Source organism: Oryza sativa, chromosome 11 (genome assembly GCF_034140825.1).
Source record: "Oryza sativa Japonica Group chromosome 11, ASM3414082v1".
Lineage (NCBI taxonomy): Eukaryota > Viridiplantae > Streptophyta > Magnoliopsida > Poales > Poaceae > Oryza > Oryza sativa.
In genome coordinates, this window is record NC_089045.1 from 6,971,005 (window position 1) to 7,259,362 (window position 288,358).

The 288,358-nt window shown below is 43.7% G+C and overlaps 10 protein-coding genes, 5 long non-coding RNA genes and 1 pseudogene across 26 annotated transcripts; 11 read left to right on the forward strand and 5 right to left on the reverse strand.

Annotated features, from left to right (window-relative positions):
• Positions 1 to 24,622: 24,622 nt before the first annotated feature.
• On the reverse strand, positions 24,623 to 26,990 carry LOC136354253 (uncharacterized). 2 transcript variants are annotated; one of them, XR_010737925.1, is made up of 4 exons: positions 26,610 to 26,990; positions 26,225 to 26,426; positions 25,311 to 26,112; positions 24,623 to 24,908 (listed from the first exon to the last, which is right to left on the reverse strand). It is a non-coding gene; the product is annotated as an uncharacterized lncRNA (long non-coding RNA). The 2 variants fall into 2 exon arrangements; XR_010737926.1 differs by having other exon boundaries at positions 26,225 to 26,402; positions 26,610 to 26,969.
• A 15,358-nt stretch (positions 26,991 to 42,348) lies between these two features.
• Positions 42,349 to 47,753, forward strand: LOC136354110 (disease resistance protein RGA5-like). Of its 5 annotated transcripts, none has more exons than XM_066305758.1 (3): positions 42,349 to 42,764; positions 46,308 to 47,032; positions 47,204 to 47,753. In XM_066305758.1, the coding sequence occupies exons 1-3, from the start codon at positions 42,750 to 42,752 to the stop codon at positions 47,751 to 47,753; spliced, it is 1,290 nt and encodes a 429-aa protein (XP_066161855.1). In that variant the 5' UTR covers positions 42,349 to 42,749. The 5 variants fall into 5 exon arrangements, with proteins under 5 accessions (XP_066161855.1, XP_066161857.1, XP_066161853.1 ...); XM_066305760.1 differs by having other exon boundaries at positions 42,353 to 42,618; XM_066305756.1 differs by having other exon boundaries at positions 42,682 to 42,820.
• Positions 47,754 to 47,795: 42 nt separating this feature from the next.
• LOC136354109 (uncharacterized) lies at positions 47,796 to 60,442 on the forward strand. 2 transcript variants are annotated; one of them, XR_010737863.1, is made up of 8 exons: positions 47,796 to 49,108; positions 49,754 to 49,803; positions 54,091 to 54,417; positions 54,503 to 54,653; positions 54,791 to 54,966; positions 55,054 to 55,369; positions 55,501 to 59,994; positions 60,118 to 60,442. XR_010737863.1 is itself a non-coding variant. In XM_066305755.1 (7 exons), exons 1-7 carry the CDS (start codon positions 47,796 to 47,798, stop codon positions 59,921 to 59,923), a joined length of 6,756 nt encoding a protein of 2,251 aa, XP_066161852.1. In that variant the 3' UTR covers positions 59,924 to 60,442. The 2 variants fall into 2 exon arrangements, 1 of the variants encoding a protein (XP_066161852.1); XM_066305755.1 differs by having other exon boundaries at positions 55,501 to 60,442.
• Positions 60,443 to 60,825: 383 nt separating this feature from the next.
• Positions 60,826 to 65,977, reverse strand: LOC9266242 (disease resistance protein RPM1; annotated as a pseudogene).
• Positions 65,978 to 69,381: 3,404 nt separating this feature from the next.
• LOC9267892 (disease resistance protein RPM1) lies at positions 69,382 to 73,540 on the reverse strand. The gene is made up of 2 exons (XM_015760915.3): positions 73,480 to 73,540; positions 69,382 to 72,247 (listed from the first exon to the last, which is right to left on the reverse strand). Exon 2 carries the CDS (start codon positions 72,240 to 72,242, stop codon positions 69,516 to 69,518), a length of 2,727 nt encoding a protein of 908 aa, XP_015616401.2. The 5' UTR covers positions 72,243 to 72,247; positions 73,480 to 73,540; the 3' UTR covers positions 69,382 to 69,515.
• Positions 73,541 to 77,432: 3,892 nt separating this feature from the next.
• LOC9270867 (uncharacterized) lies at positions 77,433 to 78,443 on the forward strand. The gene is made up of 4 exons (XR_001541227.3): positions 77,433 to 77,564; positions 77,674 to 77,754; positions 78,034 to 78,112; positions 78,217 to 78,443. It is a non-coding gene; the product is annotated as an uncharacterized lncRNA (long non-coding RNA).
• A 1,805-nt stretch (positions 78,444 to 80,248) lies between these two features.
• On the forward strand, positions 80,249 to 81,357 carry LOC4350119 (uncharacterized). Its single transcript, XR_001541226.3, has 4 exons — positions 80,249 to 80,421; positions 80,565 to 80,666; positions 80,858 to 80,945; positions 81,063 to 81,357. It is a non-coding gene; the product is annotated as an uncharacterized lncRNA (long non-coding RNA).
• A 2,397-nt stretch (positions 81,358 to 83,754) lies between these two features.
• LOC107278689 (disease resistance protein RPM1-like) lies at positions 83,755 to 89,853 on the forward strand. 2 transcript variants are annotated; one of them, XM_066305762.1, is made up of 3 exons: positions 83,755 to 83,930; positions 84,016 to 84,931; positions 86,858 to 89,853. In XM_066305762.1, exon 3 carries the CDS (start codon positions 86,863 to 86,865, stop codon positions 89,584 to 89,586), a length of 2,724 nt encoding a protein of 907 aa, XP_066161859.1. In that variant the 5' UTR covers positions 83,755 to 83,930; positions 84,016 to 84,931; positions 86,858 to 86,862; the 3' UTR covers positions 89,587 to 89,853. The 2 variants fall into 2 exon arrangements, with proteins under 2 accessions (XP_066161859.1, XP_066161858.1); XM_066305761.1 differs by having other exon boundaries at positions 83,755 to 83,884; positions 84,851 to 84,931.
• Positions 89,854 to 90,400: 547 nt separating this feature from the next.
• Positions 90,401 to 93,389, forward strand: LOC136354132 (disease resistance protein RGA4-like). Its single transcript, XM_066305811.1, has 3 exons — positions 90,401 to 90,829; positions 92,677 to 93,299; positions 93,374 to 93,389. The coding sequence occupies exons 1-3, from the start codon at positions 90,401 to 90,403 to the stop codon at positions 93,387 to 93,389; spliced, it is 1,068 nt and encodes a 355-aa protein (XP_066161908.1).
• Positions 93,390 to 99,390: 6,001 nt separating this feature from the next.
• Positions 99,391 to 111,649, forward strand: LOC4350121 (disease resistance protein RPM1). Of its 3 annotated transcripts, none has more exons than XM_066305763.1 (3): positions 99,391 to 99,550; positions 102,221 to 102,301; positions 108,653 to 111,649. In XM_066305763.1, the coding sequence occupies exon 3, from the start codon at positions 108,658 to 108,660 to the stop codon at positions 111,394 to 111,396; it is 2,739 nt and encodes a 912-aa protein (XP_066161860.1). In that variant the 5' UTR covers positions 99,391 to 99,550; positions 102,221 to 102,301; positions 108,653 to 108,657; the 3' UTR covers positions 111,397 to 111,649. The 3 variants fall into 3 exon arrangements, with proteins under 3 accessions (XP_066161860.1, XP_015616398.1, XP_015616399.1); XM_015760912.3 differs by having other exon boundaries at positions 99,391 to 99,467; XM_015760913.3 differs by lacking the exon at positions 99,391 to 99,550 and adding an exon at positions 101,038 to 101,254.
• LOC9269503 (uncharacterized) lies at positions 110,913 to 112,421 on the reverse strand. 2 transcript variants are annotated; one of them, XR_003239447.2, is made up of 3 exons: positions 112,153 to 112,421; positions 111,914 to 112,073; positions 110,913 to 111,291 (listed from the first exon to the last, which is right to left on the reverse strand). It is a non-coding gene; the product is annotated as an uncharacterized lncRNA (long non-coding RNA). The 2 variants fall into 2 exon arrangements; XR_003239448.2 differs by lacking the exon at positions 110,913 to 111,291 and adding an exon at positions 111,630 to 111,800.
• A 4,071-nt stretch (positions 112,422 to 116,492) lies between these two features.
• LOC4350122 (uncharacterized) lies at positions 116,493 to 119,046 on the reverse strand. Its single transcript, XM_066305764.1, has 2 exons — positions 117,647 to 119,046; positions 116,493 to 117,451 (listed from the first exon to the last, which is right to left on the reverse strand). Exons 1-2 carry the CDS (start codon positions 118,895 to 118,897, stop codon positions 116,882 to 116,884), a joined length of 1,821 nt encoding a protein of 606 aa, XP_066161861.1. The 5' UTR covers positions 118,898 to 119,046; the 3' UTR covers positions 116,493 to 116,881.
• A 5,206-nt stretch (positions 119,047 to 124,252) lies between these two features.
• LOC136354111 (disease resistance protein RPM1-like) lies at positions 124,253 to 129,101 on the forward strand. Its single transcript, XM_066305765.1, has 2 exons — positions 124,253 to 124,349; positions 126,350 to 129,101. Exon 2 carries the CDS (start codon positions 126,355 to 126,357, stop codon positions 128,296 to 128,298), a length of 1,944 nt encoding a protein of 647 aa, XP_066161862.1. The 5' UTR covers positions 124,253 to 124,349; positions 126,350 to 126,354; the 3' UTR covers positions 128,299 to 129,101.
• A 4,893-nt stretch (positions 129,102 to 133,994) lies between these two features.
• On the forward strand, positions 133,995 to 140,109 carry LOC4350125 (disease resistance protein RPM1). 2 transcript variants are annotated; one of them, XM_015762416.3, is made up of 3 exons: positions 133,995 to 134,211; positions 134,589 to 134,673; positions 136,647 to 140,109. In XM_015762416.3, the coding sequence occupies exon 3, from the start codon at positions 136,657 to 136,659 to the stop codon at positions 139,396 to 139,398; it is 2,742 nt and encodes a 913-aa protein (XP_015617902.1). In that variant the 5' UTR covers positions 133,995 to 134,211; positions 134,589 to 134,673; positions 136,647 to 136,656; the 3' UTR covers positions 139,399 to 140,109. The 2 variants fall into 2 exon arrangements, with proteins under 2 accessions (XP_015617902.1, XP_015617903.1); XM_015762417.3 differs by having other exon boundaries at positions 134,594 to 134,673.
• A 119,756-nt stretch (positions 140,110 to 259,865) lies between these two features.
• On the forward strand, positions 259,866 to 284,711 carry LOC4350127 (disease resistance protein RPM1). The gene is given in 11 exon segments (XM_066305156.1): positions 259,866 to 259,987; positions 260,709 to 260,789; positions 271,162 to 271,498; positions 271,500 to 272,732; position 272,966; positions 278,118 to 279,302; positions 279,522 to 279,576; positions 280,150 to 280,368; positions 283,900 to 284,128; positions 284,228 to 284,378; positions 284,485 to 284,711. Coding segments are annotated over 6 exon segments (2,844 nt in total). The 5' UTR covers positions 259,866 to 259,987; positions 260,709 to 260,789; positions 271,162 to 271,166; the 3' UTR covers positions 280,188 to 280,368; positions 283,900 to 284,128; positions 284,228 to 284,378; positions 284,485 to 284,711.
• A 448-nt stretch (positions 284,712 to 285,159) lies between these two features.
• On the forward strand, positions 285,160 to 286,686 carry LOC136353869 (uncharacterized). Its single transcript, XR_010737371.1, has 2 exons — positions 285,160 to 285,636; positions 286,288 to 286,686. It is a non-coding gene; the product is annotated as an uncharacterized lncRNA (long non-coding RNA).
• Positions 286,687 to 288,358: the final 1,672 nt, after the last annotated feature.

The window sequence follows — 288,358 nt, forward strand, 5'->3', positions numbered from 1 at the left end:
GCGTTCGTTAACGTTTCGTTCACGTTCGTTCAGCGTTCGTTCAAAGGTCGTCCATGTATCGTTCATGTTCTTCGCGTTCGGTCACGTTTCAATCACGTTCGGCAATGTACGTTGGGCGCGCGTGGCAGTGGCGTGGCGGCGGCGTCGGGGCGCCGTGGGCCGGCCCGGCAGCGGCGTCAGGGCCAGCGGCTTGCGGGCGCGGCGGCGGCGCGCGGCGGCCGCGGCGTGGCGAGCTCGAGGCGGTGGTGGCCGAGTGGCGTAGCGGCGGCGTGGCGAGCTCGAGGGGGGGGGCGGCGTTCGTGGCAGTGGCGACGTCGTCGGCGGCGGCGGCGGCCGCGTCGATCGAAGTCGGTCGTCGGCCGGCCGTGGAGAGAGAGAGAGATCGAGATCGAGATCGAGAGAGAGAGAGGCAGCGGTGGCTCTCACCCAAGAGATGCGGCGGCGGCGTCTGCGGCAGAGGCGGCGAGGACCACCAAGCGACAGCGAGAGATGACGGCGGGGTCGGCGCGGGGTTGCCCTAGGCACGGTGGCGGCGAAGGAGAAGCCGATCAAGATCGAAAAACGGCTAAGTGTTGGTGGAGAAGACGAGGGCGCACCGGGAATATATATACCCCCGGATCTTTAGTCCTGGTTGGTGAGAACAACCGGGAGTAAAGATATCTTTACTCCCAGTTGTTGACAACAACCGGGACTAAAGAAAAGATCTTTAGTCCCGGTTGTTCTGATAAACCGGGAGTAAAGATATCTTTACTCCCGGTTGTTCTCACCAATCGGGACTAAAGATCTTTTCCCGCTATTTCCAAATTCTTTTTAAACCCGGTTAGGGTTAGGAACCGGGAGTACAGATAATTGCAGTTGTGTCTTCAATTTCATTGCATATGTGTTTCTAAAATAGTAAATAATGCAATACAATTATTTAAAGTCGAACAATTAGTGATAAAACCTTCGAAAAATTATTGTTGTACGTAGTAGAATACGTGGATAATATATAATAAGCACATGAATGATTTAAAATTGTTAAAAATTCTAATTAACATATGTAAATAGCACATGCATGATTTAAAATTAATACAAAATCTAATATCATATATAACTAGCATATCATGATATTAAATTGTTAAAAATTCTAATTAACATATGTAAATACCACATACATGATTTAAAACCTTTAGAAATTCTAATAATCATATATATGTAGCATATGGATGATTTCAATTTGATTAAAATTCTAATAATCATACATAATTAACAAAAAATCTAATAATCATATATAACTAGCATATGGATGATTTCAATTTGATAAAAATTCTAATAATCATACATATTTAACATATGCCATACAACAATTGATTAGTATAGATAATCGGTACATCCAACATAGTTTACATCGTGTGAAGAACAATTACGGCAATACATCGGCGGTGACGGTTGACCGGACGTACTTTCTCCTCACTATTTGTTCCTTCCTTGTGATCGCTACGTGAGTAAGGGGTGTCTTCATTTGATAGGAGGATGCTAGGGTCAATTGTCACCATGAAAGGGGGTTGCCCATCAAACTGATCGTAATCCTCGTCAGTCTTGTCCTCTACTCCGACGATTTTTCTTTTTCCTGGGAGAACCACGTGGCGCTTCGGCTCGTCAGTCACTTTGCCCTTTTTTCCTTTGCTAGACATGTCCTTGACGTAAAAAACTTGGGTTACATCATTGGCAAGGACAAAAGGTTCGTCCGAGTATCCAACCTTGTTAAGGTCAACCGTTGTCATCCCACTGTCATCAATCGTTACGCCTCCACCAGTCAACCTAACCCATTGGCACCGGAACAGAGGGACCTTGAGAGGTCCATAGTCAAGTTTCCATATGTTCTCGATGGCACCGTAATACGTGCCAGTTGTACCATCGTGTCCTATGGCATCGATACGAACAGCACTGTTCTGCTTCGTGCTCTTCATGTCTTGGGCCCTCGTGTAGAATGTGTACCCATTGATTTCATATCCCTGGAATGTCGCGATCAAGCCAGATGGTCCCCTTGCCAGGAAGGCCAGTTGTTGGTTAATCGTCTCGTTACCCATAAGATGTTGTCGCAGCCACGTGGAGAAAGTATCAATGTGATGCCTTGTAATCCATGCATCGGACTTACCGATGTTTTTGGCGCGAACTAGAGCCAAGTGCTCCTCGATGTAGGGAGCCACCAATGAAGCACGGTTACGAACATACTTCTTCAGAACGCCCATGTACCTCTCGAAAGGAAACATGTTGTGTAGGTACATAGGACCGAGAATACCGATCTCTTTGACAAGGTGACAAAGCAGATGCGTCATTATATTGAAAAATGAAGGTGGAAATATCAACTCAAAGCTGACAAGACGTTGCACCACATCATTCTGCAGGGCTTCTAATCTATCAGGATCGATGGCCTTCTGCGAAATTGCGTTCATGAAAGCACATAGCTTTGTTATTGTTACCCGAACATTGTCTGGGAGGATACCCCTTATTACAACTGGTAGCAGCTGTGTCATCAACATGTGACAGTCATGAGACTTTAGATTTGTGAACTTCTTCTCCTTCGTGCTTATTATTCGCTTTATATAGAGTTCTTTTTCCACATCGCCGCGTGACCATCTTCGCTCTCTATAGGCTGGCTGCCAGGCCCCTTTCCAAACACTACTTTAAGATCTTTAACCATAGCAAACACTGTTTTCCCGTTGCGATGTTTATGCTTCGTACGGTGGTCCGCCTTATGTTCAAAGTGCTTGCCTTTCTTCCGTACCGGGTGGTTTGCTGCAAGGAATCGACGATGACCCATGTACACAACCTTCCTACAGTGCTTAAGATACGTGCTTTCTGTTTCATCCATACAGTGAGTGCAAGCCTTGTACCCCTTGTTGGACTGCCCGGATAGGTTGCTAAGTGCAGGCCAATCGTTGATGGTTACGAACAGCAGCGCTCGTAGGTTAAACTCCTCCTGTTTTTCCTCATCCCACACGGGGACACCTTCCTTCTTCCACAACAGTTTAAGATCTTCGACCAGTGGTCTTAGGTACACATCGATGTCGTTACTAGGTTGCTTGGGACCTTGAATTATAATCGGCATCATTATGTACTTCCTCTTCATGCATAGCCACGGGGGGAGGTTGAAGATACACATCGTAACGGGCCAAGTGCTATGGCCGCTGCTCATCTCTCCAAAAGGATTCATGCCATCCGTACTTAAACCAAACCATATGTTTCGTGCGTCCTTTCAAAAGTCTTTAAATTTTTTGTTGATGCTCCGCCACTGCGAACCATCGGCGGGGTGTCTCAGCATCCCGTCCTGTTGACGCTCTTCAGCGTGCCATCGCATCATTCTAGCGTTCCCCTTGTTCCTGAACAAACGCCTTAGCCGTGGTATTATAGGGAAATACCACATCACCTTAGCAGGAATTCTCTTCTTCGTTTGCTGCCCGTCAACTTCCCCTGGATCATCTCGTCTAATCTTGTATCGTAGTGCATTGCAAATAGGGCATGCTTCTAGGTTCTCGTACTCCTCTCCGCGATATAGGATACAATCATTCGGACAAGCGTGAATCTTCTGGACTTCCAGTCCTAGAGGGCACACTATCTTCTTAGCCTCGTACGTTGTCTCGGGCAACTTGTTTCCCTCCGGAAGAATGTTCTTGACGAGTTTCAATAAATCGCCGAATGCCTTGTCACTAACACCATTTTTTGCCTTCCATTGCAAGAACTCCAGAGTGGTATCCAACTTTTTGTACCCCTGCTCGCAACCTGGGTACAACGACGTTCTGTGGTCCTCTAACATCTTGTCCAATTTATGGGCCCCCTTTTCACTTTCGCAATCCTCCTTGGCGTCCTGCAACATCTGACAAAGATCATCCGCAACGTTGTTACCATCAGCATCCCTTTCCTCCTCGCCCGTTTGATTTCCATCAAATCCAGCGTACTGAGCAAAGTCCGGAATATTGTCGTGTCACACCCTAAAAATCCCAAAATTATAAATTGTTGTTTAATTGGAATTATTAGAATTTATTGTAAAAGCCTAGAAGAGAAGATCTAATTTTAATTAATAAATTCCAATATAAAATGGGGCCAGATAAAATTTTATTAAATACTTTGCTTAATTCTATAATTCCTAGATTTTTCTGGGATTTATTTGAGCTAAGGAAGTATTTTTAATAAATGGAATTGCATTTAATAAATAATTTAAAAGGAAAAAGGTTTTTAAAATCCCCTTTTGGCTCCCTCTCTTCCTCGGCCCAAGCCGGCCCGCAGCCGAGCCGCCCGCCGCGCGCGCGCCTGCTGCCGCTGACAGGTGGGTCCCGCCTGTCAGGTCCGTCGTCTACCTCACGCGGCCGCCGCCCGAACCCTAGTGCCGCACTGCCGCCGTCCCCTTCCAAATTCGCTCGTTCCTTTCTATTTCCGAAGAAATCGATAGAGGGGAAATGATCCCCGAGATCTCCTCTATCTTTTCTCTTATGGAATCGTCGGCTAATTTCGTTTGGAAATCCGTGGATTCGATCTCGAATCGGATTCATCTTTCTCCCCGAACCCTAATCTTTCCTTCGCCGTCGCCGGCCGCCGTGGGACTTCGCCGCCGCCTTCCAACCCCTATATGAAGACCCACGGTGTTCCCTCTACCCACCGCCACCCTCGCCTTAGTCTCTCGTCGCCGGTAGAGCTCTAGCGCCGTGAGCCCTCGCACCGCCGTCGTCGCCGCCGCTCCAGCCGTGCGTCACCGTCGCTTCAGTCGTCGTCGTTGCTCGGGGAGGTCACCGTCGTGGTCGCCGTCTCGTCGCCGTTCTCGTCTGCCCCTCCGTCGCCGCCGAGGACCGCCGGAACATCGCCGCCGTCGACTACCCGATCATCTCCGCCGCTTCGACCTCGTCGCCGGCTCCGTCCATTGCTCCTCCACCGTTTCTTTGGTCACCGGTGAGTTCGCCGTGTCGTCCGCAGCGCGTAGGTGTCCCCCGTTCGCGCCGCCGTGCCGCCGTTCGCCCGCGAGCATGCGTACCCGAGCCGCCGCCGGTGGTGACGTCGTCGCTGACGTCATCGTCGTCGTCCATCCGTGAGCCGCGGTGGATCCGGTCGATCTCGACCATTCGTTGTGGATAGGATAGATCTCGGCCGTCCAATCTAGTGAACCGCCGCCGTGCACCCGGTCCACCGTAGTCCCGACCCGCTGACGCAATAAATCCCTTTTCCTTTTCAAAAATAATTCATTATTACGTCATAATTCAATTAAAATCCATATAAATGGTTTAAATCGATTTAATCTTTGAAAATTCATAACTAATTCATCTTAGCTCGGATTTAGTTGGTTCAAGTCTCTAAATTTTTCTAAAATTGAGATCTACATGTTAAAAATATCCACATGTACTGTTCATGCTTGTTTATGTGCTGTTTTGGTGATTTTGTTCCTTTCTCTTTAGATTCCGACGTTCCGGGAGAGTCCAAATTTGCAAGAGAAGACTTTGAGGATTTCCAAGGCCAGCAAGGCAAGTCACACAGATCCCAAACAACCCTTTGAGCATGTTGATCCCGTTTAAAGCTATTGTTTCTATTCAACTATTGCATTTATTTTCGAATGTCATTGGGTGGAATTAACCTATTCTTTGTTATGGCCCTTTCGTACTTGATTACTTTATTCCTTGATACCTTGGGTTGTTATAACTTGACTAGTTGAGCTTTTTATAATGGTTCAGCTAGATATTAGGTAAAATCGCTTAGCCATGCTTAGAAACATTAGCTCATTATTGGGATAATTTAAGATTCACTGTAATTTAATGATGGCTTAATGATAGCTCATGATGGTTAATCATGATTGGTTAATTAATTAATTTGACAATTAAAATATGATAATGGTGGGTTGTGAGCATATGGTTTTGATGGTTGTGCTCATGACAATTAAGGACCGGTTCACGATTTTCGGTTGTGAAACATTTACCGTGCCAACCACAAGCCAGCGTGGGCAACGGCTTTACTTTCTGTATAGTATGGTTCATAGTAGAGTACCAAACTGTGAAGTGGCGGAGATAAGCCCACAGGGGTCGCTGGGGAGTCCATACCTTGTTTATAAAGGGGTGATTATGATCCAGCAACGGTGCACTGCTTTGAATTGTATTATATAGAGGGTATTGTCACAATCTCTTTTCGGGTACTTGTCAAGTATCGCGACGCATGGTTGACATGATGTTGAGGTTGTGTCTTATGGGTACAGTGGTACACTTCTGGCCAGAGTTCAAACTATTCGAATAGCCGTGCCCGCGGTCATGGGCGGGTCTAACAATGTCTTTCGTGATTAGTCTCACACTTCTCACTTTATTAAATGATGATGTTAATGACTTGTTTAACTCCTGGTTTGGAATGGTTAATTCCTGGTTTGGAGATAGCACTGTGCAGCCGGGGTTTGTTGTTCAGAATGGTTGGGCCTATGCAACAGGGTATGTTGTATAGCGTTGGATTAAAACTATTTATTTAATACTCTACTGTTTTATTTAATTTTGAAATATTTATTAAATGTTGTTTATGCAAATGAGACTATACTATGCCATCCTTTGTTATCCTGTGCACTTGCATATTTGCTGCGTGGCTTGCTGAGTATGTCATATACTCACCTTGCAATCATTCATCAGAGGAGGAGTTCTACAGCGATGCTGGTGGTGTGGATGATTAAGCGTAGCCCTGGTCAAGCTGCCTGTGGAAAGGAGTCGCCTGCGCTGTTTCTTTTATTTTCCGCTGCTTAGAACTTTATTGATTGAGAGGAACTATCTACCTCTGTAATGACATTTTATTCGAATATTAATTAGTGTAATAATTGTACTCTATTATCAATTTGTTATTGTGTGCCTCGGCTGATTCCTGGACGAGGGTTTATACACATGTAAGCGTTTAGAATTTTGGATAGAAATTTCGGGCATGACATGTCGTCTTCCACTTCATCTTCTTCCATTTCAACACCTTGCTCTCCGTGGGATGTCCAACAATTATAGCTTGGCATGAACCCCGACTCAAACAAGTGGAAATGAATAGTCCTGGATGCAGAATACTCCTTCTGATTCTTACACTTATTGCATGGACAACAAATAAAACCCTTTTGCCTGTTAGCTTCGGCCACTCTCAAAAAATAATGCACGCCGTCAATATACTCTTTGGACCGCCGGTCATCGTACATCCATTGCCGATCCATCTACATGACATGAAAAAAAATCGTACACACATAATTATTCATACAATAATGACAGTCATACAATAATTATAAAATAATTACAAACTCTTTCAACAGTCACACAATAATGACATATCATTATTCCAACAAATATTATGAAATATTACACCGAATAATTATATATTTACTATTTATAAAGTTTTAAACTAATATTAATGTGTTGTACTTATTTTAATTTTTCATTTTACTTTGTATTCTATTATTCAAGATTATCTTTCACTATATTTTCCTTCTCAACTTTTTTATAAAACCTTCTTTAGCAAATAAACTAAATTTCTATATATTCTTTCTTCTCCACACAAATTTTCTCTCTCATCAACTAACAACAAAATTTTGGAGACAAAAAAGTGTACAAAACATAGCTCCAAATGTAATATGAAAAAAAAAACATTGGAGGATGAAGTTGCTAACCTTTTAGGCACCTCCGATTTGTATATAATCACCAAAATAAATTCACTAGAAATTTTGGCAGGACCTCCCCTCTTTTTTGAAGAAATTTTGAAGCTTGCTCGGGCTGGAGGAGGAAGAAGACATATATATAGGGGTGGGACTTTAGTCCCGGTTGGTGTTATGAACCGGGGCTAAAGATCGCCGTGATCTTTAGTCCCGGTTGGTGTTATTAACCGGGACTAAAGATCCCGGGGGGGCCTGACAGACCCTGACAGCATTTGAACCGGGACTAAAGATGATCTTTAGTCTCGGTTGGTCAAATATGTCCGTTACCCTTTTTAACCGGGACTAAAGATCATCTCTAGTCCCGGTTTTTGTTGCAACCGGGACTATTGTAGAATTAGCCCGACCGACGAAAGATGGTTTCTCCTCCAAATGGATCCATTAATATCCAAACTGCTCCCTTAGTTCTAAAATATAAGCATTTTTTAGAATAGTGCAAAGTCAAACTTTTTAAATTTTGACTATTGATAGCAATAAAATTAAAAAGATTAATTATGTAAATTTGATGTTACTATATTTATCACTAAACGAACTATTATAATATGCATCTCTCTTTATTTCAAATATCTTAATTTTGTAGATATTTTTTTTTGTCAAAGTAGCATCTCGAATACCGTGCTGGGGTCTAAAAATGCTTATATTTTAGGACGGAGGGAGTACGTTTTAGGCCCTATTTAGATTCCAACTTTTTTTTCTTCAAACTTCCAACCTTTCCGTCACATCGAACATTCCTACACACACAAACTTCCAACTTTTCCGTCCCACCGCTTCAATTTCTTGAAACTTCCAATTTTAGCGTGCAACTAAACACCGCCTTAGTACTGTAGAAGAGTGGACAGACGAGGATAACTGGGTACAGGTAAGGCTGGACCGGCTCTGCCTGATTGTCGACAATATATTAATTATCAAAACAGATAACAGTATTATAGTATAGGTACAATCCAACTGCATTTTAATAGAAGCATGGCCACATCCAGACAGCGTGGATCTGATTCCGCTCACTTTAATTTAATAGACAAGTCATATGTGAACATTAGCACACCGTAGAATTTGCTGAGAAGAAAGAACCGTAAAATACTGCATCACGTGCTGTCTGTTATCGTAGCATTTTTTTTTTCATTTATAATGGAGATTGTCGGGAGGGATGAGCTCGGTAGACGTGGGAAACCATGGGTTCATGATCGACTTGGGATTCAGAGTGAACTCGGTATGCCTGAAAGTAGGGATGAAAACGGATCGAATACGGTCGGAAACTAGCTATATCATATTCGTTTTCATATTTTTTCTCGGAATCGAAATCGGAATCAGAAACCCGGATACGAAAACGGAATCGAATATTATCGAATACAGATACGGAGCGAATACGAATCGAAACGAATACGGTAACGAATAATTATCAAAATATCAAGACCCCCCAAATAAGTTTCTTAAATCGAGGAAGAGATGTAGCCATTAGTTTTCAAAAACAAAACATCAGTATTTTCAAATTTTATCTCTATTTATAAGGGCAAGGGGGAGATAGAAAATGTTATGTTTACTTTTCATACAAATTCATGTTATCATGAAACAAATAAATTAATGTGTATCACTGAAATTTTCGCAGGAAAATTGAAATATCTGAAAATTGGATGAATATTTTAAATTTTGGGTTGAACATTTCAATTGAAAGCTTTTAAAAATTCGAGTGGTTATTTTTCAGAATTGAATTTTTTTCATTTGTTTGTATGTGGGACCCGCATGGAAAAATCAATTTTTGATTTTTCCATACCGGTGACTTAAAAAGCGGTATGAAAAATAAATTTGAAAATTTGAGACTAGTTTATCTCACTCATATGAACTCCAAATTGGATGATTCTTTTTTCTAAATGTTTCTAAAATCATACTCTATCATGTTATTGTGTTATTACTGCAATTATTTTGGTCATTTTTTCTTGTGACTTTGTTTTATCAACTAAAAATTTGAATTTTAAAACTTCAAATAATATTTTGAAGCTGTAATTAATTTCAGCTGAGAAAGTCATGAACATAAAAGTTGTAGAGCTCATCAAGACATACAACTTTTATTTTGGTCATTTCTTCATCCGATAAAGTGATAGTAACATTGTTTACAAAGTTTACATATCTCTTATAGTTTATAGAACCAGATGAGACAGATGTAAATTTTGTAAACAATGATACTATCACTTTGTCGGATGAAGAAACGACCAAAATAAAAGTTATAGATCTTGATGAGTTATACAACTTTGTTGTTGATGACTTTTTCAATTGAAATCATTTAGTATTTCAAAATATTGTTTGAAGTTATCATATTTTGATATTCAAATTCAAACGGTTCAAACAAAGTCATATTGAAAAATGTCAAAAACAAAAGTTGCAGATGTTGATGTGTTATACAACTTTGTTGTTGACAACTTTTTCATTTGAAATCAGTTACTACCCGAAAAATTATTTGAGTTTCTTAGATTTTTAAATTCAAATTTTATATAGTTTAATGAAACTCGGATGGAGAAATGACCAAAATAAAAATGGTAGATCTCAATAAATTATACAACTTTGTTTTTGACAACTTTTTCATACGAGTTGATTTTAATGCCTTAAAATTCATTTTAAAGAGCCACATATAAAATAATCGATTTTTACATTGAAAAAAAAACCCACCTTTTTTTTCACCCCAACCTTATCTACTCTTCTGATTCTTCCTCTCCTCTCTCTCTCAGTTTCTTCTCTCTCTCTCAGTTTCTCATCCACAGCTGACAGCAGCGCCGGGCGCCGGGCGGGCGACGGCGGCGGGCAGGCGACGGCGGAGGGCGGGCTCGCGCCGCGGGCTGCGACGGGCGGCGGCGGCGGCGGGCGGGCTCGCGCGGCGGGCGGCGGCGGCGGGCGGGAGCGGCAGCGGGCTCGAGCAGCCGTCGCGCGGCGGGCGGCGACGGGCGGCGGCGGCGGGCGGCGACGAGCGGCGGCAGCGGCCTCGACTGCCGCGACCTAGGGAGCGGTTGCGGCGACGGCGTCGATGGGCGGCAGCGGCAGGCGGCTGCGGCGACGGCTTCGGTGGGCGGCGACGGCAGGCGGCTGCGGCGACGGCTTCGGTGGGCGGCGATGGCCGGCAGCGGGCGGCCGCAGCGGCGCGGATCTGGCGCCGGCCACGCGGCGGCCGGCGGTGGGCGGCGCAGCCGGCTAGGGTTCCAGTTTTTTATTTCTTATTTTTTGCTAAAAGTTATTCCCGGATATCCGATGAAAAATCCCGGATAGTTTCCGACCGTTTTCCGATTCCGTCGGATATCACCCTTACTGTATTCATTTTTGTGGAGATTATGGGTACCCCATATACACACGGCATGGTTATCCGACTAGTTATAGGGGATAACTTATATCTATGTAATATGTAACAGATCATGACTTGGGTGTTACGTTTCCTTGTATATTACGGAACGGCCTAAAGTCCTGATTTAGGAAACCGATACCGTATTGGTTAAGGTTTTTATCTTGTAATCCTGCCCCCCATCCTATATAAGGTGGGCAGGAGGCCCTCTAGGGGGCAGATGACACAACTAGATCGTCAGATCTATAATACACCCGGCGGATTCAAATCCCCAAACAGGAGTAGGGTATTACCTCTCATTGAGAGGGCCTGAACCTGTCTAAATCCTTTGTCTCCACATCCATCCACTTTTAGGTCTCGTGCGCTACCCCGTTTTATTATTGCCGAAATCATGTTTCGACAGTTGGCGCGCCAGGTAGGGGTAAACGCCGAGTTTCCTGACGACGAGTGCGATGGAATCAACTTTATGAGTCGCCGGCTTCGTCTTCGCTTTGGGATCTCCTTGATTCCTCGCCGCCGACGACTTCAACAAGACGAATCGTCGCTGCTATTCTCTGCCTGATCTTGTTAGCATCAGCACGATGGCAACGACGGGGCAACGACAGTTCGACGGATTTGATGGTCGTCCTCGTCCACCACCAAACCTACTGGTCCAATTTACCCAACGAGGATGCCATGGTGTTGCAAGATGGATCTACAAACACGAAGCATGCCAAAACCGATCTAATCGGATGCATAGGAGACGGCTGCAGCCACGCCGATGCCTTCCTGCCGTCCTGCGTCGTGCTGATGGACACCAACGCCGCCCGCGACTGCGACCTCCGCCTCCTCCGCTCCGTCTCGGAGTCAGTCGAAGAGATCAATCTCGGCGAGTTTTTTCCTTATAATCTCCGACTTCGCCGGGTTTTTTCCTTTTCAACTTATTGTTGTTTATTAGATTGATCTCTAAATGTCAGATTAATCTCTCTTGGTATTTTCTGCTGTTTGCATGTAACGCCGCGGCACTACTCTTGCCGACTGGTGCCTCCGCCTACACGGCTGGCCTATTGTGCCGCCGCTGTTGGGCGTCTACGACTTCACCGCCGGCCTGCCTCCGTCGCCGCCGAGTGGTGCCTCCGCCTACACGGCTGGCCTATTGTGCCGCCGCTGTTGGGCGTCTACGACTTCACCGCCGGCCTGCCTCCGTCGCCGCCGAGTGGTGCCTCCGCCTACACGGCTGGCCTATTATGCCGCCGCTGTTGGGCGTCTACGACTTCACCGCCGGCCTGCCTCCGTCGCCGCCGATTGGTGCCTCCGCCTACACGGCTGGCCTATTATGCCGCCGTTGTTGGATGTCTACATCCTCACCGTTGGCTCACCTTCGTTGTCGTCGACTGGTGTTTCCGCTTACACAGCTGACCTATTATGCCGCCATTAGTGGGCATCTTCGCTTTCACCGTCGACCGCCTTCGTCGCCGCCGACTGGTGTCTTCATTGTTATTGATGGACGACTTTGTTCCCACATTGGCCACTTCTGCCATCACCAAGGGGAATATTACAAAGCTAAGTCATCATTTATTTTATTCTTTATATGATATTTTTCCTTTTCCTCTGCCTCACTACACCAATTGGTCTTCCATTGAGTAGTGAGTCGGGGGCTACAGATGTTATATCATATTTTTTATAATATTTATCTTGATTGCTTGCGACATAATCTGAGTACAAAAGTACCTATCGAGTTATGGAGTTCTATCTTCCTATGCTTTCCGTTTGGTTTGCCAATGGATGGTTGCCTTTGGGCCGATTCCTAGCACCCGGGGGCTCGTTGGATGGACCGAGTAACGCAAGGTGCTAAGTATTATTCGGAATAAATCAAAAGCATAGAGATGAGATAAATTTATTTTCTGCTCTTAATAATTGCAAAAGTACCCGAGTAGTAAATTCTGATCCGTGAAACTTTGTTCCATTAATGACGAACTCATGTCACTCATATGCATGTTTGGGAAGTGCCTAGGCCGACTCCTGGTGCTTGATGGTTATGACTAGTCGGACAGAGTGTTTAAACGTACAGAGTCATCTGCTCGGGGAAATCAAAATTGACAAGAGGAGAAATACATATTTATAAATATTTTAAAATACTTGATTTTTTCTCGAGTATTATATTTATATCAGATACTACTCATCCTATATGTTTGTTCTGCAGGATCCAGATCCAGATATGCATAAAAGGGATTCATGGCTTTAAGCTTATCTCTTACGCTCCAGGAATGGATCAGTCAGAACATCACCACCGGCTCGCCTCGACCGCCGCCGACTGGTGTTTCCGCCTGCACGGCTGGCCTATTATGCCGCCGTTGTTGGGCGTCTACGTCTTCACCAACCGGCTTGCCTTCGCCGCCGCCGACCGGTGTTTCCGCCTGCACGGCTGGCCTTTATGCCGCCGTTGTTGGGCGTCTACGTCTTCACCGACCGGCCGCCTCGTCCGCCGCCGACTGGTGCTTCCGCCTGCACGGCTGACTTATTATGCCGCCGTTGTTGGGCGTCTACGTCTTCACCGACCGGCTGCCTCGACCGCCGCCGACTGGTGTTTCCGCCTGCACGGCTGGCCTTTATGCCGCCGTTGTTGGGCGTCTACGTCTTCACCGACCGGCCGCCTCGTCCGCCGCCGACTGGTGCTTCCGCCTGCACGGCTGACTTATTATGCCGCCGTTGTTGGGTGTCTACGTCTTCACCGACCGGCTGCCTCGACCGCCGCCGACTGGTGTTTCCGCCTGCACGGCTGGCCTTTATGCCGCCGTTGTTGGGCGTCTACGTCTTCACCGACCGGCTTGCCTTCGCCGCTGCCGACTGGTGTTTCCGCCTGCACGGCTGGCCTATTATGCCGCCGTTGTTGGGCGTCTACGTCTTCACCGACCGGCTTGCCTTCGCCGCCGCCGACTGGTGTTTCCGCCTGCACGGCTGGCCTTTATGCCGCCGTTGTTGGGCGTCTACGTTTTCACCGACCGGCTTGCCTTCGCCGCTGCCGACTGGTGTTTCCGCCTGCACGGCTGGCCTATTATGCCGCCGTTGTTGGGCGTCTACGTCTTCACCGACCGGCTTGCCTTCGCCGCCGCCGACTGGTGTTTCCGCCTGCACGGCTGGCCTTTATGCCGCCGTTGTTGGGCGTCTACGTCTTCACCGACCGGCTTGCCTTCGCCGCTGCCGACTGGTGTTTCCGCCTGCACGGCTGGCCTTTATGCCGCCGTTGTTGGGCGTCTACGTCTTCACCGACCGGCTTGCCTTCGCCGCTGCCGACTGGTGTTTCCGCCTGCACGGCTGGCCTTTATGCCGCCGTTGTTGGGCGTCTACGTCTTCACCGACCGGCCGCCTCGTCCGCCGCCGACTGGTACTTCCGCCTGCACGGCTGACTTATTATGCCACCGTTGTTGGGCGTCTACGTCTTCACCGACCGGCCGCCTCGACCGCCGCCGACTGGTGTCTCCGCCTGCACGGCTGGCCTATTATGCTGCCGTTGTTGGACGTCTACGTCTTCACCGACCGGCTGCCGCATCCGCCGCTGACTGGTGTCACCGCCTGCACGGCTGGCCTGTTATAACGCCAGCTGATGCTATCTTCTTCACGGCTGGCTACATCGCTGTCACTACTAATAGGCATCAGTATCTTCAACACAAGCTGTCTACGTCTGCAGCTGACTAGTGCCCTCACCTCTACGTCTGGTTTAGACAGCTACCACTACTGATGGACATCATCGTCTTCCGCCGCCGACTCGTGTTATGCCGCCGCCGACTGGTGCTTTTATCTTCACAACTGCGCGTCTTCACTACCGGTTTGCTTCTGTTGCCGCCGACTCGTGTTCACTTCATCACGGCAACACAACTTTGTCATCATGGTAGAGCGACTTCATCTTTATTATCTTCGGCACTGGCAAACTCTATTGCTGCTACTTCGCAAGTTTTGCTACTTCACCAACCACCACGTCTTTGTGAGCCTCGACATCTCGGCATGCGATGCCATGTTATTTTACTACAACAAGAGGCTCTCCAATATTCAGGATTTCTACTTGGACATCTTCAACACATATCTTCAATCAAGCAATGACTACTCGATGACAAGAAGCTATAATTCTCGACTCTGTGTTCAGTTGTTTCCCAACTAACCAAAGAGTCGGGGGCTACACAAATATAAGGCTCAAAATTTGACAAATTTTATATAAGCCAATGAGTCAACTCCAGGAGTCATTATCTTCATCTTTGCTTCGGAACAGACATTCTACTTCAACAACTTCAAATATTTCGGTTTGGACGAGTTGGACAACAACATCAACTCTCCTCCAAGTGAAGCATCTACAACAGCTATAACATTAATTTGATGGATTATTGTCACTGACATCATCACCAGCACCTCTGCTTCATCGACCCTGACATCTCCGCTGTTGCTAATGGATGATTATGTTTTCGCCGACTTATTATTTCACCTTCACGGTTGACCTACTATGCAAATGCTGATGAGCGTCTTTGTCATTATCATTGGTTGCTACACTGCTATTGGCTGGATCACCGACATCGTCATCTTCATCATGTCGGTTGCGTTTGTCGCCGCCGATTATTTTCTTCATCTTCATGATTGGTGGATTTCGCCACCACTGTTGATGCGCGTCTACGTCTTCATCGTCGGTTTGCTTTTGTCATCACCGACTGTTCTTTCGTTGTTGTTGGGCGCCTACATCTTCACTGCTAGCTGACCTGACTGTTGCCGACTGGTTTCTTCGCCTCCATGGTTATGCAACTTCATTACCTTTGATTGGTGTCACTGTTTTTACTACCACTGACATCTTCCGTTACTTCTGATGAGCAATTTCGTCTTCATGTTGGTCATTTCATCTCCATGCCGACTGCGTCAGCTATTGCCAGTAGACAATTTTGACTATGACAGAAGGACAAGCTATATGCTCAGGGGCTCATCAACTCAAGCGTGAGGATTATATCTCCAATTTGGACTTGTTCCAGATACATTCCACATGGATTCATAGTCATGAGTCTATCTTCTATGCTCAAAGACTGGACCAATTATTATTCCCCGGAAAGGCTATCAACCGAATACTTGCGCCAGTCGGGATTCAATTATTATATTTATTTTGGAGTATCCCATAAGAGATAATCATTCAGATCAGAAGCTATTCATATGAGCTACACTTGGTCTATATTACCCAGAAGATTTGTTACTCGGGAGCATGTCACATGCGTCATCCTTTAAAGGGTGTCGAAGGCATATTTTTTGGCCTAGGCCTAATATGTCTGCAGCCCATATTTTCAGGGGTGGCCTGTCACGTTCTTTTAGGGACTTAGGCACTTTTTGCTTAGGCCAAAGTGCGCGTGATCAAGTGCCCAATACCTTAAAATCCTTTTATACCGCAGTTACTTAACTTTTTAGGAGTTGGTACAATGCATCTTAAAAGGTGTCAAACAGTAAAGCTTTATATAGCTGTCCCGCTGACTTTTTTATATATAAGTCAAGGTGCTGTTTGGGTTTTTAAGCAATTGATTAGATACAATATCATTGCTTTTCGCCACGTAAGTGTGCATTTTTATTGACCAATATTATGGCTTAGGCTGATTATATATTGTGGTCATTTTCTAGGCGGTTGGTAAATCCTTTATGAGTTTATTTACTCAGATTTTACACCACATATGCCATATATTTCCAGGTGTGGTGAAACCATGTGTCTTCTAGGGACTTAAGCACATCTGTTAAAGCAGTGTGCGCATGGCGTATGCCCAATACTTTGGAAATTTCTTTATTCACAATATACAAGCTTCTTTATAGCTATTTTGCTATATCACTCATCATATTTTACAAAGCAGTTGGTATATCACTCGGATCATGTTATTTGGAGGATTCACACCGCATATGCTATATATTGATATCAAGTCACTTGGTTGATTACGATTATCAAAACCACTCGGTTGGTTGGATTATTTATTCCTTGACTATATGCTTGGTTTGTTCAATTAACCACATTGTCGGGGGCTACACCTATTAGGTGCATCTAGTCGGTGCACCTGACTTTATTTTCCAGCCCTCCACAGTCTTCAGATTTGGTAAAAGTACTCGGGAGACCATGACAAAGATGATTGAAGCACTCGGCTTTGGAGTAATCTGGTTCGAGAGAAGATTATCTTTTCGACTGCGAAGGTCTCAGGGGCTACTGTGGAGATTATGGGTACCCCATATACACACGGCATGGTTATCCGACTAGTTATAGGGGATAACTTATATCTATGTAATATGTAACAGATCATGACTTGGGTGTTACGTTTCCTTGTATATTACGGAACGGCCTAAAGTCCTGATTTAGGAAACCGATACCGTATTGGTTAAGGTTTTTATCTTGTAATCCTGCCCCCCATCCTATATAAGGTGGGCAGGAGGCCCTCTAGGGGGCAGATGACACAACTAGATCGTCAGATCTATAATACACCCGGCGGATTCAAATCCCCAAACAGGAGTAGGGTATTACCTCTCATTGAGAGGGCCTGAACCTGTCTAAATCCTTTGTCTCCACATCCATCCACTTTTAGGTCTCGTGCGCTACCCCGTTTTATTATTGCCGAAATCATGTTTCGACAGTTTTCATATCCGAGAAAAAAAATCCGAATTCGTTTCCGAATCCGAGAAATTCCGGATAGTTCCGACCGAATTTTTCCGAATCCGAAAATTGGTCCGGACGGACGGAAACTATCCGAACCAGTTTGATCCCTACCTGAAAGAGCTCAAGAGTGATGAACACAAGTCAAGTCTAAAGACTCGGACATAATAACCCAACTCATGTCTAAAATCACTATTAGCAAAAGTTTGTAGCTCTCGAGCTAGCTAGCCTAGTAGAAAAATGATTTTTTGTGACGTTTAGCATTTATTTTTCTAGGCGGGTATGCACCTCCGAACCACATCGCCGCCTAACAAAATGTATCCCAGAGCCAAGGTAGTGGTCCGCCTGCAAAGATCGGACCACATAAGTAGACCGCCTGCGAATACAGGCGGCGCACATAAGGGACCGCCTGCATAGATCTATTTTCGCAGGCGCCAAATTTCTGCCGCCTGCAAAGACCCGGCTATATAGCCTTTTTTCTCCCCGAAACCCTGTTCACATTTGAGGTTTTTCTCTCTCGGAGAGCAACCAAAATATAGGAGGAAGGTTTTGAACTTCTAATCTTCGAGAGATTCTTCTACAGTGGTTAGATCTATATATGCATTTCCACTTTAGCTACACATTTTTTTTTATAACTAGTAAGGAAGCCCGCGCAGATGCGCGGGCAGTTTATTTATTGTATATAAAAAGAATACTAAAAGAAACCCTATCTCACTATATTCACTGTAATAAATAGATCATAGATTCTGATGTACTAAATGATAAGAATGCGTATCATATCCAAACCAAAAAAATCACTTTGTCTCGATTATATGTAAATTCGCCTATCACCACTACTTATTGTCATTGTCTTGAAATATGATTGTTTTTTTAATAGATATAATTGCAGTTATACCTAAAAATAAACCCAACACATCATTAATGTCATAAAAAAATCTCCACATCATACCCAAGTGCCCATGTCTCACATGTGTCCAAATCTGTATATAAATATTTAAAAGTACCACTTCTACCAATTAATAGGATAAACCCATTAAACTTATATAAGAATGTCCCTCTAACGACTGGGTGAAGCCGACTATAGCCATTAAGGATTTTTCTCTAATGCCTTAATTCATGGGTCTCATATTGATATAGTTGTGCTCCTCAAGACATGTGTGAAGCACAATTTTATTGGTAAGTAGGTCAGTTAAGCTATATTTTCAACGGTAACCTCTAACTCGGACCACCTCAACCGAATAATGCACCTGCATAGTTCACTACAACGTAAGTCAGTTGAGATTCATGCTTGGCACCCTCTAGGGAATGAGTGAAAGAAGATGGAGGTAATGAAAAAATGTTTTTTTATGTCTTGAGTTGATTTATTGTTAATCAATAGTACTAAATTTTAGTAGTATAGACATATTTTAAAAAAGATTAACGTGGTTGATCATTTGACTATCTAATAGCTTCAGTGGCGAGGATGTAACGCCCCGATTTTCGTTCGGGATTAAAAATCATTAAATAATGCATTTTCTAGAAATTAAATAAAAGTTAAATCAATTTAATCAAGTGAAATAATGGGAGAATTAAAATTTTCCCTTAAAAATCATTGGCCGGGAATATTTTGTAATATTCTTTGTGTCCTAAAATACTCTCCGGAATTTTCCGTGAATTTTCGGAGCTCAGGAAGTAATTTTAATGGCACAAAGTTCATCGAATCAATTAAATAAAAAAGAAAACAAAAACTCCCCTTCCTCCTTGGGCCATTTTCGGCCCAAGAATTCTTCCCCTCCCGCGGCCCGCGCCCTCTCTCTCCCTCTCTCGGCCGGCCTCCCTCCCCATCTCTTGGGCCGTCGGCCCGTTTCCCCTCTCCCTCGTGAAGTCTGTTTTACGTCCCCCATCCAGCTCTCCCTCCCTCTCTCCCCGACAGGTGGGACCCGTGGACCCCACCTGTCATCCCCTTCCTCCAGCTCCAACTGCCGCCATGGCCGCCCGAGCCGCCCCACGACGCCGCCGTTTCCGCCCACCTCCTCCACCCCGCGCGCGCGCGCTCGTCCGTGGGACCTCGCCGCCCACGTCCGCGCCGTTTTCCCCCCCGCATCTCCCGCGCGCGCGCGCCCGCAAGTGGTGGGGGATTTGAAATCCCCCAACACCCTCTCTCTCTCCTCCACCTCTCCACGTCGCCGGCCAAATAGGGGCCATCCCCGGCCGTTTCCGCCCCTCCCTCGCCCATAAAAACCCTCACCCGAGTCCCCTCCTCCGTTTCCCCCATTTTCCCCAAGCCGCCGCGCCCTCCCTCGCTCTCCCCGCGCCGAGCCCACGCACCGCCGCTCGCCGGCGATCTCCAGCCGCCCGCCACCGCCGCTCCCGTCGCTGCCGCGCTGCACCGCCGCCACCTATAGCATCACAGCGCCTCGCCGCACCCCGGCATCCACTCCATCTCCCTCCTCCACCGCCGGAACCACCTTCCCATCGCGAGGCCGAGCCACTACCGCCACACACCGCCTTCAGCCGGCCGCTGCCGCCGCGTTAGTCGTCGCCGCACCTCGCCGCTTGCACCACCGGCTTCGCCGTGCCTTGCCGCACCTCGGCCCCCGCTCCGTTTTCCCATTTCATCGCCGCAACCACCTTTCCGCCGTCGACCCGAGCTCCGCTACCGCCGTTGTCGTCTCAAACCACCGCTCCTCACCGCTCCGGTCGCCTATTTCCCTCCCTAAACGCTCCAATAATTTCCCCAGGTCTTGCCGGCCCTCGGCCGCGGCTCCGCCATGGTCGGGCGTCGTCGGAACGCCGTTCCCGTCGCCTCCCGTGTCGGCCGCCGCCATCCTTTCCGCCGCCGGTCGCCTCCCCATGGTCGTCCCGTCGCCGGCGCTCCTCGGTGAGGACCCCCTCCGTCTCCTCTCCCTTTTCCCTCTTTTCGCCGCCTCCCGCGCGTGCCATCGCGCCGGTGGTCGTCGCCGGCGACCATCGGGCCGTGCGCCATCGCTCCCGGCCGGCCGACCGGTGAGCCGGCTCCAGCTCGCCCGTGGCCGCCCGATCCTCCTTCGGGGCGATCTGGGCCATCCACGTGGCCTTCCCGTGCCGCCCGCGTCGGTGCCTCTGTGGCGCCACGTCGGCGCCACCTCCGCTAGCCGTCCGTCGTGGCCGCCACGTGTCTGCCACGTGGTGCGCCCGCGGACCAGCGCGTGCGTGGACTCGGTCCACGGTGCGCCCGCCGCCCGTGAGTCACCGACAGATGGGGCCCGCTTGCCGGCGCCACCTCTCCCCCCGTCGGATGACGTCATAATTGATTTAAATTGCGCAATAAATCGGTAATAATTCTAGAAATTCATTAAAATGGCTCAAAACTTCTAAAATTCATATCTAATTCATTCGAACTCCGAATTGAGCCATTCAACTTGCAAAATTCATCTAAAATTGAGCTCTACATGTTTGTTTAGTTTTTATGTACTGTTTCCTTGGTTTTTATTAGAGTTTTTCCTCGTTTTGCGTGCCAGCGTGTAGAATCCGTCGTTTCGGAAGTCCGCGGTCGCGAGGAAAAGAGTTCGGAAGATCAAAGTGAAGAAGCAAGGCAAGTCACACATTCCCCTTGAGCATGTTGATCCCAATTTATAAATGTTTTACCGTTTGCAAATAAACATGCATGTCTTGCTAATTACATGGGAATAGGGTTTACCTATCTGCTCGCTTGTGCCATGTTTACTTGATATCTATCCTTTGTCAACCTTGGGTGATAAATTGACTAGCTCGTGTTACTTATGTGACCTAACTAGAACTATATGCTTAGCCATGCTTAATTACCACTAGCTCAGTCGATGGGATAATTACAGTTTTAGACCTTTCTAGTATCTTGTTGAGCTGCGTGCTCGAGACATCTGGCCATGTTTCATGGTCGTAATTATCCAACTAAAATGCGACTGAATGGTGGGCTGTGGGTGCATGGTTTTGCGAGTCGCACCCATAGCAATTAAGGACCGGTTCACGGGAAACCCTGGAAGACTTACAGCGCTTGCCACAAGCGGGAATGGGTAACTGCTTGATCTGAAGTATAGCTCGACCCTTTCCTAGGCACCGGTGGCGAGGGTGGGCGTGATGGAGTTGGGTCGGCCGGGGTGTCCGGTTGTCCAGCTGCCGGATTCACCGTGGCGCAAGAGGGGACCGCCCACTGCCTTTTGAGGGGTGGGGGTGAAACCTTAGCGTGGTGTGGATGGTTAGGGGAGGGTTATGCGAAGGGTCTCGTCACAATCACTCGACGTGGTGACGTGTGCATCATGGGCACATGATGACGCGGTGACATGTCGGTGGGTTGTGTCTTGTGGGTACAGTTGTGCACCTCTGGCCAGAGTAAAACTATTCGAATAGCCGTGCCCGCGGTTATGGGCGATCGACCAGATTCACCGTGATTAGTCCCACCTTAATAAATCGACCCAATGCACCGTAGTCCAGGTGGGTTGGTTGGGCCTGTTCAACGTGGTGTAGCGTTGATCAGTGGAGATTTTAATATTACTTTAATTACTCAACAGTTTTACTGTTTTGCTCAATAAAATGTTTTACAACCGCCTTTATGCAAATAGCCACAAACCGTCCTTGTGTTCCCCCTTGCACGTCTGCATCGTTGGTGTGGCTTGCTGAGTACGGTGGTTGTACTCAGCCTTGCTATTATTCCCCCTTTTCAGAAGTGTAGTGCTTCTGAGCTGAAGATGGAGTTAGAGGACCAAGGCTCAGACCCCAGTTGAGTTTTGCCTGTGGAGTGGAGCTGAAGCCTCGCTAGGATCGCCTTTTTCCGCTGCTGCTGCTTTTGTTTCGGTGTGAGGACTAAGTGCCTCTTCTGTAAGTATTTTACGCTTTATTTACGTTTGGAACTGTGTATTACTTGTCGTTTTGTGTACCCTGGCTGGTCCTGGACAGGGATTTAATACACAAAATAGTCTGGAAATTTGGGCTAAATTTCTGGGCGTGACAGAGGATCACATAGAAAATATTGGCTCACACGATGATCATTTGCTAACATACGGTTTTAATATTATTTACTTGTATTATACATCTAATTCACCTATGCATGTACGTAGTGTTTAATATGCGTTGGAATTTGTGCTAATTTGTTAACACTATTTGGATGAGAATGACATAAAAATAGATATAATGCAGTTACATGTATGTTTTTTTGGCGAATAGTAGTCTCTCGTCCATATGTTTATTTTTTTTCTTTTTTGTGGACAAATATATTTCTAACATAGGGATAGAGTGTACGCATGTGTACTCATAGTGTGCTTCTACACATATTTATGTTAGTTCATATGATTGTCTTTTACATTTAGTAAAAAATACACTTCCGAGAAAATCGACAGGAAGAGGGTGGAGCAAAGGGTGGCGTAAGGCAGTGCCATATGGCATTGCTTGGTGTACCACCTCCGTAGGAGTGGTTGCTTCATTTATATATCCTCAATTTGGGAATATTTTAGAGCCGGAAACAAAGTGAAAACTACCAAATGGGATGGATAATATACACACACTCTTTCTTTTTTTTCTTTTTATATCTCTTGTGTACGTACTTATGTAGGAGTTGTGTATGTATGTAGAGAACTATACGGTTTTTCGCACATAGGGATTAGTTTAGTATATCTAATTTAATGGTTGAAAATAATGGATCATTGATTTAATTGTAAATTGATGGATACATATTTTACTTTTTTATATAATTTTTCATAGATTCTCTCTAATTTATTAGAGCATCACTATCTTAGAAGCATCTGTAGAAGTGTAGGAATAGTATTACTCATAGTAGTAATGTACTTGTAGTCAACTATTGTTTGTAGTATTCAGTCAAAAAAAAACTATTGTTTGTAGTACATTGTATATTCTATTTACATATAATATTTTTTGTTTTTTAAATTTCTCTAATTTTATTAGAGCGCCATGTGACAGTATATAGGAGTGTTTGTAGGTGCCACATGGCGACTTAGAACATTTATAGAAAATTTAATGGATTTTTAGTATCTCATATGAGTGAAAAAGAAAAAAAGAAGGAATGTGGGGACCCGGTGGGCTTTTAGTATACACGGTGTATGAAGTACGTATGTACAGCTACGTATGAATGGCATGTATGTGGGCCTTTATAAATATAAATCTAATGTTATTTCTATTATAGATCTATTGGTTAAAATAACGGGTTCACCGAAATAAATGAAAACTGATGGTTAGATTTTTTTAAAAAAAATTCTCTAAATTTATTAGAGCGCCACATGACGGTATAGGAGTATTTGTAGGTGTCACTTGGCGACTTGAGAGCGTTTGTAAATGAATATGATGTTTCTTGTGAGTTATTTAAACCTAATAAAGGGAGTAATCGTTAGCACTATTGGACTGAGAAAGGCATAAAAAGATTATAATATGGTTCATGTGATAATTTTTAAATCAAAATATAATTAATATGTGATGCAGTATTTTTTATTGTAAATAAAATAGATGTGACATGTTTTATGTAGTCATATACTACTGGAGACTGCGAAGCTACCGTGTGCCAAAAACACTCGGCAACATCTCGAAAACTCTCGGTAACACAAGTTACCGAGAGCAAGCTCCCGGGAACGCGCTCTCGGCGGCTTCACACCTTTACCGTGAGTTTCTTCCCGTGCGACAAAGCTTGTACAGTCGGGATGATGTACAAAATTACCGAGTGAACGGAACCACTCGGTAACAATCTGTTTAACGGCACAAGACGGGATGGAAGCAACGGAACAGAGTGTTACCGAGAGGTACGAAAACACGGGAAAAAAACAATCGTTACCGTGTGTGGTACGCAAAACACGGTAACCGGAGAGAGCTTACCGAGAGGATTATAGTAGTAGACACACGGGGATGTTGAAATCGTTCCCGTGTGTGTAGCTCACACAGTAACTTGCCAAGAATGAACACTAAATAACATTGTACACCTGGATTTACTGATTTCTTATACATGATTGTACAGTACGGATATAACAAGCAACAATCAGACAGATTTCACGCAAACATAACAGGCAGAACATAGGCAAGCATCACAAAAACAAATTAGAACCATAGAAAAATATCATGTGAACATAAGTTGAAGATTCCCCAGTATTAATGAGAACATCACGAGGCAAGAACACAACATGAATGGATCTACAAAGTCGCTAGCTACACATAACTCAATAGAAGCAGAATGAGCCTTAGTTCTTACAACCTCTGCTGGGAGGCAATAGACACATCTTAGTGGCTGACTAACCAAATGTGTGCATTGACAACACAAATCAACCCCAGTCCTTTGGCATGATGCCATGATCATTATATGCCTGAAATCAGACATAAAAGTTATCTGAGTGCCAAATAATATTATAGTTTATTTTCCACGCCAAATTATGAAGCAACAAGTCAATGAAAGTAACGTGAGACAAGTATGAAATTCCATATGACAAAGAGGTGGCATGAAACAACTTGCAAGCGCATCTCAATGTGTGTGTGTATACACCACTGCACAGAAAAGAATGAAGGAGAACATCTCTGCTACTGATTCTTGTGAAGGCCTAACAACAACACAGGCAAATATAGACTCCTAGTATGATATACATTGTTCAACACTGTGATTCTAAACTTAATCAACACTATAATGGATCTCTTAATCTTCATTTTGTTTTCCTTTCGTACTAAACAAATTTACAACACATTGATATAAAATAACCATGACAGAAAATTACCTTCAATCAAGACAGAGATCCAACCAATTTTTGGGATATAGCAATCATTTGCATCCAAGCTCTGTCGCTAGCCCTAAATCTCACCCTGATCCTGATCATGCAGAGTGCTTGGTGCTATCAGCTCCATGCACTGCTTCCATGATGTTCTGTAGCCTCTCCAATTCATGCATGATATCACAAATAGTTTAAACAATGATTTTCTGCAAAAAGAATATTAAAATATTATGCACATGAAGAAATGATTGTCATCTTGTGTTGCATTGCCAGGAAATTAATATATTTTTGGAGAAAAACTGAATCTTATCCTCTCTCCCATAAGGAAAATTTGAAATCTTATTCACTGTAGCAAACTGAATTAGAGTTTCAATTCACACAATATGTGCAAAACACAACCAATAGAAGAAGATGCAAGCAGCAATTAACAGAACTCCTCCATTCTGATTAGGGTGTTAGCAATCTTCAGTCTTAACTCGATGTTTAATTTATGGTCTACCCCTTGTTACAGTTTAAAAGAGGCAAAATTGTTTATCTAAAACAGATACAGGAGAATAGGACATGGTAGGATACTGTCATGGAACCAACTGCTTGTGAATCTTAGTGCAGAAATGTATTCTTCACAAATCAATTTGACAGCACAGATAGAAGCAAGAGCATTAAAACAAGAACTGAAGGGAAAAAACAAAAATCCAGAGATCCTGCATGCAGCAATGCTGCACCATCTGCATGCGCCACCCCGTACAAGATGATCTCAAGCAATGCAGCAATTGCTGGTTTCTATCACAACAGCGTAGTCAAATAGCACCTATAATTAACCAAGTAGAAATGTGTGCATAACTGTTCAGTGAAAGAAAGTAACTTAATTTCAATTCAGCAAGAAGAATATAATTTAATGTAAGGCACAAAGTATTTCTAACCGGAATGTAAAGAATTTAGCTGCTCCACCCTCCATCTTTCTGTAACCTGGTCCCCTTTCCATTAGCATATTATACAGTCTCCAGATATTAATTTCAGAGACACAGGTCAAATCCGGAAATGGCAGCAGACAACACTCTTTTCGAAGGATAAATGGACAACATTTCGGTTCACAATAATCTGTACCACCAAGCACAAACGGAGCTGCAAGAGGTTCAGAAAATTCTGAATATGCTCTCCCCCGACCAAGAAACTTCTGACCAAAGAGAACTAATTTACCCTGATACTAAAATCTCTAATTCTAATGCATATCAACTATTAACATACCATGGTTCCTTGTGGAAAGCTGCAGAGCAACAGATGGAAACATGGAGTTGCTTTACTGACCTCTCGTTTATGAAGCACACTGATGTAGATATGGCCGAGCGGAGTCGCCTGCCTCTGCCACAGTGGCGTCCTAGGAGGAGTAGGCGGGGGTCACAAACGGAGCTACGACTTCAAGCGTTCCACCCGGAGCAGAGGATGGAGACCGCCGTCAAAGGTGGGGATGAAGGCAGGGGCCCCTCGATGGGGATGAGCCCGCGGCAGCCTCGGCTTGGATGGGGGCGTGGTGCGGCTACGTGGGGCTGGATGGGGCATTGGGGCGGCACGGCGGCGGGGGTCTGGTTAGCGCGCAGCGCGGCGGCGGGGGGCCTCGATGGTTTGCGGCGCGGCGCGTGGGGGTGGGGGGACTGGGGAGCGCGTCGATGGGGATGAGTGGTGGACGCGAGGATTGGGGATTGTTTTGACCTAGCCACCCAAGAGGTTTGGATAAGAGCCCGCCAGATTTTTGGCGCCCGCCAAATTTTCGGCACGATTTCTGGTATGTGGGGCACGATACGTTATCATGAGTTGTTCTTAAAAAACAAACGATAAAGATATATGCAAATTACCCCTATGTGATGGACTAACCCCAATTTAACTCATCCTGTTATAAAAAACAAATCCATTTGGAATTTACGTCAGCCTGGTGGTTTTCATCGATAAATCAGTTTGTTTCAACAATACTTAGGAAAAAAATGAAAACAAATCAACCAGCTTTAGGGACCTGATAATGGTATTTTAAGGATGTAGCGAAAGGGCCTGTAGCCTAGTGGTTACAACAACCTCAGTAACATCTGAGGTCCTGGGTTCGACTCCCCATGGGAGCGAATTTTCCAGGATTTAACGGTATTGTGCTTTCAGTGGTAGGCAACGTACCCGCCGACAGCGAGGCGCTTGTGGTGATTTGGGGTGAGTGTGCGTGTATTGTGAGTGTCTGCGTTGTACTGTGTAATTCTAAAAAAAAGGATGAGGGTTCGGCTAAATAAAGAAAATGCAAATGACAATAATACAAAGAAATTAAATAACTTTTGTTCTAAAATTACAAATGCTATTTCTTGTGGTGAAACATACTCATCCCGTTTGAAGTTCAATACGTGGCATGCATGCTCGCTTTAACGACTATTTTTCTTTTAGTGGTAGGCATTTCATACAAAGACGCTTGTTGTATGAGGTGAGACATATGTTCTCCACTCTAATATGATTGTCTCGTACTTCTATTCACTCTCATACTCCAATTCACCCTGAACTTTCAATACCGGATGAATTATCCACATCGATCCAATCCAGAGCGATTTTATCCTATGTGGCGTACGGGTGGCAACGTAGACAGCATTTTCTTTAAAAAAAATTTGGTGTCCACCTATCATACTCTTTCACCCCCTCTCTCCTCTTCCCCTCTCCCTCTCTTTGTCGTCAGGCGCGAGCGCAGGTGAGCAGTGCAGGTGGCCGCTGCCCTCATCTCGAACCCCACCTCCTCCAGCTAGTCGTTGCCGCTGTTGCCCCCACCATCCTCCTCGACGCGGCCCACCGGTCGTCGTGCCCTCCTCGCGAGCACTGTCGCCCGTGCCCTCCCCCCGATACCACTGTCTACCACCGTCCTTGCCGCACACAACGTGAGAGAGATGAGAGAGAGAGCAGGATGAATAATGAATAATGAAGGGGCATTTGCAAATTTGCCACCGATTTTTTCAATATTGCAAGGATATCACTCGAATGATAGTTCTAATGGTATTTTTACAATATTCTAGTGACAGTCTTGCAATAACAATTTAAAGTAGTGATAAATTTGCAATTGCCCAATAATAAAAGAGATAGAGGGGTGAGGGGAAGAGAAGCATGTGGGTCCCACTGATTTTTTAAAAAAAATGCTGATTGGACTGCCACGTATACATCACGTAGGACGAAAACCACTCTAGATAGAGTCATGGGGTAATTCATCCGGTTTTAAAAGTTTAGGTTGTGAAATATCTAGTATTCGAGCTTATGGGGTAATTCGATCGACCACGATAGTTAGGGGGTAATTTGTATTTTTTCAAAAATAAAGTACAATAAACCTCATCTGATTTGTCCATTCAATCTCTTAACCTATCACTTTTATGCTTTATTCATGTTAAATATATATAATACCAAAAGTACGGTCCGGTATTATATCACTTCTTTTCTATTTCTACCTTAATTTTTTATTGCATCGCTAATTGGGTCACAGGTGGGCCTGGGCTGTTACCGAAGGCAAATGTACTGAATATTCTCGGGAATCTACTGTTTCTTGGCGCCAACGAAAATCGCAGCCCCGCCATCCTTCCGCGGCAACGAAAATCACGCCGCGCCATCCTTCGCGCCAACGGAAACAGCGCTTCCCATCCTTGGCGCTGACGGAAATCGTAACCTACGAAGCCAAAAAAATCTGCCCCGTCACGTGAAAACAGTGGGTCCCACGAATACCGAGTGTATCGGCTTGGAACACGGTAATTTTTCGATGTTCCCGAGTTCTTATGTGGGAATACACGGTATATTCGGAATCTTACCGAGAGTAAGCAAAACCTCTCGGTAACGTAGAAAGACACACGGTGGCTTCACAGTCTCTAGTAGTTATATTAGGATCGATCTGGATGTAAAAAAAGATCGATCTGAAATGCATAAAGACTAATATGGTTATATGTAATCATTTTTAAATTAAAATGTAATTAATATGTTAATATTAGAGATAAGATAGATATGCCATGTTTTATATAGTCATATGTAAGGATAAGTATAGATCGTTTGTTTTTCTATATAAGTATTCGTACGTGCCTGTGTACGTACCATTTTTTTCTGTCAAATAGTGTATGTGCTATGTTTTTTTTCTTTTTTGCTTTTTTGGGGATCCAGTAGGTTGATGGGCTTTTTAGGCCCATAAAAAATAATTTTAATCATTATGGGGATAAAAAAAAGAGAAAAAAAGAAAAGGAGGTTAGATGGGTAATACATACGGTGTGGAGGGATCGTACGTACGACGTACTTTGGACGGAGGGAGATTTTGTTTTTTATGTAAATATAAATCTAACGATTAAAATTAGTGGATCCACCAATTTAAATGAAAATCAACTGTTAGATTTCTCTTTTTTATTTGAGTGACATGTGGCGACTCGAGAGCGTTCATAGGATGCCACATGGCGCCTTAGGAGCGTTTGTAGCAAGTTTAATGGACTTTTAGTATATAATAATAGATAGATAATAGATAGATAGATAGATAGATAGATAGATAGATAGAAGATATATAGATTTTAAACAACCTTTTACTTCCTCTGTATTTTAATGTATGACGCCGTTGACTTTTTGACAAACGTTTGACCTTTCGTCTTATTCAAAAAATTTATGTAATTATAATTTATTTTATTGTGACTTGATTTATCATCAAATGTTCTTTAAGCATGACATAAGTATTTTTATATTTGCATAAAAATTTTGAATAAGACGAGTGATCAAACGTTGGTTAAAAAGTCAATAGCGTCATACATTAAAATTTAATATGGAGGGAGTATGATGGATCTATGCATGCAAAATAGTGAAAAAAAAGCTAGCTCCAAGTTTTTGAAATTAGTTTTTGGTACGGTTCAATCTCAAAATAACTTTTTTAAAATGGTCAAATTGTCAAAATTACAGCAATCCAACTGCATTTTAATAGAAGCATGGCCACATCATGACTGCGTGGATCTGTTTCCGCAGACTTTAATTAAATAGACAAGTCATATGTGAACATTATTGCACCGTAGAATTTGCTGAGAAAGAACTGTAAAATACTGCGCATACATGCTGTCTGTCACCGTAGCATCTTTTTTTTCATTTATAATGGAGATTGTCGGGAGGGATGAGCTCGGTAGACGTGGGAAACCATGGGTTCATGATCGACTTGGGATTCAGAGTGAACTCGTTATGCCTGAAAGAGCTCAAGGGTGATGAACACAAGTCAAGTCTAAAGACTCAGACATAATAACCCAACTCATGTCTAAAATCACTATTAGCAAAAGTTTGTAGCTCTCGAGCTAGCTAGCCTTGAAACTACTAGAAAAACGATTTTTAGCAACGTTTACCATTTATTTTTCTAGGCTGGTATGCACCTCCGAACCACATCGTCGCCTAAAAAAATATATCCAGGGTCCAAGGTTGTGGTCTGCCTGCGAAGATAGGCGGCGCACATAAGAGGCCGCCTGCAAAGATCCGGATAAAGATCACGATCTTCGCATGCAGCCAGGGCAACCGCATGCGAAAATCCTGCGGGCGCTTAAGCCGACCGCATGAAAGAGAAAAAATCACGAAAAAAAATAAAATTTCAAAACAAAGGAAACTGTCACATCCTGATTTTCGTTTCAGGATTTATAAATTATTTAATAAATTATTAATAGAATTTATATTAAATGATCTTTAATTTACAAGTGAAGTAAAATGTGGGAAATAAAATTTCCTAAATATAAAGCATGGATGGATTTAATTTTTATTAAATTCTCCATGATTAAGTCAACTCTCTGAAATTTTCTCGGATTTTTCAGAGCTCAATTCCTAAATGATACAAAGAACAGTTCAGTAATTATTTGATCATTAATGATCTAATTATATTTGTTAAGAGCTTTCTTGTTTAAAAATCCTTAAAATTATAAATTGTTGTTTAAAAGGAATTTTTAGAAATGATTTTAAAAGCCTAAAAGAGAAGATCTAATTTTAATTTGTTAAATCTCAACATAAAATTGGGCTAGATAAAATTTTGTTAAATACTTTGCTTAATTCTATAATTCCTAGATTTTTCTGGGATTTATTTGAGCTAAGGAAGTATTTTTAATAAATGGAAATGCATTTAAGAAATAATTTTAATTGAAAAAGGTTTTAAAAGTCTTCTTTTGGCTTTGGGCCGAAAGTCGGCCCAAAACCTCTCTTCTCTCTCTCTTCGGCCCAAGTCGGCCCAGTCTAGTCCGCCGCCGCGCGCGCGCGCCCTCGCCCGCTGACAGGTGGGGCCCACCTGTCAGTCTTCGTCTTCCTTCGGCCGCCGCCGCCCGAAACCCTAGTTTCACGCCGCCGCCGTTCCCTTCCAAATTCGATCGATCCTTTCCGTTTCCGGCCGAATTGATAGAGGGGAAATGATCCTCGGGATCTCCTCTACCTTTTCTCTTTTGGAAACATCGGCTAAATCGTTTTGGAAAGTGTTGGATTCAAGTTTGTCTCGGATTCGTTCTTCCCGAAGCTTTCCTTCTCGTCACCGGCCGCCGTGGGCCTTCGCCGCCGCCTCCTTGCCCCTTTAAAAGGACCCCCGAGCTCTCCTCTACCCGCCGCCTCTCTTGCCTTAGCCTGCCGTCGCGTCTAGCGCCGCCTCCGCGTAGCCCTAGTCGCCGCCGTCGTTGCCGTCGGTTCAGTCGCGTCGCGCCGCCGTTGCAGCCGCCGTCGTCGGTCGCCGTCGCCACCGTCGGGTTCGCGAGGTCGTCGCCGTCCCCGTCCACCGCTTCGCCGCCGCCGAAGACCGCCGGAGCGCCGTCGCCGTCGTCGACCCGATCTCCGCCGCCGCTTCTTCCTCGCCGCCGGTGCCGTCCGTTGCTCTTCCGCCGTGGATTTGGTCATCGGTGAGTTCGCCGTGCCGTGATCTACGTGCTGGTGCCCTCCGTTTGTGCCGAAGTGCCGCCGTTCGCCGGCGAGCGTGCGCCGCCCGAGCCGTCTGCTCCGCCGAGCCGCCGCCGCTGTCGGTGACGTCATCGCTGACGTCATCGGAGTCGTCTTCCGTGAGCCGCCGTGGACCCGATCGATCTCGGCCGTCCGTTTTGGATAGGGTTGATCTCGGCCGTTCGTTTCCGTGAACCGCTGCCGTGCACCCGGTCCACCGCAAACCCTAGCCGCTGACGCAATAATCTCTCTTTTCCTTTTCAAAAATAATTCATTATTGCGTCATAATTCAATTAAAATCCAAATAAAGGTTTTAATCCGATTTAATCTTTAAAAATTCATAACTAATTCATTTGAACTCAGTTTAATGTGGTTCAAGTTGCAAAAGTTGTGTAAAATAAAGATCTACATATTAAAATTGTCCATAAATTGAATTAAATTTATTTAATTCTTTTTAAATGGGCTTTAATTAGATTTAATCTTGTAAAATTCATAATAAATTCATTTGAAGTCAGAATGAGGCCGTTCAAGTCTCATAATTCATCTAAAATTATGATCTACATGTTTGTTTACTTTTTATGTATTGTTTATTTGGTTTTTATTAGTCTTTTTCTTCGTTTTGCGTGTTAGCTTGTCGTTTCCGTCGTTGCAAAGGTTCGCGAGTGCGCCGGAAGTATTCAAGAAGATTATTTGAAGACCGATTATTGCAAGGCAAGTCACACAGATCCTAAACACAATCCTTTGAGCATGTTGATCCTATATTTAAACTCTCTATTTATTTCAACTGTGCATTTATTTTCGAATGTCACTGGGTGGTGTGAACCTATTCTTTGTTATGGCCCTTTTGCATTGATTACTCTATTCCTTGATACCTTGGGTTATTATAACTTGACTAGTTGAGCTTTATATATTGGTTCAGCTAGATATTAGATATAATTGCTTAGCCATGCTTAGAAACATTAGCTCACTTTTGGGATAACTAATGTTTCACTATCACTTATGGTTATATTTAATGGTAGCTCACGATGGTCAATCGTGATTGGTTAATTAATTATTTGCCAATTAAAACTTGTTAATGGTGGGTTGTGAGCACATGGTTTTGAGAGTCGTGCTCATGACAATTAAGGACCGGTTCGCGAGCTACTGTTGTGAAACATTAACCGTGCTAACCACAAGCCAGCGTGGGCAACGGCTTTACCTTTTGTATAGCATGGTTCATTGCAGAGCACCAGGTTGAGAAGTGGCGGAGATAAGCCCACGGGGGTCGCTGGGGAGTCCATACCTTGTTTATAAGGGGGTGACTATGATCCGGGAATGGTGCACTGTGGTGAGTTGTGTTGTGCAAAGGGTATTGTCACAGCCTCTATTCGGGTACTTTCCAGTATCGCGACGCATGGTAGACATGATGTTGAGGCTGTGTCTTGTGGGTACAGTGGTACACCTCTGGCCAGAGTAAAACTATTCGAATAGCCGTGCCCGCGGTTATGGGCGAGTTGAGCAATGTTTTTCGTGATTAGTCCCACACCTCTCATAATAATTATGGATGTTATAACTGGTAATAATTTGCTTAGCTCCTGGTTTGGAATGGATAATTCCTGGTTTGGAGATTAGATCTGTACAGCCGGGTATGGTTGTTCAGAATGGTTGGGCCTGTGCAGCATGGGTGTGCTGTTCAGTGTTGATTAAAATTCCTGATTAATTACTCCACTGTTTTACTTCTCTTAAATGTTTTGCTAAATACTGCTTTTGCAAATGAGCCAATATTATGCCATCCTTTGGTATCCTTGTGCACTTGCATATTTGCTGTGTGGCTTGCTGAGTATGTCATATGCTCACCTTGCAATAATCAATCAACCTCAGTTGAAGAAAAAGGATCCAGAAGGAGAAGACGTTTGGCTTATACCCCAGTTGAGCTGCCTGTGGGAGTGGAGCCGGAGCTTCGCTAGATTTTATTTTCCGCTGCAGTTTTCTTCTTGGTGAGGACTAAGTGCCTCTTAAGTAAGTATTTATCGTTTTAGTTAATTTGATGAATCTGTATATTAAATTGTCAGTTTGTGTACCTCGGCTGATTCCTGGACGAGGATTTTATGCACAAATAAGTTCGGAAATTACTAGTGAATTTCTGGGCGTGACAGAAACCCTAGCCGTAGGCGGCAGCACCGCCGCCCGAGCTCGCCGGCCTCTCCCGCCGCCGCCCGCTCCCACTCCCGCTGCCACCTGCCGCCGCTTCCGCTTCTTCCCGCTCCCGCCGGACGCTCCCGCCTCCAGATCCGGGCGGGATGAGGCCCGCCACCATCGGATTCGGGCGGGAGGAGGTCCACCGTCGCCGACCGCTCCCGCTGCCAGATCCGGGCGTGAGGAGGCCCACTGCCCGCGTCGCCGCCCTCTTCACTGCCGTCGTGGAAGGCCCGAGGTCGCCGACCACTCCCGCCGCTAGATCCAGGCAGGAGGAGGCCTACCGACCGCTCCCGCCGCCGTCGTGGTAGGCCCGAGGTCGCCGAGGCCGACCACTCGCTGGATCCGCCACTGTCGAGGAAGCTAGGTCGCCGACGCCGCCCACTTGTCGGATCCGCCGCCCCCGCTGCGCGCCAGCCGTCGCTTTAGCCGCAGCCGCTCCCTAGGGCGGCAGATCCGGCCCTCCCGAGGGCGGCGCCGCCGGATCCGCCGCCCACCGACGCCATCACCGCCCGGCCTACACTCTCGGAGAGGGAGAGGGAGAGGACAGAAGAAAAAAAAAGAGAGGAGAGGAGAGAAAGAGAGAGATGGGGGAGGGTAAAAAAAATAGAGGGGAGAAAGAGGAGATGAGTTAGAAAAAAATTGAAATGGTGGGAGGGAAAAGAGAGTGGAGGAAGATCAAAAAATTGGGGTGGTATTTTTGCATGCGGACCACTTAAGGAGCCGCATGCAAAAATGGACCACATGCAAAAATAGTCATTAAAAATTAATTTAAAAATATAAGAACTTCGAATTAAATTTTATGATATTAAATGAACTCATATGAAAAAGTTGTCAAAAACAAAGTTGTAGAACTCGTTGAGATCTACTAATTTTCTTTTGGTCATTTCTCCATCTGAGTTTGATTGAACTATATAAAATTTGAATTTTATAATATAAGAAATTCAAATAATTTTGTGGGTAGTAAATGATTTCAAATGGAGAAGGTGTCAACAATAAAGTTGTATAACTTATCAATATCTACAACTTTTGTATTGGTCATTTTTCTATATGACTTTGTTTGAACAGTTTGAATTTGAATTTCAAATTATGACAACTTCAAACAATATTTTCAAATACTAAATGATTTCAACTGAAAAAGTCATCAATAACAAAATGGTATAACTCATCAAGATCTATAACTTTTACTTCGGTCATTTCTTCATCCGACAAAGTGATTTGTAAGATCGTTAACAAAATGTACATATCTCATATATAGTTTTATAAAATAAGAGAGATATGTAAATTTTATAAAAATGTTACTATCACTTTGTCGGATGAAGAAATGTTTAAAATGAACTTATAGATTTTGATGAGTTATACAACTTTGTTGTTGATTACTTTTTCAGTTTAAATCATTTACTGCTTCAAAATATTATTTGAAGTTTTGAAATTCAAATATTTAATTGATAAAACAAAGTCACAACAAAAAGTGCTCAAGGTAATAGAAGTAATAACACAATAACATGATAGAGCATGATTTTAGAAACATTTAGGAAAAGGAATCATCTAATTTGAAGTTCATATGAGTGAGATACATTAGTTTCAAATTTTGTAATTTTTTTAAATTTTATTTTCGCATACGGCTCCTTAAAGACAGGCATCTTAAGCAGCTGTCTGTGAAAATGCCACTCGATTTTGCAGACGTCACTAGTTATGGTCCGTTTGCAAAAATCATAAGTGCTTTGGTGCTTGATGACATAAGTGCTTGTATGTCAGCTAATCAGTAGGTGTGCTGTGCATCAATGTCTCGTAAGCAAGCAATATGACTTATGGATTTGGATGAGTGGGAACAGATGATTGATATATTAGACTATTTTTTATTGGCAAAGTGTATTATATACTACATATTAAAAAGTACTTGTAGGATTGGCTGCTCTTGTTTATTGTGAGTGTTATGAAATATTTGGGTGATCTCATCCATCTATATGAATAAAGCAGCAATAAATCTGGGACACGACGGTTGGTCGTGCCCCACACCTCTTCTCGCCTCACGGCGATTCTAACAAGGGACGCGATGGTTCCCAAACCATCGCGTCTTCTGTTGCTGCCTCTCTCCCCCCTATATATTGTAACCATTGTTATCAATAAAGATTCGCTCATTCATTCTCGACATTCTGGTGTGCAATTCTCTCTCTCACTCAATCTCTCTCGCTCAATCAATTCTATTCACAACAGTGAGCATGTTTCCAGTGATCTACCCATTGATCTTTGAATTTTTATAAAAGAAATATCTTTTGACAATCATAACCTAAATGGTATATATTTAAATGCAACGTGTGTGTTATTAAAAATATATTTTATATAAAACTTCGAAAATTAAGTAAATCCATTTTCAGATTTATAATATTTAATATTTAATTAATCTTGCACTAATGACATGCGTCGTTTTGTCCGTCCTGCATAAGCTCAGGCACCAAGCTAGATCAAACGAAGCTTAAGTAGAAGATAAAGGACATCGATAGGTGTCAAAAAGAATATATACGATCTTCAATTTTTAAATATTATATGAATAGAGAAAACACATAATACATGAAATTATATTCATGCTAAATTTAGTGACACCATTTTGACATATCATTATTTTTACGTAGGGAGTGGATAATATATGAAATTATATTCATGCTAAATTTAGTGATACCATTTTGACATATCATTATTTTTACGTAGGGAGTGGGGTAACTTTGAGAATTGCTAGTCAAAGTCTAATTTAACTATTATATAATATACTAGCAAAAGTGCCCGTGCGTTACACCGGGTGATTACGGAGTGTGTATATTGACCAAAAGTGTTGGTTGGTTTAGCAAAAGTGCCCGTGCGTTGCAACGGGAAGCGTACATATAAGAAAAATATGCAATTAATTAAAATACAAATTCGCTGAAATATTTGGTATTTTTAAGTAGGTATATGTGTATAATTAAATAAACTTACAAGTAAAGCAAGTGTGAGAAATAAAATGACATGGTTAAATTTAATTTTTTTTTAAATTCTCCATGATTAGTTACGCTCTTTGAAATTATATTAGAATTTTCAGAGCTTAATTGCTAATTTTATTAATACAAACATCATTTAACAATTATTTAATTGGAAAAAGAAGGAAATACATCATTTAACAATTATTTAATTGGAAAAAGAAAGGAAATACTTCTTTTAGGTTTGCTTCGAAATAAACACATTCAGTAAATATAATTGTAATGCTTCTGAGAAAATGAGCACTAAAAATGAACTTATTCTCTTTTTTTCGGCCCGAGGGACTTAAAATAGACTTATTTCCGGCCCTTGCCGGTCAGCCCACGACCTTTTGCGCACGCGCGGGCTCACTTTTCCTCCCCCGGGCCGCAACCTGGGCTTGGGCCGGAAAAGAGGCCTCACTCTCGATCCCTCTTAGGCCGATTTCGGCCCGGACGACACCGGCCGTCCGATCTCTAGGGTTTTGATCGGACGGCCGAGCGTCGATAGGGGGGAAACAAAACCCCCTCCCTCTCAGCCGCCGAAACCCTAGCCCATTTCCCTCCCTCCCATCTCACTTCGCCTTCGCCGCCCTCCCCTCCGCGCCCCTGAGCGGTGGCGGCACCCCTCCTCCCGTGAGCGACGGCGACGGCGGCGCCCTCCCCCCGAGCGACGTCGGCGGCGGCGCTCCCCCTCCTCCTCCTCTCCCTCTCGGGTCGGCGGCGGCGGGTTGGTGGCGGCCGCGGCGGATCCGAGGGTGGGGGCGGCTCCCTCCACTCCCTCTAGGCTCCCTCCCACGGCAGATCCGGCGGTTGTGGCAGCGGCTGCGGCTCCCTTCTCCCCTCTCGCCTCCCTCCTGCCCTAGATCCGACGGCGTCGGCGGGTGGGTCCGTCCGCGGTGGCGGCAGCCGCGGGCCGGCGGCGGCTCCCTCCTCCCCTCTCGCCTCCCTCCCGCCCTAGATCCGGCGGCGGTGGCGGCGTCGGCGGCGGCGCCCCCACCACCCACGGCGGCGTCGGCGGCACCCTCCCCCACCACCGGCGACGGCGGCGGCGGCGCTCTCCCCCACCACCGGATCCAGCAGGAGGGGAGCCGCCGGTGGCCAATCGTCCCTGCGGCGGCGACGGTGACGGCAACGGCGACGGCGGTGGTTCGGCAACGGTTTTACTTAATTTAATTGGTTTTGGAGATAATTTAATTGGTATTTTTATAATAGATCTAACTAGCTGGGTGGCCCGCGCAATTGCGCGGCTAGCACCCATACAAAATTATCTATTTTTAATATGATTTTACTTAATATTTATTAAATAGCTATCTCATTTTTTTAAAACTTTGAAAGAATAAACCTTATCATCATGTGTTTCTAATTTTATAGGTTTTTTAAGAAGTCACACCGGTTATTTGCTTCTGTCTACCCCTATTTCTATCACTGTCTTCTTTATTTGTTTGTTCGATCTATCACCGTTTCTTTTCATTCTCCTTGTAACATTTAAAAAATGGATATTATAGTTTTTAGTGTTTATTGTTTCGTTGGATTTCGTTTTTATAATTTTTAGAAGGCTCGTCGAACGCTGTCACTGTACTTTTCTACAGCCTGTCCACTGTCTCTTTTTATTATCACTGGGAGTTTAAAAATCGAACATAATTATCGTTTAGCTTCATTTTTTTTACTTTCTAGAATTCCCGCCAAAACATCAGTGGCTTTGGCATTGGACTCCTTTACGGCTCGCCCGTTGCCTCCCTTCTTTACCGTCATTTGAGATTTTAAAATCGAATATAATTATTATTGGGGTTTATTTTTATTTTATAGAAGTCCCGCCAACCGTCATGACCGTGTTGCTTAATGGCCCGTCTGTTGTCCCTTCTTTTAATCATCATTGAGATTTTATTTAATGTTTTATTAATAGTTTTTGGATATCGCATCAACCATCTCCACTATACTCCTTTACACATCGGTTGTTTCTCCCATCTTTATTGTCATTTGTCATATGTGTTCTAGATGATTTTTTTTGTTTGAAAATTCCGTATTTTTCATTTCAACATTTTGTTATTTATGAATCATATTCATACTTGAACCCTTATAACTATTTTCTCGTAGATGGTCTCTTCGTTCAATAGTCTTTATTATTTATAAATTGTATTCTTGTTGAACTCTTATGTTTTTTTCTGATTTCAGAATTTATTTTATTTTTTATTTTGAATTTTAATTAATCTCGTATTGTGTTCTATATCGACTATTATTTTAATATTTCTTACTTTTATTTTTAATTTCAGTTGTTTAAAAACTATAGCCATTGCTTAATTAAGTCATCAAAATTTTGGCTTGCCCATAGCTTCCGCGTGGAAGGAGCAAGGTAGCCCATAGCTTAATGTGCTTGCTAGCTGATAGATAGGGTCAGAATTGGCTTCCATGCAATCTGGCAGTGCATCGTTCGGCTGCATTGCTGGAAGCTATTATTAGTTTCCTCTATTGAATCGGATCAGTTTTTTTTTTTTGTTTGAAACGCAATTTCCTAATACATCTAGTTTTCTTTCCTAATACGTCTTGATTTCCTATATAGAAATTGTGTCCTATGTATTCTATATTTCAAGTCATAGATTTTTATTAGCTATATACAACTCTGATATCATCTAATTTGTGGATAGAAACCGTAATAATTTAGGTCCATCTTGATCTAACGGTGTAAATATTTTTCTTTTTTCCAATTAATATGAAAATTTTTAGCCTCCACAATGAACGTGGTGCTTTCTTTTAAAGCTGTCTTAATAATATACTAGCAATGATGCCCGTGCGTTGCAACAGGTGAAGATAATTTTAATCATGTATAGTGTTGGGCAAAAATGATAAAGGAATCGTATTCATAATAATAATGAAATAAAATTGCAGTGACCTTTGGAAAAAGGATAAAAATATATAATTATTTTCCGTTAATTCCATTAGCTAAAAATAATTTAATATGAAGTAGGAAAAGTTATTCTCAAATTTTAGCAATTTTCAAAAAGCTTAAATAGAGCAAACTAATTCTGTAAATGAAAACAAATTTAATCGCCTAAATAGAACAATTAGACCTGTAATTGAAAATCTGTTGGCCATCTCGTTTAAACATGAGCCTGCGGGTGCGTGTGGCATATATCTCACTTGTACGTCGTGGTCCTTTTTTTGACATAGAAAAAATGTTCGTGCGTTGCAACAAGTAAACTGAAATTATAACAAATATAAAAATATTATATGATTAAGGTTTAGCTTTACATGATATGAGCTCTTTAAGAAAATCTATTCATAATGAAATAAAAAAAGTTCATCTGAAAGGACCTAAAGTGAACTTATTCCATACGGAGCGTACACGCGGTCCATGAGGCGGCCCAAAAGTGTGGGCGGCCTGGGAACAAAATCGGGGACGACAACTTAAGGGACCTAAAGTGAACTTATTCCATATTGGCGGCCTGGGAATGGCGTTCGGCCCGACGCGGGAGATGTCGAAGCCATCCGATCTGATGGATGATCCTGATTGATCCCGACTTATATAAAAGTTCAACAGCCCAAACTCTAACCATAAAATCATTTTCCCTCCCCCTCTCTCTCTAAAAATAACGGTGGCGGTAACGCCTCTCTCCCTTCATCATTCCTCCTTTCCCAACCCCATCGGCGGTGCCTCTCCCCCCTCCCCTCCCCCCTCCCACAGGCGGCACGCTCCCCCCTTCCCCTCATCCCACCGGCGGCGCCGCTCTATCTCCCCCACTTCCCTTCCAGAGACGGCAGGCAGGGGCGACGCCCTCCCTCCGTCGGATCTAGCGGGAGGGGAGGCGGCGGCGGCCCGACGTCCCTGCGACGACGACTCTCCTTTCGTGGGCGGTGGTTCCTCTCCGCCCTCACCTCCTCTCCCTCGCCATGGGGCCGCATGAGGGTTCGACGGTGGCGGGCAACACCCTCCACTCCGTCGGATCTAGGAGGGGAGGCGGTGGCGGCCTGGCGGCCCCCTCCACCGGATCCAGTGGGAGGGGAGCAGCCGGCAGCGGCGGCGGCACCCTCCCATTCCGGCGCGTTTTCTTAGTGTTGTTGAATCTAATCTTGTGTTATTGTAGTAGTGTTTTCTCTAGGATTTAGGTCCAAATTTGATGTGGACTCGCATTATTTTTTTCTTTCTTTTTTTGCCATCGGAGAAGGATTAAAGCGGAATCGATCGCACGTGCGATGAATTTTTTTTTTGACGACAGACGAAAACTCTAACCGGAAGCTTTACAAATTTTAATACAAATTTTTTTTCACGTTTTTTTCACCCTGATTTCGTTATTACGGACGACGGAAACATTTTAAATTTTTTAAGTAGTAGAGATAGAAATAGAGTAGTATTTAACATGATATTGAAAACATTCATTGCTAGTAAAATGCCAGTATACTAATTAAACCATTAATACTCAGTGAGAAAAAAGATATAATAGGTTTAGTTAATGTTAGCTTGATGCCAGCAATTTGCCCTTCATGCGTCGTGGACTCGTGGCACATCCCAGCCATCCGTGTCGTGGCAACAACGAACGACCTAGGGCTGTGTTTAGTTGGGGAAAAGGAAAATTTTGGGTGTCACATTAGATGTTTGACCAGATGTCGGAAGGGGTTTTCGGATACGAATGAAAAAACTAATTTCAGAACTCGCCTGGAAACCGCGAGACGAATCTTTTGACCCTATTTAAGCCGTCATTAGCACATGTGGGTTACTGTAGCACTTATGGCTAATCATGGCCTAATTAGGCTTAAAAGATTCGTCTCGCGATTTATAGCTAAACTGTGCAATTGGTTTTTCTTTTTGTCTATATTTAATGCTCCATGTATATGTCCAAAGATTCGACGTGATGGGTAAAGGGGAAAATTTTTGGGAACTAAACTGGTCCCTACTCACTCCTGAACGCCGAAAATTCTCACAACCAACCAACCCGAGTGGATAAGGCCACCGCGGAGCCACTTCTCGCCTCTTCTTGCTTTCTCCGCAATCCCTCTTTTCCTCGCTTTCTCGCTGCCCTCCTCACCCACCGCCCCTGGCCAAGCCTCCACAGTCGACTCCACCGCCCCTGGCCACGCTCGCGGTCGCGCTCACGCTTGGCTGGAGAGCCGCCGTGCCGAGGCGGAAGGTGGTCGTCGCACCAAGCCGATGTGCTGGTTATCTCCACCGCACCGTCGGCCATGGAGATAAAGGTCGCTGCCATCGGCGACAAGGCGGTAGAGGAGCACCTTGAGGATTTTTTTTTTCATCTCCAGTTAAGTAGAGGAGCGGGTGAGGTGAAGCAAAGATTTCTTTGATTGGGGTGGTCTGATTCGATTGGATCCAGCTCTTCGCTTCATTAATCCAGCCGCTGCCGCATCTTGATTGATTCGAGCTGGACTACACATGTGTCTTTCTTGGGTAAGGGAATGATGGGATGGTTGATTTGGAGGGCTTGGATCGGTTTGGGATTTGGGGTAAGCCGAAAATTGGGTTATTTAAAGGGATTTTTGGATTTGTTCATGCGTTTATGCTTCAACTTTTGTCCAATTTTTTTTAGCTTTGGTTCTTGTTCTTGCTTGTGTTGTGGTGTATCCGATTTGGTTGTAATGGGGATAGATTTGATACAGACTGGATGGTATATGCTGTGATTCGGTTTTTAATTGATCTTTGATTTGTGATTTGCCCACCGTACCCTATTAGGGGGCGCTCGGTTGGACTTACGGACCAAAATTTTTGGTGTTGGATTGGAAAGATACTGATTTTTTCTGGAATCGGACATTTTGACGCACGAAAAAACAGCACACGGAGAGGTGACGATTGGAAAAATACTAATCTTTTAATTAGTTTATTTTTAATTCTGAATTTCAGTTATTTCCTAATTGTATTTCTATCTGGACTCTAGTCTCCTCTTCTAATATTCCTTATTTTTTAATTCCGAATTTTAACTATTTCTAAATTGTATTTCTATATGGACTCTAGTCTCCTCTTCTAATATTTCTTATTTTTTAATTTCGAATTTCAGCTAATCTCTAAATTGTATTTCTATACGGACTCCGATTAATGTGAGAATTTCTAGGCCATGAGAACGAACGTGGAGACTCCTTTTTCTATTCTTTTAATAATATAATAATAGATAGATGGTTAAAAATAATAGACCCACCAGATTAAATGAAAATCGATGGCTAGATGTTTTTTTAGAATTTTTATAATTTATTAGAGCGCCACATGGCAATCTAGGAACGTTTGTAGGAACGTTTGTAGGAGTGACGTATGGCGACTTTGGAGCATTTATAGGATGTTTAATGGACTTTTATTATATAATAGATAGATAGATAGATTTTAAACCTCTTTTGTGATGGATCTATGCATGCAAAATAGTGAAGGAAAAACTAGCTCCAAGTTTTTTAAATTAGTTTTTGGTACGGTTCAATCTCGAAATAAGTTTTTTAAAAGGGTTAAATTGTCAAAATAACGGCAATCTAACTGCATTTTAATAGAAGCATGGCCACATATTGACAGCGTGGATCTGATTCCGCTGACTTTAATTAAATAGACAGGTCATATGTGAACATTAGCTCACCGTAGAGTTTGCTGAGAAAGAACTATAAAATACTGTGTACGTGCTGTCATTGTAGTATTTTTTTTTTCATTTATAATGGAGATTGTCGGGAGGGATGAGCTCGGTAGACGTGGGAAACCATGGGTTCATGATCGACTTGGGATTTAGAGTGAACTCGGTATGCCTGAAAGAGCTCAAGAGTGATGAACACAAGCCAAGTCTAAAGACTCGGACATAATAACCCAACTCATGTCTAAAATCACTATTAGCAAAAGTTGTACTCCCTCCATCCCAAAATATTTGACGCCGCTGATTTTTTAAAAAATGTTTGACCGTTCGTCTTATTAAAAAAATTTAAGTAATTATTAATTCTTTTTCTATCATTTGATTTATTATTAAATATACTTTTATATATACATATAGTTTTACACATTTCACAAAAGTTTTTAATAAAACGAACGGTCAAACATGTTTAAAAAAATCAACGACGTCAAATATTTTGGAAAGAAGTGAGTATAAAGTTTGTAGCTCTCGAGCAAGCTAGCCTAGTTATTGCCGATTTCAGGAACCAACACGCTCTAGCTACTTAGCTCTGGATGGGTTTTTATTGCCTTCAGCTATCCTGTCTCTCTCTGTCGATCAAGAGACAAACAATACTTAGGTAACGATGGTAATAGGTTTGAACTAACTCTTCGAGCTCCATGCCGGTTTTCTTGTAGTATCAAACATCCTGTGTGGCACAACAGTGAGACCGCTTGCTGCCTCCCACTACTATAGACCCGGTCAACCGAAACGGGCTGAAACCCTCATCTGTGTTGCAAAAGTGTGTGGTCAGTGATATGAAACTATCATTTGTGTCGGGCTTGGCGCTGACACGAATGACACATATCTCCGTTGGGCCCCAAATCAAGCCCTTCACGGATAGATCCTCTAGCTCGTCACGGATGACAGATGAGTCATCCGTGACGGGTTCAAAATGCGGCCAGACAAAGATGTCGACTCATCCGTGACGGGCTCAAAGTGTTGAATTTTGCAGGAGGAAGATAGTTTTCGGCAGGAGCATCGGCCAAAAGGGGGCGTCTCATGCCATACCACACATCTTGCACGGTCTCCGTCGAAGCTCCCTACTCACCCTTGGCCGTGAGGGGCTTGTTGGATGTATGTCACGAGGGCCTTCGGCCAACCTGCCGAAACCATCTAAACCATCAAACATCAGCTAAGTCCTAGACGGACAACAAAGGCAAAGCCAAGGGACGAAGCCTTTAGGTGAAGCCGGATGGCGAAGACCAAGGGGTTTGCCATCGAGCCTAGGCAAAGCCAAGCGACGAAGACCGAAGGGTTCACCACCAAGCCCATCAATCAACCGAAGAACCACCAAGGGCGAAGGCCATAAAGCGAAGCATAAGGCCGTCGCCCAAAGTAGAAGATGCATTCGGCTAAGGGCTTAGGAAGCCCTGCGGCCCATGGAGGCCTTTCGCCAATAATGGGCCGGCCCAAGAAGATCGCCTTAGGACCCATGAATACAAAAGACATTGTATACCCATGCTAATGTCCTTATCCTAAGGGTAACCACGTAAATCCCTAGTACTAACTAAACGAGGGTATGAGCCTGTACTAGGACTATAAATAGCCCTCTAGGGCCATGTAATGGGGGATCCAAAATATTTTTACCAACTAATATAATAATATATTGCTTTACTATTCCAACAACTCATTGAGTTTACCACGTCCTTTGACGTGAAGCAGTTGTCTTTCGACAACACTCACGTTGTAAAGTTAAATTTTAACTCCACAACGATGTCATCTCAACCCACCACCCAACTGTATCTAAGTTAAATTTTAACTCCACATGCAGGTTGGTTACCTCGGTGGTGAGTAGCGCTACCAAGTTTCATAGCGCGCAACATCTGAGTGTCGCTTCACGTAGCGCCAAAACTCAAAACTCATGGAAACTCAAAACGTTTTATAACATAAGACGAAGGAATAATCTTTCTAATAATGTATGATTGGAGGATTTAATTTAAAAATTGAATAACAAATGGTTGTGCCACTTGAGTATAAACAAAATCTGTTGCGTGGGTGGGGGTATCGGAGCTGTTGGGATTGGAGATGGAAAGGTCGGAGCGAGGAATAGGATATAATGTTATTCTTCGTTGCCCTTAAAACGAAGAAGAGAGCAATCACTCTGGAAATAACTCCTGCCGTATCTTTGCAGTACTGCCGTGTATATGTCTTCCTTGACATGCCATAGTCTCATGGTTAGCTTTGTTTTTTTTTTCGATTAACGATGTTTTTGTTTCTTGCCGATGAAGTACCTCCTATTTCATGAGTTTCGTCCATATGAGGTTGCGGCCAGCCGATAGCAGCTCATCATGATTTTCGTCCTATTTCATGATTTTCAGGCAGAAACATGCATGGAAGCTCCGACTAGCGCTTCGCTGGGTGCCATGGGCTCCCTTCTACAGAAGTTGAAGGAGCTCAAGGGCCCGCCGACTATCCATCAACTCATGGCTGATCTTAGCATCCTACAAGATCGTTTGGAGAAGCTTTCGAAGGTGCGCGATCCATCCCTCACGGTGAAGTATTGGATGAAGGATGTGCGCGAGATTTCCTACGACATGGAGGACTGCATCGACTTTTTGGTCAACGCTGATGCTGGTGCCAAGATGGGTTGGGATGACACCATCTCAGGATTCTTGACTCTTGTCAAGGAGGCGAATGAGCGATGGAGCATCTATAATCTTGATGCTGATGCTGGATCAAGTCCCACAAACATGGTTGTACACAATCATCTTCCAACTGTGTTCAGCAAGGTTGTTGACCCTGTTGGCATGGATGGCCCGAGAAACAAGCTGCGTGGTTGGATGGCTGAAGACGAAGATGAAAATCTCAAGGTGTTATGCATTCTCGGTGCTGAAGGAATCGGTAAGACCAAGCTTGCCGAACTACTATGGCGTGAACTTGAAGGAAAATTCGAGTGCCGGGCTTTTGTGCAGACGGCCAAAAAGCCTGATATAAGGATGATTCTGAGGAATATACTCTCTCAAGTTCGGCCGCTCCAACCAGTCGTCCCTTGTGCTGTGACCAACCTCATCGACGATGTCAAGAATCATCTAAAAAATAGGAGGTTTGCACATCTTCAACCACCTACTCTATATTTACCTTTTACAGTTTTCCTAGTTTATAAGGATCATCTTTTTGTTTTTTAGAACAAAAATCCATTGTCATGATATTTTTCTTGGGTATTTTCTCTTTTGCTTGACAAAACACGTCTGATACAGACCAAATTATTGCTCAGGTACTTTATTGTAATTGATGATTTATGGGCTCCATCCGTATGGGATGTTGTTAGACATGCTTTTCCTGTGAATAATTGTGGGAGCAGAATAATAACAACCACAAAAGTTGATGAAGTTGCTCTGGCTTGTTGTGTTTATAACCCTCAGTACATATTCAAGATGAAAGCTCTTAGTGTCGACGAGTCGAAGAAGTTGCTAATCAGTAGAACTTTTGGCTCTGGAGAGCATCCCGGTCAATTCCACAAAGTCACACAAGAGATTGCAAGAAAATGTGGTGGCTCACCACTAGCAATTATCATCATGGGCAGTCTTCTAGCAATCCAACATGAGACAGTACAGAACTTGGAAGATAGATTGAAGTACTGGCAATATGTAGAAAATTTCTTGTGCAATAATTTGAGGGTAAATGCTACTTCTGATGAGATACTGAAGCAAGTACTGAACCTTTGCTACAACAGTCTTCCTTGTTGTTTGAAGACATGTTTGCTATATCTTAGTGTATATCCGGATAACTACATACTTTTGAAGGAAGATTTGGTGAATCAATGAATAGCCCAAGATTTTGTCTGCTCGTCAACACGGGAAAATGCCATGGAAGTTGCCATGAGTTATTTCAATAAGCTTGTCAATCTGGGACTTATCCAATGTAGGGATATCAAGTATAAATCTGACATATTGACCTATGCAGTTCACCATATTGTACATGAATTTATCACACGCAAGGCCCAGGAAGAAAATTTTGTCACTGCAATTGATTATTCTCAAACGACAGTAAGACTTACTTACAAGGTTCATCGATTGTCCCTACACTTCGGCAGTGCAACATATGCTACTACACCGGCAAATATTGGACTATCAGAAATTCGGTCTTTTATATTTATTGGGCTCTTTAACTGCATGCCTTCAATTAAAGAGTTTAAGCTTCTTCGTGTTGCATGTCTTGATTTTTCGTGTGAAGATGGAAACATGATAGACCTCACAGAAATTTATCAACTGATTCTATTGAGATATCTGCAGGTCAATTGTAGCGTTACAGTGAAACTGCCAGATCAGATGCAGTGTTTAAAACACTTGGAGACACTGGAAATAAATGCTAACGACGCAGTTGTTCCATCGAATATTCTTCATCTCAGTTTCTTACAATTCCAGTTTTATGGCCTCTCAAATCAACCAGGAGTGGCTGATGGCATCAGTAATCTCACTATGGATCCTAGTACCTCACACACGTCAACTAGCTTCCATGGCTCAACGCGTGAATCCATTCCTCCCGTTCAAACACTGGAACTGTTGCCATCTGCATGCATCTTTTCAGGAATTTCCAAGTGGATTTCTCAGCTCCGAGGACTCAGTATTTTGAAAATTGTGGTCACAGAATTTCAGACTAGCAACATCGATATCCTAACAGAATTGAGTACACTCGCAGCTCTGTCCTTGTATGTCCTGGAGCCAACTGCAAAATGCGTCGTGTTCAAACAACGGACATTTTCAGCTCTTGGGTTCTTTGAATTCAGGTGTCGTAAACTGTGGTTGGAGTTTGAGGAAGGGGCAATGCCCAATCTTCAAAGGCTCTATCTAGTTTTCAATGCCCACAGAGGCGAGGAATATGGCCACAGTGTGCTTTCCGGCGTGGAGCACTTACTAAACCTTAAGGATGTCATGGCACGCATTGGAGTCGCCTCCGGTGCTGGAGAATCTGACAGGAGAGCTGCCAAATCTGTTTGTGAAAATGCCATTGGCAAGCATCCGTATGGCCCTACCTTTGAAGTTGTAGGAACGATAGACAGACAGATACAGAGCCAGCAATGCCCAATGCAAAGGGGAGATGTTCGCCAAGCAATAAAGATAGACATACGCCAAACAACAAACAGAGACCTAGAAGATACAAAGAACCTTTCTGATAGCAGGTGTGGATTGTTTCTCCTAAATAAGAAGGCATCCTAGCTATTTAGATTTTTTAGAGTGATTTTATGGTTCTTGAGGAGCTACCGTATTTTATAGTGTAAAATTTGGTACCTATCGGTACCTCCCGTACTAGAAGGTACCAAATTTTTGCACTAAAAATTCTAGTACCTCTCAAGACTATAAAGTTTCTCTTTTTGATACACCAGCAAACCTCACGATTTTTTTTTGTTGAGAAACACTGACCGGGATTCAGGCACCAAGATAGGAAAAAAATTACAATTACAACAAGAAAAGTATTTCTCAATTACAGCAAACATTCCCTTATAAGACTTTTAATTTTCTTATCCTCCGACTCTACCTATAATAATAAATTAAATTTTAATAACGTTTTTCATGTGCTAATTGAAACATACCTTATGGAAAGAATTTATGATTCCTAAAGATGAACTGAGAAGTACCATTTTATAACGTAAAATTTGGTCCCTTACTTCATATACCAGGAGGTATCTAAATTTTACAAATGCCAAATGTGATATCTCTTCAAGTACATACTCAAGGACCAACCGTAAAATCACTCTTATATGTATCTATCTCTCTTTCCCGTCTCTTACATTCATTTCTTTATGGTCTACGTTGGTTGTAATCAGGACATTCCAAGCAAACGATCCTCCAAAATCTTCCCAAGACCCCAAGTCAGGTATGTCTGTTGTATCTCCAACTCGGACCACATTATATGAAATGCTGGAACTTCTATTTGTTTCACACAGAACTATCTAAAATTTCATTGCAATTTACCCAGGGATATATTTGTTTAATTCCAAATATCATTGTACCTCCAGGAGTACTCTAATTTGTGTGTAATCAGTGTGCACCATTACGAAATGAACCCGAATCTTTCTCTGCTTTTTTTTTTCTGAACGTTCTCTCTACTTTCTTATCTATTATATTATTAAAACAACCTTGAAAGAAGGCACCACGTTCGCTGTGAGGGCTAGAAATTCCCACATTAATCGGAGAAAACGAAAAGGAGAGTTCAAGTAGAAATACAATTTAGAAATAGCTGAAATTCGGAATTAAAAATAAGGAATATTGAAAATAGAGTCCATATAAAACTAATACGAGATTAATAAATATTTGAAATAAAAATAAAATAAAATCCGAAATTAGAAAAAAAAGAAGAGTCCAAGTAGAAATACAATATTAAAATATCTGAAATTCGGAATTAAAAATAAGGAATATTGAAAGAATAGTCCATATAAGAACCAATACGAGATTAATTAAAATTCAGAATGAAAATAAAATAAAATCCGAAATTATAAATAAAAAGAGTTCACGCAGGAATACAATTTGAAAATAACTACAATTCGAAATTAAAAATAAGCAATATTGAAATAAGTGTCCATATAAGAAAGCAATACGATATTAATTAAAATTCAAAATAAAAAAATCAAATAAAATCCAAAATTAGAAAAAATAAAAAGGAGAGTTCAAGTAGGAGTACAATTTTGAAACAATTGAAATTGTAAATAAAAATAATAAATATTAAAAGAATAGTCTATGTAGAACACAATACGAGATTAATTAAAATTCGAAATAAAAATAAATAAATTCAGAAAATACAAAAATAAAAATAAGATCTCAACTATAATACAATTTATAAATAACTAATTTTTTTAATAAAAAATAAATACTATTGAAATAAGAGAATCTAGAACACATGGCGAGATTAATTAAAGTTCGAAATAACAAATAAAATAATTTTCAAAAATAGAAAAATAATTATAAGAGTTCAAGTAGGAATATAGTTTATGATGAAAATTATCGGAATGAAAAATATTCAATTTTGAAAAAGAAAAGTCCATCTAGAACACAATGATGACAAATGACAATAAAGAGGGGAGAAGCAATAGGCCTGTAAAGAAGTAGAGTCCTAGCGGTTGATGGGATATCTAAAACTATAAACAAAACCCCAAATAGAATCCCAATGACGATTAATAGGAGTGATGATGGGCATGCCGTTAAGAAGCATGATCACAATGGTTGGCGGGACTTATGGAAAGTAAAAATAAACCCCAACGATACAATTTTTAAAATCTCAATGACAATAAGGAGGGAATGCAGCGGGCGGGTTGTAGAGTAGTATAGTGGCGAAGCCACTAACTATTTGGTGAGACTTATAGAAAGTAAAAAAGAACACAAACAATTAGTATGTTCGATTTTTAAAATATCAATGACAATAAAGAGAGGTGGCAGCGGACGGGACGTAGAGTAGTAAATTGGTGATGTTTGACAATACTTTTAAAAATTATGAAAACAAAACCCAACAAGAAAATGAACTCTAAAAACTATAACCTAATTTTTAAAGTTCTAAAGAGGATGAATAGAAGTAGTGGTAGATCGAGTAAGCAAATAAAAAGGTATCAAAGAAGTAAGGGGTAGCGACTGGCGTGACTTTTAAAAACTATAAAATTATTAGAATCACGGGAACAATAATTTTAAATAAAATCATGTGTAAAAAATAGATAATTTTAAATTGATGCAAGCCGCGCAATTGCGCGGGCAGCCCAACTAGTTATTAATATATGATAGATTTCTAGCTAGGTCATGAAACAAACTTGGAGGGTTACAAGCATTGCTTAGATAACCTTTTCCAAGATATTTATGAGCTTTATAATCTGTAATATTTAATTAATCAATGTATTTGGTCCGTCTCTTTTCTTGTTCTTGACACTATACAAAGTTCGATTAAAAACTTTTTAATAATCGAAGGCAAGTCCTCTTCAAATATTTGTTCAATATTATCATTGGAAATGGCATTAAAAGTGGATAAAAATTAAGAAGTTGAATTATCAAAAGAATAGCTAGAAGGAGAAGAAACCAAAGGTATCGATTATTTAGAGTCAGTCTGACAACGACAAAAGATATCTATCTCATGAGTTTTTAATTTTAAATTAAGAGATTCCAAAGTCAAACTATTCATATCAACAAACTCTTGAATGGAAGTAACTTTTACTTTCCAATTCGATAAGACCACTCAAAAGATGTCTAGATATCTCATACTGACTATAAGTAGTATCATAAAAATCATCAAAAGGACAAATATTCCAAATAATTCTATTATAAGGAGCAAGATAGTTCTCCAAAGGTTCACCTGGTTTCATTTCAAGTGTCATATATTCTTTTTTGAAGATATCTTTACACACTTCCTTGATAGTAGCCTTTGTGATAATCAGAACATTCTACATCTCATTCACGGTTTCAAGGATGAAAAACCTAATCAAAATTAGAACGAGAAATACCACTCAAATCAAATTACGAGCTTTGCAAATGTTGCATTTAGAAGCAACTTTGTTTGCATCAGTAATACCCAAGGAAATGTATAAGCAGTTTACTTTTTGCCAAATATCAAAACCCTGACACATGGCGTAAGATTGCCTCCGAGATTTCAAGAACTAACTAAAAGTCAACTCCAAAACAAAACCTATGAGTTTGGTTGAAAACCTATTGGCCATTGCCACTCAAGATTAATTAAAATCAAAACAAAAGTACAAGTGGCTTTGATACGACTTATAGGATCAAAATACAGTGAACCAAACCTACTAGAGATGGTGTGATTGGTAGTGGAACCAAAAACCAAAATCTTGGACAATAAAAAATCACCCAAAAGAAAAAAAAACAAAAAGATAACTATGTCCTATTGTTCTAGCACAATTTTAATAAAATAAAATAAAATCAAACAAAAACATAAAACAAAATAAACAAGAATAATGTAGTAAAAGATAGCGAGATTATCACACCTTCGTTTGCATCAAATTGTTTACAAAGTGCATCCAAAAGCATTCCTTTCTAATCTCACAAACTGAACAATAGATGCAAGAGCAAACGTGTGAAAGCCTATTTTTTTTTTCTCTCCATATAGATGTCTTGTACTATTGGTCTCTCCCTGTAGTGTTTATATACCCATAGCCTTCATAACCAAGTATGGTTCCTAATCTGACTAGGATAGGACCTCGTCACATTCCAATTCTTTGCAATCTTTCCAAATTAGGATTCATATCCCTCCGAATTTAAATTAGGACTCCTAGTCCCACTAGGATAATATTCCCTCAAATTTTCAAATGTGGACTTCATCCAAGTTTAACTTCTTTTTCATATACGCACACCTCCCATGTACGCTATGTTGAAACATCGATTTCATGTTCATAGTTCTAGTCTGAGCCTCCCGCATGACATCCAAGGCTGTCTGGACCTCAACCGTATGTGTTTGCTCCCTATCCAGTCACTCACCACGCTCCTCTAGCCTCAAGCAAAACCTGCACATAAGATTAGCAACAAAAATAAAAAAAATCATATTCCAAGCACAAGTTATTTCAAACATGACTCACATTAGTGCAATAATAGAGCCATGTAATGTACAAAAACTATTAAGGAATCATATACATTAAATTCAATATGTATCAACATATTTGCTAATTGTTCATCACGACATAATTAATCATCACCATGACTTTACAAATTATTTGAGGGCACAAACAAATGAATCAACTGTTACAAAGATGAAAAGTTGTTCTCAAAAGCGTATTCTAATTAAGAAGCGGAGCTGAAGAATTTTTTTTTTTAAAAAAAAAACTTGCACCGTTTAGGAATTTAGGAAGCTTGTCTGTGAGTAGGCCCTTAATCATTCCAATTACTCTCTCTCTTATATTATAAGTCGCTTTGATATTTTTCTAGTAAAAGTTTTTTTTATGTTTGGTCAAATTTATAGGAAAATATAATAATATTTGCAATACAAAACAAATATATTATCAAAATATATTTAATATTAGATTTAATGAAACTAATTTGACGTTATAAATATTGTTTAATTTTTCTATAAATTTGATCAAATATAAAAGAGTGTAACTAGAAAAGAAGTTAAAACAACTAATAATATGAAACATTATTTGAGCACTTTAACGGGCTCATGCCATTGCCGATTGCCCAGGAACTGCTAGTTTTCCGCTGAACATGATGGCAGAGGTGGAAGCCACTTTGCTGGAGGGCGGGATCGAGTGGCTGGCGCAGACCATCCTGGAGAACCTGGACAGCGAGAAGCTGGACGAGTGGATTCTCCAGGTTGGGCTCTCTGATGCCACCGAGAAGCTCAAGGCAGAGATGGAGAGGGTGGACGTGGTGGTCACTGCCGTGAGGCAGAGAGCGATCGGGAACAAGCTGACCCGATCGCTCGGTCGTCTCAGGGAGCTGCTCTACGACGCCGACAATGCCGTCGACGAGCTCGACTACTACAGGCTCCAGAACCAGGTCCAAGAAGGTAATATAAGCGTAATATGTAAAATGTATCTTTTTAGTTTCTGCCCAAGGAATATGTAACATTCATTCCATTTCTCTTGGTTCAGATGCATGGCAAGGCGCTCCTGAAAGCGCGGATAAACATGCTCCAGTGCAACTAGAGGCAGTGACACCGAAAAGTACCACTGATATTTCGAGTAGCAGTGCTACGAATAAGCGTCGAGCAAGCTACCATGGCCAACAGCAAAACCTATCGAGGTAGGATATATGTTATTTTCTTTTCTTTTTTTTTTTTACCCAGCACTATTTTTAACTAATGTAACATACTTGCATGGTTCAGCACTTCAGCAGCAATTGTGTGATCCTTCCTTTTTTTTTTCTTTTTAATCTTGCAGTACTTCTGACACTACAGAAAATAGCACCCTTACTTCCGACAGCAGAAATAGGATGAAGATTACTGATGAGTCAACTCACAACAATGCAGTCAATTTACGCCATTGGAACAATGCTGAATGTTCTAGCAGGATACAGCAAACATCAGCTTGTTGGCTCCAGCACCAGGTCCAAGGAGGTAATATAATCGTAATATGTAAGATGCATGTATCCATTTTAGTTTCTGCCCAAGGAGGTGCATTCATTATGCTTTCTCTTGGTTCAGATGCACGGCAAGGCACTCCTGAAAGGGCGAATAAACATGCACCAGTGCAAGCAGAGGCAGTGAGACCGAAATTTGCCACTGATATTTCGAGTAGCAGTGGTGGGCCTGGTGGCAAAAGATGGTCCGAGGTATGGAAGAACTTTGATATCACTGAACATGGAAATGGAAAGGCTGTGAAGAAGGTAAAATGTATTCACTGTAACACTGTGCTCAAGTGTGGTGCTAGCAAAGGGACGTCGGTTTTGCATAAGCACCTCCGTAGCATCAGTTGCAAGAATAAGCGGGGAGCAAGCTACCAACAGCCAAACCTATCGAGGTAGGATTTATGTTATTTTCTCTGTTTTTTTTACCCAGTACTATTTTTAACTAATGTAACATACTTGCATGGTTTAGCACTTCAGCAGCGATTGTGTGATCCTTCTTTTTTTTTCCTTTTTAATTTTGCAGTACTTCTGACATTACAGCAAATAGCGCCCTTACTGTTGAATTCGGTGGTTCCGGCAGCAGAAAAAGGATGAAGATTATTGATGAGTCAACACACAACAATGCAGTCGATTCACGCCCTTGGAACAAGGCCGAATGTTCTAGCAAGATACAGCAAATAACTGGTCGGTTACAAGATGCCATCGGGGCTGTTAGTGAGGTTCTTAAGCTACACGGATCGGACTTTGTTGGAAACTCAAATTATCGTACGAGTACAACGACGACCCTGTTCCCAACGTCAAGTCTTAGCCCACACAAAATCTATGGAAGAGACGCGGAGAAGAATGCCATCATGAAGATTATTGCAGATGACAGTTATGATGGAGTAACTGTAGTGCCCATTGTAGGCATTGCAGGAGTTGGGAAGACAGCTCTTGCTCAACTTGTATACAATGATCCAATAGTGAAACACAACTTTGATCAGGTATGGGTTTGGGTATCTAAAGACTACAATGAAGTGATGCTCACGATGGAGATTCTAGATTTTGTCTCTCAAGAAAGACATGAAGTATCTCATCAAAGAAAAGAAAGTCACAACAGAATAAGTAGCTTTGCTAAACTTCAGGAGATCTTGGATGGGCATATGGACATCCGGACGAAAAAATTCCTGCTCGTTTTGGATGACGTATGGGATAGCATGGATGATAATACATGGAACACTCTATTAGTTCCATTGAAATCAAATCGTGCAAAAGGCAATATGATACTTGTGACAACTAGAATTTTGTCTCTTGCACAACGGGTGGGGACAGTCGATCCGATTAAGTTAGGTCCTCTGTCATATGAGGATTTTTGGTTATTTTTTAAAGCATGTGCATTTGGTGATGAAAATTATAGAGCACATCCAAGTCTAGACATCATTGGGCGTAAAATAGCTGACAAGTTAAATGGTAACCCATTGGCAGCAGAAACAGCAGGGCCAATATTAAGAAAGGATCTTGCAATTGATCACTGGAGCAACACTCTGAGGGACGAAGCTTGGAAATCCCTGGATATAAGTAGAGGAATCATGCCTTCTTTGAAGCTTAGCTATGATCAGCTGCCTTACCATTTACAACAATGTTTCTTGTATTGTTCAATATTCCCTAGTGGTTATTGCTTCCTTGGACAGGAGTTGATCCATATTTGGATTTCTCAAGGTTTTGTGCATCGTAACTCTTCAAGTAAGAGACTGGAAGAGATCGGGAGGGAGTACCTTTCTAATTTGGTAAACTCCGGCTTCTTTCAGCCAGGTGCACAGACAAATCAGTTCACTCAAGTTGACAAGACATCCTATGTTATGTGTGGGCTTATTCATGATTTTGCAAGGATGGTTTCGAGAACAGAGTACGCAACTATAGATAATCCACAGTGCAATAAAATGTTGCCAACTATACGTCACTTGTCAATATTAACCGATTCTACACACCAAGAAGATCCTGATTGTGGCAAGGTTGAAGAAAGAATTAGAAATGCAGTTAAACCAGTGAAACATTTGAGAACTTTGGTGCTAATTGGGCAGCATAACCATATATTCCTCAAATCCTTCAAAGATATAGTCCAGAAGGAACATCATCTACGTGTCTTGCAAATCTCTGCACCATTTACTGATATTGACCCCTTGCTATTCAATCTGGTGAATCCTACCCATATTCGCTATATAAAGTTTGATGACGGAGCTTTGCCTCTATCTGTCGGCAAGTTTTATCATCTCCAAGTATTTGATGCTGGTTCAGAATCTGATCTTATTATACCTAATGATATGGATAACCTCGTTAGCCTGAGGCATCTTGTAGCAGCAAAGCAAGTGTTCTCGTCCATCACTAGCATTGGCAAAATGACCTCTCTTCAGGAATTAAATGACTTTAGTGTTCATAATTCTTTGGGCTTGAACCAACTACAGTCCTTGAACCAACTTGTACAGCTCGGTGTGTCTGGACTTGAAACTATTACGACTAGAACCGAAGCTTGTGGTGCAAGACTAAGAGACAAACATAATTTAGAAAAGCTACATTTGTCCTGGAAGGATGCAAAGGATGGATATGACAGTGGCATGAGCTCTGAAATTGAGTATGACACAGACATGAGTTTTGAAAATGAAACTGACAGTGACATAGAACCTCTGATGGAGGGACTGACGATGGCTGATACCAATATATCCCCAGTTTTAAAACATTTGCCAGGCATAGCACGTGAGGTGCTTGATGGTCTTGAACCACATCACAGTCTCAAGCATCTACGGATATCTGGGTATAATGGAGCTACCTCCCCAACTTGGTTTCCGTCTTCACTTACCTGTCTGCAAACACTTCACCTAGAAAAATGTGGAAAATGGCAAAGACTTCCTTTAGAAAGGCTAACGTTACTTAGAAAGCTTGTGTTGATCAAAATGAGGAATGCAACAGAAGTCTCAATTCCATCAGTGGAGGAGCTTGTATTAACTGAATTGATAAGCTTGAAGGCATGCTCCTGCACTTCCATCAGGAACTTGAATGACAATTTAAAGGTTTTGAAGATTAAGAGTTGCCCTGCACTGGAGGTCTTTCCATTGTTTGAGAACTACCCGCAATTTGAGATTGAGCAATCGTCATGGTTTTCCCGTCTAAGGGAGATTACCATCTATGGTTGCCCTCATTTGCGTGTGCACAATCCTCTTCCGCATTCACCTAATGTCGAGAAATTATCCATCACCCGAGTTTCAACACTTCCATCGATCGAGGGGTCATCTAGTGGAACATTAAGAATCGAATTTTCGTATGATTGGATGGATGATTTGGATGAATCTTCTGATCAGCTGATAACGTTGGATGACAAAGTTATGGCGTTCCATAACTTGAGGTTCTTAAGTGGATTGGTCATATGTGGTTGTCCAAATCTTACGACTATATCATTGGACAGTTTAAGGCAACTCAGGTCTTTGAAGAGTTTGGAAATATCCAACTGCCCAGAACTTTTCCCTCCAAATGTCCCATCAGATACCCGTGAAGACATGGCAGCTGCAGATCACAACACCCTCCTATGTCTTGAACTTCTCAATATTAGAAATTGTGGAATAACAGGGAAGTGGCTATCTCTGTTGCTACAACACATGAAGACCCTACAAGAGTTGAGGTTAGAAAACTGCGAGCAGATAACAGGTCTATCTATAGGAGAGGAAGAATGTGGTCAACCAAATCTTATGTCAGCTACGGAGACTCCATCATTGGGATTTTCCGCTGAAAACAAACTTCCACGCCTTCCGTTAAATATCATATGCTCTCTGAAGAAGATATATATCAAATGGTGCTCTGATTTAACATTTCATGGGAGCAAGGATGGTTTGGCTGGATTTACCTCCCTTGAGCAGCTAGAGATTTTGATATGCCCCAAGCTCATCGATTCCTTATTGCATAATGATGGAAATGTTGAGCAGGCGAATAGAAGATGGCTCCTCCCTATATCCCTTGAAGAACTTATTGTACAATATGATGGTCCCTTTGAAATGCTTCAACTCTGCTTTCCAGGGAACCTCACCCGCCTGAAAAAACTGTTTCTAATGAGAGAGGTAAGTTTGACATCTCTGCAGTTGCATTCCTGCACAGCACTCCAAGAGCTGACAATTCGTTGTGCGAGCTTACAAATTACTAGTAATTCTCTGGAAGGCTTGCAATCGCTCAGCAACCTAAGGCTGCTGCAGGTAAAGGGCCTTAGAATTCACATGGGTTACCTCCTTCCACAATCACTTGAGGAACTTTGCATCAACAACTGTTTTATTGAAACCCTGTGCCCCCGCTTTCAAATGAATCTCACCTGCCTAAAAAAATTAGAGGTGCACCACTCTAAATTTTTGATATCTCTAGAGCTGCAATCATGCACGGCACTCGAAGAGTTGACGATTGGATATTGTAAATCACTCGCCGTACTGGAGGGCTTGCAATTCCTCTATGGCCTCAGGAGTTTGCAAGTACACGAATGCCCCAGATTGCCTCCATGTTTGGATAATTTGTCATGGCAAGGCCATCTGCGACTAGAAAAGTTGTGCATCGATGATACCTCTATCCTTACCACGTCATTCTGCAAGCACCTCACTTCCCTTGAATACCTAAAGATTGTCAGTTGCAGAAGCGAAGAGGGGAGACTAACGGATGAGCAAGAGAGAGCGCTCCAGCTCCTCACGACCCTGCAAGAGCTCCAGTTTATTAGTTGCGATTATCTTCAAGATCTTCCTGCAGGGCTGCACAGCCTTCCCTCCCTCAAGAGGTTGGAGATCTGGGGTTGCTATCGCATCAGGAAGCTGCCAGAAAAGGGTCTCCCACCTTCGCTGGAAGAACTGGATATCTCTTGTTGCACCAAAGAGCTAGCTGACCAGTGCAGAACGCTAGGAAGCAAGCTGAAGGTCAAAATCGATGGGAGTCTTGTGTCTTCATAATTGAATTATTGGGTGGCTTGACAGGAACTTCTTTTATTTACCCAACTGATATCGATTTATTCCTTCCCAAGGTACAATTCTGCATTCCACCAAGTTATCTTCACAATCAACACATGCTCAGAGTTGGCATTGGCATGTTGGTCGTCATGTTATCATAGACACTGACGTTGGCATTGGCATGTGACATCAACTAGGCATGTGGGGGGCTGTTTGGTTGGAGCCCTGAAATGTTTTCGCCTGACCTGTCGTTTCCCTGGCGCCTGCCTCGTAGTACTTGTTTGGTTGATGTCCTGGATCGTTTCATGGGTGGCCGGCCTGGCCTGGCTCAGGCCTACAAAATCCAACGCTGGACTCTGCCCTACATCATTTATTTACTCTTGTTTATTTTCAAGTTTCGATGTAGAACCATATGGACAAAATGCAGGAGTATTTTTATTTGTTTTTCACGTTAATGAAGTCTCTTGATATTGTTTATTGAGGTAATTATCAAAGAATGATATATACTGTTATCCTCAGGCATACAACTGCAACCAAACAAGCACTCGCTCTGGCTGCCTCCTGAGCAGGCGAAAATCTGACTGTATACATGAATGACCAGAAGCTTAAATCCTATTATATGCTTGCGTTGATGCATGATAACATTGATAGCATTGGTCCTAGTATCTTGTTTCATCTCATTTCCACTGCATATATCTCCAAGCACAGAGATCAATACATGCAAATGAGGTCTTATAAAAAAAATGCATTTGTTCTTTCATGCAATAAATATCAAAGTAAATGAAACTACACAAAATGTACAGACGCACCGCAAATGCAAAAAAGCTAACTCATTGGAAATCAACACCTGAGCTGCAAACAGACGAGAAAAAAAAAACTACTACAAACGGCACCTGTCAGCCGCATCTAAACACGAATCTCTGGAACATGCTGCATCTTGTGATGCATTCCGTTCTTGTGCCATTGAGTTTTGAAGTCCCTGTGCAGGTACAGAAGCCAGAGCTTCTTCAGGGTCCGAAGGGACTCAATGCCCTCAGGGACTATATCCAGCTTTGAGAGTGACACAACGTACAAACCTTCAATGGATGGAAGTGCCCCATCCATGATCTTTAGCTGGTTCACATTGGGCATGTGCTTTAAGACAAGTGTCTTCAGGTGGGGAAAAGACTGTGTAGAAAGAACCAAAATGTTTGCACTATGCATGTTGTTCAGTCTCAAATAAGTGAGGTTCGGCAAATGCGAAGCGAGCATCCCTAGTGGATCTTCACCAAGATGACACCAACTTAGAGCTAGATATTTAAGATTTGTGCCGTTCCCGTGAAATATTGGGCAATCAAGTGTACCCTTAGCCCATCGCCCTCTGATGATTAGTCTGTGGAGTTCTGTTGACCTTGGCCTAAGAGCCTCGAAGCAGAGTTCCTCATTTTCGTCTTTTGCAGAAAGAAGCAAGCTGGAAAGAAATGGCATGCTTGACAATGTAGCGAAAATATTTGCACAATCAGCAGAACTTATGTTGTCAATGTTAGAATTAATGAATGGGCCTTAGCCCACTCGAAGATTAATTCTTTGGAAAATCACAAAAGCCCACCTCATGGGATGGCACGCATGTGGAGTTTAGTACCACCTTGCTTATTCTAGGAGAGGGGGGACCTCCTTAAAAGGGAGGATGCCCTCCTAGCCACTTGAAGCATGTGTGGTGGAGAGAAGAGGGGAAACACACGCGCACGCTCGCTCGCCTCGCCGGGCCGGGCAGGCGGCGCGCGTGCACGACGTACGCGTCGAATGGTCCGAAAAATTGGCTCCTCACCCTTGCACAGATGCAGCCTCCTTTTGCAGTTTTGTTTTGCTGCAAATTCGGATTCGTTTTTGTTTTGGAAACGTTCCGAAAAATCCGGTGCGTGCAAACGGCGTGGAGTCCGGATAAGTTACGCGCGACTTATCCGGTTCGGTTACGCGCAGTAGAGATCGTGCGGGCGCCCTGATCAAGCGACCCTTCTCTATATAAACCGACCTGCCGTCTTCACGCAGTACATGCGAAATCAATCTAGGGTTTGCCTCCTACTCTGTACTGCGCATATTTGATCTGTTCATGTTATACTGTGTAGTTTACATGTGTAGATCTAATGATGCGTTCATGCTAGTTTTTATCTGTAATGTCATGATTTATTTATGGAATAAATTAAATCATTATATGCCTATACTCTCAACAGTCAATCCACACACTTCTTAGTTGCATCAATTTCTTCAGTTGCTCAGCCAGGTCTTTGCTAGACTCCACAGTTTCTAGAGTCTGCAGCTCTTGCAAGTTGGAAAGTTCTTTAGGGGCATGCATTCCAACAAAGTACCGGAAATCTGACTGCTTCTCATCAACGTATCTATCGGCTATAAGGTGTCTTAGCTTCTTGATCTTAACAATACTTCGTGGTAGCTTCTCAATTTTGGTTTGCTTGATGTCAAGCGTGTGGAGGTTAGATAACTTTCCAATAGACTCCGGAAGTGATTTGACTTTGGTGCGTCGTAAGCCAATGTAACGTAGATTAAACATATTCCCAATAGAAGTCGGCACTTCAGTAATCTCTGAGTCTTGCAGCTCAAGAACTGTAAGGTAGCTAGATCCACACAAAATTGAGGATAACATCTCAAGGGGCGATGAGGTTGTCGAAAGTGAGATCAGGGTCCGAAGGCGCATGAATTTAACTGTTGATACAGTATCATCACTCCATCCACATGTTGACAAGCGACGAACTTCCTTATCCATAAGCAACATTGTGCCAAGATCATTGGCTGAACCAAACCTCTCCTCTTTAGCAATAGAAAGAGCCAATACACGCACAATGTCATGCATCTTACAGGAGTTTACCCTGCCAATCTCATCATTGTCCACAACTTCCAGCATATTCCGGTGGATCAGTTCCATAAGGTTTCCCTCTGCGACATCCTCTAGCGTGTTCTTTTCTTTGCCTAGCACAAAGCCTTCTGCAACCCACAACCTCACAAGGCTCTCCCGTGTCATTGTGTAGTCTTCAGGGAACAAGCTACAGTACAAGAAGCAATTTCTGAGGTCTCCTGATAGGTCATGGTAGCTCAAATTTAGAATTGCTCGGACATGATCATTGTTTGCTAGCTCAGTCCGAAGCTGTTTGTATATTTTATTCCAAACAAATTCTGCTGCTGGTCTTGAAGACAGAAGGCTTCCTATCGTTACAATTGCTAGTGGTAGGCCATGACACCTATCCACTATAGAATTAGCAACCTTCTCTAGCTCCTTGGGGCATTTGTGGCCCTTGTTATAGAAAGCCCTTCTACAGAAGAGTTCAAATGCATCAGCGCCATTCAAAGGCTGGAGGTTGAGACGGCGTGTTGAGGTAGCAAGGGCTGCAACATCATTCTCTCGAGTTGTGATGATGACTCGAGTTGCTTGAAGATTCTGGAATGCATCTTGCATCTGAAAGTACACTTTTTTGTCCCACACATCATCCAGCACAATCAAACATTTGCTATCTTCAATCTTTTTCTTAATTTCTTCTTTCAGGTCATGTGCATCCATATTGTTCAAGCTATCAAGTGACAGTTCAGTAGACCCAATCTTTCTAAGGAGCTTTCTTAATAGAGCCTCCACATTGTAGGTCTGGGAGACAACAATCCATGCATGAGCAGCAAAGTTGACCTTTTCACGCTCATAAACATTTGTGACTAATGTGGTTTTTCCCAACCCACCTATACCAGATACTGTTATCACTGCTCTATCTGGCTCATCAGAGTACAACCATCCAGCCAGCAATCTCTTGTGGTCTTCAATCCCCACAAGATCTTCATCTTTGACAAGATATGGGAAGTTGTCGTGAGACCGTGGTCTGCCACTCTCAGCAAGCTGGTTGGGATTGAGCTGGGAAGGGTGCAACCACTGCTCTTTAAGCTTTATAACTTGCTGGATTTGCTTCTCTAACTTGACTACCTCCTCAGCAATATCACTAAATATCACGACGTAATGAGAACCTTTAACGAAGTACTTCTTCAAGAAACCTTCTTCCTCAAGTTGAATAGCATGATATGAGTACTTGTCCATTACGTCCTCAACATGGTAGGCTAACTTTCTCACCTCTGCAATCCAATTCTTTACAACTATATCAGTGAGGTATGAGGTGCCTATCTGTAGTATAACACTGTTCATGATTGTCAGTTGCTTCCTTATTTCTTCGACCTTCTCTGGCAGCTCCTTCAGATTAGTAACCTTTTCAGACACCTTGGCAATGACAGCCTTGGAAGCTTCATCTGCTAACACGTTGCCAACCTTTTTGACAGCAAGGAGCACTGCCTCAGCCATTTGTTCTGAAAGAACACACACCATCATGTTACAAAAGAGAACAACAAGTGGCTTGCGATTTCTAGTCTCCAATTTAACTTATATATCAAAGAAAATTTTTATTTATTGATGCCTTTAATTATCACTATTTTCCTGGAGAAATGTGTGCTTTCATTGAACAGAACTCCAATGGTTTCTGCATGAAATGTGTGGCACTGTTCAGACTTGGATAATAATGGTCCACTGTGAGAAAAGAAATAATGGTACTCCTGCACCGTGTCCATAGAGTAATTCTTTTACCACAAGCATCTATGATCTCATAAAACGTTTTATGAGAAGTTAATGGCATCTCATAAGATACAACTCAGCAAATAAATGACAAGCTTTATTTGATTTGCTCGTGGGCACAGAGTAGGATTCCAAATCAGAATGGCAAACAGTATCATATATGAAGGCCAGTGCTAAGTTATATTTTATTAATTTACTTGGAACATTTTTTTTTTACACCTTATGTTGGAGTTCGGAAATCGGCTACGAGATTTTCTGGACAAACTATGCTTTCGGAAGAGCTCTCCTGCTTGGCTCAGTAAAAGAAACATTGCTATACTGTTATACATCATGAAGTACAGTTATTCTGTATGTAGTTGTTTACTTTAATTTGAGTATGCATTTATTACATTTCACCAACATACATGTGTTTAGTTCCTGAAATTGGGGAGAAGTTTGGAAAAGGTTGGTAGTTTGGAAAAAAAGTTGGGAGTTTATGTGTGTAGGAAAGTTTTGGATGTGATGTGATGCGATGGAAAGTTGGGAGTTGGGGGGAAGTTTGGTGTGAACTGAAGCAACTTGTGGGCTGAACATAGTTCATACATATTCAAAGAAAATAACTGGTTCATCAACAAGACAGTGAGCAGAAAGACTATACATTAGACAAGCAAGTTTAGCAGCATTACCTGGAACATTAGACTAACAACTATGAAGAACAAAAAAATGATCCATAGAACAGAACACACAACAAATACACTGCCATACTGAGTAGTGATTTATATGCTTGCTCACCTGCTGGAAGACCAGAGAACAGGGCTGGAGCGCAGGTGCTGTACGGTCAGTGTGCAGAACCCTGCAGGATCAAACAAGAGAGGATGAGAACGCAGTCAGCAAAGCAGTTCGTGATCGTGCACAACCGGGGACAAGATTTGGCCAAAAAAAAAAAAAAAGCGCCGCGCGCAGGCCGCGGAACCACACCAGACGGAGGCGTGGCGGCCTCCCTTCGCCGGATGCGTCGGCGCGCAGCGTGCCTAGACTCGCGGTCGGGAACGCGCATTCCGACGAACACTTGGCGGGCGCCGCAAAGGGGGGGACACTGGGTGTTCATCCCAAAGGGGGAGATGATCAATCCTTGCAAAGTCAACTCGCGTACCAATCCGTCAACGGAATGCGGATCGAAATCGAGAGAAGGAGGAGTTCTTCGCGATCTTCGGGTGATAAGTCGCCGAGCACGAGCAAATCGAGAGAGACAACAAAAATGCTCCGCGGCGAAACGGCTCTGCAGCATGAACTACTACTAATCGGCGTAATCGCTCGCAAGCTCCATGGATTCTGCAAGTGAAGGAATGCACGCACCTGATGAATTAATCGCAAGGGAGCTCGCCGACGAGAGAGAAGGAGACTTTGACCCGCTCGGAGCTCTTGAGCCAGCTGCATGCAGCTTGGTTCTTCTTCTTTTCTTCTCTCTTTTTTTTTTCTTATTTCTGTCTGGGTCAAGTCGTCGCTGTCTTTTCCGTCTCCTAAAATAATTTCTGGGATTTAGCGTGGGTTTAGTTCGTGAAAATTGCTGGATGTCACATCGATATTTTAATATCAAAAGAGGTTTTCGGATACGAATGAAAAAACTAATGGGACTAGCTAAAAAACTATCGAGTGTTTTTTGAGGTGAAAACTTTTAAATCTAAATATAGTATATAATTTCATTAGAACTATACTATAATAATAATAACTTGTATATATGTATTAAAATAATATATGCAACTTTATATTTAATTTATATAGAGATAACAATGTAGTTATAGTGTAGCTACACTATAGTTACAATGTAACTACAATGTAATTATAGTGTAACTACAATGTAACTAGTATATAACTAGAATGTAACTTAGATATAACTTGAACAAATCTGCCATAAACATGTGATGATAGGACTAGCTTGTGAAAAGAGGGTTTAGATCCGATAGCAAAATATCTCACCATAAATCTTAAAGCAGAATCAATGGCTAAAAAATTTGACAGTTTTCACTGATGAGAACTGTCGACAGTCGGCTAGCAGTTCCGAAAACTAATTTCATAACTCGCTTGGAAACTGTGAGACGAATTTATTAAGCCTAATTAATCCATCATTAGCATATGTGGGTTATTGTATCACTTATGGCTAATCATGGACTAATTATGCTCAAAAGATTCGTCTCGTGATTTTCATGCAAACTGTGTAATTAGTTTTTTTCTATATTTAATACTTTATATATATATATATATATATATATATATATATATATATATATATATATATATATATATGTCTAAAGATTCGATATGATATTTTTGGACAAATTTTTTTTGGGAACTAAGTCATTGTTTTCGGGGAAAATTTTCACTGAGCAAATCTCCCGCACCTACCTCCTCAACCTCCGGCACTCCTTCCCCTTCTCTCTCTGTCCTATCCTCTCCATCTTTCCGTTCTCTCCCGGGGGGGCGACCCCCCTCCCACCGGTAGCACAAATCTAGCAGTGGCCCTCCTTTCCTAAGCCGGCACCGCTTGGGAGAAGATATGGCGATGACGAGTGTCGTATCTTCTTCCGCTTGGGAGGGCAAGTGCGGGGGCTCGAGCGGCGGCAAAAAGAGAGGAGAGAAAGAGACGAGATGGGGATGGCTTGGTGAGGATGGGGCTCGGCTCTCCTCTTATTGGCGGCGTGAGCTTGGCGGGGCGCGGCGAGCTGGCGGCTAGGCACCGCGAATCCGGGCATAACCGGCTAGCTGCTACGGCGGGATCCCGGGACGGAGCGGATGACGATGCGGTGGCGCGGCGACGCGACGACGATGATGACGGCGCGACGTCATGGGAGGCGGCGATGGAACGCGAGGTGACGCGCGGGGAGCGGGTTTGGCGATGGGACAATGGTGACCCGCGACGGACGGCGGCTACGGCCGGGAACCGAGCGGTAGGGTTCTTCTCAGAGCGAGGGGACGCGAGCGGCGTCATGCGGTGGTGGCAACGCGACGCGAGAGAGAGAGAGGCGCGGGCTCGGCGGCTTCCCGGGAGGAGACGGGCGACAAGGCGCGGTGTGATCGGTGGGGAGGACGCGCATCCGCGGGAGCCCGGGATAGGACGGCGTGGCATCATGAGGAGGTGGAGACGGGACGGTGCGGCGCTGTCTCCCGGAGAGAAACCAGAGCGAGGGGATGGGATGGATTCCACCGGGATATGCGGCTTGGCGCGATGCGGTCCTGGCACAACGCACGGGCGCATGGGAGGGCGGCTCGGTGCGACGCAGCACTGCCACGACCCAGTGCTCGGGCGAGACATTTCGTCGAACATGTGGTGCGCGCGTGCGACCAGTCGGAGGAGGAAGACAAACAGCGGTGGGCTGGGCCGGTGCGGGAAGGCCATGGGTCGGCCTGCTCGGGGAGAAAGAGAGGAGAGGATGGAGGAAAAAGAATACTTTAACTCTCTCAATTATCACCCGAGTATGATTCATATCCTCCAACCACAAAATCGGGTAAATCGACTCCTCCAACTATCAAAACCAGTGTAAACAATACCCCTAGATGGTTTTGGATGATGTGGCGTCTACGTGTCAGTCTTGACCGAGTCTTTATCCTACATGGCATTTACGTGTCATTAGAATAAAACAAAAAATAAAAAGAAATATGTGGCACCCATATATCATTACACAAATAAAGTATTATGGGACCCACGTGTCATCGTCCTCCTTCCTCCTCTCTCCCTCTCTCCCTTGTCTCTCTCCCCCGGCCTTTCCCTTCTTCGCCGCCGTCGTCGGGGCGCAGCGGCGGCGCCACGCACGGCGCGAAGCGCGTCGATGCGGTCGTGAGTTTGCACCGCCCCGCCATGGCCCTGCCACATTTTGCATCAACGAACACCACCACGCAGAAAAAAAAAAAGAAGCACGCGTCAGTGACGAAAATCCAACGCGACACCGAGCAAACCAGCTAGGGCTCGGGAGGAGCACGGCGAGCTCGAACTCTCACCTCACGAACCCACTTGAGGGCGTCTCGATCTAACCCCTCCGTGAACATCATCAGTGCATGCGAGTTCCAACTGAAACGGACGAACAAATTTCAGCAGAACAACAATCACCAACAAAATTTCAAGCCATTCACACCAAATGCATGCGATCCGAACACCCACAAATCACTGGGAAAAAAATCCACACAACGCAGATTCGAGAACGGCGAGCAAATTCCGACGATTAGGAACCAAATCCGCCGCCGCCGCTCCCTACCTCCGTCCCCACCGCCACCGCCACCACTCCCGCCCGCTGCCGCCGCCGCTCTGGCCAAGGTGAGGAGAAAGGCGAGGGGAGAGAGAGATAAGGAGAGAGTGGGAGGGAGGAGGAAGAAGGGAAGGAGAGGAAGGATGACATGTGGTCCCACCTGTCAGTGGGTCCCACAATACTTTATTTATGTGAATGACATATGGGTCCCACATATTTCTTTTTATTTTTTATTTTAATGCCACGTAAGCGCCATGTAGGACAAAGACTCGGTCAAGACTACCACGTAGGCGCCACGTCATCCAAAACCACCTCCAAAACCACCAAGAGACATTGTTTGCACCGGTTTTGATAGTTGGAGGAGTCGATATACCCGGTTTTGTGGTTGGAAGATATGAATCATATTTGGGCGATAGTTGAGAGAGTCAGAGTATACTTTTTCCGAGGATGGAGGGGAGAGTGAAAGGGAGTTGGGCTGAGGGAAGAAAAAGAAAAAAAAAGGCCCAAATGAATAGTGACCTTTGACCTTTCACATTTTCTCTAGGATTTGGAATTTGAAATTTTGGGGAGTTTTTGGAGGAATCTAATTTGAATTTTGTCCTAGGGTTTTGACAACAACTCGAGGGGATTTCTAAGAGAGGATTTGAGACCTATTTGGCACAAAATCAAATAAGAACCAAATTTAAACTCAAAATGTTTAAATGACAAGATTTTTAAATAAATGAAAAATTCAAGGGTGCTACAAAATTACAAAGAGCCTCCTTAAGGTAAAGAAAGCATGCAACTTCTAGACACGGATTTCTGCAACATGCAGCATCTTATTGTGCATCTCATTACCATTCCATTGGATTTTGAAGTCTTTATGCAGGTTCAACAGGGAGAGCTTCTTCAGGGAGTTAAGGGACTCAATGCCTTGAGGGACCTTGTCCAGCTTCGGCAGCAACACAATGTACAAACCTTCAATGCATGGAAGGGCGCCATCCATGATCTTTATCTTCTTGACATCAGGCATCTGCCTCAAGACAAGAGTCTTTAGTTTGGGGAATGCCTTTGCACGAAGAACTAATGTTGCTGCACTCTGCATGTTGTTCAGTTTTAGATAAGTGAGGTCCGACAAGTTCGACGCAAGCATCCCCAGTGGATCTTCCCCGAGATGACACCAACTTAGGGATAAATATTTGAGATGTGTACTGTGGCTACGGAATATCGGGTAGTCCAATGTACTCTTGGCCCATTGCCCTCTGACAATTAACCTGTGGAGTTCTGTGGAACTTGGCTTGAGAGCCTCAAAAGAAAGTGGCTCATTCTCATTCCTTGCAGAAAGAAGCAAACTGGAAAGTAGCGGCATATTTGACAGTGTAGCAAAAATATTATCACAATCAGCAGAGCTTATGTTTTCAATCCATACACTTTTTAGTTGTATGAGTTTCTTCAACTGCTCAGCTAAGTCCTTGCTGGCTTCAACAGTCTCCAGAGTTTGTAGTTCTTTCAGGTTGGATAGATCTTTAGGTGCCTGCATTCCTACAAAGTATCGGAACTCCGACTGCTTCTCGTCAACACATCTATCAGCAAACAAGTGTCTTAGCTTCTTGATTTTAGTGATTCCTCGTGGTAGCTTCTCTATCTTTGTTTGCTTCATGTCCAGAGTGTGGAGGTTCAGCAACTTTTCAATGGAGTCTGGGAGTGACTTAACCTTGGTCCTCCGTAAGCCAATGTAACGTAGATTAAACAAATTCCCTATAGATGGTGGAACTTGAGTGATTGCTGAATCTTGAAGCTCAAGAACAGTAAGGTAGCTTGATTCAAAAATTGAGGACAACATGTCTGGGGAAGATGAAATTGCCTCAAGTGATACTAGGGTTCGAAGACGTGGAAGTTTTGGTGCAGTACCAGCACTATGTTTCCATTCATAAGATGATAGACGACGAACATCTTTATCAATATGTATCATTGTGCCCAAATCATTTGCAGAGCCAAACTTCTCCTCTTTAGCAACAGAAAGGGCCAGGTCTCGCACAATATCATGCATTGTACAGGTAGACACCCTACCTAGCTCATCATTCTCCTTAACTTGAAGCATATTCCTGTATATCAATTCCATGAGATTTCCCTCAGCTACTGCCTCTGGTGTGTTGTTCTCTTTCCTCAGGACAAAGCCTTCTGCAATCCACAGACGCACAAGGCTCTCACGGGAGAGCGGGTAGTCTTCCGGGAATAGGCTGCAGTACAAAAAGCAGTTTCTTAGGTCTCCTGACAGGTCATGGTAGCTCATATTTAAAATTGCTCGGACATGATTGTTCTTTGACAACTCACTTCTAAGTTGATTGTATGCTTGATTCCAAACATAATGTGACCGTGATCTTGAAGACAAGAGGCAGCCTATTGACACAATTGCTAGTGGAAGGCCCTGACACCGCTCAACTATAGATTTGGCAACTTTCACGAGTTCCGTGGGACACTCATGGTCCTTAATGTTATAAAATGCCCTTCTGCAGAATAGATCAAAGCCATGAATATCACTCAATGGCTGGAGATCAAGGTGACATGTTGAGGAAGCAAGAGCTGCCACATGATTCTTCCGTGTTGTGATTATTACGCGACTTCCTTGGTCATTCTGGAATGCATCACGTATTTGAAAGTATGCTTCTTGGTCCCAGACATCATCAAGTACGATCAAGCATTTTCTAACTTTGAGCATTCGCTTTATTTCCTCTTTCAAATCATACACATCCATTTTGTCAATGTTACTTGACAGTGGTGGTTCTGTGTAACCAACTTTCCAAAGCAGCTTCCTTAATAGAGCATCCACAGTGTAGGTTTGAGACACAACCATCCATGCATGAGCAGAGAAGTTGATCTTTTCACGTTCATACACATTTGTGACCAGGGTGGTTTTCCCCAGTCCGCCCATACCTGACACTGTTATCACCTTACTGTCCAGCTCGTCGGTGTACAACCATTCAGTCAGCAGTCTCCTGTTGTCTTCAATCCCCACAAGATCTTCATCTTTCACAAGTTCTGGGAAGCTGTCCCGGGACCTCTGTCTTTCCATCTCAGTGAGCGGGTCAGAAACAAGCTGGGATGGATGCAACCACTGATCCTTGAGTTCTATAACTTGTTTGATTTCCTTCTCTATCTTGACTACCTCATTAGCAATTTCAGTGAAAACTGAAACATAATGTGATGCTTTGATGAAGTATTTTTTAAGGAACCATTCTTCCGCCATTTGCACAGAGTAATACGAGTATTTGTCCATGACATCCTCAACACGGTAGGCCACCTTCCTCACCTCCCCAATCCAACCCTTGACGACTTCATCAGTGAGGTATGTCGTGCCTATCTGCAATATAACGTTGTTCATGGTTGTCAATTGCTTCCTCATTTGCTCAATCTTCTCATCCAGATCCTTCAGATTATTAACCTTTTCAGACAGTTTGGCAATCAATTCTTTAGCGATTTCATTTGCTAAAGCATCACCGATCTTCGTTAGAGCAAGGAGGACTGCCTCTGCCATTTGTGCTGAACAAAATAAACATATTATCATGTTATGGACATACAAATATCACCCAAAGTTTTTGGCCTCAGTTTTACTTTGATGTTGAAAATTGGAAACACTTTTCTATTGTAGACCATAGTCAGACTATGATAATAATGACACTACTGGATGAGGCTCATGATGTATAACTTAGCAATTAAATCAGTAACACGGGCCATGAATCAAGGTTAGATCTAATCTATATTAATGCATTTACTTGGAACAACCTAGCAACATCAAAAACAAAACTGCTCATGTTTCAGTCACGTCATACCTAGATCGGAAGATACCTTTTCAATTTTTTTTTAAAAGAACTACAGTAGGTAAGTAGAGAGAAACCGGTTAATTAAGATAAAGCTCCAATTTATTGAGGGATTAAATGATAATTCTTGGAGGGTATCTTTTTAATTAAAAATAATAAGTAAAAAAACTGCCGACAGGGAATCAAACTTGGGTGGTGAGGTTCAATTCCCAAACTCCAGTTAAAAAATTTGAGAGAAAGTGTGAGTTCTTTCATTAGATTGTATCTATATCTAACATACTATGCTGTTGGGAAGTGCTTGGGTCAGTAAAAGAAACATTATTATACACAAGCGATGTAATAGCAATTCAAAATCTGCTTGTTTACATCAATTTGAGTATCGATTTACTGTTTAGTACTTAACTATAATATAACCCTTTGCTTGTCTGAGACATTAATTTTGTGGAACGAATGAATTTGTTGTGGTTCACAACAAAATAATAAATGAATCAGCAAGGTACTGAATGATAAAACTAGTATTAGATAAGCATGTAATATTTCTTGGAACATGGTTGCATTTATAAAATAAAAGGAAAAGTATATTTTACTTCCCTAAATTATTTGGCTGAAGCAGTTAATCCTAAGCAATTTTAAGTTCGCTCTATTCCCTGAACTACTAAAACTGGCTAGCTTAACTCTCTCGTTGCTTTGTCGTTTTTGTTTGTCCTTACACAAGATGTGTTTTAAACTGAAATTGTGTGAGATGATATGCTCGCTCAGGGTCAAATTTCAGAACAAATTTCCCAATATTTTCTAGCAAAGAGACTAGTTAGTGATCCCTCCTCTCAACAAGGCGAAATTCACGAAAGAAAAAGGCAGAATTTTCCAGCAGACATAATCAGAAAAGTTAAAGCTGATGACAGCTACAAACTAGCTAGATGATACAAAGCAAGATCCAGTGGAAATCAATCTAACCTGAGCTGCAGACGATCAGAGCGTCTAGAAGAGCAGAGCTGGCGAGACGATCAGAGCATGTGAGGTTTAAGATAGGCAACGAAGAAAATATAAAGCACAAAGCCACTAGCCTCAAATCTCAATCAGATCCTTGTCTGTTTCTCTGAACTAGCCGCCGACGACTTGACGCGAAGTCGACGCGGCTAAGCATTTGCAGTGCCAATTATCAACTGGCCAAGTTGTGCGTGTAGGACGGGAGTCCGCTGTGGAAGCTTCCTTTTTCCTGATCTCAAAATTTATAGTATACCCTCCAAACCGCATGCAGTGATGCTGGATTCTTTTTAAATGGACCAGAAACTCGAGAAATTATTGCTCAATAGATTATTTTGCCTATAGTAAAAAGGAAAAGAAAAAGTAAATCAGAATTGTTCATATCGAAAGGAATAGAATATCTGTAGTCCAGTATGCAAATTAGAAAAGATACAGTTTTGATTAGTTTACTGTCCTGCAGCCAGCTCACTGGTCAGGCTGTTCGCTGCATCTTGGACATATACTCGCTTTGCCCAAAATATAAGGGATTTTGGACGGATGAGATATTTTTTAGTACAAGGAATCTGGACATGTACTAGTAAGTGTTGCATCTGTTTAAAATCCTTTATATTTAGGTACGAATGGAGTAGGAAGAAACATATTGTTATATTTGAGGATGGAGGGAGTAGGAAGAAACATACCGTGTCACCTTAACAGTCCTTGTACTTATGACTCAGTTGTTGAGGACCTAGTTAGCTAGTCGGCAACTGCAAAAATATAATTCCAGTCTCCTTATTCTACTCACTAATGACAGCTTAGAGAAAGCTAACAAACTGATTTCTTATGTTTTCATCCAACTAAAACGGCCGGAGACCTCCAAGTCGTCTTAGTATAAAAATCTCTCAAGTCAAGTTTCCTCGATTTCTTGGTCGTCGTCTTCGTCCACCTTTTGGTATGCTCGATTTTTTTAAAAAAATTATGACTCTTTTTGTAAAACTTATTTCATAAATAGACCCTCCAAAAATCTAATTATGGATATGGACTCTACTCGGTGCCGGTGAGCTTGGCATCGAGGTTTCATGCACCCACGCTGGAGACCTTGGCATCGAGTTAGAGGGGGAGGGGGAGAGAGTGTTGATGTTGTAGATCACGACTACGGTATTTGCAGAGTTTGGGGATCATTCGTACCAGGGTATAAGCGAGACTAAGGTAAAATAGACGGAGACAAGGATTTTCATGTAGGTTCAGGCTCCTTATCTAACAGGTAATAGCCCTACTCCTGCTAATTGAAACCAGTGTTGCTCTTATTCATCAGAATCACACAAGTACAATATTTGGGATAACTCTAATCATCGTCAACACGGCGGCATGAACCACCACACGTTGTCGACAACAGGGTAGTCCTCCTCCTCTAATATGAACTGGGCGATATCAGAGATAGCGCTAGATCCCTCTTGTTAGCCTCTGTGGCACCAGATTGGATCTGTTTAGGTTTATCTCTTATGTTGATGTCTGGCGGCATGTATTGATGTATATTCTGACTGTTGCCTGTCTATTTAGACTCGGCTTGTCTTGGTCCGTCTCCCCCTCTTCTTTTAGGGGTCTTGTATTTATAACCATAGATGTCCCCTTATCCAAATAGAACTAGAAAGATAAATATGGATACGATCCGAATAGTCCTTGTAGTTTCCATGTAGAACTCTGCTTCTCCTTCCTTATCTGGAATACCTTCCATATGCAAGATTTGATTCCATATAAGACTTGGTATATGGTGGGTCCCGCTGAGCTTAACCCAACACTATTGGGTATGCCTTACCCATAAAACTGACAGGGGGTAGGCGCCATGCTTCTTGGTGCGGACACCGAGTTGTCCCGAGATGGCATGGGATGGCATGAGTGTACAGCGAGCACCAAGAGTCTGAGACACCATGGAATGGCACGTGTTTGGCAACTTTTTTGACAAGTAGACAAACACGATCGAGACACCTAAACGCCTTGCGGTGATTGTAGTGTCGCCAACCACCTCAATCTAGCAAAAGCTAGACCAAGATGGGTTTTGATAAACTAAACCGGCTAGCGGAGCCGATTTAGATAGAACAATAGATAACTATCCGTCTCGTGAGTAAACGGAAGGTTTACGGGACAAACCTACAAAGGATTTCGCACTCTCGTAGTGAAGGCAAACGATTTATGGCACAAATCGACAAAGATGGATGAACTAGACTAGAACTAGATTGAAATATTGAAAAAGCGATTTAATTGGCTAAGTTGGATTGTGTGTAGATTGTATGCTCAATTGAACCGGCCTTGTCCCTTATATAGGGGTTGATCTTGCCTCCTACAGGTCCTCCTCCACGTCGAACTCGGGATAGAATTCAAAGGAAACCCGAAATATAGCCTCCTGAGTAAGGAATCCTGAGACATGACGAAAACAGACTCGGGCTTGGACTCTGCTGGTCTGACCGGCCACATGCCGCCGGACAGACCGGCCCTCAAGCAGCGGTCTGACCGACCAACAAACGACGGTCAGACCGGCCCTATGGAGGAAACCGGCGGTTTTCCCAAATCTTAGCAATTTTCCTTAATTTGAACAGACAAACGATGATGATGAGCATGGCGCACCTCAACCCTCCCTCTTCTCCATTTCAATCCCTGCCTTTTTATCAGTTGATTCTATCTTATTTTTCCTCTATGTAGCTCCTAATGTTACTACTTCCTCTATTTCATACTACAAGACTTTCTAGCATTGCTCGCATATAAGATAGAATATACTACAAGACTTTTTTTCTTAACGGCAACATATCCTATGTACACAGGCCCTCACGTGTACACACGTGCACACCAACTAAAAAATGTCACCAAGAAATTTAGAAAAAATCATACACATACTTTCAATTGTATTACACCTAGGGTTAAAATCTTAACGTCAAATTCATTATATTTTAGCCGTAACAAAAAAAACAAAAAATCTGACAGTTTTAAGGTTGCAATTTTGTCAGAATTTTATCTTTTTTTGTTATTCTCTATATAGAATGAATTTGAAGATGCGACTTTGCACGTAGATGTAATACTATTGAAAGTACATGTATGAATTTTCCTAGAATTTTTTGTGATAATTTTTACTTGGTGTACACGGTGTGTACACGCGAAAATATATATATATATATATATATATGTGTGTTAATGAATCTAGACATATATATATATGTGTGTTTAGATTTATTAACATCTATATAAATGTGAGTAATGCTAAAAAGTCTTATAATATAAAACAGAGTGAGTAATATTTTTTTCTATGGAAATCTTGAATACCCATCCCGAAAATCATGTCTCTGTCACTAATAGGGCTAGTGGCATTTGGCCAAGCGTTGGTCGGGTTGGTATGTGCAGGAGTTACTAGCACGTGTGGTGGAGGTTTTTTTTTTCTTTTTCCTTGATAATAATTTCGTAGGGTTATAATCTTTTGTACTTTTTCCCAGCTTTATCAATATGAAATTTCACACCATCTTATCTTATGTGTGGGCCATTTTGGAAAAAAAAAACTGAGCTGCAATTGTATCGCTTTCAGTAACACCAGACCACGCGATCATTTTTACCGTGACTCGGTGGTTGATGACCTATAGCTTAGCTAGTTGGCACAACTGTAGATCCGATTGCTCCATACAATCCGTCTGCTTATTCTAATCACTACTGGTAGCTAATGGAACGTAAAACGAGGAAGTCATTGCCATTTTGATTAATTAAATTTTAATTATTTTAAACTTAAAAATGGATTTATTTGATATTTTAAAACAACTTGTATATAACAAGTTTTCACACGAAATATACCATTTAACTGTTTGAAAAGCATGCTAACGAAAACCAAGGTAAAATCTGTATAATCAAAGTTAGAACGGGGTTAGAGAAAAGCCAATAAAACGGCCGTGGACCTGAAAAGTTTCATTAGAATACACCTCTCAAGTCAGTCTCCTCTGCATCCTGGTCGTCGCCTTCGTCTACCTCTCGCCTCGCCGTCGCCGGAAGAGGAGCTAACCGGCTGGAGATCGATTGATCCAACATGAGTGACAATCCTCCAGGTATGTGCATGCTACAAGCTTAACCAATCATCCATAGGCGAACTATTTCACGTTTGAATAACATATTTTCTGTAAATTTTCTTACTTTGTGGGTGTTGTTCATATGCAGGCTACTTCGTTGGTCGCCCATTGAACCATGAAGAACAGCAAGCTTCACGGCCGGCTGAGGAACAGAACGCTCAATTCCCTGGTAGGTATACAGGATTAATTAGTTTTCTGCATACATCAATTTGCTTAGTTTTCTGCATACATCAATTTGCCGGATATGATGTAGCAGATCTTGTTATAACTTGAGGTTGATAAGTGCTTTGAAAAGGGTTCTTAATTTTCAGTCTTCTATGCATTCTTCTATTACCTCAGGCTGTTTTGTTTGCTATGTCCTATGATAGTTTTCAACTTTTCAAATTTCAAATCCTTATAAAGATTAAGAGAAATCTTTATCTTCTGATTTTCCTTTTCTACTACTAAGGCTACTACAATGGCAATCCGGTCAGACCAAATGATGCTAAGGGTGCACAGAGGAATGAACCGGGCTTCTTTAAGAAACTGTAAGCTGCAATTCGTGTACAGAATATCAGATGCTTCTGTCTGTAGTTACCCATTGATTTGTTTTTCTCTTTGCATGATGCATTGGCTCATTGAATCTCTGCAGCTTCGGGTGCTTCACTGGCGGTCAAAATGTGAACTAGATCAACACGGCTGTATTCGCAATGTTAATCGACAGTTCATCAAGAAATCAGTGGAATTTTGATGGAGAAGTTATCATTTTAGGAAATACAAGTTTTGTTTCTTCCAAAGTTTTTCTTTTCCTGCAGTTACACTGTTGTGAATTGTACAATCATATCCCAAGCAAATGAGATTATTCCGCGTTATCCATTAGTATTTTGCTTACCTGTTTGGATCTATCAATTTACTATATTGCTACTGGTCTCATTAAAAGGATTGTTTTATCCAAGTCGTCTTTGTCAAGGAAAAGGTCCACATGAATATGAAAACTTTGAACTTTCTCCTGGATGGTTCAGAAATTTTTTTTGACTCAATCGCCTATTAATTACAACGAACAATCATTTGTCATTTTCAACGAAAAAGAATAATAATGTTTGCAAACGAGAGCAGCGATCAATGAGATGACTTTGACAATTGACCGACTTATTTGCAACTGCAAGTCTTCAAGCAATTGAACCAAACTGTCATGGATTTTAATTTTTCAGCGTTTGCTTTGAGATGAAAATGACTATAAATTAACTGGAAAAGTTCTAAGACTCTTCGCTGACAAGGATTGATAGGTATTCTGGTATTTGGCATGCTTGTGGTCTTCATTAATTAATCCTGGTTCAGGGTAAATAAACTTGGACAATAATCAATTATTATACTCATTCAAATCAAGGCCTGGTTTAATTCCTAACTTTTTGTTCAAACTTCCAACTTTTCCATCACATCAAAACTTTTCTACGCACACAAACTTTCAACTTTTCCATCACATCGTTCCAATTTCAATCAAACTTCTAATTTTGACGTGAACAAACACACCCCAAATTACACTTAGAATCTTATATTCGCCACCAGTCCATACTATACTAATCAAGTAGACACCTTTACTTTCATCTAATTTCCAAGACTAACAGCCAATGCATCAACCTTATGGACTATCATATTGAAACATTTTATATCATGTTCCTTTTGCAATACTTATTTACAAATACAATCCTATGAAACTTAATTGTAGGAATGAACCCCAATCTCAGTCACAGCCAAGCCCAAGCTTAGGAGTGAACTCCAACATCTTAGCACCAACAAGCAGGTCACTTAGTTACTACTCCCTCCGTCCTAAAATGTAAGATTTTTAGCTATGAATCCGGACACGTATGTGTCCAGATTCATAGCTAAAAATTGCTATATTTTGGGACGGAGGTAGTATATTAATCTTGCTTCTAGCATGGTGCCATTGGTCAACTCCAAGGATTTTTGTGCTGAGATGTTAGAAGTTTTAGGGTCCATTTGTGCGATCAGTTTTTAAGGGTTTGTTCTTAAAATAAGTATTGAAAAAGAACACAAATGTGTAAAATCTTCAGGGGCTACTTAAAAGAAAAAGCTTTTTGCAGACAGTCAAAAGTGATTTACACAAGTGGCCAGCCATTATGTCTACAATTTAAGGCCTGCGAAAATCATGCATCTTTCACATTGATTGATATTCTGTCTTCAAAAGCATCATACATTTATCATTGATATGTAGGTTTATGATTCATCAGACCTATATATCAGTAATAAAGTCACATGCCTTTCAATGTAGAAGAGGCCGATCTCTTTCACTTGCAGCCAAACTAACACGGCCCAAATATCTGTAAGACAATGAAGTTTTCCCTGTCATGACAACTTACAAGATCCAGAGTATCTGTCCTAACTAAAACGGTTGCCAGTACGGTGAAAATAAAAAAAACAAACAGTGGATGATTTGATATTCTCATTGCATGCCATGTTTGCAATTTCGTGGAAAGAAATAACAAATAGTGGATGCTTTGATATTCTCTATCTCATGCCATGTTTGCAAATTCCTGATACTCTAGTTACTGAGCTGGTCTTCGAGTAGTAGTGGTCGCTGGTTGGTGATGCCACTTGAGCAACGACTTGGGTTTTAGGTCGTCGCGGCCGAAAAAAATATCAATCTCTGCGCGAATCATTGGCGTAGGCCAGCCTGGGAGAGAGGAAGGAAGCATCTTCCTGTGCCTCTCCTTACCCTCTTCGTCTTCTTCTCCATCTCCTTGTGTGCTCAGTAGCTTCTCCTCCTACGAAACCAACCAGCTGCCGCCGGTGACCGTCGATCCGTCGACCGCCGCCGCCATGAGCAGCGATGTTCCTGGTACGTGTCACTCACTCACAAGCTTTCTCTTCTCTTCTTCTTTTTTTTTGTTTGTATCAATCAATCATGCTAAAGCCTAAAGGAATTCTTGCTTCTTTATATCAGTCTAAGAATTTTTCGGTGTGTGTGTACGTTTGTTGCAGGGTACTTCGTGGGGCGGCCGATGAACCAAGCGGAGCCCGCGAAAGAACAGCAGCAGGGCGCCGACGAGCAGCGTCCTGCTACCAACGCGCAGATCCCTGGTGGTACGTCCAACGGTGCAAACTCGATTTGATGATCAAATTTTGGCCACAAAAGAATCGGTTTTGCCCGATGTTTTGCTGAACTTTGCTTCGTTTTCGTTTTATGTAATCGTTTTGGGACACAAAAATGAGTCGATTTTGTCCGGTTGGTTCGCTAAATTTTTGCTTCGTTTTCATTTTTTGGGGGGGAGAAGACTACTTCGTCGGGCGTCCGGCAAACCCGCAGCAGCCGCCGTCGCAACCTCCGCGGGCGCAGGAGAGATCGAGCTTCTTGGCCAAATGGTACTCCAATTTGTTCTTCGAAAATCGAACAATAATTGTTTAGATTGTATTAGATTTCATATCGATTTGTCACTCTGATGCTTTGCTCTTGCTGATTTCTCTGTTTCGTTTCTGCAGCTGCCCATGCCTCGACAGCCGAGCTGAGGGATAGACGAACAAGTGCGGCGGCGGGCGTGACCGTAAATTCGATGGGAAAATTGAAGCAAATTTGCTTGGAGTGATAAGGCTCGGATCTGTGTTTGTGTTGCAAGTTTTGCTAATAGATGTTTGTAACTGAAGGTTGCTTCTATTCATTTGTATACCAATTGTTCATTCGTATCATCAGAGTGCGAATTCGATGAAATTGTCCATTCCAATCCGGCATGCCTTTTCTCCTTCCTTGAAATGAATATTCTGCTCCATTGCTGGCAAATGTCAAGAATGAGTTTGTTGTTTTATTCAGTACTGATGTTGATTGCATGGTTATCCCGAATTTATTTCCCTTTTTTTTGTGAAAATAAATCCAAATCTTTAAGTTCATCTTTGATAAAAAAAACTCTTTCTTTGCTAGAAAATATATATATTGTTTTAGTCAATTTTGCAACTTGCGTGCATATGTTTTTGCCACAGCTCTCCACAGTACATGTACGAAGCAACTTGATGAACTAATATTGTACCAATTAAGAAAGCGAAAATCATTCCCAGCAAAATAAAAGAAAGAGAACTATGTTCGGATTCCAGCGGAAAATAGTTTAATAGTGCTAGAATTACTCCATGGGGATTATTTGTGATGATTTATTTGACAGCTGAATGTGAGTGTTAACCTAATGTTTGATTCCCTCAATCTTGTCTGCAGGATGCGAGACCACTTTTTTTTTTGAATGAAATGATGAGACGATTTGTGGCTTTAAAATATCGTATTTGTTTTGTTGGATAACCTAGCAACCAATCATTTTCTGCTCACTTGGTAGCGAGTTTTTTTTAGTTGTTTGATCAGAATCATAGTTGTATCACATGGAATGTGTAGTTCTACTTAGAAAAAATGCCCGTGCGTTGCAACGGGAAGAAAATATGAGAAAATTAAGGAGAAGTTGAAAAAGATTTACATTATGTAATTAACTTAAATACAAATTTCCTGAAATAGTTGATATTTTTTAAGTAGGTATGTGTTTAAATTAATTTAAAAGTAAATTAAGTGTGGAAATACAATGATATGGCTGGATTTAATTTTTAATGAAGTTCTCCATGATTAATTACACTCTCTAGAATTTTCTTTGAAATTTTCAGAGCTTAGTTGCGAATTTTAATAATACAAACATCATTTCAGCATTTATTTAAAAAAATCTAAATAAAAACCCTCCTTTCTCTTTGGGCCATTTTCAGCCCGTTTCCTTCCTCAGCCCACAGCCAGCCGACCCACTTTTCTCCCTTCTCCTCCCCTCCGCCTCGGCCCGCAAGTACGCATCCGGCCCGGCAAGGCACTACAAATCTAATCATCCTCCCCACTCCTTTCCCAGTCACGTGGGCACGTGGTCCGGTGCTACAGGGTTGTCTCCTACCTCTGTCTATATTGTCGCATCTGCCCGACGACGCCTGAATCCACCTCCTCTATAAAATCCGGTCACATCCTTGGAGATAATCTGAAATTAACTGAGAGGTTTTGATACTTATCTTCTCCTCTTTCCGTTTTCCCAAGAATCAAAGCAAAACCACGTCGTATAAATGTCGGAAGCGAAACCCTAGTTTTTTTAGTCTAGGCCCATTTCTCTTAAAAAAACTGCACAAGCATTCGCGAGAGGGGGGAGGAATCGGACCATATGTATAAAAAAAAAGTGTGACGAAAGGAAAAATACGAATTTTTTAATTAGTTAAGATACTAATGAATTTTAAGGTAATACAATAGTTAGTGCCTAATTGTCAAGAGGCAAATTATATGTAAATAAAGATAATTATATTATATAGAAGTTGGGTGGTAAACGTCCTGACGCAAAAAATTCATGAAACCATCCGTCCCAAAATAAATCAATATAGGGTTGTATGTGATATTATTTAGTATAATAAATCTGGATATATACTATATTGGTTTATTATAAGACGAAATGAGTAGCGTTGTAAGTATCGAGTACTAATCCCTCTCTTGGGTAAAGGGACACGCAGAGCTACCAAACGAACATACTCTGTTTTTAATAGACGATGATGTTTGATTTTTAACACAAAAGTTTATATATTTTTCTTATTAAAAAATTTGTGCAAATACATTATGCTTAAAGTATTTTTAGTGATAAAATAACCCACAATAAAATAAATTATAATTATGTAATCTTTTTAATAAGATGAATGATCTAATATGTATTAAAAGCTAACGGTGCCGTCTATTAAAAGATGATGAACGTACTATATTACCATTCGAATTTAGTTAAGTTTTGCATGCTCCGTATGCTCCAACTATTTTCTTTTTTTAAAAAATAATCAATCATCAATGTAAAAGTGCCATCCTTGTCACTAGGAATTCTCTATATGCCCGTGGCTTTTAACTATTTGCCACTTTTAATTTGACAAATAACTATTTGCCACCCCTATCTCAATGACATATGGGTCCACATGTATCTATGACATATGAATTCAGTGGTAAAAGGTTAATTGCCACATCCAAAAGTGGCAAATGGTTAAATATCTCCGGAAATGGCGCCAACTGAACGTGCTCCACTGGCCGGTGTGGATGGTTGACTTAGTCAGCGCACTGGTAGCGAGCTATAGTAGTAGCGATTAGCGATGGAATGGCAGCGTTGACTTGACAAATAAAAAAGTGAGAAAAACCAAGCTGCAGCTTGCAGCCAGCTAGCTCATTCCGTCTCTTCTCTCTAGCTCACCCTCACACCTCGCCCATAGAGTCAAAGGTCGTCGCCTCCTCTCCCATCAGCGAGCCGCTCCATTGCGAGCTCATCAACCAATTAATCCAGGTACGTGATGATCCATGCCTTCGCTTGCAAATCGATTTGTGCTTTAGTTAAGCGGACTTCTGCCCAACATTTCTTTCTGCCCCGATTTAGACGGAGATTAATTAGTTTTGGTGGATTTTTTTGTTTTTTAGCGTTTGAGCATGAGAAGTTAGTGGTTGTTGGGATTGTGATCCGGTTCGGATCTTTGGTGATGAAATCGTCATGCTCGCCCGGCCACCTCGGTCGCCTGTGCGACCAACGCCGTGTCGCGTCACCGGTCGCCCACGACGTGTTCGGCGTAAGGCGCCAAAGCGACCGGGAGAATATGTAGGCCAGTAGCGGCGGCGCCGGCGGCCGGATTGCCGATTCGTGCGGTGTTTGGAGTTTGGCCTGCAGTCGATGTGATGTTATTATTATCGCCGGCCGCACCGGCGCGGCCGGAGTGCGTTGTCGCGGCCACCGTGCCAAGATGTACCACTCCTGCTTTATTTCTAGGGCCAAATCTTAGGAAATTTTCGAAAGTTGTAATGTCCTGTGCCTAGATGGCTAAGCTGTGTTGGTTTACGCAAAGCTCGTTAGGATTCAAGTACTGGATTTGGCACAAGACGTCATCAATTTTATGAGTGCTCTGCCACTTCCAGCTAGTTGGAGTCGTACTTTCCGAGTCTTTTTTCCTTTGGTCTTTTGTTTCCCTCCTCTCTTGGCATAAGTCGGTCTGGCTTAATGCGTTGTGTAACGAATATTCTTATCTTCTAATATATTGACGTGCAATCCTTTTGCGCGTTCGAGAAAAAAAAACAATTTTATGAGTAGGAACGCGTTTTTGTTCAATGGATATGTGTCTGTGGTCTGGGGACATTTGTTAGTGCCTTCAACAATTTCTAAGCGTGTAGAGAACAACCGTGACCCTGACCTTCTTGCAAACAACGCTGCTGCTGTCTTTGTCTTTGGATGTGTTCTTATCCTATTTCTGTAATAATGCTGCAGGTTTCGGCACACCAACTGTTTGGGCACCACTGTTCTGCCCCCCCCCCCCCTTCCCTAGCTCGCCAACAAATCTTACAGCAGGTGAGCTAGCACTAGTTCATCATAATTCATAGGAATTGTCAAGTGCATGAGTTGCATGGTCAGTTTCTTCAGAATGCTGCTTTCAGGTCCAGTAGTTGTTAATCTGACTTCTTTGCGAAAAAGCCATTTTTTCTCTCTTAAATTACTTTGTTGAAGTGTAATTTTACTTCTCAGACAACTAATGTTTTAGTTTGAAATTTTGTGGGGCGATAGATGACACTGTAATTTATATTGCTAAACATTTTCAAAAATCTTCATCACTATTTACATGCATTTCCATTTATTAGAAGACAAACTGGTCTTCTGTGCTCAAAATCTATACATTCTCGTACAAATTGAATTGAAAACACAGCTTGTGCAAGGAGAAACAAAAAAATACAAATGCAACAAGGGAGTTAATGAAACAAGCTTTCAGTTCTGTTTGGGGAGCTTAAGATTCTGAGAAGTAGCTGGTTGGTAGCTAGCTTCTAATAAACTGGAAAAGTTGGGTTTTTCAACTTCTGGCTTCTATAACTACAGATTCTTAGAACCTGAGTGAGAATGTAGACTATTTGAGGAGCTGGAAATTCTAAAAGAAACTGCAGATACTAGAAGCTCACTCAAACAGGGCCTTAGTACTTGAAGGAGTAAAGTGAACTAGAATAAAGTCTAGGGAGTTAAATGCTTCAACGAAATATTTAGGGGAGTGAAATATACATCTTTCATTTATTTTTATGAGGATAACCATGCTTGCTTCTCTAATTATACTAGTTTTGTGATTAAGTGGTTTATTGTTATTTTATTTGACACAAAGCGTGTAATTTAGCCCATATACAAATGATATATGTTGGTTACTTAACTGTAGTAAATGGATACTCAAATTGATGTAAATAAGATGTGAAATTGTTATTCCATCCCTTGGTGTAGACTAATACGTCTTTTATTGACCCAAGCACTTCCTAACAGCATGTGTCTTTAGTTGTTTACTTGTATTTCCCGACGCTTTACTTACTTGACAGTTAGTAGGACCTGCCTGGTGGCCCATTATTCATGCCATTAACATCTTTAGTTATTAGAATTGTTCTGTGCCTTCAAAGATCTGTGAGCTCCATGTTTCCCACATCTGATTAGCATGTACACAATCTAATGAAAGAACTCGCACTTTCTCTCCAACATTTAGAATTAGAGTTTAGGAATTGAACATCACTACCCATGTTTGGTTCCCGGCTGGCTCAAATTTTGTTTAGTTTCTTCTTAACTAATAGCATATCTAGTTCCTCCTAGGATTCTAATTTAATACCTTAATAAATTGGAGCTTCATCTTGGTTGACCAGTCTATCTCTATCTAGCCTAGGTCTTTCAAAAGAATCTCTAGGCTATATGGAGATAGACTGGTCAATCAAGATGAAGCTCTAATTTATTGAGGTATTGAATGAGGATTCTAGGAGGAACTAGATATGTTATTAGTTAATTATTACCGGCCTTCCACATGAGCATTTTTGTCTTTGAAGCTGCTAGGTTGTTCCAAGTAAATGTATAAAATATAGCTTAGATACTTGATTCATGGTTCACCATAACTGAAGTAATCACAAAGTCTACTATATGAACCCCATTCAGTAATGTCATTAGCCTATCATATTCTGACTATGTTTTATGGGATCTTAGACTATGAAGGGTGGTACAGGTACACTGAAAATTAGTGCCATATTTCTATGGTCATCATTGATTGATATGATTTTGTATGTGTGAGCAATGATACATCTTTCATACAGAGAACTAGTAGATTTTTGCGTCTTTAAAGTCGTAAATTTTATCCAAGAAAAACTACTAGTATTAATTAGGAGACAAATCTTTATTTCAAGTTTCAATTTACAAGTTAAAGTGAGATCTAGAACTTTGGTTGAAATTTGTAAGTAGCATTAACATGAGTGTGTTTATTTTATTCAGCACAAATGGCAGAGGCAGTACTCCTTGCTCTCACAAAGATCGGTAATGTTTTAGCGGATCAAGTTGCCAAGGACTTGCTTGCCAAACTATCTGAAAAAGTTAATAATCTAAGGGATCTGGATGAGAAGATTGAGCAAATGAGGATGCAACTGGCAACCATGAACAATGTTATATGGAAGATCAGCATGACATGCCTCACCGATGAAGTTGTCAAGGGTTGGATTGGGGAGGTGAGGAAGGTGGCCTACCGTGTTGAGGACGTCATGGACAAATACTCATATTACTCTGTGCAAATGGCGGAAGAATGGTTCCTTAAAAAATACTTCATCAAAGGATCACATTATGTTTTGGTTTTCACTCAAATTGCTGATGAGGTAGTCAAGATAGAGAAGGAAATCAAGCAAGTTGTAGAACTCAAGGATAAGTGGTTGCCGCTATGCCCATTTGTTTCTCACCCACTCACTGAGATGGAGAGACAGAGGTCCCAAGACATCTTCCCGGAACTTGTCAAAGATGAAGATCTTGTGGGTATTGAGGACAATAGGAGACTGCTGACAGAATGGCTATATTATGATGAGTTGGACAATAAGGTGATAACGGTGTCAGGAATGGGTGGACTGGGAAAAACCACCCTGGTCACAAATGTTTATGAGCGTGAAAAGACAAACTTCTCCGCTCATGCATGGATGGCCGTGTCACAAACCTACACAGTCGATGCTCTGTTGAAGAAGTTGCTTAGGAAAGTTGGTTACAAAGGTGAAATTGACAAAATGGATGTTTATGATTTGAAAGAAGAAATAACTCGAGTACTCAAAGATAGGAAATGCTTGATTGTACTGGATGATGTCTGGGACCAAGAAGCATACTTTAAAATATGCGATGCATTCCAGAGCAACCAACAGAGTCGTGTAATCATCACAACACGAAAGAATCATGTTGCAGCTCTTGCTTCCTCAGCATGCCGCCTTGATCTCCAGCCACTGGATGGCAATCAGGCCTTTGATCTATTCTGCAGACGGGCATTTTATAGCACCAAGGACCATGAGTGTCCCAGCGAGCTTGTGGAAGTTGCTGCATCTATAGTAGATCGATGTCAGGGCCTGCCACTGGCGATTGTGTCAATAGGAAGCCTCTTGTCTTCAAGGCCACGGACGCACTATGTTTGGAATCAAACATACAAACAGCTTAGAAGTGAGCTGTCAAAAAACAACAATATTCGAGCAATTTTAAATATGAGCTACCATGACCTATCAGGAGAACTCAGAAACTGCTTTTTGTATTGCAGTTTATTCCCAGAGGACTACCCGATCTCCCGTGAGAGCCTTGTGCGACTGTGGATAGCAGAAGGATTTGTCTTGAGCAAAGAGAACAACACACCAGAGGTGGTAGCAGAGGGGAATCTTATGGAACTGATATACCGGAATATGCTTCAAATTAAAGAGAATGATGAGCTAGGCAGGGTGACTACCTGCACAATGCATGATATTGTGCGGGACCTGGCCCTTTCTATTGCTAAAGAGGAGAAATTTGGTTCTGCAAATGATTTCGGCACAATGGTACAGATTAATAAGGATGTTCGTCGTCTATCATCTTATGAATGGAATGATAGTGTTGCTGCCACTGCACCAAAATTTAAACTTCCACGTCTTCGAACACTAGTATCGCTTGGAGCAATTTCATTTCCCACTTATATGTTGGACTCAATTTTGTCAGAATCAAGTTACCTTACTGTTCTTGAGCTCCAAGATTCAGAAATCACTCAATTGCCAAAATCTATAGGCAATATGTTTAATCTGCGTTACATTGGCTTGCGTCGCACAAAGGTCAAGTCACTCCCTGACTCTATTGAAAAGTTGTCTAATCTCTACACTCTGGACATCAAGCAAACCAAAATAGAGAAACTACCACGAGGAATTGCTAAGATCAAGAAGCTACGGCACCTGCTAGCCGATAGGTATGATGATGAGAAGCGTTCAGAGTTCCGGTACTTCAAAGGAGTGCAAGCACCTAAAGATCTGTCTAACTTGGAAGAACTTCAGACTCTTGAGACCGTGGAAGCTAGCAAGGACTTGGCCGTGCAACTGAAGAAACTGATGCAACTAAGAAGTGTTTGGATTGACAACATAAGTTCTGCTGATTGTGGAAATATTTTTGCTACATTATCAACTATGCCGCTTCTTTCTAGCTTGCTTCTTTCTGCAAGAGATGAGAATGAACCACTTTGCTTTGAGGCTCTCCAGCCCATGTCCAAAGAACTCCACAGGTTAATTATCAGAGGGCAATGGGCCAAGGGCACATTGGACTACCCGATATTTCGTAGCCACACTACACATCTCAAGTACTTAGCTCTAAGTTGGTGTAATCTTGGGGAAGATCCATTGGGGATGCTCGCATCACACTTGTCAAACCTCACTTATCTAAGACTGAACAACATGCACAGTTCGAAAACTTTGGTTCTTGATGCAGAGGCGTTCCCCCACCTGAAGACTCTTGTGTTAATGCACATGCCTGATGTCAACCAGATAAACATCACGGATGGCGCCCTTCCATGCATTGAAGGTTTATACATTGTATCATTGTGGAAGCTGGATAAAGTCCCTCAAGGCATTGAACCCCTTGCCTCCCTGAAGAAGCTCTGGTTGAAGGACCTGCACAAAGACTTCAAGACTCAATGGAAAGGTGACGGGATGCACCAGAAGATGCTGCATGTTGCAGAGGTCCGTATATAGATGTTGCAGATTGGCTCTTTCTACATTAGTATTCTTTCTTAAAGTCTGTCTGCGTGCAAGTACATCACACATTTAGTTCTTTCCAGTAATTTGTCAGATTTGCATATGTATGGTCGGTATTGTTTTCTTTGGTAACATGTCATGCTTGATTTTTTTTCCTAAAGGAGGCCCCCATAATTTATGTGTTGTTTCAATTGCCTTCAGATTTATTTCATGTAAGAATCATGTCCCATTTTTATCAACGGCATCTTCCTGTGGTGTTATCAACGTTGGAACCTCCTTGTTCTCGTCTGATAACAGGGCTTCGCGGCTGTTTTAATCGAGCTCCATGCCTAGTTTGGTCTGTACTGTGGTTGGCTTTGGTGCAGACATGCAGTGCGCCAACATTATACCATATCGCATTCTCAATTGTAGTGTACTAATTAATAATGCTGCATGTTGTCTCCATTTTATTTCTTGGAAAAATACAGGTTCCAATGTATTGATTTTGCTAAAGATCTCTAGATGTGTAACAAACTAGAGTCATTCAAATTCAGGATTTTGATTAGAGTAAAATACACCAGCGGTCCTTAAACTTATCAGGAGGTGTTACTTAGGTCCACGAACTTACAAATGTGATGGCCATCCACTTTCTCTTGTTAGTGTGGCCAATTTTTTGAGAAGGGTTAACAGTCTGACGGAAAGCAGCGACGACATTTGCCACCGATTAGGTTCTCAGGTTGAGAAGGCACCTGCATTCCAAGAATTGCGGGAAGTTCTTATGAGTAACTATGGCAATCTGTCTGATCATCTTGTCAAGACATGCCTGCTATACATGAGTGTATTCCCAAAGGGTTTTGAGATCAGGAGAAACAGTCTAGCCAGGAGATGGGTAGCTGAAGGATATGCACAGTCTGTGGGTAAATTCACAGACGAAACGGTGGCACATCAAAACTTCAAGAAACTGCTTGACCAGAATATCATCGAGCCGATGGGTGCATGCGACAATGCAAGAGTGAAGACATGCAGAACTCATGCTGTCATGCGCGAGTTCATGCTGCACAGATCCTTCTGTGATCACTTCATCGGGTCTCTTGATACAATGTCAGAGTCAGATGACCCAAGTACATTTCGTCATCTCTTCATCCAGAATTGCACAAATATCAACATCCTCAGGTTGGCCAAGACGAAACTTCGTGCCCGTTCTCTGACAATCTTTGGGAGTGGAGGAGGAGGAGCTGTTTCTTGTATGAGAGATGCTCCGGTGCTTTCTACTCGTATTATTATACTACCAGTAGAACTAATCTGAACCGTTTATTTTTTTAGGGTAGATTGGTATAAGACAGATTTGGGGTAGATTTGACACTTAATTTATTTCTCCGTGTGGGTCTCGTGGTTAGCGTTGCTCGGAATCCTCATCTATCGCAATCGAGCGGAGGTGGAGAGCGTGACTCCTTCCGCCGGCGCCTCGACTCCTTCTGCCGGCGGCGCTTGTGCATTCCGTTCCCTTCCGCCAACGGCGGAACTCTCCGGCGCCCCTCTCCTTCCGTTCCCCTTCTCTGCTGGCGTCTAGCCGCTTCCCCACCGGCCTGCGCGCAGGAGCTTCTGCTGTGGGATGTTTTCCTGTTCATGATTTTGTATGGGTTGCGTTTTGCCTGAATTCTGGTGTGAACTGAACAGAGAAGGGAAAACGTTAGTTGGAAATTTATCTGAAATGCTGCAGTTCGTTTCATAGATATATGGACTAATCCATGTTAGTACTGAAGACCAACTGATCATCAATTGTTTGGTTTAGTTTTCAACAGTAACTGATCCTTCTGTTTGTCTCTGTCTGTTTGGTTAATTGACCCTACTCCCTGCATGTATCTGAATTCTTCTGGATATGAAGCAACTCGTTTCAAATATGGATGTGGATTTAATACCCTAGTATGTCACAATGTGTTGAATTCTTCTGCATCTGTGGCATTCCGTCTCAGAGATGAATGGGCTTATCTGAAGAATCATGCTTTTAACTTGCAGGGCTAGTTGAACTGTTGGATCGCTTGCATAAAGTAAATATTTTGCCCCCAAGCTGCCACTCTTATACTTCCTCCGTTTCTAAATATTTGACATCATTGACTTTTTAATACATGTTTGACCGTTCGTCTTATTGAAAAACTTTTGTGAAATATATAAAACTATATGTATACATATAAGTATATTTAACAATGAATCAAATGATAGGAAAAGAATTAATAATTACTTAAATTTTTTGAATAAGACAAACGGTCAAACATATTAAAAAAGTCAACGGCGTTAAATATTTAGAAATTGAGGGAGTATATTTAAGTGAAATCCCAAGCTGCTAAGTTGCCATTCTTATATATTTAATTGAAATCCCACTCCTATGTACTCTTATATAGCAAAACCGTTTTACTGTAGACTTGTTCGATGGTCGCAAAATGCATTGACAGTGATATGCTATCAACCATAAACTCTGGACAGAAAGTTAATTAGGGTTGATCAAAGAATAGTTTGTCAGGTTTTGCTGCTATCATGCTTCTTCAGCAAGCTCTCCCTTGGTCTGTTCAATGGTATATGCAACCAACTTCGTATGTGTCAGAAAAGATGCAAAGCAAAATGCTCAATTCAGTAGATTGTCGACAAGATTTTTGACGACATCGAGCAATGGAGCAGCTGCGGGCAAATGTGCTGGTGCATTTCTCTCAGAGAGCTAGATAAACGTTGGAGGCGGCGGAGGCGAGTGCGTCGGGAGGCGGCAGACGAGGGCGAGGGTGGCGGAGCAGGCGAGGTCGGCTGAGGCGGCGGAAGGGAGGAGTCGCGAGGGAGGTTCTCTCGGCATGGGCTCCAGATGCAGGCGTCAGTTCCAGAACGAAAGAAGATAGGGTAGCTATTGTTATAAAGTGAAAGTGACGATTATACCCCTCCGTAAATAATTTTATGTAGACAAAAGTACCCCTCCATAATTCTACTACCATTAAGTGAGGTGGTAGTAGAGATAGATCTGAACCCTTCGATCAAATAAGATCAACGGTTCAGATTTTTTTCTACTATAAGTAGAAAGCACCGGAGTGAGACTTTTCTTGTATTGCCGAGTGTGAACTGTTGCAGGCCTTAGATCTAAAAGAATGCAATGATTTTGATGATAATCGTGTCAAGGGCATCATGAAGGACAATCTCAGTCGTCTAAAATATCTGAGCCTCGGAAGCGCTACTACGAAACTTCCAAAGGCGATTGAGAACCTACAGTGTTTACATACACTCGAATTAAGAAAGACAAATGTAGTGGCACTGCCTATAGAAGTCATAAAGCTGCCCCATCTAGTTCACCTGTTTGGGAAGGTCAAGCTCAGGAAAAAGAGGAGTATTCATGCGGTGCAGGTAATAGATGATATCATCTCAAACAAAAAAAGTATCGGACAAAAGAGTAAGCTGCAGACTCTATCAGGATTTATCATAGACAAAGACTCTATAATTCCGCAACTGATGGTTCATATGAGGGGACTGAGAAAGGTCAAGATATGGTGTGATTATTCCACTGGTGAAGGTAACACTATCCACCTCAAGGAGGCTATTGAAAATATGGTTATGTACGAAATGGACACAGGTGTTGGCGTTCGTTCTCTGTCACTGTACCTCGGAAATGCCTTGGAGAATCTTCTTGGTCTTCTAGGTGAAACAAATGGTTTTCTTACCACTCTGAAACTGCACGGCAGACTGAGCCAATTTCCCAAGTTTGTTACGTCGCTTACAGGCATCAAAGAGTTGTGCCTTTCATCAACTAATCTAACTGGGAGTGATTTATCAGGATCAGGCCTGGGTGATCTACCCTGCTTGCTTTATCTCAAACTGGTAGAATACAACCTTGTGGGCTTCGTCATTAAAAAAGGGGATTACCCAGTCCTGCAGCGCCTATGTCTAGTGGTGGAGAGTCCTAATCCTATCCTACCTAAAATCGAAGAGGAAGCTTTGCCAGAACTTGTTTCACTTCACCTGCTTTGTGTGCGCCTTGGTGATCTTGCTGGCATTAATATTAGAAACCACACAAATCTCCAGGAAGTTGCTCTTGATTCAGCTATCAGTATGGAAACCATAATTACTTGGGAAAATGAAGCTCGGAAGCACCCAAAAAGACCCAAGGTTTTGTTCTTCAAAAGGGTTGGCACACCCAACACTGGGTGTACGGTAAAGTATACTGCGACCGAGAGGCCTAAAACACCTGAGAGCACGGGGCCCGGTGAATCGATGGAAATAGATAATTAAGGTCCTCTCCGTCTCTGACTGATCGAGCTGCTAAATGCTCGCCATGTTCTTCAAGGTCAGTATTATTACTCTTATCATCGAGTATTATTATCCTGATTATTAGTGCGCTCTACATACATCGAGTAAATTGTTATCTACATGCTAGGAACATGTAGAGCGCAATTTACTTTGCAAATGAAAAATGTCAGGGTTTTTTTATCCTGCACCTTTTGTATTGTACCTTTATTTTATATTACAAGTCTCTTTGACTTTTTCTTTAGTTAAACTTTTTAAATCTGACCAAATTATAGAGAAATATAACAATATTTTCAACACTAAACAAATATGTTATCAAAATATACTCAATATTAAATTTAATGAAATTTATTTGGTGTTGTAAATGTTGCTAAATTTTCCTATATTTCTAGTTAAACCTAAAAAGGTTTTACTAAGAAAAAAATCAAAACGATATATAATATAAAACGGATAGAGTATTTGGGCCTGTTTGGGGGAGCTTTAGATTCTGAGAAGCAGCTGATTGATAGCCAGCTTCTGAGAATCTGGAAAAGCTCTGAAACCCAGCTTCTCCAGCTTCTAGCTTCTTAGTTCATATTTCAGAATCTGTAACTACAGATTCTCAGAAGCTGTGGCCTGTTTGGAACAGCTTCTAGTAGAAACAGCTTTTGGGAAAAGCTGCAGCTGGGACAAACTCCCCCAAACAGGGCCTTTGTCTTGGCACCGTCGCTGGTTGCAACTTGCAAGGTTGTATTCTTCTCGTAGAATTTTAACATGACGTTCATTTCCATTTTACAGCATGTCGATCGTAAAGCTGTTGTTCCGCAGGAGCTGTAAGATCGGCGCCCGACCACCGTCTGTTGAATTTCCATATTTACTACAGTGAACCATGTCGTGTGTGATGTGTCAAGTTTCCTTACAGAATGAGTAACTTTCGTATTCATATTATCATGTCGGCCTGCTACAAAAATAAAATCAGAACAAATGATGATTTGTGGTGTGTCTATCAACTATAGCCGAGTAGAAAACGCTGGTTTGTAATTTACGCACATTTCCTTTCTGCGATGTACTAATTCGTGTTAACTTAGTTGCTTGATTGCTTACTGCTTCAGTGCTTTGCTTTGTTGGCACTTGTATCATAGCAAGGGTAAATGGGAAACATAGTTTCATGTTACTACTGGAGAAACCATATTTGGTCGGTTGCCCAAAATCCACAATAATCCCGGTTTAAATAGGGATCTTTAGTCCCGGTTGAAAGATCTGACGTCACTTTTTGATCTTTAGTCTGGTTGGTGCGTCACTTTTTGATCTTTAGTCCCGGTTGGTAACACCAACCGGGACTAAAGATCATTTTTAGTCCCGGTTATTAAACAACCGGGAAAAAAACAGCGAACTGCCCCGCCTCGTCCTCCCCGCCCCTTAACTCTTCTCTCTTCTCCTCCTCACCCCTCATTCTTATCACACTTCTTCCCCATCTCCATCTCCTCCTCCTCATCCTCCTCCTCTCATCCCCCTTCTCTCCCCCTCTCTCCCTCCTCCCCTCCCCCTCCTCCCCTCCCCTCCGGCGGCGGGAGGCAGCTAGGCAGTGGCGGCAGCCGTCGCGCACGGAGGGCCGCCCCTGGCGGCGGAGGCAAGTGCGGAGGACTGGGCGCAAGGCGCCCGGCGGCGGTGGCCCGCGCGGCGACCGGGCGCAAGGCGGCCGGCGGCGGTGGCCCGCGCAGCAGCGGGGCGCAAGGTGGCTAGACGCAAGGCGGCCGGTGGCAGTGGCCTGCGCGACGGCCAGGCTTCAGTGGCCTTCGCGACGGCTGGGCGCAAGGCGGCCGGCGGCCCACGGCCGGGCGACGGCAACTGCTACTTGATTTTTTTTATTTTGTGAATTTTTGTAGTGAATGATGAATGTTTTGTATATTTTGTCGATTTGGGAATGGTCTCACAAAATTTGTGGATTGTGGATGTGTATGTATTATTGATGATTTTGCTGTGTTGATTTGTGGATAATTTTATTGTGCATGATTGATGATTTGTGAATAAATTGAGTGGATTTGGGGTGGAGGAATAGATATAAGCAGAAAAAAACAGCCGTGACGTGACCCTATCTATCTTTAGTCCCGGTTGGTATTACCAATCAGGACTAAAGATGGATTTTTAATCCCAGTTATTTCACCCGGGACTAAAGATGGGTATCTTTAGTCCTGGATTCGTCCTCCCGGTTGCAAAACCGGGAGTATAGGGGGTTTCCGAACCGGGAGTAAAACCTTTTCTCTACTAGTAATTCGGTATATATTCCGTCTCTGACTCGTCGTTCAGAGCGCACTGACGATCGAGCAGCGGCTGATTAGGGAGGTCAGAGCTTGGTGCTGATGGACTAGCAACATTCTCCCCGGCTGATTAGGGAGGGCACGTACGCCGTCTCAAGGCTCCAGCAGCGCTGAAGAGATTGAGCTCGTGCCACCGCGCCATTACCACTCCGATGACTCAAATTAGTCGTCTGCTCGTAATGTGTTTGTCAGCTGTTCTTGTGTGTGAACTTTGCGCTTAGAAAGTCGGATCGTAAACATCTGTTATCAAGGAGAAAAAAGGTACTGTGTAAAGAACATTGGACAAATTTCAGGGGCCCAAACACTTTCACCTGTATCTTTTATTCTCCGCGATACTCTTGTGAAATCAAAGTGTTTTTTATTATTATATATTTTGTGATGAACAATTGATATGTGAGATTACTGGTTTTTATATTTCACGGATATTCGACGAAGTGGTGCTAACTATGTTGGACTAGTCAGACTAGGTGGTGTAGGTCAGTCAGACCAGCGTGTAGTGTGCGGTTAGACCGACCAGTCAAATGGTCTGACTGGTATGCTCATGCTTGGAGTTGGTTTCGGGTTGTTTCTTTGGATACTTGTGATTATCTCGTGTTTATAACTTCTGGATGATTTCTATGCTTGTGTAATAGTGTGGTTTGCTAATGTTGAGTCAAGGTAGTTGTGGAAGAACTATGCTCAGATATGGTTTCTTGTTTACTAATGTGTAGATATGTCTTGATATCTCAAGAGAGTATTGCCGGTGATGGATTGGGAATTAAGTTGGGAGAAGATGACGTCCGAACAATGAGGATATCATGCCATTGCTGCACAAGTGATCTTTGCCGCCGGTTGGGAAGCTCTTATTGTCCCGGTTATGCAACCGGGATGGCAAATTCGGGATTAAAGATGGCTACCTTTAGTCCCGGTTGAAATAACCAGGACAAAAGATAGATCTTTATTCCCGGTTGGACAAAGATTTTTTTTTTCTTTTTTCCATATCTCGCCCCCCGCCCCCCCCCCATTATATTCAAATCATTACAAAAATTCATCCCAAATCATTTACAGCATAGTTCATCCTAAATCTTCACAACAACATATAGTTTCATTCTCAAAATCATTCACAACAACATAAACATAGTTCATTCTCAACACATATTGAATCACACATTCAACACAGAATCACAAATCATTCACAAAATCACAAAAACATCTACAAAATTTACAACAAAATTATCCACTCCACACATCGCACAGATCGGAAAATTAATCAACACATCTCATCACATAGATCTGGAGAGGCAGAGAGGGAGGAGGGTGCCGGCCGAGCCGGGCTCGGGCAGAGAGGGAGGAGGGGAGGAGGGGGAGGAGAGGGCTGGAAGGGAGAGGAGAGGAGAGGAGAAGAAGATAAGAAGAGGAGAGGAGAGGAGAGGAGAAGAAGATAAGGAGGAGATAGATTTTTTTTCCCTCTATAACCGTGCGAGTATCCTCCCCCGCGCGCATCCTCTCCTCAATTTTTCTAGATTGCTCTGGCGCGCGCGTTTTTTTGATCTTTTCTCCCGGTTGATATAAACAACTGGGATTAAATATATGATCTTTAGTCCCGGAACTAAAAATCATTGAAGTTCTAAACCGGGACAAAAAATGATTTTTAGTCCCGGTTCCTATTCAAACCGGGACTAATGTGGTTTTTGGCTAACCCGACAAAGATCACTTCTCCAGTAGTGTGCGGGATCCTTAGGTTAAAGAACAATATGCGTGATTGGTGAAGATTCCATGCAACATACCAGAGGAGATTGTATACGTCTGGTATAAGGAGTCGAATTTAGGAGTCCGGTTGTGCTCTTTGCAAGCACAAAGAAAGAGAAGTACCTTGTTTTTTGTATGCACGCTTCCTAAACGGTTAAACAGTGTGTTTTTTTATAAAACTTCTATAGAAAAGTCGCTTTAAAAAATATATTAATCCATTTTCAAGTTTAAAATAATTAATACTCAACTAATTATGTTTTAATGGCTCATCTCGTTTTACGTATCTTCCTAGTTTTCTTCAATCCTCTCCTCTCAAACATACCCTAGTGGATTAGGACTATTTGCATGAGTTGGATTTGTGGCTTTTGGGCAGCCACCTCTAGGTATAAATAGAAGAGGAGTTGAGTTGTCTCGGAATTGATTTTGTAAGAGATGTGTTGAGAGAAAACTTAGGGTTTAGCTTAGATTTTGAGTTTAGTCAAAAGTTGAGAGAAGAATGTTGTTGCTGCATTTTGATACCACAATTAAAAATATAAATTTGATATATTTTCAGAGAGTTCTTTAATTTGTGTTTTTCTCGGGCTCGATGGCCACACAGCTGGCAAGAGCACAACGGTCAGAATGGTGGCTACCTGGCGGTCAGATCATCGGAGCTAAGGCGGTTGAACCGGCGGCATCAGACAACGGCGATAGAAGCTAGACGGTTGGACCGGAGGATCTACACTGGTCAGATTCGGAAGTTCCGGCACAGTCAGACTGGAGCAAACACACCAGGGTAATCTTTAATTCTGCTAAAAGTTTTGGTTTTTGGTAATCATACCATTTACCCTCTCTGGTAAACTTAGTTCAAGTGATTCAATCTTACAAATATCTATACACAAACCAATCAAGGGCTTGTTTAGGGAAGTTTCTAGCTACAGCAGCTTCACCCAGAATCATAAGCTCAAAAACAGTCCAGCTTTTAGATTAGATTCTAAGAAGTTGTAGTTGTAGAATCTAGAAAATAAACAAAAAGCCAGAACCTGGAAAATCCAGCTTTTTCCAGATTCTGAGAAGGCTTTTCATAATTTTAAGCTTCCCTAAACAGGCCCTAAGCCTGCCATAGAGTGTAAATCATTTTGCAATAGCCTGGTGTCGATTTTATGGTCTTGTCGCTCAATTTGTTCTCACCAAGTGTCCCAAAAACTACCTCATTGTTGTAACTTTATTTTTGGGCCTATAATCCCTCTCTTGAATAAATGAATATGCAGAGTTCCTACCATAGAGAACAAATTAATTAATCGTACCATTATTCAAAATTTTAAATAGTTACATGTTCAACATGATCCATTTTTTTTTATCAATGATTAATTTACTAGTGCCATCATGGTCATGAGGAATAATCCTACTGCACGTACGTGCTCCACTGGCCACTTGGCACTAGTAGCTATTGACTTGGCCGCCAGAGTCGATGGTTGACTTGGTTCTACTTGACCCGTAAAAGCCATAAAAAGGAGAGAAAGCAAAGCTTCGTTCTACTTCTGTCTCCTCTCTCCGCTCGGGCCTCCGGCGGAGTCGAGTCAAGGTCGTCTCCTCCTCTCTCATCATCGAGTTCACAAGGTGCGTCCATGTTCTCGTTTGCAAATCCATGGTGTTGTAGTTAGGCGGATGTCATGCATGTTTCAGCTTGCTCTTCTGGGACGGTAGGTCCTGTTCTTCGTCTCGCGCACTTGGGTTTGATCCTGATTTCGTAGGAGATTTCGTTCTTAGTTTTAGCGTTTGAGCATGAATAGTCGCTGGTAAATTGTCCTGTTCGTTTGGGGTTGGATCTTTGGTGGCGGTGAATTGTGTATGTGATTTGCAATTTCATCCACCCATCTCGCTCGCCTCAGCTCTGTGACGAGCACCGTCTGTCCCTACTGCGTCGCCCGCGAGGTGCTTGTCGTAATGCTCCAACGCCGGGGCACGCCCACGCGCGCCGGCGCACCCGGTCTTGAGATTTGGGTGGCCTAGTGAAACTAAAAATAGGGCCCACAAATCACATCTAAATAATATCTCTCTCTCTCTCTCTCTCTCTCTCTATATATATATATATATATATATATATATATAAATGCTTGTTACCAGTAAGCAATTGAATTGCAAGAAAAACTTTCTAATATTACTTTAAGAATTTGTCCATTGGGCCCTTTCAGTCATTTTATTAAATCATCCACCTTTTTCTTTCCCGATACGTACTTTCTAGACAACATAATATCAAGGACGAACTAATAATTGAGAAAAATATATTACTAGCTCTTGAGCTCATAAATTACAAAGCTGTAAAACTATAAATCTGACCAATTAATTGATTGTGGGCGTGCACCACTCCCCAACGACGGTGGGGGAGGTGGAGGCGCGACGACCAATGACAGCGTGCACTCGTGCGGTGGAGGAAGCGGCTTGAGAGGGATGGAGATGGGTAGAGAAGGTGGGGTGGTGGGACCCATGGTAGGCATGTGGTTTCAACTTGCTAGATATGGCCAGCCAAGTGAAACTTTTGGCTACCTATTTGGCTTGGCAAGTTGCGCCGTATTTAGTTCAAAAGTTTTTCTTTAAACTTTCAACTTTTCCATTACATCAAAACTTTTCTACACACACAAACTTCTAACTTTTCCGTCACATCGTTTCAATTTCAACCAAAATTTTAATTTTGGTGTAAACTAAACACAGCCTTGGATGGCAAATCTATTGGAGCACGTTCTTTTTCCTAAGTTTACGAAATTTTGGTTTGAAGAGTCAGTTGGAATTGCTCTAGGTCAGCAACACGAGGCGCACAGCTTGGTCCAAGGCTCCAAGCGCAACCTCTGAGCTCAAATCAGGAGAGAGAAAACCAACAAAACTTGGGCAATTAGCAAGGATGGGAACGTGGTGGTATCTGGTGTACGTAGTTGCTGATCGCCTTCTCCTTTCACATGCAGACGCAGCAGATAAGCACTTCAGCCGACGAGCAGTGACCATCAGCGTAAATGTTACTCCCTCCGTTTCAAAATATTTGACACCGTTGACTTTTTAAGTATGTGTTTGACCATTTGTCTTATTCAAAAAATTTAAGTAATTATTTATTCTTTTCATATCATTTGATTCATTGTTAAATATAATTTCATGTACACATATAGTTTTACATATTTCATAAATTATTTTAATAAGACGAACGGTCAAACATGTGGTAAAAAGTCAAAAGTGTCAAATATTTTGAAACGGAGGGATTACTTTGCAGTTGCAGATTTGCAGCCGCCGCGGCCGGCAGCGAGGCGCGGATGCGACCGACGGAGTGAGGCAGCCGGCTAACGGACCTAGCATCATGAGATCGGATCGCTAGATTGCCATACCCAGGATCTCGCCCCTGAGCAGTGTTTCTAATTTCGGTATGCACCAAAATTTTGTGGTTGCCGAAATTTTGAAAAAATCGTGGATTTCGGCATTTTCTGACCGAATTATTTTGAAATTTAACATATTTTGACTGAATTTAAATGAATTTTAATAAATTCACAAATATTTGAAAAAATCCACAAATTTTGGAGGAGATTTAATCTTGCTGGTGGGGTCCAACTTTCTAACTACATATGCATAAATCATGCGTAGAGAACGTGCATGTGGTGTTTGTTGAGCGCAGGGTTTACGATTCTAAAATGACCTTCCGTTTCAAGCTCGGGCGGAACGACGGTTTTCGCAAAATCAGGTGGAATGCAGTAGATTCCGAATAAATTTCATAATCAAAATTTGAAAACAAATTTCCTTAGTTTACTGATAAGCTCGCGAAAATCGGTCGGCTTTGGTGAAATTCCCACTAGCTAGCATAAGTGGCCAACAAAATCAAAAGTAAATGGAGCACATACCAATCTAGGGTTTTCACATTGAATTTTCCGGCCGGAAAATGGCTCTCCGACGACGGCTTCGGGGGAGGATCGCGGGATCCGGTGGGGGGGGGGGGGGGACGGCGGACGGCCGGATCCGGTGGGGGGCAAAGGAGATGCGACGCCGCTGGGAAGACGGCGGCCTCGCCTCACCCTTCTGCTCGATGTTTTTTTTGGGAGCGATCAGATGCAGGACGCCAGGACCACATCCCCTCTCCTCTGTTATTTGGGCGAAGTACTAACTTGCCTATTATATAGAATCCGGCCCAGGAAAGTGTTTTCTTTTTTTGAATTCGTTATTCTTTTCTTTCCTACTGTAAATTTGTCAAAACCTCGTTTTTTCACGGAATTCGACCGGTTTTTGTTGGAATTGTGAACCCTGGTTAAGTGTGTGGTCTTGGACCCTTTGCCCAACGCCATGATCAATTGATCAGCTGTCTTGCATGTGTTCTCATCGTTTCTTCCTTCATGCTGCAGGGTTCGGCACACCAACCACCAACAGTTGGGCGCAAGTTCTCCAACCTCCCTTTTGTAGTCGGCCTACAAATCTTCCAGCAGGTGAGCTAGCATTAGATCATCGTATAAAATCACCAATATGACAGTGCAAAAGTTCCACGGTCAGTTCTTCAGTTCAGAGATGGGGAAAGAACCTTTGTGTTGTTGTTTTGTTCAGTGCTGATTCAACTGCAACATTTAGCGATTACTGTTGTTTGCAGTGCATCACCTTAAATACTGTGTGTTAATTACATGTTTCCCGTATTTTTATCATTTATTATCTTATTGTTGGCCATCTACTGCAAGGACATCTTAAGCTAAAATTGAATGCCCGTGGAAACTATTACCAATCATTTCACCAAGAACAAAGCATGAAAGATGAGTAGCCCAACGAAATTTTCTAATGGCCAATCAATTTGCGATATAGTTGAAATGTTGCTTTACAAAAGATCCAGTGCTACTATAGCGGCTGTACAGAATTAATATGGATTACAAAAGGAAGACAAAAACAACTAGGACCAAATAAAGAAACAGTAACAAGTCAACCAGATAAACGAGATTTGAAGGGCAAACATCTATTATATTATTAAAGGAATAGAAAAAGAAGCCTCCATGTTTGCTCTCATGGTCTATAAATTCTCACATTAATTAGGGAAAAAGAAAAAACAGAGTCCATATAGAAATACAATTTAGAAATAGCTGAAATTCGGAATTAAAAAATATGGAATCTTAGAAGAGGAGACTAGAGTCCATATAGAAATACAATTTAGAAATAGTTGAAATTCGGAATTAAAAAATAAGGAATATTAGAAGATGAGACTAGAGTCCATATATAGAAATACAATTAGGAAATAAATAACTGAAATTCGGAATTAAAAATAAGGAATATTAGAAGTAGAGTATATAGTCCATATAGAAATACAATTAGGAAATAACTGAAATTCGGAATTAAAAATAAGGAATATTAGAAGTAGAGTATAGAGTCCATATAGAAATCCAATTATGAAATAACTGAAATTCGGAATTCAAAATAAGGAATATTAGAAGTAGAGTATAGAGTCCATATACTGAAATTCGGAATTAAAAATAAGGAATATTAGAAGTAGAGTATAGAGTCCATATAGAAATTCAATGAAGAAAAAAAAATAGAAATTCGAAATAAAAAAATAAGGAATATTAGAAGTTGAGTATAGAGTCCATATAGGAATTTAAAACTAACTAAAATTTGGAATAAACATAATAAAATTAAAAGTAGAGTTTAGAGTCAGTATAAAAATACAATTTATAAATAACTAAAATTTGAAATTAAGAAAAACATGGGAAGAAGAGTTTAAAGTCACTATAGGAATACAATTTAGAAGTAACTGAAATTCGAAATTAAAAATTAAAGAATATTGAAAGATGAGTTTAGAGTCCAGATAGAAATACAATTAGAAATAATAAAAATTCAGAAATAAAAATAAATAATATTGGAAGAAGAGCATAGAGTCTATATAGAAATACAATTTACAGAAAATTCGGAATTAAAAAAAAGAAATATTAAAACACGAGTCTAGAGTCCATATAGAAATATATATAATTTACAAATAACTAAAATTTGATATTAAAAATAATTAATAACTAACACGTATATAAAATATAATATGAATATTACGTATTAGTAGTTTTGTAAAGTTATTGCAAAATTTAAAATTATGTTGTCATTTTAATATATTTGAATAATATAATGAGAAAACATATATGCTATTATATGGGAGAAAACATAATGATGCTAACCGCGCAATCTGCGTGGGCCACCATGCTAGTTTTTATTATAAGAATAAATTGTGAGCGTGTTGGGATTGAACATGGGACCTTGGGATTAAAACCACGCACCCCTTACCACTACATTATCAAGTGCATCTCATAACAAATCAACCATGACCCTGCCTATACAACAGATCTACACCAGTGCTAAACCATATGCATGCTAGATACAACACAACTTTTTGGCATTGCAGAAGTATGTAGTAAAACCAAATATCATAACACAGCTTGGTATAGATATATAAGGTTCTGAATCCATCGGTAATGGCATTTACTCTCTCCGTTTCAGGGTATAAGACATTTTGACTTTGGGCAAAGTCAAACTACTCTAAGTTTGACTAATTCTGTAAAAAAAAGTAGTAATATTTATAACATCAGTATAGTTCCATTAAATCTATATTTGAATAAATTTTCATAATATATTTGTCTTGGTTAAAAATGTTACTACTTTTTTTTATAAAATTAGTCAAACTTAAAGTTGTTTGACTTTGACCAAAGTCAAAATGTCTTATAACATGAAACGGAGGGACTATTAGACAACTTTACTCTAAAGATAAATGCCAAACTGTTTCATACATTTACCGATGTGAGAAAACAGTTGACAGGTAAAATGGAAGCCATTCTATTCAGGTGGTGTTACAAATAATAGACTTAGTGAAATACTCCATCTATTTCACGTTATAAAACGTTTTGGCCCCTCCATCCCTTGTTAGAATCACTAACATTCATATGATTTGTACACATATATCTATTATTAACTTATTATAAATATTTTTATTTGTCTATCATTTTTTTTTAAACCGGTGAACCTATTATTTTTGGACAACCATATATATCTTTTGTTAAGAAAACAAAAACCTCGGAAGACCTCTCTATTTTTCTCAGCACAACACACGTGCGCGTATTTGCCTTATGCACGCATGACAAGGCACCGTACCTAAAGTAGCTTGGGTGATCACGACGCTGCAATGTGAAGACATCAAATCATCAATGGATAATTATTGTTTTTTTAATAACATAAAAACAAATCGAAGATGTGATGTAGAGAGAAGAGTCAAGCACCGCGAGTTATATATAATTAATTTATATTTATATGTATATAAACAGGGTAAAGCTAGAACAAAAATTACCCTATGTCATATACATATATATTACACAGATAATATTCTAATTACATTACATGTGTTAACTAAGAACTTGTTTTGGCGAAAAAAAATTAGACCATGTGTCTTATGCACGAGGGAGAAGCAACGTGTTGTTGTTACTAGGGATGAAAACGGTCGGAAACGATCGAAAAACAGCCTCAACCATTTCCGTAACCATATTTTTCTCGGAAACAAAATCGGAAACGGTAAAGTCGGAAACGAAAACGATATCGGAAATATCGGAAAACCAGAAACGGAACAATACGGACGGAAACATGTCGGTACAGATCGGAAACCGGTAACAAATACGGAAACATTAAACTATAAAAACATATATTTAACTTTACATAAGTATGTTATATATATATACATAAATTCAAGCTTATACTATATAAATTATAAATTAACTTTATTTTAGCCATGTACAAAAGTTAGAGATTTTATTGAAGAGTCAGTCAATCTATAAGCTGTGGGTCACGTATAGACATGTCCTATAATATCGACATATTTAGAATACGGTAATTACCATATTATAAGAAACGGTAATTTCCGCGAGAATACGGTAAATACGGAAACGATCGGTATAACAGCAAAACCATTTCCGTTTTCATTTCCATATTTTTTACCATTTCCATTTTTGTTTCGGTCGATTACCATTTCCATATGGCTCGGCCGGTAGAAAGTCGAAAACGAACGCCGGTCGGCCGGTAATTACCGTTACCGTTTTCACCCCTAGTTGTTACCCCTTATATAAACTAATAAGTAGATAAATTAGATAAAATATGGTCTTACGACTGTTTAAGATGATGGGTGAGTGAAGGATACAACCAAGTAATAAGTGGACCGAGAATAATGACAAACAGCTTACATCTGTATGTGATTGAGTGATGGCATGATATGTCAGTTGTACAAGGAGTTTTTCTTTGATTATGATAAAGACAAGACATCGATAAGAAGGAGAATATGTGCTTATTTGAATTTTTTTTTAAAAAATAGACAAACAAAATTTTTTAAGTAGTCATGGATGGTTTTAAAATATTTTTAATTTTTCTGATGAAAATTGTATTGAACTTATTGAACAAAACTATATTTTTTATATATGCAGACTACATGATAGAAATAAGTTTCACTATAAAACACTTCAAAATTTATAAGTAAACTATCCATACTAATTAAATTTATATAATTATGGTCTTATTTCAAACAAATATTGTTTCAAATAAAACCATCAAACTTGTGAAAACAAAAGAAATTAGCTTCAAACAATGTTGATATTTTGCACTACCAAGCAAAGCGATTGTGTAGGTGATTTGTGTGCAGCAACACCCTTTAAAGTTCTTCAGAACTATGGAGAAAATATGAAATTTTTGAACTTATATATAGAGAAAAAAAAATCCAACTTCTAATTTACCCTTAATTTGTTTGTCATGTGCCTTCACGAGGCGATTCAACTCTTAGATCTCGCAATTTTTGCTTGTAGCCATATTTGCACGGTATGTCAGTATGTGTACAAATGATATGCATGATAATTAGTTACAATAGTTTAATATTTACTTTGATGCAAAAGTCGTATAAACTTAATCTATGTTCTATTCAAAGAGTCGATGAATGCTTTTTTGAGATATATTTTTTCTAAAAAAATAGAATCCCTAAATCATTTTAAAAGGACATTGTTTGATCTTTAGTTCCCTATCCATAAGACAATTTTTGAACAAACTATAATCTTACTTCCTCTATTGCAAAATATAAGGCATAACTATTTTTCTTACATGTTTCAAAATATAAGGCATGCATGCATGCATGCAATTAACTAGCACCTCTTCTCCACTAAATTATTATATTTTTTTAACACTTTCATTCTCAAAATCTCGAATTCTATTGGGTGCATGCACTGAATTTATTAAGATGATTCAAACAATGAGATGATAATAATTGTTTCTTGGTTTTTAGAGTTAATGGTGGTTATGGCTTACATTATTTAATGGAGGGAATACCTTTCAAATATAAACGCTCACGCATATACGTGGGCCACCTTCCTAGTTATATATAAAACACAAGCATGAATCCATATATGAATATATTCAAAATCTAAAACATCTTATAATATGAAACATAAGTAGTTTCTAAAGAACAGCTTGCAAAACAATTCCCTTGTAGAAAGATGAAAAGACTGAAAGCATTGAGTACACCAGAATAAGTCATCTGCCAAAGAAAGCATAGGTGATTGCCAAGGACCATCAAGCCTGGAAGACTGGGACGTAGTAGCTAGGCCTCGCAGCGTAACAAAGAAAATGAAAACTGTGAATAAATGGCACATAAAAACGCAAAACCATCCGTGACAGTAAGTGATGCAGATACTGTAAACTAAACAGTTCTCAGTGGAGTCTTCACAATTGAGCCCGTTTCCTAATTCTATCTTAATATAAAGTTATCCCCCACTAACTCTTTAAGCTTAACATACAAAGATGTCGCATCATCATCCACTAACAATCATCACATTTAAACATCATGCAAACATGCTATATCTTTATAGTTTTTATAATTTAAGAGTTTTTCAAATACAAATATGTGAAATTATCATCCAACATGATTCACATAATGTTTCAATATATATCTTTATTATATTTTATGATATCCTCTATACTTATATGGTTCATCCTCACTTAGTTAGTGCTTAAATGATTAATCTATGGTCCAAATTATCTTTCTCCCTTTTTCCTCTAATTAAGTCATATCACATCAATTGTTTTTAGCCTTTAAATAATTAATCTACGGTCTAAACTATCTCCCTACTTTTCTTCTTCCATAAAGTCATACCACCTTACTTTTTACGTTTGAATCACCATTCTACATACTATTTAAATTTAAATTATCATAAACCACATTAATTTACTTAATCTGATATTATCTAGCTATCTTACACGTTATTTTTTTTATTTTTATCATACTAAATTCCCGCAGCAATGCGCGGGGTTTCAGCTAGTATTTTCTACTTATAGACCTGTAGGAAAAAAACATTAAAGAAATGGACCCTTTTGAACAGTGCCACATGCCATTTGGCTGTATGTTCATAGAATCGCACTCCATATAAGCAGCCTGGTCGATGCAGCCACTAAAATCCCACAAAATAAGGAACACAGCGCCAAATCTTGCAGTGCCATTCTATTCATGCTTATGGTTCATTATAGAAAAGTTTTATCAGGAGTTAATTTATAATTTTTTTTTTGTTGAAACTACCCTCACGCAACAGAGTAGGAACAGAGGGGATCAAAATAAAAAACTCAAGCATGTAGGGAATGAACTGAAACTATAGGCTCAACATGATGAACTGAAAACTGACTGGAACATAGGTTTTTCTTTTCATAAACTTGTTGCTAATTACATGAATCGATCCTCTGGGCTGTGCTAGTTTACTTTAGTTTGTTACTACATTATGTAATACAGTATATTCACCTTTGTTCAGCTGACATGGAGGCTGTAATCCTTGCTGTCTCAAAGATTGGTTCAGTTTTAGTGGAGGAAGCCACCAAAGCTGCTATAGCCAAGCTATCTGAAAAAGTTGCAAATCTGAAGGAACTACCGACAAAGGTTGATGAAATAAAGAAGGAACTGGAGACAATGAACAATGTTATAAAAAAGATGAGTACAACACATCCCATCGATGAGGTTGTCAAGGGTTGGATTGTAGAGGTGCGGGGCCTGGCCCACCATGTTCAGGATGTAATGGACAAATATTCATACCATGCTCTTATGTTGGAAGAAGAAAGTTCCATGAAAAAGGTATTCACTAAAAAGAAATATGTCACAGTTTTCAGTGATATTGCGGAAGAGATTATCCAGATAGAGAAAAAGATTGAAAATGCTGGGAAGCGGAAAGAACGGTGGCTGCAGCAGCCTGACCTTATTCCTAACCCGCTTACTTATATTGAAAGGAAACAGTTCCAAGACTGCCTCCTGGCACAAGATTATCTAGTGGGGATTGAAGGCAACAGGAAGCTGCTGACTGAATGGTTGTACTCCAGTGAGCAAGGTAACACAGTGATAACGGTATCTGGTATGGGTGGATTGGGCAAAACCGCTCTGGTCAATAATGTGTATGAGTATGAGCGGGAGAAGAACAATTTTGATGCTTTTTCTTGGATTGTCGTGTCACAGACATATAATGGGGTTGATCTACTGAGGAAATTACTTAGGAAGATTGGTGTTGTCGAAACGACGCCAACAATTGGGTACCCTGAACAGACAAATTTATCAGATTTGGACCCTCGTGACTTGAAAAATATAATAAAGGAAAGGCTAAAGGATAGAAAATTTCTGGTTGTATTGGATGACGTTTGGAACCGGGAAGCATACACTCTGATAGAGGATGCGTTCCTAAGCTGCCAAACAAGTCGCATAATCATCACAACAAGACAGGACGATGTGGCAACTCTTGCATACCCAACACACCGTCTCAAACTCAAACCATTGGAGCACAATGATGCATTTGATCTCTTCTGCAAAAAGACCTTCTATAACAGCATGCACAGCAAGTGCCCACAGGATCTTGAGAAGTTGGCTCACAATATAGTGGACAGGTGCGAAGGCCTGCCACTTGCAATCGTATCTATTGGTGGCTTGTTTTCTTCAGTGAAACTAGAGAGTTATATTTGGAATGAAATGTACAAGCAACTTGGAGACGAGCTAGTGAACAATGATCATATACGAGCAATTCTAAATCTAAGCTACCGTGACTTACCTGGACATCTTAGAAATTGTTTCTTGTATTGTAGCCTATTCCCTGAAGATCATCTGTTTTCACGAGATACCCTCATCTGGCTGTGGGTTGCAGAAGGCTTTGCAGTGCGAAAACAACATAGCACACCAGAGGAGGTGGCTGACAGATATCTTAGGGAACTAATCCAAAGGAATATGCTGGATGTTGTGGAAAATGATGAGCTAGGCAGGGCTAGTAGCTGTAAGATGCATGATCTTGTGCGCGACCTGGCACTTTCTATAGCAAAAGAGGAGAAATTTGGCTTTTCAAATGATTATGGCACAATGATAGAAATGGAAAGGGATGTTCGCCGTCTGTCATCTTGTGGATGGGAAAACAATGATGTACTAAAACTTAAATTTCCACGTCTGCGAACCCTAGTATCATTGAGAGCAATGTCACCCTCCACTTATATGCTGTCCTCAATTTTGTCAGAATCAAACTATCTTACAGTTCTCGAGCTTCAAGACTCAGAAATCACTGAAGTGCCAGAATCCATAGGGAATTTGTTCAACTTACGTTACATCGGCTTGCGGAGCACCAAGGTCAAGACACTCCCACAATCAGTTGAAAAGCTGTCTAATCTCCACACTTTAGACATCAAGCAAACCAAAATAGAGAAGCTACCAAAAGGAATCGCTAAGGTCAAGAAGCTACGGCACCTGATAGCCGATAGATATGCTGATGAAACACAGTCGACGTTCCAGTATTTCGTAGGAATGCAAGCACCCAAAAATCTGTCCAATATGGAGGAACTACAAACTCTTGAGACCATGCAAGCCAGCAAGGACTTGGCTGAGCAGCTGAGTAAATTGTTGAAATTAAGACGTGTATGGATTGACAACATAAGTTATACTGATTGTGCAAAGCTTTTTGCTACCCTGTCAAACATGCAGCTTCTTTCCAGCTTGCTTATCTCTGCAAGGAATGAAAATGAGGCACTTTGCTTTGAGGAACTCAGGCCAAAGTCCAAAGAACTCCACAAGTTAATTATCAGAGGGCAATGGGCCAAGCAGACACTCGACTACCCAATATTTCGTTATCATGGTACACAACTCAATTATCTAGCATTAAGTTGGTGCTATCTTGGGGAAGATATGCTAGGGATACTCTCTTCACGCTTGGAGAACCTCACTTGTCTAAGACTGAACAATATACATGGTACAAAAACATTGGTTCTTGATGCAAAGGCCTTCCCACGCCTGAAGATGCTTGTGCTGAAGCACATGCCTGATGTCAACCAGATACAAATTATGAATGGTGCACTTCCAGTCATTGAAGGTTTGTATATTGTGTTTCTATCAGGGGTGGAGAGTGTCCCTCCTGGCATTGAAACCCTTCGGACCCTGAAAAAACTCTGGCTGCTCAATCTGCACAAGAACTTCAAAGCTGACTGGATTGAGAGAGAAATGCAACAGAAAATGCAGCATGTTCCAGAGCTACTCATGTAGGAGTGCATTGTTTCTTTTTTCCTTCTGTAATGATCTTGGTTGGTGCATCTGCATTTATCTCTTCATAGTTCTTAGTTATGGAGCTGTTGGTAGCACTACCTGAAACATTGGCTTTCTTATCCATCGGGACCTGTAATTTGTTCTGTTGTTTTGGGTGCTTCAGATAGTGATTCTCATCTAAGGACAAGGAACCGTGTCCTTTTACTTTTGAACTGCATTTGCTAATAATGATGTAACTGTAATTCACCTCCCAGTTCCTTCAACCTTTATACGCCAGTATTCCATATGATAAATTTTTTCCTTTCTTTACAATTTTGAGAGGAATGTGTAGCAGAATAGTCCCATATTCCCATAGCACTAATTTATTGTCTTCAGGGTGCATTCTGCTACTCATATGTATATGCCTATATGAGCAAGATTGCATTCCCAAATCTTAGAGAAAATATCTAAATCAGATGATGCAGTCCTTAGACTTGGTCGTAATTTACTGCTATTGTTTAACCGAAGAAATTCTCACCCACTGTATGCCGTGGCAACCTGAACTGATGCATTGCTGCATTACTTTGTTTTTCATGTGCCGAATTTGCAACCAGATGAACATGCAAGAAGGATGAGCACCTAGAAAGCACTGAAACACAAATATACCGCGCAACGGACGCGGAACCTAGAACCGATACCTGAGAATTTCCAGAATAAATCGAATGAGCAACCGTCAACAGAATCGCAGGGAACTGAATGACTGAATCCGGGCGTTACCGATTCCGACGCGCGGGAGGTCGCAACCCAAGGAAGGGCATCGCCGGTCGTCGTCCATGACCGCCGCCGGCGACCGCTTTGCTTCGGCTCTGTCAGGATGCAAGGGCCAATTTCTCCCGGATTCCTGAGAGATTCAGAGATTTGAGCTGAGTGGCTACCTACCTGGAACCTACAGGCAAAATTTATAACAAGATAAAGCAAAAGATCTAAAGAAAATTTAAGGGCGCCGCGAGACAAGAACGAGACTAGAACTAGGGTTTATATTTCTCGATCCCCATTACAGATGGATTCGACCGGCTTACAAGGAGTTTGCCGCCGCCACAACGACTAGAGATGAGGTAGGTGAGTGTTGGCAACCATCTCCCATACACTGAAAATAGAGCGGTCCATTAATACGTGATTAATTAAATATTAGCTAATTTTTTTTTAAAAAATGGATCAATATAATTTTTTTTAACAACTTTTGTATAGAAATTTTTTGCAAAAAACACACCATTTAACAGATTGAAAAACGTGCACGCGGAAAACGAGAGGGGAGTGTTGGGAACTTACTCTTGCAAACACACACCCTCACACGAAAAAGAAAATCATTTAGAGAAGGTACAATAGCAGACTATTAGAGCAAGTTCAATAGTATAGTCTACTACTAGCTCTAATTCACCTATAACCAATCCAATACTCCCTCCGTTTTATAATGTAAGTCATTCTAGCATTTCTCACATTCATATTGATGTTAATGAATCTAGACATATATATCTATTTAGATTCATTAACATCAATATTTTATTTTTTTTGAGGAAAACGACGGCAGGAGATCTGCCGGAAATTTAATAGATGAAAACAGCAAAGAGGTAAGATTACATGGCAGGTTTGGGGAGATAGGAAATTACACCTTTTTACAAAAATATTAAATCAAGGTGGCTTAAAAACCGAGCTACGCAGGTCTAAGTCCTGCTTTATCTGAAGAGCTACTGCAAGTTCTGAACAAGCTGAGTTTTGAAAGATTTTTCTGTTCGTTCTAGCCAAATATTCCACCATGCAGTCAAAAGTATACCTCTGATCGTCGTTCTTTGCCTCTTGCTTCCCACTAAATTAAGATTAGCCCACCAGGTTGAAATATCTGGGAAAAGAGAGGAGCCATCAGCGCCAATAGTTTGAAACCTGCACACTAGCTGCCACACACGCCTGATAAAAGGGCATTCATTGAAAAGATGATTTGTATCTTCAAAAGCATAAGTGCAAAGGCAGCAAATCCAATTGCATGGCTAGTGTCTTCGGAGTAGATTCTGTGCGGTTAGGGTTTTTTGATGGAGCACCAACCAACCGAAAAATCTCATTTTTGGTTCCGCCGGAGCCGACCAGAGGGAGTTGAAATCATTGTAAACAACAGAACCTTGAAATTGACCGAGATATGCACTCTTTGAGGTATACGACCCCGAACTTGTCCAATTCCAGCTTATGTCATCTGGAAATTGGGAGAACGAGACTGATTGGAGTAAACCTCCAAGCTGAATGAGATCATGAAGCTCTTCTATTGATGTGAATTGCCTGAACGAAAACAGCCATTTGTTGTTAGTTAATTCGACTTGGACAGATCTCTGTTTCCTTTTTGCTAATCTAAAACAGTTTGGAAACACATCTTTTAGGCATTGATTTTGCAGCCAATTGTCATGCCAGAAACTTGTTTTGGCGCCATTGCCCACCGAGATGATCGTGGCTGCTTGGAACAGTCTCCAATCTATCTCATCACAGGGCAAATCCATACCCACCCAGGGTTTGGTATCATCTTTCCATTTTAACCACAACCAACGTATGCGAAGAGCTCTCGAAAATCTTTCCAAATCTAAGAGACCAGCCCCACCCAAACTTTTTTGTCTACAAACAGTTTGCCAATTTATCAGACTGTCTCCAGGGTTCGAGTGATCAGGGTCTTCTCCCTTCCAAAGAAAGGATCTCCTGAAACGGTCAATTCTTTTAAAAACTCATTTCGGAGCTTGAAGGGCAGTTAGATGATGAGTCGGCATGGCACTAAGAACGGAGGAGACCAGAGTTTGTCGTCCTGCTGAAGTGAAAAAACGCCCTTTCCAGCCAGGTAATCTCGAGCCAATCTTATTAATCAAAGGGAGAAAGTCGACTTTCCTCAATTTCCTAAAATGAAGTGGGAGACCAAGATAGTGGCATGGGAAGTTTTTGATCTGTCCTGGCCAACTAGCAATGACATGCTGGAGGTCGACTCCTTCGCAGCTGATAGGGAAGATTTCAGTTTTGTTTACATTTGTGTGTAGGCCAGAGATTTTCGCAAAGAGGGTCACAATCTGAGAAAGGGCCGTCGTGTCGTCCAAGGTTGGAATTGCGAACAAAGCAACGTCATCCGCATAAAGAGAACATCTGAAGCGGCCATTCCTTATACCAAGCGGGGTTAGGGCGTTGGCAGATTCCGCAGCTCTAATAATTTGATGAAAAGGTTCCATAGCTAGAATAAAAAGCATCGGGGTAGCGGGTCGCCCTGCCGGAGTCCTCTAGTGTGAATGATTTGTCGGCCTGGGGAGCCGTTTAGCAGCACCTGGGACGAAGATGAGGCGAAAAGGTTGGAAATCCAATTTAGCCAACGATTTCCAAATCCATATTGCTTGAGAACCTCCAAAAGATATGGCCAATTTACTGTGTCGAAGGCTTTTGCTATGTCTATTTTGAAGAAAAGACATTGCTTTTTCGATATGTGGAAAAGCTTTACCATGTTTTGGACATAAAGGAAGTTGTCATGGATCGCCCTTTTGCGGACAAAGGCACTTTGGTTATGAGAAACCAAATCATTTAACCGCGGAGCTAGCCTGTTTGCCATGATTTTGGCGATGATCTTAGCAAAACTATGAATGAGACTAATGGGGCGAAAGTGGTCTGCGCCAAGGGCATCGTCTTTCTTTGGAATGAGGCAAATATAAGCCGAGTTAAGTTCTGCTAGCTGAGAGGTGTTATGGTTCAAGAACGAAGAAATCGCTGCCAGCAGGTCCTCCTTGATGATATTCCATGCAACTTTGAAAAGGGCTCCGATGAAACCGTCCGGGCCCGGCGCCTTCTCAGGGGGAAGAGCAAAAATCGTGGCTTTTAGTTCCTCTTCTGAAACATCTTCTTCAAGCTCAGAGAGATCAAGGGAGGGGAGGTTTAGCAAACGCCAGTTAAGGCTTGAAGTCCTTTGGAAACTTGTACCCAATCTTTCTCTGAAATACCTGTATAATTCTTCCTCTTTGTCTTTTGCCGAGATGGCTATACCTGTAGGGGTGTGTAGAGTGTGAATGAAATTTTTTCTTTTCCTGGAATTTGCCTTAATGTGGAAAAATTTCGAATTTACATCCCCTTCTTTGAGCCAAGTCATTCTCGATCTCTGTCTAATCTTGAGCTTGTTTAACACAGCTAGTCCGAGGAATTTCGATTTGAGGTTGGTCAAGAGATTTTGTTCATCAACAGAGAGGATTCTAGATTCCTGTGCAATCTCGAGTTGAAGAATTACTTCGGACGCAATTGCAAGTTGCAGCTTGATGTCTCCTATTTGGTAGCGGCTCCATCTTCTAAGATCACGAGCTAAACGACGGAGCTTTAAACGAAAAATGGCAAGCTTATTTGTGGCAAGAATCGTTTTCTGCCAAGAATTTTGCACCACGTCCAAGAAACCGGGCACATGCAACCAGTAAGATTCAAACTTGAAGTTTGGGAATTTGCTAAGCTTTTCATTTCCAACGAAGAAAATAGGGGCATGATCAGAACAAGTCGACGACAGCGGGAAGAGGCACAAATTGGGGAAAAGCAGGTCCCAATCCGAGGTTGAAAAAGCACGATCAATTTTAGTTTGAGTTGGGTTAGATCCGTCTCCCACCCAGGTAAAACGGCGACCTGGAAGATGCAGTTCTTTTACTTGTAATTTATCAATGAGACCTTTAAAACGTTGCATCATTCTTCTATTTAGACGGTCGTTATTTTTATCCGCGGCTTTATAAATGAGATTGAAGTCTCCGACAATAAACCAAGCAGGTTTCATTTCGAGATGAAGATCTTCTAATTTTGCAAGGAAGGCAATTTTGTCGGCCTCAATCTGTGGTCCATAGACTACTGTGATGGACCATTGAACTCTTTCCTCTCGCATGGTTACAGTAGCAGAAATTGAGTAATTTCCCAGCCGAACATCAGAGAGGGAGAAGAAGTTTTCATCACAGGCAAGGATTATGCCACCCTTGGTGCCATCAGCTGGCAAAGCTGCATATTGACGAACAAAACGCTGACCTAGAGAGTTTAGAATGATTTGGTCAGATACAACAGCAATCTTGGTTTCTTGAAGACAAACAATAGAAGCAGCATGTTGTTGAATGCAGAAATTGACAGAGTCTTGCTTGGCCTTGGCATTCATACCTCTCACATTCCAATTGAACAGGGCTACATTATCTTGTGACATAATCTAAAAAGCATCTAAACACACTCCGCATAGCAGAAACACAACCAGGTAAACTGGAAGAAACACAGCTAGCATTGAGGTGGATATGCTTTAAAAGGCCGGGTGAGACAGAGCCGAAACGGGGCTCCGATAGGTGACAGATACACATTTCAGGATCACTAACAAGCAGACGAAACAGAGTACATCGAAAGACATGGCAGCTACACTCGGGGGACATCGGCCTTGGCAGTGGAATCATTGGAGACAAAATCTGCTTCGCTTGAACTGTAAGCCGGTCGGAGGCAGTCACAGGGGCGCCACTGCCGCATTTTTCTTCAAATTCTTCATCCCGATCGTCTTGCACCCTCCCTTTTCAACCAAGTCGGCGATTATCTTCAGTGATGCTGGCGAGAGAGGCTTCTTGTACCGCTGTAAATACAACTTTTTAATGTTATCATCAAAAGAAGCAGATTCATCAATGATACCAAATTTCTTTGAGAGGATTTCTTGGGCAAAGTTTTCAAGCTTCGCGCCAGCACGACGCTTGCAAAGCAGACGCTCGCTGTGTCGTTGCGCCGAAACTAAAGCAGGGATTTTCACCTTTGCACGGGAAGGCTTCCGTGCATTGACGTCGGGGGCTGGCAGGAGAGGCGGCTGGACTGGAGTTGCAAGGCCGTTGATGAAGCTGTCAATCTTCATTGCCTTGCACGCAGAAGGTGTGTCTGCTCCTGCATGTCCTGTAGAAGTAGGCACAAAAACAGGGGAAGAGACACGAGGGGAGGAAGTATCTGGAGAATAGATGGAATGATGCACGGCTGCTTCATGAAGCATTGGGTCGAGATGGCTCTCCAAAATGTCGAGGATGTCCACACGCCCCTGCGAAAAGAGTGGTTCATCAGGCTGAAGGATTTCAACGGCTGCGACAGAAGTGCAGACCAAGGGAGAAGCCGCATCATCATCTGAACCCAGGTTTCGAAGAGGGGACAACAACTTGCAGGGGGAAGCAGCAGCAGAAGAGGGGATTAGGGGAGGGAGCTGAGGATCAGTCTGGGCAGGCAGGGGAGGTCTCACCTCGCTTGGCTCGCGGGAACGATGACCTCGGTATCTGTGATCAGAGCGCTCTCTGTCCCGCGATCTGCCCCTCCTTTCTTGGTCACGTCGCTGGGTGTCTCGCCGGTTCGGATCTCTGCTTCGGCTGTGGGAGCGCCCGCTCAGCCGATCCCAGAGGGAGCGGCTTCTATACCGACCCCTGGAAGGATCGTTTCCATCTTCGTCTTCATCATCCGGGCCACGAGCTGGGTCCGGCTCAGCCCTGCAGGGAAGCGGGTACTCTCTGAAGTTGATGCCGTCGTCCTGGACTTTATAGTCCCACTTGTACGCCCAGGCTTTGCGAGCGTGAAGATCTTCGAGGGTGTCCACATGAATGAGGACGTCGTAGGACCAGCCCTTCTTTGGCTCAGAAGGAGGAGGATTGCGGAGTGGCTCCAGCTCGGGGAGGGGGATGTCAGTGGGGAGGCCTTCCTTGTCAGCAGACGTGATGGCAAAGGAACCACCCCGAGGGATGGCTCTCGGCTCATCTGTCCAAACCCACATGTCATATGTGCGGTTGTAATTGCCACGCCTGGAGTACTCCTCCACATAGTGGATAGAACACTTGCGACCGATCACCTTTGCCGCCGTTTCATCAGTACGGGCATGCATTGGCACACCTTCGATACAGAGGCGAGCACGGTAGCGATAGCGAACTGGGACACCATGGAGACTTTCATCCCAAGGACGAAAGAGGAAGACTCGGCCAGAGGCCGTAGCAAGCCTTGGTTGGCGGAGGATGGCATCGCGATCACTTTGGTTGGAGCAGGTAACAAAGAAATCTTCGGGGTGGAATTTGGTGAATTGGATGTCAGCTCTTCTAATGTGGAAAGCAGAACGAACATCGTCAGCGAAGACATTAAGCTCAACTTTGTCACCCAGAGCCCCAACTTGCCAGGCAACTAAGGAGCGAGCAGAGAAACGTTCTCTGCGCCTCTCAATCTCGCCAGTGGCTGAGACGACCACCGAGTCAAGGAGAGGACGGGCAGTGAGGTCGTCCATGGGGATGGGCGAAGAAGCTGAGAAGGATTTTGGGGGAAAGCGTAGAGGACCAAGAGCTGGGAATTTTTTTGTGGATAGAACGGGTGGAGTGGGCGAGCTCTTATAGCCCGAACGCTTGAGGCAGGAGGAGGCTAAGTGTCCAGATTTCAGACAGAACCAACATCGAATAGGCTCTGTGCAGACAGACACTTGATGCTGGGTGCTCAGACAACGGAAACATTTTCCATCCATGTGCTTCAGGAAATTTTCTCTTCTGGATTGAGAACACTCTTGGTTGTTGGCTCGATTGAATGAAGGAGACTTTCGCCACCAATGCTTCTTTCTGACTTCTTCCCAGTTGCTTTCGGCGAATTGATGACTAGCAGAGACCAGAGACGAGACCGGAGGATTTTGCGCTGAAGGAGGAGGATTCTAAGAAGACAGGACGAGACGTCGGCCACTCTTGAGAGTCTTGATATCCTTCAGCACTGATACCGACGGGGAAGAAGGTCGTGGTGCAGCTGGCCGATGAGGATCGAGCTCAGACTGAGCAGCGGATATGGGGAGATCCATCAGCACAGAGGAGTAAAGACGCCTTGTACTTGGATGTACCAAACCAGCCAAAGAACGATCAATTGGGGAACGCGGCGCCATGAATGCTGTAGCAGCCGAGCTGGAGGAGGGGTGGCCGCCAGAGACCGTCCCGGGAAGCAAGCTGCAAGTGCTGACGGGAGCCGGATCTTCAACTGGATCTTGCAAATCTTGGGGGGGTTTGGCGTGGAGGAGTAACTGTGGAGGGGATTGATGGGAAGGGCCAGCTGAAGGGAAGCATTCTAGGGTAGGGGAGGCTAGGGAGGGCGGCAGATCTGGAGGAGAAAGGGGCGGGGAGGTGGAGAAGGACGGTGATGAATGGGAGGGGCGATAATGGCGGTGACGAGGGTGGGTGTCCGGGCTGAGGGAGTCTGGCATTTGGGCCAACTAGGGGAGAGGAGGGGCGGCGGTGTGGAGAGGCTAAGGCTGGGGGGGGCCGCCGGAGCCCGGAGAGGCCGCCGGCGGGGGCGAGCGACCTAGGAGGTCGCCAGAGCAAGCTAGGTGAAATAGTTGATATGAATGTGGGAAATGCTAGAATGACTTAAATTGTGAAACGGAGGAAGTAGCTAATTCATGCAATAGTTGCTTACTATAATATTAATATATGGTCCCACCTGTCATACACACACTACGTTTTGGAGTCCGTGCTGTAGCCAGCAACAGATCTGTAGCCCGCTGCTCTTCTCTCTCATCTTTTTTCTCATTAAAATATGTTTATAGCTGGCTAATTAGCAAGCTACAGATCTGTAGCTAGCTACAGCACGGACTCCAAAACACAGTGTGTGTATAACAGGTGGGACCATATATTAATATTATAGTAAGCAACTATTGTATGAATTGGCTATTAGATTGACTATAGGTGAATTGAAGCTAGTAGTGGGCTATACTATTGAACTTGCTCTTAATTAGTGCTAAGCGATAAGTTTCAGACCTCAAAAGCTACGCACACCCTCCGATGATCATTAGTGAATCGGATCGTTGCATCTGAGCCGTCCATCTTCCGCTCTTTCCTATTCATGTCTGAATTCCTATGCTTCTTCAGCAGTTCAGAGTTTCAGACTTCTGACAATACCCACCCTTAAGTATCATGTCTTCATGGTTTGAAAGCATGAAAAACCTTGGTGATGAACAAAGCATCCTCCTATGTATCCGCCTCTGGTGGAAGATTTTCCCATTGAATCTTCCATTGAATGACAGGGGTGTTGTTTCGAGGTATCAGACGCCTCTCTTAGCAGAGCAATAGGCACTGTGAGGATATTGCCATTTGTATCAATCAAGGGCAACCCTGGTTCTGGTATAGCTTTTGCTCCGGTATGGCACTTCAGATGGCTCACATGGAAGACGGGATGGATTTGAGAGTGTTCAGCAAGAAGTAACTTATGAGCCTGCGAGCTAATTTTGTCAATCACTATAAATGGACCATAGTAACGAGAATGAAGTTTAAATGAGCTGTGCAGGCCTAATGCATTGTGTCTATAAGGCTGCACTTTGAGATAGGCCATGTCCCCAACTTGTAATGTTCTTTCACTTCGTTTGACATCTGCAAAATACTTCGTAAAAGCTTGAGCTTTATCTAGACCGGCCTTTACTGAATCAATTAATGCAGCTCTTGCTTGCGCTCTGTTTCTGAAGCCTTCCAACAAAATTGGCTGGTATGAGTGCTTCACCCACCATTGGTGGTTTTTGACCATAAAGAGCTTGATAAGTAGATATGTTCAAAGATGTATGAAAAGTAGTATTATACCAGCACTCAACCTGATCAAGGTAGAGAATGCTATTTCTTTGGTTTTGTAACTGTTAGACATCGCAAATAGGTTTTCAGCCACTGATTCACACGCTCAGATTGACCATCTGATTGAGGATGATATGCACTACTGAGATGTAGTTGGACTCCAGCTTCCTTCAAGTTAAAGATTTTCTGCCAAGATGAGAGGTGAAGATCCTAAGCTGGTGCCAACTTAGAGAAGATCCACTGGGGGTACTCGCGCCACATGTTCCAAGCCTCACGTACCTGAGACTTAATAACATGAATAGTGCAAAAACTTTAACCCTTTCTGCAGGGTCTTTTCCCAACCTGAAGACAATGGTCTTGAAGCACATGCCAGATGTGAACCAGCTGGTGGTCGCTGGTGGTGCACTTCCAGTCATTGAAGGTTTATATATCGTGTCGCTGCCAGAGCTAGAGAGAGTTCCTCAGGGCATTGAGACCCTTTGCTCTCTGAAGAAACTCTGGCTTCTCAATCTGCACAAATACTTCAAATCTCACTGGACTGATGGAGAAATGCACCAGAAGATGCAGCATGTTCCGGACCTGCGTGTCTAGGAGTGGGATGTTACAACTTACATGTTCCTTCAGTCAAGACTTGTTTGATGCATCTGCATTTCGTCCAGTCCTTTCCAACAAGTCTTTCGTTTTGTTGTTATCAGTAACAGCATATTTACATTTTCATCATGCCTGATATGTTTGTCAGTAAGTCCTGAAATGTTGGCTCTCTTTGGCTAGGAGGCCCAGGAGTTAGGTCTGTTGTTTGGCTGTTTCAGATATTGGCTTTCTTGTAAGAACTATTATGCTATTGAACTGCATTTGTGAACAGTGAAGTCAATGTGTTCTCCACTTTGGGTAGTGTGGTGTTTAATTATGTAGAATGATCCTTTCTTCTCTTTTTGATAAGGATGTATATTACACAGTGATCTAGTAGCATTTCTTTATATATTGTTTGTTGCAAAGTAGCGACAATAAACTCCTCTCTATGAAAGTAAGATTGTAATTTCAAATCATAGAGAGAGAGAAAATAGGTTTATCCTCGTAGCATTTCAAACATACACTGGTCTAAATGAGCTAAACACACAAAATAAAAAACGGTGCGGGCAAAAATGTGCTTTGACAAATAAAATTTAGATGAAATCCTAAAGGCAATAAGTAAATCCTTTGATAAATCATATGTAGCAGAATTTAACTGAAACAGCCTAAGCAGTGAGCAATCCTCACTTCCTCAGTGTGACATGGCATGGTACCACAAATTCAGTGCTGCAGTACACCATCCGAACTGTGAACTCTCTTTTGTACTGCAATACTTTTAGGGCATAAATCCTAAAGTTTCTAACCACATGAACATGCGAAGAAGAATGCCATTCACAAAATTGTAAACAAATTCTGATGTTATCATTAAATCCAAGCAAGCAATCAATCCGATTGAAGCAAACACCAACTAAATCGCGGGGGCAATTGAATCCAGGAGTTACCTCAAATAACCCTGCCGAATCTGGAAAGAAGCGGTGGACGGCCGACCTCACGGGCCGCCGGCGACCTCGGGAGTTACCAAGGCGGCGGATCTGATGCGCCGGCGGCCGGCGGCGGGCGGCGGAGAGGCGGAGACCCCTAGAAAACGCTCGCCGCTCGCCGCCCTTGGAGAGCGGCGTCAATGATCGTCCGTGCTCGTCGCCGGCGAGCGCTTGCTGGGCCTGGGCCTTCTACGGTGCGGCCCCAAGTGAAATCCGGCCCACTGCTCAGGCCAGTCTAGAGTCGATACAAATTAGCAACCGCGTATTTTGCCAAATAAGAAAGGAAAAAGAAACTGACGACGTGTAATCGAGAAACCGACAACTAATGGCTCCTTATTTGGTTGATTTTAGGGAGTATAGCCTATTTGGTCCTTAAACTTTCGTGGTCAATATAGTTCTTGATTTTTTATTTTGCTCGAATTAGTTCTCGGAGTCTTATCTTTGAGTCTACTATGGTCCTTGGACCCATCAGAAAGACCACGTAGGCATGTCATCTCATCTCATCATCTTATACAAATCTATCATGAAATACTTAATATACCCTTACATACAACATAAGAGGGAAAAAGGAAAAATTCACACACACTTACATTTGCAAATACTCAAATATATCGATTTGTCTACCAATACATGCAACATAATCAATTTTGTGTATATATCAATTCCTAGGATTAGATTAAATTATATAATCATGTAAAATTAGTTATAATATTTCGTATCACACATAATGGAGAAATTATACATTTCACCATCCATTTTTAATAAGATGATGACATGGCATATCTACATGGCGTTTCTAGTAGACCTATGGTTCATATTGGACCATATGATAAAGTTCAAGGATCTGATTGAACAAAATAAAATATCAAAGACAATATTAACCTTAAAGCGAAACTTTAGGGATCAAGTGGGCTATTCTCCTTGATTTTACAATATGAAACAGCCAAGCATGGTGCACAGGGACATCAACTTCAATCCGACGGGTAAAAAATTGACTGAGACAAAAATGTGCCGACACAATTATAGAAATTTTGATATCCTAATTTGCGTAGTGGACTATAGAAAAAAATATGTCATGACCTACTTACCGTCCTCTCCATTAGCTTATTTTCATTTCGATATGAATTATTGACGCCCTTTTTAAGTGTTTCCATATCTTCTCTCTTACTGCACAATAATTCTTTCAACTTTTACGTGCCTCTAACTATACTACTGTAAAAGTGGAATCCTCTTCTTTCCATCTCCTTCTTCAATCATCTTCCATCCTCTCTTCTTTTTCGTAGCATATACTTCCTCCGTTTCACAATGTAAGTCATTCTAGCATTTTTCACGTTTATATTGATGTTAATGAATTCATATTCATTATGAGAGTAGAAAATGCTAAAATGACTTACATTGTGAAACGGAGGGAGTACACTATATGAGTATCATACGTTAAAGCATGCCCATCTTTAATTATATAGGTTTGACCCGTTATAACGCACAGGATGTGCTTAGAAAAGCTCGGACGCTGCACATATAAATCATAAAAACCAGAAATTTCATGGAAGGAAACATCCACAGTGGACTCATGTCTTTATACGCGCCAACTTGGCCACTGGACGACAATGGCACTGCAACCGCTTAGCCGTGTAGACTGCGCGTCAAGTCGTCGGTGACTGATTCTCAGAAATTGCGACCAAACTGACAGGATCTGATTGAGATTTCAAGACCGAGAGGCATTATACCTGCCTTGCTGCCTCTCTGAACCTCTCATCCTTCATCGTCAGGGCAAGGCGTAGTATCACCAGCTCATCTGCTGTTACAGACGGGCTCTTGATCTGCAGCTCAGGTTAGATTGATTTGTACTGAATCTTGCTTTGTATCTTTTGGTTTGGTGCTTTTATGTCTATGTTTGATGGAAAATTCTTGGCATTGTGGGGCTTGTGGGTTTTAATGCTTGCAAAAATCGAAGATTTGACGTGGTTTTCCCCTCAGTGGCATCTACTTGCCTAGTTTAAACCTCACCGGATGAACACAACAACAAAATCCAGCCACGGTTTCAACCGTTTAGACGGATGCAGTAGAGGATACCTCTTGATTTCATCTCCGAAATTTCAACTTAAAATACATCTTGTAGAAAGAAAAACATTAAAGACAAATATCGTCAAAAAGTAGAGGGTAAAGTGAGCCATTTTCAATATCGTCAAAGAGTAGAGACAAACAACTTACTGTGAATGAAGCTATTCCTGCTAAAGTGTGTGTGCATTCTTCTGGTGTTCTTGACCTCATATTTATGTCCACATCTCATTAAAAAACTTCAAACTGAAGATAGTAAATCACAGAGAACATAGCTGTTTTAAAGCGTCAAAAACAAATGGATTAAGTCCTGATATTATTGAGGAAAGCCAATTTGAAACATTACTCCAACAGAAACCAGTGTCCAGGTGCCTTCAGCAAGACAAGATAAATGTGAGAAAATAATCTGAAAGCACACCGGCTTGTCACTAATTTTGCATAAAAAAGAAAAATGATAAGATGCATACTTCAGTGGATTTTGAATCCACGTCATTAGAAAAACTATCTAAAATCTTAGCTAGCACAACATGATTCTTAACTCATAATCCTCCTGTTTGAATAATATTATCACCAGACATATCTTTGACTGACAAGGTCCATACTACTAATGACAAGAAAGTAATCCAGACAAAAATATCGAATTGCTGAAGCAGAGACAAAAAATACCTATAGTCATTAAGAAATAAAATTGTTTAGGCAGTTCAGCTAATGAAGAAATAAAAGATCGCATCACATGTGAATCAAGGTCACATCAGTTCACTTTTTTAATGAGCAATTGTAACCAATATGATCAAATTCAATAACTATGTGAAAAGCACCAGCAGGCAGCAGCTCAAACACTAGGGAGCAAGTGAATCAAGGTCCAGAAAGTAATTTAGTTTATTAAAATATTTCTGAAAGTCTACCATCAGGGAGTCTCATAATTAGATATTTCTGTATGCATGTACGGCATATGTAAAAAAGGAAAACAAAAAAAATACCTCCCAAGTAAATGATTTGAAATACCCGATCTCATTATTATGAACCAGTTATGTAATAACAAATATGCATCAACTCTCAAACCTTTACAAGAATCTACGCTAACAATTTCAATGGAAATAGATGGGCCCGTTTGTACAAATAGAAAACCACATGGCCAGCTCTTGCTGGTACCAATTAACATGGGTATGTTTAATTTGCTGGAGTTTTAGATGTTCCAGAGAAATTCAGATTATTATGTATTTTTTTAATCGTGTCGGTACTTTTTTTTATGAAACTAGCATGGACAATGACTCTAGAATGAAATGGTCTTGCCTAGAGCAGTCCATTTAATTTCTAGTTTGTTATTGATTTCTATATAATACATTGGAGTTTCAAAACTAAACCTGAATTTCGTTACAATGTGTAACCTTGCATAATACTGACCTAATGTAAAATAACCTACGGAACTTATATAGCACAAACCTACGGTAAATAATTTTTTAATACTCACATATACTAATTTCAGTATACAGAAGAGATAGCTCCAATTTAATTTCAAAATGAATTTATATATTCATTGTGCTTGCATCTCGCTGGAAACTGTATTTGACTGTTACTGCTTTTGGATTTTGTTTCATTTTTTTTTACATGCATTGGATTAAATGTTGTTTGGCTTATGTGTTCATTATTTCCATAATCCGTAAAGCACATAATACATGGATCAGATCTATTCAATCAGATGATGTTCTTGCCTGATATTCTTAATTGTTAGCATATCACATAAAAGACTGACTCCATGTTTCTGTTCTTCAGCACTGATGGCGGAGGCAGTAATCCTTGCCATCTCAAAGATCGGTACCACTTTAGGAGAAGAAGCCACCAAGGCTGTTCTAGCGAAACTGTCTGAAAAAGTAACAAACTTGAAAAATCTGCCAAGGAATGTTAAAGATCTAATGAAATGGTCTCTTTCGGCAGAGCTCATGAGTCCAAAAACACCTTCTGATATTGAGAGACAAATATCTGGAGGCTGCCTGCCAGAATTTATTAAAGATGAAGACCTTGTGGGGGTTGAAGAAAATAGGAGAAAATTGACTGGATGGCTGTATTCCAATGAGCCGCATGGTACAGTGATAACAGTGTCCGGCATGGGTGGACTGGGAAAAACTACATTGGTAAAAAATGTGTACGACCGGGAAAAGGGAAACTTCCCTGCTCATGCTTGGATTGTTGTATCAAAGACCTACGATGTGGAAGAATTGCTATGCACTCTACTTATGAAGGTTGCATACCGAGAGCAATCACCAGCTGCAAACATGAATAAAATGGATGTTTATGAGTTAACAGATAAAATAAAGAAAAAGTTAGAAGATAGCAAGTGCTTGATTGTACTGGATGATGTATGGGACCATGAAGCATACACTATGATGCGCAATGCATTCCAGAATCTCCAGGAAAGTCGGATTGTCATCACGACAAGGAAGGAAGAAGTGGCAGCTCTTGCATCCTCAAAATATCGCCTTGATCTCCAACCTTTAGGCAACACTGACTCATTCAATCTCTTCTGTAGAAGGGCTTTCCATGGTAGAACAGGCTGCCCCAAAGACCTTATGGAGGTGGCTACTTCTATAGTTAAGAGGTGTCAAGGTCTACCGCTAGCGATTGTATCTATGGGAAGCCTGTTGTCCTCAAGGAAACAAACAGAATATGCCTGGAATCAAACATATAGCCAACTTAGAAATGAGATGATAAAAAATGATCATGTCCGGGCGATCCTAAATCTGAGCTACCACGATATGCCAGGAGACCTAAGAAACTGCTTCTTGTATTGCAGCATGTTCCCTGAGGATTACTCCATGTCAAGGGAGAGCCTTGTGCGATTATGGGTTGCACAAGGCTTTGTAGTGAGAAAAGATGGTAACAAACCAGAGGATGTAGCTGAAGGAAATCTCATGGAACTCATTCACCGTAATATGTTGGAAGTTGTTGAGAATGATGAGCTCAGCAGGGTGAGTACCTGTAAGATGCATGACATTGTGCGCAACCTGGCTCTTGATGTTGCTAAAGAGGAGATGTTTGGCTCAGCAAGTGATAATGGCACAATGACGCAGCTGGATACAGAAGTTCGTCGCTTCTCAACATGTGGATGGAAAGATGATAGCGCACCAAGGGTGTCATTTCCGCACCTCCGAACTCTATTGTCCCTTCAAGCTGTTTCATCCTCCACCAGCATGCTGAACTCAATTTTTTCTCGATCAAACTACCTTAGTGTTCTCGAGCTGCAAGACTCTGAAATCAGTGAAGTGCCGACATCCATAGGTAATCTGTTTAATCTGCGGTACATTGGCTTAAGACGCACCAACGTATGTAAGCTCCCAGAATGCATTGAGAATCTCTCTAATCTGCAAACTTTAGATATCAAGCAAACCAAAATAGTGAAATTACCACGAGGAATTGTTAAGGTCAAGAAGTTGCGGCATCTTATAGCTGACAGATATGCTGATGAGAAACGGACAGAGTTCCGATACTTCATTGGAGTGGAAGCTCCTAAAGGGTTATCAGGTTTGGAAGAACTCCAGACTCTTGAAACTGTTCAAGCCAGCAAGGAATTAGCAGAACAGCTAGAGAAGCTGACGAAACTGCAAAACTTGTGGATTGATAATATCAGTGCTACTAATTGTGCAAAGATTTTTACTGCTCTGTCCAAGATGCCACTTCTTTCAAGCCTGCTTCTCTCTGCATGTGATGAGAAGGAGGTACTCTGATTCCAAAATCTCAATCCAATATCCAAGAAGTTCCATAGGCTAATTGTCAGAGGGCAGTGGGCCACTGGGACATTGGAATTGCCGATATTTCAGGAACATGGGAAAAATCTCAGGTACCTAGCTCTAAGTTGGTGTCAACTTGGAGAGGATCCACTTCGAGTGCTCGGGCTACATGTTCCAAACCTCACATACCTGAGACTTAACAGCATGATTAGTGCAAACAGGTTGATCATTACTGCAGGATCCTTTCCCAAGTTGAAGACAATTGTCTTGAAGCTCATGCCAAATGTCAACCGGCTGAAGATCGCAGATGATGCACTTCCAGTCATTGAAGGTTTATACAACGATTCACTGCCAGGGCTGGAGAGAGTCCCTGTGGGCATTGAAAATCTTTTCTCCCTGAAGAAACTCTGGCTCCTCAATCTGCATCAAGACTTCAAAGCAGATTGGATCCATAGAGAAATGCACCGGAAAATGCAGCATGTTCCAGATCTGCGTGTTTAGGAGTGGTGTGCTACATCTTCCTTCGATGAATAACTTGAAAAGTGCATCTGCATTCACCCAATCCTCTCTAAAAAGACATTGGCTCTGGTGTACTTGGTATCTGTACATCTGGTTCATATTTTTCTTCAACAAGTCATGAAATATCGACTCTCTTAGTCTCTTTGCCATCAGGAGTCACGACCTGAAGTTCCTTGGGTCTTTGCCTTGTGTTTCACTTCCAGTTCTTAAATCCGTTTCAGGCAGCGCAATGTTTAATATGAATAATGATCCTTTATTCCCATTTTGACATGGATTTATTACATAATGATCTCATAGCATCCTTTTATATATTGTTTGTTGGACGATAGCAGCAATACACTCCTCTGTAGGAAAGCAGGATTGCAACATCAAATTTCAGAGATAAAAACAGATCTAGCCTCCTAGCATTTCAAAGATATATACTTTGACAAACAAAAATTCGGTGAAACACTCAAGGCAATAATAAACAAACTTGTTGATAAAGCAGATGTGAAGTTTTATACTGAAACAGTATGAACAGTGAGCAGCCCTCAATATGACATGGCATGCTACCACTAAGGCACTAATGCATTGCTCTAGTACTGTATGAACTCTCTTTGTGTTGAAAGTGCCATATGTATTTTAGGGCATAAATCCCCACATGAACATGGAAGGAAGAACAGCATCTACAGAACTGAATTTTTTTTTTTTTGAGGTAGACAAAACTGAACTCGTTACGACATCAATATACCGCCTAACTCAAACATCTGAAACGCAACCAACGAATTAGGCTAGCTATCCTAGCAAATAATCCGGTAGATTGAATCGGTGAGTTACCAGGCGAATCTGGCCAGAAGCGGCGGCGCAGCGCAGCCCACCTCGCCGGCCGCCGGAGCGCCAGGGCGAGGTGGCGGATCTGATTCGCCAGCGGCGGCCACCGGACACCCCAGAAAACGCTCGCCGTGAAAAATGCCGTCGATGCGAGCGCTTGTTGGGCTTCGGCTGCTACAGTGCGGCCCACAAGTGAATTCCGGCCCACGCTAAGCCCATTATAGTAACCGAGTATTTTGACAAATCTATACCTATATATACCTAACGATTTTGTTATATATTTGTCGACAAATTTTTCCCAAAAAATTTGACAGATGTAATTACAGTACAATCGTAGTGTAATTACACTGTAACTTGCATGTAATTACACTGTAATTATAGTGTAACTTATATGTAACTTTCAAAAATCTCTCTGTAACATGTTATTTCGGTAAAACGGAGGTCTTGGGAACAAATTCTTTCACATATGTGTGTGCTATGATTTGTTTTCTTCCTCACCAAAACAAATCTTGTAATAGATCTAACGATTCAAAATTATGTGAAACTTACATATAAGTTACACTGTAGTTATATGCAAGTTACAGTGTAATTACATATAAGTTACAGTTTAATTACACTACGATTGTACTGTAATTACATCTGTCAAATTTTTGGGGAAAATTTGTCGACAAATGTATAGGTAGTCCCTATACCTAATTAAAACATACGTAAGGTTTCCGTTTTTTTCTTTCGTCCGTTCCGTTTTTCTTTTTTCTTTGCCACGCGATGGGAGATGGGAGCGATCTGCTAGGCCGAGCAGACACCGGGATGCCGGCCCAAGAGGGAGGAGATGAAGCGGGCCGACTCGGGGAGGCGGAAGGAAGAATGGGCCAGATTTGGCCCAGACTTAAGAGAGGGTTTTTATTTATTTTAAATTTAAATTAATTATTGAAATTATTTTGTATTATTAAAATTAGCAATGATCTGCTAGGCCGAGCAGACATCGGGATGGTGGCCCAAGAGGGAGGAGATGAAGCGGGCCGACTCGGGGAGGCGGAAGGAAGAATGGGCTAGATTTGGCCCAGACTTAAGAGAGGGTTTTTATTTGTTTTAAATTTAAATTAATTATTGAAATTATTTTGTATTATTAAAATTAGCAATGATCTGCTAGGCCGAGCAGACATCAGGATGGTGGCCCAAGAGGGAGGAGATGAAGCAGGCCGACTCGGGGAGGCGGAAGGAAGAATGGGCTAGATTTGGCCCAGACTTAAGAGAGGGTTTTTATTTGTTTTAAATTTAAATTAATTATTGAAATTATTTTGTATTATTAAAATTAGCAATGATCTGCTAGGCCGAGCAGACATCGGGATGGTGGCCCAAGAGGGAGGAGATGAAGCGGGCCGACTCGGGGAGGCGGAAGGAAGAATGGGCAAGATTTGGCCAAGACTTAAGAGAGGGTTTTTATTTGTTTTAAATTTAAATTAATTATTGAAATTATTTTGTATTATTAAAATTAGCAATTTAGCCCTAAGAAATTCAAATAAATTAGTGTGATTAATCATGAATAATTTAATAAAAATAAATTTCGATATTCTATTTTTATATGTATACATCTCTATCTCTACTATTATAAAAATTGAAGATGTTTTTCTCGTAATTTGGTATGTCATCTGTGTTTGAATTGGTTTTAATTTTATGTCTCCATCAACTCGAATTAATTGGGCCTTAAAAAGAACAAAATGTGTCTGTAACCCGTAATTAAAAAAAGGCGAAAAAAATCCGATTCTGATTCCCCGTAAAAGAGATGAAAAAACTGTCCAAAAAAATGAAAAAATAGCGAAAAAAAGTCACCAAAACTAAAGTCCGATTCCCATAGAACGACGAAAAAAAATTTGTTCGAATAAAATAAAAAAAAAGATCCGATTTGTATGCAACGATTAAAAAGTAAAAAAAAGAAAAAAAAAGCCCAAAAATACGTAAAAAGGGGCAGCCCATAAAAAAGAAAAAAAGTCCGTGAAAGAAGTCCATCCAGAAAAATTGAAAAGAGCGAAAACAAGCAAGAAAAATAATAAAAAAAGGCAAAAAAAAGCCTTCCAAAAAGAAGGCAACGTTTTCATCGTACTCTATATCTATCTTTATCTTTACCTATTATAAAAGTTTAAGATATTTTTGTCCTTAGATTTTCGTACGTCGTCCGATTTTTGAGTCCGATTCAAACATATAAAAAGAAAAGAAAAAAGGAAAGTCCGATTCACCAATGACTTGGAGAAAAAAAAAACCCTCCCAGATCGCTCTCTTGCGTCTAATCCGAGTCCAAAAGGAAGAGGTGTTCGAGGGGATTCCGTTTTTGGGCTTGGATTTAATTAGGGGGCAATGGCTGCGTCGGTTTCAGAGGAGGAGATGGCGGCCATGGCGGAGTCCGGTCTTGTCGCGAGATTGAAGACGACGCTGTAGCGAGGGCCACCTGGCAACGAGGGAGGGACAAAAACAGACTTGGGCGGGCTGGGCCTCTCGGGCCAAGAGGCCCACGGGAGAGGGAGGAAGGGGAGGTGCTAGGCCAAGATAAGAGGGAGCAAAACTAGACTTGTCTAGCTGCTTGGAGGTAAATAAGAGATTTAAGGCAGGGATTGTTCGATTCATGCCATTTTTTTTCCCCAAAAATTCTTGATTATTTGGAAATCTTTGATGCTTAAGTGAGAGGCCTGTGAACGTTAGGATTCAATTATTTTGTGATTTATTTTATCAATAAATGTAGTATAAGTACATAATTATTAATTATTTTATTGTGATTTGTTTTATCATTAAATCTTTTTCTATTATAAAAGTTTAAGATGTTTTTCCCATGAATTTTCGTACATCGTCCCGAGTGATTTTTGAGTCTGATTCCCTACCGTATATAGCGCGATTGTTGCGATTTTTTAATCCGATTCCCTTCACGTGTAGTGTGCGATTTTTTTTGTCCGATTCCTCCTTGATAGCTCCATGATTTCCTACACCCTCCTAGATCTGTTTAGGCCCATGTCACGTTTCTCCCAAAAAAAAAAAGCCCATGTCACGTTCAGGTCCACTACGCTCAGATCACGCCCTAATACGTACGCCACAAGAACACCCCATAGTACATACATACCTACCTAATGATAATATATCTTATCTTAATCTTAACTTAATTAAAAGATTCGTATTTTTCCTTTCGTCACACTTTTTTTCGTCCGTATGGTCCGGTTCCCTCCCCTCTCGCGCATGCGTGCGTGGTTTTTAAGAGAAACTGACTTAGACTAAAAAAATAGGGTTTCGCTTCCGACATCTATACGACATGGTTTTGCTTTTATTCTTGGGAAAACGGAAAGAGGAGAAAACAAGGATCAAAATCCCTTAGTTAATTTCGGATTATCTCTAAGGATGTGGCCGGATTTTACGGAGGAGTCGGATTCAGGTGTCGTCGGGTAGATGCGGCAATATAGACGGAGGTAGGAGACGACCCTGTAGCACTGGCCCACGTGACCCATGTGACAGTGAAAGGAGCTGGGGAGGTTGATTAGACTTGTAGTACCTTGCCTGGCCGGATGCGTACTTGCGGGCCGAGGTGGAGCGGAGGAAAAGGGAGAAAAGTAGGCCAGCTAGGCTGCAGGCTGATGAGCCAGAGAGAAAGGAGGGTTTTATTTAGATTTTTGTTTAAATGAATACTGAAATAATGTTTGTATTATTAAAATTAGCATCTGAGCTGTGAAAATTTCAAGAAAATTATAGAGAGTGTAATTAATCATGGAGAACTTCATAAAAAAATTAAATCCAGCCATATCATGTTATTTCCACACTTAGTTTACTTTTAAATTAATTTAAACACCTACATACTTAAAAAAATACTCTCTCCGTTTCGAAATGTTTGACGCTGTTGACTTTTTTTAACATGTTTGACTGTTCGTCTTATTCAAAAAATTTAAGTAATTATTAATTCTTTTCCTATCATTTGATTCATTATTAAATATATTTTTATGTAGGCATATAATTTTACATATTTCACAAAAGTTTTTGAATAAGACGAACGGTCAAACATGTGCTAAAAAATCAACGGTGTCAAACATTTCGAAACGGAGGGAGTATCAACTATTCCAGGAAATTTGTATTTAAGTTAATTACATAATGTAAATCCTTCTCAACTTCTCCTTAATTTTCTCATCTGTTCTCCCCGTTGCAACGCACGGGCATTTTATCTAGTAAAAAAAAGGAAAAGGAAAAGAAAATAATTGACGACGTTGACCTCGCTGTTGAGCGTTGACCCGGCCCAGATGAACTTGACAAAATCTGGCCATTGAGCCGTCCAACCGACGGCTCAGATTGACTGCAGTAGTGGGTATCTCTTCTCTTGGCTTCTTCCTGGAAATTTTGACGAACTTTCGCAGCGGTTTCTTCTGCTAGTTCAGACTTCAGAGGATGCTGCTAAGCGCGTGGGACTTGATCTCAAGTCGTCGCAGCCTCGCAGGCTAAAGATCAAGGCGAGGGAGAGAGAGGGGAGTAGCCTCTCGACCTCCAAAAATCATCATCTGACTAGCTCTGCTCTTCGATGGATTAGCTGACGAAAGAAGACCCTTGTTCTGATTTGAGGTGAGATTCTATCTCTTGCTGCTTGCAGCTCTAGCTCGAAGATCTGTACTGAATCTTCTCGTATTTTTGGTGCCTTACAGACTCTCAGATCTGGAATAGTTTTCCTGTTTTTTTGTCTGCTTGGAAGTTATACAGTTTCTGGCGAGAATTTTCCTCCTGGGAGAAGAGATTATTAGTTCTTTTTTGCTTGAAAATCTTGGGGATTAGTTATGAATTTGAGCGACAATCACATAGAACAGCAGTGAACAGCTTTTTTCTGGTTTAGTTCTGCATTTTGGAGATCTCTGTATATACTGGCAGTACAACTATATCAATTTCAACATCACATTGTTTTGTTCTGATGTTTTATTGAAAGAATAATTCTTTTTTAACTTTAGTGCAGGGTTTTCATCACATTATTTCGCCAACTGCTGCAATAATACCTAGAGGCTAGAACTACAAGCTCAAGTCAAGCCCCAGAAGGTAATCAGTCTCAAATGTTTGCATCCTCTCATATATTTATCTCTTTGGCTGATGTTATATTGAGTTGCTACGGCCATCTGCTTCAGTTTAGATAAAGAATTCTCATTAGTAACAATCCCAATAATTTCCCTGCAATGTAGTTTGACATCACCCTGTACTTGGGTGAAAGCACAAACTTAGAGAATAAAATAAAAGTTACAGGATAAATTAGTTTGGCGACATAAAGAGACAGAAACATGCCAACTTGGTTCCTAGGTCCTTGGCTAAACTGCTGATGCTCATGCATTTAGCAGCGGCCACATTAACTGATTGTCCGAAAAACATCAGTTTATTTTCAGTTGAACTCTCACACAAACACCATCCTCAGAGCTTCAGTGAAGTTCTGTTGTAAAGAAAGCATTTCTACAAATAGAGCATTGCACCAGTAAAGGATTCAACCAAAATAACCATTCTACATCTTGGTATAAAGAAATTTGAAGTTCTGAACCCACAAGTACATCCAATGGTCATGTCTTTAGATATGAAACTGCTTTGAACTTTAAAAAGCTTTTTGGCAAGACAGAGGGTAAGATCCAACCACTTGAGAAGTTCAGATTGGTGGGAAACAATGACTAATTTCCATGACATTCAGAAAGGATTGGTTTTACTAACTCCCTAAGGGTAAGAGACAGCTATAAGCTATAAAATAAGACTGCACCACGCAATACCTCGTCCAATAGAACCAGAGTCTTTCAATGAACATAACAATTTTTAAGGAGCAACAGTTTGCCACAGGCTTAGAAATGAAAATGGATTAGGATCACCATCTTGCAATAGACTTCCTCATCTCCAGCACTATTTCTGGATTAAACAGCACAGGAAATGACCGCAAATGCCGTTCCTCCAGTAAGGACCCTTCAGGATTGGTTCATGATGAACTTGGATACTATATAATTCCACACCACAAAAGACACTTAGGTTATGGCCGCTTGGTTAAGAAATTCATCTATAACCTTAGATATGAAAGGAAATATTATATTGGAATTTAGGCAACATTATCATCCTTTGCTTTGCACTTCTAAGAAAGTTAATTTCCTACTTTGGATAAAGGATATATATATATATACCTTTTGATAAGTAGGTCCACCTGATAATGCATAAGAATAACGATCTTGTTACGAACAAGAAAGCAGTTTGTTAAGAAAGATGAAATAGCAGAAATCATTGGGTAAACATGGTAACATCACCTCTTGAAGAAAACATAGATGCTTTCCAACAAGACAATTAACACATAATTCATTCCATTAGTAGAAGAAATCATAGCAGTGGGATTTAAATCAATAAGAAGTAGGTCTCTCCAGCTAATGAATAAAATGAAAATTATGAACTTTACGGGCACAAAAATGCTTACCTTCAGTGACATATAACACCATAAATGGTCCAAAAATATTTACCTGATGAAATTACGAGTGTTGCAGGCGCTTCAAACAAAACAGTTCTCAAGTATCAGCTATATCCACCAAAAGTGATCAAATATGTCTGATGTGTGATCATCATTGTGTTATTTTTTTTCCTTTTTACAAACCAGAATAACCAAGTAGTACTAAATCTGGACATATGATGTATCACATCCAACCAAAATCCCTTGTATTTAGAGATGGAGGGAGTAATTATTGCTAGTGGTGATGATGTGGTATGGTTATATGTTGAGCTTTAGATTTAGTGGGCTATAATTTTATAGAAAGTATAGATTAAGATTAGCTTTACTTTCTCACTCATTCACTAGGAGGATGGTATGTCTTGACACAGCTCCTTCACCTATATCTATTGGTACATCATGGTGAATACTTGAATACATATATGGCTTGCAAATTCCCACAAGGGTCGTAAAAACAATCTTAGCTGTAATTGTTCTACAACAGTAACAAGTACCCTTTTTATCTTTTAAATTCGTTATGTGACAAAGCTCCATGATTCATGATTCTATTCTGCAGCACTAAGGCAATGGCAGAAGCTGTGCTGCTTGCCATCTCAAAGATCAGTACAGCTTTGGGAGATGAAGCCACCAGGGCTGTCATAGCCAAACTCTCCGGAAAAGTATCTAACTTGAGGGAACTTCCTGACAAAGTTGAGTATATCAGAAGGGAATTGCGTCTCATGAAAGATGTAATACAAGATTTAGATTCCACAAATACCAACATGAATGTTGTCAAGGGTTGGATCGACGAACTGCGGAAGCTGGCTTACCGTGTTGAAGACATAATGGACAAGTACTCATACTATGCTTGTCAACGGCAGCAAGAAGGATCAGTGATGAGATGCGTAAGAGGAGCACATTATGCAGGTGTTTTCAGTGAAGTTGCTAGTGAGGTAATGAAGATAAAGGGTGATGTTGAACAGGTTAAAAGACAGCAAATGGAATGGTTACCTACAGTTCAGCTCATTTCAAGAACACCCACTGACATCGAAACACCGCGATCTCAAGGAAGAAGAAAGTTGCTTGAATGTGGCGATCCTGTGGGGATTGAATACAACAGGAAAAGGTTGCTTGAATTACTGTACCCTGAAGAACCAGGCCACAAAGTGATAACAGTGTCTGGTATGGGTGGACTGGGAAAAACCACCCTGGCCTTAGACGTATTTGAACGTGAAAAGATCAAGTTCCCAGTTCATGCCTGGATCACTGTGTCACAGACTTGCACGATCCTTAGTCTTCTAAGACAGTTAGTCAGTCCGCTCATACCCATGGAACAAGAATCATCAGAATCCAAGGAAGATCTAATCAACAAAATGGGCGTTCATGAATTGACAAAAGAATTAAACAGAAGGACTGAAAACTGTACATCATGTTTGATTGTGCTAGATGATGTCTGGGACCAGAACGTGTACTTCGAAATACAGGGCATGCTTAAGAATCCCCAAGCAAGTCGCATTATCATCACGACACGGATGGAACATGTGGCAGTTCTTGCTCCCTCTGAATGCCATCTCAAGATACAGGCTTTGGGTGAAATTGATGCATTCAACCTTTTCTGCAGAAGGGCATTTTACAACACAAAGGACCATAGGTGCCCGCTGGACCTTGAGAATGTGGCTGCCTCCATAGTAAGTAAGTGTAAGGGGCTGCCCCTAGCACTTGTTACCATGGGTGGCCTGATGTCCACAAAGCTACAAACTGAGCATGCCTGGCAACAAATGTACAACCAGCTTCGGAGTGAGCTGGCCAAAAATGATGATGTCAAGGCAATTCTGAAAGTAAGCTACCATGCATTACCAGCTGACCAAAAGAACTGCTTCTTGTACTGCAGCCTGTTCCCTGAAGATTTTCGCATATCTCGTGAGAGCCTTGTGCGGTACTGGGTTGCAGAAGGTTTTGCGGTGAGAATCGAACACAATAGACCAGAAGATGTGGCCGAAATAAATCTCATGGAACTGATCCACCGGAACATGCTTGAAGTTGACGAGTATGATGAGCTTGGCAAGGTGATCTCTTGTAAGATGCATGACATTGTGCGCAACCTGGCTCTCTCAATTGCTGGACAGGAGAGGTTCGGTTACGCAAATGATTATGGAGCTGTGGAAAAGGTTGATTGGGAAGTCCGTCGTCTGTCATTATTCTTGAACAATGGAAAAGGTTGTGCATCAACAGTGAAATTTCCACATCTTCGCACACTACTTGAAACAACTACACACCCTCCTGGATTGTTATCCTCAATTTTGTCTGAATCCAAATACCTCACTGTCCTAGAGCTACAAGACTCAGATATCACCGAAGTACCAGCATGCATAGGCAAATTGTTTAATTTACGTTACATTGGCTTAAGGCGGACAAGACTCTGCTCACTACCAGAGTCTATTGACAAGCTCTCAAACCTGCAAACTCTGGACATCAAGCAAACTAAAATAGAGAAGCTACCACGTGGAATCACTAAGATCAAGAAGCTGAGGCACCTTCTAGCTGACAGATATGAGGATGAAAATAAGTCAGAGTTCCGGTATTTTATTGGAGTGCAAGCACCCAAATATCTGTCTAAGTTGGAAGAACTTCAGACTCTTGAGACTGTGGAAGCCAGCAAGGACTTGGCCGAGCAGCTGAAGGAACTAATGCAGATAAGAAGTATTTGGATTGACAACATAAGTTCTGCTGATTGTGGAAATATTTTTGCTACACTATCAAATATGCCGCTTCTTTCCAGCTTGCTTCTTTCGGCAAAGGATGAAAATGAGCCACTTTGTTTTGAGGCTCTCCAGCCCATTTCCAATGAACTCCACAGGTTAATTATCAGAGGGCAATGGGCTAAGGGCACACTAGACTACCCGATATTTCATAGCCATGGTACATATCTGAAATATTTAGCTCTAAGTTGGTGTCATCTTGGTGAAGATCCACTGGGGATGCTCGCATCACACTTGTCAAACCTCACTTATCTAAGACTGAACAACATGCACAGTTCGAAAACTTTGGTTCTTGATGCAGAGGCGTTCCCCCACCTGAAGACTCTTGTGTTAATGCACATGCCTGATGTCAACCAGATAAACATCACGGATGGCGCCCTTCCATGCATCGAAGGTTTATACATTGTATCATTGCGGAAGCTGGATAAAGTCCCTCAAGGCATTGAATCCCTTGCCTCCCTAAAGAAGCTCTGTTTGATGGACCTGCACAAAGACTTCAAGACTCAATGGAATGGTGACGTGATGCACCAGAAGATGCTGCATATTGCAGAGATCCATGTAGGGTGGTGAAGCCAGGATTTAGAGACGGGGGGTGCCATCTACGAGACGTGGTAACTCACTTAAGGTTCGGTGAACAGTGACATTGTAGCGTTGATGTATGATTGCTAACTCGACATCATACATGTTATAGCGATTAGCTAGAAGAGAGAATGAGAACCTATAGATCATAATTTGCCAATTTAAACAGTTTGTTCCATGATTTTAATTGGAGTCTTGCAATCATTTTTAAAATGATAAATCAGTTAACTAAGTCATTTCATAAGTCCTATATATATAGCTAGGCAGTTGTCCTATATAGTTAGTCTCATCCGCAACTAATGATGTAATTAATGGCTAGATTATAAGGGCTAATTATCCTTGGGAGAAGAGAGGGGAGGGGAGGTCACATAGGGGTTAGGGGGGTGTTGGCCCTCCCTGGCCCCTACGGTGGCTTCGCCACTGTCCGTATATAGATGTTGCAGATTGGTTCTCTCTACATTAGTATTCTTTCTTAAAGTATGCCTGCGTGCAAGTACATCACACATTCAGTTCTTTCCAGTAATTTGTCGGATTTGTATATGTATGGTCGGTATTGTTTTCTTTGGTAACATGTCATGCTTGATTTTTTTTTTCCTAAAGAAGGCCCCATAATTTATGTGTTGTTTCAATTGCCTTCAGATTTATTTCATGTAAGAAACATGTCCCATTTTTATCAACGGCATCTTCCTGTGATGTTATCAATGTTGGAACCTCCTTGTTCTCATATTAATAACAGGGCTTCGCGGCTGTTTTAATCGATCTCCATGCCTAGTTCGGTCTGTACTGTGGTTGGCTTTGGTGCAGACATGCAGTGCGCCCACAATATACCATATCGCATTCTCAATTGTAGTGTACTAATTAATAATGCTGCATGTTGTCTCCATTTTATTTCTTGGAAAAATACAGGTTCCAATGTATTGATTTTGCTAAAGATCTCTAGATGTGTAACAAACTAGAGTCATTCAAATTCAGGATTTTGATTATATATGATGCCGGATGGCACAATACCTCATGCTGAGTTTCCTTGTGACATGAGCATCAGTGAGTGGGTGCATCACCCAAGGCCAACAAGTTGCACACCACATGCATCCTATCAATAGTTTGCCACCATACAAGAGTCAAGCATACAAGAGGGAGTGAATGGTAGGAACATCGAAAATCAAATTTCAAGTTCAAACTCAAATACATTCTCACCAAATCTCAAGTTCAAACTCAAATTCATTTAGGAGTAATAAAAAAGACAAATTTTAGGTGAATAGTGTCACGCCCGGAATTTCTATCCAAAATTCCAAACGCTTATATGTGTGTTAAACCCTCGTCCAGGAATCAACCGAGGCACACAATGACAAATTAATAATAGAGTACAAATAAATGACTATTTAATATTCGTAAATAAAAATTATTACAGAGGTAGATAGTTCCTCTCAAAGAATAACATTCTACGCAGCGGAAAGAAAAACTATAACTACGGAACAGCTATGGCGACTCCACTCCACAGGCATCTTAACCAAGAACAAGCCTAATCCTCCAGATCATCACCTTCACTGAGATACTCCTCTTCTGATGAATGAATATTGCAAGAATGAGCATATGACATACTCAACAAGTCACACAGCAAATATGCAAGTGCACAGGATAACAAAGGATGGCATAACATAGCTCATTTGCAGAAACAGCATTTAATAAATATTTAAGAGAATAGTGAAAACAGTTGAATAATTAATCAATATTAAATAACACCATACAACACACCCATGTTGCATGGGCCCAACCATATTTGAACAACCAACCCCAGTTGAACAAACTAAACCTCCAAACCAGGAATTAACCATTCCAAACCAGGAGTCAAATTAATTACCACATTACTAACATTGATGAACAGTGTGAGACTAATCACGAAAAACATTGCTCAACTCACCCATAACCGCGGGTACGGCTATTCGAATAGTTTAAACTCTGATCAGAGGTGTACCACTGTACCCACAAGACACAACCCCACATCATGTCACCATGTGCCTCAATACCACCACGGTACCTCGGAAAGGAGTTGTGACAATACCCCTTGCACAACATAACCCATTACAGCGCACCTTTTCTGGATCATAATCACCCCCTTTATAAACAAGGCATGGACTCCCCAGCGACCCCCGTGGACTTCTCGCCACTTCTCAGTCTGGCGCACTATAATGAATCACGTTACACAAAAGATAAAGCCGTTGCCCACGCTGGCTTGTGGTTGGCACGATAAATGTTTCACAACAGTAGCTCGCGAACCGGTCCTTAATTGTCATGAGCACAACCATCAAAACCATATGCTCACAACCCACCTTAACCAGGTTTTAATTATCAATTAATTATCATCACACGATCAACCATCGTGAGCTACCATTTAATGTAACCATAATTAAAATAATAATATAACATAGTTTATAATTAATCCCTTTAGTTAGCTAATGTTTCTAAGCATGGCTAAGCAAACTTACATATAGCGTTTAGCTGAACCAATCCAATATATAAGGTTCATGCTAATCAAATTATAACCCATAGGAAAATAAAGTCATCTTCGGCCATTAATTAATTGGGAAAGGTTCACCACCCGATGACATTCGAAAACAATGCATAGTTGAAATAAAATAATAGCTTTAAACGGGTTCAACATGCTCAAAGGGTTGTTTGGGATCTGTGTGACTTGCCTTGGGCTTCCGCAAACGCTTCGGAACCTTCCTCAAAGGAAACGCTCTCCTCCGGAACGTCGGAAACTAAAGCAATTAAACAAAATCAACAAAACAGTACAAAAACAAGCATAAACAGTACATGTGGATATTTTTAACATGTAGATCTTGATTTTAGAAAAAATTAGCAACTTGAACCACCTGAAACGGATCTACGGTTATTTAGTTATGATTTTCCGAAGTTTTAATCTATTAAAAGAAATTGGAAAAAGAGGAGATGATGACGTCAGCATGACGTCATCCATGGCCGGCCCGGCTCGGATTGGCGACCTCGCCGGAGCTAGGGCGGTCGGCCGGGGTTTTGGAGGGCATGTACACGTAGAGGACGACGAGACGAACCCAACGGTACTCACCACAACGACAAACGACGACCGATGATGGCCGGCGACGAGAGGGACGACGGCGGCGGCTCGGTCGGTCGGCGACGGCGAACTACGGCGGTCGGCGGCGAAAGAGGAGGTGCGGCCGGGCTTCCTCACCTCCGTGCGCACCTAACGGCGGCGACGGCAAGCGGCGGCGACGGCGGAGACGGTGGCGCGGCGCAGCCGAAGACGGCCGGCGGCGGCGGCGTACTAAACGGCGGCGGCGCGGCGACTAGGAGGCACGGGAGACCACGGGAGAGGGGGCAAACGAAAGAGGGCGACGAGGGGATGCTATTTATAGCCTTGGATTGAAGAGATCGGACTCCAAACGAGAGGAATCGACTCGGGAAAAATCCAAACTCGGTTTTTAGGGATAAACTCGAAACGAACTCGATTCGGAGAGAATACTCAACGGATTGCTCCGTTTCTTGAGGGGAAAGATAGAGGAGAACGAGAGGATCAAAATCCCTCAAAAACCCGGAGGAATCGGGGTCGGATTGGAGCGGATTTGAGAGGAGAAAGGGGACGCGGTGGGGCGGCTCGGCTTGGTCGGCCGGCCGGCTGGAGCTTGAAGAAAGGCCCGACATGTGGACCCCACATGTCGGTGTCTCACATGAGAGAGGGGCGGCGGCGGCAACTGGGCCGGCTTGGGCCGCGCGGGAGGGAAAGGATGTTGGGCCGAATTCGGCCCAACGGCTTAGGGAGGGGTTTTTTTGAACTTTTTCAAATAAAACAATTTGTGAAATGTTGTTTCAATTGTTAAAAATACTTCCCTTGCTCAAATAATTCCCAGAAAAATCTAGAAAATAGAGGAGCAAGTATAGTATTTAATAAAATTTTATGTAGCTCATTTTTATGTTGAAAATTTTCCTAGAAAATTAGACTTTAGTTTGTAGGCTTTTAAAATAATTTCTAAAAATAATTTAAAATATGCATTTTTAATTTAGGCAATTTTTAGGGCGTGACAAACCTACCCCCCTTAAACGGAATCTCGTCCTCGAGATTCAGAAGAACTGGCGAACAGATGAGGATGAGCTGACTTCAATTCATCTTCTCGCTCCCAAGTGGCTTCTTCTTCTGAATGATTGCTCCACTGAACCTTGCAGAACCGTATAACACAATTCCTGGTATTCCTCTCGGTTACTTCCAAGATTCTGACTGGCTTCTCAACATAAGTTAAATCTTCTTGAAGCTCTATACGATCAGGATCTGCTTCCTCCGTAGGTACACGTAAACACTTCTTCAACTGAGATACGTGGAACACGTCATGTATTCCCGCCATTGACGGAGGCAACTCTAACTGATAAGCTACTTCACCCCTTCGACTCACAATCTTAAAAGGTCCCACGAAACGCGGTGCCAATTTCCCTTTGGTCTGGAAACGATGAACACCTCGTAACGGCGTAACCCGAAGGTATACATAATCTCCTTCTTCGAAAGCCAAATCTCTGCGACGATTGTCGGCATAGCTCTTCTGACGTGACTGAGCAACGCGCAACCTTTCTTGGATAATCTTCACTTTTTCTTCTGCCTCTCGCAAAATGTCTGTCCCAAAAACTTGACGTTCACCGGTTTGATCCCAAAGGAGCGGCGTACGGCACTTTCGACCATATAATGCTTCATACGGAGCCATTTGCAAACTAGCTTGATAACTATTGTTATATGAGAATTCCGCGTACGGCAAATTCTTATCCCAACTTCCACCAAAATCTAGAACACAAGCTCTCAACATATCTTCTAAAATTTGGTTTATTCTTTCCGTCTGTCCATCTGTTTGAGGATGATAAGCGGTACTGAAATTCAAACGGGTACCCATCTCTAACTGTAACTTCTGCCAAAACTTCGAAGTAAACTGGCTACCTCTATCTGACACTATCTTCTTAGGAACACCATGCAAACATACCACTCTGGCCATGTATAACTCTGCAAGCTTATTCCCCGTGTAGGTGGTTTTGACCGGTATGAAATGAGCGACTTTTGTCAACCTATCAACCACTACCCAAATAGAATCATGTCCTGCCGACGTTCTGGGTAGACCGGTTATAAAATCCATTCCTATTTCTTCCCACTTCCACTCTGGAATCTTCAACGGTTGTAACAGACCGGCTGGCTTCTGATGTTCTGCCTTGACCCGCTGACATACATCACATAGAGCCACATATTCTGCTATCTCACGTCGCATACTGGCCCACCAGAATTGTTGCTTTAAGTCTTGGTACATCTTAGTGCTTCCAGGGTGAATGGAATACAAAGTTTCATGAGCTTCTTTCATGATAGTATCCTTCAACCCCTTATTTTCTGGGACGCAAATTCTTTCTCCTAACCACACAGTTCCTTGCTCATCTTCTACATAACCGATGGCTTTACCTCTTCTCATGTTCTTCTTTATTTCTTGGATATCAGGATCATTCACTTGAGCTTCTCTGACTTGATCAAACAGAGTAGGTTTAGCTTCTAAAGCGGCCACAAAACCATTGCTGACTATTCCCAAGTTCAATTTTTCAAATTCTTGGCATAACTCCCAAGGTAAACGTCGACCTTCTGACATATTACAGTAGCTTTTCCTGCTAAGAGCATCGGCTACAACATTTGCTTTCCCCGGGTGATAGTGGATCTCCATATCATAATCTTTAATCAACTCTAACCATCTTCGCTGACGCATGTTCAAATCAGGTTGAGTGAAAATGTACTTCAAACTTTTATGATCCGTATATATCTCTGTACGGTTACCGAAAAGATAATGACGCCAAATCTTCAATGCATGCACCACAGCTGCCAACTCTAGGTCATGCGTTGGGTAGTTATTCTCATGAGGACGTAATTGCCTAGATGCATAAGCAACCACCTTTCCTTCTTGCATCAACACACAACCCAAACCGAGTCGGGATGCATCACAATACACTTGGAAACCTTTCCTCGAATCAGGCAAAATTAATACAGGCGCAGTCACTAGCCTTTTCTTCAGTTCTTGGAAACTTCGTTCACAATCCTCCGTCCACTTGTACTTCACTTCCTTCTGAAGCAGACGAGTCATTGGTCTGGCGATCTTTGAAAAGTTCTCAATAAACCTGCGGTAATACCCTGCAAGTCCAAGGAAACTACGAATTTCTGAAACCGTCTTGGGTTGCTTCCAACTTAACACTGACTCCACATTGCTTGGATCTACTGCTACTCCTCCAGACGAGATGACATGACCAAGAAACTTCACTTCGGACAACCAAAATTCACATTTACTGAACTTGGCATAAAGCTGATGCTCACGTAGTTTCTCTAAAGCTAGACGAAGATGCTCTTCATGTTCTTCCTTCGTCTTGGAGTAAATAAGAATGTCGTCAATAAACACCACGACAAACTTATCCAGATATTCCATAAACACCTTGTTCATCAGATTCATGAAAAAGGCTGGGGCATTAGTGAGTCCAAATGACATAACGGTACATTCGAACAAACCATACCGAGTTGTGAAGGCGGTCTTTGGTATATCTTCCTCACGGATTCGAAGTTGATGATATCCAGAACGGAGATCTATCTTGGAGAAAACTGTAGCACCTTCCAGTTGATCAAACAGGTCATCAATTCTGGGTAGAGGATACTTATTCTTGATAGTAACCTCATTCAACGCTCGATAATCCACACACATTCTCTGAGTATGATCTTTCTTCTCCACAAAGATGACTGGTGCTCCCCATGGCGAAGTACTGGGTCTGATGTATCCTTTCTGAAGCAAATCATCCACCTGTCTCTTCACCTCAGCTAACTCATTAGCTGCCATTCTGTACGGTCTCTTATGGATAGGGTTGGTTCCAGGTACCAAGTCTATCCGAAACTCTATGTCTCTCTTAGGTGGCATACCTAGCAAATCCTCGGGAAACACGTCTGGGTAGTCTTGTACTATGGGGATCTCTTGTAGAGCAACTTGGTTTAAGATCACACCATGAGATTTAGGAGAGGACGCAAGGAAAGAAACGGTTTCCCCAATGCTATTGGTTAAAGTCACCTTACGACTGGCACAATCTATAACTCCTCTGTGACGAGATAACCAGTCCATCCCTAAGATAACATCTAGATCTTTGGATTCTAGCAAGATAAGCGAGGATGGGAAAGGAACTTCTTCTATTTCTATAGTAGCGGAAGGACAATATTGTGTCGAAAATACTTGATTGCCTAGGGTATTAACTAGTAAAGGTCTCCCAAGACTAATAACTTCCATCCCATGATTGCTCGCAAAACTTTTAGACAAAAAGGAATGTGTAGCACCGGAATCAAAAAGCACAGTTGCGGGTATAGAGTTAACAGGAAACGTACCCAAAATCACATCTGGTGCACTCTGAGCTTCTGCTGCTGCAACATGATTAACACGTGCCTTTGGTGCTGGAGCATTGGAGTTGTTCGGGGCTGGAGCGTTCTTCACGCGCCGAGGCTTAGGACACTTATCAGCATAATGTCCTGGATCACCACAATTGAAACACACCCCTGGCTTGCTTCCCTGTTCCTTCCTGACGGGCTGGTTCTGAGCTGGAGTTGCTGCAGGACGAGCAACCACGTTGCGGTTGTCATTGCCACGATTACCAGTATTGTTGTTGTAGAACTGGCGTTGGGGGCGGACAACTGATGAAGATCCTCCTTGAGGATACGATGGAACTTGAGGTCCAGTAACGAGACGCGGCCTCTGGTTACTGCCCTGTTGTGTCTTGAATTGGGCAGCCCTGCGCTTCTTCTGCTCCATCCGGTTATACTTGTCTTCTTGACGAATCGCCTTGTCTACCAACTGCTGGAAATCCCGGAAATCCGTAGACATCAAAGCATAAGACAACTCATCATTCAGTCCCTCCAAGAACTTCTCCTGACGCTCTTCATCGGTGCGAACATCTTCCGGAGCATAACGAGCTAAACGGTTGAAATCATGGAGGTATTTGGTGACCGAACGAGATCCCTGGTTGAGTTCTCTAAATTCTCTCTTCTTTAGAGCTACAACACCCGCTGGTATATGTGTCTTCTTGAAAGCGGCCGTGAATTCCTGCCACGTAATAGGCTCTCCTTCAGCCCTGCCTTGGCGAAAATGATCCCACCATTCAGCAGCAGGTCCATGCAGTTGATGCGAAGCAAAAGAAACTTTCTCCTGCTCAGTGCACTGGATCAAGTCCAACTTCTTCTCCACCGCATGCAGCCAATCTCCTGCTTCAACTGGATTGGTGGTGCTTGAAAAGGTAGGGGGTCTCACACGTAAGAAATCTGCCAGCTTGTTTTGGGGAGGTGGGGGTGGATTCTGGTTCTGATTGTTTGCCTGCTGATTCTGTGCCTGCTGCACTAACAGATTGATCAGTTGCGTTTGTTGGGCCAGAATCTGAGCTAACGTGGGATCTCCTCCATTGTTAGTAGCTCCACTTCCACTTCCACTTCCACTTCCAGTTCCGGTGCGCGTGTTGACCATCTGACGATAAGCAGGGACAACAGGAAAGAACGACAGAGAGACACCCTTAGAACGGAGTTATTTAATTAATTTAAATTCTATATTGCTCTTAACTGTGTATGATTACATTTAAGTTGCATTAACACTATCTCACCAACTATCTTACACTCTGACAAGCAAAGAACTAGACTCATGCTGTTACATCCCACCAATGATGTAAGCAACAACTAAAACCCACACACTCACAAGCAAACTTAAACAAGCAATCTAACACAGCGAACTACGGCAACGATCTAACTAAGCGACTAATTCCGCCTTGCGTCGGAACGAAGCGATGGATCTTCTTCCTCTGGAGTAGCTGGCTCTCTTTCTTCAGGGTCTTCCTCCTCTTCCTCATCACTTATGATGTCAATGACAGGTTCAGCACGATCGGGCACAGCTTCACCCATCACGCGAATCTTCAAAGCTAACTGGAGACGAGGTGGCGGACAGGTTCTCTTTCTTGCGGTGAGGCGAAGCTTGGGTGTTGGCGGCGGCGTTTCTCCTTTAAGTTCAGCTAATTCCTTCTGTAGACGGTACACCTTGCTCTTCAACTTGTAAATCTTGCCTCGATTCCAGTTTTCCCTGTCATGAGCTGCTTTGTCTCGCTCCACACTTACTGCATCCATAGCACTAAGCATATGCACCGCATGCATCAGAGTGGCACTCTCTTCACCATCAGGACAGGTATAGGTTCCATAGTCTTGTCCATGAGGCTTGTGAGGATGATACTGGAAAGCTGATGAATCCAACTCCTCTTCAAAGCGTTGACGCAACTCTCCAATGGCCACCAAAGCTGCTTCTTGACAAGCATGGCTGTACGATCTTCCTCCAGCTTCGAACTTAATGGACGGAAGGTCTTCACGATCACTAGCCAACGTCACACGAACACGACACTTCTCCTCGTCGGGGTCATGGGAAATTTGGCGGTACTCGGGAGCAACTTCATAGCCTACCTCAAAAACCATCAACCTCAGCTCCCTAACGAATCCTAACACCTTGAACAAATTTCTCGGTGAATGGGGCGGCATCTAAAGAAACATAGAAGAGAAGAATTAATGCATATTTTAAGTTAGCTGCACCATCTAGACTTAACTGATTTTGACCAAAAAGGAAGACAATAAAAGAAAAGACACATACCAAGCTATTATATAAATATGTTTTTAGAATTTTAACTTTTGAACATAGACAAATCAGTTTGGACAAGTGAATAAAATAAAACCAGAATACTTAAGACCTACTATAAGCACGGTACAATGTCACCATTAAAGGGGATGAGTAGTACTAGTGCCAGCATGATTAAATCGATACCATAATAGATGTACAGTGCCGACTAATCAATAAGATTTGGTAAAAAGAAAATGAAACGTTTTGAGAAGAGCAACTTTTGCTTTTAAAGGAAAAGAAATTGAGTTAAATAAATTTTGTGCATAACCTTGCATGTGCTGCCAACTTAATTAATTTGTAAGAGAATAGAGAAGAGCAGTTCTATTTTTTTCAAAATATTTTGAAGGCTACTTAAGGTTTACCATTTGGCTTATCCTAAGGTCAAGGTGGCTCTGATACCAACTTGTCACGCCCGGAATTTCTATCCAAAATTCCAAACGCTTACATGTGTGTTAAACCCTCGTCCAGGAATCAACCGAGGCACACAATGACAAATTAATAATAGAGTACAAATAAATGACTATTTAATATTCGCAAATAAAAATTATTACAGAGGTAGATAGTTCCTCTCAAAGAATAACATTCTACGCAGCGGAAAGAAAAACTATAACAAACTACGGAACAGCTATGGTGACTCCACTCCACAGGCATCTTAACCAAGAACAAGCCTAATCCTCCAGATCATCACCTTCACTGAGATACTCCTCTTCTGATGAATGAATATTGCAAGAATGAGCATATGACATACTCAACAAGTCACACAGCAAATATGCAAGTGCACAGGATAACAAAGGATGGCATAACATAGCTCATTTGCAGAAACAACATTTAATAAATATTTAAGAGAATAGTGAAAACAGTTGAATAATTAATCAATATTAAATAACACCATACAACACACCCATGTTGCATAGGCCCAACCATATTTGAACAACCAACCCCAGTTGAACAAACTAAACCTCCAAACCAGGAATTAACCATTCCAAACCAGGAGTCAAATTAATTACCACATTACTAACATTGATGAACAGTGTGAGACTAATCACGAAAAACATTGCTCAACTCACCCATAACCGCGGGTACGGCTATTCGAATAGTTTAAACTCTGATCAGAGGTGTACCACTGTACCCACAAGACACAACCCCACATCATGTCACCATGTGCCTCAATACCACCACGGTACCTCGGAAAGGAGTTGTGACAATACCCCTTGCACAACATAACCCATTACAGCGCACCTTTCCTGGATCATAATCACCCCCTTTATAAACAAGGCATGGACTCCCCAGCGACCCCCGTGGACTTCTCGCCACTTCTCAGTCTGGCGCACTATAATGAATCACGTTACACAAAAGATAAAGCCGTTGCCCACGCTGGCTTGTGGTTGGCACGATAAATGTTTCACAACAGTAGCTCGCGAACCGGTCCTTAATTGTCATGAGCACAACCATCAAAACCATATGCTCACAACCCACCTTAACCAGGTTTTAATTATCAATTAATTATCATCACACGATCAACCATCGTGAGCTACCATTTAATGTAACCATAATTAAAATAATAATATAACATAGTTTATAATTAATCCCTTTAGTTAGCTAATGTTTCTAAGCATGGCTAAGCAAACTTACATATAGCGTTTAGCTGAACCAATCCAATATATAAGGTTCATGCTAATCAAATTATAACCCATAGGAAAATAAAGTCATCTTCGGCCATTAATTAATTGGGAAAGGTTCACCACCCGATGACATTCGAAAACAATGCATAGTTGAAATAAAATAATAGCTTTAAACGGGTTCAACATGCTCAAAGGGTTGTTTGGGATCTGTGTGACTTGCCTTGGGCTTCCGCAAACGCTTTGGAACCTTCCTCAAAGGAAACGCTCTCCTCCGGAACGTCGGAAACTAAAGCAATTAAACAAAATCAACAAAACAGTACAAAAACAAGCATAAACAGTACATGTGGATATTTTTAACATGTAGATCTTGATTTTAGAAAAATTTAGCAACTTGAACCACCTGAAACGGATCTACGGTTATTTAGTTATGATTTTCCGAAGTTTTAATCTATTAAAAGAAATTGGAAAAAGAGGAGATGATGACGTCAGCATGACGTCATCCATGGCCGGCCCGGCTCGGATTGGCGACCTCGCCGGAGCTAGGGCAGTCGGCCGGGGTTTTGGAGGGCATGTACATGTAGAGGACGACGAGACGAACCCAACGGTACTCACCACAACGACAAACGACGACCGATGATGGCCGGCGACGAGAGGGACGACGGCGGCGGCTCGGTCGGTCGGCGACGGCGAACTACGGCGGTCGGCGGCGAAAGAGGAGGTGCGGCCGGGCTTCCTCACCTCCGTGCGCACCTAACGGCGGCGACGGCAAGCGGCGGCGACGGCGGAGACGGTGGCGCGGCGCAGCCGAAGACGGCCGGCGGCGGCGGCGGACTAAACGGCGGCGGCGCGGCGACTAGGAGGCACGGGAGACCACGGGAGAGGGGGCAAACGAAAGAGGGCGACGAGGGGATGCTATTTATAGCCTTGGATTGAAGAGATCGGACTCCAAACGAGAGGAATCGACTCGGGAAAAATCCAAACTCGGTTTTTAGGGATAAACTCGAAACGAACTCGATTCGGAGAGAATACTCAACGGATTGCTCCGTTTCTTGAGGGGAAAGATAGAGGAGAACGAGAGGATCAAAATCCCTCAAAAACCCGGAGGAATCGGGGTCTGATTGGAGCGGATTTGAGAGGAGAAAGGGGACGCGGTGGGGCGGCTCGGCTTGGTCGGCCGGCCGGCTGGAGCTTGAAGAAAGGCCCGACATGTGGGCCCCACATGTCGGTGTCTCACATGAGAGAGGGGCGGCGGCGGCAACTGGGCCGGCTTGGGCCGCGCGGGAGGGAAAGGATGTTGGGCCGAATTCGGCCCAACGGCTTAGGGAGGGGTTTTTTTGAACTTTTTCAAATAAAACAATTTGTGAAATGTTGTTTCAATTGTTAAAAATACTTCCCTTGCTCAAATAATTCCCAGAAAAATCTAGAAAATAGAGGAGCAAGTATAGTATTTAATAAAATTTTATCTAGCTCATTTTTATGTTGAAAATTTTCCTAGAAAATTAGAGTTTAGCTTGTAGGGTTTTAAAATAATTTCTAAAAATGATTTAAAATATGCATTTTTAATTTAGGCAATTTTTAGGGCGTGACAAATAGTAACAAGGCACTATTCACCCAAAATTTGTCCTTTTTTTTCTCTTAAACGAAGTTGAGTTTAGAGTTGAGATTTTGGTGAGAATGTATTTCATATCTACACATATCTATAATATTTTTATTCATGAATTTACAAATTTCGAACACTTAGCTCGTTTCATCGGATATGTCCTCTTCATCTATCCATACCCATGGTATAGCTACCACTAGCCACGAATCCAACTAGAACTAGGACTTCTAATCACATAGGAAACCCACTAAAACAGGAAAACAACATCCCCATACAACTCCACACTTCAATCTTTCCAAACATAGACTTCAACCCGAATTAGACTCATCTTTCCATAGCACACAACACCACGTGTATGCCATATAGAAACCTTCACCACCACATGTATTGTTCTCTAGCCTGAGCATCCCGCCTGATATCCTTTACCGTCTGGACCTCAACTTCTCCCAAGCCTAGTCTCGATCCATCACCGGCTATACTTCCATGGCCTCAAGCAACACCTCCACATGAACAACAAAGAAACTCCATATCGGAGTACAAGTTCACACCAACTGGACTCACACCAGCGCACAATAGTATCACATACAAATAGAAACCATAGAAGTCATATCCATAAAGCAAACTAGAAAATCCACAAAAACAACCAGAAAAGCGACTCCCTCCCGGAGTCTGTCGGTCTAATCGTCGTGCTCCCCGGTCGGACTGCCAACCATGTCACACCCTGATTTTCGTTTCAGGATTTATAAATTATTTAATAAATTATTAATAGAATTTATATTAAATGTTCATTAATTTACAAGTGAAGTTAAATGTGGGAAATAAAATTTCCTAAATATAAAGCATGGATGGATTTAATTTTTATTAAATTCTCCATGGTTAATTATACTCTCTGGAATTTTCTCGGATTTTTCGGAGCTCAATTATTAATTTTAATGATACAAAGAACAGTTCAGTAAATATGTGATCAATAATGATCTAATTATAATTGTTAAGAGTTTTTCTTGTTTAAAATCCTTAAATTATAAATTGTTGTTTAAAAGGAATTATTAGAAATAATTTTAAAAGCTTAAAAGAGAAGATCTAATTTTAATTTGCTAAATCTCAATATAAAATTGGGTTAGATAAAATTTTATTAAATACTATACTTGCTCCTCTATTTTCTAGATTTTTCTGGGAATTATTTGAGCAAGGGAAGTATTTTTAATAATTGAAACAACATTTCACAAATTGTTTTATTTGAAAAAGTTCAAAAACCCCTCCTTTAAGTTGTTGGGCCGTTTTTGGCCCAACTCTCTCTTTCTCTCTCTCTCCTTGCGCGCGTGGCCAAGCGGCCCACGTCGGCCCAGTTTAAGCCGCCGGCCGCCCCTCCTCTCAGCCAGCCCAGCCGGAAAAGTCTGCTTTACCTACCTATGCTACTGTTCATCTTCCAGCTCTGGACAGAGCCCGAGCTGCTGTCCTGTGCCCTGTGTAGCCGCGGTTTTCCCCTCCAAATCCGACCTTTTCTCTTGTGTTTTTCCAAAATTAGTTGAGGGGAAATATTCCTCTCGTTCTCCTCTATCTTTACCCCCAAGAATCGGAGCAAATCGTTGGGTATTTTATCCGAATCGAACTCGTTTTCGAGTTTATCTCCAAAACCGAGTTTTTGATTTCCCGAAGCGATTCCTCTCGTTTGGAGTCCGATCTCTTCAATCCAAGGCTATAAATAGGACCCCCTAGTCCTCCTCTTTCGTTTGCCCCCTCTCCCGTGGTCTCTCGTGCCTCGTAGCTCGCCGTCGACGCCGCTTAGTCCGCCGCCGCCGCCGGCCGGGTTGCAGCCGCGCCGCCGCGCCGTCTCCGCCGTCGCCGTCGCTTGCCGTCGCTACCGTTAGGTGCGCACGGAGGTGAGGAAGCCCGGCCACCCTCTCCTTTCCGTCGCCGGCCGCCGTAGCCCGCCACCACCGCGCAAGCCGAGCCGCCGCCGCCGTCCTCTCGTCGCCGGCCGTCGTTGTTCGTCGTTGGACGCTTTGGTGAGTACCATCGGGTTCGTCTCGTCGCCCTCTACGCGTAGGTGTCCTCCAATCACCCGGCCAAGGTCCCTAGCTCCGGCGAGGTGGCCACCATGGTTCGGCTGCCATGGATGATGTCAGCATGACATCATCATCCTTCCTTTTTTCCTTTTTTTTCTAATAGATTAGATCTTCGGAAAATCATACCTAAATAACCGTAGATCCGTTTCAGGTGGTTCAAGTTGCTAAATTTTTCTAAAATAAAGATCTACATATTAAAATTGTCCATAAATTGGATTAAATTTATTTAATTCTTTTTAAATGGACTTTAATTAGATTTAATCTTGTAAAATTCATAATAAATTCTTTTGAAGTCAGAATAAGGCCGTTCAAGTCTCATAATTCATCTAAAATTATGATCTACATGTTTGTTTACTTTTTATGTACTGTTTATTTGGTTTTTATTAGTCTTTTTCTTCGTTTTGCGTGTTAGCTTGTCGTTTCCGTCGTTGCGAAGGTTCGTGAGTGCGTCAGAAGTGATCAAGAAGATTAATTGAAGACTGATTATTGCAAGGCAAGTCACACAGATCCCAAACAATTCTTTGAGCATGTTGATCCTATATTTAAATTCTCTATTTATTTCAACTGTGCATTTATTTTCGAATGTCACCGGGTGGTGTGAAGCTATTCCTTTGTTATGGCCAATTTGCATTGAATGCCTTATTCCTTGATACCTTGGGTGATAAATTGATTAGCTTGAACCTTATGTATTGGTTTGGTTCAGCTAAATGTTATAGATATAATTGCTTAGCAAAGCTTAGAAACATTAGCTCACTAATGGGATGAATCATATATACTACATTATTATTTATGGTTATATTTAATGGTAGCTCACGATGGTTAATCGTGTTATGATAATTAATTGGTAATTAAAACTTGTCAATGGTGGGTTGTGAGCATATGGTTTTGAAGGTCGTGCTCATGACAATTAAGGACCGGTTCGCGAGCTACTGTTGTAAAACATTTATCGTGCCAACCACAAGCCAGCGTGGGCAACGGCTTTATCTTTTGTATAGCGTGATTCATTATAGTGCGCCAGACTGAGAAGTGGCGAGAAGTCCACGGGGGTCGCTGGGGAGTCCATGCCTTGTTTATAAGGGGGTGATTATGATCCAGGAAAGGTGCGCTGTAATGGGTTATGTTGTGCAAGGGGTATTGTCACAACTCCTTTCCGAGGTACCGTGGTGGTACTGAGGCACATGGTGACATGATGTGGGGTTGTGTCTTGTGGGTACAGTGGTACACCTCTGGCCAGAGTAAAACTATTCGAATAGCCGTGCCCGCGGTTATGGGCGGGTTGAGCAATGTTTTTCGTGATTAGTCTCACACCTCTCACAATAATTATGGATGCTATAACTGGTAATAATTTGCTTAGCTCCTGGTTTGGAGTTAGATCTGTACAGCCGGGTATGGTTGTTCAGGATGGTTGGGCCTGTGCAGCATGGGTGTGCTGTTTAGTGTTGATTAAAATCGATGATTAATTACTCTACTGTTTTACTTATCTTAAATCTTTGCTAAATGCTGCTTTTGCAAATAAGCCTATATTATGCCATCCTTTGGAATCCTTGTGCACTTGCATATTTTGCTGTGTGGCTTGTTGAGTATGTCATATGCTCATTCTTGCAATAATCATCAAACCTCAGTTGAAGATAAAGGATCCAGAAGGAGAAGACGTTTGGTTTATACCCCAGTTGAGCTGCCTGTGGGAGTGGAGCTGAAGCCATCGCTAGACCGTTAATTCCGCTGCTGTTTTTCTTTTCTTTTGTAAGTATGTAACGTTATTATTATGATGGATTTGTATATTAAATTGTCAGTTTGTGTACCTCGGCTGGTTCCTGGACGAGGATTTTATGCACAAATTAGTTCGGAAATTACTAGTGAATTTCCGGGCGTGACAAACCACCACTGGTCTGATCGGTGGCACCCACCCGGTCTGACTGGCCTCACAATGCCAACAAAACCGTTCACTAATATCTGAATATACTATTCACTGTATTTTCAATAAACACTTATGTCAGGGTTACGGGTTAGGCATACCATTTACCCTTCGATATACGTTACATATCGGTATGGCATACCCACGCGCATGCGGATACTTCCTGTATATTCTAAGGAAACCTTTCACGGAATCTACAGATGGGAAGAATCCTACTCGGACAGGACTGGGTCATTGACGTATCGTATAGGGTCTGATACCTCCGCGTTCTACTTGGAGACCTCCAGATCTGCGATATAAAAGGGACCCCCCCGGGAAGGGCTTATGACATCGAATCTCAGAGCCAACACAACCCACACAGCCTACGAAGCCGGAGCCTGCGAGGAGCCAAGCCATCGAGATCTAGTCGAACCAACTCGACTACGATCTCGCCGGATCCGACGAGTTCCATTGTTTCCTTTGTAACCTGTGTTTTTCACCATATAATCCCACATCAACTGGATTAGGGCTATTACCTATCAAGGGGCCTGAACCAGTATAACTCTTGTCTCCTGTCTGCTTGATGTCGTATTACGTAGATCCTTGTACCAACGTACCCCAATACCCTCTATATCCGGTCTACGGGTACCACCCGTCGACAACTTACTTTTGACAATTGTTCATCACCAAGATTAAATCGTCACATGATTCTACACTTACATAACATTATCTAACCATATAATCAAGTCATAAAATAAAAATTCTTGGATATAGTGTCTCTGTGCGTTGGCAGGACACATTAACCAAAGTTGTAAAAACTGAATGTTACAAAAGAACAATATTGTACCAACAATAATGGAAGGAGAAAAGAGCTCACTGATCATGGAACATCAGGCAAAGAAAATAAAAGGAGATTATTGCCGTGGAGCATGCATCAAGCATCTCTCATAAACAAAAGAAGTGATTAAGATGACCGATCATACGTTCATGTCAGCATTAAAGATCTATATGCAGCAGGAAGTCAGGACTTCAGGAAGATCTATATTCAGAGAAACTTGAGCAGCACTATACTTTGGCTTTAAGTTTGTCTCTAGGACCTCTCTCTCTATCCAAACATATGTAAATCTTGTTTGACATTGGTTCGTATATGAACTTTTTCTGCATCCAATTCCGATTGTGGCCATTAGAATCTACCCTCTCCATCCAATAAAATAAAATAAAATAAAATCTAATCCTAGGTATGAACCTGGACATATGCGTGTCCAGGTTCGTAGCTAGGATTTGCTTTTTTATGGGATGGAATAGTACTTCCAACTAGGGTTGATGCTATCCTTGTCCAAGGTGGGATTATAAATGTTTGAGTAATTTGCCTAACCTGCCACATGATAAATGAGCGCTAAGTACAATAACTATATAAGATTTATTTAGGAAGAAGATTGCTTAATACTCCCTCTGTTTCACAATGTAAGACTTTCTAGCATTGCCCACTGTTAGAAAGTCTTACATTGTAAAACGGAGGAAGTATATAATTAGAAAGAAGATTGCTTTGGTTGGCTGTGCAGGCATGCCAACGAGAGAGCAGGCTAGGAAGTCAGGAGCTGTTGGGCTTTGGATATGGGCTCAGCAGTGGAGAGGGATCCGTTTCAACGCTAAAAATCATTAGGAGAGAAACGTTTCATCGTACAAATGTCGTATAAAAACAATCGTATGTATAGCAGTGCTGAAAAATTTCTGCAGTTCGTTCAATCTCTTGGCTTTATTTTGAAGCTTAAACTTTCCAAGCAGACTAGTTAAATAGAGTAGCTTGATGACTTCGGTTGACACGATATTCACCTCCGTTCTCCTAAGATCAGGTGTCGAAACAAGATTTCGGCAATACTAAAAGGGGGTGGCTATCAAGTTAGAAAAGTGGATGGGTTTGGAGACAAAGAATTTTATACAGGTTCAGGCCTTCTTATTCAATAAGTAATACCCTACTCCTGTCCGGGGATGAATCCGCCGAGTGTGTTATTGATTATATGATATTGGAGGAAATCGTGTCCCAAGAAGGACCCAGACCCCTCCTTATATAGGAGAAGGGGTCCGTATTACAAAATACAGTCCATATCCCTAACGGAACATGAGGTTACAGATAAAATACAATCGTAACCGACTAAGACCCCGGGTACTTTCTTGACGTACAAGTTAAGAAATAAACCCGAGTTCCTATAAAGATATTTTATCTATATTCGGTACCCTATATCCAACCTAACTATAACTGCCATGTAGATATGGGGTATCCATAATCTCCACAGTAGCCCCCGAGTCCTTTGCAGTCGACGAAATAGCCTTCTCAAGAATAATCCGAGTGCTTTAATTCTTGCTACTCCAGCCTGCCGAGTGATATAATCGAAGACTGTGAAGGGCGAAAATAAAACATGGTGCATCGAATAGATGCACATAATTAGGTGTAGCCCCCGACTATATGATTAGTTAAAAAACTAAACATGTAGTCAAGAACCAAATGGTTTCACAACCAAACATCATATAGCCAAGCATGTACGGCTTTCAATAAACATCCAGCCGACTGCTTTTCAGCCTTATTATATCAAGAATAAAGAGCCCGAGTGAATGATACTCAAAGGGTCCACAAATAGGTATATTTGACAAGAATCCGAGTAAAAACTCTTTAAAATGATCCATCAAATATTATAAAAAATTATGGTAATTAACAAGTCTAATAGCCTAAGCTATGACTTTCACCATAATCAAAGCAAGCATATAACATGCTAAGAGAATGACTATTAAAAAACGAGCCATCTCAAATCAACCCAAACAGCTTTGTAGCCTAAAAAGGCTTGCAAAAGTAGTATAACACTTTTTTGTCGGGCACCTTTTTATTTGCATCGTAGTAATTCCAAAGAATTATCTAACCGCGAGAAAAAGGATTTTGACAACATCGGGTCACACCATTGTGAGCACAAATTGCCAAAGCAAAAAATGCCTAAGTCCCTAGGGATCACAACGGGCCACGCTGTTAATGATATTGGGCTGAAGTACTGTACAGGCCTAGGCCCATTAGCACCTTCGATACCCTTAACAAAACACCGAAGTCTAAGTGACGCTTCGTCTTCCCCGCCGGAACTCTCACCATTTCCCCCACTCCTTGCTACAGTACAGAGCTGCGTCGGCGAAACTAGGGTTCGTCAATCCGCCCCAATCCATTCCCAAAAATCCACAAAATTTCTCCGCGCACCCACCGCTCCGATTCCGCATCCCTCCCCAGCCATTCCTCGAACCAAATCAACCCATTCAGGTCGAATCGATGGCAGAAGAAAAGGAAAGTTTCGAGAGTCAATGGGCGCCGTCCGATGTAACGGAAGAAAATCTGAAGGAGATGGTGGCGCACGGCGTTCTTCCGGCGAAGGAGATCATCGGGTGGCATCCGGTATTTGGTGAAGCTTTCCCAACCCCTGATACACATGAGGTCGTGGTCTTTTCCCATTTCTTTTATGGCGGATTTTCTGTTCCAACTTCGAGATTTTTTCGTGGGATACTGAATTTTTATGGGATCAACTTGCATCATTTGAATCCAAATTCCATAGTTCACATTGCCAATTTCGTCCACGCCTGTGAAGCTTTCCTGGGCATTAGGCCTCATTTTGCTCTGTTCCGCTGCATTTTCTTCCTCAAACCCCAGCCAAATAAGAACAAACCATGTGTTGTTGGAGGGGCTGGTTTCCAACTTAGGGGAACTTTGAGCCAGAAATACTTCTCTATGCCCTTCAAAACTTCAAACAAAGGCTGGCATGCCAACTGATTCTATGTTCAAAACCCTGAGCCTGCACTCCCCGAGTACTCCTGTCTTCCTCCGGTCTACCAAGACACATGGAATTCGCTGCCCATGGGAGATGAAGCTGCCCAAGCTGTAGAACTGATGGAACATATGCTGAAGCTCAAAGAGCAAGGTTTGCAAGGGGAGCAGATCACTCGGCATTTCATCAAAAGTCGGCTAGCTCCAATCAAAGAGAGATCCCGCACGGCTTTTGAATTTGATGGCAAACATGATCCAAATCACGAAGACTCAGACTCCCTGGATTTTAAGATCATGAAGGAGAGGATGTACAAAATCTTCTCTAACGCCATTGTCGTCAGCTATACGCATCTGCTGCCAGTCGTACCATATAACGCATTCAATCCACCTCCACCGGTATGTATCAAAATTTTCCAACTTTGCTCAAAATATAGTCTTGTCTTCCTGTTGAATCAACTGACAGTGGCGGGTATCCTGTCCAGGAGTTTGCTTTGGTGAAGTCCGACCCCCCAATTGCTCAGCGCCGATCTCCTCGTCATCAGACCGTTCAGGGGAGTGGGGGACCGAAGATTAGGTCCGAACCTCAGCCTAAAACCTCCAATCCAGCCGGGCAATCAGATTCCCGCAAGAGAAAATTAGTGCTGAGCGACGACGAAGGCGACAATGGCAAGAAATCTGGAGATGAAGAATCACCCAGAAAACCGCCGAAGCATGCTGCTCCAAAGAAGAAAACGTCTAGTCGCCCCATGCCAAAGATTAGAAAATCCTCCAGGTACGAACCATTTAACGCCTTTCCTTGTTTTGATGCGCTCCCAGTATGAAAGTAATACTGATAACAAAAACTTGTAGGAAACCATCCGACATAGATCCATCTAGAAAGGACTCTAATCCGGCTAACACGGAGACGAGTTCCTCCAAAGAAACTGGGCCGACTGTCGAAGGCCATCCGAGTGATAACTAGCCGACAACCGACAATGTAGACCCGGGTGACCAACCCCCGACTGGAAACCAGTCGGCCGAGGCTGAAACCGAAGCCTGTCAGGAGCCCCCGACTGGAAACTAGTCGGAAACAGGGCCAGGCCAAGAAATCCCGGAAGTCGAAGCTCAGGCTGATAGCTCTCAAGGGCCAGACGCTGGTAGCGACCCAAGGCCTGGATCCCCGGCTAAAGCACAGGAATCTACTCGCCCTCGTTCGGGAATTATCACAGGTAACACCTTGCCTTAAACCATGCTGATCCGAGTAACTTCAATTGATTATTTGACTTTCATCCGTGGATGCATCAGGACCACTGGTCGGCGATGAAGAAGAAATTCCTCGGATAAGAGCAGCTGAAGACTCTCGCCCTCCCATCCTAGTCAAGTGGTGGAATGATGACTTGCGGCCTGAAGGCATAATAATAAACCGGCAGAAAGAGGATGAAGAGGTGTGCCAGCTGAAGAAGGCACTTGGTGAAGCAACTCGTATTGTCAATGTAAGTCCTCTGACTCCTGACCTCAACTACCTCGTTTCCTTCTCGGCAAGATCATTGACAAAGTCATCATGCAGAGAATCCATCTCAGGAATGAGGCAAAGACCATAACCCTGAAAAAATTGGTTCCTCATCTAGGGACTCTTGAAGCTGTTAGAGATCAGCTGAGCGAAGTCAAAGAGCTCGCCAGGAAGACAGAGCACGATCTATGGGATCGGATTGCTCAACTTCAAGAGTCTAATTTCGAACTAAGCGGCTCGTCAAAAGGTAAACACAAAACTTATCCAGTTAGTTTACGCTGTCATCGTTGTGACTTTAATTGTCTGGAAACAATACAGTGCAAGCCGCCAAGATATCCCGACTGGAGAAACAGATTCAGGCTCTGGAGAATGAGAAAGCTGAGCTGGCCAAACAAAGGGACTCGCCCCTGAAGGACGTTGAAGGTACCGTCAGTCAATACTCTGAGTTTCTCTTTGGTATGCCGGATCATTGATATGGTTTTGTTGATGTAGACCGCAAGATCAAATCGCAAGCTCAGTTTGACGTCTTAGTCGGCAAATTCAAAAGACTTGAAGGAGCCAGGGACGAGGTTGCCAACGCCGCTACTCTACTTGTCTAGGCGATGTTCTTTAATAACAATGGTCCGAGTAGATTCGATGCTTCTGAAGTCTTCGACAAGTTGAGAGTCGCTCCGGACACGTACTTCAAGAACATTAAAGAAGCCGGGAGTATGGGAGCAAGTTTGGCGCTGGCGATGACCAAGTCCTTGTACCCGAAGATTGACATTGATGCCGTTGATGGCTTTGCAGACGGGACGAGCGAAGAAGCTGCTCTCGATCTCATCAACGATGCACAGAAAGCAGCCGACAAAATTGCGGTTGATGTGGTAGAGCGGTTTCAAGATACCGATCTTCGGCAGATTGGCCCTGGCAGTTCTGATGATGAAAAGACTGACACTGATTGATGTATCAATTGATTTTGATGATAGATGATGGAGGCACAATTTGTACAATACTGGTATATTTATGCTGTGCTTGGTGTTTCATACTTAGCTGTTGATTTCTTAAAAGCCTTTGTCAAGCCTTGTTGATCCTAGAACCCGCAAAAGCTATTAAAAACTTTCAGTCCTCGTAAACTAAGTTGAAAAATCGAGCAAGGCAATGATAAACCAAGTAAGCAAATTGAATTGATAAAGATCACACTCCATTATTATTATAGTAGCCCCCGACTGATAACTTCAAGGAGAAGCTTGATGTTGTCAGTCAAGACAGGGAAATACAGAGATAAACTTAAGCAGAAAAACGATGAAGATGTTCGATATTCCAAGAGTTGTCGATAGGTGTACCATCTTCACGCTTGAGTCGATAGGAACCTGGCCGAGTAACTTCAGAGATTATAAATGACCCTTCCCATAAAGGGGATAATTTGTGCCGATCCCGTGTAGTTTGAATTTTCCTCAAAACCAGGTCGCCGACTAGGAAAGCTCGTGATCGGACGTTACGATTATGATAACGACGCAACCCTTGTAAATATCGGGCCGACTGAATTAAGGCTGCTTCGCGGGCCTCTTCCAATCGGTGCAGGTCATCCACTCGGTCTTCTCCGTAGCGCTCTTCACGAAAATTGCGAAAACGCAAAGATTCGAATTCAACTTCACTAGGCAACATTGCTTCTGCCCCATAGACTAGGAAGAATGGTGACTGGCCCGTGGCCCGACTGGGGGTAGTGCGCAAGGACCAAAGTACTATGGTAGCTGTTCCACCCATTTGCTGGCATAGGGATTTAGTCGGTCGAAAACTCGTGCCTTTATTCCTTGAAGTATCATGCCATTGGCTCGCTCGACTTGCCCATTGCTCATACGGAGGCATAGCAGATTTTGATTCCGAAGTCTTTACAAAAGTCTTTAAATACTCCGCCTGTGAATTGAGTGCCGTTATCGGTTGTCACGACCGGAAATAACCCAACGGGCGTTCCTTACGTGCGTGCATTAATCCTTGTCCCAGGAGGCAAGGTACACCAAAAATTGATACAAATCAGAGTTTAACAAGCGGAAGCGTAAATAGTTAATTTATTACACGGGCAGCGAAGGCCCAGCACACACAGAGACAAACAAGAAACAGCGGAAGACTAGGGCGACGACCACAGGCGCTTGACGGCAGGCACGAGCTAGACACCAAAGCCTTCATCTTCAAGGGGCTCCTCTTCTGGGTTTGGGAAAAATTGATCAAGACTGAGTACAACCACCGTACTCAACAAGACACACCCACAAGTGCATAATAAATGCAAGGGAGTACAAAGGGTTATATTATAAAGGGTTAGAGTTGCAGTAAACAGCATTTAAAGGTATTTAGTTGCTCAAAGCTATTTTGTAAATACGATTCTAGAACTAAACAATATTATTTATCAAGGCCGTGAACCCACACGAACCTGCCTTAACCCAAGGCCTACGATGATTCAGACCGAACTGGCAACCCGACCCTGGGTCCCAGCTCGTCCCAAGCCAACCCAGGCCAACCATTCCACCTTTTAGTTGTTAAGCAGGTTTTAAGAATTAAAACACTAACTTGGGTACATTGCTCGGCTTGCCCATAACCGAGGGCGCGGCTATTCGAATAGATTATACTCTGATCAGAGGTGTACATCTTTACCCACAAGACACATCTTCCTTACGTGCAACCACGTGCCACATACCACCACGGTATACAGACGGAAGACGTGACATAGTTTCCAACCCATCCTAGCCATAGACAAGAGTACCGACCCAATCCCACCTACGGCCGGAACCTCCGGGACAGGGAGGCAGGACTGAGCCCCTAGCAGCAGGACACCGGCCCTGTGCCATGACATCTCGACTACCGGGCCGCAGCTCGTGTAGCTTTCATTTGTCCTAGAGATGTCCATCGACCCCCGACTTCTTCCATCTCCATCCGTGTACTTTTGTTTATAACTAGACTGAGCCACAAACTAAGCCTTACCCACTAGACATGTGGAAGTATGGTAGTGCTTTGCAACAGAGGCCCGAAGACCGGTCCTTATATGGCCGAGGTGCTACTATCAAAACCATGCACCCCGAGCCCAGCCTAAAACCATTTTAGGGATTTTGAATAGAAGGAGCGGTGTGAAGCCAATTCCACAATGACCAAACCATTCCAAAGTGTCCAGGTGATATGAATATTCCCCAAAGTCTAGAGTTGAAAAACCACCTAATGTTACCTATTTAAAAGCGAAGCATCTACCTAAATTTATACTAGTGATACCATGAGTAGAGTGTCCACTAGTTGGGGTTTTGTTTATTCTAGGGTGAACAAGGTAATAATAACAATAACAATAATAATAAGGTCATAACAAAGGTAAATAGGCATGGCTAAATAAAACAGTGATAACGCGGGAATTTAAATAAAGCGATAATGCAATAATTTAAATCAACATAATTTTATAAACTGGGATTCAATATGTTCAAAGATGATGTGACTTGCCTTGCTCGCTTTCCCAAACGTCGGCTTCAACTTCCACGAAGAGCGGATCTTCCGAAGCTGCAGCGTCTACACGACCAACGGAAAAGAAAAGGCTTTTACTCTAATAAACTCCAAATAACAAGCAGAAACAAAGCACAAAAATGGGTTCTTGACTTCTTAAGGAAAAATTAGAGACTTGAACGGTCCAATTCCGAGTTCAAATGGCCAAGTTATGGCCATTTGAAGTTTATATGCTCTTTAAATGGATATTTGCGAATTTCTTCATTTAAATTTTAATTTAAAATCGGATTTATTGCGTCAGCCGAGGGAGGGGCGCGCGGACCGGGTCCACGGGAGTGGGGCCCACGCGGCAGCCTCACGGTCCACGGTGGACCGGGTGCACGCGGCTGACGCCGGCCGGTGCCGTGGGTCCCACGCGTCAGCCGCACCCGAGGGCGCGGGCGGCTGACGGCCGGGCCCCACATGGCAGCCACGGGGCGCGCCCGAAGGCGGCCTCGCCGGCACGGCCGACGGGAGACGGCGCGCCCGCGCCCCTATGGTCGCCGGCGGCGGCCATAGGCACGGCGGAGCGGCGGCCGAGAGAGGGGAGGGAAGGGGGAAGCGAAACGGCGGTCCACGGCTCACCCCGGGTCGACGGCGACGACGGGAACGGCGACCGGAGCGGAGGAAGGCGGCGGCGCGGCTCGGGTCGACGAGGACGGCGGCGTTCCGGCGGTCGGCGGGCGAAACGGAGGAGTGGCCGAGGTCGGCGAGGTTGCGGCGAAGCCGAAGGAGGCGATGCCGAAGCGGGAGGAGGTCCGGGGCGAAGACGGCGGCGGACCGGAGCTCGGCGGCGACGGCGGAGAGAGAGGGCGACGGCGCGAGCTCGATTCCGACGGGGAGAGAGAGCGGCGAGTGGCGGAAACGGAGGAGGGAGGCACGGGGAGCGTTTATATAGGGTTGGGAGGGGGAGAGAGCGGCCGGATGAGGGGGAATCGGCCGCGGAAGATCCGGCCGCCATTGATGCGCCGGCGAAGTTTGCGGGAGTGATTCCAAACGAATCCGAGGGAGAGAGAGAGGGAAAAGTGGGGGGAAAGGGAGAGGGAATCACGGGGAGTGATTTCCCCCTCTTTATTGCGCGCGGGGACGGCGGGATGCGGCGGAATCCGCGGCGGCGGCGGCGCTAGGGCATGGGCGAGGCGGCGGGAGCGGCGCGAGGTAGGGGATGACGGGTGGGCCCCACCCGTCAGCGAGGGTGGCGGGCGGGCCCGCCCGTCAGCGGCGCGCGCGCGGGGGAAGGCCGGATGGGCCGCGGGGGAGAGGAGAGAGAGGGAGGGAGCTGGGCCGAGCCGGCCCAAGAGGGGAAGGGGGGGGGGAAAAAGATTTTTTAGGGTTTTTCTTTTTATAAAACCATTTTAACTTTGTTTATTTCTTCTTAATTATTATTTGTGCTCTGAAAATTCCACTAAAATTTATTTACGCATTTTAGGCTTTTAGGAAATATACAAAAATCCTCCAAGCCTTATTTGACTTTTAACTTAGCACATTTTAATTGTTGGAGGCTTTCACATGAATTTTAATTATTCTATGCACAATTTCGAGGATGTATTTTAGAGTCGTTTTGGGACGCGACAAACCTACCCCCCTTAAACGGAATCTCGACCCCGAGATTCGGAAGGACTGGCGAAGAGATCGGGATGGGCTGCCTTCAGCTCGTCTTCACGCTCCCAGGTAGCTTCTTCCTCGGCGTGGTTGCTCTCTGGACCTTGCAAAAACGGATTACCCGGTTCCTGGTCCTGCGCTCCATGGTGTCCAGGATTTTCACTGGCCTCTCCACGTAGGTCAAGTCTTCGCGAACTTCAATCTGCTCTGAGTCGGCCTGCTCGGATGGCACTCGAAGGCATTTCTTGAGTTGCGACACATGGAACACATCATGCACATTGCCCAAGGAGGCGGGCAGCTCCAACTGGTAGGCGACTTCTCCGCGCCGAGCAGTGATACGGAAAGGACCCACGAATCGAGGTGCGAGCTTCCCTTTTGTCTGAAACCTGTGTACACCCCGCAATGGCGTGACCCGAAGATACACAAAGTCACCCACTGCGAATTCCAGGTCACGGCGACGGTTATCTGCATAACTTTTCTGCCGAGACCGTGCCACCTTTAGATTATCCCGAATGGTTCTGACTTTAGCTTCAGCTTCTCTCAGGATATCAGTCCCGAACACTTGGCTTTCCCCAACTTGATCCCACAATAGCGGTGGCCGGCACTTGCGCCCATACAACGCTTCGTAGGGTGCCATTTGTATGCTGGCTTGATAGCTGTTATTGTAGGAGAACTCGGCATAGGGGAGACTCTTATCCTAGGTCTTCCCGAAATCTAGGACACATGCGCGAAGCATATCTTCTAGGATCTGATTTTGACGCTCGGTCTGTCCATCTGTCTGCGGGTGATACGCGGTGCTGAAATTTAATCGGGTACCCAGCTCTTCTTGGAGCTTCTTCCAAAAGTGAGAGGTGAATTGGCTTCCCCTATCAGATACGATTTTCTTGGGAACGCCATGGAGACTCACGATCCTAGCGAAGTAGAGCTCGGCTAGTTTGTTCCCTCCATAGGTGGTCTTCACAGGAATAAATCGAGCTACCTTGGTTAATCGATCCACAACTACCCATATAGAATCATATCCACCTTGGGTTTTTGGGAGTCCGGTGATGAAATCCATCCCAATTTCATCCCATTTCCATTCTGGTACTTGGAGAGGTTGGAGAAGTCCGGCCGGTCGTTGGTGCTCTGCCTTGACACGCTGGCACACATCACAAAGGGCCACGAACTCTGCAATTTCCCGCTTCATACTGACCCACCAGTATTTCTCCTTCAAGTCTAAGTACATCTTCGTACTGCCAGGGTGGATGGAATAAGGACTTTCGTGAGCTTCCTGAAGTATCAGCTGTTTAAGTTCTCTGTTATCTGGAACGCATACCCGATTTCCGTTCCATAGGGTTCCGTGTTCATCCTCTGTGAAACCAGCGGCTTTACCCTGTTTCATATTCCTGAGGAGTCCATGCATGTCCGGATCATTCTTCTGAGCCTCGCGGATTTGATCGAGCAAGGTAGGCTTGGCTTCCAACGCAGCCAAGAATCCACGACTAACTATGCTTAGGTTCAGGGCTTCCATCTGTTGATTAAGTTCGGGTGGAATGCCACGGACGTTAAGAGTGTTGCAATGGCTCTTTCGACTTAGAGCGTCGGCCACCACGTTGGCCTTACCGGGGTGATAATGAATTCCCACATCATAATCCTTGATGAGTTCTAACCATCTCCTCTGCCGAAGATTCAGGTCCGACTGAGTGAAGATGTATTTCAAACTCTTATGATCAGTATATATTTCGCAGCGATTCCCAATGAGATAGTGCCGCCAGATTTTTAGAGCATGAACCACAGCGGCTAACTCCAAATCATGGGTAGGGTAGTTGCCTTCATGAGGCCGAAGCTGGCGTGAGGCATAGGCCACCACATGACCGTCCTGCATGAGCACGCACCCCAATCCTTGGCGCGAAGCGTCACAATACACTATGAAGTCCTTACGAGTATCCGACAAGATTAACACTGGCGAGGCAACCAGCTTTTCTTTGAGAGTTCTGAACGCCTTCTCGCATTGCGGGCTCCACACAAATTTCTCTTCTTTCTTCAACAACTGTGTCATGGGTCGAGCGATTTTGGAGAAGTTCTCGATAAACCTCCGGTAGTATCCTGCCAAACCTAAGAAACTGCGGACTTGAGTGACTGTCTTGGGTGGCTTCCAATCAGTGACGGCGGTCACCGTTTCGGGGTCCACAGCAACTCCTTTAGCAGATATCACGTGCCCTAAGAATTTGACTTCGGACAACCAGAACTCACACTTGCTAAGTTTGGCATACAATTGATGTTCCCGCAACTTTCCCAACACCAGACGGAGATGGTGCTGATGGTCTTCCTCTGATTGGGAGTATATCAGAATGTCATCAATGAAAACCACAACAAACTTATCCAAGTATTCCATGAACACTTTGTTCATTAAGTTCATGAAGAAGGCAGGTGCATTGGTTAAACCGAACGACATCACCGTGAATTCATACAGTCCGTATCGCGTGGTGAATGCGGTCTTCGGAATATCTTCTTCACGAATACGTAATTGGTGATATCCGGAACGAAGATCGATCTTGGAGAATACAGTGGCACCTTTAAGCTGATCGAACAGATCATCGATCCGGGGAAGAGGGTACTTGTTTTTGATGGTGACTTCATTGAGAGCTCTGTAGTCAACGCACATCCTCTTCGTCTTGTCTTTCTTCTCCACAAAAATCACAGGAGCACCCCAGGGGGAAGTACTCGGACGTATATACCCCTTTTCTTTCAACTCTTCTAACTGTTTCTTGACTTCGGCCAGTTCATTTGCTGCCATGCGGTAGGGTCGCTTGTACAGAGGAGTGGTTCCTGGAGCAAGATCTATCCGGAACTCAATCTCTCGCTTGGGCGGCATACCGGGTAGTTCTTCCGGAAACACGTCTCCGAACTCCCTGACGATGGGGATTTCTTACAGTCCTATCTGATGGAGTTCTGAACTTCTGACAGAGGTTGGGGGTGCAAAGAAAACAACCGGTTGTTCCGGCCCTCGGTACAGAGTGACAGTGCGTCTCGCGCAATCCACTACTCCTTGGAATTGAGCCAACCAATTCATCCCAAGGATCACATCCAAGTTCTTGGTGTCTAGCAGAATCAGATCCGAGGGAAAAGGAATCCCCTGAATTTCTATAGGGACGGCAGGGCTATAATACTTTGCTGTCATAACCCCTCCAGGGGTGGTGATGAGCAGAGGGTTCCTAAGCCTTTCTACCCCCAACTGATTTCTCCCCACGAATGTCACAGATATAAACGAGTGGGAAGCTCCAGAGTCGAACAAAATGGTAGCAGGGATGGAATGAATGAGGAACGTACCAACGATGATGTCTGGAGTTGTCAGCACGTCCTCGGCCGTCACGTGGTTCACACGGCCCCGAATGACATCCTTACCACCGTTGTTGGAGCGGGGAGGCGCTTGGCCTTGCTGGCGCCTCGGCTTCGGGCATTTATCCGTAAAGTGCCCGGGCTCGAAGCAGTTGAAGCACAGACGCTGCTGACCTTGAGCGTCCCTGCGGCCTTGACCAGGCTGCACGGCTGGCGTAGGAGGACGGGGCGCACGAGTCCCTTGTTGATTCTGCTGCTGCTGCGGCTGTGGGACGCGCACCACGAATTGAGGTCGAGGCGCGGAGCGAGGTTGCTGCTGCTGTTGTTGCTGCTGCGAGGAGGATCCCCCTGGATAGGGATTGGTGTAGCGGACCCTTTGGTTAGCACCCTGTTGATTGCGGAAATTTGCCAAGCGGCGCTTGTGCGACTCCAGTTCCTTGTGCTTGGCTTCCAAGCGGATGCTCTTGTCCACCAGACGTTGGAAATCCGGATAGTCCCCGGAGACTAGACGGACGGACAGCTCAGGGTCCATTCCCGCCAAGAACTTTTCTTGCTTCTCCTCATCTTCCCGCACATCCTCCGGAGCGTAACGGGCCAGGTTGTTGAACTCATGCAAATACTCCATCACGGAGCGGTTGCCTTGCTTCAACTCTCGGAATTCTCTTTTCTTAAGGGCTACGACTCCGGCGGGCACATGGGTCCTCCGGAAAGCGGCGGTGAACCGGGCCCAAGTAATAGGCTGCCCCTCTGGCTGCGTAGCCTGGAAATGGTCCCACCATAGAGATGCGGGCCCCTGCAGCTGGTGGGCGGCGAAGATGACTTTCTCCTCATCGCTGCACTGCACAGTGTCTAGCTTTTTCCCCACGGCATGCAACCAATCCAACGCATCCACGGGGTTGTTGGAGCTAGAGAAGGTAGGTGGGCGGATGCGGAGGAACTCGGCGAGTTTAGAGTGTTGTGGGGGTGGTGGTGGAGCATTCTGTTGTGGCGGATTTTGGAGGTGGTGGAGGAAAGCCGTCATCATGTTGGCCTGCTGGGCGAGGATTTGGGTGAGAATGGCGTTGGTATCGGGTGGTGGTGGTGGAGGCGGAGGAGGAGGTGGAGGTGGGTTGCCCTGGTGGTTGTGGTTGCTGCCTTCAGGTTGGTTGCCATCACCGGTGGCAGCATTTCTCCTGGTCATCACCATCTGAAAACCCCACACAGACCAGCAAACAGAGAGAGCTAACAATTAAAACTAACCACCCACGACTACCATAATTCTTGAATTTATTACTGCTATTAAATGGGTTCATTAAAGTTCAAGTTGCTTAGGCAAATAAAATAAAGACAGGCTCCGACACAGTTATGCCACACACCGGCATAACCATGCCCCACACAACCCAACAAGAAGACAAACGAGAAAGAACACACGCGCCAGCCTACTAACTGCTCGTCTACCGCTGCGACGGGCCAGGACGGAAGGTGAGCAACAGCGCATCCTCCGTGCTACCAACGCCGGAGGCTTCCCCCTCCTGGGGAACCACGGGCGCGGGCTCGGCACGAGGGGTCTCGACGAAGCAGGTCCACGCCAGGGACTGACGAACAAGCTCGGGCCTGGAGGTGCTCTTGCGGGCGGTGATCTTCTGGCTGCGGCAGACGCGGCGACGCTTGGGGCAGCAGACCTCTCCCTGGGCGATCTTGAGCTGATGCAGCTGCGCCTCCACCGCGTCTAGGTCCTTCTTGAGCTGCAGGTTCTCCTGACGCAGCTCCAGGATCTTCAAGTTGTTCTCGACCATCCCACGGCGCACCATCTGATGGAAGTCGATACGAGCCGCGTCGTACGCCTCCACCATGCGCGCCAGGTGCACGATGGTAGCGTCATCCTCCGAGCTAGCATCCCGGAAGGTGGCGTAGTCGCGGGCTCCTCCGCGACGAGGGTGGTAGCGGTAGGGCGAGTGCTGCAACTCGTCCGGGTAGCGCTGGTGAAGGGTGCCGATGGCGAGGAGAGCGGCGTTCTGGCAAGCGGCGGGGAAAGAATCTCCACCCGCGGTGACTGCCAGCGAAGTCCGCTCGGGAGAGCCAGAGAGGATCACTGCAGTAACCTCCCAAGCAGCGTGGGGCTCTGCATCGTCACCCTCCTGCTCCGGGAGCGGCCTGGCCTGGTAGTCCACTCCATGTGGATACCCCAGGACCACGCACATGCCCCGCAGCTCCAAGATGAAGCCAGTCATGTCCAAGCCACGACGGGTGACGCTGCCGGCCATCTACAAACAAAAACAAAAAGAAAAACAACATTTTAAAGAGAAAATCCATGAAATGCCATTCACAAGCACCCTAATCCAAGAAATGCCATCGACGAACGCAACTTCCAGGAAATGCCATCGTACGAGTCATTTTGTCCCAGAAATGCCATCACCGTCACTACTCTGTCACTTGTACTCAGTTAGATACTGTGCAAAGACTATTTTGCCCTTCGATGTATAATGTATATGCAAACCAAGATTTTTGAATTTTCATTGGAAAACTATACATGAGAAAAATCTCAAAAATTCACCAAATGAAGTTCATGATAACATCTACTTCCAGTAATTTTAGCCCAAGTTTTTTAGTATTGTAGCATTCCCCAAAAATTCCCAAAATCATCAGCCTTTTGTTGTACACAGAGAAGAAAGCTTCCGGTGAGGCCTGCGTGTTGGCTGCTCAGAGGAGGAGGAGCTCGTGTGGGAGGCCGAGGGACGCGGCTGGAGCTTGGGGCCGGCGGCTGGTAGCGGCGGCGGCAGAAGCTCGAGGGCTAGATCATCGGAGAAGGTCCGGGTGAGGATGCACACAGGGGTGCCATCGGCGACGAGGAGGACAGGAACCATCGCCACGACGGCCAGATCCACTTGCGCACGCTGCCGGCGTCGATCCTCCTTGACAGCCGCGAGGCTGCCTCAACCGCTACTGCCTGGCTTCGCCATTCGAGGTCATCGTCGAGGAGAGAGAGAGAGAGGTGAGAGGGGCCCTGCACGGTGGTGGAAGGGGGGAAGCCGCTGGGGCAGGAGCTTGGGGGCGGCGGTAGGAGCTCGAGGGCGAGGGCGACCGGGGTACTCTGGGTGAGGACGTGAGCGGAGGCGCGGCGGCGGCATCGATCCTCCTTGACAGCCGCCGCAGACGGGAGAAGAAGTGGAAGAGGAGTGGCCGGCGCGCGGTTGAAGTGAAGGGGAGGAAGAGGAGTAGTCGGCGGTGGAAGAGAAGGGGATTAATTTGTCATGGGTTGAGAAGGGTAATTTGGTCATTTTGAGAAAATTAACGGCACCTAACAGAGTAAAAGTGACGGTGATGGCATTTTTGGGACAAAATGGCTCGTACAATGGCATTTCCTGGAAGTTACATTCGTCAATGGCATTTCTTGGATTAGGGTGCTTGTCAATGGCATTTCATGGATTTTCTCCATTTTAAAGGTCAGATTTTGGCGATAAATGAAGCAGCAAGACAGAGAGAGACTAGACAGTTTTCACAAATAACAAAGGATTTTTATTTTTGAAAATATTGCTAAGGCTTGGGATTTACGGCTCGTCCTAGGGTCAAGGGGGCTCTGATACCAACTTGTCACGACCGGAAATAACCCAACGGGCGTTCCTTACGTGCGTGCATTAATCCTTGTCCCAGGAGGCAAGGTACACCAAAAATTGATACAAATCAGAGTTTAACAAGCGGAAGCGTAAATAGTTAATTTATTACACGGGCAGCGAAGGCCCAGCACACACAGAGACAAACAAGAAACAGTGGAAGACTAGGGCGACGACCACAGGCGCTTGACGGCAGGCACGAGCTAGACACCAAAGCCTTCATCTTCAAGGGGCTCCTCTTCTGGGTTTGGGAAAAATTGAGCAAGACTGAGTACAACCACCGTACTCAACAAGACACACCCACAAGTGCATAATAAATGCAAGGGAGTACAAAGGGTTATACTATAAAGGGTTAGAGTTGCAGTAAACAGCATTTAAAGGTATTTAGTTGCTCAAAGCTATTTTGTAAATACGATTCTAGAACTAAACAATATTATTTATCAAGGCCGTGAACCCACACGAACCTGCCTTAACCCAAGGCCTACGATGATTCAGACCGAACTGGCAACCCGACCCTAGGTCCCAGCTCGTCCCAAGCCAACCCAGGCCAACCATTCCACCTTTTAGTTGTTAAGCAGGTTTTAAGAATTAAAACACTAACTTGGGTACATTGCTCGGCTTGCCCATAACCGAGGGCGCGGCTATTCGAATAGATTATACTCTGATCAGGGGTGTACATCTTTACCCACAAGACACATCTTCCTCACGTGCAACCACGTGCCACATACCACCACGGTATACAGACGGAAGACGTGACATAGTTTCCAACCCATCCTAGCCTTAGACAAGAGTACCGACACAATCCCACCTACGGCCGGAACCTCCGGGACAGGCAGGCAGGACTGAGCCCCTAGCAGCAGGACACCGGCCCTGTGCCATGACATCTCGACTACCGGGCCGCAGCTCGTGTAGCCTTCATTTGTCCTAGAGATGTCCATCGACCCCCGACTTCTTCCATCTCCATCCGTGTACTTTTGTTTATAACTAGACTGAGCCACAAACTAAGCCTTACCCACTAGACATGTGGAAGTACGGTAGTGCTTTGCAACAGAGGCCCGAAGACCGGTCCTTATATGGCCGAGTTGCTACTATCAAAACCATGCACCCCGAGCCCAGCCTAAAACCATTTTGGGGATTTTGAATAGAAGGAGCGGTGTGAAGCCAATTCCACAATGACCAAACCATTCCAAAGTGTCCAGGTGATATGAATATTCCCCAAAGTCTAGAGTTGAAAAACCACCTAATGTTACCTATTTAAAAGCGAAGCATCTACCTAAATTTATACTAGTGATACCATGAGTAGAGTGTCCACTAGTTGAGGTTTTGTTTATTCTAGGGTGAACAAGGTAATAATAACAATAACAATAATAATAAGGTCATAACAAAGGTAAATAGGCATGGCTAAATAAAACAGTGATAACGCGGGAATTTAAATAAAGCGATAATGCAATAATTTAAATCAACATAATTTTATAAACTGGGATTCAATATGTTCAAAGATGATGTGACTTGCCTTGCTCGCTTTCCCAAACGTCGGCTTCAACTTTCACGAAGAGCGGATCTTCCGAAGCTGCAGCGTCTACACGACCAACGGAAAAGAAAAGGCTTTTACTCTAATAAACTCCAAATAACAAGCAGAAACAAAGCACAAAAATGGGTTCTTGACTTCTTAAGGAAAAATTAGAGACTTGAACGGTCCAATTCCGAGTTCAAATGGCCAAGTTATGGCCATTTGAAGTTTATATGCTCTTTAAATGGATATTTGCGAATTTCTTCATTTAAATTTTAATTTAAAATCGGATTTATTGCGTCAGCCGAGGGAGGGGCGCGCGGACCGGGTCCACGGGAGTGGGGCCCATGCGGCAGCCTCACGGTCCACGGTGGACCGGGTGCACGCGGCTGACGCCGGCCGGTGCCGTGGGTCCCACGCGTCAGCCGCACCCGAGGGCGCGGGCGGCTGACGGCCGGGCCCCACATGGCAGCCACGGGGCGCGCCCGAAGGCGGCCTCGCCGGCACGGCCGACGGGAGACGGCGCGCCCGCGCCCCTATGGTCGCCGGCGGCGGCCATAGGCACGGCGGAGCGGCGGCCGAGAGAGGGGAGGGAAGGGGGAAGCGAAACGGCGGTCCACGGCTCACCCCGGGTCGACGGCGACGACGGGAACGGCGACCGGAGCGGAGGAAGGCGGCGGCGCGGCTCGGGTCGACGAGGACGGCGGCGTTCCGGCGGTCGGCGGGCGAAACGGAGGAGTGGCCGAGGTCGGCGAGGTTGTGGCGAAGCCGAAGGAGGCGATGCCGAAGCGGGAGGAGGTCCGGGGCGACGACGGCGGCGGACCGGAGCTCGGCGGCGACGGCGGAGAGAGAGGGCGACGGCGCGAGCTCGATTCCGACGGGGAGAGAGAGCGGCGAGTGGCGGAAACGGAGGAGGGAGGCACGGGGAGCGTTTATATAGGGTTGGGAGGGGGAGAGAGCGGCCGGATGAGGGGGAATCGGCCGCGGAAGATCCGGCCGCCATTGATGCGCCGGCGAAGTTTGCGGGAGTGATTCCAAACGAATCCGAGGGAGAGAGAGAGGGAAAAGTGGGGGGAAAGGGAGAGGGAATCACGGGGAGTGATTTCCCCCTCTTTATTGCGCGCGGGGACGGCGGGATGCGGCGGAATCCGCGGCGGCGGCGGCGCTAGGGCACGGGCGAGGCGGCGGGAGCGGCGCGAGGTAGGGGATGACGGGTGGGCCCCACCCGTCAGCGAGGGTGGCGGGCGGGCCCGCCCGTCAGCGGCGCGCGCGCGGGGGAAGGCCGGATGGGCCGCGGGGGAGAGGAGAGAGAGGGAGGGAGCTGGGCCGAGCCGGCCCAAGAGGGGAAGGGGGGGGGAAAGACTTTTTAGGGTTTTTCTTTTTATAAAACCATTTTAACTTTGTTTATTTCTTCTTAATTATTATTTGTGCTCTGAAAATTCCACTAAAATTTATTTACACATTTTAGGCTTTTAGGAAATATACAAAAATCCTCCAAGCCTTATTTGACTTTTAACTTAGCACATTTTAATTGTTGGAGACTTTCACATGAATTTTAATTATTCTATGCACAATTTTGAGGATGTATTTTAGAGTCGTTTTGGGACGCGACATCGGTGATGATCCGGTTAGGTACTCCAAACCGATGCACAATGTTGATGAAAAAAATCTCTGGCTCTATCTGCCGTGATTGTGACGACCGGTTTAGCTTCAATCCACTTGGAGAATTTATCGATAGCCACAAATAGATGCGTGTAACCGCCGACTGCCTTCTTGAACCGGCCGACCATGTCAAGCCCTCAAACCGCGAACGGCCAGGACAGCAGGATAGTTTGCAACTCTTGAGCTGGTAGATGAATTTGTCTGGCGAAAAATTGACAACCTTCGCATGTCCGCACAATCTTGTCGGCGTCGGACACAGCAGTGGGCCAGAAAAAGCCTTGTCGGTAAGCTTTGCCGACAATGGTGCGTGCAGCAGCGTGATTACCACAGATGCCAGAATGTATGTCCTTCAGTAATTGTCTCCCTTCTTCTAAGGATACGTAGCGTTGCAGAATTCCTGATGGGCTTTTCTTGTATAGCTCGGCCTCATGAATAATATAAAGCCTGCTGCGCCTGGAAATTCTCTCGGCTTCATCTTTATCTTGTGGGAGTTCCTGGGAAGTTAAAAATCGTATGAGGGGCTCTCTCTTGTTGGCTTCAACCATGGCTATGTCTTGAGTGTCTGCAGCTTCAACCGTTTCTTTCTTGGGTACGGTTGGCTCATAAAGGTGTTCAACGAACACATCCGAAGGGGCCGCTTCGCGCTTGGATCCAAAATTGGCCAGTCTGTCGGCTGCTTCATTATTGTGCCGAAGAACGTGGGTAAGTTCGAGTCTGTCGAACTTGTCTTCCAGCTTGCGTACCTCTTGTCGATAAGCCATCATGTTGTCGTCAAGGCAAGACCACTCTTTCATAACTTGGTTGACAACTAACTGTGAGTCTCCACGAACTATCAAACGTCTAATTCCCAAAGAAATTGCGATCCGTAGTCCGTGGAGGAGCGCCTCGTACTCCGCGACATTGTGGGATGCAGAAAAATGTATCCAAAGCACATAGCATAATCTTTCTCCAGTTAGGGAAATTAAGACCACTCCAGCTCCAGTGCCCGAAAGCCTGTTCGATCCGTCAAAATGCATGGTCCAATGCTCTATCTTTTCCTCAGGGGTGTCCTCCTTGCACTCGGTCCACTCGGCAACGAAGTCGGCTAAAGCTTGGGACTTGATCGAAGTTCGTGGCTTGAACGATATGTCCAAAGACATCAGTTCTAAGGCCCATTTGGCGATCCGTCCATTTGCTTCACGATTATGGAGTATGTCACCAAGTGGAAACGATGTAACCACCGTGACCGAGTGGCTTTGGAAGTAATGGGATAATTTCCTGACGGTGATCAAAACACCGTACAACAGCTTCTGAACCTGGGGATATCTCGTCTTGGAGTCGGCTAAGACCTCACTGACGAAGTAGATCGGTCGTTGGACTTTCTGGACATGGCCATTTTCCTCACGCTCGACAACCAGGACCGTGCTCACAACCTGGGAGGTGGCTGATACGTACAGTAGTAGCGGCTCTTGTGGATGTGGCGAGGCCAAAACTGGTGGAGTGGTGAGGAGTTTCTTGAAGTCTTCGAAGGCCTTCTGTGCTTCGGGTCCCCACTGGAAATTGTCTGCTTTCTTTAACAGCTTGAAGAAGGGCATCCCCTGCTCGCCGAGTCGTGAGACGAACCGCATCCAGTCAGCTTTTGAACGTCTTTCTGGGAGCTTGGCGGTTTCATGTTGAGGATGGCGTTGACCTTCTCCGGGTTGGCCTGTATGACTCTATGAGACATCATAAATCCAAGCAGCTTCCCTGACGGTACTCCGAAGGTGCATTTTTCAGGTTTTAGTATCATCCTGAAAGCGCGGATGCTTGCAAAGGTTTCTTCCAGGTCCGAGATCAAATCACCCTTCTGCTTGGTCTTGACGACTACATCATCCACATAGGCTTCGACATTACGGCCGATTTGAGTCGAGAAACATCTCTGAATCATGCGTTGATAAGTTGCTCCTGCGTTTTTTAGTCCGAATGACATGGTGATGTAGCAGTAGGCCCCGAAGGGCGTAATGAATGAAGTCTTCAAGCAGTCGGATTCCTTCAGTCGGATCTGGTGATACCCCGAGTAGCAGTCCAGAAAACTGAGTAGCTCGCAGCTGGCGGTCGAGTCGACTACCTGGTCAATGCGAGGCAACCCGAAAGGATATTTAGGGCAAGACTTGTTGAGGTCGGTATAATCGACACACATACGCCATTGCCCAGTCTTCTTCCGAACTAGAACTGGGTTAGCCAGCCAGTCGGGATGAAGGACTTCTTTGATGAAGCCTGCTGCTAACAGCTTGGTTAATTCCTCCTTGATCGCATCCTTCCTGTCTTGTGCAAAGCGGCGGAGTCGTTGTTTGATGGGTTTAGCGTCTTCCTTAACGTGCAAAGAGTGCTCAATCACCTCTCTAGGAATACTAGGCATATCGGATGGTTTCCATGCAAAGATATCTTTATTATTTTGAAGAAAGGTGATGAGCGCGCTTTCCTATTTACAATCTAACTCGGCGCTTATTACAGCAGTTTTAGTAGGATCAGAAGGATCTAGGGGAATTTTCTTAGTCTTGGCTTCGCTTTCTCCACTCTTTGAAACCTTGGTTGTAGGCACCTCTCCTTCGCTTGCCGTGGTTGCAGCCAGTCGGATGTCTTCTATGGCGGTCGCGATCTCGCGGGTTTGGGCCATCTCGCAACTTTCCTTGTCACATGTGACGGCTTGCTTAATGTTGCTTCGTAGGGATAAGACTCCTCGAGGACCAGGCTTCTTTATCATCATGTAGGTGTAGTGCGGGACGGCCATAAACTTGGCTAACGCCGGGCGTCCGAGTATAGCATGGTATGCCGTCTCGAAATCAGCGACTTCGAAGCAGATGTTCTCCATGCGAAAGTTTTCCCGGGTACCGAAGGTAACCGGGAGAGTGATCTGGCCGAGTGGAGTTGCAGATAGCCCTGGGATGACTCCGTGAAAGGGCGCATTACTCGGCTTTAACTCGGTGCGAGGGATCTGCATGTCGTCTAGGATCTTGGCGAAGAGGATGTTTAATACGCTGCCACCATCGATGAGGGTTCTGCGAAGCTTGACGTTGCGAACCACTGGGTCTAGTACCAAGGGGTACCGCCCCGGGTGGACCACTCGGTCAGGGTGATCCGAGCGGTCAAACTTAATTGTTGTCTCTAACCATCGAAGATATTGGGGCGTATCGGGCTGGACAGCGTTGATCTCCCGTTCAGTCAGCTTTTGCTTTCTTTTGGATTCGTAAGCCAAAGGGCCGCCGAAGATGTGGTTGAGCTCTTTGCGGTGGTCTTGAAAACCTGTCGGGCATCATCATCATCCTTCTTTTTCGACGTGCTTTGCTCCCCGTCAGAGTTCTTCCGTGTATTCTTGGCGTATTGCTCTGCGAACTGCTTGTAGACGAAGCAATCTTTGGCCGTGTGGTTGGAGTTGGGATGATGCGGGCATTGGGAGTTCATGATCTTGTCGTACATGTTGACGCACGAACGGTGTCGGGAGGAGTGTGTAGTGGTCGCAACAAGTTCCTCGGGCTTACGCTTGTGGTCCTTGTGATTGTTACTTCCACCCCCTCCTGTGGTCGGTGCATCCTTCTTTGGCTTCCAACTGGGGCCCGACTGCTTTGATGCGATAATGGGGTCTTTGGCTTTGGCGTACTCGTTGGCTTTTTCAAACATAAGTTTGACAGTCTTGGGAGGTTTGCGCCCGAACTTGCCGACCACCTCTTCATGGCGAATTCCTTTGGTGAAGGCGGCGATGATGACATCGTCGGTGATGTCGGAGATCTTGTTTCGTTGTTCAGAGAAGCGTCGGATATAATCTCGAAGGGATTCTCCGGACTTCTGAATAACGTTGTAAAGATCAAACTGTGTGCCGGGGCGCTCGAAGGTGCCCTGGAAGTTGGCAATGAAGTGATCGCGAAGTTCTGCCCATGATCCAATTGTGCCACGGGGTAATCCGTGGAGCCAGGACCGGGCAGAATCCGCTAAAGCCACAGGTAAGTAGTTTGCCATGGCCTTGCTGTCTCCTCCTGCTGCGCGGATTGCGAGACCGTAGACGGTGAGCCAAGACTCCGGATTGGTGGTACCGTCATACTTCTCTATTCTAGTCAGCTTAAAGCTGGCCGGCCAATCCACTCGACGCAGGTCGTTGGTGAAGGCGGCGACTCCATCCACGTCGTCGTCGCAGCGATCCGGTGAATGGCGGTGACCTCGTGCTGCACGGCGCTGAATGATCGTGTTGCGAAGATCGACGGGACGTCGGCGTGGCGGCGAGCGAGGCCGTTCAACTCTTCGCTCCCTGTGTCGCTCGGGAGGCGAGTGAACAGATCGCTCGTTGTGGCCCCTGCTCCTGCGATTGGATCCTGCGCCGGCGATGCTGAGGCTTGGCTGGTGGTAATCCTGAGATCGAAGATGGGGAACCCGGCTGCCAGTCGGCGTGCGGACGCTTTCGGAGTTAACCGGGATCGTAGCTGCGATCATGGTCTTGGTCTGGTTTAAGATGTTGACGACGTGATCGGATTGATTGAGTTCGTTTTCCTTGAGGAGGGTGTCGAGGAGGGTGATCGCGGCGATAGCGTTCTGTTGTGGGGTGCGGAAGACCGGTGTCCCCTCAACGTTTTGCTGGCCAATGAGATCTCGTGCTCGTCGCCCTGCATCCAAGGCTCGCTGTTGTCGGTCTTCGGCCTCCTTTGCAGCCCGCTCGCGTTCTTGTTGCTCACACCGCAGCCGTTCTTGTTCTTGTACTTGACGCTCCTCTTCCAGTCGGCGTCGCTCGGCTTCTTGCTGTACGCGTCGTGCTTCGGCTTCTCGGGCTTGGCGTTGTTCTTCCGTCTCGTTGTCGGCCATGAAGACGCCGAAGTAGAGAGGGGTATAGTTGTCTTCCAAGCTTTCGTCGAAGTCGTCTAGGTCGTGGTTGTCGTGGCGGTAGCCGAATTCGTCGTACTCCACGATCTCAGTTGGACGCGAGTCGACGCCGGGGGAGCTGAAGTAGCCTTCCAATTGATCCGTTGAAACTGTGCCGAGTGGCTGGAGTATGACGCCGACTTCCCTGGAGCTAGGCGGGATCGGTGTTAAAGCCGACTTCCGCCTAGGCCTACGGGGAGAAGACGCCGTTGTGGTGAAAACGGCCGCCAAATCGTCGGGGAGTTTCATCAGGATCGGTGGGTAGGCCCCATCGTCTTGATCTGGTGGTGTTGGAGAAGATGGGATCTCGTCCGAGTGGTTTGAAGCCGACTCGATCGAGATGTACTTGGGGTAGATCTTGGCCGAGTTTGGAATTCCGAACGGGGCTGAGACCTGGTTCTTTCCCGACTGGTTCGAATCCGAGTCGAGGAAAGAGATCTTGCCGAAGTTGTTGGTGATGAAGTCGAGGCTGCCGAACCGAAACGCCTGTCCGGGAGGGAAGACGAAGTCGTCGATGCCAGAGACGGAACCCATCGCACTGATCGGCGAAAAACTTGACGCAACCCCTACCTGGCGCGCCAACTGTCGAAACAAGATTTCGGCAATACTAAAAGGGGGTGGCTATCAAGGTAGAAAAGTGGATGGGTTTGGAGACAAGGAATTTTATACAGGTTCAGGCCTTCTTATTCAAGAAGTAATACCCTACTTCTGTCCGGGGATGAATCCGCCGAGTGTGTTATTGATTATATGATCTTGGAGGAAATCGTGTCTCAAGAAGGACCCGGACCCCTCCTTATATAGGAGAAGGGGTCCGTATAACAAAATATAGTCCATATCCCTAACGGAACATGAGGTTACAGATAAAATACAATCGTAACCAACTAAGACCCCGGGTACTTTCTTGACATACAAGTTAAGAAACAAACCCGAGTTCCTATAAAGATATTTTATCTATATTCGGTACCCTATATCCAACCTAACTATAACTGCCATGTAGATATGGGGTATCCATAATCTCCACATCAGGTGTCTCCAAACGTTTCAGTTTAGTTATCTCTTCTGAAAGTGTTGTGATTTCGCCTCCAAGGCTCAAATATCTTTGAAAGTGTTGACACTGTCACGCCCGGAATTTCTATCCAAAATTCCAAACGCTTACATGTGTGTGAACCCTCGTCCAGGAATCAGCCGAGGCACACAATAACAAATTGATAATAGAGTACAATTATTACTCTAATTAATAAGCGAATAAAATGTCATTATAGAGGTAGATAGTTCCTCTTATTCAATAAAGATCTAAGCAGCGGAAAAAAAATAAACGGCGCAGACGGCTCCACTCCACAGGCAGCTTGACCAAGAGTACACCTAATCCTCCACACCATCAGCCTCATTGAAGAACTCTTCCTCTGATGAATGATTGCAAGGTGAGTATATGACATACTCAGCAAGCCACGCAGCAAATATGCAAGTGCACAGGATAACAAAGGATGGCATAATAGGGTTCCATTTGCAAAAACAGCATTTAGCAAACATTTGAGAATTTAATAAAACAGTTGAGTAATAATTAAACAATATTAATCCAACACTATACAACATACCCTGTTGTATAGGCCCAACCATTCTGAACAACCATCCCGGCTGCACAGTTCTATCTCCAAACCAGGAATATTCCATTCCAAACCAGGAGCTAATCAAATTATTACCAATTAAAGCATTTATTACTATGATGAGAGGTGTGGGACTAATCACGAAAGACATTGTTCGACCCGCCCATAACCGCGGGCACGGCTATTCGAATAGTTTTAGAGAAAATTCCCTATCTAGCATAAAAAAAAGTTGCTCTTCCCTCTATAGCACCCAAACTTCAAAAGTTCCCAATATAGTCACTTCTAAAATTTTCCTTCCCTATGTAGCACTTCCGTTAGTTTTTATACTTGACGGTGTTAACTAGCGGGAGAAAAGACGGTTTTGCCCTTCTTTAGTTTTCAGACTTGCCCGTACATGATCGTTGGTATTTTAGACGTGCTTTCTCTTGATTTAACGTAGCACTGCAAATATAACATGTCAATCCACTCTTTTGAAAAATAATAATAATTATCCTCCTGTGGTTTCACTTGTCATTAATTAACTTAAGTAATTAATAACGAACATCATGTACAGGCAAGTCTGAAAACTAAAGAAGGGCAAAACCGTCTTTTCTCCCGCTAGTTAACACCGTCAAGTATAAAAACTAACAGAAGTGCTACATAGGGAAGGGAAATTTTAGAAGTGCCTAGATAGGGAACTTTTTAAGTTTAGGTGCTATAGAGGGAAGAGCAACTTTTTTTGATGCTAGATAGGGAATTTTCTCATAGTTTTACTCTGATCAGAGGTGTACCACTGTACCCACAAGACACAACCCCACATCATGTCACCATGTGCCTCAATACCACCACGGTACCTCGGAAAGGAGTTGTGACAATACCCCTCACATAACACAATCCACTGCAGCGCACCTTCCTGGATCATAATCACCCCCTTATAAACAAGGCATGGACTCCCCAGCGACCCCCGTGGGCTTATCTCCGCCACTTCTCAGTCTGGTGCCCCGCAATGAACCATGCTATACAAAAGATAAAGCCGTTGCCCATGCTGGCTTGTGGTTGGCACGATAAATGTTTCACAACCGAAACTCGTGAACCGGTCCTTAATTGTCATGAGCACGACCATCAAAACCATGTGCTCACAACCCACCATTATCAGGTTTTAGTTGGCACATTAATTAATTAACTAATCACGATTGACCATCGTGAACTATCAATAAGCCATCATGAAATAATAGTGAATCATTAGTTATCCCATAAATGTGCTAATGTTTCTAAGCAGGGCTAAGCAATTATATCTAATATCTAGTTGAACCAATATAAATAAAGTTCAACCAGTCAAATTATTATAACCCAAGGTATCAAGGAATAAAGTAATCAAGAACAAAAGGGCTATAACAAAGAATAGGTTAATTCCACCCAATGACAATCGAAAATAAATGCAATAGTTGAAAAGAAACAATAGCTTTAAATAGGATCAACATGCTCAAAGGGTTGTTTGGGATCTGTGTGACTTGCCTTGCTGGCCTTGGAACTCTTCAAACTCTTCTCCGGCGAAAACGGACTCTCCGGAAACGACGGAATCTAAGCAGAAAAGAGCAAAATCACCAAAACAGCACATAAACAAGCATGAACAGTACATGTGGATATTTTTAATGTGTAGATCTCAATTTTAGAAAAATTTAGAGACTTGAACCAACTAAATCGGAGCTAAGATGAATTAGTTACGAATTTTTAAAGATTAAATCGGATTAAAACACTTAAATCGGTTAAAATTGAATTATGACGCAATAATGAATTATTTTTGAAAAGGAAAAGGAGGTTTATTGCGTCAGCGGCTAGGGTTTTGGTGGACCGGGGGCACGGGCGGCGGTTCACGCGAGTGGACGGCCGAGATCGAACCAATCCAAAACGGACGGCCGAGATCGAACGGTCCACGACCGGCTCACGGCGGACGACCCCGATGACGTCAGCGGTGACGTCACCGACAGCGGCGGCGGCTCGGCGGAGCAGACGGCTCGGGCGGCGCACGCTCGCCGGCGAACGGCGGCGCGAGGACGCAAACGGAGGGCACCAGCACGTAGAGGACGACGCGGCGAACACACCGGTGACCAAAACGGCGGCGGAAGAACAACGGACGACGACGGCGACGAGGAGGAAACAGCGGAAACCTTCGGGTTGTCGACGGCGACGAAGCTCCGGTGATCTCCGGCGACGGCGAAGGGGCGGACGAGGACGGCGACGCGACGGCGACCACGATGACGTCCTTCCCGAGCGACGGCGACGGCTGGAGCGACGGCGGCGCACGGCTGGAGCGGCGGCGGCGACGGCGAAGCTAGGGCACATGGTGCTAGAGCGATTCCGGCGACGAGAGGCGAAGGCGAGGGTGGCGACGGGTAGAGGAGACACCGGGGGTCTTTTTAAAGGGGCTCGGAGGCGACGGCAAAGGCCCACGGCGGCCGGCGACGAGGAAGGAAAGATCGAGAAGAACGAATCCGAGACGAACTCGAATCCAACTCTTTCCAAAACGATTTAGCCGATGATTCCAAAGGAGAAAAGGTAGAGGAGATCCCGGAGATCATTTCCCCTCTATCAATTCGGCCGGAGAAGGAAAGGAACGGCCGGATTTGGAAGGAGACGGCGGCGGCGCGAAACTAGGGTTTCGGGCGGCGGCGGCCGAAGGAGGACGAAGGACCTGACAGGTGGGACCCACCTGTCAGCGACCGAACGCGCGCGCGCGCGGCTGCGGACTGGGCCGGCTGGGCCGAGGAGAGAGAGAAGGCTTTTGGGCCGACTTTCGGCCCAAAGCCAAAAGAAGACTTTTTAAAACCTTTTTCAATTTAAATTATTTCTTAAATGCAATTCCATTTATTAAAAATACTTTCTTAGCTCAAATAAATCCCAGAAAAATCTAGGAATTATAGAATTAAGCAAAGTATTTAATGAAATTTTATCTGGCCCCTTTTTATATTGGAATTTATTAATTAAAACTAGATCTTCTCTTTAAGACTTTTAAAATTATTTCTAAAAATTCCATTTAAACAACAATTTATATATTTATGATTTTCAGGGTGTGACAGACACCACCACCGCCGTTAGCTTCGCCGCCACGTGGGGCCACCTCGGCCGCCGCTCGGTTGCCGCCAACTACCATCGGAGCCCCTATTCCCTCGCGCCGCCGGTGAGGCCTCCATTTCCCCCGCCTTCGGCTGGCATTGCCGCTCACCGCGGATCTCCTCTCTCCCTCTAAATCCTCTCCTTTGCTCCCCTAGGTCACTCTGGATGTCATCCAACCGCTCGCCCCGCCGTCCGCCGCTCGCCGTCGCCTCTTCCCGCACTGGCCAACCCACGGTGAGAACCCTCTTTTCTCTCCTCTCCTTTCCTCTCCCGTGTGTTCCACCCCTCTCAGCATGCGCGCTATCGCGCTGCGCCGCCGGCCGGTCGCCGGCCGCCGCCGTGCGCCATGTCCGGGCCGGCCTTGGCGCCGCCCGTCCCCAGCTGCCCAATCTGCCCCTCGGCAGATCATGGCCGTCCATCCGTGGCCCGCATGGCCGGCCGCGTTGTCACGACCGGAAATAACCCAACGGGCGTTCCTGACGTGCGTGCATTAATCCTTGTCCCAGGAGGCAAGGTACACCAAAAGTTGATACAATTCAGAGTTTAACAAGCGGAAGCGTAAATAGTTAACTTATTACATGGGCAGCGAAGGCCCAGCACACACAGAGACAAACGAGAAACAGCGGAAGACTAGGGCGACGACCACAGGCGCAGCAGCAGCAGAATCAGCAAGGGACTCGTGCGCCCCGTCCTCCTACGCCAACTGTGCAGCCTGGTCAAGGCCGCAGGGACGCTCAAGGTCAGCAGCGTCTGTGCTTCAACTGCTTCGAGCCCGGGCACTTTGCGGATAAATGCCCGAAGCCAAGGCGTCAGCAAGGTCAAGCGCCTCCCCGCCCCAACAACGGCGGGAAGGATGTCATTCGGGGTCGTGTGAACCACGTGACGGCCGAGGACGTGCTGACAACTCCGGACGTCATCGTTGGTACGTTCCTCATTCATTCCATCCCAGCTACTATTTTGTTCGACTCTGGAGCTTCCCACTCGTTTATATCTGTGCCATTCGTGGGGAAAAATCAGTTGGGGGTAGAAAGGCTTAGAAACCCTCTGCTCATCACCACCCCTGGAGGGGTTATGATAGCAAAGTATTATAGCCCTGCCGTTCCTATAGAAATTCAGGGGATTCCTTTTCCCTCGGATCTGATTCTACTAGACACCAAGAACTTGGATGTGATTCTTGGGATGAATTGGTTGGCTCAATTTCAAGGAGTAGTGGATTGCGCGAGACGCACCGTCACTCTGTACCGAGGACCGGAACAACCGGTTGTTTTCTTCGCACCCCAACCTCTGTCAGAAGTTCAGAACTGCATCAGATAGTACTGTCAGAAATTCCCATCGTCAGGGAGTTCGGAGAGGTGTTTCCGGAAGAACTACCCGGTATGCCGCCCAAGCGAGAGATTGAGTTCCGAATAGATCTTGCTCCAGGAACCACTCCTCTGCACAAGCGACCCTACCGTATGGCAGCCAATGAACTGGCCGAAGTCAAGAAACAGTTGGAAGAGTTGAAAGAAAAAGGGTATATACGTCCGAGTACTTCCCCATGGGGTGCTCCTGTGATTTTTGTAGAGAAGAAAGACAAGACGAAGAGGATGTGCGTCGACTACAGAGCTCTCAATGAAGTTACCATCAAAAACAAGTACCCTCTTCCCCGGATCGATGATCTGTTCGATCAGCTTAAAGGTGCCACTGTATTCTCCAAGATTGATCTTCGTTCCGGATATCACCAATTACGTATTCGTGAAGAAGATATTCCGAAGACCGCATTCACCACGCGATACGGGCTGTATGAATTCACGGTGATGTCGTTCGGTTTAACCAATGCACCTGCCTTCTTCATGAACTTAATGAACAAAGTGTTCATGGAATACTTGGATAAGTTTGTGGTGGTTTTCATCGATGACATTCTGATATACTCACAATCAGAGGAAGACCATCAGCACCATCTCCGTCTGGTGTTGGGAAAGTTGCGGGAACATCAATTGTATGCCAAGCTTAGCAAGTGTGAGTTCTGGTTGTCCGAAGTCAAATTCTTAGGGCACGTGATATCTGCTAAAGGAGTTGCTGTGGACCCCGAAACAGTGACCGCCGTCACCGATTGGAAGCAACCCAAGACAGTCACTCAAGTCCGCAGTTTCTTAGGTTTGGAAGGATACTATCGGAGATTCATCGAGAACTTCTCCAAAATCGCTCGACCCATGACACAGTTGTTGAAGAAAGAAGAGAAATTTGTGTGGAGCCCGCAATGCGAGAATGCGTTTCAAACTCTCAAGGAAAAGCTGGTTTCCTCGCCAGTGTTAATCTTGCCGGATACTCGCAAGACTTCATGGTGTATTGTGACGCTTCACGCCAAGGATTGGGGTGCGTGCTCATGCAGGACGGTCATGTGGTAGCCTATGCCTCACGTCAGCTACGACCTCATGAAGGCAACTACCCTACACATGACTTGGAGTTAGCCGCGGTGGTTCATGCTCTAAAAATCTGGCGGCACTATCTCATTGGGAATCGCTGTGAAATATATACCGATCATAAGAGTTTGAAATACATCTTCACCCAGTCGGATCTGAATCTTCGGCAAAGGAGATGGTTAGAACTCATCAAAGACTATGATGTGGGAATTCACTATCATCCTGGTAAGGCCAACGTGGTTGCCGACGCTCTAAGTCGAAAGAGCCATTGCAACACTCTTAACGTCCGTGGCATTCCACCCGAACTTAATCAACAGATGGAAGCCCTGAACCTAAGCATAGTTGGTCGTGGATTCGTGGCTGCGTTAGAAGCCAAGCCTATCTTGCTCGATCAAATCCGCGAGGCTCAGAAGAATGATCCGGACATGCATGGACTCCTCAAGAATATGAAACAGGGTAAAGCCGCTGGTTTCACGGAGGATGAACACGGAACCCTATGGAACGGAAATCGGGTATGCGTTCCAGATAGCAGAGAACTTAAACAGTTGATACTACTGGAAGCTCACGAAAGTCCTTATTCAATCCACCCTGGCAGTACGAAGATGTACTTAGACTTGAAGGAGAAATACTGGTGGGTTAGCATGAAGCGGGAAATTGCAGAGTTCGTGGCTCTGTGTGATGTGTGCCAGCGTGTCAAGGCAGAACACCAACGACCGGCCGGACTCCTCCAACCTCTCCAAGTGCCAGAATGGAAATGGGATGAAATTGGGATGGATTTCATCACCGGACTTCCAAAAACCCAAGGCGGATATGATTCTATATGGGTAGTTGTGGATCGATTAACCAAGGTGGCTCGATTCATTCCTGTGAAGACCACCTATGGAGGGAACAAGCTAGCGGAGCTCTACTTCGCTAGGATCGTGAGTCTCCATGGCGTTCCCAAGAAAATCGTATCTGATAGGGGAAGCCAATTCACCTCTCACTTTTGGAAGAAGCTCCAAGAAGAGCTGGGTACTCGATTGAATTTCAGCACCGCCTATCACCCGCAGACAGATGGACAGACCGAGCGTCTAAATCAGATCCTAGAAGATATGCTCCGCGCATGTGTCCTAGATTTCGGGAAGACCTGGGATAAGAGTCTCCCCTATGCCGAGTTCTCCTACAATAACAGCTATCAAGCCAGCATACAAATGGCACCTTATGAAGCGTTGTACGGGCGCAAATGCCGGACACCGCTCTTGTGGGACCAAGTTGGAGAAAGCCAAGTGTTCGGGACTGATATCCTGAGAGAAGCTGAAGCTAAAGTCAGAATCATTCGGGATAATCTAAAGGTGGCACAGTCCCGGCAGAAAAGTTATGCAGATAACCGTCGCCGTGACCTGGAATTCGCAGTGGGCGATTTTGTATACCTTCGGGTCACGCCATTGCGAGGTGTACACAGGTTTCAGACGAAAGGGAAGCTTGCACCTCGGTATGTGGGTCCTTTCCGTATCAATGCTCGGCGCGGAGAAGTCGCTTACCAGTTGGAGCTGCCCGCCTCCTTGGGCAACGTGCATGATGTGTTTCATGTGTCGCAACTCAAGAAATGTCTTCGAGTGCCATCCGAGCAGGCCGACTCAGAGCAGATTGAAGTTCGCGAAGATTTGACCTACGTGGAGAGGCCAGTGAAAATCCTGGACACCATGGAACGCAGGACCAGGAACCGGGTAATCCGTTTTTGCAAGGTCCAGTGGAGCAACCACGCAGAAGAAGAAGCTACTTGGGAGCGTGAAGACGAGCTGAAGGCAGCCCATCCCGATCTCTTCGCCAGTTCTTCCGAATCTCGGGGTCGAGATTCCGTTTAAGGGGGGTAGGTTTGTCGCGTCCCAAATCGACTCTAAAATTCATCCTCGAAATTGTGCAAAGAATAATTAAAATTCATGTGAAAGCCTCCAACAATTAAAATGTGCAAAGATAAAAGTCAAATGAGGCTTGGAGGATTTTTGTATATTTCCTAAAAGCCTAAAATGTGTAAATAAATTTTAGTGGAATTTCCAGAGCACAAATAATAATTGAAAAGAAATAAACAAAGTTGAAAAGGTTTATAAAAAGAAAAACCCTAAAAGAAGTCTTCTTTCCCCCCCCTTCCTCTCTTGGGCCGGCTCGGCCCAACTCTCCCTCCCTCTCTCTCCTCTCCCCCGCGGCCCATCGGCTCCTCCCCGCGCGCGCGCCGCTGACAGGCGGGCCCGCCCGCCGCCCTCGCTGACGGGTGGGGCCCACCTGTCATCGCCTTCCTCCCGCCGCTCCCGCCGCTCGCCCGTGCCCTAGCGCCGCCGCCGCCGCGGATTCCGCCGCATCCCGCCGTCCCCGCGCGCCATAATGAGGGGGGAATCATTCCCCGCGATTCCCTCTCCCGTTTCCCCCGTTTTTCCCTCTCTCTCTCCCTCGGATTCGTCCGATTTCATTCCCGAAACCCTCGCCGGCGCAATCAATGGCGGCCGAGATCTCCGCGGCCGATTCCTCTCTCTCCGGCCGCTCTCTCCCCCTCCCGGTGCTATTTAATCCACCCCCGTGCCTCTCTCCTCCGTTTCCGCCGCTCGCCGCTCGCTCTCTCCGTCGGATTCGTGCTCGCGCCGTTGTCCTCTCTCTCCGCCGTCGCCGCCGAGCTCCGGTTCGCCGCCGTCGTCGCTCCGGACCTCCTCCCGACTCGGCGCCACCTCCGTCAGCTTCGCCGCGTCATCGTCGACCTCGTCTGCGCCTCCGTTTCGCCCGCCGACCGTCGGAGCGCCGTCGTCCTCGTAGTCCCGAACCGCGCCGCCGCCTTCTTCCGCTTCGGCCGCCGTTCCCGTCGTCGCCGTCGACCGGGGTGAGCCGAAGACCGCCCCTCTCGCTTCCCTCTCCTCTCCGCTCTCTCGGGCGCCGCTCCGCCGCGCCGGTGGTCGCCGGCGGTGACCATCGGGGCGCGGGCGCGTCCTCTCCCGTCGGCCGTGCCGGCGAGGCCGCCTTCGGGCGCGCTCTCGCGGCTGCCAGGTGGGCCCGGCCGTCAGCCGCCCGCGCCCGCGGGTGCGGCTGACGCGTGGGACCCACGGCGCCGGCCGCCGCCAGCCGCGTGCTCCCGGTCCACCGTGGACCGAGAGGCTGACGCGTGGGCCCCACTCCCGTGGACCCGGTCCGCGCGCCCTCTCTCCCGGCTGACGCAATAATTCGATTTTAAATTAAAATTTAAATGAAGAAATTCGTAAATATCCATTTAAAGAGCATATAAACTTCAAATGGCCATAACTTGGCCATTTGAACTCGGAATTGGACCGTTCAAGTCTCTAATTTTTTCCTTAAGAAGTCAAGAACCCATTTTTGTGCTTTGTTTCTGCTGTTATGTGGAATTTGTTAGAGTTTAAGCCTTTTCTTTTCCGTTGGTCGTGTAGACGCTGCAGCTTCGGAAGATCCGCTCTTCGTGGAAGTCGAAGCCGACGTTTGGGAAGACGAGCAAGGCAAGACACATCATCTTGATCATATTGAATCCCAGTTTATAAAATTATGTTGATTTAAATTATTGCATTATCGCTTTATTTAAATTCCCGCGTTATCACTGTTTTATTTAGCCATGCCTATTTACCTTTGTTATGACCATATTATTATTGTTATTGTTATTATTATTACCTTGTTCACCCTAGAACAAACAAAACCCCAACTAGTGGACACTCTACTCATAGTACCACTAGTATAATTTTAGGTAGATGCTTCGCAAGTTAATTAGGCAACATTAGGTGGTTTTATAACTATAGACTTTGGGAAATATTCATATCACCTGGACACTCTGGAATTGTTGGTTTATTGTGGAATTGGATTCACACCGCTCCCTCTATTCAAAAGTCCCCAAAATGGTTTTAGGCTGGGCTCGGGGTGCATGGTTTTGATGGTAGCACCTCGGCCATATAAGGACCGGTCTTCGGGCCTCTGTTGCAAAGCACTACCGTACTTCCACATGTCTAGTGGGTAAGGCTTAGTTTGTGGCTCAGTCTAGTCATAAACAAAAGTACACGGATTGGAGATGGATGAAGTCGGGGGTCGATGGACATTCTCCAGGGCAAATGAAGGCTACACGAGCTGCGGCCCGGTAGTCGAGATGTCATGGCAGAGGGTTGGTGCCCTGCTGCTAGGGGCTCAGTCCTGCCTGCCTGTCCCGGGGGTTCCGGCCGTAGGCGGGATTGGGTCGGTACTCTTGTCTATGGCTAGGATGGGTTGGAAACTATGTCACGTCTTCCGTCTGTATACCGTGGTGGTATGTGGCACGTGGTTGCACGTGAGGAAGACGTGTCTTGTGGGTAAAGATGTACACCTCTGATCAGAGTATAATCTATTCGAATAGCCGCGCCCTCGGTTATGGGCAAGCCGAGCAATGTACCCAAGTTAGTGTTTTAATTCTTAAAACCTGCTTAACAACTAAAATGTGGAATGGTTGGCCTGGGTTGGCTTGGGACGAGCTGGGACCCAGGGTCGGGTTGCCAGTTCGGTCTGAATCATCAAAGGCCTTGGGTTAAGGCAGGTTCGTGTGGGTTCACGGCCTTGATTAATAACATTGTATAGTTCTAAGATCGCGTTTACAAAATAGCTTTGAGCAACTAAATGTCTTTAAATGCTGTTTACTGCAACCCTAACCCTTTATATTATAATTCCCTTGTACTCCCTTGCATTTATTCTGCATTTGTGGGTGTGTCTTGTTGAGTACGGTGGTTGTACTCAGTCTTGCTCAATTTTTCCCAAGTCCAGAAGAGGAGTTCCTTGAAGATGAAGGCTTTGGTGTCTAGCTCGTGCCTGCCGTCAAGCGCCTGTGGTCGTCGCCCTAGTCTTCCGCTGTTTCTCGTTTGTCTCTGTGTGTGCTGGGCCTTCGCTGCCCATGTAATAAGTTAACTATTTACGCTTCCGCTTGTTAAACTCTGAATTGTATCAACTTTTGGTGTACCTTGCCTCCTGGGACAAGGATTAATGCACGCACGTCAGGAACGCCCGTTGGGTTATTTCCGGTCGTGACACGCGTGGTGCCACGTCGGTACCATGTGGCGCACCACCCGCGGCCCTGTGGACTTGGTCCACGGTGGACCGGCCCCTCTTGTGTCGCTGCCCAGTGGGGCCCACCAGTCAACCGCCACTCCCTCCCCCTTGAGCCGCTGATATGCGGGGCCCGCTTGCCGGCGCCGCACCTCCCCCCCTTGCTGACGTCATCCTCGCCTAGGTTTATTGCGCAATAAATCATTAAGGCTTTTCTGTTTATAGTAAAAACACAGAGAATCTTTTAAAAATCATAACTAATTCATCCGATCTCCGTTTAAGTCCATTTAAGTCTTAGTAAATTCATAAAAATCCCTAGAATTTATTAAAAATGGTTTTGTTTCCTGTTTCAGTAGACTTATAGCATGTTTTGCTTGTGTGCTTTGTTTGTCACATAGTTTCGGCCGTTTCGTCACTCCGTGGTGCATTGAAGACGTTGCAGAGGTCTCAACAGCGCAAGAGCAAGGCACATCATACAATTGATCATATTGTGCCCAATTTACAAATGTCCCATTTTCTATTAAATATTGCATTATTTTACAATGTCATCTGGGATGGTTCCTATTACTCAGCCATATCTTGTTTCCCTTATACCATTGATAACTTGGGTATTAATTTGACTAGATGTTGGTTTAGGAAATGCTTAGCCATGCTTATATCCACTACTTCACATGATGGGATAATTACATTATTAGACACTTAGCATTATGGCGAGCTACGTGCTCGAGACATCCAGCCATGTTTCATTGGTCATAATTATCCAATTAAAATGCTATTGAATGGTGGGCTGTGGGTACATGGTTTTGCTGGTCGCACCCATGTTAATTAAGGACCGGTTCACAGGAAACCCTGAAAGACTTACCGTGCTTACCACAAGCGGGAGTGGCTAATTGCTTGACTTGTAGTATAGCTCGACCCTTTCCTAAGCACCAGTGGCGAGGGTGGGCGTGATGGAGTTGGGTCAGCCGGGGTGTCCAGTTGTCCAGCTGCCGGATTCACCGCGGCGCACGAGGGGACTACCCACTCCGGGTTAGGAGTGGGGGTGAAACCTTAGCGTGGTGTGAATGGTTAGGGGAGGGTTATGCGAAGGGTATTTTCATGATTTCCCCATTAGCAGTACCATGGTGGTACTTTGGGGCATGGCGACATATGTGGAATCGTGTCTTGTGGGTACAGTTATACACCTCTGGCCAGAGTAAAACTATTCGAATAGCCGTGCCCGTGGTTATGGGCGATCAACCAGATTCACCGTGATTAGTCTCATCCTTAATAATTGGCTTAATGAACTGGTGTAGTTCAAGTGGTTGGTTGGGTTTGTTGCAACATGGTGTAGCATTGGACAGTGATGATTAATATTGCTTAATTTACTACAACATTTTTACTGCTTTCAACTTCTGCTTTTAAATGCCTGCTTTATGCAAATGAACCTTTAGCCTCCCTGGGATATATCCTGCATCATACCTTCTCTTCCGGTATGACTTGTTGAGTACAGTGGGTAGTACTCAGTCTTGCTCTCTCTTCCCCACACCAGAGCTGAAGTCCTTCCTAGTTGGAGCTTTCTCGGAGAAGTTGGTTTCGTCGCTGCCGTCAAGGATACCTGTGGAGTGGGGTCGCCTCGCTGCAGGAGTCAAACTTTCAAGTTTGGCTCGTTTTTATCTTTCTGTTGCATTTGTAATGTTTTATATATTTGTAAGACGTGGATCTGTATGTCAACATTGTCGTTTGTGTACCCTGGTTGGTCCTAGATAGGGGTTTAAGGCACATCCAGCATGGAAATTCTAGTTCTTGAATTTCTGGCCGTGACATAATGCTACACATGATTTGAGAATAAAATCTTCTCTCGCTCTTGGAGTTGACATGCACACACACTTTGGATGAGTTGTTTTTAACTAAAATTTTATTGAAAAAAATATCAAACTGTTTTTTATGCTAGTTCAATGTTTGACATGATTTGTGCCAAAAAGTGAAATGAACAATATGATGTTTTGAATTGCTCAACATGCTTACTAAACAAGATGAAGCTAAAAGATGCCTTAGGTCATATTGAGTACATGGAAAAAATATTGTGAAATTTGATGAAGTGTTTTCTTGCTCCAGATGTCGCAAAAATAAGGGTGTTGATCAATTGTGAAAATTGTGCTAATTTGACAAATGAAGTTTATTATTTGAACAGTTTTTTTGGAAAGATTTTCTGATGGAAAAAATAAAGTTGACATGATTTTGAATCAATCTAAAGTGACTAAACCATAAGGAGCAATCAAGCGGTCAGGCTAAACCAGACTATCGATCAGTGATTTGCGGTTCAGAATGTGGACGTTGTTCTTAATTGTGGCCAGGCCTAGATGCTATACGCAATAGCGTCCATGGTTTGCACGTCCTTTCTCATTGTATCCTTCCCAATTTCCAATTTTTTTCATTCTAATTACTACGTAGTTAATTAAGAGATTATTAATTACCATGAATAATAAAATCAGGAATGGTGGGGAACAATGGTTACTAGGGTCTGTTGACGCGAAAAACACACTGGCATGTGAAATTTGCTTAGCTCCAGTGCAGGACCAAAGGTTGGTGAGATGCGGGCATGTCAGTCAGTTTGACCCTGCAACTGACAAGATATGTAAATTGAAGATCAATGAGCCGATCGGCTAACAAGCTGATGGAGTAATTCCAGCCGATGCTGATACCAGCCGATAGCGATAGAGTTTTGAGCTATCGAATATATGCCCAATGTAGATTCTGATACTTGAGTAAATAATGATATAAAGGCAATCGGCTGATGATAATATAATATAACAATAATATAATCTAGTATAAACCAATCGTCTAGCAATATGATATAATAGAATAAGCATTGATCCGAAGGTTAAAGCATACATTGGCTGGAGGTCCGACGTCATAAAATCCATAAGATTATATTAAACAATGAAATCTTTTTTGCTATCGGCTAAATCCAACTTGTATGCAATCCTTGTAAGCCGATGCAACATCCAAATAACTCATCGGCTGAAACCCCGATGAAACCCTTATTTATAGTCAAAAAGCAGGCTAGAGATTATGTTTCTAAGCATGACTTAGTAGATCAAACTTAACTGATGCAGCACTAAGTATTAAAAGAAACGTAATATCTAGACAATCAAGCCAATGACTGAGTTTTCAGGGTGGTAGATGTCTAAGCTAATCTAATCTAGCAATACGATTTAGCCGATACCGGCAGAAACCCTAAAACGAGAAGCAACCGATAGAGCTAAATTGATACGCTAAGACTAGATTAATAGAGACATATGATAAATATGTAGGCAAATATACCATCCAAACCGGAGCAATCCAAGAGGTCGAATGTACTGATGCAGCCTTGAACGAGGCCAATGTAAACGATACAATTGCCTAGGCCAGCGGAACATTGGACTTACCCCTTCGCCGGAGATCGAAAGCCAATACAGCCCCGCGTCAGGTGCCAAATCCCACCGAAAGATAAAATAATGTAGAAAAGGTAAAAGGTGGCGATGCGCCGAATTGTATTGATCGTGGAGATATTTTACAATAACCCCGGGTGTACATATTTATACCCATGGGGAGATATTAGTCCTTTTAGGACAAGAAAGAAACTCTCCTAAAACATAAAAGGAAAACATAAAGTCCTGATGGGACACCAAACACACTTTTCTAAAGATAAAAGAAAACTAATAAATAATGCCTAATTAATAGATAACATGCCATGCCGCATTCTCCTTGAACTCGGTCACTACTGGATAAGCTTCCTTTAACAGATTAATTTCCTTAACCGAATATAGCAGGAATCTGACTATTGGCGACGTGATAATTCTCTTAGGGTCTTACCAAATTTTACTGTTAACACATGCCGTCCAATTTTGGTGTATGAGAACTCATGCTTCAAAATTATCTTCTTTCTGATCTTGATGACTTGAAAATTGATCTTCCTTTGCTTCTTCCAATCGGCTTTCATGAGCCGATACTGTCTGCATTAGATGAGCTAGGCTATCAAACTCGTGGCAAAAGAATCTGTCTCTGATAGGTGTAGATAGCCCTTGGAATGCAAGATCTGCCAGCTGCTCATCGCTTAGACTCAAACTATAACATCGACTACGGACATTACGAAATCTCTTAATATATTCCATAGCTGATTCTCCTTCTTGCTGCTGAATGGATACTAAGTCTGAGAGCTTCAACTCACCGATGCCAGCAAAAAAGTTTGAATGAAACTGCTTTTCCAGATCGGCCCAATCTTTGATAGAGTTTGATGGTAAAGAAGAAATACATGTGAAGGCCGATCTAGTCAAAGACAGTGGAAACAATCTAACTTTTAGAGCTTCCTCAGTCGATGCTTCCCCACATTGTGCTAGGAATCGGCTGATGTGTTCCATTGTATATATACCACCTTGTCCTGAAAATTTGGAGAAGTCTGGAACCTTGTATTGGTGTGGTAACGTAACTCTATCAAATCAATCAAGATATGGCAGCCGATACACAGAAGTTTGTTCCTTGGGCTTAAGTCCAAACTGCTCCTCTATTAACTTTGCAATTCTATTGGCCAAATCTTCTTCATACTGATATCTTTGAATTCTTTCTAGCCAATATTGTTGATATGCCTTGTGTAACATCCTGAAAATTACTGACAATAAAAAATCACTAAAATTTCAAACTTTTTAAAACTTTTGCATCATGCTGGATGTTATGATTATTATTGCTTGCCAAACTATAAATTGTTACAATTGAATATTAAGCTAAAGCTATACAACTAATTAATAATTATAAAAATAAGATATTCATTATGAACCCTATAAATATTTACGCACAACACAACAAAGCCATACAAAGAGAAGGTTAATTACTAATTTAATTTATAGGTCAAATATTAAATATTGGAACCATGTGACAAGTGTCATGACATCTAAGTAACCATGAAATAGTCGCCACTACAATGACTCTCTATATATAGGAGTGTTCCACTAGAATAATTAAATTAATATTTAGAACTTTCATCGAGTCTCTCATGGAATAAAATTTACTAACATAAAATAATTGGTCATGTAAATGAATTAAGCTTTATATATAAAATACGTTTATGTGAGTGTATAATTAAACATTTCGATCAATATTGTACCAAGTCTCAATTTGATTTTATGGAATAATAGATGAAACATGTCCATGTAAAATACCTTGTTATACAAATAAGTTCAACCGATGTGCTATTGTATTAATAATGGACCCATTAGAATATTTTAATTAATTTTAGGACTATCAAAGCCCCCAATTATTTAAGTTAATTTTGGAATAATCCAATATAGACTAAAATCATTAGGTAGAGATATGAATAAATAAATAAACATGCAAATTTAAATATTTGAATTCTCAAATCCAAAATATATAGGATGAATTTGGGATGATATAATGTAAAGCCAGTTTTATTTGGGAAATGATGAATAATCAAATAAACAAATATTTAAATAAAATATTTGAATTCCCCATACCGAAACGTATAGAGAGCTACATCTCAATTCCACTCCCATTCACTTTTGCAGTTTAGCCCCTCCCTCTCCCTCTTTTTCCTTTTATTCCCTTTCGTTATTTTCTTTTTCTTTTTCTGGGCGCTCTATCCATCGTCCACCAACCGTTTGATCTGCGTCTAGCCCAAACCGAACCCTTCCCGACCCAGCGCCGCTCTTTCCAGGTCGCTACTGAGCCACGCGCGACCTCCCTTGCCCGTGCGCCGTGCCTGGCGTGTCCGTGCAACGCACCGCGTTGCGCCGCTCTCACGTGGGCCCCACATCCCGACCGAGCCGCCGAAACCCCGCGCAAAGGCTGCGCCGCCATGTGCGCGCGCGTCGCCTCGCCACAAGACGGATAACGGCTGCCACCTCGCCTCGCGTCACCCCCTAGTCCTAGCCAACCATCCTACGACGGGAAAACCGCCCTCAGCTCCCATGTGCGCGCGTCGCCATGGCCATGTCCGCCGCCTTATCCGCAGCCAATGATGTCTCGGCGCCCCTCTTTGTGTCCGGTGGATAAAACAGAGTCCCCTTCCCCAGCTAGGGCTAAAACTCGCAGACTATAGGCTATAAGTGCAATGAGGAAGGAAAGACTTAGCCACGTCAGCCTCCCTAATTTAGGCCGTATAGGCAGCCATCGAGTGTACCAGCTGCCGATCTTATCCTCCACGCTATCCTGGCTTATCCCCAAGCTAAGGACACTCACAGTGCAAGCTACTCTATGAGTGTCTCTGGCCCTTTTGAAACTCAAAATTCGGTCCAATCGTGCTATACATACGACCTTAGTGTACGACTCCATTCTGACTCATACATCCAATGCACCCCGTACTACCATCAGGGCATAGGGCCATGGGTACATATTAATCTACGGTGGAGATGCATCGTTGTACGCCTCGGTCGGACGAGGTAGTCGTATGTGTAGCATTATTCAATTCGGTCCAAGGCCTCCCATGCCACAGTGCACGTGACCTCCTTTGTGTAGCTTGAGTTAGGGCGAGCAACAGTTAAGGCTACACAGCCCACAATGCAACTGCCTAGGGTATCCCAGCCCAAAGAGTAAAATCACACAATTGCCCTCGCCCGGATGCATCGACGCTCCCCTCTCCCAGTCGACCGCGCCACCATGGACCGCCGCTGCAAGTTCACGGAGATGGAGCTCCAAGTTTACCTCCAAGAAATTAACCAAGCGTAAAAAGAACACCAAACAACACTGTCGAAACATGAATTCGGCAATAATAAAACGGGGTAGCGCACGAGACCTAAAAGTGGATGGATGTGGAGACAAAGGATTTAGACAGGTTCAGGCCCTCTCAATGAGAGGTAATACCCTACTCCTGTTTGGGGATTTGAATCCGTCGGGTGTAGTATAGATCTAACGATCATATGTGCTCATGCCCCCTAGAGGGCCTCCTGCCCACCTTATATAGGACGGGGGGCAGGATTACAAGATAGAAACCTTAACCACTACGGTATCGGTTTCCTAAATCTACTTTACAATCTTATCAAACCAGGACTTTAGGCCGTTCCATAATATACAGGGAAACGTAATACCCAAGTCATGATCTGTTACATATTTCATATATATAAGTTATCCCCTATAACTAGTCGGATAACCATGCCGTGTGGGTATGGGGTACCCATAATCTCCACAGTAGCCCCTGAGACCTTCACAGTCGGAAAGATAATCTTCTCTCGAACTAGATTACTCCAAAGCCGAGTGCTTCAATCATCTTCGCCATGATCTCCCGAGTACTTTTTCCAAATCAGAAGACTGTGGAGGGCTGAAAAAATAAAGTCAGATGCATCGACTAGATGCACCTAATAGGTGTAACCCCCGACTATGTGGTTAATTGAACAAACCAAACATATAATCAAGGAATAAATAATCTAACCAACTGAGTGGTTTCGATAATTGTAGTCAACCAAGCGACTTAATATTAATATGTAGCATATGCGGTGTGAATCCCTGAATAATATGATCCAAGTGATATACCGACTACTTGGCAAAATATGATGCGTACAACCTAAAGTTGACAACATCTTTGAAAGTTCACATAGCAAAACAACCATAAAGAAGCTTGAATGCTGTGAATAAAGAAATTTTCAAAGTATTGGGCATACGCCATGCGCACACTGCTTTAACAGATGTGCTTACGTCCCTAAAAGACACATGGTTTCACCACACCTGGAAATATATGGCATATATGGTATAACATCCGAGTAAGTAAACTCATAAAGGATTTACCAACCGCCTGAAAAATGACCATAATATATAATCAGCCTAAACCATAATATTGGTCAATAAAAATGCACACTTACGTGGCAAAAAGCAATGATATTGTATCCAATCAATTGCTTAAAAACTCAAACAGCACCATGACTATATAAAAAAGTCAGCGGGGCAGCTATATAAAGCTTTACTGTTTGACACCTTTTAAGATGCATCGTACCAACTCCTAAAAAGTTGAGTAACTGCGGTATAAAAGGATTTTAAGGTATTGGGCACTTGATCACGCGCACTTTGGCCTAAGCAAAAAGTGCCTAAGTCCCTAAAAGAACGTGACAGGCCACACCTGAAAATATGGGCTGCAGACATATTAGGCCTAGGCCAAAAAATATGCCTTCGACACCCTTTAAAGGATGACGCATATAACATGCTCCCGAGTAATAAATCTTCCGGGTAATATAGACCAAGTGTAGCTCATATGAATAGCTTCTGATCTGAATGATTATCCCTTATGGCATACTCCAAAATAGGTGTAACAATTGAATCCCGACTGGCGCAAGTATTCAGTTGATAACCCTTACGGGGAATAATAAATAGTCCAGTCTTTGAGCATAGAAAATAGACCCATGACTATGAATCCATGTGGAATGTATCCGGAACAAGTCCAAATTGGAGATATAATCCTCACGCTTGAGTTGATGAGCCCCTGAGCATATAGCTTGTCCTTCTGTCATAGTCAAAATTGTCTATTGGCAATAGCTGACGCAGTCGGCATGGAGATGAAATGACCAACATGAAGACGAAATTGCTCATCAGAAGTAACGGAAGATGTCAGTGGTAGTAAAAACAGTGACACCAATCAAAGGTAATGAAGTTGCATAACCATGGAGGCGAAGAAACCAGTCGGCAACAGTCAGGTCAGCTAGCAGTGAAGATGTAGGCGCCCAACAACAACGAAAGAACAGTCGGTGGTGACAAAAGCAAACCGACGATGAAGACGTAGACGCGCATCAACGGTGATGGCGAAATCCACCAATCATAAAGATGAAGAAAATAATCGGCGGCGACAAACGCATCCGACGGTAATGATGATTAGCGGCAACAGAGATAGCCGACTATGATGACGAAGTTTCCCATCAACGGCAGCAGAGTAGGCTATGTTGAAGAGGCTTGACAAGATGTTGATGAAGATGACGATGTTGGTGATCCAGTCAATAGCGATGTAGCAGCCGATGATAACGATGAGATCCTCTATCGGCAGTTGCGTAGTAGGCCAACCGTGAAGACAAATAATTGGAGGAGAGTTGATGTTGTTGCCCAACTCGTCTAAACCGAAATATTTGAAGTTGTTGAAGTAGAATGTCTGTTCCGAAGCAAAGATGAAGATAATGACTCCTGGAGTTGACTCATTGGCTGATTAATTGATTTCTTCAACTTGACATAAAATTTATCAAATTTTGAGCCTTGTATTTGTGTAGCCCCCGACTCTTTGATTAGTTGGGAAACAACTGAACATAGAGTCGAGAACTGTAGCTTCTTGTCGTCGAATAGTCATTGCTTGATTGAAGATATGTGTTGAAGATGTCCAAGTAGAAATCCTGAATATTGGAGAGCCACTTGTTGTAGTAAAATAACATGGCATTGCATGCCGAGATGTCGAGGTTCACAAAGACGTCGTGGTTGGTGAAGCAGTAAAACTTGCGAAGTAGCAACAATAGAGTTTGCCGGTGCCGAAGATAATAAAGATGAAGTCGCTCCACCATGATGACAAAGTTGTATTGCCGTAATGAAGTGAACACGAGTCGGCGGCAACAGAAGCAAACTGGTAGTGAAGACGCGCAGTTGTGAAGATAAAAGCACCAGTCGGCGGTGGCATAACCAGTCGGCAACGGAAGATGATGATGTCCATCAGTAGTGGTAGCTGTATAAACCAGATGTAGAGGCGAGGGCACTAGTCAGCAGCAGACGAGACGACCGGCGATGAAGATGGTAAGGCCAATCAACACTGGCAGAATCATGCAGCCATGGAAGTGAAGAAACCAGTCGGCAGCAATGGCAAACGTAGGCAGCTTGTGTTGAAGATACTGATGCCTATTAATAGTGACAGCGATGTAGCCAGCCGTGAAGAAGATAGCATCAGTTGGCGTTATAACAGGCCAGCCGTGCAGGCGGTGACACCAGTCAGCGGCGGATGCGGCGGCCGGTTGGTGAAGACGTAGACGCCCAACAACGGCAGCATAATAGGCCAGCCGTGCAGGCGGAAGCACCAGTCGGCGGCGGTCGAGGCGGCCGGTCGGTGAAGACGTAGACGCCCAACAACGGCGGCATAATAAGTCAGCCGTGCAGGCGGAAGCACCAGTCGGCGGCGGACGAGGGCAAGCCGGTCGGTGAAGACGTAGACGCCCAACAACGGCAGCATAATAGGCCAGCCGTGCAGGCGGAAGCACCAGTCGGCGGCGGTCGAGGCGGCCGGTCGGTGAAGACGTAGACGCCCATCAACGGTGGCATAATAGGCCAGCGTGCAGGCGGAAGCACCAGTCGGCGGCGGACGAGGGCAAGCCGGTCGGTGAAGACGTAGACGCCCAACAACGGCAGCATAATAGGCCAGCGTGCAGGCGGAAGCACCAGTCGGCGGCGGACGAGGGCAAGCCGGTCGGTGAAGACGTAGACGCCCAACAACGGCAGCATAATAGGCCAGCCGTGCAGGCGGAAGCACCAGTCGGCGGCGGTCGAGGCGGCCGGTCGGTGAAGACGTAGACGCCCAACAACGGCGGCATAATAGGCCAGCCGTGCAGACGGAGACACCAGTCGGCGGCGGCGAAGGCAAGCCGGTCGGTGAAGACGTAGACGCCCATCAACGGTGGCATAATAGGCCAGCGTGCAGGCGGAAACACTAGTCGGCGGCGGCGAAAGCAAACCGGCGGTGAAAATGTAGACGCCTGACAACGGTGTTGTGACCAACCAACCGTATAGGCGAAGACACCAGTCGGCGGCGACGACGGCGAGCCGGTGGTGATGTTCTGACTGATCCATTCCTGGAGCGTAAGAGATAAGCTTAAAGCCATGAATCCCTTTTATGCATATCTGGATTTGGATCCTGCAGAACAAACATATAGGATGAGTAGTATCTGATGTAAATATAATACTCGAGAAAAATTCAAGCAGTTTATAAATACGTATTTCTTCTCTTGTTAATTTTGATTTCCCCGAGCAGATGACTCATTACGTTTAAACATTCTGCCCGACTAGTCATAGCCACCAAGCACTGGGAGTCGGCCTAAGCACTTCCCAAACATGCATATGAGTGACATGAGTTCGTCATTAATGGAACAAAGTTTTACGGATCGGAGTTTACTACTCGGGTACTTTTGCAATTATTAAGAGCAGAAAATAAATTATCTTATCTCTATGCTTTTGATTTATTCCGAATAATACTTAGCACCTTGCGTTACTCGGTCCATCCAACGAGCCCCCGGGTGCTAGGAATCGGCCTAAAGGCAACTATCCATTGGCAAACCAAACGGAAAGCATAGGAAGATGGAACTCCATAACTCGATAGGCACTTTTGTACTCAGAATATGTCGCAAGCAATCAAGATAAATATTATGAAAAATATGATATAACATCTGTAGCCCCCGACTCACTAGTCAACGGCGAACCAGTTGATGTAGTGAGGCAGAGAAAAAGGAAAATATCATATAAAGAAAATTATTGATGACTTAGCTTTGTAATATTCCCCTTGGTGATGGCAGAGGTGGCCAATGTGGGAACAATGTCGTCCATCAATAACAATGAAGACACCAGTCGGCGGCGACGAAGGCGGTCGACGGTGAAAGCGAAGATGCCCACTAATGGCGACATAATAGGCCAGCCCTGTAGGCGGAGATACCAATCGGCGGCGGTGAAGACAAGCCGGTTGCGAAGTCGTAGATGCTCAGCAATGGCGGCATAATAGGCCAGGCTGTGTAGGCGGAGACACCAGTCGGCGGCGAAGGAGGCAGGCCGGTGGTGAAGTCGTAGACGCCCAACAACGGCGGCATAAAGGCCAGCCGTGCAGGCGGAAACACCAGTCGGCGGCTGATGAGGCGGCCGGTCGGTGAAGACGTAGACGCCCAACAACGGCGGCATAAAGGCCAGCCGTGCAGGCAGAAACACCAGTCGGCGGCGGCAGAGGCAAGCCGAGGGTGAAGTCGTAGACGCCCAACAACGGCGGCGTAAAGGCCAGCCGTGCAGGCGGAAACACCAGTCGGCGGCGACGGAGGCAGGCCGAGGGTGAGGTCGTAGTCGCCCAACAACGGCGGCATAATAGGCCAGCCGTGTAGGCGGAGACACCAGTCGGCGGCTGACGATGCGGCCGGTCGGTGAAGACGTAGACGCCCAACAACGGCGGCATAAAGGCCAGCCGTGCAGGCAGAAACACCAGTCGGCGGCGGCAGAGGCAAGCCGAGGGTGAAGTCGTAGACGCCCAACAACGGCGGCATAAAGGCCAGCCGTGCAGGCGGAAACACCAGTCGGCGGCGACGGAGGCAGGCCGAGGGTGAAGTCGTAGACGCCCAACAACGGCGGCATAATAGGCCAACCGTGTAGGCGGAGAGATCAGTCGGCGGCGACGGAGGCAGGCCGGTTGGTGAGACCTCCCGAGCACGCGGCGGGATGCCCGCGGACGCACGCTCCACGGGTGTAGTCGGGCCGCGTCAGCCACGCAAAGGATGAAGCCCCCGGGCATCTGGCGCCGTTCCCCGAGTATACGTGCAAACAAAAAAAAAAGGGAAAACAATTTCAGCAGCATCAATAGATTAAATACATATGTATATACGTATATGCAAAGTCAAAAAATGCATGGAGTGTTTGCTTGCTCCCAGATAATCACTGGTCATGTTATGCATGTAGACCAATCGTGCATGCCTTGCATTGCATGCAACCAAGACGGACGGCCTGATCGCGAAATCGCGCGAGGTCGTGTGCGGCGGCTGTCGGCCGGTGGTCTCGCGCGTTCTCAGCGTGGACGGCTTCTTGACGTGCAGCGGCTCGCAGCGGTTCCTGCGATCGGTAAGGCGATGCGACAGTGATCATGATCATCAGTCCTCGTCAACCGGCGCAGACATGCAGGCAAAAATAACCAGCAAAATTAAGATCTATAATCCAAAATCAATCTAATTAGCATGTAGCAGGAAGATTAGATGCATATAGCAATGCACGTATGCCCGCTTCTCTGCTGATCGATCCCAGGCATGCATGAACACAAGATGCATCTTAAAGTGGATGGATCACGAGGCCGACGCGAGAATCACACAGGCGCAGAGCAGATGATAGCGCCGTTCGTTGGATCGGCAAAAGCATCAGGCACCGGTACATGCATGCCAAAAGACAATAAAGCGAATCAATTTGTCGCAAAAAAATAATCTAACAGCAGTAGATTGGAACGACCAACCCGGTGATTTGAAGATTGGTTCCATCGCACTCGTCGACGAGGAACTCGACGCACCCCTACCTGGCGCGCCAACTGTCGAAACATGAATTCGGCAATAATAAAACGGGGTAGCGCACGAGACCTAAAAGTGGATGGATGTGGAGACAAAGGATTTAGACAGGTTCAGGCCCTCTCAATGAGAGGTAATACCCTACTCCTGTTTGGGGATTTGAATCCGTCGGGTGTAGTATAGATCTAACGATCATATGTGCTCATGCCCCTTAGAGGGCCTCCTGCCCACCTTATATAGGACGGGGGGCAGGATTACAAGATAGAAACCTTAACCACTACGGTATCGGTTTTCTAAATCTACTTTACAATCTTATCAAACCAGGACTTTAGGCCGTTCCATAATATACAGGGAAACGTAATACCCAAGTCATGATCTGTTACATATTTCATATATATAAGTTATCCCCTATAACTAGTCGGATAACCATGCCGTGTGGGTATGGGGTACCCATAATCTCCACAAACACACAAGAAAACCTCTAAGAAAAGTACTGCTCATGCAAACGGCGGAGCAATATTGAATCTTCCAAACACTACAGCAAGAAACCAAATCACTCCCAATGTGAGCTGGACAGGAAGGAAATTAGGTGTCTTGGGCTGCTGCTACAACCAAACCAACCCATCAATAAACCACCACACCAAGAATCGAGCAATGGCTGCAGCAGATGCCCAAATCTCTCCCGACTTCCGCGCTGGCCGAATGGGATTAGGCCCTGGAATCCAATCCAAGCAAAAAACCACACTCCACAAATCAAGATGGCAACTTCGGGAGAGAGACGAACATATTGGAATCAACAAAAACAATAAAGCCGCCGCACACAGATCACTCCCCGCGTCGCATGTGCTCGCCCTGACGACGACTTGGCCGCCGCCGCCTGCATCGGCAGCAGCAGCGGATTGGCGCTGGCGATGAGGGGCTTGCGGAGGCGGCCACGGGGGGTCCCAGGGGCAGAGACGCCGGGAAGTGGTGCGCCACCGTCGACGCACGAGCGCGTCGCCGCCGGCTCCATCCGCGCCGCCGCACAAACTTCCTCCACCCGGGCCACCGTCGCCAGGGCTCGACTCCGCCGCGTTCGCTACTGCACGGACACTGGCCCCGCCTCGCGCCACCACGAGCTCCCCTGGCGATCGCCGCTTGGTGCGCTTCCTCGATCTGGAGGCTTCGGAGCGGATTGGTGGGAGGAAGAAGAGAGGCAAGGGCGATTTTGGGGATTCTTTCTCCACTGCGGCGCGAGGGGACGGCGACTCCGGAGCAACGACCTCCACAGTGCACGCGCCCCTCGAGTTTCCTGCGCCGCGCGCCCTCGATTCGGCGAAAGAAACGCGTGGTTTAGTTAAGGGGCGAGTGGCTATGCGGAGACGCGAGCCAAGGTGACACGTCCGCGCGAATCCGACCTGGCGTGGGAAGGTAACGCGCCAGGTCGACGCACTGTGAAGGGCCTAAGCCCCCGTAAAAACCCCATCCCTCTCTGTCTCTCCCTCGGATACACATTTCGTCGAACACCTAGCATTTGTGCCGGCATCGTCTTCTCTGCTCCACCACCACCGCCGATCTTCGTCGTTCCCCCATCCCTCGGTAAGTCCTCGCTCCTCTGGCCTCTCCTAGTTCCGTAGAAGCTAGAGCCCCCTCTAATTTTGGCGATTAGAGCCCGAAGCCGTGACGGTTCGGCCGCCGTTCCACCGCCGGCGAGCTCACCGTAGACATGCCATCCCGGAGCTCCTCCTAGTAATCTCGTTAGTAAAATGGAACCCCCATACGCCGTAAATACTCCCACGCCCACCAACTCGATCGGAAACTCTCCCTTTTGCCCTAGCCACTTGCAGCCCGAGCTCGGCCATGGCAGCCATGCCACGCCGCTCGCCTCCGCGTCGCCACGCGTCGTGGTCACCGGCGGGAAATCGCCGGAGCTCCTCCGCACCTCCCCTAGACGCCACCGGCTCGCCCTCGCTCGGGCTGGGCCGCACGCGCCGCGCCTCTGCTCCGCTCGATGGCCGGCGCGAGGAAGAAGACAACGGGAAAAGAAAGAACGAGGGAGAGAGAGAGAGAGGCCGGGCCCACCTGTCATTTAACCGGTGCAATTTTGCATTGAAAAATAATTCGGTAGAAAAAGGAGTAAACCCTGGGTCCCACTTGTCAGTCGGTACATGGCTGTGGATATGTTTTGGATTAAAAATAAATCGTTTATGAACAGTAGCTTTTCACAATTTCTTGGATTAATTCGAAATTGAATCTTTAAACTAGTATAACTTGCTCATTTTAACTCGGATTTGAGTGAAACTTGAACCTAAATTCATATAAATTCATAAGCTTTCCAATGGTATATAACTCACTATTTAATAAAATATATTTATAATTATTAAATAATTAGTATCAAATGATTAAATAATGATTAACCTAAAAATGTGCTAGCAAATAAAAATTATCATTGTACAGTGAACTAGGTAGAGGAATGTTTGTTGTTAACATGTTCTATCACTATGGGAACCATGTGTAGCTATATGTATTAGTTCAATTTAAAGCAAAGATAGGAGATATTAGTACCATTTATTATTCCATGATTATATATAGTCAAGTTCATGATTTAGTCATTGGCTAAATAGAGAATTAACTTAATGAGTTTATAACTAAAAATCCAAGTACACACATATCAGTCCTTAGTTTGTCCATAAGGTATAATAACAGAGCTGGGTGTGATGGAATCAATCGAATGATAGATTTAACCAGTGCAATATCCCATATAGTAGCATATATATAATTTGGTTGACATCTACTATTTAACAAAACAATAAATAACTCATGTTCGGTAAATGATCCAATATTAATATATTATTGAACTCACATGTATAGTACATCCATTTAACACATACACAGCAAGTCAATCACCTACTGTTGCACCTATTAAACTATGGATTGTACAATAAACATCAAAGTTAGATAAAACACAAATTATAAATTTTGTCCTCCTGTAATTGATCGTTACGGGACCACACAGACAAATAATCTGTACCTATAACCTCACAGATCTAACATATAGAGCATGGATAATTATTAACCCTTTTATAATTTATAATGACAAGTAAAATATGATCGTAATTAAAATAATGCCCCATTGGTAAAATAATAATATAAATGCATCGCTGTAATTATTTGTTTGACCCTAAATCCATCCTACAACAGAACCTTTAGTATAAGACCATTTATCTGAATAGATAGATGCGTAGTCGTATAACCCTCCCATAACCCTGTAGCTTGACTAAACCACATATTAGCAATATGTACCTCATTCATATTATACTGGTTAGCTCCCAATCGAACTGCCATGACAATAGAAGATTAAGAAACCTTATCCATTCACAAGACCGAGTAGTATGAACAGCCCTAGGTTCAATCCCCAACAATTATATTTTGTTTGCGCATTTGATTGTTGTTTGAATATTGGTTTTTCTCACGTATTATAGAAATTGTATATCGGTTAGTCGTGAGGCAATGTATGCAGCTTCCAGGAGGTGAAGGTTGATCAAGATTATATCAAGAATAAGAACTATCCTGAGTAGGGCAAGTCATCACTAATCTTTGAGCATGTTGAACCTATTGCGAAAACTATGTTGATTTAAATAAAATTTGCATGCTATGTATGAATATGAATGTCCTACGTGTTATATATGCCATGCCTTGATATTGATTAACTATATGACCATTGTAAACCCTGCTATCGTGTGTCCTTAGTCAATATTCGACAAATGCTTAGTCATGCTAAACTAGAATCATGCATTCTCATATTTATCAAATGCTATATGCTTGGGCAATTACCTTAGGGAAGGTAATTCACCTACGGCATGTGAAAACATGACCGCCATATTGCCATGATATTGATGACGTGATTTGTGAAAGGAAAAATAAAACTAAACAATTGTTTTCGATTGGGGTGGCTGGAGGACTTGGGTAGTGTCCGGTAAAGGCTAGTGCCGTTCCTGGTCAGTTAAGGACCGAGCTATGAAGTTAAGCATGAAACGACCCCCGTACAACCGTACTTCTCGAGTGGGTATAGACCTAGCGGAGTAAATAACCGAGCGGAGGCAGTATTCCTACATAGTGGTTTTCTTGATGTGTGTGAGGCAGGGGCCTACGGTGGGGCAGCCATTGGTAGGACCGCGAGGGGCGGGTACCTACAGTGGTGTCGCCATCGGTAGGACTGCCATGTGTAAACCTAAACTTAACTACAACTTAATGCATGTGTGAGTCTTCCCTTCTCGGGTGCGCCAGAACTCCTCTCACTGCTAGAACTTATGACGCCTAGAGTGCATGAGGATATAAGTTCATGGTGCGGGTACTGCCAATGTGAGGTTATTGAAATGCTTTGCTGTGACGCGTCTCATGTGTTGGGACGAGGCTCATGTGTTGGGCAGTTGCGGAGTACGGGTAAAGTGTACATCCACTGCAGTGTGAGTAAACCAATCTATTCGAATAGCCGTGCTCGCGGTTAATGAGCACCAGGACATATATTACACTTGGCTAGACTCTAAATTCTTAAACTGATTGGGTGGGATATTACATGATGATTTTGTACTAGTGGATCAACTTCTCGAGAGGTGAGAAGGGGTAGACCCCAAAAAACCATGACGACCAATGGCGGGAAGCTATCCTTGAGAACACAATGGATGGTGGACAGAACCGTCGCTGTTTAATGAACAATGGAATTAAAAACTTGATCAGTTTATGCTAGGTCTTAGGTTTGTGAAATGATATTTGAAAACTCGGCTTTACGCAAAGTAACCATAGCCACTCATTGTATAATCCTGTACATTACTGCATTTTGTGTGGTGGCTTGCTGAGTACTTTTGTACTCATTGTTGCTCTATATATATCTTTTATCAGAGTGTTGAAGTGAAGCCCTTGTTAGTACGCTTGCGTACCTAACAAGATGACCGGAGTGCAGTTCCGTTCTAGGTTTTGTTCCCCAGTCGACTGCTTGCGGCATATCAACGGGGCCCATGTATTATTTTTGTCTTTCGTTGTTGTTCTCTGATAGTTGTTGGCCTGCCTGGCCATAATGTAAGCTGTTTACACCCAAATTTGGCACCTAGGATTAAAATGGGAAAGATTGCCAAAATTTGGAAATCTGCCGGTTCCCTCTGAGTGGGCCGGTCTGACCGCCGTGTGTTGGGCGGTCAGACCGCCAGTTGTAGGCCGGTCAGACCAGCGGTATGTGGCCGGTCTGACCGGCAGGTCTGAGTCCGACCCTGTTTCGTCGGGTTTCGAGGTTTCCTTGCTCGGGAAGGCATGTTTCGGGTTTTCTTTGGTTTCTACCCCGAGTTGGACGTGGAGGAGTGTCACGCCCTAAAAATCGACTAAATTTAAAATGCATATTTTAAATCATTTTTAGAAATTATTTTAAAAGCCTACAAGCTAAACCCTAATTTTCTAGGAAAATTTTCAACATAAAAATAAGCTAGATAAAATTTTATTAAATACTATGCTTGCTCTTCTATTTTCTAGAATTTTCTGGGAATTATTTGAGCAAGGGAAGTGTTTTTAACAAATGAAACAACATTTCACAAATTATTTTTATTTAAAAAGTTCAAAAAAAGCCCTCCCTAAGCCGTTGGGCCGAATTCGGCCCAACTCTCTCTCTCTCTCCCGCGCGGCCCAAGTCGGCCCAGCCGACGCCGCCCGCTCCTCTCTCCTGTGGAGACCGACAGGTGGGCCCCACCTGTCGGGAGCTCCTTCAACCTCCGGCCGGCCTAGCCGAGCCCGAGTCGGCCGCCACCTTGCGCCCCTTTTCTCCTCCGAATCCGCCCCAATCCGGTCTCTTCCTATCCGGATTTTTGAGGGGTTTTGATCCTCTCGTTCTCCTCTATCTTCCCCCTCAAGAAACGGAGCAATCCGTTGAGTATCTTGCCCGAATCAAACTCGTTTTCGAGTTTATCTCCAAAACCGAGTTTTGATTTTCTCGGATCGATTTCTTGCGGGAGGAGTTCGATCTCTTCAATCCAATGCTATAAATAGCATCCCCTAGTCGTCCTCTTCCGTTTGCCCCAAGTCCCGAGCTCCCTCGTCGCCCGTAGCGCTGCCGCCGCGTTGCCCTAGCCGCCGCCGTCGCCGGCGACCTTCCAGCCGCGTCGCGCCGCCGCGGTAGCCGTCGCCGTTGCCATCCGTCGCCGCCGTTAGGTGCGCAAGGAGGTGAGGAACCCCGGCCGCCCGTCCCCCTTCGCCGCCGGCCACCGGAGAGCCGTCGCCGCCGGTGAACCGAGCCGCCGCCGCCATCCTCTCGTTGCCGGCCATCGTCGTGCGTCGTTTGTCGTTGTGGTGAGTACCGTTGGGTTCGCCTCGTCGTCCTCTACGCGTAGGTGTCCTCCAAATCCCCGGCCAAGGCCCCTATCTCCGGCGAGCTTGCCAACCCTAGCCGGCCGACTTTGATGACGTCATGCTGACGTCATCAGGGTTTTTCTTTTTCCCGATTTTCTAATAGATTAAAACTTCGGAAAATCATAACTAAATAACCGTAGATCCGTTTCAGGTGGTTCAAGTTGCTAAATTTTTCTAAAATCAAGATCTACATGTTAAAAATATCCACATGTACTGTTTATGCTTGTTTTTGTACTGTTTTGTTGATTTTTGTTTAATTGCTTTAGTTTCCGACGTTCCGGAGGAGAGCGTTTCCTTTGAGGAAGGTTCCGAAGCGTTTGCGGAAGCCCAAGGCAAGTCACACAGATCCCAAACAACCCTTTGAGCATGTTGAACCCGTTTAAAGCTATTATTTTATTTCAACTATGCATTATTTTCGAATGTCATCGGGTGGTGAACCTTTCCCAGTTAATTATTGGCTGAAGATGACTTTATTTTCCTATGGGTTATAATTTGATTAGCATGAACCTTATATATTGGATTGGTTCAGCTGAATGCTATATGTATGTTTGCTTAGCCATGCTTAAAAACATTAGCTAACTAAAGGGATTAATTATAAACTATGCTATATTATTATTATTAACTATGGTTATATTAAATGGTAGCTCATGATGGTTAATCGTGTGAGGTTAATTAATTGATAATTAAAACCTGGTTAAGGTGGGTTGTGAGCATATGGTTTTGATGGTTGTGCTCATGACAATTAAGGACCGGTTCGCGAGCTACTGTTGTGAAACATTTATCGTGCCAACCACAAGCCAGCATGGGCAACGGCTTTATCTTTTGTATAGCGTGATTCATTATAGTGCGCCAGACTGAGAAGTGGCGAGAAGTCCACGGGGGTCGCTGGGGAGTCCATGCCTTGTTTATAAGGGGGTGATTATGATCCAGGAAAGGTGCGCTGTAATGGGTTATGTTGTGCAAGGGGTATTGTCACAACTTCTTTCCGAGGTACCGTGGTGGTATTGAGGCACATGGTGACATGATGTGGGGTTGTGTCTTGTGGGTACAGTGGTACACCTCTGATCAGAGTTTAAACTATTCGAATAGCCGTACCCGCGGTTATGGGTGAGTTGAGCAATGTTTTTCGTGATTAGTCTCACACTACTCATCAATGTTAGTAATGTGATAATTAATTTGGCTCCTGGTTTGGAATGGATAATTCCTGGTTTGGAGGTTTAATTTGTTCAACTGGGGTTGGTTGTTCAAATGTGGTTGGGCCTATGCAACATGGGTGTGTTGTATAGTGTTATTTAATATTGATTAATTATTCAACTGTTTTTACTATTCTCTTAACTATTTATTAAATGCTGTTTTCTGCAAATGAGCTATATTATGCCATCCTTTGTTATCCTGTGCACTTGCATATTTGCTGTGTGGCTTGTTGAGTATGTCATATGCTCATTCTTGCAATATTCATTCATCAGAAGAGGAGTGTCTCAGTGAAGGTGATGATCTGGAGGATTAGGCTTGTTCTTGGTTAAGATGCCTGTGGAGTGGAGTCGCCATAGCTGTTCCGTAGTTTGTTATAGTTTTAATTTTCCGCTGCGTAGAATGTTATTCTTTGAGAGGAACTATCCACCTTTGTAATAATTTTTATTTGCGAATATTAAATAGTTATTTAATTGTACTCTACTATTAATTTGTCATTGTGTGCCTCGGTTGATTCCTGGACGAGGGTTTAACACACATGTAAGCGTTTGGAATTTTGGATAGAAATTCCGGGCGTGACAAGTTGGTATCAGAGCCACCTTGACCTTAGGATAAGCCAAATGGTAAACCTTAAGTAGCCTTCAAAATATTTTGAAAAAAAAATAGAACTGCTCTTCTCTATTCTCTTACAAATTAATTAAGTTGGCAGCACATGCAAGGTTATGCACAAAATTTATTTAACTCAATTTGTTTTCCTTTAAAAGCAAAAAGTTGTTCTTCTCAAAATGTTCCTTATTCCGCTTTAGTAAACTTCATTGATTAGTCGGCACTGTACATCTATTATGGTATCGATTTAATCATGTTGGCACTAGTACTACTCATCCCTTTTAATGGAGACATTGTACCGTGCTTATAGTAGGTCTTAAGTATTCTGGTTTTATTTTATCCACTTGTCCAAACTGATTTGTCTCTGTTCAAAAGTTTAAAAAAATATATTTGTTTCTGTCCAAAAAGAAAAAAAAATTCTAAAAACATATTTATAAAATAGCTTTGTATGTGTCTTTTCTTTTATTTTCTTCCTTTTTGGTCTAAATCAGTTAAGTCTAGTTGGTGCAGCTAACTAAAAATATGCATTAATTCTTCTCTTCTATGTTTCTTTAGATGCCGCCCCATTCACCGAGAAATTTGATCAAGGTGTTAGGTTTCGTCAGGGAGCTGAGGTTGATGGTTTTTGAGGTAGGCTATGAAGTTGCTCCCGAGTATCGCCAAATTTCCCATGACCCCGACGAGGAGAAGTGTCGTGTTCGTGTGACGTTGGCTAGTGATCGTGAAGACCTTCCGTCCATTAAGTTCGAAGCTAGAGGAAGATCGTACAGCCATGCTTGTCAAGAAGCAGCTTTGGTGGCCATTGGAGAGTTGCGTCAACGCTTTGAAGAAGAGTTGGATTCATCAGCTTTCCAGTATCATCCTCACAAGCCTCATGGTCAAGACTATGGAACCTATACCTGTCCTGATGGTGAGGAGAGTGCCACTCTGATGCATGCGGTGCATATGCTTAGTGCTATGGATGCAGTAAGTGTGGAGCGAGACAAGGCAGCTCATGACAGGGAAAACTGGAATCGAGGCAAGATTTGCAAGTTGAAGAGCAAGGTGTACCGTCTACAGAAGGAATTAGCTGAACTTAAAGGAGAAACACCGCCGCCAACACCCAAGCTTCGCCTCACCGCAAGAAAGAGAACCTGTCCGCCACCTCGTCTCCAGTTAGCTTCGAAGATTCGCGTGATGGGTGAAGCTGTGCCCGATCGTGCTGAACCTGTCATTGACATCATAAGTGATGAGGAAGAAGAGGAAGACCCTGAAGAAAGAGAGCCAGCTACTCCAGAGGAAGAAGATCCATCGCTTCGTTCCGACGCAAGGCGGAATTAGTCGCTTAGTTAGATCGTTGCCGTAGTTCGCTGTGTTAGATTGCTTGTTTAAGTTTGCTTGTGAGTGTGTGGGTTTTAGTTGTTGCTTACATCATTGGTGGGATGTAACAGCATGAGTCTAGTTTTTTTTGCTTGTCAGAGTGTAAGATAGTTGGTGAGATAGTGTTAATGCAACTTAAATGTAATCATACACAGTTAAGAGCAATATAGAGTTTAAATTAATTAAATAACTCCGTTCTAAGGGTGTCTCTCTGTCGTTCTTTCCTGTTGTCTCTGCTTATCGTCAGATGGTGAACACGCGCACCGGAAGTGGAAGTGGAAGTGGAAGTGGAGCTACTAACAATGGAGGAGATCCCACGCTAGCTCAGATTCTGGCCCAACAAACACAACTGATCAATTTGTTAGTGCAGCAGGCACAAAATCAGCAGGCAAACAATCAGAACCAGAATCCACCCCCACCTCCCCAAAACAAGCTGGCAGATTTCTTACGTGTGAGACCCCCTACCTTTTCAAGCACCACCAATCCAGTAGAAGCAGGAGATTGGCTGCATGCGGTGGAGAAGAAGTTGGACTTGATCCAGTATACTGAGCAGGAGAAAGTTTCTTTTGCTTCGCATCAACTGCATGGACCTGCTGCTGAATGGTGGGATCATTTTCGCCAAGGCAGGGCTGAAGGAGAGCCTATTACGTGGCAGGAATTCACGGCCGCTTTCAAGAAGACCCACATACCAACGGGAGTTGTAGCTCTAAAGAAGAGAGAATTTAGAGCACTCAACCAGGGATCTCGTTCGGTCACCGAGTACCTCCACGATTTCAACCGTTTAGCTCGTTATGCTCCGGAAGATGTTCGCACCGATGAAGAGCGTCAGGAGAAGTTCTTGGAGGGACTGAATGATGAGTTGTCTTATGCCTTGATGTCTACGGATTTCCGGGATTTCCAGCAGTTGGTGGACAAGGCGATTCGTCAGGAAGACAAGTATAACCGGATGGAGCAGAAGAAGCGCAAGGCTGCCCAATTCAAGGCACAACAGGGCAGTAACCAAAGGCCGCGTCTCGTTACTGGACCTCAAGCTCCATCGTACCCTCAAGGAGGATCTTCATCAGTTGTCCGCCCTCAACGCCAGTTCTACAACAACAATACTGGTAATCGTGGCAATGACAACCGCAACATGGTTGCTCGTCCTGCAGCAACTCCGGTTCAGAACCAGCCCGTCAGAAAGGAACAGGGAAGCAAGCCAGGGGTGTGTTTCAATTGTGGTGATCCAGGACATTATGCTGATAAGTGTCCTAAGCCTCGGCGCGTGAAGAACGCTCCAGCCCCGAACAACTCCAATGTTCCAGCACCAAAGGCACGTGTTAATCATGTTGCCGCAGCAGAAGCTCAGAACGCACCAGATGTGGTTTTGGGTACGTTTCCTGTTAACTCTATACCCGCAACTGTGCTTTTTGATTCCGGTGCTACACATTCCTTTTTGTCTAAAAGTTTTGCGAGCAATCATGGGATGGAAGTTATTAGTCTTGGGAGACCTTTACTAGTTAATACCCCAGGCAATCAAGCATTTTCGACACAGTATTGCCCTTCCGCTACTATAGAAATAGAAGAAGTTCCTTTCCCATCCTCGCTTATCTTGCTAGAATCCAAAGATCTAGATGTTATCTTAGGGATGGACTGGTTATCTCGTCACAGAGGAGTTATAGATTGTGCCAACCGTAAGGTGACTTTAACCAATAGCAATGGGAAAACAGTTTCTTTCTTTGCGTCCTCTCCTAAATCTCATGGTGTGAACTTAAACCAAGTTGCTCTACAAGAGATCCCCATAGTACAAGACTACCCAGACGTGTTTCCCGAGGATTTGCCAGGTATGCCACCTAAGAGAGACATAGAGTTTCGGATAGACTTGGTACCTGGAACCAACCCTATCCATAAGAGACCGTACAGAATGGCAGCTAATGAGTTAGCTGAGGTGAAGAGACAGGTGGATGATTTGCTTCAGAAAGGATACATCAGACCTAGTACTTCGCCATGGGGAGCACCAGTCATCTTTGTGGAGAAGAAAGATCATACTCAGAGAATGTGCGTGGATTATCGAGCGTTGAATGAGGTTACTATCAAGAATAAGTATCCTCTACCCAGAATTGATGACCTGTTTGATCAACTGGAAGGTGCTACAGTTTTCTCTAAGATAGATCTCCGTTCTGGATATCATCAACTTCGAATCCGTGAGGAAGATATACCAAAGACCGCCTTCACAACTCGGTATGGTTTGTTCGAATGTACCGTTATGTCATTTGGACTCACTAATGCCCCAGCCTTTTTCATGAATCTGATGAACAAGGTGTTTATGGAATATCTGGATAAGTTTGTCATGGTGTTTATTGATGACATTCTTATTTATTCCAAGACGAAGGAAGAACATGAAGAGCATCTTCGTCTAGCTTTAGAGAAACTACGTGAGCAACAGCTTTATGCCAAGTTCAGTAAATGTGAATTTTGGTTGTCCGAGGTGAAGTTTCTTGGTCATGTCATCTCGTCTAGAGGAGTGGCAGTAGATCCAAGCAATGTGGAGTCAGTGTTAAGTTGGAAGCAACCCAAGACGGTTTCCGAAATTCGTAGTTTCCTTGGACTTGCAGGGTATTACCGCAGGTTTATTGAGAACTTTTCAAAGATCGCCAGACCAATGACTCGTCTGCTTCAGAAGGAAGTGAAGTACAAGTGGACAGAGGATTGTGAACAGAGTTTCCAAGAACTGAAGAAAAGGCTAGTGACTGCGCCTGTATTAATTTTGCCTGATTCGAGGAAAGGTTTCCAAGTGTATTGTGATGCATCCCGACTCGGTTTGGGTTGTGTGTTGATGCAAGAAGGAAAGGTGGTTGCTTATGCATCTAGGCAATTACGTCCTCATGAGAATAACTACCCAACGCATGACCTAGAGTTGGCAGCTGTGGTGCATGCATTGAAGATTTGGCGTCATTATCTTTTCGGTAACCGTACAGAGATATATACGGATCATAAAAGTTTGAAGTACATTTTCACCCAACCTGATTTGAACATGCGTCAGCGAAGATGGTTAGAGTTGATTAAAGATTATGATATGGAAATCCACTATCACCCGGGAAAAGCAAATGTTGTAGCCGATGCTCTTAACAGGAAAAGCTACTGTAATATGTCAGAAGGTCGACGTTTACCTTGGGAGTTATGCCAAGAATTTGAAAAATTGAACTTGGGAATAGTCAGCAATGGTTTTGTGGCCGCTTTAGAAGCTAAACCTACTCTGTTTGATCAAGTCAGAGAAGCTCAAGTGAATGATCCTGATATACAAGAAATTAAAAAGAACATGAGAAGAGGTAAAGCCATCGGTTACGTAGAAGATGAGCAAGGAACTGTGTGGTTAGGAGAAAGAATTTGCGTCCCAGAAAATAAGGAGTTGAAGGATACTATCATGAAAGAAGCTCATGAAACTTTGTATTCCATTCACCCTGGAAGCACTAAGATGTACCAAGACTTAAAGCAACAATTTTGGTGGGCCAGTATGCGACGTGAGATAGCAGAATATGTGGCTCTATGTGATGTATGTCAGCGGGTCAAGGCAGAACATCAGAAGCCAGCCGGTCTGTTACAACCGTTGAAGATTCCAGAGTGGAAGTGGGAAGAAATAGGAATGGATTTTATAACCGGTCTACCCAGAACGTCGGCAGGACATGATTCTATTTGGGTAGTGGTTGATAGGTTGACAAAAGTTGCTCACTTCATACCGGTTAAAACAACCTATACGGGGAATAAGCTTGCAGAGTTATACATGGCTAGAGTGGTATGTTTGCATGGTGTTCCTAAGAAGATAGTGTCAGATAGAGGTAGCCAGTTTACTTCAAAGTTTTGGCAGAAGTTACAGTTAGAGATGGGTACCCGTTTGAATTTTAGTACCGCTTATCACCCTCAAACAGATGGACAGACGGAAAGAGTAAACCAAATTTTGGAAGATATGTTGAGAGCCTGTGTTCTAGATTTTGGTGGAAGTTGGGATAAGAATTTGCCGTACGCGGAATTCTCATATAACAATAGTTATCAAGCTAGTTTGCAAATGTCTCCGTATGAAGCATTATATGGTCGAAAGTGCCGTACGCCGCTCCTTTGGGATCAAACCGGTGAACGTCAAGTTTTTGGGACAGACATATTGCGAGAGGCAGAAGAAAAAGTGAAGATTATCCAAGAAAGGTTGCGCGTTGCTCAGTCACGTCAGAAGAGCTAAGCCGACAATCGTCGCAGAGATTTGGCTTTCGAAGAAGGAGATTATGTATACCTTCGGGTTACGCCGTTACGAGGTGTTCATCGTTTCCAGACCAAAGGGAAATTGGCACCGCGTTTCGTGGGACCTTTTAAGATTGTGAGTCGAAGAGGTGAAGTAGCTTATCAGCTAGAGTTGCCTCCGTCAATGGCGGGAATACATGACGTGTTCCATGTGTCACAGTTGAAGAAATGTTTACGTGTACCTACGGAGGAAGCAGATCCTGATCGTATAGAGCTTCAAGAAGATTTAACTTATGTTGAGAAACCAGTCAGAATCTTGGAAGTAAGCGAGAGGAATACCAGGAATCGCGTTATACGGTTCTGCAAGGTTCAGTGGACTAATCATTCAGATGAAAGAAGCCACTTGGGAGCGAGAAGATGAATTGAAGTCAGCTCATCCTCATCTGTTTGCCAGTACTTCTGAATCTCGAGGACGAGATTCTGTTTAAGGGGGGTAGGTTTGTCACGCCCTAAAAATCGACTAAATTTAAAATGCATATTTTAAATCATTTTTAGAAATTATTTTAAAAGCCTACAAGCTAAACCCTAATTTTCTAGGAAAATTTTCAACATAAAAATAAGCTAGATAAAATTTTATTAAATACTATGCTTGCTCTTCTATTTTCTAGAATTTTCTGGGAATTATTTGAGCAAGGGAAGTGTTTTTAATAAATGAAACAACATTTCACAAATTATTTTTATTTAAAAAGTTCAAAAAAAGCCCTCCCTAAGCCGTTGGGCCGAATTCGGCCCAACTCTCTCTCTCTCTCCCGCGCGGCCCAAGTCGGCCCAGCCGACGCCGCCCGCTCCTCTCTCCTGTGGAGACCGACAGGTGGGCCCCACCTGTCGGGAGCTCCTTCAACCTCCGGCCGGCCTAGCCGAGCCCGAGTCGGCCGCCACCTTGCGCCCCTTTTCTCCTCCGAATCCGCCCTAATCCGGTCTCTTCCTATCCGGATTTTTGAGGGGTTTTGATCCTCTCGTTCTCCTCTATCTTTCCCCTCAAGAAACGGAGCAATCCGTTGAGTATCTTGCCCGAATCAAACTCGTTTTCGAGTTTATCTCCAAAACCGAGTTTTGATTTTCTCGGATCGATTTCTTGCGGGAGGAGTTCGATCTCTTCAATCCAATGCTATAAATAGCATCCCCTAGTCGTCCTCTTCCGTTTGCCCCAAGTCCCGAGCTCCCTCGTCGCCCGTAGCGCTGCCGCCGCGTTGCCCTAGCCGCCGCCGTCACCGGCGACCTTCCAGCCGCGTCGCGCCGCCGCGGTAGCCGTCGCCGTTGCCATCCGTCGCCGCCGTTAGGTGCGCAAGGAGGTGAGGAACCCCGGCCGCCCGTCCCCCTTCGCCGCCGACCACCGGAGAGCCGTCGCCGCCGGTGAACCGAGCCGCCGCCGCCATCCTCTCGTCGCCGGCCATCGTCGTGCGTCGTTTGTCGTTGTGGTGAGTACTGTTGGGTTCGCCTCGTCGTCCTCTACGCGTAGGTGTCCTCCAAATCCCCGGCCAAGGCCCCTATCTCCGGCGAGCTTGCCAACCCTAGCCGGCCGACTTTGATGACGTCATGCTGACGTCATCAGGGTTTTTCTTTTTCCCGATTTTCTAATAGATTAAAACTTCGGAAAATCATAACTAAATAACCGTAGATCCGTTTCAGGTGGTTCAAGTTGCTAAATTTTTCTAAAATCAAGATCTACATGTTAAAAATATCCACATGTACTGTTTATGCTTGTTTTTGTACTGTTTTGTTGATTTTTGTTTAATTGCTTTAGTTTCCGACGTTCCGGAGGAGAGCGTTTCCTTTGAGGAAGGTTCCGAAGCGTTTGCGGAAGCCCAAGGCAAGTCACATAGATCCCAAACAACCCTTTGAGCATGTTGAACCCGTTTAAAGCTATTATTTTATTTCAACTATGCATTATTTTCGAATGTCATCGGGTGGTGAACCTTTCCCAGTTAATTATTGGCCGAAGATGACTTTATTTTCCTATGGGTTATAATTTGATTAGCATGAACCTTATATATTGGATTGGTTCAGCTGAATGCTATATGTATGTTTGCTTTGCCATGCTTAAAAACATTAGCTAACTAAAGGGATTAATTATAAACTATGCTATATTATTATTATTAACTATGGTTATATTAAATGGTAGCTCATGATGGTTAATCGTGTGAGGTTAATTAATTGATAATTAAAACCTGGTTAAGGTGGGTTGTGAGCATATGGTTTTGATGGTTGTGCTCATGACAATTAAGGACCGGTTCGCGAGCTACTGTTGTGAAACATTTATCGTGCCAACCACAAGCCAGCATGGGCAACGGCTTTATCTTTTGTATAGCGTGATTCATTATAGTGCGCCAGACTGAGAAGTGGAGAGAAGTCCACGGGGGTCGCTGGGGAGTCCATGCCTTGTTTATAAGGGGGTGATTATGATCCAGGAAAGGTGCGCTGTAATGGGTTATGTTGTGCAAGGGGTATTGTCACAACTTCTTTCCGAGGTACCGTGGTGGTATTGAGGCACATGGTGACATGATGTGGGGTTGTGTCTTGTGGGTACAGTGGTATACCTCTGATCAGAGTTTAAACTATTCGAATAGCCGTACCCGCGGTTATGGGTGAGTTGAGCAATGTTTTTCGTGATTAGTCTCACACTACTCATCAATGTTAGTAATGTGATAATTAATTTGGCTCCTGGTTTGGAATGGATAATTCCTGGTTTGGAGGTTTAATTTGTTCAACTGGGGTTGGTTGTTCAAATGTGGTTGGGCCTATGCAACATGGGTGTGTTGTATAGTGTTATTTAATATTGATTAATTATTCAACTGTTTTTACTATTCTCTTAACTATTTATTAAATGCTGTTTTCTGCAAATGAGCTATATTATGCCATCCTTTGTTATCCTGTGCACTTGCATATTTGCTGTGTGGCTTGTTGAGTATGTCATATGCTCATTCTTGCAATATTCATTCATCAGAAGAGGAGTGTCTCAGTGAAGGTGATGATCTGGAGGATTAGGCTTGTTCTTGGTTAAGATGCCTGTGGAGTGGAGTCGCCATAGCTGTTCCGTAGTTTGTTATAGTTTTAATTTTCCGCTGCGTAGAATGTTATTCTTTGAGAGGAACTATCCACCTTTGTAATAATTTTTATTTGCGAATATTAAATAGTTATTTAATTGTACTCTACTATTAATTTGTCATTGTGTGCCTCGGTTGATTCCTGGACGAGGGTTTAACACACATGTAAGCGTTTGGAATTTTGGATAGAAATTCCGGGCGTGACAAGGAGGGCCTGTAGAGGGCAAGACCAACCCCTATATAAGGGACAAGGCCGGTTCATTGTAAAAATCAATCTACTATCAATCAATCGAATCGTTTTTTCATATTGCTTTAGTTTTCTCTTAGTTTGTCCATCTTTGTCGGTTTGCGCCATAAACCGTCCGCCGCCGCTGCGAGAGTGCGACACCTCTTTGTAGGTTTGTCCTGAAAACCTTCCGTTTGCCCACGAGACGGGTAGTTATCTAGAAATCGGCTCCGCTAGCCGGTTTAGTTATCAAAAACCCATCTAGGTTTAGCTCTTCGCTAGATCGAGGTGGTTGGCGACTCTAGGATCACCGCAAAGCTTAAGGTGTTGCGATCGTGCTTGTCAACTTGTCACAAAAAGTTGCCAACACGATTTTTGGCGACTCCGCTAGGGAAGAGATCCGTTCATCGTCAACTCGACTTCGACTTCGCCATGACGAAGCCATCATCCAAGATGGAGGTGGAGCCATCTAATGTGATGCCGGTCACATTGGATGACTTTGAAGGAGAGGATCGCAAAGCCATGGAGGAGTACATCAACGAGCTCACACGGGAGGCATTGATGAGAGCAACTACTAGGACTCGTCAAGGCGTGATCATCAAGCCCGGGCCACGTCCCAAGCTCGCTCCCGACATGGTAAGTAATGACGAGGTATCGCAATCTATCAACCAACAAATTGCATCTACAATAGATTCATCTATGGCTAATTTTAAAGATAGATTAGATGTAATGTTTAAGGATAAGGTTGATGGATTTTTAAGGAGTAGGCTAGGTTCTTTTATGGATGATTATACATTAAAGGATAAAGCCTATACCACTGTTGATCAATCTCCTATAGATCCAATGGGTAATAAAACCGACGGAACGGCATTCACGGCCGGTCCGACCTAGCCAGATGGCCGGTCAGACCGGGTATTATCCCAGCAGTCAGACCGGCTCTCAGGCCGGCCCGACCGCGCATCATGACGTCGGTCAGACCGGGCCCTGGGCCGGTCAGACCGGCGCAATCGTCCCGATACAGGGAATTGATCCAATGACTAATGCTAGTTATTTGTATCACTTTAGAACATTTGATCCTCCTGTATCTACTGCCACTACTAATCCTCAAATTCCCCCACATATTCCTAATGTTTATAATGATGTTTCTAGGGGATATCCTCCTGATACTAGGCAAGGCCAATATAATCATATTGCGCCACAAACCCAACCTATTAGGCCACCAAACCCACCACCAAATCTACAAGGGCCTAATAACATGGAGGATATGATTAGCGATATTATGAGGAATAGATTCGGGATTGAAACTAGGAATCGTGTTAGAGCTTACAAAAAACCATATCCTGATTATTACGATAATGTGCCGTTTCCTAGAAATTATAGAGTTCCCGAATTTTCCAAATTTAGTGGTGAGGATGGTAAGACCACATGGGAACATGTAGGTCAATTTTTAGCGCAATGTGGTGAGGCTAATAGTGATATTTTTAAATTGAGCTTGTTTTCTTTATCTTTGTCCGGTAATGCTTTTACATGGTTTACTTCTTTACCGGTAAATTCTATTCATACTTGGGCTCAATTAGAGGAACAATTTCATGATTATTTCTATACTGGAGAAACTGAGCTTAGGTTATGTGATTTAACATCGGTTAAGCAAAAATATAATGAATCTGTTGTTGATTATATTAAGAGATTTAGAGATGTTAGAAACCGATGTTATACTTTGAATATAATTGATAGAGATTTGGCCGGGCTTGCTTTTAATGGTTTAGTTGCTCCTCTTAGAGAGAAACTAGATGGCCAACAATTCCTTGATGTTAGTCAACTCATGCAAAGGGCTCTGGCTCAAGAAAGCCGGGTTAAAGATAATAAAAAATTTGCTAGACAATTCGACAAAAAGCCTAATGTTAATGTAGTTGATTACTCTGATGCTAGTGATAGTGAGGAGGAGGGTGATCATGATATTTATGTTGCCGAATGGTCATGGACTAACAAAAATAAACCTTTTGTTTGTTCTAACTTAATGCCGACTCCTCGCAAAGATCGGCAAAGTGAGATTAAGTATAGTTTTGATGTGGCCAAGTGTGATAAGATTTTTGATTATCTTTTGCAAGAAAAGCAAATTAGGTTACCTAAAGGCCATGTCATACCTTCTCAAGAAGAGTTGAAACGTCGAGCATATTGTAAATGGCATGATTCTCATTCTCACTCTACTAATGATTGCAATGTGTTTCGACGACAGGTTCAATCGACCATAGATGAGGGACGATTTAAATTCACCGATGGCTCCAAGATGAAGCTTGATCATGATCCTTTTCCGGTGAATACAATTAATTTCAATGATAAGAAGGTGTTGGTTCAGCCGGAGCAAGCCGAATCTACTAAAGGAAAGGAAGTAGTCATTAGTGAGCCAAGGCCTAAGATGATGGTGCCAAAGAAGCCGGAGGTTGGTGTTTGGAAGGAAAATTAGGGTGAAGCTTCAACTTCTAAGGCCCCTAAGAAGATCAAGGTGACTTTTGATATGCTCTTGGAGAAATATGAAAGGCAAGGTGGTGAGAAGATTCGCAACAAAGGGAAAATACCAAGATCGCCTCCTAGGGAGCGATTTGGTCATTCACCAAGACGGCCGCATTCACCTTCATATCATTGTCCACAAGACATGTCATGGAGTCCCTATCCAATGCCGCCGCCGGGTTATCCTTATCCTTGCTTCATGCCATTGGGGCAACGCCGCCAATGTACAATCATATGCCTCCAATGCAATTCAACCAAGGGTGGGGAGGACCAAGGAGGCCAATCCATGAGCGTCTGTCTTCACCAAACAATAGCCGGTTTTATGGTAAGAATCGGGCTAATGAAGAAAAGAGGGAAGGAAAGCGCGTCAAGGTGGAGAAAAGGACTTCAGAAGTAATTACTATCAAAGTGGGGTCTCATGATGTGCCAATACCTTCTGGAGATGGAGTTGGAGTGTCCCCGAACAAGAAATCCAAAGCCGGTACCAGCTCCTCGCAGTCGACCGGTTTGACCAGGCCTTCTGGCCGGTCTGACCGCGGCCGTACAGCTGGTCTGACCGGGCCATCAGGCCGGTCTGACCGCCGACCTGACGGCGGTCCGACCGACGCCTCAGGCTGGTCTGACCGCGTGCCACATGTTGGTCTGACCGGCGCGTCTGGCCGGTCTGACCGATGGTCTACGGCCGGTCTGACCGGGCTCCAGCGCTAGTTTGATGAGAGGGCTGCAAAGGGCGATGTGAGGGCTTCATCGTCTTCAAACAAGATTAATAGGGGGCATTATTTACCTCCTGGAACAGAGCCGAATCCTAGATGGATGCCTAAGGATTTAACGGCTACGCAAAAGAGAAGGTTGCAACGCCTTCGAGCCCAAGAACTAAAAGAGAAAAAGGCCGAAGAGCAAAGGGATAAAAAGTTCAATGAGTTGCGACCACCACCGGTATGGAGGCCTAAATCCATAGAGAAGGCAAAACCGATTGATGTAGAGGAGAAGGAAGAACAATCGGTTGACAAAGATAAATCGTCTCCAAAGGAAGACATGGATGTCAACATGGTGTGTATGTTGCCTATGGAGTTTTGTGCTATGGATGAAGCCGAGGTTGCTCAATTTTCATTAGGTCCTAAAGACGCGATTTTTGAGAAGCCCGATGAATCAAACCGTCACATGAAGTCTCTCTACCTCAAAGGCCATGTTGATGGGAAGCCGGTCTCTAGGATGCTAGTGGATGGAGGTGCCGCTGTGAACTTAATGCCGTATTCGCTATTCAAGAAGTTGGGGCGTGAGGATGATGAGTTGAAGAAGACCAACATGATTCTCAATGGCTTCAATGGTGAACCAACGGAGGCGAGGGGTATCTTTTCGGCGGAGCTCACCGTAGGAAACAAGACGCTACCAACCGCTTTCTTCATCGTCGATGTGCAAGGTAACTACAATGTTATTTTGGGTCGTTGTTGGATTCATGCAAATTGTTGTGTGCCTTCTACCTTGCATCAATGTTTAATTCAATGGGACGGCGATGATGTTGAAATTGTTCAAGCGGATACATCGGCCGAGGTTGCAATGGCTGATGCTATGTTTGAGTGGCGTCATGGGAATATCTAATGCTTATCGGGGAGGGATCTTTCTAGTTATGATTTTATTAGTATCTCCGATGGCAAATTTGTACTATCTCTGTAAAGCCGGCTAGTGTAACACGGCTAAGCCATATAAATTTGTATAATGAGTAAAGAGGCTAGTTTAGAGTGGTTACAAAAGAGGGTGCAAGAATATCGGTCTACAAAGAACGATATTGGAGAAACCGTTGAAGATTTTGATGAAGTGGAGAAGCTTGGGCAAGGGTTTACATCGGTCGATCCATTGGAGGAAGTAGACATAGGTGATGGAACTAAACCAAGGCCGACTTTTGTAAACAAAAACATGAGAGCCGATTATAAGGTTAAGATAATCGAGCTACTTAAAGAATATGTTGATTGCTTTGCATGGGAGTACCATGAGATGCCGGGTCTTAGCCGTGAGCTCGTTGAGCATCGGCTTCCAATTAAACCAGATTTTAGGCCTTATAAATAACCACCTCGTCGTTTTAATCCTTTACTATATGACCGAGTCAAAGAGGAAATTGATCGGTTGTTAAAGGCGGGGTTTATTAGGCCATGTCGTTATGCGGAGTGGGTTTCTAGCATAGTCCCGGTGGAGAAGAAGGGGAGCGGTAAGATTAGAGTTTGCATAGATTTTAGAGATTTAAATAAAGCCACTCACAAAGATGAGTATCCTATGCCTATAGCCGACATGATGATTAATGATGCCTCGGGTCATAAGGTGATTAGTTTTTTAGATGGTAATGCCGGCTACAATTAAATTTTTATTGCGGAAGAGGATATGTATAAGACGGCTTTTAGGTGTCCGGGATTTGTAGGTTTGTTTGAGTGGGTTGTTATGACTTTTAGGTTGAAGAATGCCGGTGCAACATATCAAAGGGTGATGAATTTGATTTTCCATGATTTGCTAGGTATTATCTTAGAGATCTATATTGATGATATTGTTGTCAAATCGGATGGTATGGAAGGACATATAGCCGATTTGAGATTAGCTTTTGAGAGGATGTGTCGGTGTGGTTTGAAGATGAACCCACTTAAATGTGCTTTTGGTGTTGTCACACCCTGAAAATCATAAATATATAAATTGTTGTTTAAATGGAATTTTTAGAAATAATTTTAAAAGTCTTAAAGAGAAGATCTAGTTTTAATTAATAAATTCCAATATAAAAAGGGGCCAGATAAAATTTCATTAAATACTTTGCTTAATTCTATAATTCCTAGATTTTTCTGGGATTTATTTGAGCTAAGAAAGTATTTTTAATAAATGGAATTGCATTTAAGAAATAATTTAAATTGAAAAAGGTTTTAAAAAGTCTTCTTTTGGCTTTGGGCCGAAAGTCGGCCCAAAACCTCTCTTCTCTCTCTCCTCGGCCCAGCCGGCCCAGTCCGCAGCCGCGCGCGCGCGCGTTCGGTCGCTGACAGGTGGGTCCCACCTGTCAGGTCCTTCGTCCTCCTTCGGCCGCCGCCGCCCGAAACCCTAGTTTCGCGCCGCCGCCGTCTCCTTCCAAATCCGGCCGTTCCTTTCCTTCTCCGGCCGAATTGATAGAGGGGAAATGATCTCCGGGATCTCCTCTACCTTTTCTCCTTTGGAATCATCGGCTAAATCGTTTTGGAAAGAGTTGGATTCGAGTTCGTCTCGGATTCGTTCTTCCCGATCTTTCCTTCCTCGTCGCCGGCCGCCGTGGGCCTTTGCCGTCGCCTCCGAGCCCTTTTAAAAAGACCCCCGGTGTCTCCTCTACCCGTCGCCACCCTCGCCTTCGCCTCTCGTCGCCGGAATCGCTCTAGCGCCGTGTGCCCTAGCTTCGCCGTCGCCGCCGCCGCTCCAGCCGTGCGCCGCCGTCGCTCCAGCCGTCGCCGTCGCTCGGGGAGGACGTCATCGTGGTCGCCGTCGCGTCGCCGTCCTCGTCCGCCCCTTCGCCGTCGCCGGAGATCACCGGAGCTTCGTCGCCGTCGACAACCCGAAGGTTTCCGCCGTTTCCTCCTCGTCGCCGTCGTCGTCCGTTGTTCTTCCGCCGCCGTTTTGGTCACCGGTGTGTTCGCCGCGTCGTCCTCTACGTGCTGGTGCCCTCCGTTTGCGTCCTCGCGCCGCCGTTCGCCGGCGAGCGTGCGCCGCCCGAGCCGTCCGCTCCGCCGAGCCGCCGCCGCTGTCGGTGACGTCACCGCTGACGTCATCGGGGTCGTCCGCCGTGAGCCGGTCGTGGACCGTTCGATCTCGGCCGTCCGTTTTGGATTGGTTCGATCTCGGCCGTCCGTTCGCGTGAACCGCCGCCCGTGCGCCCGGTCCACCAAAACCCTAGCCGCTGACGCAATAAACCTCCTTTTCCTTTTCAAAAATAATTCATTATTGCGTCATAATTCAATTTTAACCAATTTAAGTGTTTTAATCCGATTTAATCTTCAAAAATTCATAACTAATTCATCTTAGCTCCGATTTAGTTAGTTCAAGTCTCTAAATTTTTCTAAAATTGAGATCTACACATTAAAAATATCCACATGTACTGTTCATGCTTGTTTATGTGCTGTTTTGGTGATTTTGCTCTTTTCTGCTTAGATTCCGTCGTTTCCGGAGAGTCCGTTTTCGCCGGAGAAGAGTTTGAAGAGTTCCAAGGCCAGCAAGGCAAGTCACACAGATCCCAAACAACCCTTTGAGCATGTTGATCCTATTTAAAGCTATTGTTTCTTTTCAACTATTGCATTTATTTTCGATTGTCATTGGGTGGAATTAACCTATTCTTTGTTATAGCCCTTTTGTTCTTGATTACTTTATTCCTTGATACCTTGGGTTATAATAATTTGACTGGTTGAACTTTATTTATATTGGTTCAACTAGATATTAGATATAATTGCTTAGCCCTGCTTAGAAACATTAGCACATTTATGGGATAACTAATGATTCACTATTATTTCATGATGGCTTATTGATAGTTCACGATGGTCAATCGTGATTAGTTAATTAATTAATGTGCCAACTAAAACCTGATAATGGTGGGTTGTGAGCACATGGTTTTGATGGTCGTGCTCATGACAATTAAGGACCGGTTCACGAGTTTCGGTTGTGAAACATTTATCGTGCCAACCACAAGCCAGCATGGGCAACGGCTTTATCTTTTGTATAGCATGGTTCATTGCGGGGCACCAGACTGAGAAGTGGCGGAGATAAGCCCACGGGGGTCGCTGGGGAGTCCATGCCTTGTTTATAAGGGGGTGATTATGATCCAGGAAGGTGCGCTGCAGTGGATTGTGTTATGTGAGGGGTATTGTCACAACTCCTTTCCGAGGTACCGTGGTGGTATTGAGGCACATGGTGACATGATGTGGGGTTGTGTCTTGTGGGTACAGTGGTACACCTCTGATCAGAGTAAAACTATTCGAATAGCCGTGCCCGCAGTTATGGGCGGGTCGAACAATGTCTTTCGTGATTAGTCCCACACCTCTCATCATAGTTATAAATGCTTTAATTGGTAATAATTTGATTAGCTCCTGGTTTGGAATAGAATATTCCTGGTTTGGAGATAGAACTGTGCAGCCGGGATGGTTGTTCAGAATGGTTGGGCCTATACAACAGGGTATGTTGTATAGTGTTGGATTAATATTGTTTAATTATTACTCAACTGTTTTATTAAATTCTCAAATGTTTGCTAAATGCTGTTTTTGCAAATGGAACCCTATTATGCCATCCTTTGTTATCCTGTGCACTTGCATATTTGCTGCGTGGCTTGCTGAGTATGTCATATACTCAGCTTGCAATCATTCATCAGAGGAAGAGTTCTTCAATGAGGCTGATGGTGTGGAGGATTAGGTGTAGCCTTGGTCAAGCTGCCTGTGGAGTGGAGCCGTCTGCGCCGTTTATTTTATTTTCCGCTGCTTAGATCTTTATTGAATGAGAGGAACTATCTACCTCTGTAATGACATTTTATTCGCTTATTAATTAGAGTAATAATTGTACTCTATTATCAATTTGTTATTGTGTGCCTCGGCTGATTCCTGGACGAGGGTTCACACACATGTAAGCGTTTGGAATTTTGGATAGAAATTCCGGGCGTGACAAGTTGGTATCAGAGCCAGGTTGACCCTAGGTTATGCCAAATGGTTACCCATAGAAGCCTTCTAAAAATATTGGAAAAGTAGAACTGTTCTCCTCCCTTTCTCTTTTAATTAAACAAAACTAATAGCACATGCACTTCATAATCTCTTTTAATGGTTCTCATTCAAAATTTATTCCAGTGTTATTAGTACTGTACATCTATTACTGTACTAATGGCTCATTTTACCAGCAAAAGTTTTACAACATTGTTTTATTTAATCTTGCTACAATAAAATAAATTTAACATGTTGATTTTATAACTTTCTTTTATTTCTTTTGAAATCTGTTATTCAAAAGTACAAAATTTGTAACCTTGTTTTCAACTATTTCAACTTATCTTGCAAGCTTGGTTTACTTTATTTACTTACCTTTTTACTTTGAATTTCTAAACTTTATTCAAATTAATCCAAAAACTTGTGCTATTAATTGGATAAAGGTCTTAACTCTCTCCTTTCACTTGTCTTTAGATGCCGCGCTACAAGCCTGAGTACTTGTTTGGTGTTGAGGGTTTTGTCCAGGAGTTGCGTACAATGTCCTTTGTCATTGGATTTGGGACTGCCCCTTTTTATGCCCAGATTCCTCATGATCGTCATGAAGAGAAGTGCCGAGTCAAGGTCACCTTGAACAGCAATAGTGAAGAGGTCCCCTCAGTGATGTTCGAAGCTGGAGGAAGAAACTACATCCATGCATGTCAGGAGGTGGCAAGGATCGCCATAGGAGAGCTCCGTGATCGCTACAGTGATCAGTTGGCCGACACTGAGTATCGCTACCATCCTCGTCAACCTCAGGGAAGTGACCGTGGCAGTTACCTTGAGACTGAAGGAATTGAGAATGATGCTACCACAAGACATTTGGTTGAGATGTTGTGGGCTATGGATGAAAGTCGTGCGGAGACTGTGTTAGCGGCTCAAGATCGTGAAGACCGGAATCGTGGTAAGATTTGCAAGCTAGAAGATAAGGTGGATCGTTTGGAGAAGGAATTAGCCGCATTGAAGGGAGAAGCACCGCCGCAGAAGGCCAGGATTCGTCTCACCGCAAGGAAGAGAGCTCTATTTGTCCCTCGCTATCAATTGGCGCCAAAGGTTCGTGTGGTGGAGAAAGAAGTTGCCCCAACTTTAGCAGATCCTCCAGTCATCATCATAAGTGATGAAGAAGAAGAATCCAAGCGCAACAATTCCAAGATTGAGTGGGTAGCAACCCAAGATGATAAAGACGAGCCGAACGAGCCTTCAATCGACCTCCGATGCTTGGAAGAGCTAGAGTGACTTGTTAAGTCGCTGTCTTAGATCGTTGTGTTAGTTTGCTTGTTTTAGGTTTGCTTGTGTGTGTCTCGCATGTAATTTACATCAGTGGTGGGATGTAATTGCATGTGTTTGTTTGCTTTTGAGTGTGAGGTAGTTGGTGAGTTTAGTGGTGTGAGAGTTTTCAGTTTTGTAATAATGAAACTCAGTTAAGATCAATAAAAGTTAAAGTAATTCTCTATCCTAAGTAGTTTTCCCCGGTTTCTCTTCTTGTGCCCTGTCCATGCCAGATGGTGAATACTCGCAGCAACGGGAATGGTCCCAACAACAACCCCAATAACAACAACAATGGAGAGAATCCCACTCTTGCCCAAGTTCTTGCTCAACAGACTCAGCTTATGAACATGATGATGCAACAACTTCAGAATCAGCAGAACCAAGGAAATAACCATGTACCCCCTCAGAATAAGTTAGCAGAATTTCTTCGTGTGAGGCCGCCTGTTTTCTCTAGTACCACTAATCCTGTTGAAGCTGGTGATTGGCTGCATGCCATAGAGAAGAAGTTGGATTTACTTCAGTGCACTGATCAGGAGAAGGTTTCATTTGCATCACATCAGTTGCATGGCCCTGCCTCTGAATGGTGGGATCACTTCCGCCTGAATAGGATTACTGCTGAACCTATCACTTGGCTTGAATTCACCGCTGCTTTCCGGAAGACGCATATACCATCGGGAGTGGTGTCTCTCAAGAAGAAGGAGTGCAGGTCGCTTACCCAGGGATCTCGCTCTGTTACGGAGTATCTGCACGAGTTCAATCGTCTTGCTCGTTATGCTCCGGAAGATGTGCGCAATGATGAAGAGCGTCAGGAGAAGTTCTTGGAAGGACTTAATGATGAGCTTTCTTACCCACTCATGACTGGAGATTATCCTGATTTCCAGAAGTTGGTGGATAAGGCTATTCGTCAGGAGGACAAGTATAATCGCATGGAGCAGAAGAAACGCCGGATTGCTCACTTCAAGGCACAACAGGGGAGTAATCAGAAGCCGCGTCTTACTTTAGGACCCCAGTCCATGCCACAGGGAGGTTCTTCGTCTGTTGTTCGTCCGCAGCGTCAGTTCTTCAACAACAATGCTGGCAATAACATCCGTAATCAAGCTCCACGTCCTGTTGCAGCTCCAACACAGCAACAACCTGCCAAGAGAGAGCAAGGCAGCAAGCCTGTGGTGTGTTTCAACTGTGGAGACCCAGGACATTATGCTGACAAGTGTCCGAAGCCCCGTCGCGTGAAGGTTGTCCCTGCCCAGAGCAATTCTACCGCACCAGCGTCAAAGGCCCGTGTCAATCATGTCGCTGCTGCAGAAGCTCAAGATGCTCCAGATGTGATTTTGGGTACGTTCCTTGTTAACTCAGTTCCTGCAACAGTACTTTTCGATTCTGGTGCTACACATTCATTCTTATCTATGAGTTTTGCGGGAAATCATGGGATGGAAGTAGAAGATCTTAGACGTCCTTTGATGGTTAGTACCCCAAGTAATCAAGCACTCTCTTTGCAACGTAGCCCCTCGGTCAGAATAGAAAATAAGGGAGTACCATTTCTGGCCAATCTTATCCTGTTAGAATCCAAAGACCTTGATGTCATCCTAGGGATGGACTGGTTAGCCAGACATAAAGGTGTGATAGACTGTGCCAACAGAAAAGTAACTCTCACCAGTAATGATGGTCGAGTGGTAACTGTTCATGCATTGTCTTCTGAGTCTCTAAGGTCAAGATTGAATCAGATAACTTTGGAAGAGATTCCTATAGTCCGGGAGTATTCCGATGTGTTCCCAGATGATTTACCTGGAATGCCGCCCAAAAGGGATATAGAGTTCAGAATAGATTTGGTACCTGGAATAACTCCGATCCATAAGAGACCATATCGAATGGCAGCCAATGAGTTGGCAGAAGTTAAGAGGCAAGTAGATGATTTGCTTCAGAAAGGATACATCAGACCGAGTTCATCACCATGGGGAGCTCCGGTTATTTTTGTGGAAAAGAAAGACCATACCCAAAGGATGTGTGTGGACTATCGTGCATTAAACGATGTGACTACCAAGAATAAGTATCCGCTACCCAGGATTGATGATTTGTTTGATCAGCTTAAAGGTGTCACTGTTTTCTCCAAGATAGATCTTCGATCAGGGTATCACCAGTTGAGAATCAAAGAGGAAGATATACCTAAGACAGCTTTTACCACTAGGTATGGATTGTTCGAGTGTACTGTTATGTCTTTTGGACTTACCAATGCCCCTGCTTTCTTCATGAACTTGATGAATAAGGTGTTTATGGAATACCTAGACAAGTTCGTAGTGGTCTTTATTGATGATATTCTTATCTACTCTCGAACCAAAGAAGAGCATGAAGAACATCTTCGCCTTGCACTAGAGAAGTTACGAGAACATCAACTGTATGCTAAGTTTAGCAAGTGTGAATTTTGGTTGTCGGAAGTGAAATTCCTTGGTCACGTCATCTCAGCCGGAGGAGTTGCCGTCGATCCTAGTAATGTGGAATCCGTAACCAACTGGAAGCAACCAAAGACAGTTTCAGAGATTCGCAGTTTCCTAGGCCTCGCAGGATATTATCGAAGGTTTATAGAGAATTTCTCCAAGATTGCTAAGCCCATGACACGACTGCTTCAGAAAGATGTGAAGTACAAGTGGTTGGAAGAATGTGAGCAGAGTTTTCAAGAGTTGAAGAATCGCTTAATATCAGCTCCTATTTTGATTTTGCCCGATCCAAAGAAGGGTTTCCAGGTGTATTGCGATGCATCCAAACTTGGGTTAGGTTGTGTTCTGATGCAAGATGGGAAGGTGGTTGCCTATGCATCTCGTCAGTTACGTCCGCATGAGAAGAACTACCCTACTCATGATCTTGAGTTAGCTGCAGTAGTTCATGCGTTGAAAATCTGGCGTCATTATCTTTTCGGTACTCGTACGGAGATGTACACCGATCACAAGAGTTTAAAGTATATCTTTACTCAGCCGGATCTGAACATGAGACAACGGAGATGGTTGGAATTAATTAAGGATTATGACATGGGAATTCATTATCACCCGGGAAAAGCTAATGTTGTAGCAGACGCTCTTAGCAGGAAAGGTTATTGCAATGCTACGGAAGGACGACAGTTGCCATTGGAATTATGCAAGGAATTTGAAAGATTAAATTTGGGAATTGTCAGTAGAGGTTTCGTTGCAGCGTTAGAAGCGAAGCCCACTCTAATTGATCAAGTTAGAGAAGCCCAAATTAATGATCCTGATATTCAAGAGATCAAGAAGAATATGAGAAGAGGAAAAGCTATCGGTTTCTTGGAGGATGAGCAAGGAACTGTATGGTTGGGTGAAAGAATTTGTGTTCCCGATAACAAAGACTTAAAGGATGCAATTCTGAAAGAAGCTCATGATACTTTATACTCCATTCACCCTGGTAGTACTAAGATGTACCAGGATCTCAAGGAAAGATTTTGGTGGGCAAGTATTGTCACGACCGGAAATAACCCAACGGGCGTTCCTGACGTGCGTGCATTAATCCTTGTCCCAGGAGGCAAGGTACACCAAAAGTTGATACAATTCAGAGTTTACAAGCGGAAGCGTAAATAGTTAACTTATTACATGGGCAGCGAAGGCCCAGCACACACAAAGACAAACGAGAAATAGCGGAAGACTAGGGCGACGACCACAGGCGCTTGACGGCAGGCACGAGCTAGACACCAAAGCCTTCATCTTCGAGGAGCTCCTCTTCTGGACTTGGGAAAAATTGAGCAAGACTGAGTACAACCACCGTACTCAACAAGACACACCCACAAATGCAGAATAAATGCAAGGGAGTACAAGGGAATTATAATATAAAGGGGTTAGGGTTGCAGTAAACAGCATTTAAAGACATTTAGTTGCTCAAAGCTATTTTGTAAACGCGATCCTAGAACTATACAATATTATTAATCAAGGCCGTGAACCCACATGAACCTGCCTTAACCCAAGGCCTATGATGATTCAGACTGAACTGGCAACCCGACCCTGGGTCCCAGCTCGTCCCAAGCCAACCCAGGCCAACCATTCCACATTTTAGTTGTTAAGCAGGTTTTAAGAATTGAAACACTAACTTGGGTACATTGCTCGGCTTGCCCATAACCGAGGGCGCGGCTATTCGAATAGATTATACTCTGATCAGAGGTGTACATCTTTACCCACAAGACACATCTTCCTCACGTGCAACCACGTGCCACATACCACCACGGTATACAGACGGAAGACGTGACATAGTTTCCAACCCATCCTAGCCATAGACAAGAGTACCGACCCAATCCCGCCTACGGTCGGAATCCCCGGGACAGGCAGACAGGACTGAGCCCCTAGCAGCAGGACACCGGCCCTGTGCCATGACATCTCGACTACCGGGCCGCAGCTCGTGTAGCCTTCATTTGCCCTGGAGAATGTCCATCGACCCCCGACTTCATCCACCTCCATCCGTGTACTTTTGTTTATAACCAGACTGAGCCACAAACTAAGCCTTACCCACTAGACATGTGGAAGTACGGTAGTGCTTTGCAACAGAGGCCCGAAGACCGGTCCTTATATGGCCGAGGTGCTACTATCAAAACCATGCACCCCGAGCCCAGCCTAAAACCATTTTGGGGATTTTGAATAGAAGGAGCGGTGTGAAGCCAATTCCACAAGAACCAAACCATTCCAAAGTGTCCAGGTGATACGAATATTTCCCAAAGTCTATAGTTATAAAACCACCTAAGGTTACCTAATTAGATTGCGAAGCATCTACCTAAAATTAAACTAGTGGTGTCATGAGTAGAGTGTCCACTAGTTGAGGTTTTGTTTATTCTAGGGTGAACAAGGTAATAATCATAACAATAACAATAATAATAGGGTCATAACAAAGGTAAATAGGCATGGCTAAATAAAACAGTGATAACGCGGGAATTTAAATAAAGCGATAATGCAATAATTTAAATCAACATAATTTTATAAACTGGGATTCAATATGTTCAAAGATGATGTGACTTGCCTTGCTCGCTTTCCCAAACGTCGGCTTCAACTTCCACGAAGAGCGGATCTTCCGAAGCTGCAGCGTCTACACGACCAACGGAAAAGAAAAGGCTTTTACTCTAATAAACTCCACATAACAGCAGAAACAAAGCACAAAAATGGGTTCTTGACTTCTTAAGGAAAAATTAGAGACTTGAACGGTCCAATTCCGAGTTCAAATGGCCAAGTTATGGCCATTTGAAGTTTATATGCTCTTTGAATGGATATTTACGAATTTCTTCATTTAAATTTTAATTAAAAAACTCATTTATTGCGTCAGCCGAGAGAGAGGGCGCGCGGACCGGGTCCACGGGAGTGGGGCCCACGCGTCAGCCTCTCGGTCCACGGTGGACCGGGTGCACGCGGCTGGCGTCGGCCGGCGCCGTGGGTCCCACGCGTCAGCCGCACCCGCGGGCGCGGGCGGCTGACGGCCGGGCCCCACCTGGCAGCCGCGGGGCGCGCCCGAAGGCGGCCTCGCCGGCACGGCCGACGAAAGGCGGCGCACCCGCGCCCCGATGGTCGCCGCCGGCGACCAACGGCGCGGCGGAGCGGCGGCCGAGAGAGGGGAGGGAAGGGGGAAGCGAATGAGGCGGTCCACGGCTCACCCCGGGACAACGAGGACGGCGGAAACGACGACCGGAGCGGAGGAAGGCGGCGGCGCGGTTCGGATCGACGAGGACGGCGGCGCTCCGACGGTCGGCGGGCGAAACGAAGGGGTGGACGAGGTCGACGGGGACGCGGCGAAGCCGAAGGAGGTGACGCCGAGACGGGAGGAGGTCCGGAGCGACGACAGCGATGAACCGGAGCTCGGCGGCGACGGCGGAGAGAGAGGAAGACGGCGCGAGCACGAATCCGACGGAGAGAGTGAGCGGCGAGTGGCGGAAACGGAGGAGTGAAGCACGAGGAGCGATTATATAGCGTCGGGAGTGAGAGAGGGCGGCCGGAGAGGAAGGAAACCGGCGCGGCGATCTCGGCTCCATCAATGACGCCGGCGAGGATTTCGGGAATAAATCCGGGCGAATCCGAGGGAGAGAGAGAGGGAAAAGCGGGGGAAAAGGGGGAGGGAATCACGGGGACGGCGGGATGCGGCGGATTCGGCGGCGGCGGCGGGATGCGGCGGATTCGGCGGCGGCGGCGGCGCTAGGGCACGGGCGGGCGGCGGGCGCGGCGCGAGGTAGGGGATGACAGGTGGGCCCCACCCGTCAGCGAGGGTGGCGGGCGGGCCCGCCTGTCAGCGGCGCGCGCGCGGGGGAGGCCGATGGGCCGCGGGGGAGAGGAGAGAGAGGGAGGGAATTGGGCCGAGCCGGCCCAAGAGGGAAAGGGGGGGGAAAGAAGACTTCTTTTAGGGTTTTTCTTTTTATAAAACCTTTTCAACTTTGTTTATTTCTTCTCAATTATTATTTGTGCTCTGAAAATTCCACTAAAATTTATTTACGCATTTTAGGCTTTTAGGAAATATACAAAAATCCTCCAAGCCTTATTTGACTTTTAAATTTGCACATTTTAATTGTTGAAGGCTTTCACATGAATTTTAATTATTCTCGGCACAATTTCGAGGATGTATTTTAGAGTCGATTTGGGACGCGACAAACCTACCCCCCTTAAACGGAATCTCGACCCCGAGATTCGGAAGAACTGGCGAAGAGATCGGGATGGGCTGCCTTCAGCTCGTCTTCACGCTCCCAAGTAGCTTCTTCTTCTGCGTGGTTGCTCCACTGGACCTTGCAAAAACGGATTACCCGGTTCCTGGTCCTGCGCTCCATGGTGTCCAGGATTTTCATTGGCCTCTCCACGTAGGTCAAATCTTCGCGAACTTCAATCTGCTCTGAGTCGGCCTGCTCGGATGGCACTCGAAGGCATTTCTTGAGTTGCGACACATGGAACACATCATGCACGTTGCCCAAGGAGGCGGGCAGCTCCAACTGGTAAGCGACTTCTCCGCGCCGAGCATTGATACGGAAAGGACCCACATACCGAGGTGCGAGCTTCCCTTTTGTCTGAAACCTGTGTACACCTCGCAATAGCGTGACCCGAAGGTATACAAAATCACCCACTGCGAATTCCAGGTCACGGCGACGGTTATCTGCATAACTTTTCTGCCGGGACTGTGCCACCTTTAGATTATCCCGAATGATTCTGACTTTAGCTTCAGCTTCTCTCAGGATATCAGTCCCGAACACTTGGCTTTCTCCAACTTGGTCCCACAAGAGCGGTGTCCGGCATTTGCGCCCGTACAACGCTTCATAAGGTGCCATTTGTATGCTGGCTTGATAACTGTTATTGTAGGAGAACTCGGCATAGGGGAGACTCTTATCCCAGGTCTTCCCGAAATCTAGTACACATGCGCGGAGCATATCTTCTAGGATCTGATTTAGACGTTCGGTCTGTCCATCTGTCTGCGGGTGATAGGCGGTGCTGAAATTCAATCGAGTACCCAGCTCTTCTTGGAGCTTCTTCCAAAAGTGCGAGGTGAATTGGCTTCCCCTATCAGATACGATTTTCTTGGGAACGCCATGGAGACTCACGATCCTAGCGAAGTAGAGCTCGGCTAGCTTGTTCCCTCCATAGGTGGTCTTTACAGGAATAAATCGAGCTACCTTGGTTAATCGATCCACAACTACCCATATAGAATCATATCCGCCTTGGGTTTTTGGAAGTCCGGTGATGAAATCCATCCCAATTTCATCCCATTTCCATTCTGGTACTTGGAGAGGTTGGAGAAGTCCGGCCGGTCGTTGGTGCTCTGCCTTGACACGCTGGCACACATCACATAGGGCCACAAACTCTGCAATTTCCCGCTTCATGCTAACCCACCAGTATTTCTCCTTCAAGTCTAAGTACATCTTTGTACTGCCCGGGTGAATGGAATAAGGACTTTCGTGAGCTTCCTGAAGTATCAGCTGTTTAAGTTCTCTGTTATCTGGAACGCATACCCGCTTTCCGTTCCATAGGGTTCCGTGTTCATCCTCTGTGAAACCAGTGGCTTTACCCTGTTTCATATTCTTGAGGAGTCCATGCATGTCCGGATCATTCTTCTGAGCCTCGCGGATTTGATCGAGCAAGGTAGGCTTGGCTTCTAACGCAGCCAAGAACCCACGACCAACTATGCTTAGGTTCAGGGCTTCCATCTGTTGACTAAGTTCAGGTGGAATGCCACGGACGTTAAGAGTGTTGCAATGGCTCTTTCGACTTAGAGCGTCAGCAACCACGTTGGCCTTACCAGGATGATAGTGAATTCCCACATCATAGTCCTTGATGAGTTCTAACCATCTCCTTTGCCGAAGATTCAGATCCGACTGGGTGAAGATGTACTTCAAACTCTTATGGTCGGTATATATTTCACAGCGATTCCCAATGTGATAGTGCCGCCAGATTTTTAGAGCATGAACCACCGCGGCTAACTCCAAATCATGGGTAGGGTAGTTGCCTTCATGAGGTCGTAGCTGACATGAGGCATAGGCTACCACATGACCGTCCTGCATGAGCACGCACCCCAGTCCTTGGCGCGACGCGTCACAATACACCATGAAGTCCTTGCGAGTATCCGGCAAGATTAACACTGGCGAGGAAACCAGCTTTTCCTTGAGAGTTTGAAACGCCTTCTCGCATTGCGGGCTCCACACAAATTTCTCTTCTTTCTTCAACAACTGTGTCATGGGTCGAGCGATTTTGGAGAAGTTCTCGATGAATCTCCGGTAGTATCCTGCCAAACCTAAGAAACTACGGACTTGAGTAACTGTCTTGGGTTGCTTCCAATCGGTGACGGCGGTCACTGTTTCGGGGTCCACAGCAACTCCTTTAGCAGATATCACGTGCCCCAAGAATTTGACTTCGGACAACCAGAACTCACACTTGCTAAGCTTGGCATACAATTGATGTTCCCGCAACTTTCCCAACACCAGACGGAGATGGTGCTGATGGTCTTCCTCTGATTGTGAGTATATCAGAATGTCATCAATGAAAACCACAACAAACTTATCCAAGTATTCCATGAACACTTTGTTCATTAAGTTCATGAAGAAAGCAGGTGCATTGGTTAGACCGAATGACATCACCGTGAATTCATACAGCCCGTATCGCGTGGTGAATGCGGTCTTCGGAATATCTTCTTTACGAATACGTAATTGGTGATATCCGGAACGAAGATCAATCTTGGAGAATACAGTGGCACCTTTAAGCTGATCGAACAGATCATCGATCCGGGGAAGAGGGTACTTGTTTTTGATGGTGACTTCATTGAGAGCTCTGTAGTCGACGCACATCCTCTTCGTCTTGTCTTTCTTCTCTACAAAAATCACAGGAGCACCCCATGGGGAAGTACTCGGACGTATATACCCCTTTTCTTTCAACACTTCCAACTGTTTCTTTACTTCGGCCAGTTCATTTGCTGCCATACGGTAGGGTCGCTTGTGCAGAGGAGTGGTTCCTGGAGCAAGATCTATCCGGAACTCAATCTCTCGCTTGGGCGGCATACCGGGTAGTTCTTCCGGAAACACATCTCCGAACTCCCTGACGATGGGGATTTCTGACAGTTCTATCTGATGCAGTTCTGAACTTCTGACAGAGGTTGGGGGTGCAAAGAAAACAACCGGTTGTTCCGGCCCTCGGTACAGAGTGACAGTGCGTCTCGCGCAATCCACTACTCCTTGGAATTGAGCCAACCAATTCATCCCAAGAATCACATCCAAATTCTTGGTGTCTAGCAGAATCAGATCCGAGGGAAAAGGAATCCCCTGAATTTCTATCGGGACGGCAGGACTATAATACTTTGCTGTCATAACCCCTCCAGGGGTGGTGATGAGCAGAGGGTTCCTAAGCCTTTCTACCCCCAACTGATTTCTCCCCACGAATGGCACAGATATAAACGAGTGGGAAGCTCCAGAGTCGAACAAAATGGTAGCAGGGATGGAATGAACGAGGAACGTACCAACGATGACGTCTGGAGTTGTCAGCACGTCCTCGGCCGTCACGTGATTCACACGACCCCGAATGACATCCTTCCCGCCGTTGTTGGAGCGGGGAGGCGCTTGGCCTTGCTGACGCCTTGGCTTCGGGCATTTATCCGCAAAGTGCCCGGGCTCGAAGCAGTTGAAGCACAGACGCTGCTGACCTTGAGCGTCCCTGCGGCCTTGACCAGGCTGCACAGTTGGCGTGGGAGGACGGGGCGCACGAGTCCCTTGTTGATTCTGCTGCTGCTGCGGCTGTGGGACGCGCACCACGAATTGAGGTCGAGGCGCGGAGCGAGGTTGCTGCTGCTGTTGTTGCTGCTGCGAGGAGGATCCCCCCGGATAGGGATTGGTGTAGCGGACCCTTTGGTTAGCACCCTGTTGATTGCGGAAATTCGCCAAGCGGCGCTTGTGCGACTCCAGCTCCTTGTGCTTGGCTTCCAAGCGGATGCTCTTGTCCACCAGTCGTTGAAAATCCGGATAGTCCCCCGAGACTAGACGGACGGACAGCTCGGGGTCCATTCCTGCCAGGAACTTCTCTTGCTTCTCCTCATCTTCCCGCACATCCTCCGGAGCGTAACGGGCCAGATTGTTGAACTCATGCAAATACTCCATCACGGAGCGGTTGCCTTGCTTCAACTCTCGGAATTCCCTTTTCTTGAGGGCCACGACTCCGGCGGGCACATGGGTTCTCCGGAAAGCGGCGGTGAAGCGGGCCCAAGTAATAGGCTGTCCCTCTGGCTGCGTAGCCTGGAAGTGGTCCCACCAGAGAGATGCGGGCCCCTGCAGTTGGTGGGCGGCGAAGATGACTTTCTCCTCGTCGCTGCACTGCACCGTGTCTAGCTTTTTCCCCACGGCATGCAACCAATCCAACGCATCCACGGGGTTGTTGGAGCTAGAGAAGGTAGGTGGACGGATGCGGAGGAACTCGGCGAGTTTAGAGTGTTGGGGAGGTGGTGGTGGAGCATTCTGTTGTGGCGGATTTTGGAGGTGGTGGAGGAAAGCAGTCATCATGTTGGCTTGCTGGGCGAGGATTTGGGTGAGAATGGCGTTGGTGTCTGGTGGTGGTGGCGGAGGCGGAGGAGGAGGTGGAGGTGGGTTGCCTTGGTGGTTGTGGTTGCTGCCTTCAGGTTGGTTGCCATCACCGGTGTTAGCATTTCTCCTGGTCGTCACCATCTGAAAACCCCACACAGAACCAGCAAACAGAGAAAGAAGCTGACAATTAAAACTAACCACCCACGACTACTATAATTCTTGAATTTATTACTGCTATTAAATTGGTGCATTAATGTTCAAGTTGCTTAAGCAAATAAAAATAAGACAGGCTCCGACATAGTTATGCCACACACCGGCATAACCATGCCCCACACGACTCAACAAGAAGACAAACGAGAAAGAACACACGCGCAAGCCTACTAACTGCTCGTCTACCGCTGCGACGGGCCAGGGCGGAAGGTGAGCAACAGCGCACCCTCCGTGCTACCAACGCCGGAGGCTTCCCCCTCCTGGGGAACCACGGGCGCGGGCTCGGCACGAGGGGTCTCGACGAAGCAGGTCCACGCCAGGGACTGACGAACAAGCTCGGGCCTGGAGGTGCTCTTGCGGGCGGTGATCTTCTGGCTGCGGCAGATGCGGCGACGCTTGGGGCGGCAGACCTCTCCCTGGGCGATCTTAAGCTGATGCAGCTGCGCCTCCACCGTGTCTAGGTCCTTCTTGAGCTGCAGGTTCTCCTGACGCAGCTCCAGGATCTTCATGTTGTTCTCAACCATCCCGCGGCGCACCATCTGGTGGAAGTCGATACGAGCCGCGTCGTACGCCTCCACCATGCGCGCCAGGTGCACGATGGTAGCGTCATCCTCCGAGCTAGCATCCCGGAAGGTGGCGTGGTCGCAGGCTCCTCCGCGACGAGGGTGGTAGCGGTAGGGCGAGTGCTGCAACTCGTCCGGGTAGCGCTGGTGAAGAGTGCCGATGGCGAGGAGAGCGGCGTTCTGGCAAGCGGCGGGGAAGGAATCTCCACCCGCGGTGACTGCCAGCGAAGTCCGCTCGGGAGAGCCAGAGAGGATCACTGCAGTGACCTCCCAACCAGCGTGGGGCTCCGCGTCATCACCCTCCTGATCCGGAAGCGGCCTGGCCTGGTAGTCCACTCCATGTGGATACCCCAAGACCACGCACATGCCTCGCAGCTCCAAGACGAAGCCAGTCATGTCCAAACCACGACGGGTGACGCTGCCGGCCATCTACAAACAAAAACAAAAAGGAAAACAACATTTTAAAGGTCAGATTTTGATGATAAGTGAAGCAGCAAGACAGAGAGAGACTAGACAGTTTTCACAAATAACAAAGGATTTTTATTTTTGAAAATATTGCTAAGGCTTGGGATCTACGGCTCGTCCTAGGGTCAAGGGTGGCTCTGATACCAACTTGTCACGACCGGAAATAACCCAACGGGCGTTCCTGACGTGCGTGCATTAATCCTTGTCCCAGGAGGCAAGGTACACCAAAAGTTGATACAATTCAGAGTTTACAAGCGGAAGCGTAAATAGTTAACTTATTACATGGGCAGCGAAGGCCCAGCACACACAAAGACAAACGAGAAACAGCGGAAGACTAGGGCGACGACCACAGGCGCTTGACGGCAGGCACGAGCTAGACACCAAAGCCTTCATCTTCGAGGAGCTCCTCTTCTGGACTTGGGAAAAATTGAGCAAGACTGAGTACAACCACCGTACTCAACAAGACACACCCACAAATGCAGAATAAATGCAAGGGAGTACAAGGGAATTATAATATAAAGGGGTTAGGGTTGCAGTAAACAGCATTTAAAGACATTTAGTTGCTCAAAGCTATTTTGTAAACGCGATCCTAGAACTATACAATATTATTAATCAAGGCCGTGAACCCACACGAACCTGCCTTAACCCAAGGCCTATGATGATTCAGACCGAACTGGCAACCCGACCCTGGGTCCCAGCTCGTCCCAAGCCAACCCAGGCCAACCATTCCACATTTTAGTTGTTAAGCAGGTTTTAAGAATTGAAACGCAAACTTGGGTACATTGCTCGGCTTCCCCATAACCGAGGGCGCGGCTATTCGAATAGATTATACTCTGATCAGAGGTGTACATCTTTACCCACAAGACACATCTTCCTCACGTGCAACCACGTGCCACATACCACCACGGTATACAGACGGAAGACGTGACATAGTTTCCAACCCATCCTAGCCATAGACAAGAGTACCGACCCAATCCCGCCTACGGCCGGAACCCCCGGGACAGGCAGACAGGACTGAGCCCCTAGCAGCAGGACACCGGCCCTGTGCCATGACATCTCGACTACCGGGCCGCAGCTCATGTAGCCTTCATTTGCCCTGGAGAATGTCCATCGACCCCCGACTTCATCCACCTCCATTCGTGTACTTTTGTTTATAACCAGACTGAGCCACAAACTAAGCCTTACCCACTAGACATGTGGAAGTACGGTAGTGCTTTGCAACAGAGGCCCGAAGACCGGTCCTTATATGGCCGAGGTGCTACAATCAAAACCATGCACCCCGAGCCCAGCCTAAAACCATTTTGGGGATTTTGAATAGAAGGAGCGGTGTGAAGCCAATTCCACAAGAACCAAACCATTCCAAAGTGTCCAGGTGATACGAATATTTCCCAAAGTCTATAGTTATAAAACCACCTAAGGTTACCTAATTAGATTGCGAAGCATCTACCTAAAATTAAACTAGTGGTGTCATGAGTAGAGTGTCCACTAGTTGAGGTTTTGTTTATTCTAGGGTGAACAAGGTAATAATCATAACAATAACAATAATAATAGGGTCATAACAAAGGTAAATAGGCATGGCTAAATAAAACAGTGATAACGCGGGAATTTAAATAAAGCGATAATGCAATAATTTAAATCAACATAATTTTATAAACTGGGATTCAATATGTTCAAAGATGATGTGACTTGCCTTGCTCGCTTTCCCAAACGTCGGCTTCAACTTCCACGAAGAGCGGATCTTCCGAAGCTGCAGCGTCTACACGACCAACGGAAAAGAAAAGGCTTTTACTCTAATAAACTCCACATAACAGCAGAAACAAAGCACAAAAATGGGTTCTTGACTTCTTAAGGAAAAATTAGAGACTTGAACGGTCCAATTCCGAGTTCAAATGGCCAAGTTATGGCCATTTGAAGTTTATATGCTCTTTGAATGGATATTTACGAATTTCTTCATTTAAATTTTAATTAAAAAACTCATTTATTGCGTCAGCCGAGAGAGAGGGCGCGCGGACCGGGTCCACGGGAGTGGGGCCCACGCGTCAGCCTCTCGGTCCACGGTGGACCGGGTGCACGCGGCTGGCGCCGGCCGGCGCCGTGGGTCCCACGCGTCAGCCGCACCCGCGGGCGCGGGCGGCTGACGGCCGGGCCCCACCTGGCAGCCGCGGGGCGCGCCCGAAGGCGGCCTCGCCGGCACGGCCGACGGAAGGCGGCGCACCCGCGCCCCGATGGTCGCCGCCGGCGACCAACGGCGCGGCGGAGCGGCGGCCGAGAGAGGGGAGGGAAGGGGGAAGCGAATGAGGCGGTCCACGGCTCACCCCGGGACAACGAGGACGGCGGAAACGACGACCGGAGCGGAGGAAGGCGGCGGCGCGGTTCGGATCGACGAGGACGGCGGCGCTCCGACGGTCGGCGGGCGAAACGAAGGGGTGGACGAGGTCGACGGGGACGCGGCGAAGCCGAAGGAGGTGACGCCGAGACGGGAGGAGGTCCGGAGCGACGACGGCGATGAACCGGAGCTCGGCGGCGACGGCGGAGAGAGAGGAAGACGGCGCGAGCACGAATCCGACGGAGAGAGTGAGCGGCGAGTGGCGGAAACGGAGGAGTGAAGCACGAGGAGCGATTATATAGCATCGGGAGTGAGAGAGGGCGGCCGGAGAGGAAGGAAACCGGCGCGGCGATCTCGGCTCCATCAATGACGCCGGCGAGGATTTCGGGAATAAATCCGGGCGAATCCGAGGGAGAGAGAGAGGGAAAAGCGGGGGAAAAGGGGGAGGGAATCACGGGGAGTGATTTCCCCCTCTTTATGGCGCGCGGGGACGGCGGGATGCGGCGGATTCGGCGGCGGCGGCGGCGCTAGGGCACGGGCGGGCGGCGGGCGCGGCGCGAGGTAGGGGATGACAGGTGGGCCCCACCCGTCAGCGAGGGTGGCGGGCGGGCCCGCCTGTCAGCGGCGCGCGCGCGGGGGAGGCCGATGGGCCGCGGGGGAGAGGAGAGAGAGGGAGGGAATTGGGCCGAGCCGGCCCAAGAGGGAAAGGGGGGGGAAAGAAGACTTCTTTTAGGGTTTTTCTTTTTATAAAACCTTTTCAACTTTGTTTATTTCTTCTCAATTATTATTTGTGCTCTGAAAATTCCACTAAAATTTATTTACGCATTTTAGGCTTTTAGGAAATATACAAAAATCCTCCAAGCCTTATTTGACTTTTAAATTTGCACATTTTAATTGTTGAAGGCTTTCACATGAATTTTAATTCTTCTCGGCACAATTTCGAGGATGTATTCTAGAGTCGATTTGGGACGCGACAAGTATGAAGCGTGAAATCGCAGAATATGTAGCAGTATGTGATGTTTGTCAGCGAGTCAAGGCAGAACATCAGAAACCCGCCGGTTTGTTGCAGCCTTTGAAGATTCCTGAATGGAAATGGGAAGAAATCGGTATGGATTTTATCACTGGTTTACCCAGAACGTCATCAGGTCATGATTCTATTTGGGTGATAGTCGACAGACTTACCAAAGTGGCACATTTCATTCCGGTAAAGACAACTTATTCCGGAAGTCGCTTGGCGGAATTGTATATGGCAAGGATTGTGTGTTTGCATGGCGTCCCTAAGAAAATAGTGTCTGATCGAGGCAGTCAGTTTACTTCAAATTTTTGGAAGAAACTTCAGGAAGAGATGGGTTCTAAGCTGAACTTTAGCACTGCTTATCATCCGCAGACAGACGGACAAACTGAAAGGGTGAATCAGATTTTGGAAGATATGTTGAGAGCTTGTGCTTTAGATTTCGGTGGAAGTTGGGATAAGAATCTACCCTATGCCGAATTTTCGTACAACAACAGTTATCAAGCTAGTTTACAGATGGCTCCTTACGAAGCACTGTATGGTCGGAAGTGTCGCACTCCGCTTTTGTGGGATCAAACGGGAGAACGTCAGGTTTTCGGGACGGATATCCTGAGGGAAGCAGAAGAAAAGGTGAAAATCATTCAAGAAAGATTGCGAGTGGCTCAGTCTCGTCATAAGAGTTATGCCGACAATCGCCGTAGAGATTTAAGTTTTGAAGAAGGAGATTATGTGTATCTTCGTGTCACGCCTCTTCGAGGGGTTCATCGTTTTCACACCAAAGGAAAATTGGCACCGCGTTTTGTGGGACCTTATAAGATTGTCAGTAGAAGAGGAGAGGTCGCTTATCAGTTAGAGTTACCTCAATCTTTGGCAGGAGTCCATAATGTGTTCCATGTGTCGCAATTGAAGAAGTGTTTAAGAGTACCTACCGAAGAAGCTAATCTTGAACAGATAGAAGTCCAAGAGGATTTGACTTATGTTGAAAAACCAATCCGTATCTTGGAAACAAATGAGAGAAGAACCAGGAATCGAGTTATCCGTTTTTGCAAAGTCCAGTGGAGTAATCACTCGGAAGAAGAGTCAACTTGGGAACGAGAAGATGAATTGAAGTCAGCTCATCCGCATCTGTTCGCCAGTTCTTCCGAATCTCGAGGACGAGATTCTGTTTAAGGGGGGTAGGTTTGTCACACCCTGAAAATCATAAATATATAAATTGTTGTTTAAATGGAATTTTTAGAAATAATTTTAAAAGTCTTAAAGAGAAGATCTAGTTTTAATTAATAAATTCCAATATAAAAAGGGGCCAGATAAAATTTCATTAAATACTTTGCTTAATTCTATAATTCCTAGATTTTTCTGGGATTTATTTGAGCTAAGAAAGTATTTTTAATAAATGGAATTGCATTTAAGAAATAATTTAAATTGAAAAAGGTTTTAAAAAGTCTTCTTTTGGCTTTGGGCCGAAAGTCGGCCCAAAACCTCTCTTCTCTCTCTCCTCGGCCCAGCCGGCCCAGTCCGCAGCCGCGCGCGCGCGCGTTCGGTCGCTGACAGGTGGGTCCCACCTGTCAGGTCCTTCGTCCTCCTTCGGCCGCCGCCGTCTCCTTCCAAATCCGGCCGTTCCTTTCCTTCTCCGGCCGAATTGATAGAGGGGAAATGATCTCCGGGATCTCCTCTACCTTTTCTCCTTTGGAATCATCGGCTAAATCGTTTTGGAAAGAGTTGGATTCGAGTTCGTCTCGGATTCGTTCTTCCCGATCTTTCCTTCCTCGTCGCCGGCCGCCGTGGGCCTTTGCCGTCGCCTCCGAGCCCCTTTAAAAAGACCCCCGGTGTCTCCTCTACCCGTCGCCACCCTCGCCTTCGCCTCTCGTCGCCGGAATCGCTCTAGCGCCGTGTGCCCTAGCTTCGCCGTCGCCGCCGCCGCTCCAGCCGTGCGCCGCCGTCGCTCCAGCCGTCGCCGTCGCTCGGGAAGGACGTCATCGTGGTCGCCGTCGCGTCGCCGTCCTCGTCTGCCCCTTCACCGTCGCCGGAGATCACCGGAGCTTCGTCGCCGTCGACAACCCGAAGGTTTCCGCCGTTTCCTCCTCGTCGCCATCGTCGTCCGTTGTTCTTCCGCCGCCGTTTTGGTCACCGGTGTGTTCGCCGCGTCGTCCTCTACGTGCTGGTGCCCTCCGTTTGCGTCCTCGCGCCGCCGTTCGCCGGCGAGCGTGCGCCACCTGAGCCGTCCGCTCCGCCGAGCCGCCGCCGCTGTCGGTGACGTCACCGCTGACGTCATCGGGGTCGTCCGCCGTGAGCCGGTCGTGGACCGTTCGATCTCGGCCGTCCGTTTTGGATTGGTTCGATCTCGGCCGTCCGTTCGCGTGAACCGCCGCCCGTGCGCCCGGTCCACCAAAACCCTAGCCGCTGACGCAATAAACCTCCTTTTCCTTTTCAAAAATAATTCATTATTGCGTCATAATTCAATTTTAACCAATTTAAGTGTTTTAATCCGATTTAATCTTCAAAAATTCATAACTAATTCATCTTAGCTCCGATTTAGTTAGTTCAAGTCTCTAAATTTTTCTAAAATTGAGATCTACACATTAAAAATATCCACATGTACTGTTCATGCTTGTTTATGTGCTGTTTTGGTGATTTTGCTCTTTTCTGCTTAGATTCCGTCGTTTCCGGAGAGTCCGTTTTCGCCGGAGAAGAGTTTGAAGAGTTCCAAGGCCAGCAAGGCAAGTCACACAGATCCCAAACAACCCTTTGAGCATGTTGATCCTATTTAAAGCTATTGTTTCTTTTCAACTATTGCATTTATTTTCGATTGTCATTGGGTGGAATTAACCTATTCTTTGTTATAGCCCTTTTGTTCTTGATTACTTTATTCCTTGATACCTTGGGTTATAATAATTTGACTGGTTGAACTTTATTTATATTGGTTCAACTAGATATTAGATATAATTGCTTAGCCCTGCTTAGAAACATTAGCACATTTATGGGATAACTAATGATTCACTATTATTTCATGATGGCTTATTGATAGTTCACGATGGTCAATCGTGATTAGTTAATTAATTAATGTGCCAACTAAAACCTGATAATGGCGGGTTGTGAGCACATGGTTTTGATGGTCGTGCTCATGACAATTAAGGACCGGTTCACGAGTTTCGGTTGTGAAACATTTATCGTGCCAACCACAAGCCAGCATGGGCAACGGCTTTATCTTTTGTATAGCATGGTTCATTGCGGGGCACCAGACTGAGAAGTGGCGGAGATAAGCCCACGGGGGTCGCTGGGGAGTCCATGCCTTGTTTATAAGGGGGTGATTATGATCCAGGAAGGTGCGCTGCAGTGGATTGTGTTATGTGAGGGGTATTGTCACAACTCCTTTCCGAGGTACCGTGGTGGTATTGAGGCACATGGTGACATGATGTGGGGTTGTGTCTTGTGGGTACAGTGGTACACCTCTGATCAGAGTAAAACTATTCGAATAGCCGTGCCCGCGGTTATAGGCGGGTCGAACAATGTCTTTCGTGATTAGTCCCACACCTCTCATCATAGTAATAAATGCTTTAATTGGTAATAATTTGATTAGCTCCTGGTTTGGAATGGAATATTCCTGGTTTGGAGATAGAACTGTGCAGCCGGGATGGTTGTTCAGAATGGTTGGGCCTATACAACAGGGTATGTTGTATAGTGTTGGATTAATATTGTTTAATTATTACTCAACTGTTTTATTAAATTCTCAAATGTTTGCTAAATGCTGTTTTTGCAAATGGAACCCTATTATGCCATCCTTTGTTATCCTGTGCACTTGCATATTTGCTGCGTGGCTTGCTGAGTATGTCATATACTCACCTTGCAATCATTCATCAGAGGAAGAGTTCTTCAATGAGGCTGATGGTGTGGAGGATTAGGTGTAGCCTTGGTCAAGCTGCCTGTGGAGTGGAGCCGTCTGCGCCGTTTATTTTATTTTCCGCTGCTTAGATCTTTATTGAATGAGAGGAACTATCTACCTCTGTAATGACATTTTATTCGCTTATTAATTAGAGTAATAATTGTACTCTATTATCAATTTGTTATTGTGTGCCTCGGCTGATTCCTGGACGAGGGTTCACACACATGTAAGCGTTTGGAATTTTGGATAGAAATTCCGGGCGTGACAGGTGTGTCGGCGGGGAAGTTCTTGGGATTCATGGTGCATGAGAGAGGAGTTGAAATTGATCCTAAGAAGATAGAAAAAATTCGTGATTTCAAAGCGCCGACATGCAAGAAAGAGGTTCAAAAGTTGCTAGGTAAGGTGAATTATTTGAGGAGGTTTATTTCTAACCTAGTGGGTAAAATCGATGCTTTTGTTCCTATACTTCGCTTGAAGAAAGAAGCCGATTTTACTTGGGGGGCAAAACAACAAGAGGCGTTTGAAGAGTTGAAGAGATATTTGTCTACTCCACCTGTTGTGCGAGTGCCCAAAGCCGGAAAGCCTTTTCGGTTATATATTGCCTCCGAAGACAAAGTCATTGGTGCCGTTTTGACTCAAGAAGAAGATGGCAAGGAATATATCATTACATATTTGAGCCGCCGTCTTTTGGATGCCGAAACGAGGTATGTTTTTATAGAGAGACTTTGTCTATGCTTATACTATGCTTGTACCAAATTGAGGCATTATTTGTTATCTAGTACATGCATAGTTACTTGTCAAGCCGATGTTATTAAACACATGTTGCAAAGGCCAATTCTAAGTGGGAGAATTGGCAAGTGGGCATATGTTTTGATAGAATATGATTTGGCTTATGAACCATTGAAAACTATAAAAGGCCAAATTGTATGTGATTTTATAGTAGACCATCATATAGATGTTGCTTATGAGGGAGAGGTTTGCTTAGTTGAAGTCATACCTTGGAAGATTTATTTTGATGGTTCTTCTTGCAAAGAAGGTCAAGGCATAGGGGTAGTTTTGTTTTCACCTAATGGCATGTGTTATGAGGCATCGGTTCGTTTGGAATATTATTGCACAAATAATCAAGCCGAATACAATACTTTATTGTTCGGCTTACAAGTGATGGAGATGGTTGGAGCTAAATATGTGGAGGCCTTTGGTGATTCGGAGTTGGTGGTGCAACAAGTCGCCGGGTTCTACAAATGCTTGGATGGATCACTAAATAGGTACCTCGATTCATGTTTAGATATTATTGCTAATTTTGATAATTTTGCTATTAGACATATTGCTAGGTGTGATAATTCTAGAGCAAATGACTTGGCACAACAAGCATCTGATTATTTCTGATATTAGAAGAACCGGTGTTTGATTTTAAATTTTTGTGCGAAATTGGCAAAACTGGAGACTAGAGGCGGTCTGACCGGCGTTGCACGGCCGGTCTGACCGGTGACCAGGGGCCGTCTGACCGGCCGTATGCCGCCGGTCTGACCGGCGACCCCGAGCGGTCTGACCGGCCCTGTGTGGCCGGTCTGACCGGTTCTAGGCAGAATGCTGGGGGGCACGTTTCAAGTAATTTTGAGGCCGAATTAACTGTGAATTCGGACGTTTGTGCCCAGGATACAGAAGAGGATTGGAGAATTCCTTTAATTCAATATTTGAAAGATCCCACAATTAAGGTTGATCAAAAAATTCAGCGGCAAGCATTCAAATATACATTGCTTGATGGAGATTTGTATCGCCGAAACATAGATGGTGTCTTGTTGAAGTGCTTAGATGAAGATTAATCTAAAGTGGCTATGGGAGAAGTACATGAAGGAATTTGTGGAACTCATCAATCGGCCCATAAGATGAATTGGTTGCTTAGAAGAGCGGGGTTTTATTGGCCGAGGATGATTGATGATTGCTTCAAATATTATAGAGGATGCGAGGCTTGTCAACGGTTCGGCAATGTTCAATTGGCGCCCGCCGCCGTGTTGAACCCTATAATCAAACCATGGCCGTTCCGAGGATGGGCTTTAGATTTCATTGGTCAAATTTATCCTTCGTCATCAAAGGGGCATAGGTTCGTGCTAGTCGCTACGGATTACTTCACCAAGTGGGCCGAAGCCGTGCCTTTGAAGAATATGACTCATACGGAGGTAATTGACTTTATTTTGAAGCATATTATTCATAGATTCGGTATTCCGCAAACATTAACTACGGACCAAGGCGCTTCTTTTATGTCTAAGGAAGTGTAGAGTTTTACCGAATCTTATGGCATTAAATTGTTGAGTTCTTCTCCTTACTACGCTGAGGCTAATGGACAAGCCGAGTCGAGTAATAAGACATTGCTGAAGCTAGTAAAAAAGAAGATTGAGGAACACCCGAAGAGGTGGCATGAGGTGCTTTCTGAAGCATTGTGGGCGCATAGGATATCTAAACATGGTGCCACTAAAGTCACCCCTTTTGAGTTGGTTTATGGTCAAGAAGCCGTTTTACCGGTGGAGGTAAATCTTGGTTCTCTTCGTTATATCAAGCAAGATGATTTGTCAAGTGAAGATTACTAGACATTGATGGGAGACAACCTTGATGAAGTCATCGATAGGCGCTTGAAGGCATTGGAAGAGATAGAGAAAGAGAAGAAGAGGGTGGCCAAGGCGTACAACAAGAGGGTGAAAGCAAAATTGTTTCAAGTTGGAAACTTGGTTTGGAAGACAATTTTGCCTTTGGGAACTCGATCCAAGGAGTTCGGTAAGTAGTCTCCTAGTTGGGAGGGTCCTTTTCGAGTATGCGGCATTGTTCGAGGGAATGTATACTTTTTGGAGACACTTCAAGGGGAGCGTTTTCAGCGAGCAATCAACGGGAAATACTTGAAGAAATACTTCCCGAGCGTTTGGCAAGACGCTTAGGAGGTACTATGGCCGATAATTGGATTATCGTCCTAAGAACAAAACATGCTCTATGCTTTTAGATTCACGTTGTTCATCAAAAAGGCAGGGGGGCATGTGTTTACACCCAAATTTGGCACCTAGGATTAAAATGGGAAAGATTGCCAAAATTTGGAAATCTGCTGGTTCCCTCCGAGTGGGCCGGTCTGACCGCCATGTGTTGGGCGGTCAGACCGCCAGTTGTAGGCCGGTCAGACCGGCGGTATGTGGCCGGTCTGACCGGCAGGTCCAAGTCCGACCCTGATTCGTCGGGTTTCGAGGTTTCCTTGCTCGGGAAGGCATGTTTCGGGTTTCCTTTGGTTTCTACCCCGAGTTGGACGTGGAGGAGGGCCTGTAGAGGGCAAGACCAACCCCTATATAAGGGACAAGGCCGGTTCATTGTAAAAATCAATCTACTATCAATCAATCGAATCGTTTTTTCATATTGCTTTAGTTTTCTCTTAGTTTGTCCATTTTTGTCGGTTTACGCCGTAAACCGTCCGCCGCCGCTGCGAGAGTACGACACCTCTTTGTAGGTTTGTCCTGAAAACCTTCCGTTTGCCCACGAGACGGGTAGTTATCTAGAAATCGGCTCCGCTAGCCGGTTTAGTTATCAAAACCCATCTAGGTTTAGCTCTTCGCTAGATCGAGGTGGTTGGTGACTCTAGGATCACCGCAAAGCTTAAGGTGCTGCGATCGTGCTTGTCAACTTGTCACAAAAAGTTGCCAACATAAGCATTTAACTCTTTTAGCCTGAATATGTTGTGATTCGGCTATGTATGTGTGTACCAACTACTGATCCAGGGATTGGTACTGATAAACATAGAAGATTCCCGATTTCCAAAATCGGGGGTCGACACCTCGTCATGCTGATACTGATATGTTTGCCCCCAGAGCCGATATTGTTGTTGTTCTTCAATTTGCCCCCCCGAGCTGGCGTCTTTGAACAATTAACTCATCAACTATCCTTTTGATCAAATTTTGCAATGTATCCAGCAAAACTTCAGATTGATCGAACAAGACACGATGAACTGCTTCATCTACTGTAGCTTGAAATGTTTCAACCATCGACTTAGGAGATTGTTCCTTCTTGGCATCGATTTCCTCTTCAAACATGTTGGGTGCAAAACTCGTATCCCACCGGGCGTGCCGAAAATGTGTTGATGCGAAAAACACACACTGGCCTAGGAGATCTGCTTAGCTCCAGTGCAGGTCCAAATCTTGATGAGGTGCGGGCGTGCCAGTCAGTTTGATCCTGCAACTGACAAGATATACAAACAACAGATCAATGAGCCAATCAGCTGATAAGCTGATGGAGTAGTTCCAGCAGATAGCCGATAACAACCGATGCCGATTCCAGCCGATGTTGATAGGGTTTTGAGCAATCGGCTATATATCTAATGTAGATAATGATATAAAGACAATCGGCTGATGATAATAAAATATAACAATAATATAATCCAATAGAAACCAATTGGGTAATAATGATATGACAGATAAGCATGGATGCAAAGGTGGGACACGAGTTTTGCGATCGGCTGAATCCAATATGTATGCAGTCCTTGTAAGCCGATGCAACATCCAAATAACTCATCGGCTGAAACCCCGATGAAACCCTTATTGGCAATCAAGAAGCAGGCTAGAAATTATGGTTCTAAGCACGACTTAGTAGATCACACTTAACTGATGCAGCACTGAGACTGTGTTTGATACTTGGGGTTGGGAACCCAACTCCACCACACGGAAAACAGAGCGGTCCATTAGCGCGTGATTAATTAAGTATTAGTTATTTTTTATTCAAAAATGGATTAATTTGATTTTTTAAAGTAACTTTCGTATAGAAACTTTTTGCAAAAAACACACCATTTAGCAGTTTGAAAAGCGTGTGCGTGGAAAACAAGGGAGAGTGGTTGGGAACCTTGTGTAAAGAACGCAGCCTAAGTATGAAAGGAAACATAATATCTAGACAATCAAGCCGTTTACTATTTTTTCAGGGTGGTAGATGCCTAAGCTAATCTAATCTAGCAACACGATTTAGCTGATGCTGGCAGAAACCCTAAAACGAGAAGCAGTCGACAGAGCTAAATTGATATGCTAAGACTAGATTAACAAAGACATATGATAAATAGGTAGGCAAATATATCATCCAAACCAGAGCAATCCAAGAGGTCGAATGTACTGATGCAGCCTTGAATGATGCCGACATAGGCGAGACAATTGGCTAGGCCGGCGGAACGTAGGACTTACCCCTTTGCCGGAGATCGAATTGAATCGATGCAACCCCGAGTCAGGTGCCAAATTCCGCCGGTTTGATAAGTAAAAACCTCGGGAAAGAGGGTGGCGATGTGCCGAGAGTAGTTGTATTTATCGAGAGATATATTACAATGACCCTGGGTGTACATATTTATACCCATGGGGAGATAGTAGTCCTTGTAGGACAAGAAAGAAACTTTCCTAAAGATAAAAGGAAAACACAAAATCCTTATAGGACACTAAATACACTTTCCTAAAGATCAAAGGAAACTAACAAACTATTCCTAATTAATAGATAACTTGCCATGCCGCATCCTCCTTGAACTCGGTCACTTCTGGATAAGCTTCCTTTAATAGATTAATTTCCTTAACCGAATATAGCAGGAATCTGACTTTTGGCGATGTGATAATTCTCTTAGGGCTTACCAAATTTCGCTATTGACAGGGTCTCGGGGAAGAGAGTGTATAGCAATGTATTATTTTGCAAAAAAAAAAAAACCTCCTTACTTTCCCTTTTCAGAGTGTGATACTATATTTAGAATTTGACCTCCTTCACATAGGATATACCAAGACATAGAGGGCTTTTTATGTAAGAGCCACGTGGTCACGGTCAAGGCCTATTCATCTCCTCCGGTGGCCAACACCTTCTTCCTCCTCTTCTTGACTTTAGAGGTGGCCATGGAGATTTTGACGAGGCGAGGAGAGGTGTGACGGTGACGGGAATGGAGATGACGAGGTGATTTGGGGGTGGCAGGGTGAAGATGGAAAGGAGGAGGACGGCGAGAAGGTGCGTAGGAGGCGCCCTATCACGGGCGTAGGGAGGGGAGAAGTAACGCGATTTTTCTGCAGGGACATGGAAGGACCTTAATGCAAAAAGAAGTCTCTAGAAGGATCAGGAAGAGGTTTTACAAATTGAGAGATCTGACGGCCAAAAACTTCCGGAGCGAATATCGGACGGTTTATTTTCTTTGATGACGTGGCGCTGTAATATAACAAGGAACCTAACAGCTATTATCAAATAAAGCAAGGACATTTTTGCAAAACTGCCAATTCCAACGCTCGCTTGGCAGCTAACGTTTCTAGGACCTGTCACCGAGTCACCGAGAGCCTCCATTGCCATCATCTTTATCTATGTCAGGTGAGCCGATGACCATCGCATTGTCAACCAGCCCAATCCCCAACAAACCATCATTCCTCCGTTCTCGCATAGCCGTGGTCAAATTCGGGCGCTGGAGCTTGCCTAGCCGCCACCATCCCTAGCAAGCTACCACCTAGAACCCCCTCCACTGCTCAATTTGTTCTTAACGTATCTTCACGAAACTACCTCATTGTTGTAACTTTATTTTGGGCGCCCTACAATGTACAATCCCTCTTTTGGATTAAGAGTGTGTTTAGTTCCTGAAAAAAGTTGAAAGTTTGAAGAAAGTTAGTAGTTTGGAAAAAAAGTTAGAAGTTTATGTGTGTAGGAAAGTTTTTGATGTGATATGATGTGATGGAAAGTTGGGAATATGAGGGAAACTACACACGGCCTAAATGAACCACATAGAACAAATTACCATTCAAACTTCCAAATATGTCTGTTTTATCAATGAGCAATTTGTCATGATGAATAATAATTCTACAACACGTGCTCCACTAGCCACTTGGCACTAGTAGCTATTGACTTGGCCACCGTTGTGGATGGCTTGCCAACTCACTATTGGACATGAAAGGACAGCGATGACTCGCCCAATAAAAGCCAGAGAAAACCAAGCTACCGACTGCTTGTTTGTTCCCTCTCTCCTCCTCCTCCGTCAGTCTGTCGTCGAACTCCATTGCGAGCTCACAAGGTGCGTAAATGTCCTCGTTTGCAAATAAATGGTGCTTAATTAGTTAGGCAGAAGTCATGTGTGCTTTAGCTGCTCTTCTGGCATGACTGCTCCTCTTCGTCTTACGCATTTAGCTTCGATCCTGATTTAATTTTGTAGGGGATTTCTCGTTGTGTTTTTTCCTTCTTTTTTTTTTTAGCGTCTGAGCATGAGTAGTCGCTGGTAAATTTTCCTGTTCGTTTGGATCTGATCTTTGGTGATGAAATTGTTGATGTGAGCCCACCTCGCTCGTCACTGTGACGAGCGCTGTCTGTCCCTCCACTGCGTCGCCCGCGGCCCGCCAGGTGCTCGTCGTAATGCGCCAACGCCGGTGCATGCCCATGTGCGCCGACCAGCCCACCGTCGATGTATTAACGAGGCCGGAGCTCCACCACAGAACGCCGTGCCATGGTGGTCGGTGCACCGCGATGGCCTCATGGCCAGACCCACCTCTTGGGCCAAATCTTGGACCCAATGGGAGCTAGTCTACGGCTGGATAATTGGCGTTGGCCTCTTACTATTTTCTAAGTACATATGCACTTGTTGCGGTTGATGCCTCTGGTCATAATCTTAAATCATGCGTACAGAACGTGCATGTGCTGTTTGTTGAGTATGTGGTCTTGGAGACTTGGACCCTTTTGCACAACGCCATGATCAGCTGTCTTGCATGTGTTCTATCATCGTTTCTTCCTTCATGCTGCAGGGTTCAGCACACCAACCACCAACCGTTGGGCTCGAGTTCTACCAACCTCCCTTTTCTAGTCGGGCTACAAATTTTCAGCAGGTGAGCTAGCATTAGATCATCGTATAAAATCACCAATTTGACAGTACATAAGTTGCACGGTCATCAGTTCTTCAGATCATTGCTTTCTGCCTAGCAGTAATTGTTAGTCTGATTTCTTTTAATGAAGAAGTTCATTTGACTCCCCTAAACTATTTTGTTAAAGGATAGTTTACTACCCAGACGACTAATAATGTTTTCGTATGAAATTTTGTGGGTTGACAGGTGGCTTCATAACTTGTTAATAAACATTTTTGAAAAAAAAAAAACTTCAGAACTTTTGTATGTTAGAAGTTAAACTGGTCTTAGGTGCTATAAATATGTACAGTGGTCATGTTTATGCTTTCATTTATGATCTCACACAATTTCAGTTTAAAACACATATTGTGTAAGGATAAACAAAAACAACAAAGCAATAAGAGAGTTAAAGCCAGCCAGTTTTAGTAGTTCCGGAAGTAAAGCAAACTTAAAATTGTTTAGGATTAACTGCTTCAATGAAATAATTTAGGGAAGTAAAATATACTTTTCCTTCTATTTTACAAGTGCAACCATGTTCCAAGAAATATTACATGCTTATCTAATACTAGTTTAAACTATCATTCAGTGCCTTGCTGATTCATTTATTATCTTGTTGATTCATTTATTATATCTTGTTGATTCATTTATTATCTAATACTAGTTTAAACAACAAATTCATTCGTTCCACAAAATGTCTCACAAAAAGCAAAGTGATATAATATAGTTAAGTGTTAAACAGTAAATCGATACTCAAGTTGATGTAAACAAGAAGAATTTGAATTGCTATTCCATCGCTTGGTGTATAATAATGTTTCTTAATTTTACTGACCCAAGCACTCCTCAACAGCATAGTATGATACACATATATACAATCTAATGAAAGAACTCACACTTTATCTCAAACTAGGAAGAAAGCCCACGCAGATGTGCGGGTAATTTATTTGTTGTTTAGAAAAAGAATACTAAAAAATCGTATCTCACCATATTCACTGCAAGAACATAGATTACATTATAATCATAAAAGAAAGAAATATTTATACCATAAAATTTTGATATACTAAATGATAATGTCTATTATATTCAAACAAATTCACTTCATCCCGGTTTTACGTAAACTCGCCTATCACCTTCTTTCGCAAACATACGAGTTAATATGGGTTTTGTTTTTTTCTTTTATTATACATCTAAGTCACCTACGCATGTTCGTGGGTAATATACGAAGGAATAATCCATATTGTCAAAATTATTTGTTCTCATTTTCTTTAACACTTTTAGTATGAGAATGGCATAATTACATAAGGATATAATATGTTTCCATGTGATATTTTTTATTGTAAGTATGTATATTTTACATGAGCGCTTATGATTGCCTTTTACATCGTTAGTAAAAAAAATACTTTCAAAAAGTTTGGTGGGATGGCATGAAGCGACGCCAAAGTGGCACGACTTCTTCAAGAAGATCGCCATGAGTGTCCTTACATATATGTACAATTTGAGAAAAACTTTAGTGCCTCAAACAAAGAAACAAAAAACTATCCGACAGAACAGATCGTATATGAACTCTTTTTTTATTCTTTTTTATATGAGTGCCTCGTAAGCAATATAACTTGGTGATTGGTAGATAGTGGTTTATATACAGAACTTATATACTTATGATTAGTGGGAATATACGATTGATATATTAGACTATTTTGTATTGATAAAGTATATTATATACTACATATTAAGGGATTTAGTACGTAAGCAATAAGTTGTAAAGTACTTATCGCATTGGCTACTCTCTTATTTATTGCGAGCACGTTTTCTCGATTGATCTAGGAATTTTTATAAAAGAAATTAATATCTTTTGATAATAATATCTAAATCCATCTAAACCATTATATTCCATATAATTAAATTTATAATCATGACCTACATTATATATATTTAAGTGCATCGTGCGTATTATTAGAAATATATTCTATATAAAAGTTTGAAAAAATAAAATAAATCTATCTTTGGCTTCATAATATTTAATATTTAATTAATCTTGTACTAATGACCAGTCGTTTCGTGTGTCCAAGATAAGCTCAGCCATTGAGATAGATCAAAGCCTAAGTTGGAGATAGAGGACATAGACACGGTGTCAAAAGAATATATAAGATCTTTAATTTTCAAATATTATATGAATAGAGAAAACACATAATACGTGAAAATACTTCGTGATAAATTTAGTAATATCATTTTGACATATTATTATTATTTACCTAGGGAGTGGAAAAATTTTTAAATTGTTCGTCACCATTAGAGTTGTTTTTATTTAAAAATGCAAGCCTAATTTAGATATTATATAATCTATATTTGTATTTTATTTATATTTTTTATGAATGTTTCGACGACTTGCCCCTAATTAGAAACTCTTAATAATGTATATTTTGCATAGTAAATATAGGCAGTTTGGTTTTTCATCTAATAAGTGAGGAAGAAAAAAAGAAAAGAAAAGAATGATGTGGGCCCAGTGTCGTACGTACGTATCAAAGTATGTACGTAGTTTTTGTTTTTCTGGAATACCTACGTGCATGTACAATGCGAGTTTTTAGATAAACTAGAAAAAAAATGCCTGTGCGTTGCAACGGAAAAAAGAGATGAGAAAATTGAGGAGAAGTTGAGAAAGATTTACATTATATAATTAATTAAATACAAATTTCCCAGAATACTTGATTTTTTTTATGTAGGTAGGTGTTTAAATTAATTTAAAAGTAAAGTAAGTGTGGAAATAAAATGATATGGCTGGATTTAATTTTTATGAAGTTCTCCATAATTAATTACACTTTCTAGATTTTTCTTGAAATTTTTAGAACTTAATTGCTAATTTTAATAATACAAATATCATTTCAGCATTTATTCAAATGAAAATCTAAATAAGAATCTGGGCCATTTTCAGCCCATGGCCTCTCTCAGCCCGCATCCGAGCAACCTTGGCCTGCAAGCACGTGTCCGGCCCAGTAAGAAAACATAAGTCTAATTTACCTCCCTTTACTCCTCTCTCACCGCCGTGTGGGCCCATCATCACAGGGTCATCCCCTACCTCCGTCCAGAGTTCCTCACCTTCCGACATCTGAAGCCGCCTCCACCGTAAAATCCGGCTGCATCCTTACAGATAACGTAAAATTGATTGAGGGGTTTCAATCCTTATGTTCTCTTTCCATTTTCCTAAAAATCGGAGCAAATCCGTTTCGTATATGGAATCAAGCCTTATCCGAACTTGATAAGCGACGTGATTTTTTTTACGAGCCGTGAGAGGGGAGGGGATCGGACTATACAGGACGAAAAAAATAGTGTGACTAAAGGAAAGATACGGATCTTTTAATTAGTTAAGATTTAATTGTATTTTTAATAATAGATCTAATGGTTAGAAATAATGGGTCCACCATATTGTAAAATTTATTAGTGCCACGTGGTAACCTAGTAGTCTTTGTGGGATGTCACATGACAGTTTAGTAGTGTTTGTAGGAAGTTGACGGTTTAGTAGTGTTTGTAGGAAGTTTAATAGACTTTGCGCATCATGCGTATTATTAGAAATATATTCTATATAAAAGTTTTAAAAAATAAAATAAATTTATTTTTGTCTTTATAATATTTAATATTTAATTAATCTTGCACTAATGACCTGTGTTGTTTCATGTGTCCAAGATAAGCTCAGCCATTGAGCTAGATCAAAGCCTAAGTTGGAGATAGAGGACACATCCACATGGTGTCAAAAGAATATTTAAGATCTTTAATTTTTCAAATATTATATGAATAAAGAAAACACATAATACCTAAAAATACTTCATGATAAATTTAGTAATATTATTTTGACATATTATTATTTTTTACCTAGGGAGTGGAAAATTTTTTAGAATTGTTAGTCACCATTAGAGTTGTTTTTAGTTTAAAATGCAAGCCTAATTTAGATATTATATAATCTATATTTTATTTATTTATTTTTTCATGGATGTTTCGATGACATGCCCCTAATTAGAAACTCTAAATAATTATATTTTGCATAGTAAATATAGGCCGTTTGGTTTTTCATCTAATAAGTGAGAACGAGAAATAGAAAAGAATGATATGGGCCCAGAGTCGTACGTACGTATCAAATTATGTATGTACTTTTTGTTTTTTTATACCCACGTGAACGTACAATATGAGTTTTTGAGATAAATTTAATTGTATTTTTTTAATAGATCTAATGGTTGAAAATAATAGGCCCACCGGATTTAAAATTTATTAGATTGCCACGTGACGACTTATGAGTGTTTGTAGGGATGCCACGTAGCGGCATAGGAGTGTTTGTATAAAGTTTAATGAACTTTTAGTATATAATTGATAGATTTTTAAATTGGACCTTGATAATTGAACCTCACCACCCAAGTTTGGTTCCCTGCCGGCAGTTTTTTAATTTCTTTTTTAATTAAAAAGATATCTTCCAAGAATTATCATTTAATCCCTCAATAAGTCGGAGCTTTATCTTAATTGACCGCTTTCTCTCTACCTACCTACTGTAGTTCTTTTTTTTAAAAAAAAAAACAAAAGAAAAGGTATCTTCCGATCTAAGACGTGACTCAGAAATGAGCATTTTTGTTTTTGAAGTTTCATTTTGAGTAAAGTGCACCGGTGGTCTTTAAACTTGTAGGGATGTGTCATCTAGGTTCCTAAACTCTCAAAATGCATATCCAATTCCCATAATTTGTCATAGTGTATTATCTAAGTTCCAAATCGTCACAACTTCTTTAGGATCTTATATGGCGTTGATGTGGCATGCCACGCGGACAAGACGTGACATCATTTTAACTAACAAATAGGACCTATTTATTTTTTTCCTTTTTCTTTTTTTCTTCTCCTTTTCTCTTTTTCTTTCCTTTCTTCCGCTTTATCTTTGAACCGAGTAGAAGAAAGGACAAAAAAAAAAAAAAGAATGAGAAGAAAGGAAAAATAAAAGAAGAAAAAAAAGAAAAGGACATGTCACGTCCCATGTGACATGATACATCAGCACCACGTAGGATATATCCTAGAGGGGTTATGTTGATTTGGGATCTAGATGATACACTTTAACAAATTCTGGGATCTGGATATGTATTTTGAGAGTTTAAAGACCTAGATAATACAACCCTACAAGCTTAAGAACCGCCTGTTCACTTTACTCTTTATTTTTTTAAGAAAGAGGTCATACGACCCGGCTTATATATATTGAAAGGCACACCGGCAACCATTCCTGGGGTTTCCCAGTTTACATAAACGTCTCACAAGCAGCGACTCATCTGCCTCCCAGATTACACTGAAAGGGCAAAATAAAAGAACATCTGGAACAACTCTCGCTAAGAACTGCATAAGCTACTTCCAAACAGGACATCTATCGTCAAAACACAGTATTTAGCCAACTCCAATTCTAGGCGTCCCCATACTTGCGGTCGCCATCTTCAGCTTCTCTGTTAACTGATCTATTATCCTCGCTTCTTCAACGCAACTTAAGATCTTCCACTGCGAAAGATGAGAGACAGTATATTAGAGGCGAATATACAAGTTTCCATCTAAAAATCATATCGTTTTTGCTCACCCAAAGGACCCAACACACAGCTGCTAGCAGGGCAGCATAAACTTTTAACTTTCCTGCAACTTTTGTGACTAATTAACAGAAATAAATCATCAAAATTGTTCGGAATAGTCCCCCAGCCCAGATCATCTCTACACACACACCACACTAAGGAAGCCATAGTGCAGCTGAACAGAATGTGTCTTGTAGTTTCAATCTCATTACATAATTGGCATCTGTATGATCATTCCCAGCCTTTTGTCTTGAGTTGTTCAGCCGATTGGATTCTATCTCTTATAGCTAACCAAATGAAGTGTTTCATCTTCATAGGACATGGACACTTCCATATTATTTGCATTTTCTCATTTAATACCCCCCTAAAGGATATAGCTCTGTACATAGAATTTGCGGTATATTTCTTGTCAGCAGTACGTCAAACCCCAGAATAGAATATCAGGGGTAGTACCCAACTCTAACTTCTCTACAATTGGTCTGATCTCCTCCCATTGTTCCATCTCAATCATTCCAAAAGATCTTCTGAAGGTTAAACCTCCAACATCTCTCAATTTGTTTCAACTCAGATAGTAGGATATCTTGCTGATTACAAACCTCATATATCTCGTGGAAGGTTATTTTGAGAGGGCAAGATTCATACCAGATATCATGCCAAAACCAGATATGTGATCCATCTCCCACTTGCCATTTTGAGCCAAGTTTCATACATTTTCTGACATTTAGAATCCCTCTCCAGAATTTTGAAACTCCCACTGCACCACTTGGAACACCCCTCCTGACTACAAGTATTTCTTTCTCAACATTTCAATACACAAGCTTAATTAACCACTTATCTAGCAAAGCAGTATTTAAAATCCTAGTCTTAGTGAGGCCAATGCCTCCAAACTCTTTGGGGAAAGCTAGGTCTATCCACCTCACCATATGATATTTCCTATGTTGCTTGTCACCAGCCCAATAGTATCTCTCTCTAACTAAATCAAACCTCTGATGATGAACCCCTTTAGGTAACTGATAAAAACCAATTGCTTAGGAGGGGAAGGAAGATAAGTAGGCATTGATGTGAACTGCTCTCCCTGCATGGGAGAGGTTGCAGCCATTCCAAGATCCGAATCCCTTCTCCATCTTTTGAGCTAAGAAAGACAACTCATGGTTTAAGATTCTAAAAGGTCCAATGGAAAGGCCTAGGTATTTCATAGAGAATTTGCCAATAAGACAGTTCAGCATTTGAGCTACTTTCTTTGTTTCCTTCATCTCCAATCCCACCGTAAACACTTCACTCTTGTGATAGTTTATCTTCATCCCAGCCATTTCCTCAAAGCAGTATAGCAAAAATTTTGTGGTTATCACTTGGGAGGTATATATCAAAAGGGATAAAAATAACAGTGTCATCAGCATATGCAAATGTGTGATCCTCCAGTGAAAATCAGCATATCTCGCTGCCTATCAATTTAAATTCACTTGTAGACCGTTGGACTCCATATATTGATGTCGAAGACTCCATGTCTCTACGGTCTTATACTGGGATCGACCAAGTGAGTACGGCAAATATTGATAAGGGTAGTCATGGATAACAAGAGATGTTTTCGCGAATACGGTTTGTTTCCGTATGCCTATCAGTTACCTACAGGTGATCGAGATACGCCTACACCTGGTTGACCAGTAGATCCTAGCGATCTCTCACCACCCAAAAAGTCATCTTCAGGTGATCGAGATACGCCTACACTTAGTCCTCGACCAATAGATCGTAGCGATCTCTCACCTCCTATAAATTCATCTTCAGGTGATCGACATACGCCTACTCCTGGTCCTCGACCAGTCAGTTACAGCAATCTCTCGACATCTAACGCGACAATTAACATTATCATGATAGCAACAACCAAGATTGACTAGATCGCCGTTGTCACCAGGACAACAACGTTCGAACTAACGACATCAGGACGACAATGGACAAGGTTAACGACATCATGACATCACACGACGACGACAAAACTCGAGATCCCTAGACTTCTAGAGGGCCCGAGGACGAGGTAGTAGGTCCAGGAGCCGAACCTCTGACTACGATAATTCCTCATTGTCTTCGTCGTCATTAGGAGGCAGTTCTCGCAGGTCACGAAAATGTCGTCCATCTATTACTCTGGATTCCCTTCAAGTGGTTGAGGTACGACTACGACTAGTCCTCTACCAGCAACGTAGCGATCCTCACACCACGACTTCTAATGGTCAAGGCACGATTACGACTGGTCTTCTACAAGCGACGTAGCGATCCTCGTACCACGACTTCTAATGGTCGAGGTACGACTACGACTGGTCTTTGACTAGCACCATAGCAATCCTCGCACCACGACTTCTAATGCTCGAGGTACGACTACGACTGGTCTTTAACCAGTAACGCAGCGATCCTCGTACCACGACTCCATGTTTCTACGGTTCTACACCGGGATCGACTAAGCAAGTACGGTAAATGTTCTGAGTATTGATTTCAGGAAAATCAGACATCAGAATAATCAAGTCAGATTTCAAGGCTTTGTCGCAGACTCTACGCCTACTCGATTACTCGAGAACGGTTGATGAGGCTCGAAAAGGAATATGGAATGAAACGATGGTGTACTCGACGAGATGAAATTTCTTGACTTCAATCCAAATTCTCGAGTACAGTAAGACAGGAGGCTTAGTCGCATGCTCCGTACCTTCTCGGTTGACATCGGAGATTAACCTAGACAAACCCAACATGGTGCCTACGAAGGCCGATAAGAGGAATCTAGTGCTATTTCTGATCTCACCTAGAACGGTCAAGTGAGCACGACAACAATTGTTCCAAGGTCTTCGGTTGAGAACATCGACTCGTTCATTTGCATTAAAGTCGGGGGCTACTGTCAGGGTTATGGATACCACATACCTAATAGTATCGACTAAGCACGGCGGGGCCCACCAAATACCATGTCTTATACGGAATCATACCTCGTATATAGAAGAAGTTCCGGATAAGGAAGGACGAATAGAGTTCTATATGGAAACTATAAGGACTACTCGGATTGTATCCATATTGGTCTCCCTAGTTCTACTTGGACAAGGGGGCATCTATGGGTATAAATACAAGATCTCCTAGGAGGAGAGGGGACAAGCCACAAAGCATCAAGACACACAAGCCAAAACAAGGCAACACACGCTGCCATATATCGACATTGGAGATTAGCCTAGACATACCCCATCCGGTACCTACGGAGGCCGGCAAGAGGGATCTAGCGCCATCTCTGATCTCGACGAATTCGTGCTTGAGGAGGAAGACTACCTTGTCGTCGACTACGAGTTGGTTATCCATGCCGCCAAGTCGATGATAACTAGATGGGTTTTCCCAATTATTGTACTTGTGTGATTCAAATGAATAAAGGAGGAACACCGGCTTCGACCAACAGGATAGATAAGGGGCTTGAACCTATATAAAAATCCTTGTCGCCATCTCTTTTACCCCAATCTCGCATATACCCTATTACCGATGATCCCCATACCATCCAAATACCGCCGTACTCGCGGTACCACCCGTCGACATTATGAATATCTCATATAGATCATTCCTAATTTCAGTCCAAAAGGCTCTATAAAAGAGGATACTGAACTCATCAGGGCCTTGGGCAGTGTTCAGTTTTGCTTCTTTCAACACCTTATCCAACTTTTGAATACAGAAAGGTCAAATAATCTGGATTCTCTGCTCCTCATTTAGACATTACTCATTTTGCCACACCCTCTGAAACAATTGAATTATAGGGTTTTCATCGGCTCTAAACAGGGATTTGTAATAGTCTAGGATGTTTTTAGTTAATTCTTCTTTGGTTGTCAGCTCTCTACCATCATCCTCTAAGGTTGTAATTGTACATTTCCTTTTCCTTCCATTGCCCATACTATGGAAAAACTCTGTGTCTTTTTCCGCCTTCAGCAACTCTTGATCTCCACATCTTTTGTGCCAAAAAAAGTTCTTCCATCTCATACATGTGTTCTAGATTTTCTTCTAGCTCGTATATCTTATTCCATTCCTCTATCGACAAATCTTAGATGAATGCATAAATATAGGATTAGATATAACCTTGATTCATGGTCTGTGTTACTGATTTAATTGAGAAGTTCTACAGTATGAGCCTCATCTAGTAGTGTCATTATTATCATAGTATGACTATGGTCTACGAGGTCTTCGATAGAATTTTCCTGACTTTATATAGTTTTAACCTTTTGTTTTTTGAAACGATATACGGCAGGAGGACTGCCGGTTATATTAGAAGGAATAAAAATAGATAAGAGTTCTTTACATTAGATTATATCAAAAACACGAAGAAACGAAAAAGAGCGACTATGATATGAAATGAGAGAAATAACATTAGGGAGGTTTGAAGGCAAAATTCCATAGATCTGTCTTCTCGAATTTGGCCAGCTACTTCATTAGCTACTCTTGATGAATGCTGGAAAATTCTTGCGTTTCTTTCGTTCCAAATATGCCACCAGGAAGTGATTAGGGCTCGGACCTTAGATTGCCGTTGCCTTGCAACTGTCGATGAGTACAGGTAAGTGAGCCATTCTGGGATCGATCGTTTGGGGGATGCGTTTGAAAAACCCAAGCCTGCTAATATGGTATTCCAAACTTGCCTCGTACACTGGAAAGTAATGCCATGTTTTACGGTCATGATTGATTGATATGATTCTCTAAATGTGAGCAGTGCTATTAGCAAATTTCAACGTCAAAGTAAAACTTTGGGTGATTTTTTTATGTCCATAACATGATAATATGTTTATTTTGTACAGCACAAATGGCAGAGGCGGTCCTCCTTGCTCTCACGAAGATCAGTGATGCTTTAGCAGATGAAATCACTAAAGAATTGATTGTGAAACTGTCTGAAAAGGTTAATAATCTGAAGGATCTGGATGAAAAGATTGAGCAAATGAGGAAGCAATTGACAACCATGAACAACGTTATATTGCAGATGGGCATGATATACCTCACCGATGAAGTCGTCAAGGGTTGGATTGGTGAGGTGAGGAAGGTGGCGTACCGTGTTGAGGACGTCATGGACAAATACTTGAATTACTCCATGCAAATGGCGGAAGAATGGTTCCTTAAAAAATACTTCATCAAAGGATCACATCCTTAAAAAATACTTCATCAAAGGATCACATTATGTTTTGGTTTTCACTCAAATTGCTGATGAGGTAGTCAAGATAGAAAAGGAAATCAAACAAGTTATAGAACTCAAGGATCAGTGGTTGCATCCATCCCAGCTTGTTTCTGACCCACTCACTGAGATGGGAAGACAGAGGTCCCGGGACAGCTTCCCAGAACTTGTGAAAGATGAAGATCTTGTGGGGATTGAAGACAGTAGGAGACTGCTGACTGAATGGCTGTACGCTGACGAGCTGGACAGTAAGGTGATAACAGTGTCAGGTATGGGCGGACTGGGGAAAACCACCCTGGTCACAAATGTGTATGAACGTGAAAAGATCAACTTCTCTGCTCATGCATGGATGGTTGTGTCTCAAACCTACACTGTGGATGCTCTATTAAGGAAGCTGCTTAGGAAAGTTGGTTACACAGAACCACCACTGTCATGTAACATTGACAAAATGGATGTGCATGATTTGAAAGAGGAAATAAAGCGAATGCTTAAAGGTAAAAAATGCTTGATCGTACCTGATGATGTCTGGGACCAAGAAGCATACTTTCAAATACGTGATGCATTCCAGAATGACCAAGGAAGTCGCGTAATAATCACAATGCGGAAGAATCATGTGGCAGCTCTTGCTTCCTCAACATGTCACCTTGATCTCCAGCCATTGAGTGACATTCATAGCTTTGATCTATTCTGCAGAATGGCATTTTATAACATTAAGGACCATGAGTGTCCCACAGAACTCATGAAATTTGCCAAATCTATAGTTGAGCGGTGTCAGGGCCTTCCACTAGCAATTGCGTCAATAGGCTGCCTCTTGTCTTCAAGGTCACGGTCACATTATGTTTGGAATCAATCATACAATCAACTTAGAAGTGAGTTGTCAAAGAACAATCATGTCCGAGCAATTTTAAATATGAGCTACCATGACCTGTCAGGAGACCTAAGAAACTGCTTTTTGTACTGTAGCCTATTCCCGGAAGACTACCCGCTCTCCCGTGAGAGCCTTGTGCGTCTGTGGATTGCAGAAGGCTTTGTCCTGAAGAAAGAAAACAACACACCAGAGGCAGTAGCAGAGGGAAATCTCATGGAATTGATATGCAGGAATATGCTTCAGGTTACAAAGTATGATGAGCTCGGCAGGGTGAATACTTGTAGAATGCATGACATTATGCGAGACCTGGCCTTTTCTGCTGCTAAAGAGGAGAAGTTTTGTCGAAACATGAATTCGGCAATAATAAAACGGGGTAGCGCACGAGACCTAAAAGTGGATGGATGTGGAGACAAAGGATTTAGACAGGTTCAGGCCCTCTCGATGAGAGGTAATACCCTACTCCTGTTTGGGGATTTGAATCCGCCGGGTGTATTATAGATCTGACGATCTAGTTGTCTCATGCCCCTAGAGGGGGCTCCCTGCCCTCCTTATATAGGTTGGGGGGCAGGGTTACAAGATAGAAACCTTAACCAAGACGGTATCGGTTTCCTAAATCTACTTTACAATCTTATCAAACCAGGACTTTAGGCCGTTCCATAATATACAAAGAAACGTAATACCCAAGTCATGATCTGTTACATATTTCATAGATATAAGTTATCCCCTATAACTAGTTGGATAACCATGCCATGTGGGTATGGGGTACCCATAATCTCCACAGTAGCCCCTGAGACCTTCACAGTCAGAAAGATAATCTTCTCTCGAACTAGATTACTCCAAAGCCGAGTGCTTCAATCATCTTCGCCATGATCTCCCGAGTACTTTTTCTAAATCAGAAGACTGTGGAGGGCTGAAAAAATAAAGTCAGGTGCATCGACTAGATGCACCGAGTGGTTTCGATAATTGTAGTCAACCAAGCGACTTAATATTAATATGTAGCATATGCGGTGTGAATCCCTGAATAATATGATCCAAGTGATATACCGACTGCTTTGTAAAATATGATGAGTGTAACCTAAAGTTGGCTACATCATTGAAAATTCACATAGCAAAATAGCTATAAAGAAGCTTGTATGTTGTGAATAAAGAAATTTCCAAAGTATTGGGCATACGCCATGCGCACACTGCTTTAACAGATGTGCTTAAGTCCCTAGAAGACACATGGTTCCACCACACCTGGAAATATATGGCATATGTGGTATAAAATTCGAGTAAATAAACTCATAAAGGATTTACCAACCGCCTGAAAAATGACCACAATATATAATCAGCCTAAGCCATAATATTGGTTAATAAAAATGCACACTTACGTGGCAAAAAGCAATGATATTGTATCCAATCAATTGCTTAAAAACCCAAACAGCACCATGACTATATAAAAAAGTCAGCGGGCCAGCTATATAAAGCTTTACTGTTTGACACCTTTTAAGATGCATTGTACCAACTCCTAAAAAGTTGAGTAACTGCGGTATAAAAGGATTTTAAGGTATTGGGCACTTGATCACGCGCACTTTGGCCTAAGCAAAAAGTGCCTAAGTCCCTAAAAGAACGTGACAGGCCACACCTGAAAATATGGGCTGCAGACATATTAGGCCTAGGCCAAAAAATATGCCTTCGACACCCTTTAAAGGATGACGCATGTAACATGCTTCCGAGTAATAAATTTGGAACGGGTGATATAGACCAAGTGTAGCTCATATCAATCGCTTCTGATCTGAGTGATTATCCCTTATGGGATACTCCAAAATAAATATAATAATTAAATCCCGACTGGCGCAAGTATTCGGTTGTAACCCTTATGGGGAATAATAAATAGTCCAGTCTTTAAACATAGAAAATAGACCCATGATCATGAATCCATATTGCATGTATCCAGAGCAAGTCCAAATTGAAGGTATGATACTTGTGTTTGAGCTAGTAAGCCCCTGAGCACGTAGTCACAATTGTTCATTGATGGTAGCTGACGCAATTGGCATAGAGACAAGATGACCAATACAGAGATAATATTGCCCAGCAGAGGTGGCAAAAATATTGGTGGTAGTGAAGATAGTGATACCAATCAAAAGTGATGAAGTTGCACAGCCGTGGAGGCGAAGAAACCAGTCGGCAGCAGTCAGATCAGCCAGCAATGAATATGAAGGCGCTCAGCGATAAAGTTGTGTAGCTATGGCAGCGAAATAATCAGTCGGTGACAGACGAGGCAAATCAAAGGCGATGACGAAATCCACCAATCATGAAGATGAAGAAAATACTTGACGACGACAAACGCAACCGACATGATGAAGATGACGATGTCGGTGATCTAGCCAATAGCAGTGTAGCAACCAATGATAATGCCAAAGACGCTCATCAGCATTTGCATAGTAGGTCAACCGTGAAGGTGAAATAATAAGTCGGCGAAAACATAATCATCCATTAGCAACAGCAGAGATTTCAGGGTCGATGAAGCAGAGGTGCTGGTGATGATGTCAGTGACAATAATCCATCAAATTAATGTTATAACTGTTGTAGATGCTTCACTTGGAGGAGAGTTGATGTTGTTGCCCAACTCGTCTAAACCGAAATATTTGAAGTTGTTGAAGTAGAATGTCTGCTCCGAAGCAAAGATGAAGATAATGACTCCTGGAGTTGACTCGTGGGTTGATGAATTGATTTCTTCAGCTTGACATAAAATTTGTCAAATTTTGAGCCTTGTATTTGTGTAGCCCCCGACTCTTTGATTAGTTGGGAAACAACTGAACATAGAGTCGAGAACTGTAGCTTCTTGTCGTCGAATAGTCATTGCTTGATTGAAGATATGTGTTGAAGATGTCCAAGTAGAAATCCTGAATATTGGAGAGCCACTTGTTGTAGTAAAATAACATGGCATTGCATGCCGAGATGTCGAGGTTCACAAAGACGTCGTGGTTGGTGAAGTAGTAAAACTTGCGAAGTAGCAACAATAGAGTTTGCCGGTGCCGAAGATAATAAAGATGAAGTCGCTCCACCATGATGACAAAGTTGTATTGCCGTAATGAAGTGAACACAAGTCGGCGGCAACAGAAGCAAACCGGTAGTGAAGACGCACAGTTGTGAAGATAAAAGCACCAGTCGGCGGCAGCATAATCAGTCGGCGACGGAAGATGATGATGTCCATCAGTAGTGGTAGCTGTATAAACCAGACGTAGAGGTAAGGGCACTAGTCAGCAACAGACGAGACGATCGGCGATTAAGATGTAGATGCCCAACAACGGCGGCATAATAGGCCAGCCGTGCAGGCGGAAACACCAGTCGGCGACGGACGAGGCGGCCGGTCGATGAAGACGTAGACGCCCAACAACGGCGGCATAATAGGCCAGCCGTGCAGACGGAAACACCAGTCGGCGGCGATGGAGGCAGGCCGGTGGTGGAGTCGTAGACGCCCAACAACGACGGCATAATAGGCCAGCCGTGCAGACGGAGACACCAGTCGGCGGCGGCGAAGGCAAGCCGGTCGGTGAAGACGTAGACGCCCATCAACGGTGGCATAATAGGCCAGCGTGCAGGCGGAAACACCAGTCGGCGGCGGACGAGGCGGCCGGTCGGTGAAGACGTAGACGCCCAACAACGGTGGCATAATAGGCCAGCGTGCAGGCGGAAACACTAGTCGGCGGCGGACGAGGCGGCCAGTCGGTGAAGAGGTAGACGCCCAACAACAGCGGCATAATAGGCCAGCCGTGTAGGCGGTGACACCAGTCGGCGGCGGCGAAAGCAAACCGGCGGTGGAAATGTAGACGCCTGACAACGGTGTTGTGACCAACCAACCGTATAGGCGAAGACACCAGTCGGCGGCGACGACGGCGAGCCGGTGGTGATGTTCTGACTGATCCATTCCTGGAGCGTAAGAGATAAGCTTAAAGCCATGAATCCCTTTTATGCATATCTGGATTTGGATCCTGCAGAACAAACATATAGGATGAGTAGTATCTGATGTAAATATAATACTCGAGAAAAATTCAAGCAGTTTATAAATACGTATTTCTTCTCTTGTTAATTTTGATTTCCCCGAGCAGATGACTCATTACGTTTAAACACTCTGCCCGACTAGTCATAGCCACCAAGCACTGGGAGTCGGCCTAAGCACTTCCCAAACATGCATATGAGTGACATGAGTTCGTCATTAATAGAACAAAGTTTCACGGATCGGAGTTTACTACTCGGGTACTTTTGCAATTATTAAGAGCAGAAAATAAATTATCTTATCTCTATGCTTTTGATTTATTCCGAATAATACTTAGCACCTTGCGTTACTCGGTCCATCCAACGAGCCCCCGGGTGCTAGGAATCGGCCTAAAGGCAACTATCCATTGGCAAACCAAACGGAAAGCATAGGAAGATGGAACTCCATAACTCGATAGGCACTTTTGTACTCAGAATATGTCGCAAGCAATCAAGATAAATATTATGAAAATTGTTTAAAAAATATGATATAACATCTGTAGCCCCCGACTCATTAGTCAACGGCGAACCAGTTGATGTAGTGAGGCAAAGGAAAAGGCAAAATATCATATAAAGAATAAAATAAATGATGACTTAGCTTTGTCGTATTCCCTCGGTGACAGCAAAAGTAGCCGATGTGGGAACGAAGCAATCCATCAATGGTGACAAAAACACCAGTCGGCGCCAGTGGAACCAAGCCAGTGGTGTAGATGATGAAGCCCATTAATGGTGGCGAAGTCCGCCAACCGTATAGGCGAAAACACCAGTCAGTGGCGGCAGAGGCAGGCCGGCGATGAAGTCGTAGACGCCCAACAGCGGCGTCATAATAGGCCAGCCGTGCAGGCGGAAACACCAGTCGGCGGCGGCGAAGGCAGGCCGGCGGTGAAGTCGTAGACACCCGACAACGGCGGCATAATAAGCTGGCCGTGCAGGCGGAAACACCAGTCGGCGGTGGCGAAGTCCAACCGGTTGGTGAAGACATGAATGCCGAGATGACAGCCATTGATCTTGATCTCAGTCGGCATGCAAAATCAAGAGAATAACAGGAAATTAATCTGCCGTTAGAAAACAATCTGACTACTGAAACGGCAAAGCCAGTGATATTAAAGATTAAATCGATGAAATCGCCGAGACTAATCCCTTTGGCTGGACTGAATCCGAGACAAAAAGAACATGCTTGACGAATCCGGCGACGCCGGAGATTAGTTCCATCGCACTCGTCGACGGGAAACTCGACGCACCCCTACCTGGCGCGCCAACTATCGAAACATGAATTCGGCAATAATAAAACGGGGTAGCGCACGAGACCTAAAAGTGGATGGATGTGGAGACAAAGGATTTAGACAGGTTCAGGCCCTCTCGATGAGAGGTAATACCCTACTCCTGTTTGGGGATTTGAATCCGCCGGGTGTATTATAGATCTGACGATCTAGTTGTCTCATGCCCCTAGAGGGGGCTCCCTGCCCTCCTTATATAGGTTGGGGGGCAGGGTTACAAGATAGAAACCTTAACCAAGACGGTATCGGTTTCCTAAATCTACTTTACAATCTTATCAAACCAGGACTTTAGGCCGTTCCATAATATACAAAGAAACGTAATACCCAAGTCATGATCTGTTACATATTTCATAGATATAAGTTATCCCCTATAACTAGTTGGATAACCATGCCATGTGGGTATGGGGTACCCATAATCTCCACAAGTTTGGCTCTGCAAATGATTTTGGCACAATGGTAGAGATTGATAAGGATGTTCGTCGTTTGTCATCTTACCGATGGAAAGACGGTACTGCACCCAGACTTAATCTTCCACGCCTTCGAACTCTAGTATCACTTGAAGCAATTTCATCTTCCCCAGACATGTTGTCCTCAATTTTGTATGGATCAAGCTATCTTACTGTTCTTGAGCTTCAAGATTCAGAAATCACTCAAGTGCCAGCAACTATAGGGAATTTATGTAACTTGCGTTATATTGGCTTGCGACGCACCAAGGTGAAATCACTCCCGGGCTCTGTTGAAAAGTTATCAAACCTCCAAACGCTAGACATCAGGCAAACGCATATAGAGAGTCTACCACAAGGAATCACTAAAATAAAAAAGCTAAGGCACTTGTTAGCTGATAGATATGCTGATGAAAAGCACTCAGAGTTCCGGTTTTTCATAGGAATGCAAGCACCTAAAGATATGTCCAACCTTAAAGAACTACAAACTCTTGAGACCATGGAAGCGAGCAAAGACTTGGCCAAGCAGCTGAAGGAACTAATACAACTACAAAGTGTGTGGATTGATGGCATAAGTTCTGTCGATTGTCAAAATATTTTTGATTCACTATCAAAGATGCCGCTTCTTTCTAGTTTGCTTCTTTCTGCAAGGGATCAGAATGAACGACTCTGCTTTGAGGCATTCAAGCCCATCTCCACTCAATTACACAGGTTAATTATCAGAGGGAAATGGGCCACTGGAACAATGGACTGCCCAATATTTCGTACCCATGGCACATGTGTCAAATATTTAGCTCTAAGTTGGTGTGATCTTGGGGATGATCCATTAAGGATGCTTGCATTATTGCACTTGCCAAATCTCACACATCTGAGACTGAGCAACATGCATAATGCAAAAAAGTTGGTTCTATATGCAGAAAACTTTTTCCGCCTGAAGTCCCTTGTTTTGAAGGACATGCCACATGTCAACCAGATAAATATTATAGGTGGCTCTCTGTCATGCATTGAAGCTTTGTACATCTTGGCACTGCCAAACCTGGACAAAGTCCCACTGGGCATTGAATCCATTCTCTCCCTGAAGAAACTATGGCTGCTGGGCTTGCACATGGACTTTAGGAAGCAATGGAACAATAGTGGAATGCACCAGAAGATGCAGCATATTCCAGAGGTATGTATTTATGTAAACTGTGTCTGTTGCTGTGACATTTTAAGCCCCAGGGTTTAGGTGATCTGTGTTGGTATCACATATATACTACCCTGTTTCAATTTATATGGTTGGTAATTAATGAGCTTTTCACATAGTGTGTATTTCATTCACAGTTGATCTACCTATAGAAATGCCATTTCTGAATGTATAATTACAGTCTTTCATGTCCCTCAATGCCAGATCAGATGTACATCATCTACTTCTCTCTACAATGGGGATGAGCTCAGTCTCTCAGGTAACTTATCAATTTGTAATGCTAGTCGGTATACTCCGTACCTCTCCAGAAGTTGCACCAACCATGTTCATGGATTGTCATTACCAACTGTTACATTGGGATTATAGACAAAACTGTAAAGTGTGTTTCGGGATCTCTTTTTTGAGTAGAAACTTGATTGTTTGGGTTTAATATAGGAGAAACTTGTTCTATATACAACTTGCCAGATTGCATGGATTGTTATCAAAATGACCTAGTTGGCTGTAGTCATGCATGGTTAGGGGAATGATTAGCTGGATTAACAATGAACTCCTGTATTATGCGTAAATTGATCTCCAAAGAGAACCACCAGCAGCAACAACAACAAATAAATAACAATAATAATCAATCAATCCTTTGATTATGATTTAACTTCATTTTTATCGCATATCACACAGAGTTCACAACATTTTTTTTGCAATTGTACATGCCGATACTTGGACAATAGACCATTGATCAGATGACCATTATTTACATATCTAATGAATCTACCAAAGAATCAATGTGTCACGATGGTTGTAGCTAATAAAAGGCATATGCTTTTTTCTTATCTAGGAGGATTTGGGTCATCAAAAATGGACCATAACATGTAAACATGGTATACTGGAGGACAAGTTAGAGGCTCCACGTGCAACTCCAATGTATGCCGTGCCTTCCGAGTTCTCAAAAACTGTGGAGCCAACAGATCTAAAGCATGAGTTTCTAAAAGAAATTACAAACAATTTCTCCAAGGAACAAATACTTGGTCAAGGAGCATTTGGAACTGTTTACCGGGTAAGGTTAAGGTCGTAGTTGTTTTTTCTACACAATTTTAGGAAGTAATATGTCATCATTTACCACTCAAGAGTAATAGAGACTTTGATAATATATTATATAAGTAAATAATGATAAAATAGCATTTGAATTTCATATTATTCTTTAGCATAAAAATTCATGTGCAAGCCCTTATATAATATACAATATTAGATAAAAACTTATATGCAAATGAACATTTGCTAATATCCCTTATATAATATACAACCATTAGACATTGATAAAGAATATCATGAAATTTATCAAAATTATTTGAGAAAATTAAATGTAGTAGAACTCAAATTTCACAACTTTCACATAACCTGATATTTACATTATATTACAAACGGAAAGTAATTGAAGTGATTTTATGGTCCGAGGAGGTAATGCAAGGTACCGCGTTTTCTAAAATTCGATACATCTCGATATCTCCAATACGGTGCCAAATTTTTGAACTAAAAAAAATTGTATGTCTTCGTACCTCTCAAAGAACATCAAATTTTCCAATAATAATTAAGCTTATATTCAAAGCTAGGGAATTAAAAAAATGATAAATATGAACTTGATTTTTAACAATCCTGGTATAAGTCTAACATCCCAACCAGTAAAGTTATATCCTGGCAATCAAATTCGGTGTTTGAAAGAAACTTTTATACTATCTACTTCTATCACTATTGTGTACCTATAATCTAGACTTCAATTAATTTCATAATTGGATACTTAATCTTGAATGTGCAATATTATATTTGCAGACATGCTATCAATCCTCATGAAAAATAAAAGGTGGACTCAATTACTGTGTTCCCTTTTTTCACGGCCGCTGTGACTAACATGCTAAACATAAATAAAATGTTGTTGCCAAATTGCCACTACATGATGGAATGCAGGGATTATATTTACCCAAACTATTACCTCTTGAGTAAGACCAACACTCTGTATGCATGGGATGCCAAACATCGTTTTCCCAACCTCTCCACAATTTTTTTTTTTTTGAAGAATCTACCTCTCCACAATTTTTGGTGCCGTACTGTATTAGATTGAAAGTGCTCATTACTTATTTACTTATATTTCAAAATGTGGCTATTAGTAAAACTAGGAAGGTAGCCCGCGCATTCGCGCGGGCATGCGTCGTACGCTAAGTTTGAGGTATTTATAAAAGCGATATATTAACATAAGAACATCTGCCACGATTTCTCCATAAATTATTTTTGTCAGAAATTCTTTAATAATATTTTAACCTATTAGATTTATATTATATCAAATATAAGTAATATCTACAAGCAATTATTTATAATCTTCTTCATCATTTAAAAAGAAAGTAGATTTATTTTCTTTAGAAAACATGTCAACGAAAGTAAAAGTAAGTGTAAAATAAAAATTAAGTTGTTTTTCTTTTTTAATTGTATAATAGATTATCATAATATGTTAAAGGATGAATTGGGTGGGACATTAAGCTACACGAAATGCATGGATTTATATAGCCTAATATGATTGATATATTTTGAGAGGTGATCTATCTATGAACATTTCATGTAGAGTGGATAAGAGGCTCTGCCCAACCTAGTAGGAATACAATAACGATGAAATATCATTTCACAGTAATATTTTTGAATGTCATAGACCATAAATAAACACTTGTTTTTTTATATAAGATAGATCTAACGGTTAGAAATAATGGTTCTACTGGTTTAAAAGGCATAGGAGCACACATGCATGTTATGCAGTGAGCCAGAGAGAGGTCTTGATAGACTTTATTTTTTTTTTTTACCAAAAGATAGATATGATGGTATAAAAAATGGGTCCATCGGTTTAAGTGGAAACCGATGGTCGATTATATGAGTGTTTTTGTAATTAATAAAATGCCACATAGCGACTTAGAAGTGTTTGTAGAAGTGCTAAGAGCAATCATATGTATGATTTAGATGCTATGATCATTTTAAGATCATTTATTTATTTTTTAAATTTAAAATATCATTTATTTACAAAAGCATCAAGATCAATTTGTATAGGTAAATAGCCCCCATGTGTATGTTGTGAGAAATTAATAAAGTTTTTTATGAAGAAATTAATTAAGTTGGTAGAAAGTCATTAAATGTCTAACAATGTATTTGTAATGGGTTTAACAGTTTCATTAAAAAATAAGCTAGCATATTTTGATTTTCAATGACAAATTTTAGCATTTTCTTTTATTTAGTGGAGCACTCAAGATGGATGTGGGTCTAGAATGCAATAAATCCAATATGGATATTAAAATTATATATTTATTTGAAAAATAAAATTAGATATATAATTTATGGTACAAATAATTGCAAATACTCATAAAATTAATCTGGCCTTTATTAAAAAGTCTAAAATAGCACGTTTAAGAATAAGTTAGTTAATATATATCTTTGTTAGTTTAATGTGTTAAATAGTGTATTATTTGAAAATAATGCTCCACATAATGGGTTTAGTATACCTTTATTTAATGGTAGAAATATAGTGGTGCAAACTTTATTTTGGAAAGAGTTATATTATAATATAATCATATAAGTTAATTATGATTATTTGAAATTTAACTATGTTAACTGTTATCTGGATTATATATATGTGAAAAGAAAAAGGAGGGAAGGAGACGGAACCGTACGTACCTACGGATGGTGTGGTATTGTACGTTTTAAGATCAATCTAGCTAATCTGACGGTTTCTAACCGTGGACCCACTATTTTAAGTAAAAATCAACGGATAGATGCTTTTCTTTTTTCTCAGAATTTCTTTGATTTCTCTAATTTATTAGAGCGCCAAGTGGCGGCTTAGGAGCGTTTGTAGGAAGATTAATGGACTTTTAGTATATAATAATAATAATAATAATAATAATAGATAATCAAACCGTACACCCAGTACTGATAACAGATCTTGAACAGGGGCTACATAAAAATGGAGAAGAGATCGCTGTGAAGGTGCTTCGTGTTGTGCTTGATCCTGAACGTGGCGAGGAGCAATTCCAGAGTGAGTTTGAAAACCTCAAGAAGCTCAAACACAAGAACATCGTCCAATTAGGCTGAGTTCGGATGGGGAGATGGGAACCTAACTCCTGTGCACGGAAAACAGAGCGGTCCATTAACACGTGATTAATTAAGTATTAGCTATTTTTTTTAAAAAAATGGATTAATTTGATTTTTTTAAGCAACTTTCGTATAGAAACTTTTTGCAAAAAACACACCGTTTAATAGTTTGAAAAGTGTGCGCGCGGAAAACGAAGGAGAGTGGATAGGAAAATGTGCATGCGAACACAGCCTTAGTTGGCTACTGCTACCAAACAGAAATCATACATGAAGGGCACAAAGGGAATCTTGTTCCTGCCGAACAGACATTTAGAGCTCTTTGCTTCGAGTATTTGCAAAATGGAAGTCTTGAAAAATATCTTTGTCATGGTATAGCCCTCGATCGCGCATGTAGTACATTCCTTATCATCTGAATAAGAAATTATGTTTATATGTGCATTTCATCAATACTCATTATTTACTTTTCCAGATGAATGGAGCGGACTTAACTGGCTCACGTGTTACAAAATCATTATGGGGACTTGCCGGGGCTTAAAGTATCTACATAACGAATTGAAAGAACCCATGTACCATTTGGACTTGAAACCTGACAACATATTGCTAGATAAGAACATGGTACCGAAAATTTCAGATTTTGGTTTATCCAAGCTCTTTGGTGAGGAAAAGACACGAATCACCCAAACTTTCAGAGGAACATTGTAAGTTGAAATGCCTTTGTCCAATTCATCCTTCTCTAATCAACCAAAATGGGCTTACTAAAAATTCATTTTAACTGTTGTATTTATGATGGAATGCAGAGGATACCTGCCACTAGAATACCTACGATCAGGTATAGTCTCAGACAAATTGGACATATTCAGCCTCGGTGTTGTAATGTTGAAGATAATGGCAGGACCTAGTAACTGGTGCAAACATGAGGAGATGCCTCACAACAGATTTATTGATTTAGTAAGATATTTCTCTTTATCATGGTCACCGTTCATCATGAGCAAATACTAGGCCATTTGCATGTGCATATATACTACAGTTAGAGATTTATCTTTTCATACCATAGGTACATGGAAACTGGAGAAGCAGACTGCAGCAGAAATGGAGTGGTTCCTTGCTAGAAGGGTACTGCCAACAAGTAAAGAAATGCACCCAGATAGCATTGAGCTGCGTGGAAGTTAACAGAAGTAACAGGCCCAATATACTGGATATCATCACTAACCTGATTAGGACAGAAATTATGATCGACATGATTTCAATTGATCCCCACTTTCCCAGTTACTGATGGACAAGGTTAGTGAAAACACTCGTTTCGCATTGCTTGATTGATTTTATTAAGTAACTGTGTGCTAATTAATTGTTCATGATCTCAAACCCTTTATCTAAGAAAAAAAAGTTCTATAACCCATAGCTATCTTGTGGAGTAATTTAGTAAAATGAGGTTTTCTCCCCCATTTAGATAGATATATACCTGCTTATAGATGAAAGCAGGTACATATCGATATGTATCTATATATCTATTATATACTAAAAGATTTTTTTTACAGTCCTTGAGTTCAGGCGGTACCATATCTTGGCCGTTGATTAGATGCAATCTAACGGCTGGGAAGGGTTGGTACCGCCCGGTACCGCATCTGCTCTAGAGCATGTACCGGTTAGGCGGTTACATTTTGAAGGTGGGAGGGTAGGATAGTAATTTCGCATCAACCTTTTCTCTCGATCGGTCGATCCAGAGACCCCCGGTCTCCGACTCCCCTTCCTCGCGCTCGTCACGCCGCCTCCCCTTCCCCTCTCCCGACAACCACCGCTCCCTCCAGTGCGCCGTCGACCACCGCTCATTCGTGGAGTTCAACGGTCGTCTCCTGATCTACCTCTTGAGCGCCGATGCCCCCGACCACCATGTCCTCTCCTCGCGCAGCACGGTCGCTACCGGCCGCCGCCGCCTCCTGTCCTGCTTGAGCGCAGACACCGCCGGCCGCTGGCCGCCGACTCCACGCCCTCCCTCTCCCCCCAAGCCCCACTCTGGCCATCTCCTCGGCCAGATCCAGCGCCGCGGAGGTTGGGGACGCCGGATCTGATGCCCAAGGGCGGCAGCGGGAGGCCTCCCCGAGCTTGCGAGGGGGCTGCCGCTGAGGTGGCCACGGTGACGAGCTCAGTAGTGGTAGTGTCGTCTTCGGGGCTTCGGCGACGTTGCTCTCTCACCAACCACAGCCTGCAGGTGCTCAGGTTCTCCACCATGTATATCATATTCGCAGAACTTGAATAGATATATGTTGACAAAATTTCGGTTAATGAAAATTGTGGATGAGATATAACCCGGAGTATGTGCCTTGAAAATGTACTCTTTGGCTTATTAGCTCTATTTAGAGTGTAATTCTATAATGCAAGTTCATCTAGCTAGTACTTTGTAGTTTTATATTGATACACTAAAAATTAGATAGAGAAAACTGAAACTTAGTAAGTTTAATAGCAAGAACTCAAGATGCTGTGATGCTAACTATCAAATGCTAATAGAGGAAGCCAACTGGCGTGTTTATATTTTGTTGGAATTTATTATCATGAAATGGCCTGCTAGAAGGCAAGTTTTATGGGAAGACATATCTGAATCTGCTGTTCTGCCTCACATTCTAGGGGAGTTACATCCTTTTAGATATCAAGAACAATGTCTATACTCTATAGAATAATAATAATAATTAAGTAGGTCCGATGCCATTTTACTAAACATTTTGTTTATGTGCAGTTTTTTGCGAGTCCTTTTCATGCAATTGGTGCCTTATAATCATATAGTGATGTACCAGAGTTTACTGAAAACTGAAGCTTACTAAGTTTGTTTCCCAAGAGCTCAAGATGTTGTGTTTCTAACTGTCAGGTATCAGTGGAGGTCCTCTAAAAAAATCTCAGTGGAAGAGATCCGGTTGTGGAAATTTATATCTCATGGCACTAATGGCACTACAGCATGGCACAAATTAATATCTATGAAATGTCCCGTTAGACCTGAAGTTTTGTGGCAATACATGGAGGGTGTTATCTTGCTGATGTGTATTTTACATGTCATTTAGCCGATGAAATTTGTTCAGAAATCAGGAATTTATTTCTGACACGAGCAGGCAAAATATGGATGAGGGCTGGAATCAGTATGTATTTTGTAGACATATATAATGGAGTATTTCGTTGTAGCTGAAATATGTAAATTTGATGGAATCATTATGTAACATGTCAAAATTTTCCACACTATCATTAATACTTGGGAAGTTTCCATGATTTTCCACGATAGTCCATAAATATTGGGGATGTTTTGTCAAAAAATTTTACGATAGTCTATAAGTACTGGTGGTGAGGTTATGCTGAAATTTCTAATAAACTAGCAAAAGTGTTCGTGTGTTGAAATGTGTTGGTCTGAATTGGGAATTAAAGGTAATGGTGGGCTCTTAGTATCCACAACAGATTTATTATGGAGAGATTGTATCGGAATTGAGTGAAGTGCCAAAATTTTGAATATAAATATCTTCAATTTTTATAATAATAGAGATAAATATTTCGAAACAATAATTTTGGTAACCGATGATCTTTCACACTTTAGTGCACGTCAACCGGTAATCTCTTATATCTGTTTATCTCTCTTATGCACAAAGGTGTCCATGATAACCGACAATTATCTCTCATACTTGCCACCTTCTTCCTCACTCTCCCAGTTCATCGACGAGCCTGCTTTCTTCATACATTTATTTATCGACGATACATTTATTTTCTTACCACCCAGGCCTATTATGTCAACAGCCTCTTATAATATCTCCTCTATTACAGGTGGGCCCCATATGTCAGATCCGTCTTCTTCCTATCAATCTTCATCCCGAGGTTCCAACCGAGCCCCAACCGATCTGCCAAGCCGGCCGATGCCCAGGACCATGCCCTTGCCATGGAAGGGAAATCCAGAGACCTTCCTGTCTTCTGCACCAAGCAGGCAAGCACCGCCTTCCCTTCCCTTTCTTTCTTTTTTTTTTTCTTTTTTGCTTTCTTTGTCCTGCTATCCTTTCGATCAGCTAGTCACCGGATATTCCTTGTTTTTCTCTCTGCTAACATCTCTTCCCTATCCCTATAAACTGGGAGGCTCTTCCCACGTTTACATTTTCTCTTCTCAACATCTGTTGTTGCCTCTTCAAGCACGGTGCACAGATCGCACTCGCAGCCCGGAAGGAGTCGAGGAGAACATGGCGAGGAAGGTAACTGAAGCGACACGATGCGAAGGAGGAGATAAGCCTCGCGCCCTCGCGCGTAAACCGTCCAGGTCAATTACTCTTTACACAAATTACATACCGATCCTGCCCCTCCTAAATCAACAGTTGGATTTAATTGGTACCTCTTGGTACCTAGCACCTCATGGGACCTTCTCAAGGATGATAAAAATACTCTATACTAAAAGTCCATTAATCTTTCTACAAACGCTCATAAACCGTTATGTGTTCCTACAAACGCTCTTAGCTTGCCACGGGGCATTTTATAATCTCATTGTTGATTTTCATTTAAACTAGGAAGGTAGCCCGCGCATTCGCGCGGGCATGTACCATACGTAGGATAAATTTAAGAAACTTATAAAGGCGGTATACCAACGAAATAATATTTGCAAAGTTTTAAAATTGTGTTTTTTAATGAATTTTCTTTGTTAGAATTGCATGAAGAATTTAATTGTTATTTATAAAATTACCTACTGGAGATTATGGTTGGTAACTTACGGTATAAAAAATGGTACCTGAGACATATGACTCTTGAGATTCCATAGGAAAAGAGAGAAAACTTAAGTTATAAAAGACATTACATATACAACCATATATAATTAATGGCTCTACCCACTTTTGTAGAAAAATTGATAATCAATTTATTATTTGATGGCAAACATCGATTGGTCATAGCTATGGATAATTCCTCATAGGAAATTATGAGTT

Coding starts and splice junctions, on each gene's coding strand:
- LOC136354110 (XM_066305756.1), top strand. CDS start 42,773: ATGATGGGATGGTTGATTTGGAGGGCTTGGATCGGTTTGGGATTTGGG. Junction 42,821..46,307: donor GGATCGGTTTGGGATTTGGG/GTAAGCCGAAAA, acceptor CATGATTTTCAG/GCAGAAACATGCATGGAAGC. Junction 47,033..47,203: donor AATCATCTAAAAAATAGGAG/GTTTGCACATCT, acceptor ATTATTGCTCAG/GTACTTTATTGTAATTGATG.
- LOC136354111 (XM_066305765.1), top strand. CDS start 126,355: ATGGCGGAGGCAGTAATCCTTGCCATCTCAAAGATCGGTACCACTTTA.
- LOC4350125 (XM_015762416.3), top strand. CDS start 136,657: ATGGCAGAAGCTGTGCTGCTTGCCATCTCAAAGATCAGTACAGCTTTG.
- LOC107278689 (XM_066305762.1), top strand. CDS start 86,863: ATGGCAGAGGCAGTACTCCTTGCTCTCACAAAGATCGGTAATGTTTTA.
- LOC136354109 (XM_066305755.1), top strand. CDS start 47,796: ATGGAAGTTGCCATGAGTTATTTCAATAAGCTTGTCAATCTGGGACTT. Junction 49,804..54,090: donor TTCCCAAGACCCCAAGTCAG/GTATGTCTGTTG, acceptor CCGATTGCCCAG/GAACTGCTAGTTTTCCGCTG. Junction 55,370..55,500: donor CAACAGCCAAACCTATCGAG/GTAGGATTTATG, acceptor TTAATTTTGCAG/TACTTCTGACATTACAGCAA.
- LOC9267892 (XM_015760915.3), bottom strand. CDS start 72,242: ATGGCAGAGGCAGTCCTCCTTGCTCTAACGAAGATCGGTGATGCTTTA.
- LOC136354132 (XM_066305811.1), top strand. CDS start 90,401: ATGAGTGTATTCCCAAAGGGTTTTGAGATCAGGAGAAACAGTCTAGCC. Junction 90,830..92,676: donor CTTGTATGAGAGATGCTCCG/GTGCTTTCTACT, acceptor GAACTGTTGCAG/GCCTTAGATCTAAAAGAATG.
- LOC4350122 (XM_066305764.1), bottom strand. CDS start 118,897: ATGGATGGAAAATGTTTCCGTTGTCTGAGCACCCAGCATCAAGTGTCT. Junction 117,452..117,646: donor GTTCCCGCGAGCCAAGCGAG/GTGAGACCTCCC, acceptor CTCTTTTCGCAG/GGGCGTGTGGACATCCTCGA.
- LOC4350121 (XM_066305763.1), top strand. CDS start 108,658: ATGGAGGCTGTAATCCTTGCTGTCTCAAAGATTGGTTCAGTTTTAGTG.